A 241,982-nucleotide genomic window follows, 5' to 3' on the forward strand; every position below is an offset into this window, starting at 1 on the left:
GGGGAGAAGGGCAAGGGAAGGTGTGGTCACACTAGATGCAGATGTGACCTCAGGGCCTGGGACACTTCCTTAGTCTGATGGGAGATGTGACTTCACAGGAAGGGGAGGTGACTGCCTCCTGGTGTGCCAGTTACCTAAGTGACACTGGTACTGGGCAGAGAGACTCAGCCAAGAGGTGGGAGGAGTCTGTACTGCCTTCCCTGGGCAAACCTTACACTGAGATTCCCATTTCAACCAGTAAAAGTTACAGTGGCTCTTGACTCTCTTCCAGCTACACAGGAAGCTTAAATAGAGAAAAATCACAATTCAGACTACCAGGTTCTAAAGACCTTACCTGAAAAATTGTTTTTTGTTTTTTTTTTTGGTCCAGTTGTGGGGCCTGAACTCTGGGCCTGGGCACTGTCCCTCAGCTCTTCAGCTCAAAGCTAGACTCTACCGCATGAGCCACAGAGCCACTTCTGGCTTTTTCTGCTTATGTGGTTGAGGAATTGAACCCAGAGCCTCATGCATGCAAAGCAAGCGCTCTACCACTGAGCCAACTTCCTAGCCCCCTTACCTGAAAAATTGAAACAAAAAAAAAAGGACAGGATGTCCCTCAAGTGATGGAGTACCTATATAGCACATGTGAAGATCGAAGTTTAAACTAATACTCTTCAAAAAGAAAAAGAGGAGCTGGGCACTGGTGGCTCATGTCTGCAATCCTAGCTACTCAGGAGGCTGAGATCTGAGGATCACGGTTCAAAGCCAGCCTGGGCAGGAAAGTCCATGAGACTTTTATCTCCAATAAATCACCAGAAAACCGGATGTGGTGCTGTGGCTCAAGTGGTAGAGGGCTCGCCTTGAGCTGAAGAGCTGAGGGACAGCGCCCAGGCCCAGAGTTCAAGCCCCACAACTAACAACAACAATAAAAAGCAATTGAAAAAGTGTCTTACAGCCCCCCCCCCTTTTTTTTTTATTGGTGCCAGTCCTGGAGCCTGAACAATCAGGGTCTGGATGCTGTCCGGCAGTCTTTTTTTTTTTTTTTTTTGTCGGTCGGTTTTGTCAGATCTCAGCCTCCTGAGTAGCTAGGATTACAGGCGTGAGCCACCAGCACCCGGCTTTTTTTTTTCTTTTTTTCTGTACAGGGCTAGCACTCCAGTTTCACGGGTGTGAAAACCAATCTTTCTCCCAGAGAGAAACCTTCGATTTTATGTTTTCTTCAATAGCAACTCGTATCTACTGAAGCAAACAGGTCAATAAAATGGCCTCGCCCACTTTATTCAAACACCTTCCAGCCTAAATTCTTTCCTGAACGATCCAAACTCACAGAATTAAAAGCTAACTCGGTGTCCACGTGGGCCTGCGGTCAGAAGGCCGACGCTTTATTTTCTGCCCGCCTATTAGAGCCTTCCTCTGGTGATTGGCAGTCCACAGCCCGCCCTCGACACCACGTGATTCGCGGGCAAACCGCGCTGGACGCACTGCGCAGGCCCGTTCTCTCGCGCAGGCGCAAACTCCGCCCCGGCGCGCAGCCAGCGTCGGTTGTCGGCGCGCGGGCCGGAGAGCGGCAACCGGCGCCATGGTGGAGAAGGAGGAGGCTGGCGGCGGCATCAGTGAAGAGGAGGCGGCGCAGTATGACCGGCAGATCCGCCTGTGGGGATTGGAGGCCCAGAAAAGGTCGGGGCCGGTGGGGGCCTCAGGCGCCGCCGGGGTGTTGTGGGGGCCGAGCGGCGGACCGAGGCGATCTGGGCCCTGGGGGGGCGGGAAGGTCTGGCTTGGCTGGGAGGCGGGGTTTATGCGCCTAGCTCGGGTTCTGGGCTCGGGACTAACCGGGGTGTTTGTGGAAGAGTTGGGAGGCGGGGACATCGCGGGGCGGTGAGGGCTGGGTGGTTCTGAGGGCTCCGAGTCCCCTGAAAGGGGATGTGGGGGCGTCCTGAGAGAGCTGGAAGTGGGAGCTCGAGAATTGGGGCGTCCAGACGGGGCGGGGCGATGGGTGAGGGGGTTTAGGGGCGGGGACGAATGGGCTGGGCAAATTGGGGGGCGTGTTTCATTCATTCATGCGTGGGTGGGTGGAGGATGTGGATGTGGTTCATTCATTCATTCATGGTGGCTGGAGGCGTCGTAGTTCATTCATTCATAGGTGGTGGGGATTTTTTTTTTCTGTGCCGGATAGGTTGGAACTTGTCTTTTCCAGATTGAGAGGCCCTGATACTTGAGTGCATCCAATGGAAACCACACTTTCCCCCTCTTCTTTCGTTGTGGGATTCAGGAAGCTCATGTCCTGTGTGCTCAATCTGACAGTGTCTTTCCTACAGGCTGCGGACCTCCCGGGTGCTGGTGGTTGGAATGAAGGGACTGGGAGCCGAAATCGCCAAGAACCTCATCCTGGCTGGAGTGAAAGGGCTGACCATGCTGGACCACGAACTGGTGAGCTAATGTCACCTTATTACTGTCCCCTCAAACTCCCACCCCCTCCCCCTTGTGCAGGTTTTGTGCTGTGAGAAGAAGGTTAGCCTTAGTGAAACTAGTTTTGGAGACTCATTGCATCCCAAGTGGACCACTGTTACCAGCTCATATAACCTAAATGCCAGTCTGTGATGTGTAGTTAAAGACATTGCCTTGGAGGCTACCTGGGAGTACAGTGGAGAGTTTGCCTGTTGGTGCCTCAACACTACCTTGTAACTAATTGGCAAATGGAGAACTGCCTGGAGGTCTAGAGTGGTGTACCCTTTTGCACACAGTGATTCTGATTTTAGTCTGAGACAAACCTAAGACGGTTCACCTGGGTACAGGCTGTATTCACAACACTCTGGCTGAGGTAAGAGGATCACTGAAAGTTCTTTTTTTGGAGGGGCGGGGTGGTCAGTCGTGGGGCTCTTGAACTCTGGGCCTGAACACTGTCCATCAGCTCTTCAGCTCAAGGTGAGCACTTTACCACTTGAGCCACTGCACCACTTTTGGTTTTCTGAGTGGTTGATTGGAGATAAGTGTCTCACAGCCTTTCCTGTCCTGGCTGGCTTTGAAGTATCTTCAGATCTCAGCCTCCTAAGTAGCTAGGATTACAGGCGTGAGCCACTGGTGCCTGGCTTTGAAGTTTTTCTTTTAGATGAGGTTTAATTCTATTTAAATGGTTTGTTTTAAACATTCTTGTGTCTGATTTTTGCATTTTTCTGAACTGAAATCATTTGCAGACATATTTCCCTGAGTGCTTAGGCTAAGCCAAATTTACAAATGACCAGTTGCAAATTTCAAGTGGAAAAAGAAAGCCTGGCCTTTCTGTTTGGAGTGAATTTCCTTTTTGAACACAAGGGGGTGCTCTTTAGCTATAAGTGACCAGCTTTCTTTCTCAAGAAAGATGGCATTTCTTGCATTAGGAACTCACATACAATTTGATGATATTTTAGCTATCCTTCAAAGGAAGGTTTTGTTTGTTTTTTGTTTGTTTTTTGTTTTTTGGTCTGGTTGAGGGGCCTGAACTCTGGGCCTGGACGCTGTCCCTCAGCTCTTCAGCTCAAGGCTAGCGCTCTACCACTTGAGCCACAGCGCCACTTCTGGCTTTTTCCTTTTTGCTTATGTGGTGCTGAGGAATCGAACCCAGGGCCTCAGGCATGCAAGGCAAGCGCTCTACCACTGAGCCACCTTCCCAGCCTCGGTTTGTTATTTTTTTGAGGTTCATTTTCCAGAAGAACTCAATAAAAAAAAAATACATATATTTCTAGGTGTCTCCTGAAGATCCTGGCGCTCAGTTTCTGATTCGTACTGGCTCTGTTGGGCGAAATAGAGCCGAAGCATCTTTGGAGCGAGCTCAGAATCTTAACCCCATGGTGGACGTGAAAGTGGACACAGAGGACATAGAGAAGAAAACAGAGTCATTTTTCACTCAGTTTGATGCTGTAAGTTACTTTTTTTTTTTGGGGGGGGGGGGGAGTACACAGAGCCCTCACAGCACCCGTTCTGATATTTCCAGGAAGTTGCCAAGATCTGTTCTTTAGGTTTACCACTTTGCATGGAGTGTTGCTCTATGCAGAGGTCCAGTGCTAGGCCTATTGTGGCTGTTGGTGACTGCCGTCTGCTGAATTCTTTCCTTGACATATGTCTCCAGGTTTAGTGTTGTATCTCCCTTCCAGAATCTTTGCACATTACCGCAAGTGTTTTCTTCTGAAAATTTAACATGTTGTTGATAAATTTTGGCACCAGCGGCACTTATTGTTAGAAATATCAAAGTACAGCTTGTGTTTGGTCTTCAGAAGGAGCACACCTGATCTCGATCTGTCTCTTGTCTGGTGGTTTTTTAGTAGCCACTTACCATGGTAACGGGACAGAACTCCCACCATCCTCCAGACAAGAGGCATCTGCAGCCTCATTTGCTATAGCAGTTAAAGCTAAACTGAGTTTTGAAAGTCAGTGTCAAAGTGGTATTGATGACCTTTCACATGGAGTGAGTTCCCCGTACCCTGGAAAAACTCCCAAGTCCTGTGGCCACAGGGATTCTTCTTGTTTGGAAATGATAGACCCACTGCAGGAGAAGCCAGAGCTTGAGTTAGGGAGTTTGTTTTGTCTCGTCGTGTGTATGCATCTGTTCGAAAATGGGCTGGGAACAATGGATCCACCTGTGCATTTGTCCCTTTTTCTTTCTTATCCATGGCAACTACATTTGGTTTATTCTAGCTAGTGTTCATCAACTTGGAGCTGTAGAGAGCAGATTTAAGCCAATTGATTATATATTACCCATATTGTAGGTGAAGATGACTGCCTATTTCCCACTGCTAAGATAATTTCTGCCTTGGTTCTCTTTCCCCCCTCCTTGGGTGGCTATATCCTATGAAATCCTTAAGGAATAAATTTCTCAATGGTATTGCAGTGTCCAGACTGATAAGATACCAGCAGAGCAGGTATCAACTGGAAATGCTCTTTAAATAGTTAAGAAGTTGTCTGTTAACTGATCCCACAAAGCTTCTCCCAAAATGTTACTGCCATGTGCTGTGGAACTGGCCATTTCCAGTGCCTCAACTTCCTCAAGCACCATCTGGAGGTCTCAGGAGACTCTTGAGTGAGCCACTGCTCCACTGTGGCAGAAAGAACCAACCAAAGGCCCATGGCTCACACATGTCATCCTAGCTACTCAAGAGGCTGAGATCTGAGAATAACAGTTGGAAGCTACCCCTGGCAGGAAAGTCTAAGAGACTCTTATCTCCAATAAATAACTCAGAAAAAGCTGGAAATGGCTGTGGCTAACCACTAACCTTGAGCACAAAGAGGCTCAGGGACAGAGCCCAGGCTCAAAGTTTACCAGGACCATCAAAAAGAAAGAGAGAGAACCAACTGAAGGCCACTTGGCCCATGATCTTTTCTCTAGTCCTTAAATTTGGGGAAATAATGACAGTGGGATTTGTCTTACAGGCCTAACAAAAGGAAGGGAAAGGCTGATTGCTGTAAACTTGGTTTCTGAGCAATTAGAAATGAATAGGTTTAATAGTTCCAGGAAAGCTTGCTAAGTTATCCCTGCCTTTTTTTTTTCACAGAAGCCCTAAGGGTGGATTGTGTGGAGTTGAGAGACTGGGTGGTAGCTTTCTCTTTCTAATGAAGCACTTTTTTTTTTTTTTTTAAGGTGTTAGGAAGTGACCTCAGGGGCTGGGAAGGTAGCTTAGTGGTAGTGCTTGCCTTGCATGCATGAGACCCTGGGTTCAATTCCTTAGTACCACATTAGCAGAAAAAGCCAGAAGTGGTGCTGTGGCTCAAAGTGATAGAGTGCTTGCCTTGAGCTTAAGAGCTGAGGGACAGCGCCCAGGCCCAGAGTTCAGGCACCACGAAAGAAGAGAAACTGACCTCAGTTGACAGTGTTGCCCACAGTTTGCCCCTAGCTGATCCCAGGGCCTAGTCAGACCTGAGGGTGGTGACTTCGCCGAGCCTGTGTCTTCCTTCTGCAGGTGTGCCTGACTGGTTGCTCAAGGGATGTCATCATTAATGTTGACCAGATCTGCCACAAAAACAGCATCAAGTTCTTCACCGGAGATGTCTTTGGCTATCATGGTTACACATTTGCCAATCTCGGAGAGCATGAGTTTGTTGAGTAAGCATTGGGAGAAAGGGTTGTAACAATTTTTATTCACTAGTAGGAACAGCCGTCTAAAGGGGGAAAGAGTAGTTTGTTGTAGCATGTAGACTATTCTGAAGACAAGGCATGGCTGAGTGCAATAGTTTGTGTGTTCCAAACTATGGATGTGACCCCTGCCCCCCAAATGATGGTCTCATATAAAGTAAACAGCATGCTAGACAGTTGGTATGGGTCAGTCTGCGCTTTGGGTGTTGTGCCCACAGTTTCAGCCTGGATGTCAGGGGCATGCTTGTTCCCTCGACACTGTTCTCCAGCTTGTAGTTGGGTCTGTGCAGGCTGAGAGAGAGCCAGTACTGTGAATGTGGGGTAACTGCAGGTGACTTCAGCTCTGGGGTCCACAGATAGTTCTCAGGAGCACCCAGTCCCTTCTTCCTCGTTTAGGACCTTGAGGCTGTGATTCTTTCATGATGGGACCTACAGTGCTGTGAATTTGGAGCTGCTGGATGAAAGGTGGCAGGTAGCACAGATGTAAACCTAGTTGATAGAGACAGGCCCAGTGTGGGTGGAGCTTGGCATCAAAGCCCCTGGGGAGGATCTGACATTTATTGCCTGTAAGGCTGAGATGGGGAAGAGCCCTATGGTGTGGACTCCCTCCCTTGAGTGCTGGTGCCTTAAGGAGCTGCTTGCACAACATGAACTATGTCAAGCTGGATCTCCAAGCAGAAAGGGTGGGATCAGATCTGCTGCTTTCATGATTTCATGCTACCTGTTTTGTGTATAGAGAGCTCCTATGTGCTAGGCAGTGCACCAACTCTTGGTATTGCAAAGTGGCTAACTTGTCACATAATCCATTGACAGAGATGAGATTTGAATCCAGATTTCCCTGACACGAAAGCTTTTGCTCTTACCACCTTATTTGTGTGTTTGGGGGGGGGGGTGAGCACATTTTAATACTAATAACATAACTCATAAGTAGAACTTCCTCTCCTCATATCCCCTAGGGAGAAAACCAAAGTTGCCAAAGTTAGCCAAGGAGTGGAAGATGGGCCTGACACCAAAAAGGCAAAAGTCGACTCATCTGAGACAACAATGGTGAAAAAGGTAACTGTGAGTCACAGCCACTGAGGGTCCCAGCCCAACTCCTGGGGCCTTGTGGGGCCAATGACGCTTACCTACCCTGCGCCTCCTGTCCCACGGTTATACCAACAGCCTGTTGCTGTAAGGAATGTGGGCCAAGGCTCCAAATTTGAAAGGGAGATTCTGTATGCTTGTGTAGTCTTTCAGCACTGGAAGCTTGGCAGTAGACTTGGAATGCTGTGTGATTGGTGTTAGGTTTTTAAAAAGGTAGCCGAGTAAGAACAGCACACACGTGGTATTCAGGTAAGGGGTAGGTTTATTTGTTACGGCTGGCACCAGGCCATCTTGGTCCTCCACGCAGTGGGGAAAGGCCTGGGAAAGAGAGAGAGCTGGGGAAAAGAGCTAAGAGAAAGCTAGAAAAGAGAAGAGCTAGAAAAGAGCAGAGAGAGGGCATCTGGGCCTGGGCTAGGCCTTATCTAGGGTATGGGTGGAGAAAGGTGTGGCCACATCAAATTCAGATGTGACCTCAGTGGATGCAGATGTGACCTCTTCCCCGTGTCCCAGTTGCCTAGGTAACGCAGGTACTGGGTGGAAACTTTGCTGCGAGGAGGGTGGAGTCTGCTCCGCCATCCAGGAGCGTACCTTACAATTGGTACAGTGGAGACCACAGAGAATTTAACCTGTTTGGCTTGTTCGCTGTATAGACCAGTAGCTTCGACCTCTAGTGTATGGACTTAGTATTAGAAAGACTACTCTTCAGCAAAAAGCTATTATCTTGATATGTTTTTTTTTTTTTTTTTGGTCTTTTATGGGGCTTGAACTCAGGGCCTGGGTGCTGTCCCTGAGTTGTTTTGTTTTGTTTTGTTTTTGCTCAAGGCTAACACTCTACCACTTTGAGCCATAGTGCCATTTCCTGTTTTCTAGTGCTTAATTGGAGATGAGTCTCATGAACTTTGAATTGTGATCCTTAGATCTCAGCCTCCTGAGTAGCTAGGATTACAGACAGTAGCCACCAGAGCCTGCCTCCTTTGGAATTGCTATTTTGCTTTGACTTTTTCTTCTCTCCCCTTTCCCTCCTTTCCCTCCTTCCTTTTCCTTCCCTTCCCTTCCCTTCCCTTCCTTTCCCTCCCTCCCTCCCTCCCTCCCTCTCTCCCTGTTCCTTTCCCTCTCCTCCCTCCCTCTCTCCCTCTCCCTCTCCCTCAGCCAAGCATTATCTGACTGTCTGTGCTGCTTTGGTATGGGAGGAGGAGTTAAGCTGGGAGGAGCATGGAAGCAGCTTTGTGTGGACTGTCAGTTTATAAATCACTGTTACTGGAGTGACACTTGGCCTGGGTGTGAAGGATTTTCTGGTTTAGGAGCCTTCCTTTCCTAGTGGAGGCGTGTCTTTCGCATTCAAATGGGCTGGGTTAGCAGGTCACAGCTGGAAGTTTCCCTGGAGTCTGTGCTACTGTTTTGGGAGTCACTTTCTGTCACTATGAGGAGAATGTGGGCAGCCCCAGTGGCCTTGACTTCCCATTCCTCAGGGCTCTGCAGGCCTGGGCTTTGTGTGCCTCTTCCTATATCGGGACAATTTGAAGGTATCAAAATATTGCCCAGCTGACTTCGTTGCCTTGTTGGTCAGCTGTTCCACTTGAATGCAGAGCTGGGATTCCAACCCAGATCTGAGAGCCCAGGAGGCATGTGGGGCGCCCCTCCTCCCAGTCCCTAGATTCCAGGCCTTGTCAGATACCTTGCTCTCAACTCAGCCCTTCTGCCTGGATCTAGTAGAGTCACTGATTGGTTTGTACTCCCAGGTTGGGGGTGGAAGGGGGGCAGCTACTTCCTGTTTCCTGTGAACAGTTTCTGGTTAGAGTTCCCTTCCCCTCCCCCTTTTTCCTAAGTTCAGTCAGATGATATAAAGTTACTTCTGCTTCAAGGTACACTGTGTGCTCCTAAGTTAGAAACTTTACAAAACAGAGGAAAAAAAAAACCTGTGGTTTTCACACCATCTAAGTAGGTATCTGGCCTGGCCCAGAGCTACAGGATCAGTTTGTCTGCTGCCCTTGGTGCCCAGGAGAAGTCATGAGACGGACAGCATTGGGTTTGATTGTCCTCCCAGCCTGGCACAAACATGAAGCAGAACAATCAGGTGGTGGCCAGAGAATCTCTGAGGGAGTTTTTCAGTGCATCCTGTACCTAGTATTCATGACAGGTTTAGGGCAAAGACCTGCTGACTTTTCTCACCCTAAAACAGCCCACTGTGTGTAAGACCCTGTGTGTTAGGGGCAAGGAAGCACAGTTGGTCCTGCTATCTCAAACTGGAGAGGCATGGTCTCCCCAGCCTCCAGCTGTCAAGGAAGGACTTGATGGCCAAAAGGATAGGCACAGGCTCACCCAGGAACATGGGTGATGTGAGGTTTTGTAAGGGTGATGGGATCAATATGGGAAAGTGGGGATCATTCTGGAAAAGTTCTAGCAAACTTTCTACCCAGGCTGGCCTTCCAGATCCTCCAGGTCTCAGCCTCCTGAGTTAGCTACGAGTACAGATGTGAGCCACCAGTGCTTGTTGGCTTTGAACTCACAGCCTTGTGCTTCCTGGGCAAACAGTTCTGCTTGGTCCATTTGTCCAACCTTTGTGCTTCCAGCTGTTTTTCAGGTTATTTTCCCATTTCTTGCCCAAGGCAGACCTTGGACTGAAATCCTTCCTGTACCTCTCAAGTAGCTACAATTAACAGGATTCAATACTATACCTACTTATTAAAAGAGGAGGTCTCATTCTTTTTCCTTTTTCTTTTTTTTTTTTGGCTCTCAGTTGGCTCTCAACTATGATCTTGATCTCTGTTTTCTGGGTGAGTGTGATTGCAGACCTGAGCTATCATGCTTATGTTCTTGAATATCTTTAGATATAGGTTCTGCTTCTCACTGTTGCAAGGATTTCTGGAGTGTAATGCAGCCATAGTTAGACGAGACAGGGGAAGAGAAGCTGGTGTTCAGGAACTTGGTTTTTCCTTCATGCAGGGAGTGTGTCCCCATCACCCAGTCTCCAGTACCCAGAGGAGTGGAGGAGACTCACTTGAACAAGCACTTGCTTATGTTTCAGTGGGCACTCTTTCTTTCACTGATCAGTAAACCATAATGACATAGAAGAGCTCTCTTGCCTTGTGACTTAAAGCCAGTGTTTATCCTGAAATACTTGTGTCTTTTTCCAACAGAAGGTGGTTTTCTGTCCCATCAAAGAGGCCCTGGAGGTGGACTGGAGCAGTGAGAAGGCCCAGGCTGCCCTGAAGCGCACCGCCACCGATTACTTCCTCCTGCAAGGTGAGGGCCAAAGCCACACTCTGTGCTGGGCCTTGGACTGCAGTATGCACACGTGGCTGTACAGTGCTGATGATTGTGCACTCACTTCCCTGACTGTAAAAGTTCTCTTAGCTCCTTCTCAGTGTGCGCGCTGAGGGAAGCAGAGCAAGTTAAAACATGGTTGAGCTCTAGTTTCTGGTGACCTTGTTAATCTGTTGAAATAATTGGCTCCCCCAAAATGGAACTTGAGATGACAGGTTCCCAAGTCTAGCATCTTTTCCTTCCTTTGCCTCCCAGAGTTCTTCCTTTGTGTTGGACCCAGTGAGGGAAAGCTTCCCTGTGAAGGAACTACCTGGATGTGGCCCCTGTTATTTGAGAAGTAATTGCTCTGGGTGTGTAGGTCAGTTTAGCTTGCTGGCCTGGCATGGATGGGCCTGGTCCATAATAATAATAATTTGTTTTGTTTCAAACACTGAGTGCTTACCGCAGGCGTGATATGTAGATATACTGCTTTCTCATTCTGCCAGCCAGGAGGCAGACAGAGAGATTGAAGACTGCTCCTGATCTCCTAGCACATAGGTGGGAAACGCCTATTGGTTGGTGAGCAACAGTTAAGAGCACCTTTCTGGGCTGGGAAGGTGGCTCAGTGGTAGAGCGCTTGCCTTGCCTGCCTGAGGCCCTGGGTTCGATTCCTCAGCACCACATAAGCAAAAAGAAAAAAGGCGGAAGTGGCGCTGGGGCTCAAATGGTAGAGCACTAGCCTTGAGCTGAAGAGCTGAGAGACAGCGCCCAGACCCAGAGTTCAGGCCCCACGACCGGACCCCCCCCCCAAAAAAAAAAAGAGCACCTTTCTATGATTGAGGAGTTTGTGATGATCACACGCTTCCCTGCCCAGTGCAAGGCCCTGAGGTCAGTCCTCACCAAAAGCAAAGCAGAACACTGTATTTATTGTAAAAATACCCAGAGAAAGCACTTTTTTTTTTTGGCCTAGTTTCTTCATGGTACACACAGTATATGTAGCACATATTTGCACAGGCTGCTGGGATCCCTGAGCCCGCTGTCTACACTCCTGTGTCCTCTCTAAGGCCTGGGAAGGTGTCCACATGACAGCTCTTTCTCAGGGAGATGTATCCTGCAGAGTTTGTCTTGAATAGTGCTCATCTGATCTTCCAGTTGCATTTGGACAGCTTCCTCTTGTTTCCCTAGGGCTGAGTTGAGCTGCATCTTCCTTCTCCTCCCTGCCTCTTCCCTTCCTCAGTTTCCTCCTTTGCTTCCCATGAATCTTTCAGGACTGGAGCCACTGCCCCTAGGCCGGGACACATTGTTGCCATGTGGTGGAGGAAAAGTTATGGATACATTTCTGGTTTCTTTATTTTCGGGGGTGCTTGTACTAAGCTTGAACTCAGGACCTGGGTGCTGCCTCTTAGCTTTTTTTTTTTTTTTTGCTCATAGCTGGCACTCTACCACTTGAACCATAGCTCCTCCATCAAACAGCTTAGAAGAGATAAGGAGTCTCATGGACTTTGCTGTCTAGACTGGCTTCGAACCACAATCCTCAGATCTCAGCCTTCTGAGTAGCTAGGATTGCAGGTGTGAGCCACTGACACCCAGCCTCCCCCAGACTTTTGATCCCATGTCTTCTGGCACTGGCCTGCACCCCACCCCCACAGATGTTTCTTGCTGCCTCATTCATAATTCTACTTGCAATGAAGCAGCTATGTGCATGTGTGTCTTCACCACGTTTGTGTGTGGAGTGTTTTTCCAGTTTACATAACAAGATGGTGGCCGGACTGAGTACTTCCTGCTGCATTTTTCCACTATCTTTCAGGTTACCCTGGCCATCTGTGACAAAACGGCTTCATCTTTTTATTATTTTTTTGTAACATGTTGGAAAAACATGAAGAGTGAGCTGGTTTCCTGTGGCAAAACATTGACTTTGATTTGTTCTTTTTGAGGTTACTGTGAGTTTATCATAACAGGATTGCTAAAAATAGTGGGTCTGGTATGGAAACAGCGCTCACGGAGCAGCATGAGCAAGACCACGAAGCTTCAGTCCAGGCCAGGGAGAGCTTGCGCGCGTGGCCTGTCTCAACGTGAGGATGTTTATCACGGTCCTCAGCAGCCTTATCTTCCAGGCTTTTCTCTGATGAATGATGGAAAAGTACTAGGGCACAGAATTGAAGAATTGAGCATAGAATTGAAGCTGGAAAGTTATGTGGGAGACCCTGCAAGCGCCTGCGTAGGCTGTCAGGAGAGCCTCATAGGAGACATAGGAAAAGCCATGAGATCCCGGTGGTCTCTCTGTGGGTATGTCAGAATTCCTCCATCATAGCCCTCAGACCAACTGATATGCAGGCTCCTGAGCTGAGCGTGGACTTCCCTGGAGAGGCATAAAGTCTGGCACATGGGAAGGGTGGCAGCATTGTCCTGCAGGAGCAACAGTGGCCCACCCCCGCTAGATAAGACACAGCTGCCAGCGGCAGGAACCCTTCTGTGGTGCCAGCTTCCCCCGTCACCTCACCCATCTGTCAGAAACTGAGGAGCTTGGGGGAAAAGAATGATGTAGCAGGGTGTTGTGGTACATGCCTGTAATCCCAGTGTCCAGGAGGATTCCAAGTTTGAGGCCAGTCTTAAGGTACATAGCAGAATGTTTGGGGGTGGGGGCAGTGAGGAGAGAGAAGGGAAAAAGAAGGAGTTGGAGGGAGGAAGGAAGGGAGGGAAACTGGCTAGAGCAGCTCAAGGCTACAATTCTAGCTATTCTGGAGGCTGAGATCAGAACCTGTCCTGAAGCAGAGCCTCAGTTTACTAGTTGTGTTTTTTGTTTTTTGTTTTTGGGTCTGGTTGTGGGGCCTGAACTCTGGGCCTGAGCGCTATCCCTCAGCTCTTCAGCTCAAGGCTAGCGCTCTACCACTTGTCACAGCACCACTTCCGGCTTTTTTTTCCTCTTTGCTTATGTGGTGCTGAGGAATCGAACCCAGGGCCTCAGGCATGCAAGGCAAGCGCTCTACCACTGAGCCAACTTCCCAGCCCACTTAGTTGTGTTTTTATGTAAACATGCATTTAGTGCTTCAAATGGTGATAGTGCGGGATAGGAGTGAAAGGAAGACACTGCACTAGCTGGGTTTTCACTGGACCCAGGTGAAAAAGAGCAAAGTATAGATTAGTGTGGAGCCATAGTTCTGGTTTTCATACTGGTGGGAACTTCATGTGAATCCTGGCTTTGAGCAAATATGTAAGCATAATTTTTATTGACAGGAAAGGATTTGAATGTGGCTTCACAGATGCTAGGCAGACTGTACTCCTTGAGCCAGGCCTTCAGCTGGTTTGGATTATCGGACCTGCCACATAACTGGGATTACAAGCATGCCACCACTGCCTGGTTTATTTGTTGAGATTGGTTTCACTAACTTGCCTGGGCTGGCCTTAACCCCAGATCCTCTTCCTCTGTGCCTCCTAAGTAGCTGGTACTACAGGAATGAGCCACCACACCCAAGTCTTATTTTAGCATTTGTAAACCTTTGCCAAGCAAGCGATGCGTAGGCACCCCCACTTTTTGGACAGACCATTTGTTCTCCAACGAGGATATTGTTGGTGTTCAACAATGACGAATCCTATGGAAGGGGGGAAGACAGCCACGGGGAAATGGTCTCCGATAATGGGGTGGCAGCTGAACACAATTTGCTGCTGTCATGACCACAGATGTTTAAAAATAATTTTGTAGGGAGGGGGAAAAAAAAAACAGTGGTTGGTGTTTGTGTGTAGCCCTGGCTTATCAGCAGCAGACAAGGCAGAGCCCAGGGTCGATTAGAAAGGAGGCACTGGCAGAAGCTCTACCTTGAGAAGCAGACAGCAGTTACCCACTCGGCCCCTTAATCTCCAAAACAGGCCGGCGCCAGGGCTCCCTTGTGTACTGGGGTTCATGGCAACCAGGCACATCAGTACTGGTATGGTCGCGTGAAATCTCCCTGACCCCTACATGAGTGTTCTCCCTCCCACATGCCAGGCAGCCTTTCCGCTGGCCACACTGCAATGCCATCCTCACTGTTTGTGTCTCTGAACTGAACAGGAAGCCTGGGATAGGCCCTCTCTTGTTGTCCTTCTGCAGAAGGGAAACTGAGGCCCACAAGATGAGCACACAAGAATGGGCCACATTGTCTACAACCTGCCTGGTGTTTTCTTCCAGGCGGCACCCCCTCCCCCTCCCCAGCATCTGCCCCGGGCCCCAAGGCCAGCTGCAGCCCTTGCTGAAAGCCTCACATCTTCTCTTTGACTGTCAGACAACAGTCACGGGGATGTCCTGTGCCATGTTCCGGGGCAAGTGTGGTTGGCAGAGCACAGCAGATGCCCAGAGCCCAGGTCATGTGCCACTCAAGTGCTGGACTGGAGAAAAGACCCTCTTTCCCCGCCGCTTGTGGCAGACAGGGCGGTGTGTGTGCCGGCCTCTGTCCCAGCAGCCCTGTGACACTGGCGGACACAAGGCCCTGCGCGACGGGTCTGCGTGTGATCTGCCTCTGCGTGGCCCACACTGTTCACACTTGGTGTCCTGTCAGACACTGACATTTTAGTTAGCTAGTTCAGAGTCCCGTGTGCTGTTGTAATTGGTGAGCTCCGAGGGGCAGGGGGAGGGCCATTTGGAGTGATTTTTAATTTTTGTTTTTTTAGAAACTCCCCTCATGGAAGATCAGGACAGAGGGGAAGCGTGCAGTCCTGTCAGGAGTGTAGTGATTGTGACTTCGTTGTTTTGATTATTAAAATCCTGGACGGATGTGTGCGGTGATGCAGCAATTTCACTAAAACCGCATGAGCTACGATCACAGCCTTTGGTTGTTTGGGGTCTGTCTGAGTTTGCCATGCCGCCTCTCAGCTGCATCCCCGCAATATTTGAGAGCAGAAAGTTTCTAAAAAGGAAAAAAGGGGTGGTGGTGCATGCCGGTCATCTCTGTGTTTCAGTGGCCAAGCAGGAAGGTGGTGACTTCCAGCCTAATGAGACTCCATCTTAAAGTTTGAGCAGACAGCAGCCCGCATCTCCTGCAGAGTGTGCGGTCCCCAGGACTTGAGCAGCTCAAGTTAATTAAAAGGTTCAGATGAAGTTAATCAAGTTGGGAAGGGAACTCGCACAGTGTTTGGACACGGTCGGATGAGTCACATTTAGCAGACAGCTCCCTTTCCCCGAGTGTTTGATCTCACCGAACGAACGGTTGATGTCTGCACACTGCTGGGGCAGGGCTCCTCAGCAATGCAGCCGACAGCCAGAGCGTGTGTGTGTGTGTGTGTGTGTGTGTGTGTGTGTGTGTGTGTGTGTGTGTGTGTGTGTGTGTGTGTGTGTGTGTGTGTGTGTGTGTGTGTGTGTGTGTGTGTGTGTGTGTGTGTGTGTATGTCTGTCCATGTCCATGCTCCTCAGCAATGCAGCCGACAGCCAGAGCGTGTGTGTGTGTGTGTGTGTGTGTGTGTGTGTGTGTGTGTGTGTGTGTGTGTGTGCATGTCTGTCCATGTCCATGCCTGCACGCATGCGTGTGCGTGCAGCAGAACACAAAAGAGGAAGATGGAATGAGCAAGAACTTCATCTGGGGCTAGGGTCAGACCTGAGGCTGCTGTCCTAGAACATGGCTTCTTCACCCACTCACTCCCCACCCCCTGCCCCCATCCCACCGTGCTAACTAGAGTGCTGACTTCAAAAGAGTGAGAAGCCTTCCTTGCTGCAAATAAGGCCCAACTTCTGGCCACTCTCCAGTGGTCCTGGGAGCCTTCCAGATGTTGTCAGCGAAGCCTGTGGACGGTGCCAGCCTGCCAGCTCTGTGTGTGTATGTGTGTGTGTGTGAGAGAGAGAGAGAGAGAGAGAGAGCTGCCCCAGAATCTTGCCAGTACAAACTGGGGGCAGAAGTCAAGGCTCACACCAATGTGATCACCCATCATGCTGTGATGGCTGGAATGTAGAAGGGTCCACAGGGCACATTCTGGAAGAACCACACATGCCTGTGCTGGAAGTCCCACCTGACTTCCAGCAGGGCCCCCATTCCACCATCACTGTCACCCCTGTCATGGGGGATTTGCTCTGTAGCCATCTGGTTGCCTTGGTGCTGGCCGTGTTGGACAGTGGAAAGGTGTGCTGCTTTCGCTTGGCCTGTGTTTCAACAATGGACTCCTTCCTTTAGCACAGATTTCTTAGTGCACACCTGGAAGCATTCATTAAGAGAACCTTTACACCCCTTTCTCCCCTCAGTTCTTCTAAAGTTCCGCACAGATAAAGGAAGAGACCCTGGTTCCAGTACCTGCAGGGAGGATTCCGAGCTGCTGCTCCAGATCCGCAACGACGTGCTCGACTCCCTGGGCGTCCATCCTGACCTGCTGCCCGATGACTTTGTCAGGTGGGTGCTTAGTGCTCCTCAGAACTTAGCCTGGATTCATGAATGTGGCTCACTGTGCCCCACTTTCAGAGGTCACAAGACCCAAAGTCATGAGGGCTCCTGTGTGTCTCATTCCTCCCGCACCCGCACTTTACCCACCCTCCACTGTTGTAGTGATATGTACCCATTAGGGAGGTGGCCAGGTATGGTAGATACGCCTGTAATCCAGCCCTCGGAAGACAGAGGGCCGAGAGTGAAGGCAGATTGTCTGGGATATACAGAGACCCTGTAGAAAAGAACAGGGAAGAGGGAAAGGAAGGAGGTGGTTTTCATAAAAGTACTTGGTTCTTGGGGCTGGGAATATGGCTTAGTGGTAGAGTGCTTGCCTAGCATGCACGAAGCCCTGAGTGCGATTCCTCAGTATCATATACACAGAAAAAGCCTGAAGTGGCGCTGTGACTCAAGTGGTAGAGTGCTATACTTGGTTCTCGTGGCTTGGAAGCGGGCATTAGGAGCTGTTACTGAAGCTATTCTCTGCCTTTCTCTCATATTCTCTTTGGGTCGTTCCCCTCTGCTGTGGTTGTGGGGAGCCGTGTGGCTTATAGAGCCACTTGCCTGCTCCCAAACGTGTCTTATTGGGAGTTCCAAGGTTGCCCAGTGCTGCATGTGTCCATCGTCTGGCCCCCAGGATGTGGAGACCCAGGAATTGCCACTTGTACCCTATGGTTGGCTTGTTTGCCCCTCCCTCCTCCAGCAGACATCCAGGCTGCAGTGTCCTCTGCCCTGTGCTGCAGTCAGCTTCAGTTGGGTGAGGTCACGTGCCCATGGTTTAGTAGTAGTTGCCTAGGGTGCCCATGCCACCCCGTGACCCCCAGCAGAGGGCAGCCACAGCCCCTTCCTTCTGTGTCCTTTCTCCCTCACCCCAGAGTCTCGCGTCGGCTCTCCCCTGCCAGCCCTGTCCATTCTCATCCTGTGACAAACCCACCATGCACCCCTCGCCTTGTGCCACGTCCCTACCCATCCCAGGGACCACTGTCTTCCAACCACCTTCAGTGCCACAAACCAAAAACCTCTCGTCCATAAGGTAATTACAGTATCAGTGTCACCGTGCGGTTTCAGGCTGGTGGCGCTCGGTCTCGGGTGGGGTCCAGCTCGTCTTAAGTTGGTGGGTCGCACTCATGGCCCAGGAAGGATGGCTGAGAGAGCCACCACCCAGCCACCAAGGCCAGTGGTGGCCACAGCTGCCCAGTGTCCTGTTGCCACTGGACCTAGACACCCCCCTTTCTTCCCCCTCTCTTCCCCCTCCCCATGTCCGTGGCTGGCTGGCCCAGAGCGCAGGTGCTCCTCTATTGCCTGCTAAGTAAGAGGTGTTGAGTGACTCTCAAGTCTCTGGAGCCAGGCTTCGAGATGAGCTGAGATGGGCCAGGGACGTAGGCACAGAAATGAGCCACCGCCTGGCAGCTGAGCTACCCTCGCACAGGCCCCAGCCGCCCTAGCGCCGCTGCCACCCAGACTGTGCACAAGTTTCTCCTTCCCTCATCTCCCGGGGGCCTGCCGTGCTCTTCCCTGGCCACCCACTTGTTCTCTTCACAAACACAATCAGGAAGCTTTATTGCTTTTCTGATGAGGAAGGTAACACACCCGGGTCCACCGTGTGAGAAGGTGCCGGGCTCAGCCTCGGTGGATGGGCTGCTCGAGGGTGGGAGGGGGCTCAAGCATTATTTCTGTGTAGTGGGCTCAGCAGCCCGTTTCTCCAGCCTCTTGCCTTGTGTTACTGCACTTAGCTTACTAGACTGCTTTATCACCTGTCGTGCTTAGGAAACATTCATCATTTGCATATACAATATATGTACAATATGTGTCCAATATAATCCACGTATTTATTGTGGCAAGATAGACATAATAAAATGAACATTCTCCACCTGCTGTGGCAGTTGGAATGGCTCTAGCCTGGTGGCCAGCATGTTGCCTGTGTGTACAGATGTGGCAATCCCACATTGGCGCAAGCCTTGGGCAGGGGAGGAGAGGTTCTGGACCCCTGTGCCACGCTGCATGGTCCAGGTGCCCTGTGCCTTGCCCCCCACCAATGTTGTAGACCAAACCAAGTGGTTGTTGGTACTCAGGCTGTACCTTTCGTTGTTGTGTTGTTTTTGGTTCAGGTCCTAGGGCTTGAACTCAGGGCTTGGGAGCTGTCCCTGAGCTTTGTTTTTTTGTTCAAGGCTCACATTCTACCACTTGAGCTACAACTCCCATTTCCGGCATTTTGCTGATTAATTGGGGATAAGAGTGTCACAGACAGACTTTCCTGCCATGGGCCTAGGACCTCAGCCTCCTGAGTCGCTAGGATGAGTGGCGAGTCACCACTCTGGCTCAGGCTATTCATTGGTGGTGCTGTCTAGAAGGAGTGTGCGCTGGGGTGGGATCGGAGGTGGTTGAGAAATTCAGGGGGAAGCTGACTGGGGTGGTCCTGTGTGGGTTCCCTCTGTGGACAAGCCCTTAGGGTTGAAGTCAGGACTGACCCTGGGGGGTGGGGGGTGGGCATGGGTCTTTGGCTGGGTGAGCTGGAGGGCTGGGTAACAGTAGCAGCTTGAGTTTGTTCTCTAGTTTGTGCTTGGTGTGGCCCTGGGTTGTAAGGGCTTTGTTTTGCCTGCTCCCTGGCATTGTCTGCAAACAGCATACCGAGCGCAGCGCCCTAGCTGCGGAGAGAATTAGGAGAATGTGCCCAGCCGCTGGACCTCTGCCACCTGCCACCTTATTATTAGGAAGCACAGATGGAGAGCTCCCACAACGTAAGAGGGACAAACAAAGTGTGCAAAAGTGTCCCTGCCACCCACTGGGGCGCTCTCCAGGTCAGGGCTTAGCCTCGCTGTCTCTATAGTTCTTCCTGAGGGAGGGAGGGGAAGGGGCTGAGTCCTCATCACCCCAGTACTGCCGTCCCATCTCTCTAGGTACTGCTTCTCTGAGATGGCCCCGGTGTGTGCGGTAGTTGGAGGGATCTTGGCACAAGAGATCGTGAAGGTAAAGTGTCCTGTGGGGGCAGATTGGTGCCAGTGTGTGCGTGTGTGTGCGTGTGTGTGTGTGTGTGTGTGCGTGCGTGCGTGCGTGCATGGGGGGGGGGCGTTTAATTGGAGATGAGCCATGACTGTTCCTACCCAGGCTGGCTTCGAAATATGATCCTCGGTTCTCAACCTCCTGAGGATCTTTTAAGATTCTTGTGGTGGGATCTCCCTGTGTAGCCCCAGCCTGGCCTCAAATCCGCCATCCTCCTCAACCGCCTAAGTGCTGGGGTCCCCAGGCAGGGATGCTGAAATCTCGGTCTGAGTGAGCAGTGGAGGGTGGTGGGCAGGTGGCCTCGACCCACTGCACAGGGGCTTCTGTGCATCCCCTCCTTCCTACTGGCGGACAGCTGTGGACCAGTGTCTTGTTTCTGTTTACCGGGCAGCCAGAGTACTGCACATTCCTGCTGCTGCATCTCCTCCTACCCGCCCTGCCCCTCGCTCACCCCGTGCCCTGCTCTCATCCCGCCACACCCCTGCTTAGCATTGCTTCCCTGCAGCCAGCTGGCAGGAGCAGTGGTGGCCTCAGCTGACCACCTACGTAAAGTAAACCGGAGAAGGCGGGCAGCTGTGCAAAGTCCCCTCCCTCAGGTCCACAGCACCGAGTCTGCTATACCAGGCAGAACCCATGCTGAAAGATGGCTCAAAGGCTTCAGGAAGTAGTGGGGGGGGGGGGGGGCAATCCCATAGGAGAGTGCTGGCCAGGCCCTAGGTACAATTCCTGTGCTTTTCTTTTCCATTGAGGTGTCTTGAGGCTCTGTCCGCCTGAGATCCACTTTGTGCGTGGACAGAGGGATATTGAGAGGCTTAGCATTGGCCCCCCAACATTGCCCAGTGGTCTCTGGGCCCAGCTGAGATACATACACACAGCCCCTTGCGCTATTCAGTTTCTGTAGCTCTTAGAAGGTGCTTGAGCTGAGTGGTACTTTGTCTTTCTCTTCACAGGCCCTGTCTCAGAGGGACCCACCACACAACAACTTCTTCTTCTTTGATGGTATGAAGGGCAGTGGGGTTGTGGAGTGCCTGGGCCCCAAGTAAGCCCAAGCCTGCCACCTGCCACCATCTGTTGATGTCCTTTACCCGGGAGGGTGGCAGAGCCCTGCTCCACTCCAGCTTCCCTGCAAGGAGCAGCCTGCCTCCTGACTTCTCAGCGCTGTTTCTCAGCTGAGCCCACAGGAGGGGTGTGACTTCAGGTGGGGACTGGGCCCAGACTCAAGGGAGCCCTAGTTGGAACCCCAGCTCCTCCAGAGCATCATCAAGTGCCCCTGCCTGCAGTGTTGGGGAAGTCTTGTTCTGATTCTTGGCGGGTACGGTGCCCTCCTCCGCCAACCCTGTCCTTGGCGCGTGGCCCTGCAGGCCTTTGCCGATGCTGTACCCGTCCACCGGGCAGGGAGCCCCACGGCTCTTCTGTGTTACAGCTATTTTCTACATTTTCTTCATTTGTTTCGTGAGAAATGATAATAAAGTTACTTGCTTTAGAATTTGGTTTCCTCTACTTGTGAAACTTCCAGATCAGAAGAAAAGTCAGGGGAAGATGCCATCCTTACTCGGAGGCCGAACCTGTAGGGGCTTCTGTTACATCTTTTTTTTTTTTTTTTTTTGTATTTGTTTTTCTGCTTATATTGTGCTGAGGAATCGAACCCAGGGCTTCATGCACGGCCACCTTCCCAGCCCTTTCTGTTACATCTTGTCATTGGCAAGAATGAGGACAAACCTGGAGCCAGGGGAATAGGCCCAGCGTGGTGGAGTCTGGGTATAAGCCAGCAAGGATCCTGCTGGAAAAGCGCTGCCATCAGTAGGGAACCCTGGTCCCCACCAGGAGGAGGGCGGACATCCCTGGCCCTTGGCCCGCCGCTGCCCTGGGTGGGTTGGGCCTGTTGGGCCTGTCTGCAGTGCTCCCCTTCCAGGCACGTTACTGCAGTCCTGGCACCATCGGGGTCAGCGGTTTCATTGCCCCATGCCAGGTCCCAGGGTCTTTGAAAATTGGAGCTAATTACAGCTTTGTCTTTGCAATGTGCAGCCTTGGTCACGAGGGGGCGTAGGTGGGCCTGAACTTGGACAACGAAATAGGAAAATTTTGACACTTCCCAACTTTTCCACCCTCTGCCTCCCTAAGGATGAGGACAGAGATTAAGTTATCAGAGGACCCCGTCTGGGATTGGGGAGAGCTCAGCAGTACTTGAAGCTGCCAGCCCTGGGAGGAAGTCACTCCAAATTATCACCTCCCATACTACCTGATTGTGCCTACCATGTTTCAGGAAGGTAGGGCACCGTGACCAACTGGAGGGTTCTAGAAAGTTCTTGATCTCACAATGTTCCTACCCTTGACAGATAGGTCTTTCAAGAGAGTTGCACTTAGCCAGGCGCCAGTGGCTCACGCCTGTAATCCTAGCTACTCAGGAGGCTGAGATCTGAGGATCGCGGTTCAAAGCCAGCCCGGGCAGGAGAGACCGTGAGACTCCTATCTCCAATAAACCACTAGAAAACCGGAAGTGGCGCTGTAGCTCAAGTGGTAGAGCGCTCGCCTTGAGCTGAAGAGCTGAGGGACAAGCGCCCAGGGCCAGAGTTCAAGCCCCACAATCGCCCAAAAAAAAAAAAAAAGAGAGTTGCACTTTAGCTGGGTGCCAGAGCTCACGCCTATAATCCTAGCTGAAAGGAGGCTGACAGGACACTGTCAGCTAAGGCAGATGGGCCTGAGTATCCACACTGCTCAGGTCCAACCCCAGTCCCCAGGAGGCCGGGCCAGGAGTCTGCACCAAACCATAGTATCGTTTTTTCCTAGCCACTGGCTTTGTCAACCACCCCTGCTAGCAAGGAGTTAGGGGAGTTTTTTAATTTGAGGCAGAATCTTGTGGTCCAGGCTGATCTTAAATTTCCCACTCTCTTCTGCCTCCCCAAGAAAACAGATTACAGGTATATGCCACCATGCTTGTCCATAAGCACTTACCTTTGTTCTTATCTGTTAGGGGGTTTGTTTGTTTGTTTGTTTGGGTCCGGTTGTGGGACCTGAACTCTGGGCCTGGGTGCTGTCCCTCAGCTCTTCAGCTCAAGGCTAGCGCTCTACCACTTGAGCCACAGCGCCACTTCCGGCTTTTTTCTTTTTGTGTATGTGGTGCTGAGGAATCGAACCCAGGGCCTCTGGCATGCAAGGCAAGCGCTCTACCACTGAGCCACCTTCCCAGCCCCTGTTATGGGGTTTGAACTAGGCCTGGATGCTGTCCCTTAGTTCTTTTGCTCAAGGCTAGTGCTCTACCATTTTGAGCCCTAGCTCCACTCCTGGTTTTCTGGTATAGTTAATTGGAGATAAAGAATCTTAACAGGACTCTCCTGCTCAGGCTGGCTGGCTTTCAACTATGATCCTCAGATCTCAGCCTACTGAGTAGCTAGGATCAGTGAACCACCAACACCCAGCTTCTTTTTTTCACTTTTAATCATATACAATAATTCTATTCCCAATGAGGAAGATTTGTTCTTTTTTTTTTTTTTTTTTTTTTTTTGGTCAGTGGTGGGGCCTTAACTGTGGGCCAGGACACTGTCCCTCGGCTCTTCAGCTCAAGACTGTTGCTCTAGCACTTTTTTTTTTTTTTTGGTCGGTCATGGGGTTTGAACTCTGGGCTCGGGCACTGTCCCTGCACTCTTCAGCTCAAGATGAGCGTTGTACTGGTTGAGCCACAGGGCCACTTCTGGTTTTCTAGTGGTTTTTTGGAGATAAAAGAGTCTCATGGGCTTTCCTGCCCAGGCTGACTTTGAACCGTGATCGTCAGATCTCAGCCTCCTGAGTACTAGGATTACAGGCGTAAGCCAGCGGTGCCCAGCTTCGCTCTACCACTTGAGTTATAGCGCCACTTCCAGCTTTTTCTGGTTATGTGGTGCTGAGGAATCGAACCCAGGGTCTCATACATGCAAGGCAATCACTCTACCACTGAGCCACTTTCCCAGCCGCCCTTCCCCCCCCCCTTTTTTTTTTTTGGTCGTCCGTGGGGCTTGAACTCTGGGCCTGGGCGCTTGTCCCTCAGCTCTTCAGCTCAAGGCGAGTGTTCTACCACTTGAGCTACAGCGCCACTTCCGGTTTTCTAGTGGTTTATTGGAGATAGGAGTCTCATGGTCTCTCCTGCCCGGGCTGGCTTTGAACCATGATCCTCAGATCTCAGCCTCCTGAGTAGCTAGGATTACAGGCGTGAGCCACCAGCGCCTGGCCCCCCTTTTTTTTTGACAATACTGGATTTTGAACTCTGCCAAGCAGGCCCTCTACTACTGAGCCACACCCCCAGCATTTTTTTTTGTTGGTCATGGGGCTTGAACTCAGTGTTTTGGCATTGTCCCTAAGCTCTTCTGCTCAAGGGTAGCACTCTACCACTTTGAGCCACAGCGCCACTGCTTTCTGGTGGTTAATTGGAGATGAGTCACAGACTTCCCTGCCCAAGCTGGCTTTGAACTGTGATCCTCAGATCTCAGCCTCACAAATGTAAGCTATCAGCTCTGGGCAATCTCCCTTCCTAATGTAACAGTAAGTCAGCATGAGACTCCTGTGGGTTGGATGCAGGGTTTTAGGGCAACTGTAGGTGCCTTTGTCCTGATCCTAGATGCAACTAGGTAGTCTGTCCTCTACCAGGCCAGATATTTCCCTCTCCCCTGGCAATGACCAGGTTATATCTCAAGTCTAATGCATCCAGTGCTTGATGCAGTGGGCTTCTTAGACCTATGCATTTACTTAGTGCATACAAATCCTCTTGGGGTAAAAGGGACTAAAACAGCAACTTGAGCAGAGATGCTAGAGGCTGGGTGCATGCACAAAAGTGTGTGTGTGTGTGTGTGTGTGTGTGTGTGTAGGAGAAGGCGAGCAAAAAGAGTATCCACTGTTCCAATCTGGTTTTATTGAAAAGGAAACATACAAAAATCATGTACAAAAAAAATTTAACCAAACATGTACAGAAAATTCATTCCGTATCTACAGCAGCGCATGTACAGTATTTTACAAGGCTAGGCCACCCCTCCCCGCTCCCAGACTCCGCCCTCTTCTGAGACTCCCTCCCTCCCTCCCGGACCCCAGCTTTCGCCATTCCCCCCCCACACACCCCCCACAAGACTTGACCCTGGGGGGAGGTGGCTAAGGCTGGGCCGGCTTCCACCAAAAATCTCTCCCACCCCCCCCCAATGAACGCCAGTGATCATACGTGCTCTCTCTAAACCTATGCGATGGGTTGACGGGGATGGGGGTGGCGGCAGAACGCAGGATTCACAGTCTGGGCCCCTCCTGGCCACCCCCAGATGAAGGTGAGGCAGGCATGCCCACTGCCCACCGGCGGCTCAGGGAAGATGGCTGGGGATGAGGGGGGGCCATCCGAAGCACCCCATTCTCTGGAGGCTAGTGGTCACGTTTGGCTCATTTGCTCTTCACAGGCCCCCTCCCCATGAGGAAGGGGGGAAGCACCAGGGGCCTGAGGCCAGACCCAAAGTAAAGGCTCACAGGGGAGACCCCCTCCCCCAGTGTCCTCCCCTTGCAGCTGGAACAGGCAGCCAGCACCAGCAGCCTTTCCTGAGATGGTGGGCGGCAGAGGCGGGCGGCTCGGTCCCCACCCCTGGGTCACCGCCGCCTCCACATGCTGAGGTCCCGGCTGCCCTCCTTCCCAGCTTCTGGCCCGGGCTCTGAAGTCCACACCTCCGTCAGCGAACCCAGGCTGGCCGCGGCTGCAGTGGCCGCCCTGTCCGCCCTTTGGACAGGCAGGTTGCTACACGGAGCAGAAAAGGTCCCCCGTGCTGGCCAGGGCATCAGGAGGTGGGGGGGTCCTGCCCCCCAAGTCTCCAACGTCCACAGAGTGGGTGCAGGGGCCTAATTGGGCTCCATCTGTGGGGCTCCCGGGCCCCTGGGTAAGGGCAGAAGTCCCATGATGATATTGTACAGGACCCTCCAAGGAGACGGGCGGTGTCGCTGCTGCTCTTCTTGTCTCTAGGGAAAGAGAGAGAAAAAAAAAAGTGAGTGTCTAAATGGCTCATACCTGCAATCCCAGCTACTCAAGAGGCTGAAATCGGAGGATCAGGATTTGAAGCCAGCCGGGGCAGGAAAGTCAATAAGACTCTTATCTCCAACTAACCACAAAAACAAAAAACTGGAAGTGGAGCTGTGGTAGAGCACCAGCCTTGAGTGAAAAAGCTAAAAGACAGTCCCCAGGACCTGAGTTCAAGCCCCAGCACTGGTAGGCAACACACATAAACGTGGGTAACGGGTGAAGGGTAAGACTGGAAGCTTAGCTCAAAGGGCCCAGACCTACCCTAATCAGGTTCTGGTTTTCTATCCAGGCAAGCCTGCCCCTCCTAGGACAAGAGACCAGGAGGGAGGGCAGAGGGACTGGCTGGCTCACAGTCCTTCCTGGCTGCTGGGGCAGTAAAGGCAGCAGGGAGGCCACAGTGATTCTAGAACAATCTGGAAGGAGGACAATTGGGGAAAGATTGCTATGGAAGTGTTCTGGGGACAAAGCTGGGTTTGGTGCAGGGAAACCTCTGTTCACTCCCTGGTGGGAAAATGACATGGGATAACTTCTAGAACTGTTTCCACAGTGTTGGTCTCTTCCTTCAGGAAAATTAAAGGCAATATTTTAAAATGTACAAAGAACCAGTCACGGTAGGGCACACCTGTAATCCCTGTACTTGGGAAGCAAAGGCAGGAAGATCTCAAGTTCAAAGCCAGACTAGACTACATAAGGAGAAAGGAAGCAAAAAAAAAAAAAAACCTAAAAAGTATGAAGAGCCCTCAAGTACTGGGCCTACAGTTACCCAGGGCTACCAGCTTCAGACTACTGCCCTCTCTGCACACTTTCTATAGACTGGCCAGGAGAAGGTGGCAAAGGGGACTTTGGGCTGCTCAGACAAGAACAACTGTTACTGTCTGTGTTGTGGGACACTGCGAGGTTGCATAAAACAAGCAGGAAGGGCACAGAGCCCCCAGATATTTATCCTGGGGATGCAACTCTTGAGCACACCCCGCCATGAGCGGTACTGAAATGAAAGGGGGGGACGGTAAAATTATACATATTTTTAAAAAATCTACGTTGAGCATCATAAAGGCAAAGAGAGACACGTGTTGCCTCTACAGGGACCCACGTCGCCGGGGGGGGGGGGGGGGGGGGGAGGGACAGGAGCCCTGGCCCCGCCGGACAGGGTGCAGCCGGCCAACCCAGGGCCACACGTAGCCGCCAGCAACTGCCGGGAACGGGGAATGAGTGCGAGGTCGGGGTTGGCTCCGGCCGGGCTCAGGAGGGTTCAGCAGTTTTTGCTTTATTTATTTTGTTAATAAGCAAACAAAGCAGGTGTGATGATCAGAGGGAGCCGAGCCTGGAGCCTTTGCGGGGCGCGGATTAGGGACACTGCGCAGCCCAGGCTGGGGCGGGGCCTCATCCGGATGGGCGTGGCCACGGCGGGGAGGGGTGGGGCCACAGAGGGAGAGGCGAGGCCACGGCGGAAGAGGGGCGGGGCCACAGCGGAGGAAGGGCGGGGCGGGACGCGGCTCCCCCCTCCCCCCGCCTTCCGCTGGAGGGGCGGGGCGGGGCTGGTGGGCCGACGTTGCGGGCGCCGCGCGAGCGCGCGAAGGGCGGGGCGAGGCCGCGCGGGCGCGGCGCGCTGCTGACTCACCGGCTATAAATAGCCGTGGATATAGCAGCGGCCGCGCTGAGCGCCGCCCTCAGTCCCCGCGGCCGCGGGCCCGGGGTGCAGTGCGGCCAGGGCCACGCTCCGGCCTGGCCCGGTCTCAGGCCCTCCGACCGCTTCCACCCCCGCCCCCCCGCCCCGCCCCGCTCCGCCCCCCACCTGCCTGTCCCCGCCGCGACCCCGCGCGCAGGGCAGCAGCTGCCGCACATCTGGCGGGGCGGGAAGTCCCACCTGCCGCCGCCCCGCCCCGCACTCACCCGCCGCTCGTACTGCGCGTTGAGGTCGTCCGCCATCCGCCGCAGCTGGGCCCCGATCTCGCGCGCCCACTGCTCCTCCTCCCCTCGGACTCCGGGGGCCGCCTGGGTGGGGCCGCCCGCCAAGGCTTCCGGGGCGCTGGGCACCGGTGACTCTAGGTGCGGGTCGGCCGGTGACGGAGCTGGCTGCGGGCCTGGGGGAGGCGGCGGGGCGCGGTCAGCAGCGGCCACCCGGCCCAGCCGCCGCGGTTCTCCTCGGCTCCCCGCCCCGTGTCTGCAGCTTTGTTATTCCCTACCCCCTCCTAGCCCAGACTCCCCCGGCCCCAGACGCTGGGGTCACCTGGCCGACCTCAGTGCCCCCCAGTGCCCCCCTCCTTCCCAACCCGGGCTACACCCAGCCTTCTCCGTGTGGAAACCGAGGCCGGCGCTAGGGAGCGGGGCAAGGTCACCCCGGGACACACGCCGGCCCCACCCAGAGTGGAAGCCTCGGGTCGCCAGCGTGCCCGGGTGCGACCACAGGGGGGCCCCACCCCCGGATGTGGCACGGGCCTGAGGACCCGCGGGCCGGACGGCGGCTGCCCCGAGGATGGCGTGGGGGCTGGGATCGGGGAGAGGCCTTCCCGTCCCACAACGCCCCGGGTCCGCGTTGGGGGTCCCCCCCCTCCTCCTGTCAACCCAGGTCCTGCTTCAGGTGGAAACCCAGCCTCGGTTTCCACATCTGTGAGCTGTGGGTCTGAAATCAGGGGGGTTCCCTCACCCCATATCCAGGAACTGAGCTCGGAAGTTCGTCTGGCTGGACCTCACTGGGTTCTGGGGGGCTACGTGGGGGCTGGGACGGCCCTGCCCGCCGCCGCCGCCGGGCACCACGGGGTTAAACAGCCGGGCAGGCGGGGGACCTTTAACCCTTCCCTCCCCTGACGGGCTCCCTCCCCAGGGGACTTTCCCAGCACAATGGCCCCTGCCCCTCGCCTTCCGCTAGGGGGGCTGCAGGGTGGGCCGGCTCCCACCGAACCGAGACCAATAGGGGCCGAAGGGCTCAGGACCCCGCCTCAAAGTGCAGAGGTGACCGTCAGGCCCTCCTAGCCCTCCCCCCCCCAATCCTGGCCACTCTTTAACCCACTGCAATCTTCCTGGGGACCCCGATTGGGGGAGGGGAGCTGAGACACAGCTGTCGCCCCCAGGCCCTGAAAAAGGCCCCGTGCCGCACACTGGGGGACGGCAGTCAGATTCCAGGAGGGACTTCCCACCCCACCGCCCTTTCATCCCGGCCTCCACTCAGTCTTCCTGCTTCTCGAAACACAAAGACCCCACTGGCCACACCCTCCAGGTGGCCCCTCGCCCGGCCTGGCCACCCCCTTCCTCCCCTCCCCCCTTCCACTTGAGCGTCTAGGGGCTCCAGGCGCACCCCCATCCCAGGTGTGGGGCAGACACTCACCATCTGGACGCGGGCCTCGGGGCCGGCTGCGGGGAGCCCCAGGCCAGCGGGGCGCCCCCAGGGCGGCGGTGACGGCGGGCGGGGCGCTGGGCGCGCAGAGGTAGGCGGCGGGCAGCAGGGCCGGGGCGGCGGGGGCGACGGGCAGGCCGGGCTCGCAGAGGCCGCAGGACACGGCCGAGGGCACCAGGCGGCCGAGCGGGAAGGGACGCGGGCTGTCGCGGGCCAGGCCCTCTACAGGTTCGGGAGAGCTGCCCTCCTGTCGTGCGCGGGCCATGGCGCTCCCGGGGGCCTGCGGGACACGGGGAGTTCAGCGGGGAGGCGTAGCCCCCCCCTGCACACATCCAAGGTTCACTCACGATGCATGTGGGGGAACCCCCCATGAGACACACCCCTCGAGGGGAGGTCACAGGGACAGGCTGGCCAGGACCCCGAAGGAGGGGGTGTGTCTGCGCGTCTGGGGGCTGGGACAGCCCCACAGGGCAAACTCTTCACTGGGCTAATAGTGAATGTGGGGGGCTGGGGACAACTTTCCCAACAGTAGGGAGAACGCAGGGCGGTACGGGGGGGGTGTGTGTGGGGGAGAGACACAGGACCCCAATAATGAGGAATGTAGTGTGTAAACGGGGCGTGTGTGGACGCCACACAACGCAGACATCAAACTGGCCAGCCTGACCCCCACACCTGAGAGATGGGACATGAAATTGCTACTCAGCACACACACACACACACACACACACACACACACACACACACACACACACACACACCAAAACAAGGACCACACAACCCACACTGCACCTCGCACCCCTCCTCCCCTCACATCCAGAATCTCACACACTGACCCACTGTGGGTCTGCCCAGAGACACAGAATGCAGCCCTCACAACAACCACAGAAACACCACGCACGCACGCGCACGCTCGCGCGTGCACGCATACACACACACACACAACCAGAACATAAGCACGATACCCCTGAGGACGCACACCGTCCAACCCGAGGCAGACACACGGGTCTCCACACCACCAACCCCAGCCCCCAGGACACGTCAATCAGGCGTGTGTCACCAGACGCAGATGCACTGCCACACTTGCAGGCAAAGATACACAGACGCCCCAGCCCCACCGAACGAACGGCAGACATAGCCCACCCTCCTCTCCCAACCCCAAAACACCATCACCAACTGTCAGCACACACGCGCACACACACACACACGCTAATCCACACAGCCCTCCCAACACACCTAAAACACTGGTCTCACGTGACTGACATAAACACTACACACACGCAGCCACATGACACATGAACCACCATCGGATCTCAGTGACAAACCCTCAGAACCAACAGACACACGCGGAGGCTGCCCGCAACACCCCCCTCCCCGGGGCACCGCACAGACCCCATGAAGCCTGGGTGCCCCCTTCCCACCACCGCTTCCAGACACCCCCACTCCCCCAGTTCCCAGTTCCGCTACTCAGACACCTGGAAAGAAAACCCACCAGCGGGGTGTTGTCAGGCAGACCCCTCAGAAGCCCTGGAGACACTAGTGCACACAAGACACACGTAAACACACAGCCATGCGCACAACTACACACCACCACACACCATCACCCCAAACAGCACACAGGCAACTCTCCTAGCGCGCGCGCGCGCACACACACACACACACACACACACACACAGGTACATCCCAGCCCAGCCGCGGAGGCCACGCTCAGATGGGGACACTCACGCCTACACCCCGACGGGTCACAAATGCCAACATTCCTCTGGACTGGCACCCCGACTCTCCGCCGACCCCAGCGCCAACTCGGAGCCAGACACACGCACACACCCAGGCGAGACACCTGCAGATCCACAGCCCCGCGCGCGCGCTCCTCGCCGTCCCAGACGCCCCGCTCCGCTGTCACGGCCCCTCCCCCGCCGCCACGTGCGTCCGCCCCGCCCGCCCAGCCAGCGCGGGGCCAATAACCGGCTGTTGCTGGGGCGCAGCCCCCGCCCGCGGGAGCCGCAGCCTCCGCGGCCCACCAGCCGCCCCCCGACGCCGCCCCCGGCGGGCGCGCGCCCTGGGTGTGGCCGCCCCTCGGAGCCGCCCCCCTCCCGCGTCTCCCCCCTCCCACCCCAGACTCCCCCACCTTCCTCCGCCACTCGGACTTCAGGGACGCGGACAACCTGGGGTCCGCTCGTCCCCGGAACGCACTGGCCACCAGGGGGCGCGCGCGAGCCCGCACCCCATTGTTTGTAAACAAACCCGCCAGGCCACTGGGGCACCTGTGCGCCCAGGCTGGGGCGTCCGATCGCGGAAGGGTCTCCCGCCTGGCGGACCCAGCGGAGACCACCACCACCTCCCCGTAAAGGCCTAGGGCGACACATGAGGGGCGGCAAGGCGCCCGAGCTCGGAAGCATGCGCTCCAGCCACCTCCTCCAGGAAGCCCACCCTGCCTGTCCGGCCACCCCCGGTGGGGCTCGGGGTGGGGAGGGGGGCGCACACTCACCCCGGGGGCATGAACACGCCGAAGGGGGGCGGCGGTGGGGGGCGGGCGGCTTCCTTCAGGAGGGCGCGCCCGCCGAGTGCCGCTCGCCGCGGCGACCGCTGCCGAGTGGCTCCCGCTGCCTCCGCCGATCGGACCGCAGCGCCGCTGGTGGCTGCGTTCGCTCCCCGCGGCCGCGTCGTGGCCGTCGGCGCCGGGCACTCGGGTGGTGTCGCTGTTGCCGCCGCGGCCGCTCGGCGCTCGGCACCCGATCGCATGTGGCTCCCGCTCTCTCTCCGCTTCTCGGGCCGCCCGGCAGATCCCGGGCCCCCCGCTCGGCTCTCGCCCCGCCCCGCCCCGCCCCCGCCCCCGCCCGGGCCCACGCCCCGCCCACAGCGTGACGTCACGGCCCCGCCCCCGCGCGGGCAAGTCGGGGCTTGCAGACGCGCGCCGCGCCCCCTGTCCCGGCGCCGGGGTTTCCCTGCCTCGGAGGGGGGCGGGCGGGGAGGGGGCCGGAGGGCGGCCGGGGGGCGGGGAGGAGGGGCGCCGCGGGGAGGGGCCGGGGCAGGGCCTGGCCTGGCGACACCCGCTGACACACTGACACACTGACTGGGACCCGGCCCGGGCCCCGCGGGGACGGGATGGGCCAGGCTCAGGCTGGGCTCCCGGGACACCAGCCTCCTGACGTCCCACAACCCAGATTGACACCCCCCCCCGCCGGCCGGTGACACGGACACCCACACCGGTGAACAGACCCATTCACAGACAGCCCCAACAACTGCAAAGTGCGCCCCGTCCGGGAAGGACAACTTCCCCTGGGGCACGGCCGGACCCACTCCCCACGGGACACCTGTGACGGGGAGTGGGGGTGCGCGCGCAGCCCTCCCACGCGGCCCCCGCAGGGTCCATGCCGGACCCTCAGACATACAGATCCAGTCAGACACGCAGACACTGACCTCCCCCATCCACTCCCCCCCACACACACACACACGGGGCAGCCCCAAAGTCACACCTGTCACGGGCTGCTGGCACCTTGGCGGGACCCACTCCCGAGCTGGCACACCCCGGCCACACTCACCACGAGTCTGACAGTGGACTGGGCAGAAGAGAAAGCCCCCGGGCACCTGGCACAGACATGCCCGGGCAGACCCCGCACCCTATTCCAGCGTGCGGCTGCTCTTCCTTCCCTTTCTCTCTGCAGTTTCTTTACTGTCACTCCCCCCCCCCCTCACCCTCCACACACAGGACCTTCCCTCCCCCAGCACTCTGCCTGGAGAACACTTGGTGTTCTCTTTGGTTTTCACCCAAAGTGACCCTACCTTCACCTCTGGGGGCCCAGCACTGTAACTCAGGGCCAGACCCTCTTGATTGACTTGGCTTTTTGTTGTTGTTCTACCATTTAGACCAAAACTCCCCTTCCAGATTTTTAGTGGTTTATTGGAGATCAATCTCATGGACTTTCCTTCCAGGGCTGGCTTTGAACCCAGATCCTGAGATGTCAACATTCCAAGTAGCTAGGATAATGATGAGATGCTTAAGCCACAGGTGCCAGGGTAGTTATTATTTCTTTTTTTTTGAGGTCGTGGGGTTTGAACTCTGGGCCTGGGCGCTGTCCCTCAGCTCAAGGTGAGCGCTCTACCACTTGAGCCACAGTGCCACTTCCGGTTTTCTGGTGGTTCCTGCCAGGCTGGCTTTGAACCCTGATCCTCAGATCTCAGTGTCCTGAGTAGTAGGATTACAGGTGTGAGCCACCAGCACCCAGCTGCATTTTCTTTTTCATGGTGGTGCTGGGGCTCAACCCAGGACCTATTTAAGCCCTCTACTGCTAAGCTACACTTCCAGGGCCTTCTTACTACACTGTACTGAGATAAAGTTATGTAAAGTACTCTTAGCTGGGCACCAGGGGAGATCTGAGGGTCGAGGTTCAAAGTCCATGTGACTTTTTTTTGGGGGGGGTCAGTCATAGGGCTTGAACTCAGGGCCTGGCACTGTCCCTGAGCTCTTTTGCTCAAGGCTAGCACTTTACCACTTTGAGCCACCACTCTACTTCCAGTTTTCAGGTGGTTAATTGGAAATGAGAGTCTCATGGACTTTCCTGACTGGGTTGGCTTTGAACTGTGATTCTCAGATCTCAGCTTCCTTAGTAGCTAGGATTACAGGTGTAAGCCACCAGTATCCAGCTAGCTCCTGAGACTCTTATCTCCAAGTAACTACCAAAATGCCAGAAGTAGACCTGTGGCTTGAGTGGTAGAGTGCTAGCTTTGAGCAAAAGAAACGGGGATATCACCCAGGCTCTGTGAGTTCAAGCCTCAGGACTAGCATACACACAAAAATAAAATACATTGTTTCTAGAAGGCATGCTTGACAAATTTTACAAAAGTAAGTGATCACAGAGGGTCTGGACCACACAAGGCTACCTTGGCCTTTATAGCAAGATGCTTGACTATAAAAGCCAAAAACAGCCAGGTACAGGTGGCTTATGCCTGTAATCCTAACTACTCAGGAGGCTGAGATTTGAGGATCACAGTTCAAAGCCAGCCCAGGAAGGAAAGTCCAGGAGATTCTTGTCTCCAATAAACCACTCAGAAAACTGGAAAGGCACTGTGGCTCAAGTGGTAGAGCACTAGCCTTGAGCTGAAGAGCTGAAGGACAGTGCCCAGCCCCATGACTGACAAAAAAAAAAAAAAAACACCAAAAACAAAAAACTGAAACTGAACTGTCTGGAGGCATTGCTCAAGTGTAGCAAGTGTTCAGCTCTAAGTGTAAACTCAAGTGCTACCAGACAAACCAAACAAAAACTACAACATATCTGGGCACCAGTGGCTCACACTTGTAATTCTAGCCACTCAGGAGGCTGAGATCTAAGGATCACAGTTTGAAGTTAGCTTGGGGAAGGAAAGTCCTTGAGACTCTTGTTTCCAATTAACCAGCAAAAAGTTGACTGCTAGTCAAGTGGTAAGAGTACATGCTTTGAATGAAAAAGCTAAGGATGAGCATCTAGACCCTGAGTTTTAAGTCTCAGTATGGGCACACACATACACATATAGAAGAAAAAAATACAGGAAAAAGTCACACTGGAGGCATGGCTCAAGTGGTAGCAGTACCAAGAGCAAGAAAACTAAGAAAGCCCTGAGTTCAAGTCCCTAGTACTGGCAAAACTAACAGTAACAAATGAATAGATAAATCAGGAGGAAATCAAGAAAAAAAATATTATATATACTCAGTACATAGTAGTTTACAGAGGGTGTATTTCTGGCTATAGGTCGTTTGGAGACATTTGGAAAGTGTGACTTACACTTATTATGTGAGATCAGTGTCTGACCAAAAGCCTAATAAATGTTTGCATAACTAATTGTGGTCACTGCTTGTTCTGAGACTGGTAGCAATGAAGGGGGGAGGGGCAGCTATTCTCCTCTGCTAGCTCAGGGGCTAGCCTGTACCTCCCTCTTGTGGGAGCCACTACCAGGCCAGACATGCTGGAATGTTTTCTTTTTCTTTGTTGTGGGGCTTGCACTTTGGGTCTGAGTGCTGTCCCTCAGCTCTTCAGCTCAAGATAAGTGCTCTATTACTTGAGCCACAGTGCCACTTCCGGTTTTCTGGTGGTTCATTGGAGATGAGAGGCTCATGGACTTTTCTGCCTGGGCTGGCTTTGAACCAAGATCCTCAGATCTCAGCCTCCTGAGTAGCTAGGATTACAGGTGTGAGCCTCTGGCTCAGTTCCTTGCTCTGAATGTGAATTCTGTTCCAATAGACTAAGGACAGTGTTTTCAGATTTTGGAGCTAGGGCTGGGAATGTGACTTAGATAGAAGTAGAGTGCTTGGGGCTGGGAAGGTGGCTCAGTGGTAGAGCGCTTGCCTTGCATGCATGAGGCCCTGGGTTCGATTCCTCAGCACCACATAAGCAGAAAAAGCCAGAAGTGGTGCTGTGGCTCAAGTGGTAGAGTGCTAGCCTTGACCTGAAGAGCTGAGGGACAGCGCCCAGGCCCAAAGCTCAGATCCCATGACTGGCAAAAAAAAAAAAAAAAAAAAGAAGTAGAGTGCTTGCCTAGCAGGCATAAAGCCCTGGATTTGATTCCTCAGTGCCACATAAACAGAAAAAGCTGAAAGTAGTGCTGTGGCTCAAGTGGTAGAGTGCTAGCCTTGAGCAAAAGAAGCTCAGGGACAGCACCCAGTCCTGAGTTCAAGCCCCCAAAACCAAAACCAAAACAAAACAAAGGGAATGGGAGTGTGGCTTAGTGGTAGAGTGCTTGTGTAGCAGGCATGAAGCCCTGGATTTGATTCCTCAGTGCCATATAAGCAGAAAAAGCCAGAAGTGCTGCTATGGCTCAAGTGGTAGAGCGCTAGCCTTGAGCAAAAGCAGCTCAAGGACAGTGCCCAGGGCTGGGAAGGTGACTCAGTGGTAGAGCACTTGCCATGCATGCATGAGGCCCTGAGTTTGATTCCTTAGCTCCACATAAGCAGAAAAAGCCAGAAGTGGCGCTGTGGCTCAAGTGGTAGAGCGCTAGCCTTGAGCTGAAGAGCTGAGGGACAGCGCCCAGACCCAGAGTTCAGGCCTCACGACAGACAAAATAAAAAATAAAAATACATAAACATACAGATCCTGGAGCTAACCTGCTTGGGTAGCTTCCTCTGTCTCTCCCTGACTACCTCAGTTTCCCTATCGACTCGTAGGATGAAAAATACCGTGTGGAGCTCTATGGGGTTAGGATGTGTGACATATACGTGGAACAGGGTCTCCCGGAAAGGGCGGGTTGTGGGTTCCAAAAAAGTAATGTCACACCGCAGCCTCCCGCCGGCCAGGCTGTCGGGTTGGGTTTGTGTGCCATCAAGGAAAGGTGTAGCCGCTTGGAGACAAGGAGTTGGGAAGGACTTAACTTTTCAACGGCGCGGCCTGAGAGAGTCGGTGATGGGAGGGGGGTGTCTCCCGGGTCCGGGTGGAGGGCAGGGGGGGGGGGGGCGTCCGCAGGGTCCGAGCGGGCAGCCGGTGCGCGTGTGAAGGTTACCGCTTCCCGGCGGGGCGGGCGGGGGGCGCGCGCTGTTGCTGGGCTCCGCGGGGCCTGCCCGCGCCCGCACCCGCCTCCCTCCCCGGCCAGCCAGTGAGCGGTACCCGCCGCCGTTGCCAGGAGAAACTCGCCGCCCCGTTACCCAGCAACAAGCCTGGCCCAACCAGACGCCAGGACCCTCAGGCCCCGCCCGCCGCTGCCCACCGCGTGCCCAATGCCAGGCGGGCAGAGCCGGCCCGGCTCCCGGAGACGGCGAGCGCGCTCATTGGTCGCAGCCGCGCCGCGAGGGGATCTGGGGAGCCCTGGGCGCGCGGGAGGGGAGGGAGGAGGAAGGCGGGAGGGGGGCGGAAGGGGGGGGTTCGGGGAGCAGCCTGGCTTGCAGCCGGCCTGACCCTGTCCAAGCCCCTGACCTGTGGTGATCTGTTGCCTCTCTCTCCCAACCCCCCCCACTCCACTCGGGGTACCATAGAGTTGGACACCAAGTGTTTCTCCCCACACACCCCATTTCCCAGAAAGACACCTGTGCATCCTGACCTCATCAACAGCAGGGGACAGAAAATTCTGCCCCATCGGGATTTAGGGGTGCCTGGTTCTTGAAGACAGAGGCTAAAGGCCCTGCACCAGATGAGAACCCAGGTCCCCCGTCCCCTTGAAGGCTAAGATGTGAGGGACCGAAAGGGCCCCCACCCCACCCCAGAACGGAGGATGTGTATGTCTGATCGTGGGAAATAAGGCTGGGGGCATCAGGCCCCAAGACGTATCCCAAGTCCTCACCATCCTGATATTGGGGAAACACAGCCCCCCCCAACAATGTCACCAGACCCCGAACTATCTAGTTCATCCAAAGATCACCACCCCGCCCAAGGCACAGGCCTGCACCTTCCTCCTCTTTGGGCCCAGCAGCTGCCCCTGAGCAGGATTCCTGACCCCAGCTATTTTCTCTTCTCCTTGGCACCGACCTCTAACCTAGGCCAGGACCCCGAACTCTGGGCTCATAGAGCCACAAGGTCCCCAAGCCCCCCCCCCAACACACATGGCAAATCCAGCCAGACTCTTAGGCTGCTGGGGGGGGGCACTGTGAGACCCCTACCCCGCCCCCCCCCCAAATGCCCAGGACTCCAGGCCTGGAAGCCCTACACTCTTAACACCACTAGTTGGCGACCATGAGGTCAAAGCTGGGAGCCCCCCAGCCTCCAGGGATCCCAAGGTGTACCTCTAGGCCACTTTCCAGAGGCCCAGGTAACCGAGTCTGCGCCCCAGGGAGCACCGGGGGCTGCAGACCCCGCTCTGGGCGCGGGGCGGTGGAGCCCAGGTGCGGTTGCCCGGGCCCTGGTACCTGGGCGGGGGGGGGGGGGGGGGGAGGGAGAGGGGGTGGGGCCGGAGGATTACTCAGCCTCCAGAATGAGGCGATGACATCATCCTGGGGTGACTAACGGCTGCGGTGGGGGGCGGGGAAGTTTACCCGGTAACAGCGCTGCTGCTCGGCCCCGCCCCCCGGAAGGACTGGCAGCGATTGCACACACATGTATACACAAACACACGTGTCTGCACAGACACACAGCACCCTCCCCCAGCACCCCTTCCCGGGGCCAGGGCGGGGCTGGTGTGTGTGTGTGTGTGTGTGTGTGGACAGTGGGCTTTGTGCATAGCAGGGTGCAACGGTGTCACTTGACTGTGCATTCGTGCAATAGGCATGCTGCACTTGTCACAATGTCCCCTGTGTGTCAAGTTGTTGTGCGTCCACGTGCGATTGTCTAAATGTGATGATGTGTGTCGGTGATTGTGTGGGTGTCTATGGTTGTGTGACACTGGGATTGTGTGCTGGTGTGTCTGAGTGTGTGATATTGGGATTGTGTGTTGGTGTGACTGTGTGTCCGTGATTGTGTGATACTGGAATTGTTGGTGTGACAGTGTGTCTGATTGTGTGACACTGGGATTGTGTGTTGGTGTGACGGTGTGTCTGTGACATTGGGATTATGTGCGACTGTGACAGTAGGATTGTGTGTTGGTGTCTGATTGTGTGACACTGGGATTGCGTTGGTGTGATGGTGTGGGAGTGCTGTGTGAAGTGTGGGTGTCCTTGTGGTTCTCACCACGCACCTGCACCAGGATTGTTACACGTTGTGGATCACATGTGTGTGCCCGTTCGGTATCTCGGTGTGGACGGTGCAGTGTGTGTGTGTGTGTGTGTGTCCCCGGGTTGTGTGTCCGCGCGTGCGCAGGGCGGGCGGTGGGGTCGGAAGGCGGGGTGTCTCCAGGCCTCCTGCCCGAGAACAGCGCTGCTGCGCGCTGATTGGCCGCCGCCTCGCCAGTCAGCGGTTCCCAATCCTGCGGTGACGCGGTAACCTGGTAACGGGCTCCAAGACCCCGCCCACCCCGCCCGTCGGGGCGCCCCAGAGGCCCCCCCTTCTTCCTCGCCCCCCCCCCCGCCTGCCGGGCCTTCCCCTGAGTCCCACCTGGGAGTCGATCCCCCATCTCCAGACTCTCCCCTCCCCATGGCCCGGGACTCGATCCTCTGTCTCCAGTCTCCATCCCGGCCCCCATGTCCCGTTTGTTTCTTCCAGCTTGCTCTGTCAGAACCATTCAGTCTCTCCATGACTGCCTCCTGTGTGTGCCTCTGCCCCCCCCATCGGTCCCTGCCTCAGTTTCCCCATCCCCTCTCTTTCCTTTCTCCCCCATCTCCCCCTCCCCTTGTCATTCTGCAGAGACAGCTAGAAGACTTTTCTCCACTTCATCCCACACGCCTAGACTTCGGGCAGCAGCCCCCCTCCGCTCTCCCGCCACGCAAGGGTAGACTTAAGGAAGGGCTCTCCTTCCCCCCCCCCTCACCCCCGGTAGACAGCACTGGGGCTTTATCGCTCGGGCCAGGCGGAGGCCCGGCGGCCCCGTGGCTTCCGGAGGCGCCCGGGCGGGCAGGATGAGCTCACTGCAAGTTGGCTAGGATTTCATCAGCTTCCTCCGCTGAAGTTGCCCCCGCTCCTCTCCCGGCTCTGGCAACGCGGGCCGATCCGCCGGGCGCCTGCTGCCCTCGTGCGGCGAGAGATGGAAATGCAGGTGTCTCGCCCAAAGCCCGCGATGGGCTCCAGGGTACCCCCGGCCACCCGGGTACGAGCGGCCACGTGGGTGCGCGGGCTACCCAGGGTGCCACCGTCCACCCGGGATACCACCGGACACCCAGGGTGCCACCGGGGTGTGCCATCTGCACACTCAAGATGCACAGTGGACCTCTGGAAGTGAAGCGAATTTTGTTGCTGGTGATGGAACCCAGGGCCTTGTGAATGCTAAACTCTGTGTGTGTGTGTGTGTGTGTGTGTGTGTGTGTGTGTGTGTGTGTGTGTGTGTGTGTGTGTTGGATCTGAGATTAGAACTCAGGGCCTGGGTGCTATCTCTGAGCTTTTGTGCTCAAGGCTGGCGCTGTACACTTGAGTCACAGCTCTACTTCCTGCTTTTTGCTTTTTGGTGGTTAATTGGAGATAAAAGTCTCATGGGCTTTCCTGGCTTCAAAGTGCTGGCCTCACCTCTCAGCCTTCTGAGTACCAGGCTTACAGGCCTGAGCCACCAGCACCCAGCTCTGTCTTTATTCAGAGTGATTGATTTCAACGACTCTCTTGCAGGGCTGTCTGGAACCAAGGGCAAGTGTTCTGTCACTGTGAGTTGCATCCCAGGTCCCAGGAGCTTATCTTTTCACCCAGTCTTGTCAAAAAGAAACAAAAAGAGTCACTCTTGGCTTCCTACTGGGTGTGCTTCAGTTTCCCTCTACAGTTGAGCCCTACATACTGCCTGTTGTCTCTCCACCGCTCTGCTGACCATGCTGGAACCTGAGAGTCTCTGCCTCGTGTTTCTGCACCCCTTCCCCGGCCTTATTTTTCCTGAAACTTTGTCACACATGCATCTGGTTTGTTCCGCGCTGCGTTTTCCTGGAGAATGCTCGCAGGCCGGCTGCAAGCCCCATCGGAGGTCAGCACAAAGTGGGTTTTCCGTGTGACTCAATTGTGGAATGAACGCCGGGTACGAGAGCACCGTCAGCGACCTCTGGTGGCCTCTGTCTTACATCGAACTTTTTTCATTCTTTCCTCCAAATGTTGCACATATATTGCATATATGTATTGCACAGATACATATTGCATACATATTATATATTGCACATATAGGTATATCTGCAGGCCCTCGTGTAACCTGACCTGCCTGGATTCGTTTTACTGTCCAGTATAAATGAACGTGAACTAACTCTTGCTGCAGAAATCTTGTCTTCTTAGAAGTCATAATAAAGATCTCCATTTATTGAGGACGAACAACGTGTCGGGCCTGGAGTCTATAGTGTGTCATGGCTTCATTCACTCAAGACACACCCACTCTCGCCCACAGGCCTTGGCACGCTGCTGCCCCTCTTGTGAGGCAACTCCCACAGTTGTGTCTTTCCTCGTGAAGGCAGAAGACGAACTAATTCTTGGGGTTCGGTGTCAGGAGGAAGCAGTCAAAGTACCTAAGTGTACCAGCTGTGCTGCTTCTCACTTCCACTAGCGGGGTGGCGATCCCTTTAAGGCTCCCGGAAGCGGGCCGGTCGGACCGGAAGTGACCTTCTTTATTTTCCCCCTCGTCATGTGGTGCGGGCAGGAAGTGACGCGCGCGGCCCGGGAGCTGCGGACGCGGAGGCAGACCGAGAGCCGGAGTCACGGACGCCGTGGGGGTCTCCGGGAGAGGTGACCGGGGGAGGTGGGCCGGGAGCGCGCCCAGAGAGGGCGGAGCCTGAGGCTTCACGTGAGAAAACCGGGAGCACGCGCGGGGGCGGGGTCAGCTTTCTCTGTGGGGGGCGGGGCCAGGACGCCCACGTGGGCAGCTGGAAGGGCGCTGGCGGGGCTGGACGTTGGCGCGTGGGCGGGGCCTCGAGCGGGGTGTCAGTTATGGGCGGGGCCTAAGGGTGTGCCCGGCGGGAGGGGCGGGGTCAGAGCTCCAGTGAAGTGCTAGGGGTGGAGGCCGGACGGTGGCCGCAAGTGCTAGAGGCGGGGCGAGAAAGTTGTCCCTGACCGGTTGTAGATTCTGCAGGTTGGCCTGGAAATCAGGGGCGGATCCGCGGGCCTGAGGTGAAGGCCAGGAGTGTAAGCACAGGGTATGTGTGTGTGGGGGGGGAGCGGGGGGAGCGGGGTGTGAGTGGGGTGTGTGGAGGGAGGAGAGGGGCGGGGCCAGGATTCTCGCTGGGCTGCTGGGGGGGTGGAGCCTGTGGGCGGGGCTAGGCGCTGACTGGACCAGGCTGGTGTAAGGGGGCGTGACCGGGGAGGGGAATTGGCCGGACAAATGAGAGGCGGCCTGGGGGCGGGGCCAGAGCAATAACTCGCAAAGCAGAGGCGGGTTGGGCTGTTGCCTTGGGAGCCAGGGTACGAGTTGGACGTGGTCGGGGGGCCCGACTGGGGAGTCTGTAGCCGGGTCAGTTTAATCACGCCAGCGTGTGGGCGTGGCCAGATGTATGGCGGGCTGGGCGTGGTTATGAAGTTTGGTGCTCGCCGGGGGGCGGGGCCGTGGCCGCGTGGTTCCCAGCGGGGTGGAAGGTCGGTGCTGGAAGCCGGGTTGCTCCTCCGGAAGTTTGGTCCCGGATAGCCAGTGTAGGGTTCACTGGGAGGCCATGTTTGGTCCATATTCGATCTGCTTCTAGGTACTCGGTCCATGACATTGTCGCAAAAAAAGAACTCGAGGACGAAAGATGGTGGCCAAGAAAGTACTAGTAAGGCAGAGCTAGGAAAGGACAGTGCACAACTAGGCCTGGGCGATCCTCAGGGCCTGGGTGCTGTCCCGTAGCTTATTTTTCTTTTTTTGTCGGTCGTGGGGCTTGAACTCTGGGCTTGGGTGCTGTCCCTCAGCTCTTCAGCTCAAGGGGAGCGCTCAAATCACCTGGCCACAGCGCCACTTCCGGCTTTCTGGTGATTTACTGGTGATCAGAATCTCATGGACTTTCCTGCGCGGGCTGGCTTTGAACCGTGATCCTCAGATCTCAGCCTCCTGAGTAGCTAGGATGACAGGCGTGAGCCACCAGCCTACTTTTTGTTTTTGTAGGGTTTTTTGTTGTTGTTGAAGAGTAGTCCTGTACCACTTGAGCCAGAGCTTCTCTCCAGGCTTTTTGGTGATAATAGGCTTAGAGATTTCCCTTCTTGGGCTGGCTTCCAATTGGGAACCTCAAATTTCAGCCTCCCAAGAAGTTAGGATTACAGGTGTGAGCCACTGTGCCTAGGTTGCTAGTGATTTTGGAGCTGTAGTCTCCCAAATTTTTCTACTCAGATTGGCCTCCAGCTGAGATCCCCTGATTCCTGGCTTCCAGGGAAGATAAGTAGCAGGTGGGAAACACTGTTGTCAGGCTTCCTGTGTGGGCTGAACCAAGCTGTTCATTAATATTTATCTCTGAATCCAGGGTCACATTTCCCAGGCCTCCTTTCCTGTGAACTGCTCTGCCTTACTTCTAGAAGCTGATGTGCAGCTTGGGAGGAAGGGGTGTAGGTAGCTCTCTCTCTCTCTCTCTCTCTCTCTCTCTCTCTCTCTCTCTTTTTTTTTTGGTCAGTCATGGGGCTTGAACTCTGGGCCTGGGCCTTGTCCCTGTACCCTTCACCTCAAGGCGAGCGCTCTACTACTTGAGCTACAGCGCCACTTCTGGTTTTCTAGTGGTTTATTAGAGATAGGAGTCTCACGGTCTTTCCTGCCCGGGCTGGCTTTGAACTACGATCCTCAGATCTCAGCCTCCTGAGTAGCTAGGATTACAGGCATGAGCTCCTGGCTAAGGGGTGTAGCTCTCTTGAGATCTGGTTCTGTGCTAAATGTGCCCTTACAGGCTGGGCAGGCATAGCTAGTAGCATGGTGAGAGTTTAAAATTGGGTGGAACAAAAGGCAAAGGGGTGGAGTCACCGTTGCCCAGGAAAGGGAATGGGAGTGAGGGCTAGAATTGTCTTGGGTTATAGGTGTTTTTGTGCCTGTGGGTGTGAGGAGCTCTAGTTAAGGAAAGAATGGAGCTGATTTGGGGTACTGCTGGCTTTAGTTTGCTGATCCTCTATCCTCAGGAGCCCTCAGTGGTGATCCAGATTCTGTGAAGCAGCTTACTGGGACCCTGGCTCAGCCAGCCAAATGGTGAGCTGGGAAGTGGGCAGGCTATATTGAGCATGGGAGGGAGATGTGGGAGGGTGAGAGCTTGGATTGAGGAGCCTTGGCCACTTAGGACTCTCCTTCCATCCCTCAACCACCTGCTGATCTCAGGCAGCCACGCTGGATTTGAAATCCAAGGAGGAGAAGGATTCAGAGTTGGACAAGAGGATCGAGGCCCTTCGGCGGAAGAATGAGGCCCTCATCCGGCGCTACCAGGTGCCCTAGCCCCATCCTGGGAGACCCCACCCCCTCTCCTCCCCGCAGTGAGTTTTTCTCACCTCTCCCTTCCTTACAAGCTTCTCATGGCTCACTATCACTGTTGGGATGAGTGCCGTAGGCCTGGCCTGGCATCCTTCCTTCATCCCATCTCTCATTCATTCATCACAACTGCTCACTGGCTCCCTGGCTGAGAGGGTGCCTAGGATCAGCTGTGACTGACAGGCCTCAGGCTTTCCTTCCAGGGCTCCACGGGCAGGGAGACAATCCTGCCCTCAGTTGGTGTCAATCTCCAGGGTACCCCGTGGGCATGGCTGGGATGAGGGATTTCAGGGGAGGGCAGAGGGCACTGTCCCCTCTAGCCTAGGGGTATTTTAGGGAGAGCTTCCTGGAAGAGGAGGTGCAGAGGCCTGATGAGTGAGTAGATAGCAGACAGTCGCAAAGGAGAGGGGAACAGTTCAGATAAAGGAAATAGTATAGACACAGGTTTGGATTGGAGAGCAGGCTGGAGTTTCAAGTTGAGGCCCTCAGTTTGGGAAACTGATGTAGAGATTTAGTGGGGGGAGGGAAGGGCAAGTAGGCCCTGGGTTCCAAGGGTGTTAGGGTGTCATGGAGAGCTTTGGCAGAAGCGAACCCAACTCAATAGCTTTTTGGGGACTGTCCTCTGGTTGCTGTGTGGTGGATGGGAGGAGGTGACCACTGGAGACAAGAAAGCAAGGAAGAAATGCCAGGCTCAGCTGGGCTGTGGAGGGAGAGAGGGAGGAGGGTAGGCCCAAGAGTTGGTGTGTGTTGGGGTGGGCCCTGGGAAGAGGTGTGGGCTTCATTGACTCATTCGTCACGTGTTCATTCATTGAAACCTCTGAAGCATATCGCATGCCGGGTGGCAATGTAGCCTTGGGGATGCATCTGGAAGCGAGTGTACCGATGGGTGCAGAGCCGGGCAGCAAGGGACACCCTCTCCCTGAGAGGGGACATTTGAGTTGAGATCTGAGTGTGGTGGCATGGGGTGAAAGGACAGAGCGAGCCTCGCGCCAGTGGCTCAAGCCTGTAATCCTAGCTACTCAGGAGTCTGAGATCTGAGGATCGCGGTTCAAAGCCAGAAAACCAGAAGTGGTGCTATAGCTCAAGTGGTAGAGCTCCTGCCTTAAGCTGAAGAGCTGAGAGACAGCACACAGGCCCAGAGTTCAAGCCCTATGACTGACAAACAAACAAACAAACAGATTGAACAGCTGGTGCAAAAGTCCTGCGGCAGGTTTGAGCCTGGTTTGTTCACAGTGAGAAGGCCAGGATAAGATGAAGTGAAGGCTGTGGGCTGCTGGGGGGGAGGGGGGAGGAGGTTGCCAGACTGGTTGGTGGGGCATATGCTGGGCTCAGCTCTGAGAAAGGCTGGGGCCACACTCAGGAACTCTCAGGAGCTGCAGGAGTGCAGCTGGTGGATGGAGCCCTGACTCCCAGTGCTACTTGCAGGAGATCGAGGAGGACAGGAAGAAGGCTGAACTGGAGGGGGTAGCCGTCACAGCACCCCGGAAGGGCCGCTCACTAGAGAAGGAGGATGCGGTGGTGGACGTGGTGAGCCATCCAAGGATTGGGAGGGTCTAGCTGCCCAGACTTGAGGGGGCCTGACTGCCCCTTCCCCCCCGCCCTATCCTTTTCTCCCTGCCCTGTCACAGTGCTTCTCCCTCCTCCTCTTCCAGGAGAAGAGCCTGGGCCCCCCTCGGAGGTCTCCTGGAGCCCCTCGGCCCTCAGGGGCCAGCAGGGGAGGTCGGCCTCCCCTACGGCAGGGAGGTCGGGCAAGCCTGGGCCGGGGATCCCATGGCTGGGAAGACAGTTCTGGGGAGCAGCCTCGAAGGGCTGGAGGCCGAGGCCAGAGGGGCCGGGGTCGGGGCTCCCCTCATCTCTCAGGAGCAGGAGACGCTTCAACCTCTGACCGCAGATCGAAGGTAGGAGGTTGGAAGGTGGAAGCTGCCATTTTTTGCATCTTAGTCCTCCACACTGAGCACTCGTTCCTTCCCCTCCTGGCTGGTGTAGTGTTCCCAGCGGGAGATGGAGAGTTCTAGAGAGTCCAGGCTGCATGGGAGGAATGTTTCTAAAAAAAGCCCAAATAAAATAAGTGGAGCCAGGCACCGGTGGCTCATGTCTGTCATCCTAGCTACTCAGGAGGCTGAGATCTGAGGATCTCAGTTCAAAGCCAGCCCAGGCAGGAAAGACCTTGAGACTCTTATCTCCAGTGAACCACCAGAAAACCAGGAGTGGCACTGTGGCTCAAGTGGTAGAGTTCTCGCCTTGAGCTGAAGAACTGAGGGACAGCACCCAGGCCCAAAGTTCAAGCCCCATGACCGAAAAGACAAAACAAAAAAAGGCTGAACTTCATGGAGGGGCAGTGGTGGGTGGAGGGATGGATGACGTCACCCTGGGGCACCTGTGGTAGGCCCTTTGCCCTGGCGGATGTGGTCCAGATGAATGTGGGCTCTTGGTGTCCACCTAGGGAGGTGAGGACTGAGGCCACACCCGCCGCCCCTGGCCGCCTGCTGGGAAGGGCCCAGCTCTTCTGGGAAAGGGAGGGCGGGTTCCAGGCAGCTCCTTCCTCCCAGGTGACTGTGGCACTGATCCCTGCAACTTCAGCTGTTTGCCAGACTGTCAGATTGACCTCCTTGTGAAGGGACAAGGTGACAGGGATGGGTGATGTCCTGAGGGGACCCAGTGCACTGGGCTGGGTCCCCTCCCCCTGCGTAAGTGGTCCTTCCTGATGCCTGGCACCCTCTCTGTCCCCCAGGAGTGGGAAAAGCGACGCCGACAGAACATTGAGAAGATGAACGAGGAGATGGAGAAGATCGCCGAGTACGAGCGGAACCAGCGGGTCAGTGCTGTGGGCCAGGGTGGGCAGAGCGCTGGGCCCCTGGGCCTGGGCTCCCTTGCCAACCCTGCCACTGTGTCACAGGAAGGGGTGCTGGAACCAAACCCAGTGCGGAATTTTCTGGACGACCCCCGACGTCGCAGTGGACCCCCGGAGGAGCCTGAGCGGGACCGTCGGGAGGGCAGCCGCCGTCACGGGCGCAACTGGGGGGGCACCGACTTTGAGCGGGTGCGCTGCGGCCTGGAACAGGAGCGGCAGGTGGGTGCCAGCAGCGGGGGCTCTGCAGTGCTCACCCGGGCATCCAGGTCATTAGGTTTCTGGGCAGAGCGGGGCTGGCTCTGAGCTGGGATTGTGTCCTAGGAGGGCAGGGGTAGGCGAAGGCTGGGCTAGGGAATGGGAGGGTGGGAGAGGGGGAGAGAGAGAGGTGGGTGCTCCCCCCCTCCCCACTTCTGCATTCATACAGTTTGGCCTGGTTTGGGAGTGTCTTCTTACTGATGTGATGTTCCTGTTATTTACCAGGCACGAAGGAGTGTCAGGCACCATTTTAGTTTATTTATGATTTATTTATTTTTTGTTGGTCATGGGGCTTGAACTCTGGGCCTGGGCTCTTCAGCTCAAAAGCTCTACCACTTGAGCCATAGCTCCACTTCTGGTTTTCTGGTGGTTCATTGGAGATAAGAGTCTCACGGACTTTCTTGCCTAGGCTGGCTTTGAACCGCCGATCCTTAGATCTCAGCCTCCTGAGTAGCTAGGATGACAGGGGTGAGCCACTGGCACCTGACTGTCATTTTTTTTTTTTGGGGGGGGGGGGTCTGGTTGTGGGGCCTGGGCGCTGTCCCTTGAGCTCTTCAGCTCAAGGCTAGCGCTCTACCACTTGAGCCACAGTGCCACTTCTGGCTTTTTTCTTTTTTTTTTTATGTCGGTCGTGGGGCTTGAACTCTGGGCCTGGGCGCTGTCCCTAAGCTCTTCAGCTCAAGGCGAGCACTCTACCACTTGAGCTACAGCGCCACTTCCGGTTTTCTGGTGGCTTATTGGAGATAGGAGTCTCACGGAGACCTGCCCAGGCTGGCTTTGAACCGCGATCCTCAGATTTCAGCCTCCTGAGTAGCTAGGATTACAGGCGTCAGGCACCAGCGCCCGGCTGGCTTTTTTCTTTTTTGCTTATGTGGTGCTGAGGAATCGAACCCAGGGCCTCAGGCATGCAAGGCAAGCGCTCTACCACTGAGCCACCTTCCCAGCCCTGACTGTCATTTTATTTTATTTTATTTTTTTGGGTCCGGTCGTGGGCCCTGAACTCTGGGCCTGGGCACTGTCCCTCAGCTCTTCAGCTCAAGGCTAGCGCTCTACTTGAGCCACAGCACCACTTCCGGCTTTTTTCTTTTTGCTTATGTGGTGCTGAGGAATCGAACCCAGGGCCTCGAGCATGCAAGGCAAGCGCTCTACCATTGAGCCACCTTCCCAGCCCTGACTGTCATTTTAATTTGGGCATATAGACCTTTTCCTTGTCACCGAGCCCCCGGCCCCAGGCACTATTTTGGTGGCTGAGCATCAGTTTAAGGCAAAGCTCCTCCCTGCTGGAGCTGGCCCATAGGAGGCATGGGTGAAAATCTAGGGGGTGGGCACAGCTGGGTGAGGGCAGGGCACTGCCCAGCACAGATGGGGGGACCTCTAGGAGGCCACCTGCTGGTGCCATCACTTGTCACCTTTCCCTGTATGCATCTGGCATCCACTTGGGTGTCTGGGGGGCCAGGGCGGGCAGTGGGGACAGGCGATGACTGTGTATGACCGGGAGCAGGGCCGCCGGGCTGGCCTGGGCGGGGCTGGCGACATGACACTGTCTATGACCGGCCGAGAGCGCTCAGAGTACCTGCGCTGGAAGCAGGAGCGGGAGAAGATAGACCAGGAGCGGCTGCAGCGACACCGCAAGCCCACGGGCCAGTGGCGGCGCGAGTGGGACGCGGAGAAGACAGACCGCATGTGAGTCTTCGCTGCCCCTTCGGCCTGGGGTATATGATGGATGGCTCCCGGAGGCTTTCCTGCAGGGTGGTGGTTCCTATGGCTGAGACATTGAGCTCAGGGTCCCCGGATGCAGCTTCCCAGGCTGGTGGAGCGCAGGCGTCCAGTCTGTGTCTACAGCACAGGCTGCAGGCATGAGAACTTCCAAGGCCCCAGAGATGGAGAGGGCAAAGCCTCAGGTTACAGGTCCTTTTTTTTTTTTGGTTAGTTGTGGGGCTTGAACTCTAGGCCTGGGCGCTGTCCCTCAGCTCTTCAGTGAAGGCAAGTGCTCTACCACTTGAGCTACAGTGCCACTTCCAGTTTTTTGAGTAGTTTGTTGAAGATAAAGAGTCTCATAGCCTTTCCTGCCTGGACTGGCTTTGAACTGCGATCTTCAGATCTCAGCCACCCAAGAAGCTAGTATTAGAGGTGTGAGCCATCGGCACCTGGAGCCGGTCCTTATTGATATCCCTTCGTAGGCTTTTCTGGAACCTTCTGGGTGAACACATTCCATGTGGGTTCATTAAAGGGTTGAGGCCGAGGACAGTGGTCACTCGGGGAGACACCTATCCTGATATTGGCTGTCCTGGTAGCCAGTGGGGGGTGACCTTGGCCACACGTGGATGTCTTTGGTGGTGGGGCATTGCCCATAGTGGCAATGGCCTCACCCCTACCCATGGCCTGGCCCCTCTATCCTGGAGCCCCACACAGCTCCCAGCTTCACCTGGCCTCCTTCCAGTGTCCTGTCCTTAAGTCTGTCTCAGGAAGCATCCCACCAGACTTGCAGCAAGGCTGTCAAGAGTGTCAGCCTGGGGGCTGGGAAGGTGGCTCAGTGGTAGAGCGCTTGCCTTGCATGCCTGAGGCCCTGGGTTCGATTCCTCAGCACCATATAAACAAGAAGAAAAAAGCCAAAAGTGGCGCTGTGGCTCAAGTGGTAGAGCGCTAGCCTTGAGCTGAAGAGCTGAGGGACAGCGCCCAGGCCCAGAGTTCAGGCCCCACGACCAGACCCCCTTCTTCCCCCCCAAAAAAAGAGTGTCAGCCTGGCAGAAGCTTTTGGAAGAGCTGACTACGTTTCAGCCCACCCTGTCTGCACTGCTGGGGCTTGTCATGCACTGTAATCCTTTTCCATGGGCTCTGGCTAAAGGAGAAGAAATTCTATTTCTTTGCCTGGCTTGGGGAGCCCTTTTTGGGGGTTTGTGAGCTAGTTTGTTGCACAGAAACTGTAGCTGACCTTTTGATGAAATGTTCTCTGGGTTAAGGATGAGCCAGTGGCTCATGTCTGTAATTCTAGCTACTCAAGAGGCTGAGATCTGAGGACTGCGGTTCAAAGCCAGCCTGGGCAGAAAAGTCTACAAGACTCTAATCTTCAATTAACTACCCCCACAGCTGACCACCAAAATTTTTTTTTTTTTTGATTAAAAAAATAGGGCTGGGAAGGTGGCCCAGTGGTAGAGTGCTTGCCTAGCACACATGAAGTCCTAGGTTCGATTCCTCAGTACTACATACACAGAAAAAGCTGGAAGTGGTGCTGTGGTTCAAGTGGTAGAGCATTAGCCTTGAGCAAAAGAAGCTTAGGGACAGTGCCAGGCCCTGAGTTCAAGCCCAGGACTGGCAAATTAATTAGTTAAAAATTAAATATGAGGGAAGAAGCTGGTAGTGGTGGCTCATGCCTGTAATCCTAGCTACTCAGGAGGCTGAGATCTGAGGATTGTGGTTCAAAGCCAGCCTGGGCAGGAAAGTCTGTGCGACATTTCCAATTAACCACCAAAAAGCCAGAAGTGGCGCTGTGGCTTAAGTGGTAGAACACCTGAGCAAAAGAGCTGAGAGAGGGCAGGAGGTCCTGGAAAGAACTGTTTGTGTTTTCCTGTGTGTGCCTTGATTTCATCAGTACTATTGTGAGGCTGTCTTCTGTGGGTTCTAGGGATGGGTATACAGCTGTGGCTTCATGAACTTGGAGTGCACTGGCAAAGTGAAACCACCTAGGATAGGTTGTAAGAACATGAGGCAGAGGAAGGACATGGAGTTAGGTGATAGGCCTCACGCAGGTAAAGGAGACATGGGAAGACTATTCTGGGAGCAGCAGATGCAAAGGCCCTGAGACAGAGAAAGTGTGGTGGGAGAACCTACTTAGGTGGTAAAGTGAGCGTGACAGGAGCTGGGGAGCATCCTGTCCTTTGCCATGGTCTCTGGTAAAGAATTTTGGGGTGCAAGTTCTGAATTTTTGACATTAGGTTTGCCTCTCCTCTGTAGGTCCATCCTGTCCCTCGTTCCATTAGTGAGCCCTTCTGGTTGATTTCTAACCCTGGCCTGTTGCCTAGTTTCCCAACCACCTGCTGACCCTCATCTTCCTCTTTTCCCAGGTTCAAGGACGGCCCGCCCCCTGTGCACTCCCATGAAGCTACCCACCGTCACGGTGAGTGCCGAGTGCGCATGGCTGGCCCCAGAGAGCCACTGTGCTGCCAGGGTGGTGGGCACACGCTTTGGCCACGCCCTTCTCTCCTAACCTCTTCTGGCTTCTGTCCTAGATGATCAGGCCTGGACCCGGCCCCCAAAGCCCCCCACATTTGGGGAATTTCTTTCACAGCATAAAGCTGAGGTCAGCAATCGCAGGAGAAGAAAGAACAGCCGACCCCCGGCCAAGGCAGCACCCCGTGCCTACAGGTGGGGCCGCCCTTCCCGAGCATGGTCCACTGCCTGCTCCCCGTCCCTTAGTGGGAGAGGTAGGAGGCCCCCACCTGGGCCTCAGCTACTTTCTGTCCCTTCCAGTGACCACGACGACCGCTGGGAGATGAAAGAGGCAGCAGGGTCCCCTGCCCCGCAGGAGCCCCCTGTGCAGGTAAGGGGGGAGCAGGTGTATGTGTATATGGGGGTGTCCAGGGCCCACAGCAGGTCCCTGATGCACCTGTGTTCCCACAGCCTCCCGAGACCCAGGCCCCTGTCCACCGGCCGCCTGAGGATGAGGGCGAGGAGGACGAGGGCCAGGAGGAGGAGGAGGACCTCGGGGTTGAGGAGGATGAAGAATGGGAGGATGTGAGTGAGGACGTGACTGAGGATGAAGAGGAGGAGGAGGAAACTGAGGAAGAAGAGGGTACTGAGGAACCGGAGCAAGCCCAAGCCCAAGACCACTCGATCCTGGAGGCTGAGCCCACAGGGGACCCCACCCCAGACCAGGCTGACCCAGCACCTTCCAGGCCCCATCAGCCCCTGCAGCCCCAGGAACTGGAGGAGCCCCAGGAGCCAGGGGAGCCCGAGGAGCTCTCCCCAGCCCCAGCCACGCCTTCCAGCCCCTTCTCGACACTCACCAGCCACCAGCCCGTGCCTGACTGGGGTGAGGAGATGGAGCTGAAGTCTCCCCGGGGGGCCCACCTGCCTGACACCCTCTCTCCTGGTGAGGCCTGGCCTTCTGGGAATGCATGAAGCTGGCTGCTGTGTGTGCATGAAGGGTGTGGCAGGCCCCAGCACCCCATGTGCCCCGTTGCCCTGGTGGCCCTGGGGCTGGCGGCTCCCAGAGCCTGCCCTGCTTGTTCAGAGCTGCTACCTCCCCAATAAAGAGTTCACATCTCCAAGTGACCTTCCCCCAGTGTGTCCTTCAACCCCAGCAGCTCCCCAGCCCTCCCCCCCCCCCCCCCCCCCCCCCCCCGGTGTAGTGCTGTTTGGAGGGGAGGGGGCTTGACTGGGCCTCCCCTTCCCCAGGAGGCGACCCTCCAGCACCTGCCTCCCTGGAGAGTGGGCCCAGCCTCCCAGGAGCCCCGAAAGCTGAAGAGGAGGGGTCTGAGGCGACTCCAGGTGGGGGACACATGGTGTGGTGGGGGTGAAGGGGGGTGGGGAGGACTGTGGGACCAGAGGTGGGGGGGGGCTGGAGTAGGTACCAGGACTAGGTGGGAATTCCATGGCTGGCATCTAACGAAGGCAAAGGATGGTGCGAGGAGGCTTTTGGGAAGTCAGAAAGGGTGCTCCTGGGGCTAGGCCCTCCGGGAGGAGGGGGGCAGAGTAGCTGGTTTAGGATGAGCAGAATTGGTTTTAGGGTGCAGCCCAGTGGGCAAGACCCAAAATGCAGAGTTGGGATTGTGGTTCCCTGAGTGTGGAAGCAAGAGGCTCAAGCGGTGACCCTCTGCTGATGGTCTGGGAGGAGGGGGCGCGAGGGCTCTGCGAGGCTGGCTTGGGAGGGGCTGGTTAGGACTGTGAAGTGGTTCCCAGGGCAGTTTGGGGGGCTGGGCCCTGCCGGAGCCCACTAGGTGCCTGACGGTGAACTCCCTTCACCCCGTCTCCCCAGTTGTAGTCAGGGTTATATTGCTTCGTGGGGGGGGGGTTGGTAGGCTGTCCTCACCGCTGAGCGCCCCCTCTCTCCCCCAGAGGCGGGCCCCGAGGGCCAGGAGACCACCGAGATCACGGACTTCCGCAGGGTGCGTTTTTGCAGGGTGGTGGCTGCCGCTTCGCCCCCGGGGGCCGCCCGCTGACCGGGCCTGCCCGGCCACCCGCCCGCCCGCAGGACCACCAGGCCCCGCACTAACCGCACCCGCTGCCCGCTCCTCTGCTTCTGCCGCTGCCGCCTGGACAGGGTTAAGTGTGAGGGGGCGGCGCCAGGGCCTTGCCCAGCGAGTGGAGTGAGCCCTGGGGCCCGGTGCGGCCCCACGGCCGCTGACCGGACAGGCCAGACGTGGAAGGACCCGAACTGCCCGGCGCCGCCGCGAGCTCTCCAGCCGTGCCGTGCAGTGCGTGCCGTGCCGTGCCGTGCGTGCAGTGCCGGGCAGGCAGTGGCTGTGCTCGCGGGCTTTTCCGTGGTGGAAGAGGTGGGGTGAAGGGGCCTTCCCGCACCCCCTGACTCTGCTCCCCTCCCCCTTCCGCAGGCCACCCCGAATTCCTGAAGACGCTGCTGGGCCTGGTGCGGAGGGGGCGGGCCGAGGGGGTGACTGGCTCTGCAGGCTGTGCTCTTTCCAGGAACCCACTGAGACCCCAGGGCCCCCGGGAGCGGGAGAGAGCGAGGGTGGGTGCTGGAGGTGCAGGGGGCAGGGGCCTGGCTGGGGCGAGGGGTGCAGCTGGAACCCCGCAGGCCCAGGGTAGACTGAACACCTGGGGTGGCAGGAGGTGAGGAACCCAGGGTGCCGCTGCTGGGGGCGGGGCTACGGAAGCGGGCAGGACCTAAGATCAAGGGGGCGGGGCTAGAAGAATGGGCGGGGCTTCGGGTAGCAGGTTTAGATGGGGTTCCCAGCTCTGGGCCGGGGCTGGGTCCCAGGGCTGGAGGACAGCTCAGTGCTGGAGAGGACAGTGCCTGACGGATTGTGAAGGGAATCTCAGCCGGGAATGAGCACGTGGCCAGGCTCGGATGGAAACCCAAAGGCACCGGCGAGGAGACGGGACGAAGCCCCCGGGCTTCAGAAAGGGGCGGGATTAAGATTTGGGGCGTGGCCGGTACGAGGAGGTGGGGTCAGGGCTTTCATTTGGTGATTGGCCGGAGGCGGGAAGGGCGTGTCCACGGATAGGGAGGCCCGCCCTCTGGGCGTGGCCACGCAGGGCGGGGGGGCGGGCCTCGGGCGTGGGCGGGGCCTCGCGGGCGGCCGCGCGGGCGGAGTGAGCAGCCGCGATGCGGGGCACGAGCTGCGTGGGCGGCGGCGGCGAGAGCCCGGGCGGCGCGGGACTGAGCGAGGGCCCGCGGGGCCGGTGGCTGCGCCTGGCCCCGGTCTGCGCCTACTTCCTCTGCGTGTCGCTGGCCGCCGTGCTGCTCGCCGTGTACTACGGTCTCATCTGGGTCCCCGCGCGGCCCCCCGCGGGCCCCGGCGGCCCCGCGCCCAGCGCGCCGCTCCCGCCGTGCGCCGCCCGCCCCGGCGCGCCGCCGCCCGCCCCCGCCGCCGTCTCCTGCCTCCTGGGGGCCCCCGGCGGGCCGCGACCCCAGCTCGAGCTGCCGCGGAGCCGCCGCCGCCGCCGCCGAGACCCCGGGAGCCGCCCGACGCCTGGAGGAGCGCCCGGGGCCGCGGGGGGCGCAGGACCCGGGTAACCTCCCGCCCACCCTGCGGGGCCGGCCCTCCTCCGGAGCCCCGGGGCACCCGCCCAGCGCCCGAGCCCAGCGTCCCCGGAGCCGTCATCCCGGAGCAGCGGAGCGGCGGGGCCCGCTGCGGCCCATCTCCGACCCCGCGGGGCTCCTGATCCTACCCCGGGGGGGCTTCTCGGCCCGGAGCCCGCAGCCGGGGGGCCGCTCCTCTCCCCGTCTCCACCACAGCCATCTGCAATAAACTCCAGCCTCAGCTGCTTCGCCGTGTTTGTGTTGTCTCTGGGAAATCCTTCCTGCAGTCAGACCCCAGGCCCCCCGCCCCCCTCTTTCCCAGGGGTCCCCGTGCTTCCCTCACCCTCCTCGCGGCTTGAGCAGGGCCACTGAAGGTCAGTGACAGGCGGGCCTGGGGAAGGGCTGTGTACAGCCAGAGCATGGGGGACAGTTGGCCTAAAGCCCCGGGCCGTGTCACATGCCCTGTCCCCTCCTCCTCCTCCTCCTCTCTCCTTTGGAAGCCACTGTTTGGATTCCCCAGGGATATTAAGGCAGCCCATAGCGCTGCCAGCCAGGGGCCTCTCCCTGCTACCTCCAGTGCCCCTCATTTTGCGTTTCCAGCCCCAGGGTCCCCGTTCCTCCTCCTTGTGGCTGTCTGGATGCACCCTGTCTCCTTCCACCTTTTTCTCTCGCTTGGCTGTCCACGCAGTTCTTCTTAGTTGTGTCCTGGTCTCTACCTCCAGCTCCTCCTCCCACCTGTCCTTTCCACCCTTCCTTTCCCGTGTCTCCCCAGTCTCAGCCATGCTACACTCCTGTGCTGCACAAGCCTCCCTTCCTGATCGTGTGTCTCCTAGAGGTTGGGGGCTGCAGGGAGCAGCGGGCACCCCTCTGTACGGCTGGTCTGCTAAGCCAGGCAGAGGAATAGTAGCTGGTGTGAGGCATACTGCATGTCTTCCAGACCCAGGGTATTTTCAACTTAAAATGGGTTTGTGGGAGAGGTCTCTTGATTGTTGACCCGGCCTATGGCTTTTCTATGGCTCCTCCATTCATTCGCGCCCCCCCTCCCCTCCCTCCCCTCCTCTCCTCCCCCCCCTCGCCCCACTGTTCCTGATATTTTTTTTAAATTTTTTTTGGGGCCGGGTCGTGGGGCCTGAACTCTGGGTCTGGGCACTGTCCCTCAGCTCTTCAGCTCAAGGCTAGTGCTCTACTACTTGAGCCACAGCACCACTTCCGGCTTTTTTCTTTTTGCTTATGTGGTGCTGAGGAATCAAACCCAGGGCCACAGGCATGCAAGGCAAGCACTCTACCACTGAGCCACCTTCCCAGCCCCTGTTCCTGATCTTTTTATGCAAGGCTAGTACTCTACCACTTGTACCTCAGTGCCAATTCTGGCTTTTTTTTTCTGAGTAGATTATTGTAGATAAAAGTCTCATGGACTTTCCTGCTGGGGCTGGCTTCAAACCACAACCCTTAGCTCTCAGCCTCTTCAGTAGCTAGAGTCACAGGTGTGAGCCACTGGCACCTGGCTTCTGGCTTCCACTATTTAATTGTTACAGACTTTTTTTTTTTTTTTTTTGTGGTTGTGGGGCTTGAACTTGGCTTGGGTGCTGTCCCTCAGCTCTTCAGCTCAAGGCCAACGCTTTACCACTTGAGCCACAGCGCCACTTCCTGTTTTCTGGTGGTTTATTGGAGATAAGGAGTCTCATGAACTTTCTTGCTCGGGCTGGCTTTGAACTGTGATCCTTAGATCTCAGCCTCCTAAGTTGCTAGGATGATAGGTGTGAGCCACTGATGCCTGGCTTTTTTTTTTTTTTTTTTTTTTTTTCGTCATGGGCCTTGAACTCTGGAGCTAGATGCTGTCCCTAAGCGTCTTTTGCTTAAGGCTAGCACTCTACCACCTGAGCTACATGACTACTTCTAGTTTTTTTTTTTTTTTTTTTTCTGTGAGTTACTGGAGATAGAGTCTCCTGGAAAGCTGGGCACCAGTGACTCAGGCCTGTAATCCTAGGTACTCAGGAGGCTGAGATCTGAGGATAGCAGTTCAAAGACAGCCCGGGAAGGAAAGTCTGTGAGACTCTTAGCCAAAAAACTGAAAATGGTGCTGTGGCTCAAGTGGTAGAGCACTAGCCTTAAGTGAAAAACCACAGGGACAGCACCCAGGCCCTGAGTTCAAGCCCCAGGATCAATTCCCCTCCCATCCCCACCCCTGCCCTCCCCCAAGAAACAAATGAAGGACTATAGGCCCAAAAAGGGGCTGAGCCTAGGCTGAGGAGGAGGGCTTGCCAGCCCCGCATGAAGCCCCAAGTCTTCCAAGATGTAGAGGACTTGTGGGTGTCATGGAGGGACCTGGCCAGGGTGCCCCATGCACAACCCAATGAGAACGCCAAGAGGAAAGCCAGTCACTTCCTCCCTTCATCCGTGTCTGCCCCTCATGCTTTAAAACCCGCAGTTTAGCTGTTGGGAGGAGCACTCGGCCATCGCAGAGCGGGAGGAGCTCCAATACCGTGAGTGTGGGTTGCACCCCTTTATTCTTTGAGGGGGCCCTAGGGAGGGAGCCCAGTGCTGTGCAGCTACCACTTGAACCACATCCATAAACCACATTTCTTTGTATTCTTTCCGAGGGAAGGATTACCGAGATTTGAACCCAGGGCCCTGTGCTTGCTAGGGAGACAGTCTACTACTTTCTAGGCAGGGTCTTGCGCTCCACCCTTGCCCTGGCCAAGTAGCCAGGACTTTAATCCTCCTATTTCTGCCTCAAGAGCCTTCAGGCTTACAATATCAAACCCAGCTTATTTTGCTTTTGACATGGGGGTCTCACTAACTGCCCAGGATGGCTTTGAATTTGAGATCCTCCTGCCTCTGCCCCTTGGGGAGCTGAGATGATGCATGTGGGTGCCTCTCTGTCTCCCTAATTCTCATTTCTCATTCTGATTCCTGCCCCCAACCCCAAGCCAGCTACCGTCTTTTTCCTAGTCTAGTCCAGGTTTGGGATCTGGGCAAGGAATAAAGTTGTGAGGAAACGGTAGAAATCATAATTGCCTTGTAGGACTGGGGCTACAGACAGTTCTCAGGGGGGAAACCCTTGAGTTACATTTCTCAAAATAAGCCGGGAGTGGTGGCTCACATGTGTAATCCCAGCTACCCAGGAAGCTGAGATCTGAGGGTCACAGTTCAGAGCCAGCCCAGGCAGACAAGTCCACAGATCATTTATCTTCAGTTAACCAACAAAAAGCCAGAAGAAGAGCTGTGACTAAAGTAGTAGAGCGCCAGCCTTGAATAGAAAAAAAAGCTCAGGGACAATGTCCAGGTTCTGAGTTACAGTTACAGGACTGGCACACACACACACACACACACACACACACACACACACACACACACACACACACACACACACACACACACACACACACACAAACATCCTCAATAATGAAGACTTATAGCACTTGGGAGGTGCCCTGGGTTCCATTCCCAGTCCTTCAAAAAGCACAGAAATCTAGAGCAATCAAAGCTTGGAGCTGGACCTACTTGCATGGGACTTCAGTCCATCTGGGCTACAGAGAAGGGAAACTCAGTTTCGGGCAGAAAGCGGGGATGACCTGGATCCTTCAGTGGTTGGTGATAGAAGCTATGTCCCTTTCTGTGTGTATGACCCCAGTTCCTGAACCCTTACCAGCTCAGCCACAGTTTTGTGTCTGTGGTTAGGAAGGCCCAAACATTGCTTCATGGAGTGAAAGAGGAAATGGCCAGGAAGGAGATTGCTCCATAACCTGAAGAATGACGCGGGCAAATGGGGCATCCAGAAGCGAGCCCTGCTGCCTGCTGCCTTTTTCTCTGCCATGAAATATTCCAATGGTAGAAAAGGCAGTCATGAGAAAAGTCACTCTTCTTCGTCCTCTGGTGTTCCCGGCATCTTGTCATGGTCCTTTTGGTTTTGTTTTGTTTTCAGTGGTGGGGCTTGAACTATGGGCCTGAGTGCTGCCCCAGAGCTCTTTTGCTTAAGGCCAGCACTCTGCCACTTGAGCCACAGCGCCACTTCTGGTTTTCAGGGTGGTTTATTGGAGATAAAAGTCTCACGGACTTTCCTGCCCGGGGTTGGTTTTGAACTGTGATCCTCAGATTTCAGCCTCCTGAGTAGCTAGGATGACAGTCGTGAGCCACCAGCACCCGGCCAGCATGACATTTTTTTTGGTTGTTGTTGGTCCTGAGACTTGAACTCAAGAGACTGGGCGCTGTCCCTGAGCTCTTTTGCTCAAGGCTAGTGCTCTACCACTTTGAGCCACTGTACCACTTTGTCATTGTCCTTAAAGGCAGCCCTGGGAACCAATCTGTGATGGAATCTTCTAGAAGTAGGTTATTGATGCCCAAGCTTTGGGAACAAAGTCAGGAGTAGCAGTTAGACATAAGAAACCCTGAGTCCAGGGCTGGGAAGGTGGCTCAGTGGTAGAGCGCTTGCCTTGCATGCATGAGGCCCTGGGTTCGATTCCTCAGCACCACATACGCAAAAAGAAAAAAGCCGGAAGTGGCGCTGTGGCTCAAGTGGTAGAGCGCTAGCCTTGAGCTGAAGAGCTGAGGGACAGCGCCCCAGGCCCAGAGTTCAGGCCCCACGACCGGACCCCCCCCCCAAAAAAAAAAAAAAAAGAAACCCTGAGTCCAGTTCAACTTCTGCCTCTATTGTGTGCCAACCATGGACATGGGCCCTTTCTGATCTCTCTCTCTCTCTCTCTCTCTCTCTCTCTCTCTCTCTCTCTCTCTCTCTCTCTCTCTCCCCTTCTCCCTCTCCCTCTCTCTCTCTCTCTCTCTCTCTCTCTCTCTCTCTCTCTCTCTCTCTCTTTCTCTGTTTCTGGTGCGTGTTACTGTGCCTGGCTTCCTTTCTGGGTGTTATTCTTTCTATCTTCCCCCACCCTTTCCTTCTTTTTTTCTTCTCATTCTCTTTTAGGCGAGGGCAATAAACTATAGTCCCTGCAAGGCAGATGACTTGACAGACACCCAGCCTTTTTTTTTTTTAATTTTTATTTATTTTTTATTGTGAAAATACTGTACAGAGGGGTTACAATTACATGGGCAAGTTTTTTTTTTTATCTTATTTTTTCCCATGAATAGCATCTAACGTTCCTAACCAGCATTTAGGGGGTACCTTCTGCATTCCAGACACCATGCAAGCACGGCTCATTTACTAACATCATGGTAAAAACAAACTAGGAGGAAAGCACAGAATCTCCATGTCTCTCCAGGGAAGTAAAGCCCTCCTTTGTGCTGACAGTATAATATTCTAGGGTGAGGTTTCACCCTTTAGGTGGTTTCCATTATTTTGTGGGTTTTTTTTTTTCTTTTTCTTTTGGCTGGTCATGGGGCCTGAACTCTGGGCCTGGGCGCTGTCCCTCAGCTCTTCAGCTCGAGGCTAGCGCTCTACCACTAGAGCCATAGCACTACATCTGGCTTTTTCTGCTTATGTGGTGCTGAGGAATCGAACCCAGGGCTTCATGCATACAAGGCAAGCAGTCTACCACTGAGGCACCTTCCCAGCCCCTATTTTGTCTTTAAGATTGTAGTTAGGTGCTGTAGTAATTCCTATCTATAGTCTAAGCTCTCAGGAGGTTGAGACAGGGCTGTTGTGAGTTCAAGTCCAGTCTGGATTACATAGCAAGACCCTAAAACAAAACAAAAACCGAGCCCAGAACAACAAAACTGTGTCTGTACCTCTATGCACATCTTTGCATCCATGACTGGGTTTCTAGATTCCAAGGTGTGAGCAATTCTCTTTAATAGATACTGCCAACAGGTTAACTTTTATTTCCCACCCCTAGAGCACAAGAGAACCTGTTCACCTAGCACTCAGCCCCGCCACTCAGGGAGCTCTTTGGCTTTTGTTACCCTTCCGTTCTCAAAGCTTGGAAAGCTTCTTTTATACTTGAAAAAAAACAAAAACAAAAACAGGCACCGGTGGCTCACACCTGTAATCCTAGCTATTCAGGGGGCTGAGATCTGAGGATTGAGGTTCAAAGCCAGCCCAGGCAGGAAAGGCTGTGAGACTCTTATCTCCAAAACACCACTCAGAAAACCAGAAAAGCGGCACTATGGTTCAAGTGGTAGAGCACTCACCTTGAGCTGAAGAGCTGAGGGACAGCGCCCAGGCCCAGAGTTAGTCTCATGGAAAAAAAAAAAAAAAGTGCCAGGCACCCTATGGCTCACACCTGTAATCCCAGCTACTCAAAAGTCTGAAATCTGATGAGTATGATTTGAAGCCATCCCAGATAGGAACATCCAGGAGACTTTTGTCTTTAATTAGCAACCAAAAAAGGCAGAAGTGGAGCAGTGGCTCAAGTGGTAGAGCACCAACCTTCAGCAAAACAGCCCAGGAACAGAGGCCTTGAGTTGAAGTCCCAGGACCCACACAAGGAAAAAAAAATGTATTTCTGGTTCTTAGTGCTAGATGTTCCATTATCAGGATTGTTTTGTTGGTCCTGGGGCTTGACCTTGGGGTCTGGGTGCTTTCCTTGAGCTCTTTTGCTCAAAGCTAGCATTCTACTACTTTGAACCACAGCAACTTGTCTGGTTTTCTGGTGGTTTATTGAAGAGTCTCACAGACTTCCCTGCCCAGATTGGCTTTGAACCTCAAATTTTAGATCTCAGCCTGAGTCGCTAGGATAACAGATATGAGTCACCAGTGCCTGGCTTTTCTATATATTTTGATGCATTTCTTTTTCTTTCTTTTTTCTTTTTCTTTTTCTTTTTTGTCTGTCCTGGGGCTTCAACTACGGGCCTGGGTGCTGTCTCTCAGCTCTTCAGCTCAGGGCAAGCGCTCTACCACTTGAACCACAGCGCCACTTCTGGTTTATTGAAGAGTTTATTGAAGAGTCTCATGGCTTTTCCTGCCTGGCTGGCTTTGAACCGCCATCCTCAGATCTCAGCCTCCTGAGTAGCTGGGATTGCTGGTGTGAGCCACCGGCTTCTGGCTATGTATTTTATATGCATTTCTTGACCTATTTATTTCTTTTTGCAATTCTTGGGTTGGATTCTAGCATCTTGTGCTTTATAACTGAGTCATATCCCTAGCCCCCCCCTTTTTTTGTGTGTCTTGTCTTAGAGACACAGTCTTGTTCATTTTGCCTTGGGCTGGCCTCCAGCTGGTGATCCTCCTCCCTCTGCCTCCCAGGGAGCTGGGATTACAGGTGGGTGCCACCATGTCCTCTTTGTCCTCTCCTTCCATACTAGATATTTGAGGACTTTGTACCCTCGGACTTGAGTGGTTCCTCTGTCTTGTTGATATTTTCCTGTTGTCTAGCTGTGCCCTGGTTGTCTGCTTCAGCCCCTCTTGCCAGAGACTTCAGTTGTTTTCTACTTCTGTTTGATTTGAGACAAGACTTCACTATGTATTTTAGATGGGCCTTGACCTCAAGATCCTCCTGCCTGGGGCTGGGAAGGTGGCTTAGTGGTAGAGTGCTTGCCTTGCATGCATGAGGCCTTGGGTTCGATTCCTCAGCACCATATAAGCAGAAAAAGCCAGAAGTAGCACTGTGGCTCAAGTGGTAGAGGGCTAGCCTTGAGCTGAAGAGCTGAGGGACAGTGCTCAGGCCCAGAGTTCAAGCCCCAATGACTGACCAAAAAAAAAAAAAGATCCTCCTACTTCAACCTCCCAGTGCTGTGATTACAAGTGTGTACTACCATACTACCATACCCCAAAACCTGGGAGTGGGGAAAACATTTGACTTGTTTACATGATGGAGAGAGGCAGGAAACCACAGAGTGAGAATCAGCACCATTTTTTTTCTGCTCTCTTGAAGTCAACAAGATCAGAAGACAGGGTGATCTCATGCCAGGAAGAACTGGTCACTTCCAGGGGCCCAGGGGAGCGAGAGGCCCTGCCCTTGGGATCTGAGTCATTCTGCAGCTCAGGCTATGGTGGACACTGGCAAAAGCGACTGCTTCCTCTTTTTCTTCTTCTTCTTCTTCTTCTTTTTTTTTTTTTTGTGTGTGTCAGTCATGGGGCCTGAACTCTGGGCCTGGGAGCTGTCCCTGAGGTCCTTTTTCTCAAGGCTAGTGTTCTATCACTTGAGCCATAGTCCCACTTCTGGCTTTTTCTGTGATTAATTGGAGTTAAGAGTCTCATAGATTTTCCTGCCTGGTCTGGCCTTGAACGTGAACCTCAAATATCAGCCTCCTGAGTAGCTGGAATTTCAGGTGTGAGCCACTAGCACTCAGCTTAAAAGTAATTTCAGGAAAGTCCATGAGACTCTTTTTTTTTTTTTTTTTTCATGAGACTCTTATCTCCAATGAATCACTCAGGAAACTGGAAGTGGCACTGTGGCTCAAGTGGTAGAGTGCTCACCTTGAGCTGAAGAGCTGAGGGACAGGGCTGGGAAGGTGGCTCAGTGGTAGAGTGCTTGCCTTGCATGCCTGAGGCCCTGGGTTTTCAATTCCTCAGCACCACATAAGCAAAAAGAAAAAAGCCAAAAGTGGCGCTGTGGCTCAAGTGGTAGAGCGCTAGCCTTGAGCTGAGGAGCTGAGAGACAGCGCCCAGGCCCAGAGCTCAGGCCCCACGACTGACCCCCCCCCAAAAAAAAGAGCTGAGGGACAGCGCCCAGGCCCAGAGTTCAAGCCCCATGATTCATCATAAAAAAAGTGAATTCTTGTGGCCCTTCCAGGGGACGCTGATTTCTCAGGCGGAACCTCCCTGAGGGGACATGGGGTGCCCCAGGGGGTGGGGGCCCATGGGGGTAGGTCATGGGCTAGTTACTAAAGGAAATGTTTCGACATGTTAAATTTCCCTTTTGAAATGTTTTCAAAGTTACAGAAAAGTGGGAACCAGGGCCAGGTGTGAGCGGCTCACGCCTGTAATCCCAGCCACTTAGGAGGCTGAGATCTGAAGATGATGATTCAAAGCCAGCCTGGGGAAGGAAAGTCTGTGAGACTCTTATCTCCAATAAACCACCCAAAAGCCAGAAGTGGGGCTGGAAGGTGGCTTAGTGGTAGAGTGCTTCTCTAGCATGCCTGAAGCCCTGGGTTCAATTCCTCAGTAGCACATACACAGAAAAAGCCAGAAGTGGTGCTGTGGCTCAAGTGGTAGAGTACTATCCATAAGCTAACACAGCGCAGGGACAGTGCCCAGGCCCTGAGTTCAAACCTCAGGATCATCACATTGTAATAATAGTAATAATAATAATCCATGAGGAACACTTGCTGACTAGGAGTCTGGGAGCTGAGAATGTGTTTAACCCCATAGGTCCCATGGCCAACGAGAACTTTAAGAACAACGACTATGATTACCCTGATTACTCTGATTACTCCAATCACTCCAATTACTCCAATTACTCAAAAGAGACCTGGGACCCCAATGTCCCTGTGGATGGCACCTCTGCCCACCACTACCCTGCCGACATCCTTGCCCTCATCATCTACACTCTGGTCTTCCTGGTGGGAGTGCCGGGCAATGCCCTGGTCATCTGGGTGACCGCCTTCGACCTCAGGCGCCTTGTCAATGCCATTTGGTTTTTCAACCTGGCGGTGGCCGACCTCACATCCTGCCTGGCTCTGCCTGTCTTGTTTGCCACGATCGTGAACAAAGGCGTATGGCCCTTCAAGGACTCCGCCTTTGAGGATGCCAGCTGCCACATCCTGCCATCCCTCATTTTGCTCAACATGTATGCCAGTATCCTGCTCTTGGTGACCATCAGCGCCGACCGCTTCCTCTTGGTGTTTAACCCCATCTGGTGCCAGAACTTCCGCCGGGCCAGCAGAGCTTGGATGGCCTGTGCCGTGGCCTGGGGTTTAGCCTTCCTGATGAGCATCCCTTCCTTCCTGTACCGCAAGATCCATCGGGACCCTTTCTCAGACAGAAGTGTCGTCTGTGGCGTCGACTACATGGAGGGCGGTGTTGTCAAGGAGAGGACGGTGGCCATCCTGCGCCTCCTCCTCGGCTTCGTGCTGCCTCTGATAGTACTCACCATCTGCTACACCTTCCTGCTGCTCCGGACCTGGAGCCGCAAGGCCACGCGCTCGCCCAAGACTCTCAAGGTGGTAGTGGCTGTGGTGACCAGCTTCTTCGTCCTCTGGCTGCCGTACCAGGTGACCGGGCTCATACTGGGTTGGCTGAACCCCTTGTCGCCCTATTTCAACCAGGTCTCCAAGCTGGACCCCCTGTGCATCTCCATCGCCTATGTCAACTGCTGCGTGAACCCTATTATTTACGTGGTGGCCGGCTGGGACTTTCTGTTCCGGCTCCGCAAGTCACTCCACACTGTCCTCCGCAACGTGTTGACCGAAGAGTCCCTAGCCAGGGACAAGTCCTGCACACGCTCCACGCTGGACACCTTGTCCCAGAAAACCAGTGCTGTTTGAGGCCTGGACTTCCTGGCTTCCATGAGCACACCATAGTCCCCTCCCTTCCTTTCCAGCCAACTGGCTTTCCCCTCAACCGTTTTTTGGCGGTCTTGGAGTTTGAACTCAGGGCCTCATGCTTGCTAGGCAGCAGCTTTACTACTTGAGCCACACCTCCCACCCTTTTTTCTTGCATTGTTTAGTTTTGAGATAGGATCTTACTTTTATGCCCCCGTGTATGCTTGGACCATGATCCTCCTTTTTTTTTTTTTTTTTCTCCTCTTGGTGAGATGGCATCTTTCAGACTTTTCTGTCTTAGATGGCCTAGAACCATGGTCCTCTTGCTCTCCCAAGAAGCTGGGAGGACAGGAGAGAATCACTGGTGTCTGGTTTATTCTGTTCTTTCTTTCTTTCTTTCTTTCTTTCTTTCTTTCTTTCTTTCTTTCTATCTTTCTTTCTTTCTTTCTTTCTTTCTTTCTTTCTTTCTTTCATCTGTGTGTGTGTGTGTGTGTGTGTGTGTGTGTGTGTGTGTGTGTGTGTGTGTGTGTGTGTGTGTGTGTGTGTGTGTTGGTCCTGGGGCTTAAACTCAGGACCAGGTGCTAAATACTGTTCCTGAGCTTTTTTTTTTCTCTCAACACTGGTGTTCTACCCCTTAAGCCATAGGTCTCCTTATGGCTTTTTGATGACTAATTGGAGATAAGAGTCTGACAGAGGGCTGGGAATGTATCTTAGTGGGAGAGTGCTTGCTTAGCATGTATGAAGCCCTGGGTTCGATTCCTCAGTACCATATACACAGAAAAAGCTGGAAATCAGCTGGGCACTGGTGGCTTACACCTGTCATCTTAGCTACTCAGGAGGCTGAGATCTGAGGATCGCGGTTCAGAGCCAGCCTGGGCAGGAAAGTCCATGAAACTCTTATCTCCAATAAAGTTCCAGGAAACCGGAAGTGCCATTGTAGCTCAAGTGCTAGAGCACTTGCCTTGAGCTGAAGAGTGCAAGGACAGCACCCAAACCCAGAGTTCAAGCCCCATGGCCTAAAAAAAAAAGAAAAAAAAAGCTGGAAATGGTGCTGTGGCTCAAGTGGTAGAGCACTAGCCATGAGCAAAAGAAGCTCAGGGACAGTGCCAAGGCCATGAGTTCAAGCCCTGGGACTGGCAAAAAAAAAAGTATCACATAGTTTTCTTCTCATGCTGGCTTTGAACCACAATCTTCAGATCTCAGCCTCCTGAGTAGCTAGGATGACAGGTATGAGCCACCAGCACCTGCTCTCTTTTTCTTTTTTTTTCCTTGTTTTTCTTGTTTTTGTCATACTAGAGATTAAATCCAAGGCCTCTTCCACAATAGGTTAACATGCTCTTCAACTTGAGCCATGTCCCCATATCTTTTTTTTTTTTTTTGGTGACCGCATCTCACTAACTTTTCCAGGTCTGGCTTTGAACTCACAATCCTCCCATCCCCACCTCTTGAGTAGTAGAGATTGCAACCTTGTGCCACTAGGCCTAAATGGCTTGCTTTTCAAAGACCATCTCTGCCTTGAATCTGCAGTCCTCAAAGTGTCACCTCCTCCAGGAAGACCCCCTCTGTCCCCCCTTCCATTCTTTCTCACTCAACCTTAGTTCCCAGCCACCATTGCCTTTGCTTGGCACGAGGACTAAGTAGATGGTGAGTCCATGCTTTCCCCAAGCCCATTCAGGAGGGAGGTGCTGGACCCCAAGAGCTGGGTCCTACCAACCCTTTCTAGAAACACTTAGCCAAGTTGGAGCTGCCAGCCTCATACCACAGGGCAGGTTCTGGAAGTGGGAGATGAGATCTGTGCTAGGTTATCAAGTTTGAAAGGGGAAGTGGTGGGAGAGGAAGGGCTTGGCTGCTTTAGTTGTGTCAGGTCACATGCCTCCTTCCCTGCCTGCAGCCTTCCACACGCTCAGTTTCTGTCACCCCTCTGTCCCTCACCCTCGGTCCTCACCCATGCCCTTGGTGGGGGGGGGCCTTCCATCCATGCCAAGGTACATCACATGTACCTGGGAAGGCGTGACTCTGGATGCCAGCACTCTACTAGCAATGCAGTGTGACTTTGTATTTGCCGGAGGGAAAGTGAGAGACACAAAAAGTCTGAATGGTGGTGCATGCCTGTAGTCCCAGCTACTAGGGGAGGAGGAGACAAGAAAATCAGAAGTTGGAGGCCAGTGGGGCAAAGGTAGCAAGACGTGTCAAGAAAAAAAAATAGAATGTCAACAAAAGAACAGGGGCTGGGAATGTGGTCTAGTGGTAGAGTGCTTGCCTTGCATGCATGAAGCTCCTGGTTTGATTCCTCAGTACCACATGAAAAAAAAAAAAAAAAGCCAGAAGTGGCGCTGTGGCTCAAGTGGTAGAGCACTAGCCTTGAGCAAATGAAGCTCAAGCTGGACAGTGCCCAGGCCCTGGGTTCAAGCCCTGGGACTGGCAAAAAAAAAAAGAACGGGGAATGTGGTTCAGTTGAGTGCTGGCAGAGCACTTGCCTAGCAAGGGTGAAGCCCTGAGTTCCAGACAGACAGACAAATTGCACACTGCGTGTGGCCAGCAGTTACTGTGTGAAGACCTCAGGATACACTGCTTCGCCTGACATTTACAACTTCTACAGAATCTTAAAATCTCAGAAATACTTCTGGCCCTCCAAGGATCTGGTGTGAGGGAACATTCTAGAATCCTGTGATCAACAGGTCTTGTAGACCACAGTGAAGGATCACAGGATCCAGTGTCCTTAAGTATCTGTCATCCTAACTCTAGCTTTTTGATCTTTGAGAGTAGCCATTAGACAATCTGGCCCACTGTTCCATTGTTTGTTTGTTTTGTTAATAAAGCTTTATTGGCACATAGTCATGTCCATTCATATAGCTGCGTTCATGCTACTGGAGATGTGTGTTGAAAATACTTACTTTGCCGGGCACCAGTGGTTCACGCCTGTAATCCTAGCTACTCAGGAGGCTGAGATCTGGGGATCACGGTTTAAAGCCAGCCCGGGCAGGAAAGACTGTGAGACGCCTATCTCCAATAAACCACTAGAAAACCGGAAGTGGCACTGTAGCTCAAGTGGTAGAGCACTTGCCTTGAGCTGAAGAGCTGAGGGACAGCGCCCAGGCCCAGAGTTCAAGCCCCATGACCAACAACAAAAAAATTAAATTAAAAAAATAAAAAATTTAAATACTTACTTTCTCTTCATAGAAAAGCTTGCGATGGTTTAAATATGTCCCACCCGAAACCCGGATGTAATATAATCCTACCATGTGGTAGAAAGAGGTAGAACCTTGATCTCTGTATGTGCAGGTGGGACTTCTGGGGACTTTTGAAGGCTCAGTCAGAAGGGAAGGGCCCTCCTTGGATGACAGCCTGGCATTGTACAAAAAGGAGACTGGAGTTTGCTCTGTTTTGGCATGTGTTTAGACTTTCCTGTCCAGGCTGGCTTTGAACCATGATCCTTAGATCTCAGCCTCCTGAGCTGAGATCTCCACTCACAAGAAAGCCCTCAGCAGACACAGCTCCTCAACCTTGGACTTCCTTCCCAACTGCACCACGCTGAGCTGAATAAACCCACAACAATAGAAACCACACGGAGACACTGATCCTTGGTCTAAATATTCAAACACTTATGATAGTGCTGTGTTGTTTTTTTTTTTTAAATAAATCTCCCTCAATAATGTCCTACTGTGTAACCTAGGCTGGCCTTGAACTTATGATCCTCTGTCTCTGCCTCAGGAGTTCTGGGATTACAATCATGCACCAACACCCCCAGCTTGAGTGTGTGAAATTTAAGAATGTCTATTCTGCCAGGCGTTGGCGGCTCACACCTGTCAACCTAGCTACTCAGGAGGCTGAGATTTGAGGATCACTGTTTAAAGCTAGCCCAGGCAGGAACGTCTGTGAGGCTCTTACCCCCCATGAACCACCAAAAAACAGGAAGTGGTGCTGTGGCTCAAGCACTAGCCCACAATTGACCCTCGGCCCCCCCAAAAAGAATATATTCTACCACCTCCTCCACCTCCTCCTCTTCTTCCTCCTCCCTCCTCCTCCATCATTTACCAAACACATCCACAGCACACACAGATTGAAAGCTGAGGTCCAGGGAGGGGGGTAGGACTTAGGTTTTGTTTTTCCTGGGGGCCTTAGGCTCTTTTCTCAGCTGGACTTTTGGACCTTTTGTGCAGAGACAGAGGAGTTGGGGGGGGGGAGGCAGTAAGCAGTTGGCGATTGTCCCAGACTTCAGGGGACCCAGTTGGGGCTGAGACTTCCAGGTCCTGAAGTTAAACCACAGGCGGGCTGGCTTCCAGGGCATGGGAAATCTTGGCTCTAGGGCTGGGATGCAGGTCAGCCCGCCGGCCCTTCAGGCTATGCTAACTTTACTTTGGCAGCCAGTAATTTTGGGATGTGTGAGTCACGAGAGAAGACAGGAAAACCACGCCCTGGAGTGGGCAGAGCCCTCCCCTCAACCCCCACCCCCGCGCCTGGCCCCCAGTTCTTGACAGTTCACTAGGATAGCAGCACCCAGAAAATCTAGCGGAAGCCCAGCAAATCGGGCAGAAAAGTCATGAGGTTTTTATCTCCAGTGAGTGTTTGCCTATCTGTGGCAGACAAACCTTGGGGTTAGTTCCAGCTGGGGCTGGCAGGGTTGGTACTGTCTGGGTTAGATGATCCTGTTCCTTAAGAAAGCCTTGCCAGGGAGAAGGCACAGACTGATACATTCCTGTGTACAGCAAGTTCCTGGATTACACTCAGGAAGTGCTGGGCAGGGTGGAGTCTGGGATGGTGGCTGCGTGATAAACCGGTGGAGACGCAACCTGCCTGCCCCGCAGCCTGCCTGCCCAGTCTGGAGCTCCAGGTGCTGTCCAGGCTGTACCTTTCCATCTCTGCCTCACCCACAGGTCCATTCCCTGGCTGCAAGGTAGGTACAAGCTTTCCCACACTCAAATCCAAGCCCAGAGATGATAGGCTATTTGCCAGAAAGTCACACAGCAGGTGGAGCAACCTTTCTACAACCTGCAACTAGTTTCCACTTTAGGGATGAAACAAATCTATAACCATTCCACACGTTAAAATAAAAAAATTCCAATGGGCTGGGAAGGTGGCTCAGTGGTAGAATGCTTGCCTCACATGCATGAGGCCCTGGGTTCGATTCCTCAACACCACTTAAGCAGAAAAAGCCAGAAATGGCACTGTGGCTCAAGTGGTAGAGAGCTGGCCTTGAGCTGAAGAGCTGAGGGACAGAGCCCAGGCCCAGAGTTCAGGCCCCGCGACTGACAAAAATAAAAAGCCCCCAAACAAAAAAAAGTGTGGCTTTAGTGGTAGAGCACCTGCTTAGCAAATGCAAGGATCAAGGTTTGATCTTCAGTACCACAAGAAAAACAAAAAAATAAGGCATGGGGTTTGGGGGTTTCTTGGGCATAAGGCCTGTCCCAACTTCCTCTGCCCTTCCTGTTGGCTCAGCCTTAGAGCTTGGGACAGGGCCTGCTAACCCACAGTGAGCAGCCCAGAGTGGCCGGGTCTTGTGCCCTGTCACTTCGCCCTTCCTCCTGTCCTAGCTACAATTTACCTACTTGAGCCTCTACTTAGTGTCATGTGATCAACCTTGTCATCTCTTTGAGGACTTGCCAAACTGGAGAGGCAGGTTCACGGGACAAGTCAAACTTCAGAGGAAAGTGGACAGAGAGACAGCCAGCTGGGACTAACACAGTGCCAAGTGAAGCTCAATCCTCTACTTTGCTGAGTGACCTCTGGTGAGTTCTCCACCTTCTGTAGGCTTCTGTCTGTGTCTTCATATGAGTGTGTGTGTGTGGGGGGGGGAAGGGGTTAATAATACAGGATCAGCTGTAATCTAGTAACTACTCAGGGGGCTGAGATCTGAGGATAACAGTTCAAAGCCAGCCTGGGGTGGAAACTCAGTGAAGTGAGAGTTTGATCTCCAATGAACCACCAGAAAACCAGAAGTGGTGCTGTGGCTCAAGTGGTAGAGCGTTCACCTTGAGCTGAAGAGTGCAGGGACAGCACCCAAGCCCAGAATTCAAGCCCTACAACTGACAAAAAAAAAAAAAAAAAAAGTACAGAATCAAAACTAGAGTGTGAGGCTGGGTGCTAGTGGTTCACCCCTTAATCTTAGCTACTCAGGAGGCTGAGATCTGAGGATCACTGTTAGAAGCCAGACAGGGTGGGGCTGGGAAGGTGGCTCAGTGGTAGAGTACTTGCCTCACATGCATGAAGCCCTGGGTTAGATTCCTCAGCACCACATAAGTGGAAAAAGCGGGAAGTGGCGCTGTGGCTCAAGTGGTAGAGTGCTAGCCTTGAGCTGAAGAGCTGAGGGACAGCGCCCAGGCCCAGAGTTCAGGCCCCATGACCAGCAAAAAAATAAAGACCAACCCTTTGGGCTGGGAAGGTGGCTCAGTGGTAGAGTGCTTGCATGCATGAGGGCCTGGGTTCGATTCCTCAGCACCACATAAGCAGAAAAAGCTGGAAGTGGCACTGTGGCTCAAGTGGTAGAAGCACTAGCCTTGAGCTGAAGAGCTGAGGGACAGCGCCCAGACCCAGAGTTCAAGCCCCATGATCGACAACAAAAAAAAAAAAAAAGAAGAAGCCAGACAGGGCCGGAAAGTCGGTGAGACTCTTATCTCCAATAAACTACCCAAAACTCAGAAATGGAGCTCTGGCTCAAGTGACACAGAGCTAGCCTTGAGCAAAAGAAACTCAGGGACAATGTCCAGGCCCTGAGTTTAAGCCCCAGGACCTGCTAAACAAAAACAAAAACAAAACAATAGTAATAGGAAACCCTAGAGTATTGAAGCCCATAGCTCCAATGACTCAGGAGGCAGAAGGTCAGGAGGATAGAGGTTTGAGGCCGGCTCAGGCAAAAAAGAAAGTTCACAAGAACACTCCCCACTGCCAATCTCAACCAATAAATAGCTGAGCGGGGTGAAGTGTGCCAGTCATCTCTGGAAGTGTGAATAGGAGGATCATGATCTGATGTAAAACCAAACCAAACAAACAAACAAACAAGCAAGCTAGGCATTGGTGGTTCACTGTCATCCGTCATCTAAGCTACATAGGAGGCTGAAATCTGAGGATCATGCTTCAAAGCCAGCCTGGGAAGGAAAGTCCATGAGACTCATCTCCAGTGAACCACCAGAAAACCGGAAGTGGTGCTGTAGTTCAAGTGGTAGAGCCCTAGCCTTGAGCTGAAGAGCTCAGGGACAGCGCCCAGGCCCAGAGTTCAAGCCCCACAACTGACAAAAAAAAATCATGGGTCAAAAGGGATGAGAGTGTGGCTCAAATGGTAGAGCGCCTGCCAGACCGGGGCAAGGCCCTAAGTTCAAAACCCAGGGCTGGCACCAAAACTAAAGGAGGAGGAAGGAATTGTCATTGAGTGTCCCGCTGCGTCTCCCCCAGGTGTGGACAGCCAGGATGGAGAACGACTCTCTCAGCTTCGACATCCAATACGGGGACTACAGTGACCTCCCGGATGTCCTTGTGGACTGTCCCGACGGTGCCTGCCTCCTCTCTCCCAGCGTCCTCCATGTGGCTCCACTGGTCCTCTACGCGGCCATCTTCTTTCTGGGGATGCCAGGCAATGCCATGGTGGCATGGGTGGCCGGGAAAGAGGCGGGCCGCAGGGCATGGGCTGCGTGGTTCGTGCACCTGGCGGTGGCTGACCTGCTGTGCTGCCTGTCCCTCCCCGTCCTGGCCGTGCCGATGGCACGGCAGGGACACTGGCCGTACGGGGCGCTGGGCTGTCGCCTGCTGCCCTCGGCCATCCTGCTGTCCATGTATGCCAGTGTCCTGCTGCTGGCTGCGCTAAGCGGGGACCTCTGTCTCATGGCTCTGAGGCTCCCCTGGTGGGTGGTGGCTTGGCGGAGTCGAGGGGTGCAGGTGGCTCGGGGGGCGGCTTGGATGCTGGCCTTGCTGCTGACCGTCCCCTCAGCTGTCTACCGCCGCCTGCACCAGGAGGCCTTCCCCTCCCGGCTGGCCTGTGTGGTGGATTATGGTGGCTCGGTCACAACCGAGGTCCTGATCAATGCCAACCGGTTCCTGTTTGGTTTCCTGGGCCCACTGGTGTTCGTGGTGGGCTGTCACAGCGTGCTCCTGAGCCGTGTCGCCCCGCGTCACTGGCCGCTGAGTATGGCGGTCATAGTGGGGTTTTTTGTCTGCTGGGCTCCCTACCACTTCCTAGGGGTGGTACTGACCGTGGCTGCTCCAAACTCTGTGCTCCTGTTCCGAGCTCTGAGTGCTGAGCCCTTGGTTGTGGGCCTGGCCCTGGCTCACAGCTGTCTCAACCCTATTATCTTCCTGTACTTTGGGCGCGCTCAGTTGTGCAGATCCCTGCCGGCTGCCTGTCGGCAGGCTCTGAGGGAATCCCAGGACAAGGAAGAAAGCTCCACTAGCAAAGCAGCCACCAGCCATGACTTCATGTCTGAGATGGAGGTGTAAGCAAGAGGGATGCGGGGGTTAAATCTCCGAGCTCTCATTTTATATGGAATAGCTAGCTTCAGGGATAATTGGATCTAGGTGCTCATTGATGTCTTGATTTCATTCCTCCCTTGACCAACATTCATTATGTACGTGCTAGGTGTGAGGCTTTAATAGAGTAGGTACGGGTACTCAGCCTCCAGAAGCCAAATATAGCAGGGCAAAGATTCCCCTGGAAGCCTCCCAAAGGAACAAAGACTGTCTGACCTTTGACCTCTAATGGCCAAAACTATAAGAGAATACATATTGTTTCAAATCACTACATTCCGGGGTCTGTGGTCATTTGTTACAGCACAAGAACCCAGAGGCCATGTTCTGTCCATGCCCATCTAAGCTGATACCCTCACCCGCACTGACCATCTACGCCATCCACTGGACAAGCACGAGCTCCTGTGACTTTCCACATTAAAAAATGTTTTTGTTTTTTTTTTGGGGTCCGGTCGTGGGGCCGTTCTGAACTCTGGGCCTGGGCGCTGTCCTTCAGCTCAAGGCTAGCGCTCTACCACTTGAGCCACAGCGCCACTTCTGGCTTTTTTCTTTTTTGCTTATGTGGTGCTGAGGAATCGAACCCAGGGCCTCACGCATGCAAGGCAAGCGCTCTACCACTGAGCCACCTTCCCAGCCCTAAAAAATGTTTTTATTGTTATTATAAAGGTGATGTACAGAGGAGATAGTTTGGTAACCCTTTTTAGAGAACGCACATTAAAATTACAATTTAGAATTCAGTCCTCATGCTCAATGCACTTTGTTCAGGGGCTACACGGGCTGGAGTGGAGGGCGAACATATTGGGCAGCAAAGGTTTCCCTCATTGCAGAAAGTTCCAGAAGGCAATGCTGCCAACCTAGAGTGCAGTCTTCTCTCTCTTTTTTTTTTTTTTTTTTGTTGTTGCTCCAGTCCTGGGTCTTGAACTCAGAGTCTGGGTGCTGTCCCTAACCTTTTTTTGTTCAAGGCTGGTGGAGCCACAGTTCCACGTCTGGCTTTTTGGTGGTTAATTGGACATAAGAGTCTCACAGACTTTTCTGCCTGGGCTGGCTTCCCCACAGATCTAGGACTCCTGAGTGGCTGGAATTCCAGGGGTGAGCCCCACACCTCCGGCTCTGGATCTCCCTCTTGGCCCTGGTCCCGCGATCCTGGGGTGCAACGTGGAGAGGCGGGAACAGGTCCGAAGGCAGCTTTGCCGAGCCCCCACCGCAGCGCCTCCAGCTGTCCCTAGGGGGCGCAGCGTCCCCGGAAGCTCTGTCGGAGAGCGAAGCAGAAGAAGGAACGCGCTGTACGCAGGCGCACGGTGGATCTTGCCCCCCCGCCCCCACCCGGCCGGCCGCTTGCCATTGGTTCCCTTGTCTGAGGCGCGGTGAGGGCGGAGTGCGCAGGCGCAGCACTGACGTCATATGTGTGCCGGAAGTCGGTGCATCCGCGCCGCAGCGGAGAGGTGAGGGGCGTGGCGCGCGCGGGGTGGCGGTGGCGGTGGTGCCGCCGTCCGGTTGGTTAGGGGGAGCTGGGCGTCCACCGGAGAGTGGGTGAAGGAAACCCCGAGAGAAAGAGGAATGTGCGCTGGTGGCTCACGACTGTAATCCTGGCTACTCAGGAGGTTGAGATCTGAGGAACAGGGTTCGAATCCAGTGCGGGCAAGGAAGACCAAAAAAGCCAAAAAAGTGGAATTGTGGCGCAAGCGCCAGCCTCGAGCAGAAACAGCTCAGCGTCCAGGCCCGAGTTCAAGCCCCAGCACCCATAGAGGCTGGGTTTGGTGGCAAGCCCCTGTCATTGTCCTGGTCGCCTGGACAGAAATGTGAGACCCTGCTTGAAAAACTAAGTGAGGGCGGAGTTGTGTTTGGCTCAAGAGGTAGAGCACAAGGCCCTGGGTTCAAACCCCAGTACTGGCAAAAAAAAAAAAAAAAGGAAAAAAGAAAAAGAATGATAAACTTCCCGTCAGAAAATTGCTGTTACAATTGTATATGTTTTGTTTGGTGCTGTTCAAACTCAGGGCCTGGGTGCTGTCCCTGAGTTTTTTCTTTCTTTCTTTCTTTTTTTTTTTTTTTTTGCCTAAGGCTGGAGTTCTACCACTTGAGCCAGAGCTCCACTTCTAGCATTTTGTCAGTAAATTGGAGATAAGAATCTTAGGGACTTTCCTGCCCCGACTGGCTTCCAACCGTGATATTCAGAGCTCACTCAGTCTCCTGAGTAGCTAGGATTACAGGTTGAGCCACCAGTACCCAGCTCTTTTTTTTTTGTTTTTGGGTCCAGTCGTGGGGTCTGAACTCGGCCTGGGCGCTGCCCTTCAGCTCTTCAGCTCAAGGCTAGCACTCTACCACTTGAGCCACAGTGCCACTTCCTGCTTTTTTCTTTTTGCTTATGTGGTGCTGAGGAATCAAACCCAGGGCCTCAGACATGTAAGGCAAGCACTCTACCACTGAGCCACCTTCCCAGCCCAGTACCCAGCTCTGTATACTCTACTAGTTCCATCTTTCAATTTTTTTTGGACTGGGAATATAGATCATAAATGCTTTGTGAACCCTGAGTTCCATCCCCAGGAAACACAGCAAAGCATCCTGTGACCGAAGCCAAGAGGTGGAGGGTTGGAAGGAACTAAGCCTTGAGCACTAAGCCACATGGCCACACTTCTCCTGCCTCCCACGATCACTCCCAGTGCCCCACATACAGGCTTTTTCCCTGGGTCAGATTGCCTGGAAGCCTGATAGAGTCAGCTTCAGGTTTCCATCTAGCTAGTCTAGTAACTAGATAAACCCAGAGCTCTGCTCTCCTGGTAACTGGAGTGTAAAAGGCACAGAGGGGCCCTGATTGGCCCTAATTGGGTCATGTGTCCACTCCTCTGACCAATCCTAGAGCAAAAGTGGAATGTTGTACCATGATTGGTCAGGCCTTCCTCCAATCAATACTGGTTGTATGAGGCCCTTGTCAGCAGATCCTTGAGGATCTCCAAGGGGGACAGAAAAGGCAGGAATGTACCAGGCAGGGCACTGTGTACCTAAGGCTTGCATGTTAAGTGTTCCTTTCATCTCAAGGGGCTTCCAGTGCTGGCAAGCTCAGTGGACAGTTCCCATCTGATCCCACCTCCTGTGGCTCTGCTGTCACTCATGAAGGGTTCTCTCATTGATTGGTCAGGTGATCTATTCACTTCCTTTATGGCTCAGGCCACATCCTTCCCCAACTCCTAAGTCTGGGCTTCCTTGATCCCAGCCCAGTCTCTTGAGTGGCCCAGGGTAGGAGGTGTGACTTGTATGAGCCGGGCCATCTGTGAGAGCTCGGGTTTATTCCTAATCCAGTGTTTGAGAAGGCAAAGCTTTTGGCAAATGAATGTCCTCTGCTCTCTTCCTGACACATCCAGGGTCCCCAAAGCCAGGACACACCTGTGTCCCTCCCAGAGTCGTGAAGAGCCTTGTGTGTTACCAGCTTGACCAGGCTGCTGGCAGCCCACTTTCACCTGCGATCCTATGCCAGGGAAGAGGAGGGGAATTTGCTCTTTGAAGAGGAAAGTAGGCCGGGCCTCTTAACTGCTGAAGGTGACATGGTGACTGGAACTGAGGCCAGCTGGGGACAGCATTGTGATTAGCACCATGCCCTCCCCGGGGACAAGGGAGGGGCGGGACCGCCGAGACCGCCACCGGGCTCCTAGTGCCAAAGAAGCCCCTGAGAAGTGGGACTGGAATTGTCCAGAAACCCGGGGCCTCTTAGAGGACACTTTCTTCGGTGATGGGGGTTGTATCCGTCGGGGCTCAGAGGACTGCCAGAAGTTCTGGACCTTCTTTGAGCGTCTGCAGAGGTACCAGAGTCTCAGGCCATCCAGGAAGGAGGAGACGGAGCCTGGATCTCCCCCACATGGCCTCCCAGCCCTGGCCGACCTCCCTCGCACTTACGACCCCCGCTACCGCATCAACCTGTCCATCCTTGGCCCCGACCCCAGGGGCTCTCGGGGGCTGGCCACTCGCCTGCCTCCGGAGAGGGTGTCTGAGTTCCGCCGGGCTCTCTTGCATTACCTGGACTTCGGCCAGAAGCAGGCGTTCGCGCGGCTGGCCAAGCTTCAGCGGGAGCGCGCAGCTCTTCCCATCGCCCAGTACGGGCGCCGCCTGCTGCAGACGCTGGCGGAGCACCAGGTGGTGGTGGTGGCTGGGGACACAGGCTGTGGCAAGTCCACGCAGGTGCCCCAGTACCTGCTGGCAGCCGGCTTCAGTCATGTGGCGTGCACTCAGCCCCGGCGAATCGCCTGCATCTCCTTGGCCAAGCGTGTGGCCTTCGAGAGCCTCAGTCAGTATGGCTCACAGGTGAGCGGGACAGGGTGTAGTATTGCAGCCAAAGCACAGGCCATTTAAGGCTTGTCAGTCCTCTAAGCATCCCAGTGACTCAAGCCTGTATTCCCAGATAATCAGGAGGCAGAGGTTAGGAGGATTGTGGTTGGAGGCCAGCCCAGAATGCACTGGAGGTGGGGATCTGGTGTCCAGGCCCGAGGTCTGCTCCTCCTCATTGACCTCCTTCTTCCTACCCTAGGTCGGCTACCAGATCCGCTTTGAAAGCACTCGGTCGTCGGCCACAAAGATCGTGTTCCTGACGGTGGGGCTGCTCCTCCGGCAGATCCAACGGGAGCCCAGCTTGCCTCAGTACCAGGTCCTCATCGTGGATGAAGTCCATGAGCGCCACCTCCACAGTGACTTCCTGTTGGGGGTCCTCCACCGCCTGCTGCCCAGGAGGCCTGATCTCAAGGTCATCCTCATGTCGGCCACCATCAACATCGAGCTCTTCTCCAGCTACTTTGGCCACGCCCCTGTGGTGCAGGTGCCGGGCCGGCTCTTCCCCATCACGGTGCGTGGACACCCGCAGCACGGGGGGTTCATCTTGGGGCCTGGCAGTGAGCCGTGCCCTCTTTTTATTTATTTTTGTCAGATGTGGGGCTTGAACTCTGGGCCTGGACACTGTCTCTGAGTTCTTCAGCTCAAGGCGAGCGCTCTACCATTTGAGCCACAGCGCCACTTGCGGTTTTCTGGTGGTTCATTGGAGATAAGAGTCTCACAGGGACTTTTCTGCCCAGGCTGGCTTCAAACCACGGTCCTCAGATCTCAGCCTCCTGAGTAGCTAGGATTCCAGGCGTGAGCCACCGGTGCCCAGCTTAAGCTTTCACTTTTATTTTTTTGGTACATTTACTCCAAACTAGGTAGAGGCAGGATAGGCAGTTTGGGGGTGAAGGCCGAGTCACTGTAACAAAGAAAACACTAGAAGGCTCATCTGTGTGGATGCCGATTGCTTTTCTTGGCTGATGGTGGAGCTGGGTGGGGGTCCCAGCACCCTCAGGCTCCTCCTCCCCAGTGGTGTCCGGCCACTCACCACCCCCCCGGCTGCCTCTGCCCCCTGTGGGGCCACCTTGGTCTCAAGCGCACCCCTGCGTGGGGCTGTCCGCTCTCAGGTTGTGTACCAGCCACAGGAGGCAGAGCCCGCGACGTCCAAGTCAGAGAAGCTGGACCCTCGGCCTTTCCTGAGGGTGCTGGAGACCATCGACAACAAGTACCCCCCTGAAGAACGGGGGGACCTGCTGGTCTTCCTTAGCGGCATGGCGGAGATCAGCTCGGTGCTGGAGGCCGCTCAGACCTACGCCAGCCACACCCAGCGCTGGATAGTGCTGCCGCTGCACAGCGCCCTGTCTGTGGCCGACCAGGACAAGGTACCCACAGGAGCCCGGCAGAGCAAGACACATGGGGAACAGGCGGAGGGGCTGAGGGGCTGCTGGCACACCCAGCGGTGTGCCAGTATAGATGCCCTTGCCACCCAGTGGGAGGGCATGGCGGCTGGCAGGCTGCGCCGTTGTGGAGTCAGAAGGGCTTGTACAAAGGGCCTGTGGCCAGCAAGGTGGTATTTGGGAGATAACAGGCTGTGGCTGGGTACAGAGTAAGTCTGGAGGGATAGGGGGTGGGGCTAAGCCACAAGGGGCCCTAAAGACCCCAGGATGGGGCCTGGGAGCAAGAAAGGGGGGTACACCTTGTGCTATAGCAGATCTCGGGCTACCATAGGAGAGCTGGGCGGCAGGTAAGGGACTGTGGGTCAGAGTGCAGAGGGGAAGCCGTGCGGGTGGGGGAGACCGGGAGAGGGGCTGGGTTTCAGGAAAGGCACGGGGGAGGGCGATTCAACAAATGTTTGAGCTCTTATGGGGACTGAGGTGAGGTGGGTCCTGAGGTGCATGGGGGGTGGGGGGGGCCACATCAGGAGGCCAATGCAAACAGGTGAGTCAGTGCCACCCCCTCCTGTCCCACAGGTGTTCGACGTGGCGCCCCCTGGAGTCCGGAAATGCATTCTCTCAACCAACATTGCCGAGACCTCGGTCACCATCGATGGGATCCGCTTCGTAGTGGATTCTGGTAAGGCCTGCCTGGCCCCCACTCAGGACCTTGGGAGGTGTGGGAGGCTCGGGGGAGGGGGCGGGGGCTTGGGGTCTGCTATGCGCAGAGGAGGCAGCCTGTCATGGTAGCAGCTGGGCCTCAGCAAAGCCACCGACGCACGCCTTCACCCATGAGCCTTTGTGGGACACCTGGAGCTGGTGCAGTTAGCCAGGGCGGGAGAGAGGGCAGTGGGCATGGTGCCTCCCTTCCCCCCTCCAGAGCGTGGGTGATGTGATTGGCTCTCAGCGCCTCCCTCTGCCCACCCAGGGAAGGTGAAAGAGATGAGCTACGACCCACAGGCCAAGCTGCAGCGGCTGCAGGAGTTCTGGATCAGCCAGGCCAGCGCCGAGCAGCGCAAGGGCCGCGCAGGCCGCACAGGCCCCGGCGTCTGCTACCGCCTCTACGCCGAGTCCGACTACGACGCCTTCACCCCCTACCCTGTGCCCGAGATCCGAAGGGTAGCTCTGGACACGCTGGTGCTGCAGGTGACGCAGGCAGGGAGGGTTGGGACAGCCACGAGGGGCCCCAGGGCCGCCCGCACCAGCAGATAGCACCACAGGCAGGGCCCAGGACTCCCCGCAACTGTGGTTGTTCCAGGCTTAGATCTGTGTGATCCTCCACTGTCAGGGTGAGGAAGGATGTGCTGGACAGACAGACAGACAGACAGCTTGCTCCCCTGACCTGCTGCTGGCTGACGGAGCTTGAAAGGCCAAGTTCTGAGTTCGATTCTGAGCATGCCCACCATGCTCCACAAGTAGTTCGCATCCTCCCTGATCCTGGGGGTGTCTGTCCTTATTCCAGATGAAGAGCATGAGTGTGGGGGACCCCCGAACCTTCCCTTTCATCGAGCCCCCTCCACCAGCCAGCCTGGAAACCGCCATCCTCTACCTCCGAGACCAGGGGGCCCTGGACAGCTCAGAGGCCCTCACCCCCATCGGGTGCCTGCTGGCCCAGCTGCCTGTGGACGTGGTGATAGGTGAGGCCCGCCCCCTCCAGAGGGCACCCAGTTCTAACCTGAGCCTTCCCTGATCCCTGAGACCCATTCCCCAGTGCTCTGTGCCTAGGGCTGGGGTACAGCAGTAGATAAGAGACCCACATTCGCTTTTGGGGGACAGCCCCTAGCTGGGAGGGGGCAAGAATGAATGAGGCTGGATGGTGCAGGGAGAGCAGGTGGGAACCCACTCTAGCATCTGAGGCCTGCAGCCCGTGTGCTGGACCATGGGGAAGTGGCAAACAGGCATTGGAGGCAAAGGGTACAGGTGCAAAGGCCCTGTGGTGGGAACCTGCCTGGTGTCTTTGGGAGTGAGGAAGGGTCTTGTGACTGAGCACAGTGAGAGGGAGGGGAGAAGTTAAGCGTTTGCTGAGCTCCTGCTCCAGCACTATTCTAGGCACCGATGATGCACGGCAAAAGCACTCAGTTCTCCCCTCCTGGAGCTTCTGAATTGGGGGCCAGGACGGGGAGGGGAGGCAAACAGCAAGGCACAGAGCCCGTGGCTGGGACAGAGCCAGTACGAAGTGCTGGGGTCAGGCCGGGCAGGAGGGGCCAGGCTGGCACAGCAGGAGCCACTTCCGGCCTGAGCCTGGCTTCACCAACCCCCCTTTATTGGGTGGGGCCCCTGACAGGCGTGGGAACAGGGTGTCTGCAGTGAGTCACACATGTGTCACGAGACCTTGTCACCGGGCAGGCCAGCGGGACGGGGTGACCTGGAGGGCTGCATCACGCCAGGGGGGTCTCTGTTCCTAGCGGTCTCCTCTCCATCCCGCTCCCCTCCCTCCTGCCCCGCTCGCCCATCACCCCGGAGGAGATGGAGGTGCACTGAGGAGCACTGGGAAGGAAAAGCAGGCCCAAGGCGGGAGCACTGGGGGAGGTGGTCAGTGGGGGAGTGGCTCTATACAAGGTGTCCCAGATATCTAGGAGGTGGGTGCTGCCCATCTTCAACCACAGATGGGGAAACTGAGGCTCTTGCCAAGGCCACGTGACCAGAAAGCTCAGCACAGGGGCTCTGAATCTACCCATCTGGCCCAGTAGGCCTTCTGTGGACCGTTGATTGGCGGAGGCAGCCCCGGGTGGGCGGGCCCACGGGTGCCCCGGCCTCACCCCCCAGCACCTGTGCACGCAGGGAAGATGCTGATCCTGGGAGCCATGTTCAGCCTGGCGGAGCCGGTGCTCACCGTAGCTGCGGCCCTCAGCGTCCAGTCGCCCTTCACCCGCAGCGCCCAGGGCAGCCTGGAGTGCGCAGCTGCCCGGAGGCCCCTGGAGAGTGACCAGGGCGACCCCTTCACACTTTTCAACGTCTTCAACGCCTGGGTGCAGGTGAGGGGTGGGGGGTGAGGGGAGAGGGGGAGGCTGGGCCCAGCTGTCTGTCCGCCCCACCTGTCCATCTGTCCGTCTGTCGGTCATTACACCCAAGGTCAGGGCCCGTGGCTCCTCTAAGTGGCTACACCCGGCCCCGTGTCTACCATCTGAGCTCAGTGCAGGGGTGAGGACTCCCCCGGAGTTCCAGCTGGCCAGCGCTGACCCCCCCCCTCCCCCAGGTGAAGTCTGAGCGCGGCGGGAACTCGCGCCGCTGGTGCCGCCGGCGCGGCGTGGAGGAGCAGCGCCTGTATGAGATGGCCAACCTGCGGCGCCAGTTCAAGGTGCGGAGGGGGACGCGGCCCAGCTGGGGGCTCCCCTCCCCCCCCCCCCCCCCCCCCCCCCCGCTGCTGGGACTCCCTATGTGCGCAGGGGTCCCCGCATGAAATGGTGACAGGGAAGCAGGGAGGGTGGCAGCCATCCCCCAGCCTGTCTCCTTGTGGCTCCCCCCCCCACCCAGGAGCTGCTGGAGGACCACGGGCTGCTGGCCGGGGCCCCGGCGCCCCCCAGGGACGGCAGCAGCCGGCTGCAGGAGCGGCGGGAGCGGCGGGCGCTGCAGCAGCTGAAGCGGCAGCACGAGGAGGGCGCGGGCCGCGGGCGGAAGGTGCTGCGGCTGCGCGAGGACCGGGCGGCGGGCTCCAGCGACGAGGACGACCCTGCGGGCCCCCGGGCCCCCGACGGCGGCGTGGACATCCAGGTTGGCTGGGTGCAAGGGGGACTGGCGGGCCGCCTCCCGGGACAGGCACGGCCCCCTCACACAGCGCCCCCTGCAGGACGTGAAGTTCAAGCTCCGCCACAACCTGGCGCAGCTGCAGGTGGCAGCCAGCGCGGCCCAGGACCTGAGCGGCGAGCGCCTGGTACTGCTCAAGCTGCTGCTGACCCGGGGCCTCTACCCGCAGCTGGCTGTGCCCGACGCCTTCAACAGCGGCCGCAAGGACTCTGACCAGGTGGGGCCTCTGAGCACCTCAGTCCCAGCCCGTACCCCAACTCAAGCGCCATGTGGGGAATGGACAGCCGGTCCCCAGGGGAAAAGGCCCGAGGGCTTCCTGGAGGAGGGGCCTGGCCAGGAGGTTGGGGACGGGGCTGGGCATCAGGCAGCGGGCCACGGGCTGCGGGCCCACCGGCCGCCCCAGCACTTGTCTCTGGCCTCTACAGATTTTCCACACCCAGGCCAAGCAGGGCGCCGTGCTGCACCCCACCTGCGTCTTCGCCAGCAGCCCCGAGGTGCTGCACGCCCAGGAGCTAGAAGCCCCAGACCAGGGGAGCCGAGGTGAGGGCTGGGGCAGTAAGCCAGCCCTGGCCACGGGCTCCTGGGCCCCCTGCATGCCCCCTGCCCCCCTTGTGGGCTCCCCCATCTCATGTGTGAGCAGAGCCGTGCTCTGCCTACCACCTTGCTTTCCCTTTGTGTTTGGAGTTTTGAACATCTAGACAAGGCCTTGGCGCCCCACCTGCTCAGCCCCTGTTCCTTAGGGTCCTCCCCTCTCCTTCCTGTTGGAGCACCCTTCCTTCCCTCCCTCCCTTCCTTTCTTCCTTCCTTTTTTTTTTTTTTTTTGTTGGTCGTGGGAACTGAACTCGGGACCTTGAGCTCTTCAGCTCAAGGATAGCGCTCTACCACTTGAGCCACAGTGCCACTTCTGCTTCTCTGGTGGTTGATAGGAGTCTCATGGACTTCCTGCTCTGGCTGGCTTTGAACCGCAATCCTCAGATCTCTACCTCCTGAGTGGCTAAGATTACAGGCATGAGCCACCCATGGCTGGCTTCTTCCTTTCTTTTAAATTTTATTTTGTGGGAGGTGGTGCTGTGGCTCAAGTGGCAGAGCTCGTCTTGAGCTGAAGAGCTCAAGGGCAGCGCTCAGGCCCAGAGTTCAAGCCCCGTGACCAACCAAAAAAAAAAACCACATAAATTATTTTGTGTTTGGCTGGACAGTGTGGAGCACGTGCAGACACCGTGTCACTATGGGTAGCCAGGGCTGTACTGCATCACCGCCGTGCCAGCCAGCACCTATAGCCCGTCGCAGCCTGCCCGTGGCACTGCCGGTGCTGAGTGGACGTGTGGAGTCACCAGGGCAGGACAGGCCTGGGGGTGGTGCTGCTGCGGGAGGGGAGGTGGCCTGAGCTGCCCTCGGCCTTTCAGATGTCCGGGACAAGATGAGCCGCTCACACCAGCTCCTCACCTTCGTCTCCCTGCTGGAGACCAACAAGCCCTACCTGGTCAACTGCGTCCGTGTCCCTGCCCTCCAGGTGGGTTTCTGCGCAGGCGCCAGGATGGGGCTGGCCCTGAGTTAAGCCCTGTGGTAGAGGTGCAGGGAGGGGATTGGAGCACAGGGGAGAGGTGGAGAGGGAACCATTTCTGATAGGGTGTGAGGCACTAAGGCCAGCCATACCTGGGAGGCACACCCTGGGACAGGGCCATGGCAGAGGGACCCAGCAGGTGCAAAGGCCCTGAGGCCTCTTTTTCTGAGGGAGATCAGGAAAGCGCCCTGGTGCTCGTAGGCCTCTGGCTTCTGATGGCCCTGTGATGGAGTGTCTTGGCTGAGCTTGCACACTGCTGTGTGTGCATGTGTGTGAACAACACAGAGAATCCAGGAGAGGCCATCCCACACTCTGCAGGCAGGGAGGGCGGGCAGATCCCTGCTAGAGGGAGGCTAAGTGTTCCAGAGGTAGGTGGGCGGGCATCCGCTGAGCCCTTCACCCCTTTACCCAGTGCTGAGCCAGCCCCACCCGGGTGGGATGGGTGGCCAGGTCCACCCATCTCACAGGACACCCCAAAGCTGAGCAGGACCCCAGGCTAACACTGGGGGAGTGGGGTCTCTGCTCCTGGGACTCGGAGCTTGCTTGGACTTCAGACCCAGCCTGATTGGATCCCTCCATGTCCCCCCTCCCCCAGTCCCTCCTGCTGCTCAGCCGCTCTCTGGACACCAGTGGTGACTGCTCCCGCCTGGTGGCCGACGGCTGGCTGGAGCTGCGGCTGGCGGACAGTGAGAGTGCCGTCCGGCTCCTGGCAACCTCCCTGAAGCTGCGAGCCCGCTGGGAAAGTGCCCTGGACCAGCAGCTGGCACGCCAGGCCCGGCGGCGGCAGCGGCAAAGCCCTGAGGAAGAGGAAGAGGAAGAGAGGCTGCCGATCCACAGCAAGGAGGTGGCCGCCCTGGGCAGGGAGCTGCTGCAGTTCATGGCTTCCAAGGTACCACAGCTAGAGAGATTGGGTGACTTGTCCAGGGTCACACAGCCAGTTGGGGACCCCAGGAGCCTGGTCCAGAAGCAGCAGCACAACACGTCACCTGCAGTCACTGAGCGCCTCCTGCCGGTGCGCCTCACGCTGCCGCCACCGCACGCGCAGGATGCGTGGGAGGAACTGAACTGAGCAGGCGCAAACCTCGTCCCCTTCTCACAGAGAGCCTGGCTCCTGAGTGGGTGGGCCAGACCGGCGCAATCCAGGCTGACTTCTTGGAGAAGGAGAGGAGCGTAAGAAAAAAGGGCAGAACCCAGTGAGTCAGGAAAAGGGGAACAAAGCTGATGTCCCTTGGTGGAGTGGATGGCCAGACTGGATCCGGCCGTGGTCCTCCAGCGACAGGAGGCAGAGACCAGGGAAGGCAGTTGAGGGAGGGATGGGTATGGAGGCCTGAGTGTGCGTGGGGAACTTGTGAGCGGCTTCATGAGTTGATTCTCATAATGAAATTGCTGTGGGGCTTCAGGTATCGGTGGATCTAGGTGCTCTGCTCTCTGTCCTCTGTAGGTTCCCTACAGCCTGCGGCGGCTCACAGGCCTTGAGATCCAGAACCTCTATGTGGGACCCCAGACGGTCACAACCGCCCCTAGTCTCCCTGGTCTCTTTGGAGACTCCACCCTGTCCCCCCACCCCACCAAAGGGGGCTACGTGGTCACTGACTTCCTCACCTACAACTGCCTTGTGGTGAGCACCAACCCTGCCTCAGCCCCCTCAGCCCTCTGCCCTGGAGGTGGGGTTTTCTAGGCCCCCACCCCTGCTCCCACCCTGAAACTGACCCCTCCCCACGGGTCCTGGGAGGGGTTCAGGTGGGGAGGCCCAGGCCCTAGCTCATGGCCTCCTGTCACTGGTCCCCACGCAGAGCGACACAGACCTGTACAGTGACTGTCTGCGCACCTTCTGGACCTGCCCGCACTGCGGCCTGCACCTGCCGCTCACGCCGTTGGAGCGCATTGCCCACGAGAACACCTGTGCCCAGGCCCCACAGGAGGATGGCGCAGGTCAGGACCGGCCGTGTCAGCTGTGTGCCCCGGCGTCCACCCTGATGCCACCTGGCTTTGTCAGGAAAGCACCCCCCTACACACACACCCTTGCTTGCCACTTTCTCCTTATACCCCGGCACCCTCTTTGTCACCCTGGCCTAGTCTCCTGTCCTGCCACCCAGAGGGTCACAGCACCTTCAAGCCTGTCCCCTGGGACTCCCTGGGCAAAGACACATTCCCTATGGGCCTGAGCCCAGGGGCCAGGGTGGAGTGGGGGGGGGGACCGCGCAGTGCAGAGCAGCCTCTGAAGCCGCCCTTCCTCCACAGAGGCAGAAGAAGCCCCCGCACCCATCCAGAAGGCATCCGCCCTGCAGAGGCCCTACCACTGCGACACCTGCGGCCAGGACTTCCTGTTCTCCCCCACTGAGGCCCTGCGGCACCGGCGGCAGCACCTGTGAGCCCCACAGCCCACAGCCACCACTGGTGTGGGTGTGCCTATGCAAATATACACAGACTGCGCCTGTGATCCTCAGGGGCCCACCCACAGTGTGGGTGTGGCCAGCCAAATATACATCAGCAGCACCTGTGAGCCCTGCTGCCCTGCCCTTGGCGTAGGTGTGATTATGCAAATGAATCCATCTGACTACCTTGGGAGCCTGTTCCACCAGCTGGGCAGTGCAGCAGCTCTACTTCTCCCTCTCCCCTCCCGCTTTTCCCTTCCCTTCTCTCCCATTGTGAGGCCTGCATTTGCCCATCCATATGGGTTGCTTTGGAATAATTTCATTTTTATGGCTATGTGGACTGTGAGTGTACAAACCAAATGAGAGCTACACAAATATGGGAGGGAGGGCTGGGAAGGTGGCTCAGTGGTAGAGCGCTTGCCTTGCATGCATGAGGCCCTGGGTTTGATTCCTCAGCACCACATAAGCAGGAAAAAAAAAGCCGGAAGTGGCTCTGTGGCTCAAGTGGTAGAGCGCTAGCCTTGAGCTGAAGAGCTGAGGGACAGCGCCCAGGCCCAGAGTTCAGGCCCCACGACTGGATCCAAAAAAAAAAAAAAAAATATATATATATATATATATGAGGGAGCCCCCAGAGCTGCCCAGCCTAAAATGCCACCCTGCCACACAATGAACTTAGTAACAGTTGATGTTTTGAGCTACCAAGTTTCAGGGAAGCTTGTTACATTGCAATAGGTAACGATATGCGCAGGACAAAGACTAGCAGTTATATTTTGGAGATTCTTGAACCTCAGATGTGTGAGAATTGCAATCTTAGAAGAGACAGCAGGACTCTGGTGACATTGTGTTTTTAAGACTTTATCATTAAAAAAAAAGTAGAAGACATTAGAGAAGAGAGATGAGGGAGGCAAGGGAGTGGTGGGAAGATACCAGAATCTCCCCAAAGATCAGGCCTGGGTGACCCTCCTTCCGCGATAGTCCCAGTGCACCCCCCAATCCCTTCTCTGCCCTGGTGGTGGGGCCCCCAGCCGCCGTCTTCTGCAAACCCTGACCCAGTTCTCAGCTTGGTCCCAAGCACAAAAGCAGAAGAGGGGGGCAGGGCCTGGAGTGTCCCCCATGTCCCAGTGGGGCCCCAGGGAGGTAGGCGTTGAACAAAGAGGCCTTTGGAGTCCTGAAGTTAGAGGGCATGGTGAGGACGGTGAGGACGAGCTAGGTGCAAGGCTGGTGCTCACAATGTGGAGGCTGGGGCCTGTGGCACAGAGAAGGAAAAAAACGGGTTGGGGGTATTGCCCCCACCATCCCAGCAGGGACAGAGGAAGACTTTGCACATGGCTTCCTCTAGGAAGCCCACCCTGAATGGCCACCTGTCTGGGTGGGAATGTGGATTGGTGGTTGGGTGGAACATACAGATGCACAGATGCATGAATGGATGGGAAGGGGTGGACAGGCGAGGGGATGACCCATCTTCCACCAAATCTTAAGAGACCCTTGCCTTTGGGGAATGACCGGAGTCTAGGGAGCCGGCCACTCACCATCTCCTGAATGAGTCCAGCCTCTATAGATAGTGCCATTCTCCTTCCAAGTTCACACTCATCCCCGCCGATCCTGGAGGACAAGAGAGGAGTTGGTGGTATTCCTACCCAAGATATCTGTAACTCCCACCCTTCCTTCACCCGGGATCCCTCTACCAGGATAGACCGAGTCATGTTTTAAGCAGGCGCTGGCCCTTTAAGAAGGTGGTGGTGGGCTGAGTGCGAGAGGCCCACTGAATTATTCCTGGAAGGAGTTGGGGACCAGACTGTGGGCGTGTCTCGGCCCGAGGGCGAGGTCTTACCGGGCTGCCGGACGGTCGGGTGCTGCTGCGGCTGAATCTCCGTGTATCCGGCCGCGGGCTGGCCCTCGGGGCTGAAGCCTGTGCCCTGCCCTGCGGAGGGGGTCAGGGGTGCCGGCTGAGCCCGGGGTGGGGCGGGAGGAGGCAGGACCCACCTCTGATGCCCTGATCACGCCCACCCTGTACCTGTGCGGTTGGACTGATCGATCATGGGCTGCACGATGCGTCTCCGGGCGTTAATGAACCTGGAAGCGGCCGTGGACACGGCACGGGGTGTGAAGACCGAGCCCGGATCCACCGAGAGCATAGGCGGCCGGGGAACGCGCGGCCCGCGGCCTCCTTCAGCACCACGGACAGCGCCGGAGCGGCCCCGCCCTCAGGCTCGGCCCCGCCCACCCGCGGCCGGGCCAGGCTTCGGCCCGGGCCCCGCCCACCCTCGGTCTCGGCCCGGCCCTACTTCGGCCCAGGCCCCACCCACCCTCCGTCTAAGCTCCGCCCGCCGCGGCCCCGGCCCCGCCCATCCTCAGTCCGGGTCCTGGCTCACCAGTTGTTCACTTGCAGAATGGTGAGGCCCGTGTCCTGGGCCAACTGTTTCTTCTGCTCCTCCGAGGGGTACGGGTGCTGCGGCCACCAGCGAGAGTCACCCTCCTGCCAGGCCGCATCTGATCCCCAAGTTCCGGCCTGGTGTGCCGGAGCCCCGGATGGAGCAGCCGGCTGGCTCGGGGCCCAGGTCTGCCCCTGAGTCTCCGAGGCTTTGCCAGAGCCAAGCTCGGGTCATGATCACACCGCAAGCCCCCCTCCCCCGCCGCTTCCAGCTCTTAGGGCCTAATTGGCCAGCTCCCCGAGAGGCCAGCAAGGTGGAGGCTGGCAGCGGAGGCCCTGTGTCAGAGACCCCCTGCTCCTCTCCCATAATCCATCGGCGTCTCCCCCTACCCCGTGACTCGGTCTCTCCGCCCGCTACCTCACTTTGATTGGGACAACCCCATGTCTCCCCATCAGTCTCCCCGGTCTTCATATAGCTAGCTCTCTCCATAAAGCTGTGTGGTGGGGTGGCTGAGGCCACACAACCTGCATTTGAACCCACATCTGGCGGTGTGACTTTGAGCTCATCCCCTGACCCCCCTGGTCTCCAGTCTCCCCATTAGCACAGTGGAAACAATATTGACTCCCTCCTTCACGGGGTACATTGGGATGGGGGGCGGGTGGGGAGCACCTGGCACACAGGTACTGCTGAGGTCTGACCCCTCCCTCCCCCATCTCCCATCTCTGGGGGCCCTCGGGGATCGTGGGCAGCCGCCTCCCTCTCCTCCCTGGGCGTTGGGCTCACCGACAGGTGCTGGAACAACCAGGCTCTCATGATGTTTGTGGCCACCTTGGGAAAGATTCCCCTCTTCTTGTTCCGCCGCCGCTCCTGGTCCAGTTCCTCGTCCTCTCCCCCAGAACTGGGAGAGGCCACACTTGTGTCCAGCCCGTCTCCTAGGGGGAATGATAGGCATACTGCGGTGGATGGTGAAGAGCAGGCCCCAGTCTGTCACCCAAGAAACCACACCTCAGCTGTTTCTATGAAAGTCCTCCTTGGAGTCTAACTTCAATCCTCAAACCCATGTTCCCAGGTTTTCTCTTCACCCCTCAAGTTTCTCACCCTGGTCGCTGGAGTTGTCCCCACTGTGAGAGGCCAGGCCCCCACTGGATGGACCTGGGGTCCCCAGATGTACAGACCCGCTGTCTTCATGGTCTCTGATCCATGTATTATTCTAGAAAACAAGAGAGCTGAACATCAACATCAAGACTTGGGGGAACCATGCTGGTGGCTCACACCTGTAATCCTGGCTACTCAGAGGCTGAGATCCAGGGAGGTCCATGAGGTTTTTATCTCCAATTAACCATCAAAAAGCTGGAAGTGCTGTGGTGGCTCAAGTGGTAGAGTGCCACTCTTGAGCAAAAAGGAAGCGCATTCAGGCCCTGAGTACAAGCCTTAGGAGCAGTGCAAGAATGTGCATGTATGCACACACACATTTTTACTAGATCTCCTCTTTCCTGGCTGTGTGATCTTGGATGAGTCATCTTACCTCTCTGTGCCTGAGTTCTCAACAGGGAAATAGAGCATGAATTGGTATGGTGTGTGTGTGGGGGAGGGGTAGTCAATGAGACTGAGGCCTACAGTGATCACCCTGGGAGCAGAAGTGTTTGAGGATCAGGTGAAGCTGGTGGAGGGCAGCCATGCCCGGCTCCACCCCCACCCCAGCCGACCACATCAGACTCATTAACACTCCTGTAGCAAAGTGGATGAATATTTAACTGAGTGGAATAAATAACGACTATAAATAGTCTCTCATTAGTTCAGGTCAGATTTTGCGGCTAAATGAGTTTGCACCGGACTCAAGGAGAAGAAAAAAATAAATAAGAAGCTCAAATTCCGTGTTTTCCGTGATTGTAGTGTCTCAGGCTTGCATATAAAGGAACTAGGGCTGTGCCTAAGTCTCTGTCTCGGTCTCTGTCTCTTTTATTGGCAATGAACCCAAGGGCCTCAAGTTCTCTGCTGCTTGTTATGCCAAAGCTCTTTTTTGTTTGTTTGTTTTGGCAGTCGTGGGGCTTGAACTCAGGGCCTAGGTGCAAGCCCTCTACCATTTGAGCCACAGCACCACTTCTGGTTTTCTGGTGGTTTATTGGAAATAAGAGTTTTCTACCCGGGGCTTTGAACTGATCCTTGGATCTCAGCCTCCTGAGTAACTAGGATTACATGCGTGAGCCACCAGCGCCTGGCTACTGCAGCCCTATTGTATTTTATTTTCAGGCAGGCTAATTTTACCCCAGCTGGCCTGGAACCCAAGGTCCTCTTGTCTCTGCTTCCCGAGCACTGGGACTACAGACCTGTGTCACAACTCCAGGCTCTGTCCTGACAGTGTCCACTGGCACATTACTGAATGTGACTTGAGTGTGGGTGTTTTCACTTGAGATCCTGGGACACAGTGGCTGTCCCCGGGGAGGGCGTGGCTGCAGGGTGGGTGGTGGTCCTGGAGCCAGGCAGTGGGTGATTGAAGGCCTGTGTTTCTGACCCAGAGCTGCTGTCCGGGTCTGACTTCATGCCATGCTGGGTCACTGCTGGCTGTGTGGAACTGTGTTTGCCTGGCCTGACTGGTCCCTATGGCTTCCCGCTGTCTGTCCACTCCACACAGCTGTATCCTGTGTGGGTGCTGTGATTGTGTCCGGGGTCTTAAGTCAACAAAATTGCAGGGCGAGTGTAACGGAGACTGACTGCCATGTGATCTTGGCATTGGAGGGTTTTATGTATGTATTTTTTTTTTTTGAGACTGATTGTGGTCGGTAGACCAAAATGGTCTTGAACCCTTCATCCTCCTATCTCTATGAATGCTGGGATTACAGGCATGTGTCACCATACCCCCTGTGTGTGTGTGTGTGTGTGTGTGTGTGTGTGTGTGTGTGTGTGTGTGTGTGTGTGTTTGCTGTCCTGGAGTCCAGTGTGACCGTATCTGGGTTTTCCCAGATACCTGGTGTTCTGTGGATCCATTTCCACACTGGGGTGGGGTGGGGGAGGAGGGACGCTGCTGTGTGGCTGCAGTATGTTTGCAGTATGCACAATGCATGCCCCATGGCGGGCCAGGCCCAGCCCCAGTTGCCAGGCAACGTCCAGCGCCCCGCCCACCTGGTCTGGGAAGCCTGTGCAGGAGTAGTCCTCCAGGTCCTCCCTGCAGCCGTCGTCCCGGTCCTCGATGACCAGGTCGATGGGCATCTTCCCCTTGAGGCAGGTGATGTAGCGGTGACAGAAGTTGTCGCACAGGTCGTGGACCTGGGGGGGCACCGGGGTACTGGGGGGGGCACCCAGGGGGCCAGGGCTGGGGTGCACAGGGGCGAGGGGTAAGAGGTGACATGGGGCAGGCCAGAAGCCCTCACCTTCTCCAGCTCCAGCAGGTGGAAGCGAAGCACCTGGATGGCCTGGATCATCTGGGGAGAGAGGGAGACAGAGGAACAGGAAGACAGAGTGACAGACAAGGCCCGAGTGGCAAATGGGGACAGAGTGACAGATGGACAGGGGGACAAAGCAGATGAGGACAATGGGTGTGGAGGAGCCGAGGGCAGAGATGGAGTTAGGGAAAGAAAAGGGCTGAGGTGCATTTATGCAGCGCCAAGCCCTACATGTCACCTGCCCACCCTCTGTGCGGACCCCACCCTACACCAGCAAGCCCCGTTTCCCAGAAGCCTTTGCGAAAAGGCTGGGCGCACAGGGACATCCTCATGGGAGCTTGGAACTCAAGGAAATGGAGAAGCCAACATATGTCTCTCTCCTTCGTCCTCTGCTTCTTCCTCTCTCTCCCTCTCTCTCCTCTTCCCCACCCCACCCTCCCCCATCACAGCCAACGCCAGGGTGTGGAGGGCAGCGGTGGGGATGGCCTGGTCCTCACCAGATTGTCCAGCTCTGGGTTGGAGGAGAACAGTGGCCTCTCGGAGCGGATCTGGGAAGGAACAAGAGGCATCTGATGCGATCCCCTCTCTTGCCCATCGCCCCTCTGGCTCTCCGGCGGCCCTCAAGCAGGGCCACTCACCTGCTTGGCAAAGGCAGCGATGTCCTCATTGAAGGAATCTGAGGAGCAGACATCTCCTCCGGGAGGGGTGCCCAGCCCAGCCCCGGTGCCATCGCGGGGTGAGCAGGTGGCCAGTTCACACTTCTCAAAGACCAGGGCCAGCAGAGGGAAGAGTGGGTGTCTGGAGAGGGAAGCAGAGAGCTTAGGAGGGGTGATGGACTGAGTGGGAGGAGACAAGGGGCCCAGAGAGAAGACTGGGGGATGGAGATGGAGAGAGACAGGCAGAGAGAGGTGGCACATGCCTGTAGTACCAGCACTTGGACACTGAGGCAGGACTTTTTTTTTTTTTTTTTTTTTGGTCAGTTGTGGGGCTTGAACTCTGGATCTGGACACTGTCCCTCAGCTCTTCAGCTCAAGGCGAGCGCTCTACCACTTGAGCCACAGCGCCACCTCCAGTTTTCTGGTGGTTTATTAGAGATAAGAGTCTCAGGGACTTTCCTGCTTGGGGTGGCTTTGAACCGTGATCCTTAGATCTCAGCCTCCTGAGTAGCTAGGATTACAGGCGTGAGCCACTGGCTCCTGGCTTAATGGAGAGACTCTTAAAATCAAGGCCAGCCTTGGGACACACAGTGAAATGGAGAGACAGTCAGAGGGAAGAGGGGTGCCTGGGGACATCATCTGGGCCCCAGATTCACTCACCCATAGATTTCGTCCTTCTCCCTCTTCAACCCTTCGCTGTCCAAGCCTGGGGGTGGGGGCTGGGGAGGCCGATGTGGGCCGTAGGGACCAGAGGCCGGGGGTGCTGTCTGGGGGAAGCCACCCAAGGCTGCCGGGCGGTCCACGAGGCCTGGGTAGTGGGATAGCTCGTCGTACTAGAGGGAAGCAAAAGGAGGAGCTCTGGGGAGTCAGCACCCCAAGATTCAGCCCTCTACCCTGTCACCCACAGACGCTCTCTCTGTCCACAGCCTCCTGTGTTCTATGGAGCTGTCTGCGTGGGTCCTTCCTGCTCCTGTGGCCGGGAGGGGGGGAAAGGGCAAGCGGGACAAGAGGACCCAGAGGAAGAGCCCGAGACCGGTCAGGGGCTCAGGGAGAGAGAGGGTGGAGAGATCTAAAGACCAAGAGACGAGGGAGACAAGGAGAGACAAGAGGGGCCACCTCCCCATTGTTTGTACACAGACACGCACACATGCGCACAGGCTCGCTGGTCACAAGTGTGTCTGTCAGTCATGCACATTGGCATCTTGTCACTCTAACTGCCGCACACCCCTATACTCGCCGCCTCCCCCCAGCCATATACAATCCAGTCACATGTGCACATATGATGATCTACAACAGGTCAGCAGAACCCCCCCACACACACACACATACCCCAGCATGAACGAATGAGACACTGAGCAGAGCTGAGCACCCATTCAGTAACCAGCATCAACCCCCAAACACACGTGGGCCAAGGGCCCCAAAGAGACAGGCCCACGCGCCAGAGCCACAGGGCGCTCTCCAGCACCAGGCCCAGGGCCAGGAAGCCAGGAGGTCCCGAGACCGCGGGACGAGGCCTGGGTGGACTGGGGACCCCCACCCCCGTCTGCCGGGTCTGGCCCCCTCCCTCCCTCTGTCGCTCTCTCTCTCCTCCAACCCCCTCTTGAACTTCTCCAGAACCCCGAAGTTGAATGCGGCTGCTCCCTGCTGCTAGTCGCCCGCCCACCGAATGGGGCCCCCAGCCAAAGTGGGTGTTGCCTCCTCTCCGTCTCCCACCCCCTGACCCGCGCCCCCCCTCTTGGCCCAGTCCCCACCCCTCACCCTGGGTGCGGGTCTCCAAGAGAGGGAGCCTGGGGGGGCAGCAGGGGAAGGGTGAGGGGTTGAAGGGCCTGAGATGGGGACCCCCGGGACCGAGGGTCGGGGGCGCAGGAGCGCGCAGGGAGGAGGGGTCGCCCACCTACCCTCCGGGCCATGGGCTGGAGCCCGGCCTCCCGGCGGCGGAGCCTGGCAGGCCGGGCAGAGGTGGGGCGGGCGGGTCACAGCCCCGGGCTCATCGCGGCCAGTGAAGGCGCAGGCTGGGGTCGCCGCGCCCCGTCTCGACCCCGGCCCGGCCCCGGGGTACAGAAGCGAAGCTGCCCGCGAGGGTAAGATCGGGACCCGGGGCGCGGGCGGGGGCGGCGGCCGGCGGTGCCGGGGCTCCGCGCTCCGCTCCGCGCTCCTCTCCTCTCCCTCTGTGGTCACATCCGGAAGTTCCTCCGCTGAGATGCTTAACCCGCTGTCCGCCGGCCGCCGGCGCGGGAGGAGGGCGGGGCGTGAGAGGGGAGGAGCGTGCGGAGGGCGGAGCGTGAGAGGGGAGGGGCGTGCGGAGGGCGGAGCGTGAGAGGGGAGGGGGTGCAGAGGGCGGAGTGTGAGAGGGGAGGGGCGTGCGGAGGGCGGAGCATAAGAGGGGAGGGGCATGCGAAGGGCGGAGCGTGAGAGGGGAGGGGGTGCAGAGGGCGGAGTGTGAGAGGGGAGGGGCGTGCGGAGGGCGGAGCATAAGAGGGGAGGGGCATGCGGAGGGCGGAGCGTGAGAGGGGAGGGGCGTGAGGAGGGAAGAGCATGAGGGGAGGGGCGTGCGGAGGGCGGGGCGTGAGAGGGGAGGAGCGTGTGGAGGGCGGAGCGTGAGAGGGGCGGAGCGTGAGGAGGGCGGAGCATAAGAGGGGAGGGGCGTGAGTGGCGCGGCGGGGAGTGAGAGAAGGGAGGCAGAGGGGGCGTGGCATAAGAGGAGCGAGGTGTGTGGCATGAAGGGACATAAAGAGGGCGCGGCGTGGTGGGAGGGGCATTATAAAGGGCTGGGGCGGATTGCAGGATAGGGCTTGATTAAGGAAGTGACACTTAGGAGGTGGGGTGTAGAGGGGCGGGGCTTAAGGATTGTATTGGAGACGGGGCCTGAGAGAGGAAGGGGGTGAGGGAGATGTGGTGGGTCGGGGCATTGAGGGGCCACCCCTTCTTTCTCTCCCCCACTGCCTTCCCCCTCCCTCTCCTGACCCCCTCCCCACGCTTTGTAATCTCAGGTTCCCCGGAACCCCTGTCTGCTCCTCGCAGCTTCCACCCTCCACCTGGTCCCCCCTCGTTTACTCCTCTCCTTTCCCCTCTTCTCCTCTCTTCCCTTTCCCTCTTCCCTCCCCGCCTTCCTTTTCCTTTCTCTCTTCCTCCCTCCCTCATCCCCTCCTAGGTTTTATGATCTCTTGTTGCCTTGACATATTCTGTCAAGGACAGTGTGGGTTTTGGTCCTGTCCGTGTATCTCTGTCTGTGCACAGAAACATGTTCACCTCTGTCTTTCTGCTCATCTTTGACCCCTGCCTTCTAGAAGGTTCTTTGCTTCCAGTGTCCTCAGCGCTTTCAGGGAGCCTGTGGAATCTCTGGAACTAGGTGAACCATGTTTTGGGGTACACGGAGGGGGAGGTGCGCAGTTCTTACCAGTTCCCAGGACAAGCTTGGAAACTATTTTAGTCACATGTCCAGACTTGCGCTACTATTGAGTTGACTCTGTCCTCTGAAGCCCTGGACACTCTGCTGACCCTGGCCTGCAGCCATTTCCAGGGTATCCCCTAAATCGAGTCTGCACCCATCCCACACAGGCCCTTCCCCTTCTCAGCCGATGGGGGGGGGTAAGAAAGGGCAGGCTGGCTGGGTGTCTTGGTGCTCGTCTTTAATCCCAGCCCTTGGAAGGCAGAGTCAGGGGATTGATGAGTTCCAGGCCAGCTGGGGCTCTGTAGCCAGGTCCTAGGGATGGGAGGGGTTTGCTGTAGGGGAGGTGTCTAGCCTCTGAGGAGCTGTGGCTAATTCCCCAGTCCTCCCTTCTTCACCCCTCTCCCACTCTTTCCCCCTCCCTCCTCCCTGATCCTCTTGTGGAAGGTGCTGGGCCTTTAAGGCTGATGGAGGAAAAGAGATCTGGAGAGTCCCCTCATCATCCCCGCCCCCTAGATAGGGGTTCTGGAGCAGAAAATTAATTTGAATCACTTTTTAATTAAAGATACAAAGCTCATCTGGCTGCCCTGCCTGCCCTCAGTAGAGACTCAGGAAGCAGGGGGCGGGGGGCAGCAGCCTGCAGCCCCAGCCTGCATCTGTGTCTTGGGGTCTAGGTGTGCGCTGAACCTCTCTGTCCTGGACAGCTGTGCAACATCCTCTGAACAAAGGAAGCGTCCTGTCCCCCAAGCCGGTGTGGGAGGTGAGGGGTGCAAAGGGGGTGGGGTGGGTGGAGAGGCCCATAAGGACTGCAGGGCTATTTCTTGTCCTGGCTGAGAGCTCAGGAGGATTCTCTGGCCCCATACAAGGGCGGGCTGGGTATAAATCTTTGTAATTAATGGGAGGGAGGGAGGCTGGACAGGGAGGAGAGAAATTGAGGAAGGAGGAGGTGGCGCTGCTGCTCTCTGGGACTCAATCTCTCTCTCTCTCTCTCTCTCTCTCTCTCTCTCTCTCTCTCTCCACACGCATGCATATGTGCACATGTGTGCATACACACCCATGCACTCGCAGGCATGGCGCACACTACACACGCATCCACCCATGTACATAATGTGCTGACACCACCCACACACGTGCAAAACACCCACACACACGTGTGGGCATCCATCCACCCCCACGCACAACTCCTGTGCACAATGCACGGAGATACACGTGCACACACGTGCTCTCACATGTGCACACAGAGTCTGTGCATGTGCTGCACACACAAGCACACATACACACACCCCTGCTGTCCCTTCCCGAGCCCCAGCCTCCTCTCTAGGACCTCCTCTCCTGGGCCTCCTCACCCCAGATGCCCCTCTTTACACAGCTGGATTTTCCCTGGCATGCCTGGCGCTGGAGCTGTCCAGGCTTTGCCATTGCTCCTGAAAGGCCTGTGCCCCCAGGTGGCAGGTGTGAACACTCTCTGAGGGCCGCTTCCTGTGTGTGCAGCTCAGGTGGGTGGTGCCACCCCACTCACCCCGATTTTCCAGGTGGGATGCCCTAGGCCAGGCCTCCATCCCCTTCTTCAAGGCCTCCCCGCAGCTTCCTCGTCAGCCCAGACTCCTGGGCTATGTGTGTCATGCTGGGGGGAGCAAAGGCTCTGGACTTGGCCCTTCTGTCTCTGTGAGTGGTTCTGCCCTCTCCTGCTCTTCTTCTTCAAGATGGCTGTCCCACCCCCCATCCTCTGTCTCATCCTTCCTCTGTGTCATCTGTCTGCTTGGAATGTGTCTGTTGGTCCATCTGGCTTCTCGCAGCTCTCTTCTGCTTCTCTCTCACTCGCTCTTTGTGCCTTTCTTCACCCCCACATTTGACTCTTGGGTTCCCCCCTATACCCATTGCCCGGCCCTTTGCAAGCAAAATGGTCCTGTGCCCTGCTCTGGCCTGGCTCCAGAAGAAGGAAACATATATCTTGGGGGCCCCTGTGCCCGCCCCTGCCCCCCTAGCCTGCTGGCCTGGCAATCCATCATGGTAACCAGTGACTCAGGTGGCTCATTTGTCACCCGGAGCCAAACCATCAGCCCCTCCCCTGCCCCCACAGCCATCCCTCCCCCATCCCAGCTTCTCCTCCTCCGCCTCTGTCCTTTCTGCCGGGGTCCACTTTCCTCTGCCAGCTGCTCTCCTTTCTCCTTCTCTCCCCCCTCCCCTCCATCATTGTCACGTTGTTGTCTCTCCATATCTGTGTGGCACATTGGCTTTGTGCTCAGGTGCAGGGGTGCAGCCCTGCCCTCTGCCTCCACCTCTCTCCCGGCTTCTCAGACCTCTGTTTCTGTCTCTGTGTATCTCTGGGGCTTCCCTGGTCCCCAGATCTTGCTCCATTGGCCTCTGCTTCCTCCTCTTTCTGGGCCTCTTCCCTTCAGCCCTGCCCTGGCCTCCTCTGCTGACACCCCTGCCCTTTGCAATTCATTAGCCTTGATTTTAACTTCCCTCCTTCTCACAGGGAGGAAGGGGGGGAGGGGGAGAGCAAGGAGAAGGTGCCAGGTATCTTGGGAGATGCTAAGGACTCCTCTAGATGGTTCCCTCAGCACCTGTCTGGATTTGGGCACACATACCCATTGGAAGTTGATTTGTGCACTTTGCAAGGGCAGAACACATAGATCAGTACAGGCGATGCTGTGCTGCAGTAACAAATAGTCCCTCCCACCTCAGATGGATAAAAAGAAAGCCTGGTATCCTCTTGTTATTTTATTTATTAATTTATTTTTTGTCAGTCATGGGGCTTGAACTCTGGGCCTGGGCGCTGTCCCTCAGCTCTTCAGCTCAAGGTGAGCACTCTACCACTTGACCTACAGCAACACTTCTGGTTTTCGGAGTGGTTTATTGGAGATAAAAGTCTCAAGGACTTTCCTGCCTGAGCTGGCTTTGAACTCTGATCCTCAGATCCCAGCCTCCTGAGTAGCTAGGATTTACAGGTGTGAGCCACCAGTGCCTGGCTTGTATCTTGTAACAGGTTGAGACAAGGTTTCACTATGCAGCCCAGGCTGCCTTGGAGTTAGCAATCATTCTGTTTCAGCCTCCCCAGGGCTGAGATTACAGGTGTGTGCTACCTCACCTGCCAGCCATCTACCCAGAAGGGGGTCACACATCCCTTAAAGCCTCATTTCCTTGGCTGAGACAAGTCACAGAGCCACTTGTGACTTCAAAAGGGCAGGAATGGGGAAGGAAAACAGAATTGAATGAGCAATGATGCAATCTGCCCTATGGACACTATTGGAAAGGAACTAATTGTCCTGATCTCTGCTTCCTGAGAAGCTAGGATTATAGATAAGCATAAGCTACTGCATTTAGTTTCATTTTTGTGTCTTTTGAGGCTGCTTTTTCTAGAATGACAGGAGAGAGAGAGAGAGAGAGAGAGAGAGAGAGAGAGAGAGAGAGAGAGAGAGAGAGAGAGAGAGAGAGAGAGAGAGAGAGAGAGAGAAAGTGAGCCCACAGTTGGGACACCAGCACCTCAGACAGCATTATCACTCCATTTCTCAGAAACAGAAACTGAGGCAAGCTACAGACAGTCACTACATGAAGCTACCTCTGGGGCTACTAAAGGCACCCCTTGCTAGCCCTGGCGCTGTGTGTCCTCTGGAAAGTAGGGGAGGAATCTGTCATGGTTCTTACCTCTCTGTCCCTCTGCTGTCTCTCCTCCCTGTCCTAGACCCGCCCATTTTCCTGCTATTACCCCATGTCTTTCTATTGCTCCCTGAGCCTCAACCTGTCCCATCTTATTTCCTGGGGATGTAGGACAAACTGCTTTATCTCTCTGAGCCTCAGTTTCCTTTATTTTGGAGGGTAGGTAATGGGGATGGGACCCAGGACTTTGCCCTGGCTAGGCAAACATTATCCTTTGAGCCCGCCTCCCCACATCCGCTTTGTTCATATATTTCTCTTGAGGCAGGGTCTCCCCAGCTTTGCCTGGGCTGACTTCCAACTCAATCCTCTTGCCTCAGTGTCCTGTGTAGCTGGGACTACAGGCTTGTACCACCTGCTCCTGTTCCTTCCCTAATCCACAGGGTTAGTGTTAGATTTAGCTCAGCACAGGGTCTAGAGTAGGGTGTCTCCACCCCTGCAAGCCCTCTTGGCATGCATGGTGGGCAAGATGCTCCCCTCTTTTTTCTCTTGCACACCTACTGCCTCTCCACCTCTGGCTCCTGGATGGGCACAGGGTAAAGTCTGGGTGCTCACTTCTCTACCCCCTACCGTTACCCCCTAAGCTCCAAGCTGTGGCAAGTCCCCAGCCCTCCCACATGCTCCTTCCACCAATGTGTCCCTGGCTTCTCTGTTCGGATACACACCCTCCTTCCTGACAGGTCTGACAGGTCCCCCCCACCCCTCTTTACCCCCCTCTCCTGTCACCCCAACCAGCCCCCACCCTCTCTGTGGCCTGGGCCCCTGGTCCATCGCTTAAGTGGCTAGAGGAACGTTTGAAAATACAAATCAGACGCCATCAACTGTCTGCACTTTTAATTCCTCCCCAATCTCCCCTTTGCTGTGGAAATGAACTCCCAGTGCCTCTGTATGGCTGATAAGGTCTTAATTGGCTCCATCCTTGTCACCACTGAGGAAACCCCCAACCCCAGCGCTCTGTGTGTGGCTCAGGCAAAGTAAGGCCCGTTTTCTGTGGTTGCCAGGATGCTCTGGGATGTGGGCGAATTGGTGGCTGATGAACAGGGGCGTGGCGAATGGGGGAGCGCGCTGGTGAATGGGCGTGGCTAATGGGAGAGCTTGGCTGATGGACGTGGGGGCGTGGCCAGTGAAGGCTCTTGGCTGATGGAAGGGGCCGTGGCTAGAAGTTCCTGATTGGTGGATGGGGCGTGGCTAGACGCTCCTGGCTGGTGGTGTGGGCGTGTCCCGCAGAGCCGCCGACTGTCCTGTCTAGGGTTGCGGTTGTATACAGCTCAGAGACCTCGTTCGTCACCGCTCCGGAGTCCCAGCTTGCCAGGGGAAGACGTTCTCGGGCCGATTTTCAAAGTTTTTATGGCAACTTTGTACAGAAACCGGAGAAGACAGATATTGGTGGAGAAGGGAGCGGAAGCAGGCCCGGGATGCTGGGGCTGGTGCACGAGTGACGACAGAATGCGGAAGACCTGGGGGGGGGGGAAGCGGAGGCCATGGGGACGGGAGGGTCATCCTCGGGCGACTAGGAATGGACAAGCACTTCCCAAACGTGTCCTTTAGGCGGGAAACATCAACAGTAAGAAAACACGGATGGCCTACCGCTGGATGGGCGGCCTCTGAAGTTAAAAATGCCCACCCAGACCCAGGTCCAACCCCACCCCGCCCTCCCACCCCGCCCCGCCCCGCCCCGCAGGCAGAGATGTGGCAGCATTTGCTGGCTTGTTGCGTTGGTCCTCTGGGACCCTCGGTGTCTTCTTGGAGGGTCCTGCCCGGGTTGGCTGGCACTGAGGGCAAAACGAACCTTCTAGATTGTCGAGGGAGACCGGGTGGACCCCCCCCGCTTTGATCCCCAGCCCCCTCCCCAAAAGTGTGTTACCCTCCCTTCCCAAAGACATGCACCCTCCCATGTCCCCCCTCCCCAAACACACTATATACACCCGCAGGCTCCTTCCTCCAAGGCGTGGTGGGGACCCTCAGAGGTGGGGGGGGGCACGAAGGGGCGCTGGAATGTGATAAGTTGTGGGTTCAAAACCTGCCTCCTCCAGCTGAGCCTGGGGACAGACTCCCAAACTTCTTCCCTCCTTCCAGGCCAGGGGAGGTCTGCAGCCTGCACCGCACCCCCCTCGCCCTTCCCCCAGGGCTGGCTGGGGTTCCCTGAGGGTTGGGGGGGGTAGGGTGAGGATCAATGCCACCCTGCTCTGGCTCCTCCCTCCAGGAGTTCCCTGGGGAGAGCTGCAGAATGTTTTAGGGGGATTTTCTCTGGGGATGGGCTGGATAGCTCTGGGAAGAGGGGGGGAGGGAGGGTGGTGGGACAGGAAGCTTGCTCTCCCCCATCCCACCCTACCCCCCCACCCCAGGAGGCCAAGTTTCTGGAGGATGAAGGGGCTGAGTCCCAGGGCCCAGGCTGAGTCTAGAGGAGCCCAGGGTCCGAGAGCAGGTGCAGCCGAGTCCCCTGCGCGAGGGCGGACGGGGTGGGAGGCTCAGAAGCCCCTGATGTGGCAGTAAGCCTCGAGGCTGGCGAAGAGGATGTAGAGGAACCAGAGGCCCAGGAAGAGCGCGGTGGTGGCCAGCTTGGGTCCCCGCGGGCCACCCAACTCGCCCCCGATGTGCGGCCGGCGTCGGTACAAGAGCACGGCGATGCCCACGAAGGCGAAGACGGTGAAGAGGGTGACGGAGAAGGCCAGGGTGCCGGTGCGCACCTCGAACGGCTGGCCCTGCACCGCCCAGTACACGGCGGCCACCGACCAGGCCACGCCCAGCCCCAGGAACACGTTCACCGCGTTGGAGCCGGTCACGTTGCCGATGGACGCGTCTGCGCACTGGTCCTGCAGCGCCGCCACCTTGCTGGCGAAAGTGTCTGTGGGAACAGGACACGCGGGTCGGGGGTGGGGTGGGGGCCGTGTGCCTGGAGTGCACCCTGATTTCCAGTGGGGATTCTAGGCCCTGACCCCAGGCCCAGAGACAAAGTCCACCACCATCCTTGGACTTACTCCACTGGGCCTGCTCTTCACAGCTGTCTGCACTAGTGAGCACCACTACATACTGCCTGTATCTACTAGGGGACACCCCCTCCCCCCCACTCAGTACTACCCCACCGCCTGCTTTCCAATGTTGGCTCTCTTCTAGCCCATGGTCTGTGTTTGGAGGACCCACAGCCTGCTTTCTAGAAATCAGAGCTATGGGCCCCTTTGAACTGCGATCTCAGATCTCAGTCTCCTGAGAGGCTAGGATTACAGGCATACACCACTAATGCCCAATTTTTTTTTTTTTTCAGTCATGGGACTTGAACTCAGGGCCTGGGCACTGTCCCTCAGCTCTTCAACTCAAGGTTAGTGCTCTACCACTTGAGCCACAGCGCCACTCCTGGTTTTCTGGTGGTTAATTGGAGATAAGAATCTCACGGACTTTCCTGCATGGGCTGGCTTTGAACCATGATCCTCAAATCTCAGCTTCCTGAGTAGCTAGGATGACAGGCGTGAGCTAATGGCACCTGGCTAGCTTCTTCATACTTTGTTTTTGAGACAAGGTCCAGAAAACTTTACCTGGGATGGCCTCCATATCTTGATCCTCCTACCCCTGCCTCCCAAGTAGGTGAGATTACAGGCAGGTGCCACCACGCCCAGCTCCCACCTTTCTTCTATGAAACCTTTCCCTTCTGCTGCTCCTGCCAGGCTTCTCTGACACCCTGCCCCACTGAGCAGCAACCCTGAGGTGTTACCAGGAATAGAGGTGCCCAGGGCCACGAAGACCACAGCGTTGACAGAGTCCTTAAGGCCCACAGTACAGCCAAAGTGGGAGGCGAGATCCCCAATGAGGGCTGTGAGCAGGCCGATGACCAGGATGCAGACGCCAAAGCAGGCCCAGCCGTGGCAGTACTCGGTAGGGGGCACACAGGCAAACAGCACCTTCCAGAACACCGTCAGGAAGTGCATCACGTAGTCAAAGCAGGACGGCAGCCGCTCCTCCCGAGACCCATCCTCTTCTTCTTCCTCATCCCCTGTGGGCAAATGACCCAGCTGGGGCACATGCTGTGGCCCACAGAGGCCCCATTGTAGTTGAGACTCACCAAGCCAATTGCTTTCCTGGAGTCCCTTGCAGCTAGGTGTGGCTGTGTGGGCAGCTAAACCCACCTTCCCAGAATCCCTTGCGGCTAGAGAGTGTTGATCCCAGGTAAATATATTTACTTTTCCAAAATACCTTGAGGTGCAAAGAGGCCTTTAACACCTTGCTAAAAATATCTAGCTTCCAGGGATCCCTGTCTGGCCTGTTCTTGGCTAAAAATAGCCTTTACCAGAAGCTTCTACAGCTATTGAAAGCCATGTCCACAGCTAGAAATATTGAGTCATCAGATTCACTGTGGTTAACGTTTGCCACATACTAAGTAACTGTTCTTGCTCTCCCAGAACTCCCACAGCAAGAGACGAACACCCAGCTAAAATTAGTCACCTTCCCAGAACCCCTTGAGGCTACCAATGGCTATGTCCCCCGATAAAAATATCCACTCTCCCAGAGTTCCCTGCAGCTAGCAATGCTAAATATGTGCTTTCCCACAGTCCCTTGCAACAGTGGCCATCTCATCCAGTAGGGTAATAATACATACACACACACAGACACAGACACAGACAGACAGACACACACACACAGGATTTCTTTAAAGTCCTAATTTTCCTGATGTAGGAACAGTGTATCATGTTTTGGGCTATGTGAGTGATTCCTTTATCCTGAGAAATTGTTATCCATTGTGGTCTGATCTGACCTGCTTGGGCCTGCAGTGACTTGTATGAAGTGAAAGCGCAAACAGTGGTGACCTCATCCCTGGCTGATAAGTAGGAGATGATGAAGGGAACCCGTGAGTTCACTTATGCACAAAGCATTGCATGTGGAAGGATGCTAAGAAATGTGGCTGGCCCTAACTATGCACAAACCACACCCACCGCAAACCACACCCACCGCAAACCACGCCCACTCAGTGGCCTCACCCTGTCATGCCTACCAGCAAAACCATGTCTACCAAACAAATGGAGCCCACTTGCAAAAGGCTACGCCCACCTGCAAAGCCACCCAGTCACAGAGCTGCTTTGTAGAGGCCGCCTCCTGGCCAAGCAGGCAGGGATTCCTCAGTGAGGGCCCTCTTCCACTTTCTGAGCTTACTAAGCCACTTGGCTTGAGAAAGAAATCAAAGCTTGGATGTGTAAATGTTTAGCCCGGTGGTTTTTGTGGTTTCTTGGTTCCCCATGGCTCCATCTGGAAGCATGACGTCTAGGCTACAACCTCAAACTAGAAACTCAAATTGGAAACTCAAAACAGACCCATTGCCTCTTCCTGTTTGCTTGTTTCCTCTTCCTTCCTTGAAACAAAGACTTAACACCTGGATGGGCAGCAGTCATTTTATAGCCACAAGGGCAGATGTCGGGAATTAGGGAGGCAAAGCAAAGGGGCGCCGGACTGTTTCATGGTGTTTACTGACCTGAGAACCAATGCACTGCCTTTGTGAATGAAAAATCAACTTCAATGTGCATTCAGCCACTGGTGGTTGACTTTTCTGCTGAGCTCACCTCTAACCAAACCAGTGCGACCTGGCGGAGGTCAGAGAAGCCACGGACACCCTGTTTCCCTCTCATTGCCACGCTGGGTGAGACGGCTGCTGTTGCAAGGGACTCTGGGAAAGCACTTATTTACCAATGTTAGCTGCAAGGAATTCTGGGAGAGTGGATATTTTTATCTGGGGACATGGCTGCGGCTACCCTCAGGGAATTCTGGGAAAGCCACATTTCGGGGAGGGGGCTGGAGTCTTTGTCTCCACCAGAGCTTTTCTCCGCCCTGCTCCAAAGTCTTCCAACTCAGACTCTGCTGCCTTCTAGCCTAGTCCTTTTGCCTCTTTTGTGCTTCAGACTAAGCATTTGCCACCGGGCATCGGTGGGTCACACTTAGAATCACAGCCACTCTGGATCAGCCACTCCAGAGGATCAGAGTTCAAAAGCTCAGGCACAAAAGTCTCAAAGACTCCATTTCCAAAAACAGCCAGCAAAAATCCAGGCTGGAGGTATGACTCAAGTGGTGGAACAGCAGTCAACAAGCCAGAGCGAGGCCCTGACTTCGAACTCTATCTTGTACTGCTCAAACGAAAACAAGTCAAAACAAAAGGAGGCACTGTCCCCAAGTGTGACCTAACCTCACAATTCTGTACTCGGTGTTGCTGTGCCTTAGAACGCCCTCCCATCCCACTTGTGACTCAGCCCAGGGGCCACCTCCTCCTGGCAGCCTTCCCTGACCTCCAGGCTAGGCCAAGATCCCTACCGTGTGCTTCCTGGAGTCTCCTGTCCCAGACCCATCTATGTGGGTTGCTGCTACCTGGTGACTCCACAGAAGAGGGCCACGTCAGTCCAGGTCACTTCTGTCCCCTCTCTCCCTCATGGGGCTGGCCCAGGAGATCCCTCAGAAATAGGTGGATGCCAGGGACACCCCCTTCAGCAGGCCGGCAGGGGCGCCTCTAGGCCTGGGATACCTGGTAATTTCCCACTGGGAAGACACCTGGCTTCTTTGGATCCCAGAGGCAAGCTTCCTCTCCGCAGTGAACTGGGTATCCTGTCCCAGGAGGTACCCTGACCTCCGAGGCCTTTCTGGATGTCCTGTGGGAGTCAGTTCCTGGGGTCTGTATCCCAGAGGGCTAGTGTGAGTCCCCAGGATGGAATTTGCTGGCCCCAATGTGTCATCTTTTCTTTGGCCACACAGGGGCACTGCGGGTCTGCAGGAGGTGCAAGGAGGTGGGGAACCTAAGCTGCTGGGATGGTGAGCCTGGGGTGTCTGGGTAACTGTTTCCATGACAACAGAGGAGCCCATCTTTCCAGGCCCTGCCCTCCTCTTGCCCAGAGCGATCTCTCTTCTCTCCTCTTCCCCTCCCCACCTCTCTGTCTCTTCCCCCCCCTCCAGCCCCACTTACCTGCGCTCACCGTAATTGCCTCTAGAAACTGCTCCCTCCATGAGTGGGTGCCGATCACCAAGGCCAAGTTCGTCTTCTTGATGAGTTTATCTACCGTGTTCTGGGGATGAGACCAGCACACCATGAGCACCCCCAGGGCGGCCCAATGAGGGGGGGTCCCCTCCCCTCCCCAGCCAGTGGGGGTAGGGGTGGGGGAGGGAGAAAGGGCATGCACTGTCCATGGTGCTGACGCTGGCCCTGGACAAGGGCCTGGGCCAATGTCTTCCTGGGAATCTTTGTGGCTCCTCCCTTCCCAAGCTTTCCCAGGGGAAGTAGCCATGAAGTGAGCCCCCCCCCCCCCAATTACCTTAAAGTCATAGGACTCCTCGATAATGACCTCCAGCCTGCAGTTTTCCCCAAGTACTGGCTTGCCCATCTCTGCTATCCTGCGTGCCTCCTCCTCCTCAGCGGTCAGCTTCCTGTCCCCATCTCCTGAAGCATGAAGGATGGGAGTTGGACTGCCAGGGGGCCTGCCTAACTGGGCCTGTGATACCTTAATCCCTGTTCCTTTTGATGGAGAAAAGCTAGTTGTTCTCCTCTGGTACACTTTGTTGGTTGACACCTCTCTCCCCCACCCTCCCCGCCCCCAAATAAATGATGACCAGACCTTCCATCTCTCTGACAACCCTGAGACCCATGAAGTTCTGTTTGGGAGTTCAGACACAGATGGCTGACCTTAGGCAGTGCCTTGGCCTCTCTGGGCCTTAATTTTCATATCTCCAGTGAGTGTTATTTCCTGGGTTATTGCCACCAGCGTTGTCATTCCCATCCCCATTCTTGGGAAAAGAGGTCTGTCTCTATGTTCAAGTTCTGGAACCTTCCTGGCACGTGTTTGAGGCAAGGAAGGAGGAGGATCTGTCACAAATCCTGGCTCTAGATCCACCCACATCCTGGCCTGGAGATTGTTTTCCTTCCTAAAGATTCTTCATTCTTTACTCTAAGCCCAGCACCACCTCCACCCCGAACATAATTCTACTTCAACCCTGGCCCTGGTCCTGCCCCCAATTCCAGCACTACACCTGCCCCCCAGACCTCAGTCAACTCCTGCCTCTGATACCCTGGCTATAAGAGAACTCAGCTATGGGTTCACTCCAACCAGCTTCCTGGGCAAAGAGCTGGACTACATTTCCCAGAGTTCCTTGCATCTGGGCATGGCCACCAGTCTGAGTTACAGCCAGTAGAGTGCAGGCATAAGTGATGGACAGTTGACCCTCCAGAACCTCATGGGAGGAGGTCTTGCTCACCGGCTGCAAGAAGAGGGCCTAGAAACAATACCAACGCTACACAGCAAGGTGGAGTCACAAGATGGATTGGCCATGTGGCAGGAGAGAGCCACCCACAAGAAGGAACATTCAAAAGCTACTCTGGAGCGGGTGCCAGTGGCTCACTCCTGTCATCCTAGCTACTCAGGCGGCTAAGATCTGAGGATCATGGGACTTTCCCGGCAGGAAAGTCCATGAGACTCTTATCTTCAATGAACCACCAGAAAACTGGAAGTGGCACTGTGGCTCAAGTGGTAGAGCACTTGCCTTGAGCTGAAGAGCTGAGGGACAGCGCCTAGGCCCAGAGTTCAAGCTGCATGACTGACACAAATAAATAAATAAAACCACTCTGGCTATGTGCTGAACTGCACACCTGTAACCCCAGGACTCAGAAGACCAAGGCAGGATCACCATAAATTTCCATGCCAGCCTGGAATATGTAGTAAGATCCTGCTTCAAAAACACCAAAGAAAAAGAAGAGGGGGAAAAAAGAAGCAACTTAGCATCAAGCGCTGGGGATTTGCAGTATGTCTGTCCAGCGGCTTGTGGCGCAGCCTGGCCCTGATGGCCAGCTCCAGTTGTGACAGGGCTATCCTGTCCCCATGGTTAAACCACTCATCTTAGAATGAACTGTCACCCCCAACATCTGACCCTGCCTCCCCTCAAACTTTATAGTCACCTCAAACCCCAAACTCAGCCTTGATGTCAGTGGAACTCAATTCTCATCCCATCACAAGTCTAGAACACAGCCTCTACCTGAACTGCAGCCCAGACCCCACCAGAAGACAGACCTTGGGTCCCCAGTCCCCTAAGCATCCCCTGTTTCCCTTCTAGCCCCCCTCAGGCCCCAGACCCAACACCACAACATGACTATACCCCTAACCAGAACCCCAACACCATATCAGCGCTCTCCCAGCCTCAACCTTCCTCTCGCTCACCTCCCCCTGGCCCCCAACTCAACTCTGGGTGGCCCCCCAGCCCCCCTCCAGGGGGTCCCCCCACTCACTGCCGAGGTGACCCCACTCACCTTGATTGAGGAGCAGAGCTGGGGAGAGACAGAGACAGGGACACAGTGAGGTCAGATCTCGGCAAGGCTCACGCTCACGAGCTTGAGTGGCTACGCCTGAGCCCCTAGGGTCCCCCAACCCCGGGACCCCATTCTCCTGCAGCCCACCCGGCACTCCTCACCTGAAATCCCTCGCTTGAGCCACTGGGGCTGGCCCAGCTCAATGAAGAAATTGTCCTTTTTCTCATATTCTTCATCGTCCACTATCTTCACCTGCAGTGTTTTCCTGGAAGGGGGGAGGGGAGGAAGGATGCTAACCTAAAGCCACACCCTAGAACTGCCAGACAACGCTCCTATTGGCTGTCTGGTTGCCAGGGCAACTCCTTGACCCCAGCCTCCAATTACTCCAGAGGTAGAGGGTCTGCTTGTCACAAACGCAGTTGCTCAGGACATTTGCACGGGATCTGTCTTACTTAACAGAAAAGCCAAAGTATTAGAATGTTCCATGAGATTCCTCCATAATCCAGACCTTTCTGGTCTCTGAGCTCTTCCTGCCTGCTCAGACCTTAGGGCCTTTGCACTTGCTCTTCCCTCTGCCTGGTGCTTGCTTCCATCAGGCATGCTTCTCCAGGCCCACCAGGTCTCCATTCCGACTTCCTCATCTCAATGAAGTGGCTTCTCACTCTCTTAAGGCTGAAATCCACCCCACTGACCCAGCCCCAGGCTTTTTTTCTGAACCAGTCTTAGTTTTTTGTTTTTGTTTTTCTTATTTGGTACTGAGGTAAGTTTGAACTCAGGGCCTTGAGCTTGCTAGGCAAGGCCTGTACATTCCTAGCCTCATTTTGCTTTTATTGTTGTTTTTTTCATATAGGGTCTCATATCTTTATGCACAGCTGGCCTCAGACCTCGATCCTCCTGTCTCCTGAGTAGACTAGGATTACAGGTATGCATGGCCACACCTGGCCTGCATATCAAGTTCTAATCTAACAGGCCCATTCATATATTTGCTTTTGTTGTTTTCCTGCTAACTCACTTTAACACTCAAAAACTTCCACCAGGTAAGTTCATCTCTAATCTTTTGCCTACCATGTAGTAAACACGTAAATTCAGTACAGAAAGCCTCCAGCTTCCTGCCCTCCATCCTGAGATATTATCGGAGGGCAACTTGACTTTGCCCTCCTGTACCTCCGTTCCCAGGGTGTGGCGGGGAGACGACTTACCTGTTCCCTGATCCAGGCACACAACTTACCTACTGCCCAGAGAGTCACCTGGACTCAGCACCCCAGACTGTCCCGGGATCTGCCACTAGCAACTGTCAGGAGCTGGAACCATCACGCAGCCCCGGCGCCGCCCGCCACCCCCTGCCACAGGCAGGCCCCGCCCCCGTGCCACCCAGTGGAGGAAGCTGCTGCCAATCACACCGCCCCCGCCAATCACACCGCCCTGCCACCGCGCTCGCACCCCCGCAGCCTCTCCCCACCGAGGAGCAGATGCTCCTCCTCGGGGACCAGATGCTCAACACCCCCACTGCCAACCTGCGGAGCCCAGCTGGGGGCCACGCACCTCCCTACCTCCTCATGTCTTGCCTCTTTATGTCTTTCTTTGCAGGGCTGGAGTTGAGCCCAGGTCCTTGCTAGACAAATGTTCTACCGCTTGAGCAACGCCCACCCCGCCCCTTTGGTTGGCATTTTGATTCTGCCGTAGGGTCTTACTAACTTTGCCTGGAGCTGGCCTCAAACTTATGGTGCTCCTGCCTCTGCTTCCCAAATAGCTGGGATTATAAGCAGGTGCCAGCATACCCTAGCTTCTTTATGCTTTTTTTTTTTTTTTTGATGGTACTGGGGGTTGAACTCAGGGCCTTGAGCTTGCACAACTTGCTCACTTGGCTGGTGTTCTATCACTTGAGATACATGTCCAGTCGGGCATTTCTCTAGTTAACTAGAGGTGGACTTTTCTGCCCATGCTGGCTTTGAATTGCGATCTCCCAGATGTCATCTTACCTAGCTAGGATTACAGGCATGACCCTCAGAACCTGACTTCTTAATGCTTCTTGATGTCTTTATCTTTCTTTTCTTTTTTCTTTTGTCGGTTGTGGGGCTTGAACTCTGGGCCTGGGCACTGTCCCTGAGCTCTGCAGCTCAAGGCTAGTGCTCTACCACTTGAGCCACAGCACCACTCCCAGTTTTCTGATGTTTAACTAGAGATGAGTCTTATGGACTTTCCTGCCCTGGCTGGCTTTGAACTGTGATCTTCAGATCTCAGCCTCCTGAGTAACTAGGATTACAGATGTGGGCCACCAGCGCCCTGCTGTTTATTCTTTTCAATCTCCATTTCTGCACCTTCGATTCACTTTTGCCTGTCTATCTCTGCTTATCTCAGCTTCTTCCTGGGTCTCTCTTACTGTCTCTGACCCTCTCTGACTCCTTGTGTTTGTTATTCAGGGCCCAAGGGATGAAATAAAGCACGGCTGACAGCATGGCTGGGCCAGGACCCGCACATAAATGGGTCACGTGGGGACAAACGCCCATCTCCACGCTCCTGCTTGCTAGGTATTTAAATTTTCCTGTAGGTGGGAAGAAAGGGCGGAGGACCTTGGGAGTGGGCTGGGAGCTGTTCGTGGTGCTGAAACTGAGTGAGCGGAGGTCTCCCAAGGCACGCCTCACAGACACAGTGACATACTGGCATGGTGACACATGTGTCCCTGCCACTCTGGGAGACAGGCAGCTGCCACCCTGTGACTGACACAGTGACACGTCAGCCGGTAGCCTGGAAGGAAGAAAGCAAGCATTCAGGTGATCCAGAAGGAGAGAAACCTAAGCCGCTGGAGGACAGGAAGAGAGATTTGAGCGACATAATAGCAGGCCTTTCTGAGATCGAAAGAAGCAGTCTTCCTTTCCAGCTGGCCATTCTCTCCTTGCTCCTCAGAAACTCTACTCACTGGCCCTTCACCCCCTCAACCTCTGACCTCGGACTTTATTTAGTTTTGTCATGGGGCTTGAACTTGGGACCTGGCACTGTCCCTGAGCTCTCTTTGCTCAAGGCTAGTGCTTTACCACTTTGAGCCACAGCCCCATTTCCTTTTTTAAGTGGTTACTTGGAGATAAGAGTCTCATGGCCTTTCCTGTCCCAGTTGGCTTTGAACTGTAATCCTCAGATCTCAGCCTCCTGAGTAGCTAGGATTACAGGCGTGAGCCACCAAGCTGGACAGCTCTGACTTTCTTATCCTGCCTCCCCTCATCTCTCACTGACCCCAATTCTCCCTTCGGTGCAGTACAGACTGTCCCTGGGCCTGACTCTCTTCCCTGTTGTCCGTCTCTGTCCCTCTTATTCTCTGTCTGGCTCCTCCTCTGTGTTGATCCTACCCAGGCCTCTCCTCCAGCCTGCTCCAGAGCGCTTCTAATTAACGCCTGCCCGTCGGAGGAAGGAAGTGTTTCCCTAAACGCTAATTAGCCTCCTGTTCCCTGTGTCTCCTGAAGTCACAGCTGGAAGCTTCGGGCGGGGGCTGGGGACAGAGGGTGTCCCAGACTGGGGAAGCCTTGTTGAAGGAGGAGAGGGCCCCGTGGGATTACAGCAATGTGAGAGACACAGGTTGGATTACAGGAGGGACCGGATGCCTCCAGCCTCTCGGTTATAAGAGATGAAGTCAAGACAGTTTCCTCCCAACACCACCAGTAGCTGCCAATTCAAGCTCCCCAGACAGGGATTTAGCCAGACAGAAAGTGGGGGACGGGGGAGGGGGGGAAGCAGTGGAGACGGCCTGAAATATCACAAAAGTCAGGGCGCTAGACACGGGGGGCAGGGATGGAGGGACCCGGAGGGAAGCAGCCCGGGCAGCCAGGCGGAGGCCGGGAGGACCGGGAGAGGCAGGAGCGCGGAGGGGCTCCGGTGGGAGGCGCGTGGGCGGCCGGGAGGAGTCGACAGCTGGGCTGCGGGGGCGGCAGGGAGCGGGGCGGCGAGGCGCGTGCGCCTGGCGGGGGAAGGGCTGCGGGGCGGGCCTGAGCACAGCGGGGGCCAAGGCTGACATCTATGTCCGCGTGTGGATCCAGCCCCCCCTCCCCCGCCCCAACCCCTCCTTCCCCGTAGAGCCTGGGTCTTCCACGAGCTCCGCCTCTTCCCACCAGCCCCACCCTCAAGCCACGCCCGTTGCCCCGGGCCCAGCCCTCTCCTGCTGGTCCCAACCCAGACTTCCATCATCGGCAGAGAGGGACCTCAACCACTCTTCCCCACGTCTCTCTGGGAACCCGGGGGAGACCCGACCCAGCGCCAAGGCCACGCCCACCACCCAGCCCAGCCCAGCGCGCCCCACCCATTCCACAGGCCCCGCCCCCTGCTCAGCCAAGCACCATTTCTCTGGCCTTGCCGCCACCATCCATTTGCAAGGCCACGCCTTGTCTCCAGTGCTGACCCTTCAGCCCAGCCAACCTCCCTTCCCTCTGCTAGTACCCACTCAGAAGACCCTGCGGGCTCCAGATCCCAACTCCACTCAGCCAAGCACCATTTCTGTGCCTGGTCCAAGGCCACTCTTAAGGCCACACAAGACCATCTATCTAGCATTCACAGGCTCTGCCTATTCCCAACCTCCATTTCCCAGACCCTGCTCAATCTCAAAACTTGCCAGGACTCCTGTCAGCCATGCTGTGATTCCCAGATCCCTCCCACTCAGACACCTGTTCCCCAGGCCACGTCCCAGGCACTGTCCACTCAGCAGAATCCTTGGCCTCTCCCAGCCTCCCTGTTTCTGAGGCCACGCCCCTCTCTCTAGCTCCGCCCCAGACGCCATCCACTAAGAATCCTTGGCCTCTCCCAGCCTCTCTCCGTTTCCAAGGCCACGCCCTCCTCGCTAGCTCCGCCCCATGCGCCGTCCACTCAGAATCCTTGGCCTCTCCTCGAGCCCCGCCCCTTTCGCCAGCCCCGCCCCCCGGCCGCTGCGGGCCATGTGCTCACATGGTCTCATCATCGCCGAACTCGAGCTCTCCGCACGCGTCCTCATAGTGCACGCCGCCGCCGCGCGCCGTGCCGTCCACCGTGCGGTAGGGGAGCCGCACGGTGCCGCGCGCGCCCGAGCTGCGCACCACGCGCACGTCCACGGTGCCCATGCACTCGCTCACGTGCAGCAGGCGGTCCTGGAAGGAGAAGATGCCCGCGTGGTCGTCGTCCAGGATGGTGACGGTGGCCAACAGCGGTGACACCAGCCGCCCCTTGGGCCGCCCGCCGCCGTCGGGCTCGAACATGCCCTGCGCGTCGCCCACGCGCAGGTTCAGCAGTCGCACGAAAAAGTGCTCGTCTTCCTCGAAGATGTCGTCGTCGATGATGCCGATGCGCAGCTCCTTCTGTGTCTCGCCCGGCTTGAACACCAGCGTGCCCTCGCTGCGCCAGGGGGGACAAAGGAAAGGAGGGAGGGAGGGAGGGAGGGTGGGAGGGAGGGCCGGTCAATGGCAGGTGACTGGCGTGGGGGATCAGGGCAGGGGCTGCACGGAGGAGGAGGACAGAGGAGATAAAGCAACTCCTTCCCAAGGGAGGATTACAAGGGTGGCCATCAAACGGATAATGATGGGTGTGAAATCAGGGTGGACTTCCTAAAGGAGCAGACTTAATGCGGATGGAGGCACAGGAACAGGCAAGCTCTGAGCAGAAGGGACAAACAGCACGTGCAAATTCCCTAAGTTAAGAGGGAGCCTGCCTGGAGTGCTCTCCAGGGATTCGGGTTCAAAAGCCTCTGGTGTTTCAAGATTCAGCATTTCTCCTCAGCTTTGGGGCCTGTGAGCCTGGTGCCCAGGCCACACTTGGAGCAGTGGGATTTGAGGATCTTGAAATGGAATCTGTCACTCGTCTGATAAAAACTCCTCAGGCGCCCTGAAGAGAAAGCCCACAGTCCTTAACTCGGCATCCTTGATTCACTCAACAAACACTACTCGAGCACCTGTGCCATATGGTAAGGACACAGTAGTGTCCAGGGCATCTGCAGAACACAGCCAGGCATGCCACAGGACATGGGAAGTGCAGACACGGACAGGACACTGACTGGGGGACACCCACTCAGCTAACTTTTCTGAGTGTGGTCCCGTGACTCATGGGAAACCATGCTAATACCCAGGAACACGCAGGGTGAGGGGTTGGTAACTCACATTCGCAAGATGTTACAGATACGCTATTATATGTTGCATAGACTGAAAGCAAACAGGGCCAAATGCACAGCGGGTGAGTCTGGGTGAGGGTTACGTGAGGACTCATCAAAGTGAATTCATCACACCTCTGTAGGTGTAAAAATTTTCAAAATAAAAAATTGAGTAGAGGGCTGGGCGTGGTTGTACACGCCCAGGTTGGGGGCAGGAGGATCTTAGAGTTTGAGGCCAAACCTAGGATCTATTGTGTGTGTGTGTGTGTGTGTGTGTGTGTGTGTGTGTGTGTAAACCTGGTGCTGGTGGCTCCCGCCTGTAGTCCCAGCTACTCAAGAGGCACAGATCCAAGCCAGTTGGGGAAGGAACCATCCGTGAGACTTTTATCTCCACTTAACTAGCAAAAATCCAGAAGTGGACCTGTGGTCAAGAACTACCCTTAAGCAACAAAGCTCAGGGACAGTGCTCAGGCCCTGAGTTCAAGCCCCAGGACCAACACACACACACACACACACGAAAAAAGGCTGGACGTGGGAAGGCTGGATCTCCACATCTGTTCCAAAACTGGACACAATGGATGACAGCCTCCCAGTCATGGACAGGCAGGGTGCGGTTCAGCACCTCAGATGTTAGACTTGACTCTCAGTGTTGACCCCAGGATGGAACAGACAACCTGCAGCCCCCGCCCCTTTGGGCCCCTTCCCACGACTTCCCATTCTCCATTTGCACTCCGCGGAGAAGGCCCTGCCCCTCGCCCTGTCAGGCCCTGCCCAGGCCACGCCCACTCCCGCTTGGGACACGCCCTCCGCCTCAGGCCCCGCCCACGCGCGGTCGGGCCACGCCCCTCACCTGTACTCGTAGTCTGAGCCCGCCTTGGCCGAGCCGTCCTCGGTGCGATAGTCCACGTAGAAGGTGCTGTTGCCCTCGCCGCCCTGGCAGGCCACCGAGAGCAGCACGGAGCCGCAGTTCTCCAGGCAGTGGTAGAGGCCCGGCTCGAAGAAGATGCGGCTGGCGCCATCGTCCTCGTCGTCGTCCATGCCGTCGGCCGGCCCGGGCGCGCGGGCGGCATCGGCCGCGTGGCGCCGCAGCACGTTGCCGGCGCCGGTGAGCAGGCGCGTGGCCTGCACGCGGTAGAAGGCGCGGCTCTTCTGCTGCCGCAGCAGCGCGTAATAGCGGGCGGCGCCCAGCAGCGCCGCGGGCTCCTTGTCCGGGTGGCGCCGCCGCAGCGCCTTCAGGATCTGCGCAGCCTCGCGCCGCCCTGCGTCCCCGTCGCCCGGGCCCGGCGTCCCCGGCGTTCCTGGAGCCTCTAGGCCGCCGTCCAGCTCGATGTCCTTGGGCGGGTCGCCCTCTGCTCCAATGATGACGCCGCGCCGCGGGTCGGTGCGGTAGCGCTTGTACACGTACTTGTAGAAGAGCAGCCGCTTGTCCGCCATCCAGGCGAACACCACGCACACGGGGAAGAAGACCAGCGTCAGCAGCGCCTCCCACACCTGCGGGGCGGGGCCGGAGAGGGGCGTGGTCGAAACGGGGCGGGGCTGGAGAGGGGCGTGGTTAAAACGGGGCGGGGCCGGCATGAGACGTGGCAGGGTGGGCGGGGGTGTGGCCGGCATGGGGCGTGGTCAAAGCAGGTGGGACTGTAAGGGCGTGGTCAGATCAGAGAGTGGCCAAAGTGGGGCGGGGCCATCGTGGGCGAATAGGGTCTGAGTGAGAACGTGTTCAGTGCAGGGTGAGGGCAGCGTGGGATTGGATCAGCAAGAGTGTCAGCGCAGAGTGGGGGTCATCTGTCATCCCTCATCCATCCATCCATCATTCATCATCCATCCTCCAGCCAGCCATCATCGTCTGTCCATCATCCAAGCGCCATCTATCGTCCACTCATCCATGATTCATCGTCCATTCATCCATCATCATCCATCCACTCATCATCCGCCCAGCCTTCATACATCCATCCACTTTTTTTTTTCCGGTCGGTCATGGGGCTTGAACTCTGGGCCTGGGCGCTGTCCCTGAGCTCTTCAGCTCAAGGCTACTGCTCTACTACTTGAGCCACAGTGCTCCTTCTGGTTTTCTGGTGTTTTATTGGAGATAAGAGTTTCACAGACTTTCCTGCCAGGTCTGGCTATGAACCGTGATCCTCAGATCTCAGCCTTCTGAGAAGCTAGGATTACAGGCATGAGCCACCAGTGCCCATCCATCCATCCATTTTTTTTTTTTTTCGGTCGTGGGGCCTGAACTCTGGGCCTGGGTGCTGTCCCTCAGCTCTTCCGTTGTAGACTAGTGCTCTACCACTTGAGCCTCAGCCCCACTTCAGGCTTTTTCTGCTTATGTGGTGCTGAGGAATCGAACTGAGGGCCTCATGCATGCAAGGCAAGTACTCTACCACTGAGCCACCTTCCCAGCCCCTCCATCCACTTTTTATACATCAAAAATCACACATGACTATCAAGTGGTAAAGTGCCTACTTAGTAGGTCCTGATTTCAAGCTCTCGTACTTCCCAAACCAGCCAACCAGTCGAACAAAAAATCAGGGACAGTCGGGCGCTGGTGGCTCACGCCTGTAATCCTAGCTACTCAGGAGGCTGAAGTCTGAGGATCCTGGTTCAAAGCCAGCCCGGGCAGGAAAGTCCATGAGACTCGATCTCCAATAAAAACCACTAGAAAACTGGAAGTGTGCTGTGGCTCAAGCAGTAGAGTGCTAGTCTTGAGCTGAAGAGCTGAGGGACAGTACCCAGGCCCAGAGTTCAAGCCCCATAACCGACCAAAAAAAAAAAAAAATCAGGGACAAAGCTGGCACTCACTGGTGGCTCATGCCTGTAATCCTAGCTACTCAGGAGGCTGAGATCTGAGGATCTCAGTTCAAAGGCAACCTGGGCAGAAAAGTCCCCCTGAGACTTTTATCTCCAATTAACCATTTAAAGACTGGAAGTGGCGCTGTGGCTCAAATGGTAGAGCACTAGCCTTGAGCACAAAGAGCTTAGGGACAGTGCCCAGGCCTCACAATCAGAAAAAAAAAAAAAAATCACAAAAAGAAAAGGCCAGGTGCATTGGCTCAAGTTTGTAGTTCCAGCTACTGGAGAGGCAGAGATTGGAGCTCACAGTTCAAAGCCAAGCCCAGGCAGAAAGGTTTGTGGGACTTCATCTCAATTAATCACTGGGCGTGGTGAGGCTCATCTGTCATCCCAGGGGAGACACAGTGGCTGGTGCAGTGGTGCACGCCTGTCATCCCCAATGACACCAGGAGGCACAAACAGGAGGATGGAAGTCCAGGCCAATCCAGGCATAAAGTGAGACCCTACATCAGAAAGCAAAAATGACTAGAAGTGGGTTCAACATAGAACTTAGCGAGCCTGAGTCCCTGAGCTCAAGCCCTAGTACTGTTAAAAAAAAAAAAAAAAAAAAAAAAAGAGAAAGAAAATGAAAAGACCCAAATGTTACCTTTCTCATTAAAGATAAAGAAGAGAAAATTGAAGTGTATTTACTCGTTGGTCTGAGCTGCTTCCCCCCCCCCCCCCCCCCCCGCCAGGAGTTCCTTATAAATGACAGGGAAAGTAGCTTTTAACATCCAGCCACCACATCTCCTGCTGCTGTGTTTAGTGACAGCTCAGGGGCAAAGAGGGGGCCTGGAAACAGCCAAAGTGCACAAAGCCACCAGGTGGGTTTATGACAAGAGGTGGAACTTTTAGCACCAGCTGTGACACAAATACCCTCCCTTGTATTAATTGAAGCCACTGCTATGCACAGTGCTGGGGGCTCTCCATTAATCAGGGGGGAAAAATCTCAACCTCTTGAGACTTGCCTTAATTCCCTGAGCTGGGTGTGGGAGTGTCTGTCTGTAGTCCCAGCTAGTCTGAAGTATGTCAAGTTCTAGGTCAGCTTAGGCAAAGTTATGGGGGCCTTTGTCTCAGAAACAAAATACAAAGAAATATTTTTGGGAAGAGGAAGGTGCGTGTCTCAAGTGGTAGAGCATCTGCCTAGCATGCCAGAGGCCCTGGGTTCATTCCCCAGAACTGAAATGAAGACTTCATTTCCAGCCTGTGGATGAGACACAATTCTTGAAGCTTCATATCCACGGCTGCAGTATGTACGTGGACGGCTTGCCATGGGGATAGATTGAGACCCCCAGGAAAGTCCCCAGCGTGGGAACACCCCCCCCAAAGAGCTGCCATGGTAACTGGGGGGGGTGGGGAAAGAGGCCCTGGGTTGTAATGGTCTCATAATGTCAGGTTGTTGGAAACAATATATCTGCACAGAGCTGTCTCATGTCCTGTCTCCCTTCAGGGCGCCCCGCAGCATGCCTACACCCCAAACTCAGTTCAGAATCACTGCAGCGCAGAGCTCAACTCTGTTTTATATGTGTTGTGTTGGAAAATCTTGCATGCGACCATTTTCTGAGATCTCTCTCTCTCTCTCTCCCGTCCTCTCTCTCTCTGAGAGGGTACTGGGGTTTGAATTTAGGGACTCCTGTTTGCAAAACAGTTGCTGTATTATTTGAGCCACACTCCAGTACCTTTTCACTTAAGTTATTTTTTAGATATGTGCTTGTGGTTTATATCTAAGCCAGCCTCCAATCAAGATACTCCTACCTCTGCCTCTGAGTAGATGGGATTATAGGCATGAGCCACCAGGGCCCGGCCCAAAACTAGCTTTAATAGCACCAGAGAACTGTACGATGCTTGATTTTGAAATTGTCTCCATGCCAGCTAGGAAACTCAGTACTTTCTGGGACACTGTCTCCCCTTTTCCTCCCTGTGATTTCTTTTCTTTTCTTTTTTTTCTTTTTTGGTCAGTTGTGAGGCTTGAACTCTAAGCCTGGGTGCTGTTCCTCAGCTCTTCAGTTCAAGGCTAGCGCTCTACCACTTGAGCCACAGAACCACTTCTGGCCTTTTCTGTTTATGTGGTGCTGAGGCTCCAACCCAGGGCCTCATGCATGTGAGGCAAGCACTCTACCATTGAGCCACCTTCCCAGAAACCACCTCCCTGGGATTTCTGAGCCCTGAGTTCTGCCTTAATTCAGCACCTATAAAGCATTTTTATATCTCTCGATTTCCATTCTTCTTAGGGTCTACGAGCTGGGAAAACCTGACAGGCATTAATACATCACGTCCACGTGTGAATGAATCCTGGGCACCCGCAAATAAATTATGCATGTGTGTGAACGAATGAGGCCAGGCCCATGAATAAATTATGCAAATAGAGTTATAGGAGATAAATTAAGCAAATGTTGTGAAGGAAGGCAGCTAAGATGCTGGGCAAATGGCTGTGGGAATGTAGGTGTAAATTATGCTGCTGTGGGTCTTAATTTTTGTCTCTGTGTTAGGATAAATTATGCAAAGTGGTCATGGGGTTGATATGCCTGCTGGACTGGACGGACATATAAGTTACACTGAGTCCACATAAATTATCTTGATATCAGAAACCAGTGATGAATAATGAATGAATTATGCAAACGATGGCTGCCTAGCCAACAAATGCAGAGCTTGCGTTGTGTGATGTGGGCATGGTTCTCTACATGCCTGTGCATATACTATGTAAATTTTGGCCTCAACCAATTAGCAGCTGTCTGTAAACACTGGCTGGTTTATGCTAATCTCCTATGAATTATGAGAATGAGAGAATCAATTATGCAAAAGACACAAGTCTAGGTAAATATGTAACAATACCTGGTGTGCACTGCACAGATCCAGGAGCCTAGACCGAAGACATGACTCAGTGCTAGAGTATCAGCTCAGCAAGTGTAAGTCCCTGAGTTCAAAACCACAGTATCACCAGGAAAAAAAAGCCAACAACACAGATGGAAAGGCCCTGTTAGCACTGGAAATACCTTATGTAAGATAGTTTTCTTTTTCTTTTGCCAGTCCTGGGGCTTGAACTCAGGGCCTGGGCACTGACCCTGAGCTTCTTTTGCTCAAGGCTAATGTTCTACCACTTGAACCACAGCGCCACTTCCAGCCTTTTCTGTTTATGTGGTACTGAGGAATCGAACCCAGTGCTAGGCAAGCACTGTACCACTGAGCCACATTCCCAGCATTCTCTCTCTCTCCCTCTCCTTCTCCATCTCCCCCCCCCCCCCTCAGTTTGAACTATGTTCCTCAGGGCTTTACATTTGCTAGGCAAATGTAAACTTGAGTCACAGTTCCATTTCTGGCTTTTTTTTTTTTTTTTTTTTTTTGTCAGTCACAGGGCTTGAACTCTCGGCCTGGGCACTGTCCCTCAGCTCTTCAGCTCAAGGTGAGCGCTCTACCACTTGAGCCACAGCGCCACTTCTGGTTTTCTGGTGGTTAGTTGGAGATAAGTGCTCAGGCTGGCTAAGAACTGCCGTCCTCAGATCTCAGCCTCTTGAGTAACTAGGATGACAGGTGTGAGCTACTGGCACCTGGCTGTACTTTAGGTTTTTAGGTATTTATTTTATTTTTGCCAGTCCTGGGCTTGAATTCAGGGCCTGGGTTCTGTCCCTGAGCTTTTTTTTTTGCTCAAATCTGGCACTCTACCACGTGGGCCACAGCTCCACTTCCTGCTGTTCTGGTAATTTTTTCAGAGTCTCCTGGACTTTCCTGCTCCAGCTGGCTTTGAACTGGGATCCTCAGATCTGAGCCTCCTGAGAAGCTAGGATGCGTGAACCATTGGCACTCATCTGCTTTAAGTTATTATATTTTTAATTTTTTTCCCAGGGTCCAGACTTTGCTCACAGGCATGAACCACCATATCTGGCTTACGCTTTGAGATCCATCCCCCCTCTAACTGGCTTTGAACCATGATCTTCCCATCTCCTCCTCCCATGTAGCTGGGATTTCAGACATGAGCCACCATACCCAAACTTGTGAGGGTTCCAGAAGTACCCTGGATGGATGAGCACCAGGGAGCAGTAGGTGCTACCACCTGCGGCCTTCAGAGACGCACTTACAGCACCCTGAGGTGGGGGGTGGGGGGACTCCAGCCCTTGGTCCTAGGAACATTCACTTGTGCATCTAGTGAATCGATGCGCCAAGCTGGGAGCCAGATTTTGACAGACAGACAGACAGGAAGAGGGGCGTCCCCACTCACCTGCACCACACCAGGGGAAAAGACGGCGAGGATGAGATAAAGCCAGACATAGGCGAAGATACTCCAGGAGGCCGTGACGAAGAAGACCCTGAGGTGCTTGATCTTGCGGCTCTCGCCGGCCGGGATGACGTACACGCACACGGCGATGACCACGAACATGTTGAAGGCGGCGCTGCCCACGATGGTGCCCGGGCCCAGCTCCCCAGCCTGGAAGTTGTGGCCGCACACCTCGATGACCGACAGCAGGATCTCGGGGGCCGAGGAGCCCAGGGCCATGAGCGTGAGGTTGGACACGGTCTCGTTCCAGATGCGCACGGTGCCCACGCTGGTCTCGCCGTTGGCTTTGGTGATGGTGATTTCCTTCTCCTTGGACGTGATCACCTCGATGGACGCCATGAAGCGGTCGGCGATGATCGACACGCCCAGGAACATGTAGGCCATGGCCACGAAGTACACCACGGCCCGCGCCGCCTTGTCCCCCACCGACGGGTCGTCCGGCTCCCACACGGGCAGCAGCACCCCGGGCTGGCAGCGGTAGGAGCCCTGGCAGCCCTCCGGGCTGTCCTCGCTCTCATTGGCTGGAGGAGGCGGCAGGGAGGGCGTCGGGGTGACGGCTCCCAAGCACGGGGGAGCCCCGAGGAGGAGCGCGACCCCCACCAAAGCCAGCGGAGCCATGGGGGGACGTTGGGGTCCTGGGAGGGGGGAGGAGGAGGACGACGAGGAGGTCAGGGGAGAGGCCCCTACTCCGCTCTGTTGCACAAAAGCCGAGGTGCGTTGGGTTCCCGGAGTGACCGAGGAGATGCCCCAGAGAGCGTCCGGCACACCCAGGGACGGCCAAGAAGGATGCCTGGGAGGCTGAGGGCGCAGGATGGGGAGTTTGAGGCCCCGCTGGGCTACAGAGCGAACGTTCGTGCAAAAAACAAACACAAATGCAAGCACACAAGGGAACAAACACGGCGGGCAAAGGACAGAGGACCCCCTGTGAAGCTGGGAGAGCACGAACCCGTTAGGAACTCTGAGAACTTCTGGCCAGTCATCCAGCCGTTCACCATCCTGCCCTCTGCTATCCAGCGCTCTATCATCCCACCCTCCACCATCCTGCCCTCTGCTATCCAGCGCTCTATCATCCCGCCCTCCACCATCCTGCCCTCTGCTATCCAGCGCTCTATCATCCTGCCCTTCACCATCTTGCCCTCTGTTATCTAGTGCTCTATCATCCCACCCTCTACCATCCTGCCCTCTACTATCTAGTGCTCTATCATCCCGCCCTCTACTATCTAGTGCTCTATCATCCCGCCCTCTACCATCCTGCCCTCTACCATCCAGTGCTCTATCATCCTGCCCTCTGCTATCCAGTGCTCTATCATCCTGCCCTCTGCTATCCAGTGCTCTATCATCCTGCCCTCCACTATTCAGTGCTCTATCATCCCACCCTCCACTATCCTGCCCTCTGCTATCCAGTGCTCTACCATCCTGCCCTCTGCTATCCAGTGCTCTATCATCCCGCCCTCCACCATCCTGCCCTCTGCTATCCAGTGCTCTATCATCTTGCCCTCCACCATCCTGCCCTCTACTACCCAATACTACCCAACCCTCCATCATCCCACCCTCTACCATCCCATCTTCTACTATCCAGGGCTCTAGCATCCAGCCCTCCATCATCCTACTCTCCACCATCCTGTCCTCTACTAACCAGTGTTCTATCATCCAGCACTCTACCACCCAGCTCTCCATCATCCTGCCCTCTGCTATCCTGATCTCTACCACCCCACACTCTATCATCCAGCACTCTACCACCCAGCATTCTACCATCCAGTCTTCATCATCCCTCCCTCTACCATCCAGCACTTTTACCTCTCAGCACTCTACCATCCAGCCTTCTGCCATCCCGTCTTCTACTATCCAGGGCTCTATCATCCAGCACTCTACCATCCAGCCCTCCATCATCCTATTCTCCACCATCCTGTCCTCTACCAACCAGTGTTCTATCATCTAGTGTTCTACCACCCAGCCCTCCATCATCTCACCCTCTACCATCCTGCCCGCTACTATCCAGGGCTCTACCATGCAGCACTCTACCTCCTAGAACTCTACCATCCAGCCCTCCATCATCCTGCCCTCTACCACCCAGCACTGCCATCTAGCTTTCCATCATCCTGCCCTCTGCCATCCTGCCCTGTACCACCCAGCCCTCTACCATCTCACCCTCTACCATCCAGCCCTCTACCATCTTGCTCCTAGGAAATGAACCAAGAGACGCAGGTTCATCTACCTACCAAAAGGCACCTAGAAGATGTTCCCCGTGGGTTTAGTCCGAAAGCTAAGCAATTCTGAACCCAGAGGCTGGTCAGCAATGCCACGTAGAAGCTTGTGGTCAAGCAGAGGTGAGGTGGAACCTTACACAGCCCTGAGAAGGGAGGGGACGATGGCTGCAGGTGATGCCTGGGAGAAAACCCCAGCAGTGACAATAGGTAAATGAGGCCAAACTCCAAGTGTCTGTGAGTCTAATGGCTCTCGGCTAGCATTCACTGGGCTCCTGCCCTGGCTTTGGGATGTGGTGGGGCTGGGAGGGACCGCTATTCCTCCTTGTTATGGTGGCATCTCTGGGTACCAGCTCCCCTCCCATCCCATGTGCTCTCTGACCCCATGTTCTGCTCTCCTCCCCTCTCCCATGCAGCTCCAGCCACACCACCCTCTTCACAGGCTTTTCTGCCTCTGGGCCTTTGCACCTGCTGCACCCCCTTCCTGGTACTCTCTCCCCCCACATCCAGACCCTCACACCCTCTCCTCCAGTTGTCACCTTCCCTGCCCATCGATCCAAAATGGCACTACTGTCTCCCTTTAGGGAGTTCCACCCATTTCACAGAGGAGAGGATCAAGGCTCAGAGAGATCAAATAACTTGTCCCAAATCACCCAGCAGTGACTTGGGTCGATGGCTTCAAAGAGGGACCCCAAGTAGGAACTCCTTGGCCCTGCCCCCTGTGTCACTATAGCAACCCAGAAGAGAAAGGATGGAGGGCAGAAGAGTAGTCCTAGCTGGTCACCTCTCTACCCCTCCACCCTCAGCTTCCAATCCTGTCTGAAAAGTTCCTCTGGGAGTCTAACCTACAGCCTGCCCCCGACTCACACCCACGTACAGGAGCTGGCTCCTGGGGGAGGGAGACAGAATGTTGGCAGAACTTCTCTAAAAGGAGAGTGTGAGTGTGGTGTGTGTGTGTGTGTGTGTGTGTGTGTGTGTGAGAGAGAGAGAGAGAGAGAGAGAGAGAGAGAGAGAGAGAGAGAGAGAGAGAGAGAGAGAGAAACGGAGAGGGAGAGAGAGGGGGGAGAGGAAGAGAGAAGGCGTGGGCGGGAAGAGGGGTGATTCTTAAAGGGCCACCACACAATTAGCCCCCTTGGCAAGGCCCCTAATGATACAGCCAATTAGCAGCCCCCTAATTAACAACGACATAGGCATAATTACCCACCAGGAGCTAAAGCAACGATTCCAGCTCACTGTTCCCTCCCTCTCTTTGGGCTTTTCAGAGACGCTGGGGCCACCTGAGAGGCAAGCATTCATCTAAATGCTTCTAACCAGTTAGAGCTGTGGCCTGGGGAGCCAGTCCTCCTCCAAGTCTAACCATAGGTCTTTCCTACTGCAGCCCCTGGCTAGTGTTCTCACCAGTCCTTCAGGCCTGGGGGTGGGGATCCCCCCCCAGCCGCCCCCCCTCCCCGCCCCATAAATCAGCCAAACGCAGTCAGCCAGAGCTCCTAGCACTCCCTCCCCTTCTCAGACAGCCAGCCAGCCGGCTCTCCTCGCGGGCCTCAGGGGAGGAGAGGTCAGGAGAGAAAGCACTAGATAAATATTTGTAAAATGAATGGCCAGGAGGCTGGGTTGGGCTCCAGGGCGGGGGCCTCCGGGCTCCCAGCGCTCAGTGCTCCTCCCGCCCTGCCCACCTCCACCTCCCAGGCCTCCAGTGCCAGCGGCCTGAAAGCTGATCTGTGTCCGTGGGGTGCGGGGCTGGGAGGGGGGCTGGGGGCAGCAGCCGTGTGGGCTGCCCAGGTCCTGCAGAGGCAGCAGCCGGCTCCAGGGCCATCTCCCTGCAGCCTCGTAGGCTTGTGGCCAGATGGCTCAGTGGGGTTCCCCGCTTTCTGCCCAACACCCCTATGAGTATAAAGGGGGGACCCCGATTTCTGAACACACACATTCTACTACCATTTATGTCTGCAGATCTCTCTCTCTCTCACACACACACACACACACACAACACACACTCTACTTGGGCTTCAGGGCTGGGCTACACCCGCAGGTAAACTGAGGTCTGGAGTGGGGAGAGGAAGGACTTGGCTAAGCACCCAGTTTTCCAGTCAGGCGCAGAGCAGAGACCGGAAAGCAAAGGCGTGGGATCTCCCCAGCCATCTGGAGTCCCCACGCGGTGCAGGCATGGGGCGGGGACCTCGCTCCTGGCCAGGGGGGCGGAGGACACATGGCCCTTCCTCCCCAGCCTTCATCTCCGGGGCTCTTCCCCAAGAATAGGGAGGAGAACTGGCCACGAGCCCCCCAAGTGGTAGCCAGGAAAAACCTTTGCCTCCCGTCCCCAGCGAGAGATCTGTGCCTAGCACGCCACACGAGAGAGAGAGAGAGAGAGAGAGAGAGAGAGAGAGAGAGAGAGAGAGAGAGAGAGAGAGAGAGAGAGAGAGAGAGAGAGAGAGAGAGAGAGAGAAAGTGAGACTGTAGGAAGGACTGGCCAGGCCTGACACAGCCCCAAGTTGGGGGAAAATTGCTCAGTAGTTGTCAAAAGAACAACTGAGTCAATCACTTGGACAAACAGCCAGACGGATGTGGAAGTTTGACTTCAAGAAGCACTGGTCCAGTCTCGACTGCCAAGGTTAGACAGCAGGCAGGACCGGCTAGCTGCGGAGTGCCGGAGTGCCGGCCCATGGCAGGGGAGGGGATGGAGAAGGAGGGTGTGGGCCAGGAGAGATGGGAAGAGATAAAAGTGGGGGACTCCCAGCCTTCTGGGGGAGCCCACTCTGTAGGGGGGATCTTCCAGACCCCCCCTCTGCTAGGGGTGGGGACAAGGTGTGTAGGATGGAGTTAAGTGGCCCCCAGGGAGAGGAGAGGAAGAGACAGAGAGAGACAGAGACAGAGAGACAAGCAGAGGCTGGGGTGAGGCGGGCGGTGGAGATGGGAAAGTAGAGACATGGAAGAAGAGACAGACGGTCAGTCAGTTGGTCTGTCGGTCGGTGAGGGGAAGCTGAGGCGGTAGAGAGAGCAGAGCTCGGTGGCGATGGCGTAAGAGCGGCAGTGGGGCTCAGGACCTGGAGAGCTGCTGGACGGACCCAGACAGACGGATGGACAGTGGACAGATGGACGGGCAGGTGGACAGGCAGGTGGGCAGACGGCTGGATGGACAGGCAGACTGGGGCCAAGAGCCAGGGAGTTGGGGCAGGGCAGCAGCCACTGTAGGGCGTCCCCCAGCCAGAGCCAGAGCAGACCCCAAAGACAGGGGAGGCACCCTGGCCCTGGCACCCCCCGCAGCCCGCACCCCCTCTCCGCAGGGTCTCCTACCTGCAGCTGAGCCCGCGGTCCCCGCGTGGGGCTGGAGGTGGAGAGAGAGAGAAGCCAGAGCCCAGAAGAGCGGGGAGGAGGAGGGAGGGGGGAAGAGGGAGGGGAGGGAGGGGCGGAGCCGGGGCGGGAGGGCGGGGAGGGCGGGAGGTGGTGGGCCCCCGAGCCTCTCTTCTCTCCCTGACTCCAGGTTCAGCACCAGAGACTGTGGACAGCGGCCCTCGCGCGTGTGCGTGTCTGTGCACGCGTGTGCATGCGTGTGAACGCATGTGTGTGCTCACGCGTGCGCCGAGAGGCAGCCGGGCTACCCCTGCCCCCCTCCCGGCAGCCTCCCAACCATACAAGGACCAAACGAAGCAAAAGCAGCCACAAATAGTTCCAGGCTCGGCCGGGAGGGCGGGGGTTTGGCAGAGTCAGGGCCAGATTCCCCGCCAGCATGGCCCCGCGGGCCTCCCCACGGCCACCCCCACCTGCCACGCCATGCCATGCCACGCCATGGCCCCCAGACACTCTTTGGTGAAGACTTTTGTTTCCACAAGTGCCTGATGCAAGTTGACACAACCAGTCCCCTGCCAGGCGTGGGAGGAGGCCCGTGCTGCTCTTAGCTTTAATGTAGAGATGGGGAAACTGAGGCACCGGGTGGGACTTGCTACAACTGCCCAGGAGAGGGCAAGAAACTGGGGAGGGGTGTGGGAAACCCAGCCTCCTGGAGACCCAAAGTGGTGAGCTCTTCAAGTGCACACGACATGCATGTGTGCATGCAAATGCACACAATGCACATGCATCTTCCACACATATGTACACGGGACAATGCATGCACAATGTTGTGTGTGTGGACACCACAGACCCCACCCCAGGCCCATCCTGTCCAGGACAGATGATGGGGGGGGCACACTGGTCCCCACAGATGGGCAGAGCAAGGACAAGCCCCTTCTGCCAGCAGCCCGCGCTCAGCACCCCACCAGCCAGGCTGCACACCCCTGGGCCTGTGGCCAAGACCAGGGGAGCCCAGCCACCTCGAACTTCTCATGCCTGGGGCCTGGCATCTGGGGATGAAGACTCAGAGGCTCCCCAGATCCCTGGAGAATGGTGAAGGTCTTTATGGCCAGTGCAGGTGGTCAGACTCCTGGGTAGACTTTCCTGACAGGAGGCAGAATGCCCGTGGGGCCCGCCCTTGCCATGTGCTCCCAGGAAGCAGGTGTCTGCTGGGTCCAGCTCTACTCCAGGGATCAAGAACCCCCGGCTCAATCCTCACAACCCTGATGCTCCCTTCTGTTCCTGGCCCTGTGCAGGGGCAGGTGGGAGGGAGAGGGTGTCTCCACTGTGCCCTGAGCTCCAGCAGGGACACAGGACAGGAAATCAGCCTGGCCCCATCCCCGGCTCTCCACTCTTCTGGGCTCTTCAGCCCAGCTCCCACTGTAGTCTCTAGTCTTTTCTCCCTCTCAGTTGGGGTCTTGCTTTGTACCCGGCACTGGGATCTGCACCCAAATTTCCTCCTGCTGGGGTGTGGTCGTAGGCTTTACTTGGGGTGAGTCTGGAATAATTTTTTGTTGTTGTTGTTGATCTCGGGGTTTGAACTCTGGGCCTGGGCGCTGTCCCTCAGCTCTTCAGCTCAAGGTGAGCGTTCTACCACTTGAGCCACAGCATCACTTCCGGTTTTCTGGTGGTTAACTGGAGATGAGTCTCACAGACTTTCCTGCCCGGGCTGGCTTTGAACTGTGATCCTCAGATCTCAGCCTCCTGAGTAGCTAAGATTACAGGCATGAGCCACCAGCTGGAGTAATTTTTGAGACAGCCAATGTAAACCAGGTTTGTCCTGGGAGCTTGTAATCAATCCTCTTGCCTGCCTTCTGGGATCGCAGGCATGCATACCTGCACCGGCTAACCATTACAAACCTCAGCAGTATCAGTGGGATCTAGCCTTGGACCCTCAGGTATATTGACCAGAGCCTTCCCACAGAAGTCTTCCCCACACTGGCCTTTCTTCTGAGGCTCCTTTTTTTTTTTTTTTTTTTTTTTTTTGCTTTTCCATTGGGGTATTAACCCAAGATCTAGGTCCACTAGGGCTACCCTCAGCTCTCTCTACAGAGGGCTCAACTTCAAGGTCTAAGCTGAGTTCTCCACTAGGACCTAATCTCAGTTGTGCCTGCACCAGTCCATCCATCCTCCAGCCTCTCCACTGGCATCCACCCCAGCCTATGTCCACTGGGGTCTAACCTGAGACCCTTCCCTTCCCTCACACTGGAAGAGTTTAGATCTTCATGTTTCTGGTAAGGATTGAGCTCATTTCTTTCCTCTGCTGGTTACCCTGGGATCTGACCTCTGTCCTGTTCCTGGGTCTAACCTTGGAACTGCCCTGCTCCCTCAGTTCTTCTGCATGAATCCAGCAACCAATATGAAGCCTGTTATACAGCAGGTGCTCAACAAGTGCTTGCCAAGCAAAAGACTGAAGACAGCTGCAAAAGCTTTGTTACTCCAAACTTTGTATTGGTCAGCTGAATGGTGGGGGAAGGGAGGGAGCAGGTCGGGAGGCTGTGGTCTCAGCAGGCCTTGGGCCCACCCTGTCCCCCAACTCCTGCAGCTGCTGTCTCCTCTGCTCCACCTGCCGCCCAAGCCGGGTCAGGACCAGTTCGGAGGCCTGAGTCAGACTGTGCTGTGGGCACAGGAGAAGGGTGGAAGGCTGAGGCCCAGCCGAGGGGTTCAGGTTAGCCCACAGTGGGAGGGCCAAAGAAGACCAGGAGGTACGCCAAGGTGGGAGGTCAGCATGTGGGAGGGGACCGGGCACCTGGGATGGCAGAGGCTAGCCCCCAGATGGGAGGAGGTGAGGTGAGCAGGGGGTGGGAAGGAGAGCGGGGCGTGAGGCGTGATTATGTCAGGAGGAGAGGGCAGCTTGGGCCCTGGCCAGGGGCACAGCCTGACAGATGCTGGCTCAAGGTGAGGGCTTACCTGTAGGATGTGCACCCCCTTCAGGGAGACCACGGCCAGCTCCCGCAGCCCGTCCCCGGTCAGGTCCACGTGGGCCATGGCCAGCAGGGGGCTGGAGAAACTTCGCTGCCACAGCAGGTGGAACCCACCCTGGGCCCCCGGGAGCCCGGGCTCTGGGCCGCGGTACTTATAGCACAGTAGTTCCTGCAGGACGCAGGGGCCATGGTCACGTGGCTGGCTGGGGCGTGGGCGTGGGGAGTGGTGGCACCGCCGTCCAGCCCTCATGGCCCACCTGCCCGTAGGTGGCCACCAGGACTTCCGGCTGTCCATCCAAGTCCATGTCTGTGACCAGGCCACAGAGGACGCTGTCAAACCGGTCACTCCCTGGCAGGAGAAGCTGGTCCTCGAGGCCCCGGCTCAGCAGGTCCCTGAGGGTCCCCGACGCAAGCAGAGAGGCAAAGGTCTGATGGGGGGAGCGCTACCCTTTGGGGCCATCCTGCGGCCCTGCTCAGGTGCTTGAATCCCCCACAACACCTGCGCTGCACCCTGTCTCCAAGGGGGAATTGGGAGGCCACCCTGGGCACTGGGACTAGACACACAGGTGTCCAGCACTCTTCTCCAGTCGAAGCAGGGCTGCCTTACTCCCAAGTGGATGCCACAGCATTCAGTCTGGGGGTTCTGAAACCCCATCCCCCATCTCAGCAACTATGCTGCCCCCATGGGGAGTTTGTCCCTGGCTCAGACACCACTGCTGACCACCACAGTGGGCAAGGTGCTGGCCCTGACCCATGGAGCCAACTGAGAAGTTTTCAGATACCATGGCTTCATGCTGTTGGCCTGCCAGGCACTGTGTGTGTTTATGCCACGGGAATTGGCAGACGCTGCAATACGGGGCGTTAGCTACACTGATGGAGCTCAAAGTTAACCACCTCCTCCAGGGGTATGTGGGGACTCTGTCCCACCCAAGGCTTTAACATGGACCCTCTAAGACCCGGACTTAAATATTCACAGCTCCTTCTCTGGTGACAGACATCTCTACCAGCCCTGGCCCACCTCCCAGGGCAGGACAAGGGTGGAGTGCACTCCTCACCGGTATACCACCGCGGGCTCCAACATGCTGGCCACGAAAAGGTTGTACTCCTCATGCTGTGGCCCGGCCTTGGCCTCTGGGGAAGAGAAACAGCAACAGGGGACCAGGGTCCTCCTTATACCCTCCCCATTCGTGCAAGAAGAAGGCAGATTAGACATCAGGAAAAAGATCTGGGGGTGGTGGTGGTGGTGGTACGCTATACAGGGAGGGTTAGAGGTTGGCCCAGGAGAGACAGATAGCAGGCACTGGCTGTGAGGTCATTTTGAAAGCCTGAGGTTAGACAACAAAGGTTAGGCTATAGTTGAAAAGTCTAAAGGTCAGGGGATAAACCCCCAGCAGGGGAGAGGAAATCCACAGATGGAGCTAAGGGGCAGAAGGAGGAGTGTGGTTAGAGAGCAGATCGAGGGGAGACCAAGCAGAGGAGAGAACAGGAAGAGAACAGCCCAGAGTGGTGGGAAAGTGGCAGGTCAGGCCATGAGAGCACGAAGAAGCCCAAGGGGGAGGGAGGACCGGAGTAAACCACCATGTGAGGTTAGACCACCCAGAAAAAGGGGAAGGTGAGAGAGAAGTCTAAGGTTAGACCAAAGCTGGAGTCTAAAAGATTGGAGTTAGACTGCATGGGCAATGGAGTTCAACCTAACGTGGCTGCCTGGGGGCGTGGCCTTGACCTGTGCTTGTGGGGATGTGGTCTGAGTGGGCGTGGCTGGGGGTCTGGGGGCGTGACCTTGACCTGTGCTTGTGGGGTGTGGTCTGAGTGGGCGTGGCTCAAGCGATAAGAGCTCCAACTTAACAAGTGGAGAGGCTGAGTTCAAACCTCAGTCCCACCTGCCCCTCTCCAAAAATAAAAACAAACTCAAGTAGAGGGGCTGGAAGGGCTGAAGACAGAGGAGGGAGGGACCGGGGTCTGGACAGGGCGAGAGGGGGGCGATCTGGTGGGAAAGCTGAGCTTGCACACTCCTCATCCCAGCCTCTAGGAGGACAGCTCACCTTCGGGGGCTGCCAGGCTGAACACGATCACGCGGGAGATGGGTCCGTCCTGCAGGGTCGTCCATGTCTCCAAGACCTCTGAAATGCCAGGGACACTCAGGGCTCTGCCCCCAGCTCCTGGCCCCACCCCCAGGCCCTGCCCTTACCTCGACTCTCCTGGTCCACGTGAGCCACACGCACATAACCACTCTGACACCCAAGAGCTGAGAGACGCCGGGATGTGCCAGGGAGGTTGTGGACGTCCAGCCAGAGGACACTGGTGGACAGGAGGATGAATGGACAGCTGGACAGAAGGGGGCTAATCCTGGGCCCCACCTCACCTCCACCTCTCCAGAGGAATCCTGTCAATCCCTGAAGTCCTGGGCCTCATGTGTATCAAGCAAGTGCTCTATCACTTGAGCCATTCCCAGCCCCCATTTTTTTTTTTATTGTGCTGGTCCTGGGGCTTGAACTCATGGCCTGGACACTGTCCCTAAGCTATTTTTCTCAAGGCTAGTGCTCTACCACTTGAGCCACAGCTCCAATTATGGTATATATATTTTTTTAATTTTTGAATCAGGGTTTTTCAACTTTGTCTGGGCTGGTCTCTTTCTTCTGTCTTCTGAGTGTCTGGGATTACAGGTGTGCTCCACCACACTAGGTTTCCATATCTGATTTCTGAGGCAGTTCCCGCTGACCAGCTTCCCTGGGTGGTGAGTCCCCTCTACCTGTAGAGTCCACCTTCCATTTGTTCTAGGGTTCCCCCCACTGCTGCTCAATACCCCTGAAGCCATGAGGAGGCTGTGGAGTTTCTCCAGGGTTGCCCACAGCCCCTGCTGCCCACAAGACCATGGCATCCCCTGACTTCTCTGAGACCACAGCCCCAGGTCCCCACTGGCCTCTTTCAGGGCCTCTCTTACCTACTGCTCAGGTTTGTGAGCTCTGGAAAGAAGTTTTCCACAGGCTGTTCCTCAAACTGGTGCAGCTCCTCATTCTAGGGAGAGAAGACCCACCCCACCCGCTGGAGTCAGCTACCAGCCTCAGGCACACAGCCCAGCACCCAGTACCCACCCCAGCCCTGTTCTGCCCACCTCAACCCTCTGCCTCACCTCCTTGTAGAGATGAATGGCCGGGTCATTTCCACTCAGGAGAAACACAGTCTCCAGCTGATTTCCCACCTGGACCCTGAAAGCAGAGAGATCTAGAGATCTTGGATGTGGGTGGAATATAAGTGGAATAAGTCTTTGTCTATGGCCAGCTTCCCTTTCCTGTCAGGCTGGGTGTGGTGGCTCACACCTATAATCTCAGCTAGTCAGGATGAGGAGGTAGAATTCATGGTCAGATCTGGGCAAAAGCAGAGGACTATTTGAAAAACAAACTAAGGTAAACAGGGCTGGGACCTGGTTCAAGGGGTTGAGTGTCTTCTTAGGAAGTGCAATACCTTGGATTTAAATATCAACAAGAAAAAGTTCCCGTGAGAACTTGGACTTCTGAGATTCAGACATATGTGCCCAGCTTGGATCTTTAAATACAGGCTTGTGGGAACAAGTCCTCACAGTGTCAGAACTTGTCTACCCTACCATTCCTAGAGTCCTCAGATCTAATAGAATCTTCAGGGTGGACCTGTGTTCAGTAATGGAACTTGGAGCTCCAGCATGGGATTATAGAACACCAAGAACCTCTTTAATCGGGAATCCCACAGCAATCTAGAAGTTATGTTTTCTGTTCCCTTGGAAAAATTGGAAAGAACGGAACAGTGTGGTGGTGCATGCCTGTAATCCCAGCACTCATGAGGCGGGGGGCTAGAGGATGGGAAGGTCCAGACCAGCCTGTCTCAAAAAACAAACAAACAAAAAAAAACAAAAACAAATTTCATTCGTGGAACATTCATCTGCTAGTCCAGAAGTTGGTGAACTGGGATTGGCAGAGATATTTTAGTTTTCAACCCTCATTTGCATGCCAACTTTCAATTTTCCAGAAGAGAAAGAGACTCTCAGTGGAAGGGAGGGGTGCCAGAGCTCTGGGTGGCCAGGGACACTCACTCTGCATGGCACAGCTGGAAAGGCGTGAACTGCAGCTCCAGGTTCAGGCAGCTCTCTGAGGGAGGACCAGAGAGCCAGTAATCAAAGGCACCTGTCACGCCCACCTATCACGACCCTCCCACCCTCCAGCTCCCAGACCATACTCACGGGCAATGGAGTCAAGATTGTACTCGGAGCCCGGCTCATAGTCGCAGTAAATGTTAAGGAAGGGGCTGCCCTTGTCACCGGAATCCTGGGGGAGAGGAGGAGAATCAGGGGGTGGGGCAAGGACTGGAGGGGGAACTCACCACTCACTGCCTGTGTCAGAAGGAGGGTGTGGGCATAGGTGGCGGGTGCTCTGGGTACCTTGATGAATGTGATCCCCACAACCAGGCCCCGCTTTGGGGGTGACTTGTTGAAGGTGTCAATGGAGACAATCTCAGCGTCCACTGGGAGGGGACAGTTCAAAGTTCACGTTTCAGACAATCTGTGATCCCTGGTACACACTCCCTTCTCCCCCTTCACAATGACTTCGGACCCTGGGATTCCCTGACACCATCACCATGACTTCTGACCACTGGGTACCAGGATCTAATCTATGTTTGAGGAATCTCGAACCAAACGAATAATAAGTTCCTATTAACCCAGCCCCGCCCCCCCCAGTCAAATCAATCACCTACCTCCCACTGTGACCCCGACAGAACCTCAGAAGCCTTCTTGATCCATGTTCCAGCCCCGCTCCCCCCAGCTCCAGGGCGCCACTCACCGGGGATGTAGTTGAACTGCAGTTCTTTGGCCACAGGCCGGATTTTCTGTCGGAGGTCTTGGTAGCGGAAGCCTAGTACCTTGCCTTTAAGGGTGGCGGCCAGCAGCTCCCCGCGTCCTCCGGCGCCGCCTGCCAGCCCGTATACATTGCTCTGCGACGAGAAGCGTGTGAAGCTATCCTCGCGCAGCGGGCAAGGCTCCGCCGCCACCGCCGCTTCACCCATCACGCCGCCTACCACTCCCTACCTCTGTAGCCCTGGCTGCCGCGCGCCGGGTCCCTACTCGCAGCTTCCCTAAACATCAGGCGCGAAGTGATGACGTAAAGAAGCGACCGTCTTTGCCCTCTACCAAGATGGCGCCCAGCTGGCCAGCTTTACCCGCCCGCGCCTGCGCATTAAATTACTGGTTCCACTAGGACCAGAAAGGAGTTAGCACCCTGCCAGCATCCCAAGGCCTCTTCTGGTGGGAAATGTAGAGTAAGAATAATCATAAAATTTACTCAAAAAATCTAACATTGCCCGGAACTTCTCCAAGTGCATTCCATCGAACAATGTATTCCAAACTCATGAGACTGAGATGGTACTATGCTGTTTTATAAATGAACTGAGAAGCAAAGTTAACTTGCCTACAAGCACATGGCTCGTACGAAGCAGTACTAAAATGCAAACAAGGCAACTTTACAACCAGTGCATTACTCTAACAATCTCACTAAAACAGTGAGATTGAGGCTGGGAAGGTGGCTCTGTGGTAGCGTGCTTGCCCCCACATGCAGGCCCTGGGTTCGATTCTTCAACACCACATAAACAGAAAAAGCTGGAAGTGGTGCTGTGGCTCAAGTGGTAGAGTGCTAGACTTGAGGTGAAGAGCTGGGGGACGTGCCCAGGCCCAGAGTTCAGGTCCCACAACCAACAACAACAACAAAAGAGATTGTGTTCTTACCCCAAGAGGAAAGATCCAGCCATCTATCTGTCTTGGTGGTAAGCAGCCACCTCCTTGATGAATCCTTCCTGATGCCAGCTCTCTGCAGGAACCTCTCCTCATTCACTTCACAATATTTCCCACAAGCCCCTTCCACAAACTCAATGAAGAGACAAACCAGGCTGGCTTTGAACTCAAGATCCTCCTTCCGGGTGGGGGGGAGGGGGGAGGCTGGGAAGGGAGGTGAAGGGTAAACAAAGGAGGAGGCTGCAATGCTTGGTAAGAAATGTATGCATTATCCTGCCCATGTAATTGTAACCCCTCTGTACAGTATGTTCTCAAAATTAAATTAAATTAAAAAATAAATAAAGTCTGAGACAAGCTCAGAAAAAAAAAAAAAAAAAAAAAAAAAAGATCCTCCTTCCTCAGCCTCCAGGGTGCTTCACTGTGCTGGACTTTACAAAGACTTTTCCCAGTTTATAGAGCATGTAGGCTAAGGCTTCAGGAAGAGCGAGCAAGCAAGCAAGAGGTAGAGACAGGTGAATCAGGTTCCTGCTTATACATGGAGGGCTTAGGGCCCTGTGCATGTCTGTGTGCCATTTTGGAAGACATAGGTTGACAATTGCCACCCTGACTAGTCACAACTTGCAGGAACACACACACACACACACACACACACACTGCATAAAGGTAGCCATTGGAACCTCCCAGTCATAGTCAATCCTGGACTGACACATAGCACTCAGTAAATATGTATTAAAAATCTTCAACCAGCCGGGTGCCAGTGTTTCACACTTGTAATCCTAGCTACTCAGAAGACTGAGATCTGAGGATCGAGGTTCAAAGCCAGACCGGGCAGGAAAGTCCGTGAGATTATCTCCAATAAACTACTAGAAAACCAGAAATGGTGCTGTGGCTCAAGTGGTAGAGCTCTAGCCTTGAGCTGAAGAGCGCAGGGACAGTGCCCAAGCCCCATAACCGACCCCCCCCCCAAATCAACCATTATTTGCATGTATGAAGATGGAATACTGGTATCTGTTGAAATTGTTTTATAGGAAGGGGTGGGGACAACACATTGTCTACATGTGTAAAAATGACACAAAGAAACCCCCACGTGTAATTAATATATCTTCATAGAAATGAACAAAGCTCTCTACTGGCTATGGGAAGCAGAAAAGGGAGAAGGGGGAAGTGGGTCCCAATTCTGGATCTGGTGATGTAGGCTCCTGGCAGGCAGGTCTGGGGCTGTACTCGAGGACCTGGGGTATGGCGTGGGGAACAGCAGGTGCTTTGGGCAGCCTCGCTGAGAATACGCGACAGGTAGCAGTGCTGCCATGCTGCCACACATTTCCCCCACCAGGGACACCCACCTCATAGTTGAGTGAAATAACCACCAATGCAGCTATGGCCTCCAAGGTTAGGTCTGGCTTCTGCCAGGACTGGCAGCCATCAAAGCACCAGCCTGAAACCACATTGAAGGGCAGGGGCCTCATCAATCCAGCCCAGGTGTGACCCAGGCCAGCCACTGGACTTGCTGAGAATGAGACTCAGACATGCCCTGTCAGTCTGTGTTCTTGGGGAAGGACCGTGGTGTGACTGGAGTGCTCATCAGAGTGCAGGGAGGACAAGGCCCAGGAGTGGCTTCCCAGGCAGCCCCTGCGTGCACAGGGACTGCCCTGTTCACTTCCTGCCACAGTCCTCACATCCTGTGTTCCAGGAGCCTCCTCTAACCTGCTTCCCATAGAGGCCCAGCCCAGGGGGGGTCTCCTCACTTGTCATGCATGGTGGTGGATGTGGGGTTCCTGCCTCTCCCTCTTAAACCTCACATACCCACCCCCTTCCCAGACTGCATCTTCTCCATCTTAGGAGGGACAGACAAGTGGCAGTCTTCCGAGGATGGTGGGGACAGAGAGGATGGAATCTGCAGGCTCCTCTACCCATCTCCACCAAACCCCACTCTGCAGGTAAACCTGAGGGGCAGCTGAGAAAGCCAACACCCCCAGACCTCAGGGACTGCAAGAAGTCAGGACAAGCCCAGGGTTCCAGTGCCCCTCACCAGGCCCATCCTCCCTGAGTCTCTTAAATCTCTCCCACTTCTCAGAGATGGCTCAGGACCAGAGAGTGGCGTGACACTGTGGGCTGGGGGCAGCAGAGGTGAGCAGGAAAGAAAGACTCATGCAAAAGTGGTGGCTTTTATTTCCTTCTTGGGCCAGCAATGGCTTCCCACTGCTGGCTGGCCTGGGGGAGGAGCAGGCAGGGTAGAGGCAGAAGAGCCCTCTGGGCTCCAGACCGGGGTCTAACCTGAGAGGTTGGGGCTGAGGGAGGCCAGGGCATGGCCACCCCTGTGGAAAGAGCAATTATGAGGCTACAAGTGTTCAGAGCTCAGCTGGGAGCAAATGAGAGCAAAAGCAAACCAGCTGTGTTTCAGCTGGTCAGGAGGGGGGGGATCAGACACAGGCCCCAATTCTCCTACCCCCCCCCCCCACGGCCCCTGCAGCAGAGGTCTGTATCCAAGGTTCTGTCCAGGTGGTTCTGGTAGAGGATGCCCGTTAGGGGCTTAAATAGATGGGCAGGGGGCAGAGGATGTAGCGAGAACAGAGGTGACTGTCCGGCCAGCAGGCCTCGTGCTGGGCCCCCACCCGGAGTGAGGGGTATAGAGCCCACACTGCTGCCCACGTGGCCTGCAGACTCCCCGGTGGGGGAGGGGAGGGTGGGTCCTGGCCCACCTCTCGGCGCAGGCAGAGGCAGGGCAGTGCTTAGCGCAGGTCCTCCTCCTCGCCCTGGATGGTCTTCTTGATGCGAAGCAGCATGGTGGTGAGCCACTGGTCCAGCCTGGAGATGGAGTCATACTCCTTCACCTGTGGGCACAGCAGCAGCCTGGCGTCGGCTCCCTCCCCCTTCATGCCTGGTCCCAGAGAAGGACACAGGACCGACAGGCCAGCCAGCTGCCTTTGTCTTTGCTGTCTTGTCTTTACTACACTTCCTTTGTTGGAAAAAGCATTTTACAGCTTAGAGAAAGAGGTTTCACCTTCCTTGTATAAGACAAGATGGAAGGAGGCCTAGGAGATGCCTGGGAAAGTTCTGTCCCCGGGGCCTGGGAGTGGGGCCCCAGCCCACCCTTTCTTGCCCTGTCCTCAGGGCCTGTGGGGTGGGATGGGGTTGGTCTCTGTCCACCTTTACAGACTTCAGCTCCTAGGCACTCAGGGAGAGATGTGTGGCAGACACTTCTAGTAAACCACATTAGGACTGGAAAGGTTTGAGCTGCAAGGATTCAGAACCTTGTAGGAAAGGGAGAGCTACCCTGTGGGGCGGGGACCAGCTTACCTGATGTGATGTGGCCCCAACTGCTCACCCTGGAGGCAGTCTGAACCCCAAGGGGGCAAGGTGAGTCCCCTTCCCACCTCAGCCCCACCGCTGCTGCTTCTAAAAGTCCTTGCATCTCTGGGTCTAAGCGAGGACTATGGTGTGACCAGCAGAAATCATAGCCATGCCCAGAGGTAAGGAAGGAGTGGAATTTGTGCAGCCTGCAGGAGCGTAGCCTGCCCAGCAGCCCCACAGAGGCCTGGCCGCATGCGCTGTCCACTTACTGACTCCGTGTAGCTGTCCACATTCTGTTCCTCATGGGCGTCTAACAACTTCTGCAATCAAATAGCAGGCCAGGGTCAGGACCAGGCTGGCCTGGATTAGACTCATGCACACATGATAGGAATGGAACTGGAAAGGGGGGTGCTTTCCCACAGAGAGGGAGAGAGAGCAGGGTGGGGTAGGTCCTGCCACCCAACCTCTATCCAAAATAGCTTAACCATGGACCACCGCCTTGGTGGATCATGGTTGTGTAGGTGGCAGCAGGAAGGGGAGGAAGTGTGTGTGGGGGTCCCAGGCTCCTGGCCCTCTCCCAGGCTCATGGCTGCCCAGATGCCAAGAGAATAAGAGCAGTCAGTCCTCTGAGAATGACTGGACAATACCAGGAGCACAGGCATGCAAACTCTCCACCCAGTGCTCCTACCCTGACCTCTGCAGGGCTGGGGGGCACTCACCTTTACCAGCTTGCATTCCCGGGAATCGGAGAAGGCTGGGAACAGCTCCTCATATTTCTGGACAGCAAGCTGAGCAGCATGGAGGGAGGAAGGGGACAAGCTAATAAAGACAGGGCTGCTGGAGACACTGGCCCCGACACACTGGGGATCTGAGGGTCATAGTTTGGAGCCAGCCAGGGTAGGATAGTCTATGAGACTCTTATCTCCACTAAATGATGTGAAAAGTCTGAAGTTGAGCTGTGGCTCAAGTGGTAGAGCTCCAGCCTCGAGTGAAAAAGCTCAGGGAGGCCTCTTAGCGTCACTAGTTACCGTGTGCGCAGAGGACCAAGCTCGAGCTTGCAATAAACCGGCTCTTTATTGCTTAAAAGAAAGAAAAAGCTCAGGGACAAGGGGCTGGGAAGGTGGCTCAGTGGTAGAGCGCTTGCCTTGCATGCATGAGGCCCTGGGTTCGATTCCTCAGCACCACATAAGAAAAAAGAAAAAAAGGCGGAAGTGGCTCTGTGGCTCAAGTGGTAGAACTCTAGCCTTGAGCTGAAGAGCTGAGGGACAGCGCCCAGGCCCAGAGTTCAGGCCCCACGACCGGACCCAAAAAAAAAAAAAAAAAAAAAAAAAAAAAAAAAAACCAACAAAAAAACTCAGGGACAGACCAGGTGCTGGTAGTTCACACCTATAATCCTAGCTACTCAGGAGGCTGAGTGTTGAAGACTGCAGTTCAAAGCCAGCCTGGGCAGAAAAGCCCCTGTGAGACTCTTTATCTCCAATGAACCGCCAGAAGCTGGAAGTGGTGCTGTAGCTCAAAGTGGTAGAGTGCTAGCTATGAGCAAAAGAGCTCAGGAACAGCACCCAGACCCAGAGGTCAAACCCCTTGACTGGAAAAAAAGAAAAGAAAAATTAAACTCATAGTTGTAGCCCACAGGGAAGAAAGGAGGCAGAGGAGAGGGCAGACTCCAGGGAGACTACATACCACAGAGCCACATGGTTTGGCCAAGGAGTTGAAAATCCCAAGCTGACCCCAGCTCTGCCCCCACCAGCCACTGCACCTGTCTTGCCAGCAAGCAAGGGGTGGGCGCACACATATGAATGTCATGCCATCACCAGTCACATGACCTGGGACTTGGTACCGCAGCCATGCAATGGGCTGACAGTGGTGGAAAAAGCCCAGCACCGAGTGAGCCAGAGGCTGGGAACCAATCAGTGACAGCCAGTGTTTCCTGCCCGAAAGCTAAACGAGGGAGCACGGCAGGAGACAGACGTGCGGTGGCAGGACTCACCTTGGCATTGAGCATGTCAATACAGAAGTGGCAGAGAGCCGCCTTGAAGAAGTAGTCCTTGGCACTGTACTTGAGGAGGGGGCTGTCCATGGCGCTGGTCCCCACCTGTGCCAAGTGGAGGCAACACTGTGAGCTCAGCACAGCCAGACTCACTGCTAGGCACTGGGGGCATGTGCCCCAAGTTGTTGGGACCCAATGGGCAGCCTGTGAACAGGCACCAGCCTCGGGGGGGGGGGGGTTGGCAGTGGCAGGAGTGACCAGGAACATGAGGAGGGCAGGGTGGGTAGAAGCCACATGTCCAGGGACCTCCCAACTGCCCAAGATGGTGGAGACAAGTCAAGCCCACAAGAGGCTGGCACTCAGTGGGTGGAGGGGTGGTAGCCATGGGAACATGAGGCAACTCCCACCCCTTTCATGGCCAAGCCTAGTCCTCCCAACCCAGGGAGGAGTCTACAGATGCTCCTTGCCGCCCACTGGGGGACGAGGGACCCAGCTCTGCTACCATGGCTGATCTGCCCACTTCCGACTGGTTTGGCAGTGGCTTCTCCTAGGCCTCAGCAGCTGCTGTGAGGATACAGGCTTCAGGCCACACCCAGAGCACAGCAGGTAGAGAAAGTAGCAGGACAGGGCCACAAGAGGGAAGCAAGGGAGAGGGATGGGTCAGTGGCAAGGGCAGGGCACTGAGATGGCACCTGTTCGTAGATGTCGATGGCCTTCTGGTACTGCTCCAGCTGGGCTGCATAGCCTGCCACCTTCAGCAGACACTTGTTGGCTGAGCTGTGGGGAGGAAGGGGTGTGAGAAGGGGGATAGCAGGTCCTTCATCATCAAGGGCGGGCGGGCAGGCAAGTGAGGGGCTACCTGTTGGACTCCTCGCCTTTGTAATAGTCTGCAGACTGTTCATAGTGGGCGATAGCCTGGGGAGACACAAGCAGGCGTGGGCATGGGCTAGGGCGGGGGGTCCGAGGGAGGGGTGCCTCTGTGCAGCCTTCATGTTTCTTAGCCCCAGCCCAGCCTGGGATGCAGTAAGACCCTGTGGGTCCTAGGCAGAAGCCCTGGCACTGACACTCACTCACCTTCTCGATGTCCACCAGCTCTGTCTCATAGATCTCAGCGATGGAAGTGTGGTGCTTGGCTGCGATTGTGAATCGGCCCTGGGGGAGACACAGGGAGGGGCTGTGATCAGGGCTGTCTTGTGTGCGGAGCCCCATCCCCCACTCAGCTGGGCCTCTGCAGGGCTTGTGCAGGTAGGATGGGGAAGACAGGAGTCCTGGCCTGGCAAAGCCTACTGGCTCCCTGCCTGGCCTGGCAGCTGCCCTCAGGGCCGGGCCTTCTCTGGGCTGAGATTCTGGCTGCCAAGAGTCACTAACCATGGGACACCAGTGGGAAGGCCCAGCAACTGGGGCGTGCCAGACATATTCCTGTGACTGTGAGGTGTGCAAAGGAAAACTGAGGCCAGGAACAGACTCCCAGGGACCAGGGGAGGACCACTCAGCCCAGCCCAGCTCAGGGGACACCATTCCCTGGGCTCTCAATTCCTAGTGCGCTCATGAAGCAGGACAAGAAAGGTGCTGGAGAGGATGCTGGGACTCGGGGGCTGGAGGGAGTGTGGGGGGGATTAGAGCCAATGCCCTTACCATGTCAGTGTAGATCTCGATGGCTCTCATCAGACAATTAATGGCCTCTGGGGAGAGACAAAGGGGGTTTGGGGTAGAGGGAGAGATCATTTTAGAGGATGCAAAGGATGGGAGGCAGATGCAGGAGCTGGTGCACTGACAAGCACCCAGCTGGCCGTGGGCTGTAGGGATGAGACCTGAGCCCCAGGAAAGCTGGTGAAGTGGCCTTCCCCAGCACACTGACACTGGTGGGGCGCAGCTCCCCGAGGTCACCACCTTGGTGGCTCTGGGGACAATACAGCTGACTTTGCCTAAGCGTTTCAGGCCAGACGTGCCAAGGCCCTGCTCTTAAACGACAGAACTGCAGGTGTGGGATGAGGCAGCAGCCAAGTTGTCCAGGAAGCAGCGGGTTCTCCCTGGGCTCTGCCCCCGTCAGCCTGGATCTCTGATGGGGGCAGGAGGCCCTGAATTCCTGTGCCTCAGTGTGGCTGTTTCACAGTCCTTCCCCCCACTCCCCGCCCCATCTCAGCTGGTGACCCCCCAACCCGGCTCTACCACCCACCAGTGCCTCAAATGGCAGGCTTCACCAAAAAAAGCCCAACAAGCTGGCTGGGAGGCCTGGGCGGTGGTGAGGAGGAAGTGGGCTGTCTTGGTTGTGCCAGCTCTCGCGAGAGAGCTTCAGGAAAAGCATCTTCTACTTTGACCAGTTATTTGGAGGAGAGCGAAGCATGAGTGGGAGGCATTTTCTAGCAGATAGCAATGAGCTCTCTGAGTGAGGATCTTTTTTAGACACCACCACTTTGGTGCACTTCAGGGGGAGGGAAAAACGGGGGAGGCACAGGGCACAGGGCAGAAGGCCTGGGCAGCCCACAGGGCCTGGCCTGCCAGCGTGAGGGTGCTCCCGCCTCACCCCTCTGCTCTCAAGGGGCTCAAGGACACCAGACTCCCCAGGGAGCCACCTGGCAGGCTCTCAGCCTCAGGCATGGGCCTGGGCTTTCAGGGGGGTCCACAACCTCCCCCAATGCACATGCAAAAAGCACCCCTCTGGGGGCCTACGAGGTCTGTGCAGCTATGAAAGGTCTCTGGGGACCAGGGGAAGACCAGTAAGGTGTGAAGGCTGAGAGCAGGAAAGCTAATAGGATGAAAAGAAAAAGAAAGGAATGGTAGGCAGAGGAGGTAGGAGAATGGCCCCAGTGTGTGTGTGTGCATGCACACATGTACACATACATGCATGCACACACACACACACACACACACACACACACACACACACACACACACACACACAGAGTGTAACAGAGCAGGGCTGGAAACATCCCATGAACTAGCAGCCTAGATTTGGGGAGATGACCAGCAGCAGCCCCCACTGAGGGCCCTAGACCCCTGTCCAGCCTGACCCTTGCGGCCTGAGTGGCGAAGCTTGCATCCCAGTGAGAGCAGCAGCTGCCACCCTGCTGGCAGGGTTCCGGTCACCGGCAGCGGCCGAGAACACCGAGTCACCAGGCTGTGTCCCATTGGTGCTGGCTCTTCTCTCTGGGATGAGCTGTCCTGGAAAGTGGCAGGCAGCCAGCTGACACCCTGGCCTTCTCTTGGACAAACCTCAGACCAGCTCAGCACCACAGGGCCTTATCTCAGCCTTCCCGGCTCTTGCACTGTGCTGCTGTAGCCCAATTCCTCTCCCTGTCAGCCCTGCTCTGCCCTCCTCAGTCTCCCCCAGAGACCTGGATGGGGGCTGGGGAGGTGCAGAACCAAGGCTCATGCTGCTTGCTCCTGCAGGAGGCCCTGCAATACATCAGGGGAAATCCTAGAGCCAGCAAGCACGTGGACACAGATGTCTGGTATGTGGCAGGAGCCTGGTAATGGCATCACATAGTGGGGGGGAGGAAATGTGGGGGCCAAGCCTAGGTCCCCCAAGCATAGCTAGGCACCTGCCCCAACTGTCTAGAAGAAGGCTGGGGAGGGGACAGCCTCTGCCAGGCATCTACCATGAAACTGGCAGTGTGGTCAGGAGACAGAAACCCCTGACAGCCCCAGGCATAACCCCCTGAGCCACCTCTGCAGAAGGAGGTGCCAACATGAGTCATGACTGCGGCAGCGTGGAGCTGCTGTGGGAGGCCTCTGGGAGACCCCTGGGGAGCTGGCAGGCGAGGCTGGATGGGTCCAACTGGGGGAGGAGTCCCTTGAGGAAGGAGGGGGTGGCCAGAGCTGTCCCTCACTGCACATCAGAGGCACAGTGCACATCTGCACATATCACAGCAGGTCTGGGCTTCACCCCCACCCCCCGGGGACACCAGAGGCTCCCCGACATGAGACCCTGGACGGGCTCCATTCGCAAGGCAGCTTTACCCTCTTGCAAATGCTTTCCCGCCCTCCTCCTGTGTTAGCCACATCAAGATGCCATGAGGTCGTGGGGCTGTCACTCCTCTCAGCTCAGCCAAAGTCCCAGAGCTCCAGACATACCAGGCAGCACCCTGCCTTGCTCCCCCAATCATGGCTCTCTCTGCACTTCCTGCGGGCCCCCGCCAACGTCTCCCCTCAGAAGCATGGTGCAGCCAGGCCCTGCCTACAGGAAGTGCAGGGGTCAGCTGGGAGAATACACCATGCCAGGCACACACCACACAGCCTGACAGCTGCTGCCCCAGAAACAAGTCCTTCCAGTCACTCCGGATGGAGCAGCTGAGCGTCACAGATGCCAGGCCCATCTCCAGGCGACCTGTTCCCCAGGGGAGCAGCAGGGAGGGCTGAAGGGAGGGCTCTCTGCAGAGGCAAACCCAGGGTCACTTTAGGGCATCCAGTTACCTGCTAAGGCCCAGTGCTACCGCCAAGTGCATTCGAGCCCCGCCTCATCACCAGGGTGCCCCTCCCTGCCTTCATCAGGCCAGAGCTCTATCAAAGCTCTACTTAGGTCCACATCTGTGACTGGTCATCCCAGGGACAAAGGAAAGCTATCTGGCATACACACAGATTGAATGTGTCTGTGGGAGCGATGGGCTGGAGGAGGGCTGAGTGCTGCAGCAATCCCACCCAGGCTGAAACAGCTCCCCAAGGCCTCCATCCTCTCCTGCCCTGTGAAAGGATGCCTATATTCCAGAAGCATCCACCCATTTCCTTTTTAAAAGTCTTCACTGGCTGGGAAGGTGGCTCAGTGGTAGAGTGCTTGCCTTGTATGCATGAGGGCCTGGATTCGATTCCTAAGTACCACATAAGCAGAAAAGGCCATAAAAGTGGCGCTGTGGCTTAAGTGGTAGAGCGCTAGTCTGGAGCTGAAGAGCTGAGAGACGGCACTCAGGCCCAGAGTTCAAGCTCGACCACCAAAAAAAAAAAATCTTCACTTTCCAGTCCCCTGAGAGGGGAGTTAACATTCATCCCGTGTCTTTGCTTGCTAAAATTAAATGTTACCCAACCTATGTCTGGCAACACAGTCAAAAAACCTCAAGTCTCCATGGCCAGAGACACAGCTCAATGGTACACTGATTGCTCCACACCACAGAAATGAGTCACAAGGTCCAAACTCCCACCCAGGAAATCCAAAAGCCTGAGCCCATGGCCTCGAACCAAGGGACCAGCCGCTTTCTCACGCTCCTTGTCCCAACTGGGCTGTCCCCATCATTTCCTCGGAAGCTCTGTTCTTGCTTTCCCCCCTCATGTCGGGAAGGCAGGTTAGGATAATTTCCGCTCTTTCTCGGCAGCTATCCTACCTGGCTGGTCTCAGGACGCCCCCACTGCCTTCTGCATGTTAATTCTGACAACAGAACAGCTTTGCTGTTCCCTGGCAGGCGGTGGGTCTGCGATGTGACGCCCACTCCCAAATGCTCACAGGCCGGTGGGGGCTGGGAGCAGGTGGGGTGCCAGCAGAGGGTGGGGGGGGGAGGTGTTGCAGCTCTCAAGTGAAAGCTCACTTTGCCTATCACATGTCAGCCACTGGAAAAACCCTGGGCTGCTATAGACACCTGGGGCTGGGTATGGAAGACAGTGCTGCTGCTCTGGGTGCAGCCCTGCATCCTGCCTTGCCCCCCTCTACCCCCACTCCGTTGACCCTCACCTTGAGGGTCAGCTTTCTTGAAGGCGTTGCCAGCATCCACAAAGCTGGTGGCTGCATCATGCTTGCTCTGGAGCTGGAGGTGCAGCTGGGCGGCCTGGCAGAACGCATTTCCGGCGGCTGGAATACAGGAGCACAAGGGTTCCGGCTTCCACAGCACTGTACCACTGCCTCCAAGACTCACTGGCCCCAGATCGAGGCCTGGGTGGACACTGCTAGAGGTCATCTAGCTGTCTAGGGTAGGCAGGCAGCTGAGCCCCAAGGCACAGGAAGAAAATACAAGTTCCTTAGCCCTAGTCCATGTCTCCAGGGCCACCAGTGTGGAAGATACATGTGGCATGCAGAGCCAGAGCTGCCCAGCCACAAAACCAAGGAAGGAAGCTCCAGTGTTGCACATCTCAGCCCTGAGATTCTTTTTTTTTTTTTTTTTTTCTGCTTATGTGGTGCTGAGGAATCAAACCCAGGGCCTCATGCATGCAAGGCAAGCGCTCTACCACTGAGCCACCTTCCCAGCCCTCAGCCCTGAGATTCTTGCTCCCTCTTTCCCAATGCTGTTTCCACCCCCCACCACTCTGCTAAGCTCTTCCTGTGGAGCCCCTTAATCCTGAGCCTCTGCTCTCAAGCACTCACTGCAGGATCCCATGGGTGAGGCACCACACTGACAAGGGGACAGGGTCAGCAAGAGTTCAAGTCCAGGCTGGGCGCTGGTGGGCTCCTGCCAGTCATCCTAGCTACTCAGAAGGCTGAGATCTGAGGATCGTGGTTCAAAGTCAGCCCAGGCAAGAAGTGCATGAAACTCTTATCTCCATAAAAACTATTCAGAAAAAGCCAGAAGTGGCGCCGTGGCTCAAGTGGTAGAACACTAGATTTGAGCAAAAAGAAGCTCAGGGACAGTGCCCAGGCCCGGAGTTCAAGCCCCAGGACTGACCAAAAAAAAGAGTTCAAGCCCAGACAGTGCCCACACTGAGCACCAGGATCCCCAGGGGAGAAGAGGGGACTTGAGGGGAAGGGAAGGGGAGGGGAGGGGAGGGAGAGGGAAGAGAGCTCTGGCAGATAGCACTTACCGCTCCAGTTTTTGGCCATTTTGAACATGTTTGCTGCCCTGGCATAGATTTCACATGCTTCCTCTATTTTGGATGAGCCTCTGTGGGAAGGTGGAGGGGAGGGAAGGGAAGAAAGATAAGGAGACCTTTGAGGAGAAAGCACATGCTGTGCCCAGTAGCCTCAGAAATGTGGCTGGTCCATTTCCCTGTAAGTCCCCCACTCCAGGCCTTCAAGTCCCGGTCCCCATGCCTGCAAACAAAGGCACAGTCTGGGGTGAACAGGCACCCACCATGTTGGTGGTGCTGTCTGACCCAACCCACCCAACAGCTTCTCCCACTGCCTGGCTGGGCTGTGTGTTACCAGCAGGTCCCAGGCACGAGGCAAATCCCTTGCCCGAGGACGCTGCAAAGCATTGTGGGGATTAGGCCAGCTGTAGACACCTTGCTGCTTCCCCAGCGCCTTATTAATTCTGTGCCATGCTCAGTGCCTTTGTTCTGCCACCCTAGGATGGTATCATTATAGTTCAGAGCGGAGTAGGTACACCAGGATACAGCCACCCCAAGAAATTCTAGTAAGGAAAAAAGTATCGCTGTAAGATATAAATATAAAATGTTTTCCCTTTGTGTAAAACGAGAATGAGAAGAATAGAATCATACTTGTTTATATAAACACGGAATATTTCTGGACAGATACACACAAACTTAGTAACATTGTTTTTCTTAAGGTGGAGTCTGCAGGACTGGGGCCAGATGTAGGAGGCAGATTTAGTCATTGTACACCCTCATTGCTACTGTCTGTGCTCTAAAACCACGTGCACATTTTATCTATTCAAATAAAAATATCTAGATTTTAATATTAGAATTTATGTTTGATCACACTGTCAAGCAATGAATTGTACTTCTCACTATTCATCCTAAAAACACAATCAGAAAATTTGCAAAGATGTTCAACACCGTAGTCATTCAGCTTGTTTGTTCATGGCTGCTGCTCTACTATTTGAGCCACACTTCCAGCGTGGCTTTTTTTTTTTGGGAGGGGGGGGGTCTGGCGTGGGGCCTGAACTCTGGGCCTGGGCACTGTCCCTCAGCTCTTCAGCTCAAGGCTAGTGTAGTGCTCTACCACTTGAGCCACAGCGCCACTTCCGGCTTTTTTCTTCTTGCTTATGTGGTGCGGAGGAATCGAACCCAGGGCCTCGTGCATGCAAGGCAAGCACTCTACCACTGAGTCACCTTCCCAGCCCCCCAGCCTGGCTTTTTACTGGCTAGATGCAGATGGAATATCACAGGTTTTTCTGCTTGGGGTAGCTTAGGGTCTTGATCCTCTGGATCTCAGCCTCTGGTGTAGCTGGGATTACAGATAGGAGCCAGTAAGTAGTGCCTGGACTCACTGGGATTACGGACATAAGTCAGTGGTGCCTGGCCAGCACAGCATTATTTGGAACACAAATAATGTGTACTTCCCAGGGTAGTGGCCCTGAACACTATGCCCCCTATAGTCTGGGGCTGGGGGGGCACTAGCCCAGTGAGCTGGTTGGCTCTTTGGAGCCCACTTTAAGCCACAGAGAAGGAAGAAACGTTCACAGCTAGCTTCTACCATAAAAGTTAGGCGGGGCCTGTGGACCTGGCTGTAGAACATCTCAGGGCTTCTGGAATGTGCTTTTAAACAGACACATTCACAGACTTTAATCACAGGCCTGCCCACCCTACAGATCCCAACTCCTAACTCATCTTTCCCATTTCTGTGGGTGCCACATAGCCCTATCCAGCCCATGCCACCCTCTGAATGGGCTTGGACTCTTGACAGCAGCAATGGCTGGACCCAAGCAGTACGCCCAGGGCTGGTTTGCTCTGCTCAATGTGACACAGAAGATTAGACACAACACAACAGCCTGTCAGCTGCCCAGGCTGAAACGCTCTGATCCCAGACTAAGCTGGCCAGCCCTGTGCCTGGTCAACAATTCTGACTGTAGGGTGGAAAAGCCAGGGGATTAGTGCCTGCTCTGGCCCCAGGCTGCCTCCCTGGCACTTGAGGCCCCTGAACTTGCTGGTCCTAGCACTGCCTTGAGAGGACACAGCAGATCTAAGGCCCGACCTCCTATAGAAAGACACTCACCCTACGGGAAGGCCAAAAGGGAGAAAGGGGGACCTGCGTAGCTTTAGCTGGCAAATCCAAAAGAAGCCATCCACTCACACAGATGTCACCGTACCAGGGGCAAACACTGGAGCATCTGAGATGGCATAAAATAGATGAGAAGGCCTGGCGCACTGCAGGGGTGTGTGTGTGTGTGTGTGTGTGTGTGTGTGTGTGTGTGTAGGTGGGGCTGTGGGCTGACAAGGGCAGGGTCACCCACGCAGACATCAAGGAGGGGGGGTCCAGGTGGGGAGCAGTCAACAGACAAGGCAGAGGCAGAAGCAGGCTTGGAGTTCAAGGAAGAGAAGCGGCTCAGGATGGTGCCTGTGCCCCGAGCAGCAGGCAGGAGTGAAGAAGCCTTGGCTCCGGCCTCCACCCAGCTGGCAGAGGGTAACTAGCTGGGTTTACCCCAGGCTTCTGATTCTGAGTCAGGTGGGCTCAGGCCACCTATCTTAGGGGGCACTAAAGGGCCTGGCCCTGAGAGCTCTGGAAGAGCTTGCTGGGCCCCTCAGGGAGGGCCTGGGTAGCACAACCTGGGTGACATCTGACAGTGTTTGTCAGTTCCTCCCGCGCTGACCTCCTCCAAGCTGTCTCCACTGCACTCTTCATCATCCTCTCAGTGGCCCCTCCCAACCCTCCCCTTCTCCAGCCATCTCGCTGGGAATAGAGGGAACTGGTTTGGGCCGGCCTGGTGCAGGGCTGTCTATAATTACCCCAGTTTTGCTCTCTCCCCCTCCCAATGCGGAGGAAGCAGTCTCAGGACTTGCAGACACAGCCAGCAGCCCCCAGCAACTGCCATATGGAGGGCTGCATGCTGCCAGGAGGGCCCAGGTGCAGGCGGAGACCAGGCCAAGGGCTTTGTCCAGGGCAGGCTCGGTCCCTGGTGCACGGATTCTGGTCAGCTGATTCACTGCTGAGACCAGAGGCAAGAGGCAAGGGAGGCTGACTGGCTCAGACCCCTGCCCAGATCCCCAGAGCAGAAAAGGAAAGCATGGGTGGTGAAGATCACCACTTTCCCCCCCCCGCTTTCCACCTCCTAGCTCTTCTGTTTGCCTCCCTAATGGGGCTCAAGCCCTACAAGGCTGTGTGTACCCATCTCCTCACATTGCCTACCCTGGCCCCAGGAACAAAAATGAAAAAATAAAGATCACATGCCACCTGCCCAGCTCCAAGGCGGCCCAGGCACCTCCTCTGGCTTGCCTTTACTAGAAAGAACTTGATGATGCCTAGAAACCTGGACAGAACCCCCGGTGTACTCTGCTAACTATGGAGCCTTGGGCTAGGAATCCTGAGCCTACCTCTCCATCACTTCAAACAGCTCATGCCTATAATGTAGCTCTCCAGAGGCTGAGATCTGAAAATCATGGTTTGAAGCCACCCCAGGCAAGAGAATCCATCAGACTCTTATCTCCAATAAACACCAAAAAGTGGGAAGTGGAACTGACTCAAGTGGTAGAGTGCTAGCCTTGAGCAAAAGAAACTCAGGGACAGTGCCCAGGCCCTGAGTTCAAGCTCCAGGACTGGCACAAAAACAAATGATGTGGAGATAATGGGCTGCGAGTGAGCAATCAAGCAAGTGTGAAGAGCAGAGGACTACTATTGTTAAGAAGGAGGAAGCCAAATGCCAGGGGTGCCAGACACCTGACATGACTGGTAACATTGCTGGTAGAGCTGGAAAAGCAGCAGAGGAGGCAGGCAGGCCTGGATCCAATCACTAGCCCACCAACAGCCCCTTTGTGTTTTCACCTTTGTCTCTAGGGAAGGGAATCCATACATTTCAGGCACTCTTACAGCCAGTGCAGACAGCAGCTGTCATAGGGCAGGTGTAGTTCAATGACAGTGTCACAGAGAAGCAGTTGGTTGCAGGGAATGTCTACCCACTTCAGGCTTCTACCTCTGGGTTGGTTAAGGGATACCCCCTTTTTCCTGGCTGTCTCACAGCCCTGCCCTTTCCCTCAGGATGCACAGGCACAATCAGCCAGCCCCGTATCCTGCGCTTCTGTACCCGACTGCAGGCCAAAAACCTGTTCCCTATAGACCTTTGTCATTATTCCTGAAACCGTACAGTGTAACAAGTATTTCCGGATCATTTACATTGTATGAGGCATTACAAGTAACCCAGAGATGATTCAAAGTATACAAGAGACAAATGGTTCATGCAAACATCATGCAATCTTCTACTTGGGGGTGGGGTGGGGAGAAGACTGGGAACCAGTCCCCCAAGGATGCAGAGGGACTGCATGTATTTGTGGTCCTACTGCCCCTCTAGAGGGGCTGCCACCAGCCCAGCAGTTCCTGGGTTTCTCATTGTTGCTCCTCTGTTCCCTCTCAGGGTCACCCCATATGAGCCCAAGTGATCATTCCCTATCCTTAAGGGATGTTTAAGAAGGCTCCAGCCCCAGTGTCCCCTGGGGAGCCTTGAAGAGACTGACATGGTTTTCAGCTATGGATCCTGGCAGCCAGCAGGGCGCTGGGGTTCACCTGGGCCTCCACTGGTAAGAGCATGGGGTTTTTTGCAGGTGGGAGGGCTTCTGGCTCAGCAATGGCCACCTTCCCCGCTCTAAGACATCTGTCCACTCACAAAAGCAGGCCCTCCAGGGCTTTGGATGCCCACAGAGGGTTCAAGCAGGAGCTGACTTGTCACCATCTAGTTCTTAGGCTCTGAGGCTGATGAACGGTTTGCATAGAGAACAAACACCCTGCTGCCACCACGCTTCCAGCACCTCCAGTGACTTGGCTCACACTGTGTTGTTGTTCCATTTAGGACAACTGGGCAGGCAGGACGGAGAGCTCCAGTTCTCTATGCACGGTGAGATCCAGGAGGAAGGGCTTGAGTTTGGATTGTTTTAGGGGAGATACTGGGGAGCCATTAGGATGGGGAAGAGCCCAACAGAAGCAGGAAGGAGAGAAAGGCCCCCGGTTCTGCCATCTTGCTGTGCTTCTGGATGGAGCAGAACTCTGACCTGCTTCCTTGATTTCCCCACCCCAGGCCACAAAGCGGTTTAGGATAGGGCTGCAAAACATCCTAGCTCCCACAGCCCAGAAGGGGTCTGAGCACAGACACCATTCTAAGAAGAGCGCTAATGGTTCACAGAATGTGAGCAAGTGCTCCTGGATTTGGGAAGCTGAGGCTCCCAAAGGCAGAGGCAAGAGATGGAGACCAGCTGAGCCCCAGCAGTCCTGTTTCCAGGCCTCAGACATCCAGCCAAGGCCAGTTGTCAAATGTTTAACCTGGAAAAGCCCAGCTCTAGGGGGAGGAGGTGCTGGAAGCAAACATTCTGCCTGTTAAGCAAGTTCTCTCCAGCTGATCGCTAGATATGCCCAGCCCAGCCCTCACATTGGACTCCGGCCAGCCAGACCCACGCACCCCCTCAGAGCACCTTTTCAACTCTGCTCGGAGGTGGAGAGGACCGCTACACGATGTCGCAAAACACTTGGGTCTTTCCACATCCTTCCTTACATGAAGTGTCCCCTACTGGGGCCCAGCCTCAGAAACAAATGACTCTGGTAGCTTAGCCTGATGGCAAAGCCAGAGGACTTTGGAACAAGCCAGGGTCTGAACCTGCTTCTCTCACTTCCTGTGGTGCTAGACAAATAAAACCAACTTCTCTAAGCCCTGTTTTATCCTCTATCCACAGCCACGGGGATTTTGTGTGGAGTAAATAAGAGGAAGCAGGTTAAGTGTCTGAGCCAAGCGTAGGACCCAAGGCCAGCATCACCTGCGAGCTCCACTCTCTCTGCAATAACTCTCTGCGTCACTGTCCCCACCCCCACTGCAGCAGTCCTTCCCAAAGGGCAAACAGGAGCCCTTTGAATTGCCCCCACTACACTCCTTAGCCTTGCCAGTGTCTCAAGTCCAAGTTAGCGCTCCTGGCCTTGCCTCTGCTCTGCCCATGCGGAGTTCTGATCAAACATGAACTCCAACACTAAACCTTCACAGGGCGCTCTTTACATATCTAGGCCCTTTGCCTAAGCTATCCCCTCCAGAGTACCCCAAGACTACAGTTTCTCATCTGGGATGTCATCTTGGGTCCTCAGTCCTTCTGGGCAGACAGCAGACCTCTGGCTAGTCTTCCTCCACCCTGTTCCCTTCCATGTCCCAGGGTTTGTCTGTGCCAAGAATGCAGTGCACCTCCCCACCTTGAGTCCATGTAACTTCCTCTCAGCCGGGCAACTTCCCATGAATGACACTACCTAATCCTTCCTTACATCTTGACAGTTTTGTTTTATTAGCACTTTGCAAGTGTTGATCTTGCCTTCCCATCAAGTGACAAGTGGCTCTGGAGCTAACAGTGGCTCCCTACAAACACAGCGCAACTGTAACTAACTCTAACTAATCAACACTAATCTCTGAGCCAAAGGGACCAGTCACTGAGAGGCACCAGGAAAACTACTGCTGAAAACTGAGCTCTTGGCCCCACTCCCAAACATGGCACATGAACTTTTCACTTAGTGTAAAAGGAAGAAACACACATACCCTCCTCCCTTCTACCCTCAGCCTCTGGAATAAAACATTCCTGTTAATCAACACAGCCCATCAGACCTGGATGTTTCATTACCCCAAGCAATCCAGCCACATTCTTCAATTATTTTGCTAAACATGACTCAACTTCAAATAACAAAGGGTGGCTCACCAGGATGTGGTGGCACATGCTTATGAAGTTCCTTAGGGAGTCTGAGGCAGGAGGATCTCAAGTTCCAGGCCAGCCTGGGCTACATAGCAAGACCCTGGATCACCAGGCTCACAACATACAAAAGCAAACTGGAAGGAAGCTCCAGCTCCTCTCCTGGAAAGATCCCTCCCCTTCTTCTCATTAACCTCTGCCAGGCTCCTATCAGAGGCTCGTCCAAGTCCCAGGCCCTTCCTTCCCTTTCTGGCTGGCTCTTCTGCTCCCATCGTCTTCCCATCTCTGCCTCTGAGATTCTTGACTCGGTGCCCCACTCTGGTGTCCTCTCTGAGCACAGATCCTCTCTACCAGGCCTCTTCCTGACACTTTCAGGCCCCTCCTTCAACCTGATCTCCTAAACCTACTACCTCCCCAGGGTTCAGCATCTTTTCCATTCCCTTTTAGCTCCTCGGTCCTATCACATACAGGCTTCCTAATCTCTTGTCCCCATCCAGGCCTCTCTATCACTCCAAATGTCCAAGTCTTTTCTGGTGACAATACCAGAACTTTAACCCACATCAGGCTGGATACCAAGCACTTCAAACACACTTGATGTGTGATAAAAAGTTTTATCATAGCTGGGCACCAGTGGCTCATGCCTGTAATCTGGCGGCTCATGCCTGTAATCCTAGCTACTCAGGAGGCTGAGATCTGAGGATCTCAGTTCCAAGCCAGCCGTGATAGGAACTTCTGTGAGACTCTTATCTCCAATAAACCATTTAAAAACCGGAAGTGGCACTGTGGCTCAAGTGGTAGAGCACTAGCCTTGAGCTGAAGAGCTCAGGGACAGCACCCAGGCCCAGAGTTCAAGCCCCATGACCCTCGCCCCCCCAAAAAAAGTCTTACCATGCTTAGCATGAGGATGTGGAAGAGCCACATTTCAACCTTGGGCTTTATGCTCCTAACTATGAAACTTCCTCACATAAACTTTTGTTAAATGTCTGTCACCACGTAGGTGTTAGTTCTGCCTCCCAGCCCCCATCAGTCTCATCTAACGCACATCTGGGATCCCCTAGACTCGAGGCCCACGGGGCAGGCCTCCAATCCCCTCACTGGTTCAGTCTCTTAACTGCCTTTTCTTTCTCTCTTCATCTTCACCTCTCAGCTCAGGCCTCCTCTGTCTGCCTCCCTCACCCAGGGTCCTCCGCTCAGGTCTTCTTAAGCTAGTCGCCACCCTTGCCCAGACACCTAAACTCCATCCTCTGCTGGTGTCGATTCCTTCCCCCGTCACCTCGACCACCCAGCGTCCACACGAATCCACTGCCAAGGGCCTGAATCCTTCCAGCCTATTTCCCTGAGCGCCAAAAACTTCGCAACCTGGCGAATCTCTGGGCTCCCTCAGTCCCCCCAGGAGGCCTATTCGAGGCCGCAGTGTGGTTCCCCAGGCCCGGGTCACCCCCGACGGTCTCCAGCCTCAAGATGGTGTCGCCCTGGCCTGTGTGTCTTCGACTCAGGCCCCTGACCATCCTCAAGCCGGGGCTGCTTGACGTTCGGCCTGGGACCCTGGGACCCCTCAGGCCGCCCCACCGCGGTCCTTCTGGCCTGACGGCGCGAGGCCTAGCCCGCGGCCTCAGCCACGACTCCTGCGACCTCTCAGCCCAGCTCCCGGCAGACCCCCGCTCAGCTCCTACCCGAAGAGGCCGGAGAAGAAGGACTGAGAGTTCTTCACTTTGCGATCCGCCTCGGCCAGCAGCGCCATCGCCTCCGCCTCTTTCGCGGAGTTGTCCATGACGACCGCAAAGGTTCTCACAAACTGCCGGGCCCGGTCCCAGGGAGGACTCCGCCGAGGCCGGCAGCGTACACAGACCCGGAGAACTCGGAGAGCTGCGTTGACGTCGTTCTGGCGCGCGCCGCCTGCGGCCCGGCGCCACCTGACTGGCGTCAGCCAACCAGAGGCTCCGTGGTGCGGCGCGCGCCCCCGAGGGCCACGCCCCCACGGCCGCTGTACACAGCCCAGTGACTCCAGGCCTCCAATCCACGCTCTGAAACATCCACGCATGCGCAGACACCAGTGTACGGCGTCCGCTAGCTTCCTAGTCCCGCGTCTGACACCCTCCACGTGACGCCATAGGAGCCAATCGTAGACTCGGCCTCTAGAACCCCTCCCACAATACTAACACCCCGCCCGGCGGAATCTGGGCACTTGTCAGCTGACTTCCATGATCACGTGACAGGTTCCCGCGCCAGCGCGGTTTTGACAGTTCTGCAGTTCTGTCGTCTCCTCACTTTATATCACGTCATTCTTTTTAGAAAAAAATTGATTTAGAAAGGCCTCTGTGATTAAAAAAATATATATAAAACTATTTTACTGCTAGCGCCCTCTGCCGGTCGGTGGTCAAACTGGCTTGGGGAGGGCAAAGAGCAGAGATTCTCTAAATATTAGAGCCTGTGGATCACACAACACCGGTAATCCTAACTACCCAGGAGCCTGAGATCTAAGGATTATGGTTCGAAGCTATCCCAGGCAGGAAAGTCTGTGAGACTCTTATCTTCAAAAGCTGGAAGTGGAACTGTAGCTCAAGTGGCAGAGGGCTAGCCATGAGCAAAAAAGCTCAGGGACAGCACCCAGGCCCCGAGTTCTCAAGCCCCAGGATGAGCATAAAAAAGAGTTAGGTTCCAGAGCTAGGTGCCTAGATCTTCGTTTTTAATACCATTCTCCAGTCAATGGAACCAGAATTCTTAGGAGAAATGGCTGGGTCTAGAACTAGACATTATACAAGATGGGTCTGCAGTGCCCAAAAGGGAGTGAGTCTGTCTGTCATACTCTTGTCATACAGAGAGAGAGAGAGAGAGAAGAGCTCTCATGAGACCCAATCTAAAGCAAAGATGTCAAGGGGTGCGGCTTAAGTGGCAGAGCACCTGTTTAGTGAGTGTAAGGCCCTGAGTTCAAGCCATAATACCATTCCTTGACCTCTCCCCCAAAAAAGATGGGGTATAATTACCCATACATTCAATGTGGGCCTGCACAGGGAGGCTTAAGTTCCCACTGAGACCTGATGTTGTCAACCAAGCAAGTCATGCTGATAGTGTGTATCCTTAGTAACATAATTGAAATAGCACTTTGGTGGCTTTCCTCTCAACTCATGAGGTCCATTAAACACTATACCTGCCCAAAATGCCTCAAAACTGTTAAGTCATCAAACAAGGGAAGTCTGAGAAACCATCACCACTGTTATTGCAAGAGTCTAAGGGAACAGGATTACTAAATATAATAAGATATCCTGGATGGGACTTTGACATAAAGAACACTGGTAAAAATGAAGGCAATCTAAACAAACTATGGACTTTATTTAAAATGCTGTGCTGATATTGATTCACTAATTGTAACAAATGTATCATACTAGTGGGAGATGTTAATGATGAGGGGAAATAGGAGTGGAATATAGGACTTTTTGGTACTGTTCTTGCAAAATTTGTATAAATCAACAACTATCCTAAAAGGCTCCTTTTGTTTTCTGGAGAAGCTGAGTCCTTACACTTATGCATTCTATCGTGGAGCCACAGCCCAACCCTAAAAAGACTTCTTTACCTAAAATTAAGTTCTAAGGCCCCACCCCCAGATGTAAGCAGAAACTATGGGAGAAAAAACCCTTGCCCTCAGCTCTCCTGCAGCTCTGCTGCTGGGATGGAAGCAGAGAAAGTCTCTTAACAGGTGATTTTCACATTGTACACTGAATGATTGCCTGGAGGCAAATGCCCAGCTCTCTCCGGGCCTCCAGGGCAGGCACAGGGGCTCACCTTCCGGATCTCAGTGGGGGCTGTGTGCTTAGACGCCTCTGTGTAGCTGAGAGTCTGGGGAGTCAGAAGACAGCTGCTCAAGAACTCAATTTAATATGATTTACAAGTAGACACGTACAAAACACACCTAACAATGTACAAGTCACTGTAAGACAATGGATGGACCCAGAGCACAGAGCCCCTGCTGTGGGGAGGAGCCAACCTGCTGGTGATTTCAGTTTGCACCCGCTGATTCTCCACATCTCCACCTCATCCAACAGAACAAACTCACACCGGCAGCTAAGACTGAAGAGCCTCTGCCCCCCTCCCCCCATCAAGCCTCCCAGCTCCAGGCAATATAGAATTGAAAGGAGTGGATGACTATTAACCTGCAGAGGATTAAGCCTCTGGTCCCCGCACAGGGACTTCAGAGCTGTCTGGTGACATCTCTGCCTGTGCACAGCCAAATGGGCCAGAGAAACTGGCCAAGAGGAATAGGATAAATGGGAGTGGTGAGGGAGGGGGGCGCAAACACTCTGCAAAGACCCAGGGAGGCAGGACAGGGCTGGAGCTGGAGCCCCCCAGAGTAGCTGCCAGCAGGGAGTCACCACTGCAGAGGGCCAATGTCAGCTGCCAGCTCCTCCTCCTCCTCCTCCTCTTCCTCCTTTAGTGGAAAGGGCTTGACAGGCCACTTGACTCTGACCACAGGCTCCACGTGTTCCTGAAGGCGATGCCGCTTCATGTGGGCATTCCGACTCTTGATCTTGTCGAACACCCTGTTGAGCCAGAGGACGTGGGTCAGACAGGGAGGAGGTGAGTGGCCAAGGGAGGGACCATAGGCTAAGGCCCGGAAGGACCAGCTACCTCTCACACTCTCTGCATGGAAAGACATCCTGGCCCTCCACACTTCCTGGCGGCTCAGGGGTCCGCTTTGGGCCTGTGCTTGGGCTGGGACTGAGGATGGACTCTCTCCTATAGGTCTTGGTCTTTATCTTCAACTCTGGAGTTGGACGGTGGCTAGATCGTTCCCGAGGGCTGCAAGTGACCTGCAGAGAGGCAAAACCATCAAGGTGCTGAGTGTGACCCTTGTGAGGGAAAGATAGGCTAGGCACCCAGGAGCTTTACAGGAAGACCTTCCCTTGAGACTGCTCCCCCCACCCTTCCAACTACAGTGGCTGTGTGTGTGTGTGTGTGTGTGTGTGTGTGTGTGTGTGTGTGTGTGTGTGTGTGTGTGTGTGTGTGTGTGTGTGTGTGTGTGTGTGTGTGTGTGTGTGTGTGTGTGTGTGTACATGCACCTGCCCATTGGGACCACGATGCACTCCAGCCTCCTTCCCCCTTGGTCCGCTAACCTTTTCTTCTGTCCTTTCTACCTCATCCAATTCTCTCCTGACCCTCTTTTCTAGTCCAGGGGCTCGGCCGCAGTCAAACTTGATCACTTTTTTCCAGATGTAATAATACTCAACACACTGTGCTACAGTCTTTGTCTGGATCTAGTGGAGGAAAACGGAAGTAGGCTGTTGGTGGCACCTCACAGGCCCCTAAGTGCCCCAGCCAGCTACCACCTGGTGACAACCCTACTGTACCACTGGTCTAGTGGTACCTGGCTTGGGGGGCCCAAGCCCACCCAGCACAGGCAGGGTCCACCCAGGCGATAACAGGATCCAAAGTGAAGCCACACATTAGGCACCCACCATCTAAGGCTAGCCCAGGAAGTTCTTCCCATGGGAAGACCTAGAGGCGGTGCTTTTTTTATCACTCAGCCCTTACAGGCAGACAGACCTGAAGAAGCCTTGGAAGCAAACTGGCCCACTCAAGGTGAGGGGTTTTGAGGACACAGTTGAAGCCAAAGGCACTCAGGCCCTGCCCCTTTGTCCTTCCCTCTGTCCTAAGAAGAGTTCTCTTGGGGGCTGGGAAGGTGGCTCAGTGGTAGAGCGCTTGCCTTGCATGCATGAAGCCCTGGGTTCAATTCCTCAGCACCACATAAGCAAAAAAAGAAAAAAGCCGGAAGTGGCGCTGTGGCTCAAGTGGTAGAGCGCTAGCCTTGAGCTGAAGAGCTGAGGGACAGCACCCAGGCCCAGAGTTCAGGCTCCCAACCAACTGGACCCAAAAAATAAGTAAATAAATTTAGCCGGGCCCTGGTGGCTCACGCCTGTAATCCTAGCTACTCAGGAGGCTGAGATCTGAGGATCGTGGTTCAAAGCCAGCCCAGGCAGGAGAGACCGTGAGACTCCTATCTCCAATAAACCACCAGAAAACCGGAAGTGGCGCTGTAGCTCAAGTGGTAGAGCGCTCGCCTTGAGCTGAAGAGCTGAGGAACAGCGCCCAGGCCCAGAGTTCAAGCCCCACGACCGACAAAAAAAAAAAAAAAAGAGTTCTCTTTAAAGGTTGAGTTCTGGGGCTGAGAATGTAGCCTGGTGGTGGGGTGCTTGCCTAGCATGCAGGAAGCCCTGGGTTCGATTCCTCAGTACCATTTAAAAGGAAAAAGCTGGAAGTGGTGCTGTGGCTCAAGTGGTAGAGTACTAGCCTTGAGCAAAAGCAGCTCAGGGACAGTGCCTAGGCCCTGAGTTCAAGCCCCAGTACTGGCAAAGAAAAGGAAAAGGAAAGGAAGGAAATGGAGGGCTGGTGTACATGTCAGTGGTAGAGCCCACACTGAGCATGCTCAAGGCCCTCCAGTACATTCCCAGGAACTGCCCACCCCTCCTCTGGAAACTCCTCGGGACATTTCAGTGGGTAGTAAGTTCATGCCAGAAATCCTTTCTGCACATCACTGTTTCGGCTTTGTGTATTCACAAGCTAGAAGTTGAAACAGAGCATTTGTGACATAAAGAAACACCATAAATTAAAAAGAAAAGGCAGCTGAGTTTCTGATCCTGAACAAGGGAAAGTTTCTGATTCTGAAACAATAGGAAGCAGATTTACAGCACCAGCCAAGGTCCTGAGAGAAACATTCACAATCTTTGAGCAGTGGTAGCCAAGCCTCACCGTCTTGTGGATCAGGTGAAAGTCCTTCTTGTGGGCGCAGAATGCCTTCTTAAAGAGCCTCTTCTCCATGGGGGTCCAGATGTCTGAGCCTGTGGGAGAACACGGCCAAGAGGAAGAGATATTTCTCCCTGTGGGACCACAGCCAGAGTGGAAGTGCAGACCACCCTCCACATTAAAGCCGCCATTCCCCAGCACCAAACGTGTGCCAGTGCCAGGTGACCCACAAAAAACCTTGCAGTACTCTAGTGGCAACCAAGACTTCAGTGGCTTGCTAGGGGACGTGGCCCAGGCAGCAGTGAGAAAACACAGCGAGCCTGGTGCTGGTGTCTCATGCCTGTAATCCTAGCTACTCAGGAGGCTGATATCTAAGGATCACGGTTCAAAGCCAGCCCGGGAAGGAAAGTTTGGGAAACTCCAGAAAACTGGAAGTGGCACTGTGGCTCGAGTGGTAGAGCACTTGCCACTTGCCTTGAGCTGAAGCTCAGCGCCCAGACCCAGAGTTCAAGTCTCATGACCAAAAAAAGAACACACTGGTCAGGCCCCTGAGGAGGAGAAGGTCAAGGCAGAGTGTACCACTGGGCCTGATTTGTTGGCAAGGCTCTCAACCAGGCCCTGGAGTGCCTGCCCTTCCCACACTTACCTGTGTATCGATAGTCAGCCAGTGGGTGGGCACGTGACTTCTGGGGTCCTCGGAGTAAGAGAGTCTCTAGGGCAACCTGGAATGAGGGCAGGTGCAGGCTACTCATAGGGCAGGGCAGGGTGGGAAGTGGAGTAGCACCCGCACTTCTGCATTCATGTGGACATTACAGTCATCCTCACAGCCTCTCCTACTACCAGGGTCCTCAAAGTGGGTGGTCCTAGGGCAAGGACAGCAGTAGGACTTGGCCACACCATGGGGTGTGGTGCCATTCTGGCCCCAGCGCCCACTCCCGCAGAACAAGGCCTGGTGCTGGAAAGCCTGGCCCTCAATGGGCTGGACTCACTTTATCCACAGCACACCATGGTGGCTAGTAAGCCTCGCACAGTGACGGCTTGTTTTGTCTTTCTTAAAATACAGGCCCTGTGAGGGCAAGGATGTATCCCCAGCATCATCAAGAATAGATGGGTCATTTCTGGGCTCCAGTGCAGAATGGAGACCCCTTATTCAAAAAGGATAAAAAAAAATTCCAGGATGGTGGCTGGGAATGTGACTTAATACTAGAGTGCTTGTCTTGCATGCATGAAGCTCTGGGTTTGATTCCTCAGTACCACATAAAAGAAAAGGCCAGAAGTGGCTCTGTGGCTCAAGTGGTAGAGTGCTAGCCTTGAGCAAAAGAAGCTCAGAGACAGTGCCCAGGTCCTGAGTTCAAGCTCCAGGACTGACCAAAAAAAAAAAAGAATTACGAGATGGTGACACCCACAGAAGGATGGGCATATAGGAGGTATTCAATAAGAATGCACTGCATGCCAAACACTGCCCCACAGCCTGACAGAAAGCGAGGCCACCACCTAACGCCTGCCTTCCTAACAACAATGCCTCCCACTACTCAGAGTTGGACTTAATTTCCTAACTGAGAGATGGGGCTGTATAGTAGTTTTCAGATGCAGCCTTTTCTCTTAACAGTCCTGGGGTTTTGAACCTAGGGCCTCACTAGGTGGTGCTCTACTACCTGAGCTATGCCTATTTTAAAAAGTTATTGTTATTCTAAAGGTGATGTACAGAGGACATTACCAGTTATGTAATGCCACCCCTTTCCTCGTTCTTTCCCAGTTTTTCTCTCCCATCGCATCCACCAGTTCTTTTTTTTTTTTTTTGCCGGTCATGGGGCCTGAACTCTGGGTCTGGGCGCTGTCCCTCAGCTCTTCAGCTCAAGGCTAGCGCTCTACCACTGGAGCCACAGCACCACTTCTGGCTTTTTCTGTTTATGTGGTACTGAGGAATCGAACCCAGGGCCTCATGCTTGCAAGGCATGCACTCTACCGCTGAGCTACCTTCCCAGCCCCCGCATCCACCAGTTCTATAGTTCATTTTTAACGTAGTGTCCAGTGAGTACCATTGCCTTAGTGTCCAGTGAGTACCCTTTTGCCTTAATTTTTAGCCTGGACTGAAGGTCCTCCTAGCTCTGCTCCTTGTACAGCTATGATTATAGAGCCAGGGGATTATGCCTGGTCTTTCAATCAAAGGATGAAGATGGACAGACAGTGCCTGTGACTTTCAGGCCAGCCTAGACTACCCAGTGAGTTCCAAGCCAGTCTGGCCTACTCAGTGCGATTCTGTCTGAATAAACAATGAAGACAAGAACATATGGACAGGGCTAGGAAGTTGGCTCAGTGGTAGAGCGCTTGCCTTGCATGCCTGAGGCCCTGGGTTCTATTCCTCAGCACCACATAAGCAAAAAGAAAAAAGCCGGAAGTGGCACTGTGGCTCAAGTGGTAGAGCACTAGCCTTGAGCTGAAGAGCTGAGGGACAGCGCTCAGGCCCAGAGTTCAGGCCCCGGAAAAAAAAAAAAAAAAACAAACATATGGACACAACTTGAGCTGGATTTGTTGCTCCCTTCCCCACTGCACCCCTTCTCCAAGGATCAGTAATGATGGGACAAGTGGAACCCACAGCTGAGCGTCCACGACAATCCCACTCTAGCCTGGCCCAGCCCAGCCTCACCTCAATGCTGCCCTGGGCTTCGTGCAGGCAGTGCAGAGCGAGCTCCAGGTTGGTGCCCCCTCCTGGCATCACACTAGAGCATGCCACGTTACAGAGCTCTGTCACTGCGGTTCCGGTTGCAGCAAGCAAGGCGCGCAAGGGTTAGGAAAGATGAAGGAGTCAGGAGCTGGTCAGGTGGACACCTCCCTTCCTCCCTCCCTCCCTCGCACTTCTCTGTGGACAAGGAGGGTGAGCAGAAGCCTTCCCTGGGCTCTACATAGCTCAACTAGCCACTGGGTCAAAGGAGAAGACAGAACACAGCTGGGGAGAAGCGACCCTGGGAGGGGGAGACTCCCTGGTACTGGTGGGGAAGGAGGAGCTTTTCAGTGAGACCCCAGAGCCTCAGCCACCTCTGTCCTGTGTCTCGGGATTGGTCATCACATCTCCCCATGGCTTCCAAACCAGAGCTGCCACATGCTTGTCCACTCCAGCCAGAGATCTCTCCTGCAGCTCCGGGATCTCAGCCTGAAACCGGCTCCCTATGTTGATGTGTCTGGAAGAGATACGCTGGGGTGACCAAGATGAGAAGCAGAGGCCTACGCCAGCCACAGCCTGCTCTGTGGGCCCCGATGCCATCTTGCAAACACATTTCGGGAACCTCTCTAGGGTCACCTCCTTCCTCCTCTGCCTCTCTTAGGGTCTTGGACAGGGAGGTGCATGCAGATAACTGGCCACATCTGTCCAGCCACAGACTGCGCTGTGGGCTACACCATCACTAACTCTGCTCAGAGCCCCAAGGACAGGCTGTCCCACATGCCACATGTCTGCCAGAGAAAGAAGTAGCAGGGGAACTTCCTGCATCGATCTAGAGAAGCCCACTATTTGCAAGGAGACTCTGCAGTCTGACCTGACCTTCTATGAAGCAGCATCTTGGGGAAAAGTGATGCTGGGCCCCACCGTCTGTGAAAGACCCTCTTGTAGAGGATGCCTGGTTCTCACTGCTCCAACTCACGGTTCAATGCTGATCTTCGTGTCATCCTTCACCACACAGATGCCAAAAGAGCCATCCACTTGATCTAGAAAACACACAACGAAAAGCCTCAAGTGGACCAAGTGGACATGACCCCTTTCGGCTGCCTTTGTTGACACAGCCAAATACAGGCCATGAGGATACCTGGGAGGGAAAGGACGTCTGAAAAAGCTGAGAAAGGAACTCAACAAACCAATTAACGAATGACAGTGACACATTGGTACTAAACTAGTAAGGGAAGGTCTCTGGAAACTGTCATAAAGGCATACAGCATATAGAGAAATATTTACTCAAGAAAATGGATGAAATCTTGATAAGAACAAGCATTTGTGGTATTTGAGCCAGGGCCCGCTCTTTCCTCACCCAGCTTCCAAGGCTGCATATGGAGGTTCCACCCAGGGAGGGGTAAACAAAACAAGGCTCTCCCCTGGTCCCCACGCTTCAAGATGTTCAAGGCAGGCAGAATGACAACTTCTCACCAAAGAATACTGATGTTATTTTAAAAGTGGAAATTCTGGTGTGAAAAAGTACAATAGTGAAAATGGAGCTCAACAGGCTTAAGTTGGCAGAAGGAAATAATTAGCAAACTAGAAAATAGATCAGTAGATATTATGGAATCTGAATTAAAGAAAAAGAAATAATAAAAGTGAAGAGAACCTCTGAAGTGTGGGACACCATTAAATGTAATACTCACATGTAATGGGGTAGAGAAAGGAACAGAACACATTTAAACAATAATGGTAAAAATTATAAACATGTCTGTGAAGCTCTATGAACTTCAAATAGGACAAATAACAAAGACATCTAGAAGAAGCTTTGGTGTTATCTGGCGTGAACAAGGCCCTGATTCCAACCTGAACACTGAGGAGTAAGTGGGGGGTGGGGAGGTGTACATCTAAATAAGATGCTGAAAGTTAAAAGATAAAATTTTCAAAATCGGGGCTGAGAAGGTGGCTCAGTGGTAGAGCGCTTGCCTTGCATGCTTGAGGTCCTGGGTTCGATTCCCCAGCACCACATAAAGAAAAAAGCCAGAAGTGGCGCTGTGGCTCAGGTGGTAGAGCGCTAGCCTTGAGCTGAAAAGCTGAGGGACAGTGCCCAGGCCCAGAGTTCAGGCCCACTACTGGACCCAAAAAAAAATTTTTTTTTCAAAATCGAAACAAGAAAAAAACAAAAGCAAAACTCTTATGAGCCGGGCGCTGGTGGCTCATGTTTGTAATCCTAGCTACTAAGGAGGCTAAAATATGAAGATCATGTTTTAAAGACAGTCTGGGCAGGAGCATCAATGAGACTCTTCGGTTTTTCTTTTATCAGTCGTGAGCCTTGAACTCAGGGCCTGAGTGCTATCCCTAAGCTCTTTTGCTAAAGACTAGCTCTACCACTTTGAGCCACAGCTCCACTTCCAAGTTTTGAGTGGTTAACTGGAGACAATTGTGTCATGGACTTTCCTGCCCAGGCTGGCTTTGAACCCTGACCCTCAGATCTCAGCCTCATGAATAGCTAGGATTACCAGCATGAGCAACTGGTTGCTGGCCCATGAGATTCTTCTCTCCAATTAATCCCCCAAAATTCATAAGTGGAGCTGTAGTTTAAGTGGTAAAGTTCTAGGCTTGAACAAAAAGAGCAAAAGGTTGGGAAGGGGAAACAAAGGAGGAGGCTACAATGCTTGTTAAGAAATGTAATCATTATCTTGCCCATGTAATTGTAATCCCTCTGTACAGTATTTTCACAATTAAAAAAATGTGAAAAAAAGAGCAAAAGGATAACACTCAGGCCCTGAGTTCAAGCCCCAGTACTGAGACAAAAAAAAAAAAAAAAAGGAAAGACTAAAAGAGTATAATGTTACACTTTCATAGTGCCATTAAGGAAATGACACAGAAGGTCAGACAGCGATTGGTCTGACTAAATGGCCTCGGTATTCCTTCTGTCTGCAACACTGTATGCATGTACAGGGTGCTGGCCCCCTAGGGATCCTGGGACACTACTGAGCAGCAACACCAGAGAGAACACTGGACCCGATATCACAGGGAGGCATAGCATGGCCAAGGAGATGCGCCCTGGTCTGTACTACTCACCAAACACAGAGCTGAAGAGCTGGTAGGGCCCCGCCTGGGGTACAGGGCAGAGCGTGTTGAAGTAGAGCCCAGAGCCCTCCCGGATGGGGCTAAGCATGGGTGGTGGGGTGTAGGGGGAGCACTGGAACAGGCCCTTCAGGAGGTGGTCTACCAGGAGCACAGGGGAGGGCAGGCAGCTCTGGTGGCAGCCTCCCCCTGGCGCTGGCTCGCCCAGTGCAGAGGGCGGGGCAGGCAGGAGCAGCGCCTGGGGCTGTGGGCGCTTCTTCCGCTTCCTCTGCTGCCGGCTGTCCTTGCTGTCTCTCTCTTCCCCATCTTTTTCTTGTCCCTGGCGCAAGAGAGCCCAGAGTCAATGGAGGCCACCTATAGCACCGCTCAAGTCTTCTGACTGGCCTCATGGGACAGGCACACCCAGTGGGGCCACACCTGACCCCTCAGCCTAGGAGGCTGGCCCAGCCATCCCTGTGCCAGAGCTGGGATGCTGCGCTCTGCTGGCAGCCGAGGCTCTACCCTCCTATGCTCCTGGTAAGAGGTGTGGGGACAGCATCAGAGACACCAGGTGGCAGTGTGACTAATGAAAACCTATTCCACCAATGCCAGGGGCTCCTGGGACCCAAATGTGGACCCAGCAGGGTTGAAGGGGACCAGACACCATCCCCGAATGCAGCAGAACCTCTCCAGTGTGGTCCTCATGCAGGCTAAGGAGGTGAACCCCGCTTCAAGTGCCCCCTTCACCTGCACAAACCGTGCCACCCCTCCAGCTCACTCCTTAGCCTTAGGGTCTCAGCTTGAGGCTCACAGACTCTGTGTGCCCCTCATTCCCTGATGAATCTTGGCCATCACTGGCTGGCTCAAGTCTGTGTCTTCTACAGGCCTGGGCCAGCATAGGACTCTAGGAGCACTGAATGAGAGATCCAATCAGTACTTCTAGATAAGCACCCACCTTGGCTGCGCCTCCCAGGCGGCGAGGTGCTGGAGTCACAGGGACTGACAAGGGGATCACCAGAGGGGCGGTGGCCATGCTGTCCAAGGACTTCCTGCCTCCTGGGGGACTCTGTCCATCCCCGTCCGGCCTTAGCACCTGTCTTGATGGTTTGCAAAACTCGGTGCCAAATCCCTAAACATAAAGAAGTGAAGGGTCTCTAAGTGTCATGGCCACTTCAGATTCCCAAGCAGGGAAGCTGGGGGGGCCTGGACCAGAGGGAGCAACTGCTGAGTTCCTGCCTGGTAAAGGGGGGGAGGGTCCTGTCCTAGAGCAGCCGATCCCGAAGGCCCTCCCCCAGGATGCTGCCTTCAGCTGCCATTGGCCCCAGAAGCCTCTCCAGCCCCTTCACCTGCTGTTCCTGCTTCCCCCGGGGTGATGGCCACTGGTCACTGTGGAAGCACATGTGGCTGCTCAGCCCCTTCTCGGTGTAGAACATCTGGCTGCAGTTTTTGCAGACAAAAGTGCTCCTTGGTTCTGTCCAATCAGTGGGACCCCCATTGGGCTGGTGGCTATGGGCAAACGAAGCAAGGAGAATGGAAAGAATGATTATTGTATTTTGCTTTTAACTCATATCCACTAGCCACGATTGATAAACCTTTCAACATGCAGGCCATACTCAAACTCTCTAGGCCAGCAGAGCCTCTTCTGGATGGAAGGCCTTCAGCTCATCCTCCCTTCCCCCCCACCCCACCCCACCCAGGGCCACCAAGGACTCTGCCGCAGGGAGAGCCCAGCCAGGACAGGAGGGCTTCCTAGCTTACCATCCACCTGCCACGTTCTCCTCCTTCATTGGATGAGGGAGCCTGTAGATGTTTCCACCCTGTACAAGAAAACACATATGGGTCCACACAACAGAAATGAGAAGGCACTGGAGATCCACATCTAACAGACCCTGAGGGAATACCACCAGAGGAAGACTTTACACCCTTGGATTAGGTAATGGACTCTTAGGTAAGACGCCAAAGCAAAATGAAAGACCAAAAACAAATTGGGACTTCATTACAATGGAAAACTTTTATCCTACAAACGATAGCACAGAATGGGAGAAGCTGTTTATAAGTCACATATCTGAAGCCAGGCACCGGTGGCTCATGCCTGTAATCCTAGCTACTCAGGAGGCTGAGATCTGAGGATCTCGTTTCAAAGCCAGCCCGGGCAGGAAAGTCTGTGAGACTCTTATCTCCAATAAATCACTAGAAAACTGGAAGTGACACTGTGGCTCAAGCAGTAGAGTGCACGCCTTGAGCTGAAGAGCGCAGGGACAGCACCCAGGCCCAGAGTTCAAGTCCCACGACCGACAAAAAAAAAAGTTACACCAATAGCTAAGAAGCCAATGAGAGGGTGTTCAGCATTATTATCCATAATAAAAAGGCAAAACAAAACCACAAGGTGCTACAGGCATGAAGATAGAAAACAGCCAGGCATAATCATACATGACTGTAACCCCAGCCTTTGGGAAGCTGAGAAAGGACCATAAGTTTGGCACACACATTGAGTTCCATGAGACTAGGTTGCATAGTGAGACTGTCAAAAGCCATAATGAAATGTGACTTGACACTCACCAGGTTGATTCTAATAATAATAATGATGATGATGATAATGATAATAATAATAGCTATACCAAACAGTAGGGAAGAATGTGGAGAAATTGTACCCCTCATGTGCAGTAGTGGGTATGGCCTGATAATTCCTCAAACATTGAACATTGACTTCCCATGTAACCTGGCAATTCTACTCCTGGACATCTGCCCAAAGAAACAAGAGCATGTGGGGCTGGGAAGGTGGCTTAGTGGTACAGTGCTTGCCTTGCATGCATGAAGCCCTGGAGCAGAAAAAGCCGGAAGTGGCATTGTGGCTCAAGTGGTAGAGTGCTAGCCTTGAGCTGAAGAGCTGAGGGACAGCACCAGGCCCAGAGTTCAGGTTCTAGGACCACCACCACCAACAACAACAACAAAAAACATAAGAGCGGGCTGGGAAGATGGCTCAGTGGTAGAGCGCTTGCCTTGCATGCCTGAGGCCCTGGGTTTGATTCCTCAGCACCACATAAGCAAAAAGAAAAAAGCCGGAAGTGGTGCTGTGGCTCAAGTGGTAGAGTGCTAGCCTTGAGCTGAAGAGCTGAGGGACAGCGCTCAGGCCCAGAGTTCAGGCCCCACAACTGGACCCCCAAAAAAACCCAAAAAACAAAAAAAAAACACAAGAGCATGCATCCACACAGGCAGCTGGGCAAACATGCTCACACAGCCATGTTCACAATAGCTAAGAGGGAAACAGCCCACCCATGAATAGCTAAAGAAACTCTAGTCTATCCATCCACCAGCATATGGCTCAACCATTAAAGAAACAAACGAGGCCCGGACTTGCACAGGAACACACATGAATCTTGGGAACACAGTGCTAAGTGACAGGAGCCAGGCACAAAGGGCCCCAGTGTATGATCCACTTCTCTGAGATGCCCAGAAGAGGCAGCTCCATAGGAAAGGCTCAGAGGATGGAGAGATGATAGGCAGGCAGAAAGATCAGGGGTGACAACAGACAGATATAAGGGGATGAAGTCACATAGCGGTGAACCTCATGAATCCACTAAAAACTACTCAACCGCACACTTTCAAAAGGTCAGGTGCTCAAGATTTTGAGTAATAAAGCAAAGCAAAACAAAACAAAACACTAGATAGGGGTGGGGCAATGAGAAGGATGCGGGCATTACTAAGGGGTGCGGCTAGACACTTCAGAGTAGGTCCTCAAGCGTGAAGCGGGAGGACCCAGGCTAAAGCGAATTAGGGTGGGCCACACAGCAGGCAACCTTCCAGTAGAAAACACACATATCACGCAGAAGTACTTAAGGAGGCGGGAGGGTGGGGGCTCTCTACCTTCATCTCCTCTGAAGAACTTAAGGAGACAAATCCAGAAGGCAACAGGAGGCAAAAGAAAACAATCAACAAAAAAAGCTTAGTGACATAACAGTGACATAACAGTGCTCTGGTCACCTCTCCATGGTCTCCCCGCTTCAAGCTCAAGCCTGTAATCCTGTAAACCCAGCTGTGTGGGAGGCAGTGATTGGGGGGCTGCAGACCGAGGGCAGCTAGGTGAGTAAGTATGGGGGACTCCATCTCAACCCATTACTGCAGCTACAGGTAGGGGAGGCACAACGGCTTGGGCAGTCATTCCCAACATCCCAAGAGGACCACAGGCCAGGTCCACCTGGACATAGAAGGAGATCCAAGGTAACTAAAAAGGGGTTCAAGTGGTAGATAGGATGTCTTGTATGACGCCCTGAGTTGAGTCCCCAGTATTGGGTACCTGGATTCTGTTGAATATGGTTAGCTTGGACTTCACATCGCGGCCAGGATCGGCGGGAGGCCCACTGGACGAGAAGGAGGCCATGGCCACCTGGCTGGGAGACGCAGCGCAGCACACGTCCATCTTCACCTTGTCCTTCCGGAAGCCGGAGAAGCGCTGGGCTCTGGGGTTCCCCGAGAACAGCCGGTAGCTGGCCCCTCGGGGGCAGGCTGGGCCCTTGTCGGGCCTCGTGGCCCCGGCGACCGCGCAGCCGTCGGCTTGGGCCTGCTTCCCGGGCAGCGGGGCTCCGGGCGGCTCCTCTGCCCCGAGCTGGGGCTGCCGCGCGCCCGCGGCGGGGAAGATGTCCCCCAGGTCCAAGGTCCCTTTGGAAGAGCGCAAGTGCTTGGCCAGAGAAGAGATGTCGGGGTTCCGGGACGCCTCCAGGGGCGCTGGGAGCGACGGCGGGGCGGAGGCCACCTTGAGGCCGCCCTTGGCGTCCCGCCGGGTGCCGCCGCCGCTGGGCGAGGTCTCCCTGGGCGCGGCGGGCGCCGTCTTCCTCCTGCGGGCCGGAGAGCCCTCGGGCTCGGGGTGTCCGGGGCCCCCCTGGAGGGCGTCCGCGGCGGCGGGGGCCGGCGGGGGCGGCTGCTGCGGCCAGGCTCCCTGCAGCGACTTGAGGGCCGCCTGCCGGGCGTCGGCGGGGCGCGGGGCGAAGAGGCGCTGGGACGCCGACAGCACCTGCAGCATCTGCACCTGCTCGTGGCCCGCCAGCGCCTCCTGCGACTTCAGCAGCAGCTGCCGGAAGAGCGGGGCCGCCTCGGCCGTGCCGGGCCCGTCCGGCTCCCCGGGGCTCGGCCAGGACAGGGGCTCGCCGTCCTCGGGCTTGCTCCTCCGGGAAGGCCAGCCGTTGTTGTCCTCGTCCGCTGCGCACGCCTCGCCGGGCGCCTTGGGGGCCGGCGGGTCTTCGGCGGCGCCGGGCGCGGGCTCGGCGGGGCCGGGCTCGGCGCGGGGCTCCGGGGCCTTGTGCAGCACCAGGACCCCGCCGCCCTTGCCCTTGGGGCAGCCGGGCAGGCTCCGCAGCCAAGGGAAGCTGTGGCCCGGCGTCGGGGCGCCCGCGGCGGCGCCTCGGAAGAGCGGCAGTCGGGCGGGCAGGGCGCCGCCCTCGGCCCAGCTCTCCCGGGCCGGGGGCTGCGGCGGCGGCTCCGGCTCCGGGGCGTCGAGGGCACCGTTCTCCGCCGCCCTGGACGGCGCAGCTGCGCGCGCATCCTCCGCAGCCGCCTCCGTCCGCGGGGGCTGGGGATCCTCAGGCCCCTCGGCGCTCCCCGGAGCTCCCGGGGCCGCCGCCTGGGTGCAGGAGGACCCCGCGCCCCGCCCGTCGCCGTCGGAAGGCCCCGCCAGGGCCGGCCCGGGGGACGGGATCTTCTGGTGCACGATGCTGCTCACAATGCAGCGCAGCAGGTCGCGGTTGGGCAACACCGAGCTGGGGGACCTGGCTTCAGGGGGTCCTGGGGGCCGCAGGGCGCTGGGGGGCGGCAGGTCCGGGTGCGGGGGGTCCCCGAAGGCTTCCTCTTCGGGTGGGGCCTCCCGCAGGATGCACAGGCCGTGCTGCACCTCGTAGTGGCGGCGCAGGGAGCGGTAATCGCAGTAGCTCTTGCTGCAGCCCTGCTCGATGCACACGAAAGGCTTGGTCTTCTGGTGCGTGAGCATGTGCCCGGTTCTGCGGGCACACACAGGAGACGTGGCTGAAAAGATGACCTGGTAGGGACTGACCTCCACCACCCTGCCCTTGGATAACCCTTTATCAGAACTAAACAAAACCTACTGAACCCCAAGGTTGGATGGGGAGAGGAGCAGGAGTCAGCACTCCATTGTCTACGTACAGGTGGTCCTGCCGCTTGAAGGCCTTGCTGCAGACTTTGCAGACGTGCTTCCTCTCCTGGCTGTGCGTCAGGTAGTGCTTGCTGAGGGAGCTGGCACTGCTGAACACCTTTCCGCAAAGGCTGCAGTCCAGGAGCGGGTTCTGCGGGGAGCTGTGCTGCCGCTTGCCTTTCCGTGCGCTCCCTGAGGTGGCCCTGCCGCCTTCATCGGCCTCTTTAGGCACCTTCAGGGCGCCTAGCCCCAGGTCTAGACAGAGGGAGAAAGAACAGGTTATCACAGCCCAGGGCACTCCCCAAGGATGCTCTGCAGCTCTCCTGAGTGAAGGTTTTGCAAGGACGGGCCAAGACCTGGACTTCCAGCAGCTCAGGAGCACCAGGAGGGAATGAGGGCCCTGATCAGGCCCCACCCACAGGGCCGTACCTGGTTCCATGCCTGGTGCAGAGGGACAGGAATGGCAGCTGAGTGACATGACAGGCAGAGCTTGAGCCTACACCTTCACCTGCACCCACAGAAGGGCAATCTGCAGGGCAAAAGTGTGAGTCCCTGCACTCATCCAGCCGGGTCTGCTCTAGGCTTTTTACTTCAGAGGTGGCTTTCTACAAAGAGCTCCTGCAGGCACATTAACCTTCCCATTGCTTTTCCTCCTGACCCTGCATGGTGTCAAGAGGGTGTGAAGAGAGTTTTTCCAGGCCTGCAGATTGAACCCAGGACCTCAAAGCATGTGGGCAAGATAGTGCCACATCTCCAGCCCTTTTGTTTGCATTTCATTTTCAAGTCAGAGTCTCAAGTCACAGCCTTGAACTCAAGATCCTCCTGCTTCTACCTCCAGCAGGTATGTGCCACCGTGCCTAGCTTATATTAGGATTTAAGTGGCCTCTGATGCAAGCCTTCCAAATAAAACCCAGCACATGAAAGCATATGTTTGACATGCTCCTGAAAAAAGCTGCCAAGTGCCCAACCGAACTGGTACAGATGTGAAGAACGAAAAAGGAATTGGAGTGGAACTGAGATTGCGATTCACTGCTAGGATGATGGGTCTATTTTCTTTTCCTCCCTTTTTTTTCCTGTTCTGAATCTCCCACCTTTTCTGTATCCCTTGGGGATACAGACCGAGTTGCCTGAGCACCAGCTGAGGAGACGGGACACTCAGGTGGGAGAGGGGAGGTATCCTCAGTTCTGAAAAGTTCAGCAAGTAGAGGAAGAGCACACATGTCTCTCTTGTTCCAAGGAACACAGAGTCAGGCTTGGGGAAAGAAGATTACAGGGCAGTTGACTTTAGGTCATCTGGGTGGGACAGGGACATAAAAAGCCACAGGTCCCTGGGTCACTAGTAAAGGAGGCTTGTCTACACTGACCCATGCAGAATCACCCCTGGATGGTTGGAAGAACTCCTGAGCATCCTGTTAGGCCCTTCCACCCAGGCAGGCAGTCTTACCTTGCAAGGAAGTCTGAGATTCGGAGTCTGCATATTCCTCCAACAGCTTCACAGAGTCACCGTCCTTCCCTGAGTACAGGGACAAAGTATCCAAGTTGTCCTCCAGCACCTCACTGGGCATGTCTGATGCTGGGAGACTGGGGTCCAGGTCTAAACCGCTGAGGCCGGCATAGAGCAGGTCTCGAGTGCTGGGCCCCAGGTCCCGGCTGACAGTGTCGTTGCAGTTGAGCCCCTGGCTGTCTGAGAAGGAAGGAAGGTGCATTTCTGATGGAAGGGCACCCTCGTCCTCAGGGCTGTACGGGTCCATGGCTCTCCTCTGCCCGGTCTTGGCCAAAAGCCACTCTGCAGATGAGCCAGGCTGTGTAAGGAGTCGGAAAGGAGAGAGCACCTGGCGGTGACTAGTTCCTGCAAACCAACACGGGGGAATCAGAATCTGCAGCCAAATGGGCAGAGCGTGGCCTTGAAACTCAAGCAGGCCTAACCAGGTCTGTGCTTGGCCACTTAAAAGCCACGGGACCTGGGAAGCCATTGAGCTTCTGGTGTCCTTATCTGTACACGAAGAGAGATGCATGAATTCCTTGCACATGCTGGACTGAATGCAACTCTTTCTTTAGCCTGGACAAAAATGTCAGACCCTACCTGAAAAATAACTAAAACAAAGAGGGCTGGGGTGTGGCTCAAGTGGTACAGCGCCTGCCTGGCAAGTTGGAGGTCCTGAGTTCAAACCCCAGTACTGCAAAAACAGCAACAATGACTCTGGGAAACAACCCAAGGTTTTTCAGCCTCCAAGCAAGTCCCTATCAGGAAAAAAGATGACAGGAGCTGGTGGTAGAATGGGCAGTGCTTTAACTTACCCAGGCTTCATCATGTCCCTGGCTTGGCAGTGGAGAGCAAAGACAACAACCTGGCCCAGGTATCTGGTACGGCCTCCTGGTGCTGGAAGGAACAGAGAGAATTTTGTTCCCAAAGAATTGCGGTTCTGGGCTAGGAAGGTGGCTTAGTGGTAGAGTGCTTGCCTAGCATGCATGAAGCTCTGGGTTCCATTCCTCAGTACCACATACACAGAAAAAGCTGGAAGTGGTACTGTGGCTCAAATGCTAGAGTGCTATCTTTGAGCAAAAGAAGCTCAGGAACAGTGCCTAGGCCCTGAGTTCAAGCCCTAGAACCCTAGAACTGGCAAAAAAAATTTTGGCTCCCTGACAGACTAAGGCAAAGGTCTCGCCCTTATTTTGCTCAACTTGGCACTTTCTCAGGGAAGAGCTGGGTAATATGGAGGGCATTTATTGAAAATATCATAAAGAAAGTGAACCAGCCACTGCAGCCTAAGCAAAGCCTATTACTTGGGCAGTCAGATGCTTTGTGGGATAAGAGCTTTGAAGTTCTTAGCTAAATATAATCGCGCATAAGCCAGCAGCTGCACACCTAGAGATTTACCTATTGCAGCTGGAACTGGATGGCTACACAGAAACCTGCACACAGACGTTTATTACAGTTTTATTCACAACTGCTCAAATGTATAAGCCACCAAGAAGTCCCTCAATAGGTGAATGGATGCAAAACTCTTACATTCAGCCAGCAGGGACATTATCCTGCCATAAAATAGGGAGCCGTCAAACTGTCAAGAGAGATGGGAAACCTCAAAGGGTGAAAAAGGCAGTATGAGAAGGAAGCATGTTGTTTGGCTGCAACTACATGATGTCCTAGAAAAGGCAAAAGTCAGGGCTGGGAAGGTGGCTCAGTGGTAGAGTGCTTGCCTCACTCACATGAGGCCCTGGGTTGATTCCTCAGCACCACATAAACAGAAAAAGCTACAAGTGGTGCTGTGGCTCAAGTGGTAGAGGTCTAGCCTTGAGCTGAAGAGCTCAGGGACAGCGCCCAGGCCTAGAGTTCAAATCCCATGACTGACAAAAAAAAAAAAAAAAGCACAGTGCAGGGAGGGAAAGTGAGATAAAATGAGGGAGGGGGTAAAAATGTTCGACAAGAAATGTACCATTACCTTACTGATATAACTGCAACCCCTCTGTATATCACCTTTACAATAAAATAAAAATTTAAAAACAAATCCTGTATGCAAATAATCACTTAAAAAAAGAATTGCACAATGTCATGGATGAACTCTAATGTAAATATAGACTTTGTTTACTTAAAGCTTCCATAAGCTGGGCACCCAGTGCCTCACACCTATAATCATAGCTGCTCAGGAGGCTGAGATCTGAGGATCATGGTTCAAAGCCAGCCTGGGCAGAAAAGTCCATAAGAGTCTTTTTTTTTTTTTTTTGGTTCCGGTCGTGGGGCCTGAACTCTGGGCCTGGGCACTGTCCCTCAACTCTTTAGCTCAAGGCTAGCGCTCTACCAGTTTGAGCCACAGCACCACTTCCGGCTTTTCTCCTTTTGCATATGTGGTGCTGAGGAATCGACCCCAGGGCCTCATGCATACAAGGCAAGTGCTCTACCACTGAGCCACCTTCCGAACCCAAGACTCTTTTTTTTTTTGGGGGGGGGTCCGGTTGTGGGGCCTGAACTCTGGGCCTGGGCGCTGTCCCTCAGCTCTTCAGTTCAAGGCTAGCGCTCTACCTCTTGAGCCACAGCACCACTTTCTGCTTTTTTCTTTTTGCTTATGTGGTGCTGAGGAATCGAACCCAGGGCCTCATGCATGCAAGGCAAGCGCTCTACCACTGAGCCACCTTCCCAGCCCCCCAGCCCAAGACTCTTATCTCCAATGAACCACCAGAAAACCAGAAGTGGCACTGTATCTCAAGTGGAAGAGCGCTCACCTTGAACTGAAGAGCTCAGGGACAGCGCCCAGGCCCAGAGTTCAAACCCCGCAATTGACAGAAAAAATTTTTTAAAAAATATTCCATAGATTCCTGAGACTATAGAAGGCTGTGACTTAGACCTAAAAAGACTCTCTGAGCAAGGTCAAGCCTTGCTCTGTGTGAGCAAGAGGCAAAGGCCAAGGCAGGGCTGTGGCCAGCCTGGCTGAGTGGGAAGGCAGGCCTCAGGACTCAGAGCCAGATAAAAAGGCTGCGGGTTTTGTTGTGTTTCCTGCTCCAGGCATCTAGGGAAATCTTTTTTAAGTCACTACTTCACCACTAAACTTAGTGCATGACTTCACTGATCACACAGAACAAAGAATACAGTATTACCCAAACTAACCAGTTTAAAAAGCCACAAAACAATTACAACACACAAGTGGCAACAACCAACCCTAGGGGCTCAGGGAAGAATCTGACTCCCAGAGTTTCCATTTTAAAACACTGCTGGTGGCTCACACCTGTAATCCTAGCTATTCAGGAGGCTGAGGATCCTGGTTGCAATCAGCCCAGGCAGGGAAGTCCATGAGACTCATCTCCAGTAAACTACTCAGAAAAAGCCAGGTGCTGTGGTTCAAGGGGTACAGCCATAGCCTTGAGCAAAAGAAGCTTAGGGATAGAGCCCAGACCCAGAGTTCAAGCCCCAGGACTAACTAAATAAAAAATAAATAAATATTATAGCATTCAAACATTCAAAGTGCCCCCATGAAGAGGCATGCAAACTAACAAAAAAGATAGTCTTAGCCAGGAGCTCATGTCTCTTATCCTAGCTACTCAGAAGATTGAGATCCGAGGATCATGGTTTGAAGCCAGCCAGGGGCAAGAAAGTCCATGAAATTTTTATCTTCAATCACCCGAAAGCAAGAAGTGGAGCTATAACTCAAGAGGTAGAGCACTAGCCTTGAGGAAAAAAAAAAATAAAGGGCTGGGAAAGTAGCTCAGTGGTAGAGCACTTGCCTTACATACATGAGGCCCTGGGTTCGATTCCTCAGCACCACATAAGCAGAAAAAAAAGCCGGAAGTGGCGCTGTGGCTCAAGTGGTAGAGTGCTAGCCTTGAGCTGAAGAGCTGAGGGACAGCACCCATGCCCAGAGTTCAGGCCCCACGACTGGACCAAAAAGCTCAGTCAGGAGGCTGAGATCTGAGGATAGTGGTTCAAAGCCAGCCTGGGCAGGAAATTCCGTGAGACTCTTACCTCCAATAAACCACTAGAAAACCAGAAGTGGCACTGTGGCTCAAGTGGTAGAACGCTCACCTTGAGCTGAAGAGCTGAGGGACAGTGCCCAGGCCCAGAGTTCAAGCCCCACAACCGGCCAAAAAAAAAAAAAAATATAGCTCAGGGACAGCACCCAGACCCTGAGTTCAAGCTCTAGGACTAGCACAAAAGTAAGTAAGTAAGCCGGGCGCTGGTGGCTCACGCCTGTAATCCTAGCTACTCAGGAGGCTGAGATCTGAGGATTGCGTTCAAAGCCAGCCTGGGCAGGAGAGACCGTGAGATGCCTATCTCCAATAAACCACCAGAAAACCGGAAGTGGAGCTGTAGCTCAAGTAGTAGAGCGCTCGCCTTGAGCTGAAGAGCTGAGGGACAGTGCCCAGGCCCAGAGTTCAAGCCCCACGACCGACCAAAAAAAAAAAAAAAAGTAAGTAAATAAATAAATAAAGGTCTGTTCAGATGCTGCCCACATCACACAAATAAAATCATTCTGTGTCTGTCATCCTTCACTAAGCATAATGTTTTAAAGGTTCATTCACACCATAGCACGTATCCGTATTTCATTTTTATGGCTAAATAATAAAATATATATACTACTTCACTGCCTGGATAAACCTAACCTCAACCTGAAAGAAAAATTATAATAAAAATAAATAGCAGTGAATGTTTATTGAGGCTTTATTATGTACCAAAGAACTACTATAATCGCTTATATTTTCTTTAGTTCTCATATACCTCTTGGGGACATGTACTATGTTATTAACTTTATTTCATTGTAAGGAAAATGAGGCCCAAAGAAGTAAACTTGGCCCAAGTCAGTTTGGATCCAACCGTGAGTGATCTGATTTGAAAGTCCTTCTGCTATTATTACACACTTGAGATTGGAACACCTGTCCAACCCTCAGTACCTCCATTTCCAAGTTGAAAAATCAAGTGAGAGTCCTCCTCTAGCCATAGAACCAATGTATAACTTTAACCGATGGTTAACTCATTTCTCTGATTACTCAGAGGGTCGATTTCGGGTTTTTACAAAGTAGAACCAGGATACTTACAAAGGAAAATCCTTTTCTAGAGTTAGCTAGTGGATGAAACCACAGTTTCTTACTCTCCAAAAGCTGATTTTAGCAGGAAATGCAAATAAACATTAAAAATCAAGTACATTAATTTTCATAATAAAGTGATTGCTGGGGACTACAAGGGGTTGGAAGGGACAAAACCAGTTTTGTGATACTATTCAGAATTTATCTGTCTTGCTCAAACTCTGTGAAGCCTCTGAGAGATTCTGAGACTTGTTATCTCAAGAAGTTGGATTGAAAAGCAGATATGAGAATCCAGATGTACTCCTAGAATTCCAACTGCTCCAGAAGCTGAGGTGAGGACTGAGGTTTAAGGCTGTCCTGGGAAAACCTGTAAGACCTCTATCTGAAAAGCAAACTAGGACTGGGGGCATGGCTCAAGCAGTAGACCATTTGCTTAAGTAAGCACAAGACCTTGAGTTCAAGCCTCAGTGCCACCAAAAAAAAATAGTAGTAAATCAATGACATTCTTCTTATTAAATTTTATTATTGCTATTTTATTTTTGCAGTGCTGGGAATTAAATCCACAGAGTCATCCACTGAAGTCAAATATGTTCACACTGAGCTGCAACCCAGCTCTATTACTGCTACTTTTAAAATCAATTATTAGTCTGCAGATGTAGCTGAGTAGAGCACTTGCTTTATGCAGTACATTACAAGTGCATAGTTAAAATCAATAAGCCAAGTGCTGGTGGCTCACCCCTATAATCCTAGCTACTCAGAAGGCTGAGATGTGAGGATCACAATTCAAAGCCAGCCCAGACAGGAAAGTCTGTCAGATTAACCATGGAAGTGGCCCTGTGGCTCCAAGTGGTAGAGCACTTGAACAAAAAGAGTTCAGGAACAGTGCCCTGAGTTCAAGATCCATCACTGGTCCAAAAAAAAAAAATTAATGAACACCTTGAAAGTTTATTCAACTTCTAATATATCCCATATCAGTAGATACTGGTTGACATAAACAAAACTCTCTGGGAGTTTTCCTCAATAACTGTTAAGTGTAAAGGAAATCTAAGCTACAAAGTCTGAGAATCACTGCTCTAAAATGAAAAAGTCTAGTGTGTTCACATGCACCCAGGATAGTGTCCCTAAGAGAGAAACAATGCAGTGGAGATGTAGCTGAGTGATAAAAGGGCCTGCATATACAAGGCCCTGGACCCAGCCCCTTGAGCTGCATACACACACACACACACACACACACACACACACACACACACACACACACACACACACACACACACACACACACACACACACACACACCCTCAAAAACCAAAATTCCCAACTGGTAGGTGGTATGCTTATTGGCTTATTCAATTATTATTTTTTGCTGCAGTGCTGGAGACTACCTAATTCAGGTCCTTGTACTCCCTAAGCAAGCACGCTTATTACTGAGCTAAAATCCTCAACTCCTTAAATGTTAGCCTATTAATTTCATTGCCAGAATTTCAAAATCAGGTTTCATTTGATGTGAATTTTCTGGCCACTACTCAGAATTAAAAAGTACTGGCAAGGGCTGGGAATGTGGCTTAGTGGTAGAGTGCTTGCCTAGCATACATGAAACCCTGAGTTTGATTCCTCAATACCATATAAACAGAAAAGGCCCAAAGTGGCCCTGTAGCTCAAGTGGTAGAGTGCTAGCCTTGAGCAAAAGCAGCTCAGGGACAACACGCAGGCCCTGAGTTCAAGCCCCAGAACTGTTTGCTCGCTCTCTCTCTCTCTCTCTCTCTCTCTCACACACACACACACACACACACACACACACACACACAAGTCCTAGCAATTCTGGCATGTCTTTTCCACCTGGCTATTCCCACTGGCTGGCATCACTTGGCTTGTAGCAAGCCATCCAGTGAGCTACAATCCTTCCTCCTACCGTCCTTGATCTGCCTATTAGGACCTAGTTACTACCCTAAGCTCCAAGGAAAGAAAAAAAAATAACTTATGCAATAAACACGAACAATGAAATATATCAATTAATCAATGCCTGCATTCCTCCAAAGAAGCCAGCTGCAATACATGCCACTTTTCCTGATCAGATTCCCCAAAAGAACTACTTTGATCTCCCCACTGGTATAGATACTATCAAAATGATTCGATTCTAAGGAAAGAAGGATGTGACAGAAAAGGTGTATTGGGACAAGTACCAATCATGGAGACTCACCAGAAGAGCAAGGGAGTGACTCTCTAGGGAACAGGTGAGACCAAGTTAAGCTCCACAGGGTGGGGGTTCAGGTGACAATCAGACCTTGACTATTTTACTTCTGGAAAGCTGGGTAGTCATTTCAGAATACGCATCCAATATCTTTTGATCTGAAAGCTGGTAGTGGGAAGGAAGGGGTCATTAGAACTTGGGTATCTAAAGAAACAAGGAGATAGGTTTGAAAAAGAGGAGTGGGAGATAAAGTTTTGGGAAGAAAAATGTTTAAAAAAGCAATACTGAACTGAGGAGCTATCAGTGGGGAGTTGGGAGGGGGGATCTTGTGTGAGTACAAAGAAATTATTTTAAATTTCTTTATCTCTCCTCACCTCTGAAAGGGACCAAGAGGGTTTTGCAAGGGGGAAAAAATTGCAACTTTTTGTTCTTAAATTGAAGGGGAGGAGAGGATTGGAGAAATAAGTATTAGATGAGATACTGGAAGAACTTGGGTTGGTTTGCTCTAAGTAGAAAAAAATATTTCAAAAAAGGGACTCCAGATGAGAAGAAGGAATTTTTGCTAGGAAGTGACCCCAAAATGGAGTTGGGGTGGTGGGGGGAGAACAAATACTGATTGAAAGACAAAACAAAACACAGTACTTTTGCTAGAGCGTCCTAAAAGTCTGGGAGGGGCGTGATCAGGAAGGCTTAGGAGAGGTTTTTGTTTGCGCTGAAGACCCTCAACTGGGTCTTTCCCCCCTCCAGCCCCTCAACAGTTGTGGGGTGCTGGGCCTAGAAGGGCAGGGCGAATGCAAGGCCGGGGTGCAGCGGGCCCGTGTGGAGGGCGGTCGGGTAGGGCCCGCGGCGCGAGCTGGGGGGCTGCGAGGGGGCAGTTGGGGCCTGGTGGGGCGGGGAAGGAAAGGAAAGCGGGTGCAGCGAGGCCAGGAGCCCCGATGGAGCCTCCTCCAAAAGGGGAAGGGCTGCGGGGGTGCAGCGGGGCCTGTCGGGGTGCAGAAGGTGCGTGCGTGACGCAGGGTGGAGGGCGTCCTTCGAAAGGGAGGCGCCGCCCCCCCCCGACTTAAAAAAGAAATACCGAGGCGAATGGGGGTGTCAGCAGGGGAAAAGGGCTGAAGTTAGAGGAAAGGGGTGGGGGGATCAAAAAGGGGGTGTAGGGAGACAAGGGCAAGGGGGGCAAGGGCAGCAGCAACCGGGTTTTACCCGCCCCCGGGGGCTCGCGCGCCGGGGGGCCTCGCGCCTCGTGCCTCGCGGGCCTCAGCAGCGGCCGCCAGCCAGACCCCACGGCCCCGGGTCTGCGCACGCGCAGCCCGGATGCGCGCGCCTCCCCTCCCCCACGCGGGCCCCGCCCCCCCCACCACCCCAGGGCACGCTGCCTGGCCCAAGGCCTGCGTGCACGCGGCGAGGCCTCTGCGCGCGCGTGCGTGCGTGCGTGCATGAACTCTCCCGAGAGAGCGGCCTCGCACATCGCCGGGGGTCCTCAGCCGCATGCTTGCCCGAGCTGTGCGCGCAAGGCTGGGAGGAGAAGGGGCGTGGTCGGCGAGGGGCGTGGTCTGCACTGACCATGTGACCCACGGTCAGTGGCCAAAGGAGGCGGTTGGTCGCCATTTTGGAGAGCAGGCGGTTAAAGGTGAAGGGATTGGATGAAGGTCAAGCAGAGGGAAGGGGCTGCGGCGTGGGGGCGGGGTGCCATGTGTGCTGTGTGCATTCTGCGGCTGCTCTGAGAGGCAGAGACTGCAGAATCGATGCCAAGCTGCCTGGTCCAGACACCCAACTGCCTATAACAGGGCCCTGATTGGGCCTTCAGGCCTTAATCGTGGCTGCAGGAAGGGGGATCTCCTAAATCAGTAAAGGAAGTCCCCCTTTCTCAGTTCCCCATAGAGGAAATGGGCGTGGAAGAAAAAAAGGTAGTTAAACATTATTTTCTAGGCAATATTAGGGCCACCTTGAGCTGCTACTCAAACGCTGTAATCTGTGTGTGTATGTATACACACTGGGGCTTGAACCCAAGGCCTGGAGCAAGAGCTCAGGTTTCTGGCTGGTGGCTGGTGTTCTACCACTTGAACCATCTGGTATTTTGCTGCTTACCTGTTCTAGATAGAGGCTGACAGACTTTTCATGCCTGGGCTGGCTTCAAACCTCTATTCTCAGGTCTCAGTCTTCTGAGTAGCTAGGATTACAGATGTGAGCCACCCACGGTGCCCAGCTTTGGCAAGTTTTTAGGACAAGAAGAATTTAGCCTTTGCCAACCATTTGCCTTTTCTGGAATTTCTTTTCTTTGTGCTTTTTGCAAGTACCAGGATTTGGACTCAGAGCCTAGACTTAGATAATCCTATTATAGCCAATTTGATCACAGATGTAAACTTTATACAAGCTGTGTGTCTTTTGTATATTAAAGACAGGACGAAGCTTGTCCAACTGAAAGGAGGGCTAAGCTCAATAGCTAGGCAATGCAAATTAAAACCAGATATACTATCACATATTCACAAAGTTGGCTGATTTTTACACATTTCCTATCAGGAAAAACAAGGGGAATGGACACAGTACTAGCAACAAAATGGATAAAGTTACATTGTGGAACAGTTTCACCTTTTTGAATAAAAATTACACATACACCATGTTCCATGATCCAGTAAACCCCACAATCCAGAGTTTGACTCCAGAGAAATTGCTAGTCCTGTGCACTAAGAGGCATACACAATGATAAGTCATAGGCAGCTGGGTTGGACTCTAGATTGGATGATCCTAGAACAAAAAGATGGAAAAAAAGAAAGGAAATTAGAAGTCAAACCATGAAAAACAGAGTTTATTTCATAGGAATGATTTGTGCTTTTTTTTTTTTAACCCCTTTTATTTCTATGGTTGTTGGACACAGAGATGTGTGTGTCCCAGGCTGACCTTGAACTCACCATCTGCCTGTCTCTGCCTTCCCAGTGATGGTACTATTATTTTCACACTTTTGTTTTGGGGGTTTGTGGTTTTGGGGCTTGGACTTAGGACATTGGGGCTGTTCCTGAGCTCTTTTGCTCAAGGCTTGCACTCTATCACTTCAAGCCACAGCTTCACTTCTGTTTTTTTGTTTTGTTTGTGTCGGTCGTGGGGCTTGAACTCTGGGCTTGGGCACTGACCCTCAGCTCTTCAGCTCAAGGCAAGCGCTCTACTGCTTGAGCCACAGTCACTTCCGGTTTTTCTAGTGGTTTATTGGAGATAAGAGTCTCATGGACTTTCCTGCCCAGGCTGGCTTTGAACCACACTCCTCAGATCTCAGCCTCCTGAGTAGCTAGGATTACAGGCATGAGCCACCAGCGCCTGGCTTTCACTTCTGGTTTTTAAGTGGCTAATTGAAGATGGTCTCACTGGGACTTTTCTGTCTGGGCTGGCTTTGAACTGCAATCCTCAGATCTCAGCCTTCTGAGTAGCTAGAAGGCAGGAATCACTGGTGCTCAGCTTGTTTTCACACTTTTGACAAGTGTTTGGGCAAAAAAACAAAACCAGTGGAAATTGGACTCTTTCCATGCCATACAATAATACAGATGTGTTCCCATTTACTAATAAAGTTTTAAATGCAAGCAAAATAAACATATACAGTAAAGTGGCACGCAATATGGTCTTGTTTTAGTTGTTTACTGAGGATTAAACTCGGGGGCTTACGCTCAGCAGATGCTCTGCTACTACTCCCAGCCCAATTATTTGTAAAAAGAGATATTAACCCCTTGTCTAAAGACTCACATTCTGTAAGTGCAAGCATATGAGAAATCAATCATAAGAGGTCAGCAAAAAGGAACTGTGGAAGTAGAAGAGAAAAACAATAAAAGGGAAGCCCCAGCAAAGCTAAGGTAGAAGAGTGCTCTCAGGGAGCCAGGGGTCCACCTGGCCTTGGACTCGACTCTTACACCTTTTCCTATTATCTTTCCCCTTGGGCATGGCTCCGTCTTACTGTGACTCACCTTTTGAATCATTTCCTCCAAGCAATTTCAACCTCCTCACCCAGCCTGCCCTCCAAACTCCTTACCTGACCACTCAACAGCCAGATGTCTTCTCCAAGGTTGCACAACTGGCAGGAGCAAACCACTAAGCTAGCCTGACAGGTTCTACTTGAATTAGAAATCACAGATCTTCAGCAGGCACCAGGCCATCTCCTTAGGTGTCTAGGGTGCTGCTCCATATAAGGCCAAGCCCTACACAGAGAATCCATTTAGGAACTACTGTCACCTATCCCTAAAGTCAAGCTCTCTATTCTGCTCTTTTTTTTTTTTTTTTGTCAGTTGTGGGGCTTGAACTCTGGGCTTGGGTGCTGTCCTTGTGCTCTTCAGCTCAAGGAGAGCGCTCTACCACTTGAGCCACAGCACCACTTCCAGCTCTTTTTTTTTTCTATTCTGCTCTTTCTTTGCTGCTTCTAAGATGAGCCTCTTTGGTCCCCAGCTCCTGAGACCATCCTGTCTCAAGCATTGGGGGAACCTACCTCCTACCTCCTTCCTCCTACCTTCCTGTGTCATTCCTCCTCCTCCTCTCTTCAATCATCTTCTCCCCTCTGCCAGACCATATAAGTCAGAGTTCTTGAGAGGAATAGAGTTTGGATATGTAGAATTATAGAACATGTATAATTATGATACTTAGAGCCCTGTACAAACCCTAAGGGTTCCACATGTGAAGTCCAGCCAGTATATCATGAGAAAGATTTGGGCAAAGTTATGCCATGGAAAAATGAATTCAATCCATCTTCTAGGATACAGATATAAATATTAGGTTGAAATAGAGGGAGAATTGGGCAGGAGGTGAGAAATCTGTGTGAATGGTCCTGTAGCTGGTAATGTTGTGAACCTTGTCATTTGTGTGTGTGTGTGTGTGTGTGTGTGTGTGTGTGTGTGTGTGTATGTGCATGAACTCAGGGCCTGGGTGCTGTCCCTGAGCTTTTCATTCAAGGCTAGTGGTGTAGCACTTGAGTCACAGCTCCACTTCCTGCTTTATGTGGATAGGTGGAGATAAGAGTCTCAGAGACTTTCCTGCATTAGGCTGGCTTCAAACCACACTCCTCCAATCTCAGCCTCCTGAGTATCTAGGATTACAGGCTTGAGCCATTGGTGCCTTTGCAGCTTCTTCTTTTTTCGGTTGTGGGGCTTGAACTCAGGGCCTGAGCGCTGTCCCTGAACTTTTTTGCTCAAGTCTAGCACTCTACCACAGTGCCACTTCTGGTTTTCTGGTGGTTAATTAGAGATCGATCAAATGTGATCATGGACTTTCCGGCCCTGGCTGGCTTTGAACTGTGATCCTCATATCTCAGCCTCCTGAATAGCTAGGATTATAGGTGTGAGCCAACAGCGCCTGCCCTCACAGCTTCTTAAAGCTACAACTTGCCCCCTTGGGGAGTGGACCAGGTTAGTCAATGATTAACACCGTGGGTGGTTGTCTCTCACCCCGTTTCCTTTGGTGTCTATCAGTAAACAGGTGAGAACCCCAGTTTGCTCCCGATATCGGAGGAGGGGCGCCTCCATCCCCAAGGTCACAGTGTACTGGCATGGCTCAGCGTCCCTGGAGCTGTCAGACGCTGGCCCTGCCCTCTGAAGCCCCGCCCCGCGACCCACCCGCAGTCGGCCCGATTCAAATCCAGCCAATGGCAGCGTGTAAACAAACCTAACCCCGCCCATCGACGAATAATTCCGGGAGTCGGACGTAAGGCCCATTTAACCCGGTGAGGAACTGGGGGCTGGACGGAATCTTGACCACGCCCTCACGCTTGGGCCAATAGGAAGGTAGGCTCCGCCCCCCGCACTTGCCGCGCTGAGGACCCGAGGCCGGGCTGGGCTCGCTGCTGCCTGATTTCCCAGCGTTTCGGGCCGGCTCCCTCTGTTCGGAGGGGGTGCGCGCGCGCGCTCTGAGGGCAAAGATCTTCCCGGATTTTTTCCATTTTTCTCCTCTCTTCCTTTGCCTGGGGCAAAGATCCCAGATCTCAGATTAGTGCAACAGTCACGTGTTCTGCTCGAGTGAAACCCTAAACTACAGATAAGAAAGTACTTGGATTGGCCAAATTTTCTTTACACCCGCCAGGGTGAGGGCGGAGCCGACGACGTTGTTTTGACTTTGGAGAGGGCGTGGTTCGGACGGTAAAGCTCTTAGCTATCCAGAGCCAAGGCCTTGGGTTCAAATCCAACATCTTCAAAAAGGAAAAGTGAATACATAGGGTAGAAAATATGGCACTTGGCAGGAAAGCGATCTATTCCTGCTAGAGGCATTATGGAGCTAGTGCACAGAGGTGAGACAAGGCCGATCTCAGCCCTTCTCCTAACTAGGATCACAGATATGAGCCAAGGAACCCAGCTCCAACTCAGTTTATCATCTGGGATTTAACAGTTTATACCTACTTCTTAAGTAGGAAGGGAGCATGGTATATCACGTTTAAAGAAAAGCATTTTTTCCCCCTTGAGCCAGGGGTGTCCCTATGTAACCCAGGCTGGCCTTGAACTTGTAATCCTCCTACCTTAGCCTCCTGAGTGCTGGGATCATAGGTGTGTGCCACTATACGGCGTCTGTTTCCATACTGGCCCCCAAGTTAACCTTTTACCATCCATTTTGCAGCTCCTGTCCACAGGAGATTTCTCAGACCTTACCAACTGCTTCCAAAATAGCATTGACAACTTGTAAGGTCAGCTCTATAGTTTAGGCTCTCAAGGACTGCAGGACCCAGAGCAGAGCAGGAAGGATGTACATTCCATCTGGAAGACAGGGGCTGGGTTCTGCCAGCTCTTCCACAACCCTGGCTCAGTCTAGGGATGGAGGACAGACCACATTACACCAGAGAAACCTGGGACCTGTAGGTATGAATGGTCAAGGCAGGAAACCCAAGTCAGGAGTCTTGTGTTAAGCTTACTTGCTCTATTGCTAAGAGTTGAGCTGTATGGGAGGCAGAAACTGGGGACTCTCTGGGCATCAATACCCTTGGCACCTGTTAGAATAAATTTCCTAACAGCCTGCCAGTGCCCAACTTCAGTCTTCTCCTCCCCCACGGCTGGTAGTTATAACAAGCTCACTAGTGCCACCCTTAAGAGATCCCTAGGTTACAAGGAAGTCCTCAGCCTGTAACTGGGGCCCCACTTCCTGCTCACAAGACCACGGTCAAAACACTCCCCCTTTTTGGACCTACTTTTGTTTACTGTAAGCAAAATGTCTCTAGCTGGAAGTAACAATGTCTCCCCTCCCATCCCCTCACCCCCGTGGGAAATTCTGATTGGACACATGCTCACAAGAAGCTCTGAAGCTTAAGCAAAAGCAGGTCCTGAGTTCAAACCCCAATACCACACACACCAGACACACATACACAAAGCACAGGTCAATCGATCGGGGCAGATTATGCAAAAATAAGGTCTCAAGGGATACATTACTGTTTGCCTTCGGAGGGGTCCACATAACTTCCAAGAATCCCAGATAACCACTGGGTAAATTTATTAACTTTTTTTTTTGGGGGGGGGAGAACGCTCTAGCTCTAGGTAGCCCAGGTTGTACTCAAAACAAGATCCTGCTGCTTCAGCTTCTGGAATGCAGGGATGACAGGCATGCCTCACCCCACCCAGCTTGGAATTTATAGTTTTCAAGGAATTCACCATCAACAAAACAAACAACCGGCATTTCCCCAGAAGTTCACTCCTCCCAATAACCCTATCAGACCTGTCGTTTTACCAGGATTTTTTTTTTTTTTGGGTCCCATCGTGGGGCCTGAACTCTGGGCCTGGGCGCTGTCCCTCAGCTCTTCAGCTCAAGGCTAGCACTCTACCACTTGAGCCACAGCGTCACTTCCGGCTTTTTTTCTTTTTGCTTATGTGGTGCTGAGGAATTGAACCCAGGGCCTCATACATGCAAGGCAAGCGCTCTACCACTGAGCCACCTTCCCAGCCCTTACCAGAATTTTTGAGATGAGGTAATGGAAGCACAGAGAGGCCAAGTAATTTCCTCAACACCACACAGAGACAAAAAACAACAATTAAAAAGTGGATGTAAAAAACAGCATGTGAACCAGGAACTTGACTGGCTTAAAACACGTCTCCAGCAGTCATTTACTAACACATTTATTAACGATTACGCTATTGTGCACCTCCTGGGTGCACTAGCTTAGCTAGGGTCCTGGGAAGACAGAAGGGGTTAAGAGACCAGGATAGGAGTCTCCGCCCACCCCGCAGGGCACACAGTGGGCGCTCACCCAGCGTGAGGGGCATGGCCGCGAAGATCCGCGGGTCCCGTCCGCCAGACGCTCCCGGCCCAAAGATCGGGGGGATGGAGGGGTGGGAAGGGGGGAAATCCATCGAGGCTGTGCCGAGCCGCAATCTCAGACTCGGGTGAGGGATCGAGCCACAGCCCAGGTCCAGATCTGTCACCCCCTACCCCCGCCCAAAATCCCCGTAGCCGTCCACCCGGTCGGTCGGATGCCGAGCTCCTGCGCGGCGCCACCTCGGGACAACTCCAGCCTCCAGCCTCCATCCTCCACTCTGCTATGACCTCCGGCTTCCAGAGCTCGCCCTGGGAGGGTCCTCCGGCCAAACCACCGGCCCCTAAACGGGCGCCCCCTCCTCAGGTAAGCTCGGCTCCATGGTGGGGGGGGGGGAAAGGGAAGCGTCTGAGCGAGCCCCCGCCTCCTGCCGCCCGGACCCCGGCTTGCGGCGGCCGACAAACTGCACCCTAACCGGGGCAGGCGCACCGCAAGCCTTGGGCGGAGCAAGAGCGAGGGGGCGGAGCCCCGGCATGCGCAGCTTCCCATTCGTTATCCATCCCGCCGCTCGGATTGGCGGTGTGATGATTGGTTCTTTAAGGCGTGTAGGCGGGGCCTCCTTAAGCTCAGCCCCCGTGGAGGGCGGAGGGAAAAGAGGAGGAGGAAGAGGAGGAGGAGGAGGAAGAGGGGGGGCGGGACACAAAACCTTCAAGGTTTTTTTTTTTTTCCTCCTTTTGCATTTAGTTTTTTTTTTAAATCATCTTATTTATTTATTTATTTATTTTTTGCACACCCTCAGGGCGCTCCGGGGAGCGGGCGCGGGCCCGGGGCGCGCGCGGGCCGAGCGCGGGGTGGCGGCGGGCCCGGGCGCCGCGGAGCCGCCGCCGCCGCCATGCGATCAGGCAGTGCGCTGACCGGCCCGGCCGGCCGGCCCCTTCTGGGTCCTCCCTGTGCAGCCCGTGCGGGGCCGTCCCGGAGACCCCGCGCCGACGGCTGCTCAAACATCAGGGTGAGTTTCTCACAATGTAGCAATTTCTCTTTAAATCTCTTAACTCTCTCTACCTGCGAGTCGGGGCTGTGACAGGGCGCAAAAGCGAGGGGGGGAATGGGGGTTGGCGGCGAGGGTGTGTGTGGGGGGAGCCGGAGCCGGGGCCGAGCCCCCCCCCCCGACACACACTCTCAGCCCCCCAACCGGGGCGCAGCGCCCGCCGCCTCTCCGCTCTCCTTTTTTTTTTTTTTTTTTTTTGCTCGGCGGCGCCCACCATCATCTTCAACCCACCCCACCCCGGCTCTCTCCCGCCACCGTCGTCACCCCGATCTTTCGGGGACCCCCCCTTTTCTCCCTATACACACACACACACACACATACACAACCGGCGGCCCCTGCCCCAGCCCGGCTCCCGGTGCCTCCCCGGCCCTCCCGCCGGCGGCCCCGGATACAATGGAGCGGCGGAGAAGCGAGACCCGACGTTCCACGGGGGGAAGGGCGGGACCCCCCCTGCCTCGGGGGACCCCCGCCCCTCGCCCGCTCCCCGCCTTTCGGGGTGTGTGTGTGTGTGTGTGTCGGGGGAACCGATGAGGGCAGTGGGGCAGCCGGTGGCTATTTCCCGGTCCGAGGCGAGCGAGCCCTCCGTTTCTCCCCGTCCCCTGCGCCCCCTCCCCAAAACGCTCTCATGGATCGGGGAGGGGGAATGTGGGGGTGCCGGGACACCTCGGCCTGCTGGGGAGGGCTGGATGGGGTCTCCCCCTCCCCGCCGCCCCCAAACAATGAGCGTAGTTAACTTGCCCCCCACCTCCCCGAGCCAGGGACCGGGCGGGCCCCCGCCCCCCCAACCCCAGCCAGCGGGCCCCAGAACTGGCGAACGTTACTGGAGGGGAGAAAAGGGGGGGGAGTCCCAACTCCTGTCATGCCCCCCCCCCCGATCTCCACCCGGACGGGCCGGGAAGGGGAGGCACCAGGCCCAGCCCGGGCACCGCGCTCGGGTGGTGACCTTTAGACAAAGGCAGCCCTTTCCCGGGGGTGAGCCCGGGCCTCTCCGGGCCCCTCGACGGGCACCGGCGGGAGGGCGGGCGGGAGGGAGGGATGGCGGCGGAGGAGGAGGGACGAGCCATCTGGTTTTCCCATCCCTGGCTGCCCCCTTCGGCTGCTTCCCGGGCTCCTGTCACGGGCGGCGGCCGGGAGAACCAGGGTCTGCCCGGCCCTGCCCGGCCCTGCCCGGGCCTTGGTCGGCCGCCAGCCGGGAGGGAGGACCGCGGCGCGGGCGGGCGGGGGCTGGAAGGCACCGTGGCCGCTTCCTCCCCGCGCGCCTTTGTTTTGCTTTGTGGTTCTGAGCAGCTGAACCTCGGGGCTAGTGGGGGTCAGAGGCCTCGGGGTCACCTCTCTTGGGGGAGGGGGGAGAGTCTTGGTGACAGCTCCGACATCCCCCCCCCCCAGGCTGTGGGTACCAGTTGGTGCCCAGCCACCCCCGTCCCCTTCTTGCAATAAAAATCTAGGGACACCTTTACCCCCCCCTCCCCCCAGACTCTAGGCCTGAGATTTAGGATTAGCTTTCTGGCTTTCATGCTCTCTCTGCATCTGGGCTGGGGGAGGGGGGACCCTGTCAAGGGGGACACACACCCCAGATGGAGAAATGGGAGACAGGTCTCTCAGGGACCATCCCTTTCCTCTGCCCCCATGGACTTCCGGGGCAGAGTTACCTCCCCTGCCTTTCCCCAGACCTTCCCCCTCTCCCAGAAGCCGGAAATAACCACAGCTCTATATGGGAGGAGGGGAAGAGTATTATGGGTTGTCAAGTGCTACCAACCCCGAGTCTGTTATTGTCCCCATTCTCCAGGCGGGCTCACTGAGGCCCAGAGGGATTCAGGAGCTTGCCTCATGTTTTGTTTACATGGCTCTGCCATGGGAAAAGGCCAATCTGTGAGGTCTTTCCTCATGTCTTTGTGGCACACTCTTGGCCTTTGGATTTCAGGGGTCCTGGGTTCCCCCTAAAGGAGCAGGGAATGTTTCCTCCTGAGATCTGGTTTAGGGAAGGAGGGAGGGATAAAGAACAGCTGGAAGGGTAGGGACTGCCCTGTTGGGGTCCCTGATCCTCTACCCTGTGACCTGCTGTCATTCTGCCCTGGGATGCCAGCTGACTGGTCAGGCCACGACCTCCTGTAACCTTCCAGCAGACCGGTCACCTCTTGGCTCAGTGTCATGCGCACATGACAATAATTAGAGTTGGGATAACTGACCCTAGGTGGGAAAGCATTGTCCTGTGGGTGTGGATGCTCGGGTGAGCAGTGAGGCCTCTGGCATAGACTCCCCCCCCTCAAGTAAGGGGAGAAGGGGGGGACTGGAGCTGACAGGGGCGGGGGCGGGAGGGGGGACAGGGCTGGCCCCAGCCAGTACATCCACTACCAGGTGTTGCTGGTGATCCATTTTCTGCCAGCTGAGGCCATGGCTGTTGGTGGGGGACCCACTCCAGGCCAGGCTGCAGGGGTAGAAAGGGGGAGCTGCCAAGTTGCTCTCAGCACTGGGGGATCCCTGTGGCTTTAGGGAGTCCCCTCTCTGATGCTCCTTGCAAGGATAGCAGGCATGGGGAAGAGACTTCCTGGAGGTTGAGTGAGAAGGGAAGGGTGGAGGCAAGGGAAGCTTAGAGCTGCCCTCTGTGGGGGGTGGGGGGAGAGGATAAGGGAGGAGATGCCCACAGCTGACTTCCTTCCCAGAGGCCTCCGGGGCCTTGGCCAACTTTTTGTGGGGGAGGGGCTGGGGTGGGATATGGAGTCTGTCTGACACTACAGAAGGTCCAGAGAGGGACATTTCGGATAGGAGGGGAGGCCCTGGGGTGCAGGAGCAGCTGCCAATCCTCCCCAGGCACTCCCCCCCAACCAGCCCCACCCCCACCTACCAGGCTGTCTTGACTTCTGGTCTCAAGAATGCACCAGGCTGCTGCGGAGGGGGGGGGGGAGCTAATTGGAAACAGGGAAACAAGGGCCTGGGATGGGATGAGAGCCTGGTTCTCTTCCTCCTGGCTGTTTTGGGGGAGGTCTCCTGAAAGGTGTCAAGTATAGCCTCCCTGTGAGCAGACACAGCATTCTTCCCCCTCCTGGCATCGCCATGTCTGTCCGCTCTCTCTTGCCTGAGTTTGCTCCCTCAGGGTCACACCATGTCAGAGCCTGGTGAATAGTCTCCAGGGCGTCCCCCAGTTCTTCCTGCAGCACCCCCCATTCGTGTTTTGTCCCCGTTGACTAGAGCCTTTGTGTCAGTGACATGCAACTTTCCCCATCCAGAGGGAGAGATTTCTGCGTGGCGTCTGTTTTGGTTTGGGGGGGTGGTGGTGGAGCTGGTGGCAGGGGAAGCAATGTTCCCAGTTAAAATTCCTGAGGGCCTACTGTGTGCCCAGGCCCTGAGGATCCATCTGGAAATTAGGACTCAGCCCAGCAGGAACCCTGAATTAGCTGCTGCAGGGTTTGATTAGCTCTGTCTGGGTGGCCTCAGCTGCCACCAGGGAAGAAGTCTCTCTCTCTTTCCCTCTCTCCCTCCCTCCCTCCCTCTCTCCCTCTCTCCCCCTGCCTCTCTCTCCCTCCCTCCTTTCCCTTTCTCCTTTTATTCCCTTTTCCTTAAATGATACATACCCATGGGACAAATTTCAAATTCCAGAGACACAATGTCCCCTCTCTGGCACCTTTGGTGTCCCTAGCTCTCTTCCCCAGGGACAGACGACACCATTGAGAGGTTCTCTGTGTGTACCCGTTGTGTCTTCACTGTGCCCACATGCTAATGTGCTCTCCTGTGGTTGGGCATGTTGTTTTTACCTTATCTTCCCCCCCCCCCCGCCCCCCCCCCCCACCACATGTAGATCTTCATCTTTTTCTTGACTTTGTTGTATTCCACTGGCTGGACAGACCTTGTTTTCTGTCATGGGCGTGGAGGTGTGGCTCAGGCAAGGGGTCCACTGGTATAGGTCCTGCTGGGAAGTGGTTGTGATTGGATTGCTACATCAGGATCTGCAAATCGGACTCCCTCCTCCCTCCCTGTTTTTTGTTTTTTTTTGGGAACAGAGTCTTCCTATGTATCCTGTAAGTTTGAAGATGGCCACCTGAGTGCTGGGATTACAGGTGGGCGCTACTATTCCTAGCTGTGTTCTTTTTTTGTTGGTCATGGGGCTTGAACTTTGGGTCCCTGAGCTGTTCAGCTCAAGGCAAGTGCTCTACCACTTGAGCCACAGCTCCACTTCCGGTTTTCTGATGGTTTATTGAAGATAAAAGTCTCATGGATTTTCCTGTCCAGGCTGGCTTTGAACCATGATCCTCAGATCTTAGCCTTCTGAGTAGCTAGGATTACAGACATGAGCTCCTGATGCCAGGCTGCTGTGTTATTTCTCTAATGTTGTAGTTTGAAAGGAGTTATTCTCTGTCCTGGTCAATCTCAGTCAACCTGTCTGCTAGGCCTAGCTCTCTTTGCCTCAGTGACCTTGCTCTTCTGCCTATGGCCAGCATTACATGCCTGTTACTTGTTGGGGGACAGGAGTGCAGACCCTGGAACCCGACTGTCAGTTTGAATCTTGGTTCTGCCACTTGTTGGCTTTGGCAAAGAGCTGGCTGACTCTGGGACTCAGTCTTCCTCTCTGTTGAGTGGGTTCATCTCTGGCCCTACCTTGTCCGGTGGCTGCAGTGTTATGTGACATTTGTAAAGGTTTTGGTAGTCAGTGTGGCTGTGACATTTCAGGCGCTTGGTATCTTTTCTGCCCTTCTGGGTTGTGAACCCTCAAACTGGCAGACACAAGATTGAATAAGTGTGGTTTTGGTGTTGATGGCACTTGAGTTTTAAATTCAGGGCCTTCTGCTTTCTTTCTTTGTATATGCTGGTTCTGGGACTTGAACTCAGGGCCTGGGTGCTGTCCCTGGGGTTTTTGTTGTTGTTGGGTTTTCTTTTTGCTCAAGGTTAGTACTCTACTACGTTATCCAGAGCTCTACGTCCAGCTTTTGGGTAGTTCATTGGAGATGAGAGTCTCACAAACTTTTCTGTTTGGACTGGCTTCGAACCATGACCCTCAGATCTCAGCCTCCTGAGTAACTAGGATGACAGGTGTGAGCCCACAGCACCCTGCCCTCTCTGCCTATCATAGGTATACACCTCATAGCTAGGCTACAAGCGATCCCTTCCTTGGTAGGGGCAGTACTGGAATTTGAACTCAGTGCCTTGGACTTGGTAGTCAGGCAGGCACTCTAGCACTTGGGCCACCCCTGTGACCAGAGCAGTTCCTTCTTGTTTCTCATTTTTCTGGTCTGGTCTGCTGCCAGCCAGGCATACCGATTCCAGGAATTCGCAGATGACACTGGCAGTTAGTTGTTCTCACTGTGATCTGCAGACTCTTGGCATTGAGTTTGGGCCAGGCACACGGGGCCTGTTTTGCCACTTGGGAGAATGGACACAAGGGACAGGGGCAGCTTGCACCATGCCTGGCATGCTGTGATCATGACTGTGATTTAAGTTACGTTTCAGGTTAGTAGGTGAGGTCTCCTATGAGATCAATACCCAAGCACCATTGCCTTCCCCAGAAGTTAGCCTTTAGTTGGCTTTGGTTTGGTGCTGAGGTTTGAACTCAGGTCCTCCCACTTAAAGCTTTTGGTTTTAGTTTGTTTTCTTTTCAGATAGAATCTGTGTGCTTTTGCCAAGTTGGCCTCAGACCATGATCCTCCTACTTCTGCCTCCTGTAGCTGGGATTACAGACGTGCGATTATGCCTGGTCCGTCCGTATTTATTTTGGTGATGTTGGAGGTGCTTGTGCTAATCACATCCTGTGCCACTGCGTCCTGTCCCTCCTCCCCAACCAGGGCTGGCATTTTAAGCACTAGGTAACATTTAGGGCAGTAAAGCACCCACCGGACTGGAGAGAAAAGCCTAGCCAGCCAGCTTTGGTGGAAACTTCACCAGTGTCTTTCCTAACAATTTTCTGCTGATCTTTTTTTGGCCTACTTTCCCCTTCTCCTGCCCCACACTATTTCCCTCCCCTTTTTTTGTTGGCGTATTTTTTAATTTTTGGGTCCGGTCCTGGGGCCTGAACTCTGGGCCTGGGCGCTGTCCCTCAGCTCTTCAGCTCAAGGCTAATGCTGTACCACTTGAGCCACAGTGTCACTCCCAGCTTTTTTCTTTTTGCTTATGTGGTGCCAAAAGGGCCTCATGCATGCAAGGCAAGTGCTCTACCACTGAACCACCTTCCCAGCCCCGTATTTTTTTTTGCGGGGCGGGAGGGGGGTGTTGGTTGTGGGGCTTCAACTCTGGGCCTGAGTGCTGTCCCTGAGTTCTTCAGCTCAAGGCTAGTGCTCTTACCACTTGAGCCTCAGCACCACTTCCAGTTTTCTGGTAGTTTATTGGAAATAAGAGTCTCACAGAGCTGGGTGCTGGTGGCTCACACCTGTAATCCTAGCTACTCAGAAAGCTGAGATCTGAGGATCTTGGTTCAAAGCCAGCCCGGGCAGGAAAGTCCGTGAGACTTTTTTGTTTGTTTGTTTGTTTGTTTTGTTTTTTGGGTCCAGTCATGGGGCCTAAACTCTGGGTCTGGGCGCTGTCCCTCAGCTCTTCAGCTCAAGGCTAGCACTGTACCACTTGAGCCACAGCGCCACTTCTGGCTTTTTTCTTTTTTCTTATGTGGTGCTGAGGAATCGAACCCAGGGCCTGATGCATGCAAGGCAAGCACTCTACCACTGAGCCACCTTCCCAGCCCCTGTGAGACTCTTTTCTCCAATAAACCACTAGAAAACCAGAAGTGGCGCTGTGGCTCAAGCAGTAGAGTGCTCGCCTTGAGCTAAAGAGCACAGGGACGGAGTTCAAGCCCCACGACAGACCAAAAAGAAAAAAAGCCACAGACTCCTGCCCGGCTGGCTTTGAACCATGATCTTCAGAGCTCAGTCTCCTGAGTAGCTAGGATTACAGGCGTGAGCCACTGGCACCTGGCTTGGAATATTTTTAAAGTAAGTTCTAGACTTCATCTCATTTCAACTATTATTTTTTATTATTTTTTTTTATTTTTTTGTCGGTCGTGGGCTTGAACTCTGGGCCTGGGCGCTGTCCCTCAGCTCTTCAGCTCAAGACGAGCGCTCTACCACTTGAGCTACAGCACCACTTCCTCAACTATTATTTTTTGTTAGTCTCTTGAACTAGGTGCTAGGGCCTAGGTGCTGTCCCTGAGCTCTTTTGCTCAAGGCTAGCGCTCTACCACTTGGAGCTACAATACCACTTCCAGTTTTTGAGTGATGAATTGGAGATAAGAGTCTCTCAGAGACTTTTCTCTTCTGGCTGGCTTTGAACCACGGTCCTCAGATCTCAGTCTCCTGAGTAGCTAGGACTGCAAGCATGAGCCACGGGCACCCAGCTGTTTATTTACTTTTCTTTCTTTCTTTCTTTTTTTTGTCAGTTGTGGGTCTTGAACTCTAGGCCTGGGCGCTGTCCCTCAGCTCTTCAGCTCAAGGCAAGTGCTCTACCACTTGAGCTACAGTGCCACTTCTGATTTTTTCTGCTTATATAGTGTTGAGGAATTGAACCCAGGGCCTCATGCATGTGAGGCAAGCACTCTACCACTTTTTATGTGGTGATACTGGGTTTTGCTTTCCCTGCTTTTTCAAGGCCAGTTGCTCTACCACTTGAGCCACAGCTTCTTTTTTTTTTTTTGTCGTTCAGGGGGCCTGAACTCTGGGCCTGGGGGCTGTCCCTCAGTTCTTCAGCTCAAGGCTAGTGCTCTACCACTTGAGCCACAGCGCCACTTCCAGCTTTTTCTGCTTATGTGGTGCTGAGGAATCGAACCCAGGGCCTCATGCATGCAAGGCAAGCTCTCTACCACTGAGCCACCTTCCCAGCCCTGAGCCACAGCTTCTCTTCTGGCTTATCATTGGTTTATTGGCGATAAGAGTCTCACGGACTTTCCTGCCTGAGCTGGCTTGGGATTGTGATCTCCAGATCTCAGCCTCCTAAGTAGCTGAGATTACAGGTGTGAGCCCCTGGCCCTGGCTCTTTCCAGGATTTGAGAGGATCCAAGGGAAGGACACTCATGCTGGAGGTGGCAGCAGACTTCTGAGTGGTCCGTCCAGTGTCTGTGTCCCTTATGTCCCCACTGGGCAGTGAATAGCTGTATCTGTGTGACTAAGGCTTTGGGGTCCTCCTTAATGCCCCCTAGAGTGCTGGCTGCCATGGACTTCTGTCTTCCTCAGGAATTACAGGCATGCGCTACCACTCCCAACTTCACTTTTAGTCTTGACAAGTATTTGTGTGCACTGCTATAACCCACACAGAATCAAAATACACCAGTCCACATCCTTTCCCCCAGCATGCCATTGCCGCTTTTCCCAGAGGGTGTGCCAGGTCACTGTGACCATGCACACACAGTGTCGTGGGACTAAGGGTGTGGCCATTGTTGGGGGTGGGTGCTGAGGTCTCAAATGCTTACTACCAGGCCCAGCCCTCTGCTTCCCTTTGTCACTGCATCTCTATACTATACCCCTGGGAAATGGGGTGGGGGTGGGGGGAGGTGGCTGGGGCTTACCCCCTGTCTAGGAAGAGCTCCTAGTATCTACTGAGACCTTATTTGAGACAGGGTATCACTTCCTGCCCAGGCTGGCTTAGATCCTTGACTCTCCCAATCTCAGTCTCCTATATAGCTGGGGTGACAGATGTGCACCGCCACACTCAGCTATTGGTTGAGATGGGGTCTTGCATAAATGCCCTCACAACTATGGGGGGGGGATGTTCTGGAGGACTTTCATCACCCAAGGGCTGCACGGCTGGTGGGGGGTGGGGGAATTGAGGCTGGACCAAAGGTCAACACCTCTGGAATAAAGCAGGGAGTTTCCAGAAAGAACTTAGCCCAGGTGAGAGAAAGTCAGGGACAAAGGTGTCTTGGCCTGGAATTCCCTGGGTTGGATGGAGGTGGGACCATGTGACGTGGCTCCCGGTGTCCCTATATCCCTACTCCCAAGTTGGTGACCTGGCCAGACCCCTGTCCACACCTTACCTGTGACCTTTCCATCTGATTTGCCCATACTTCCTTGGCCTTCCCCCACGGTCTCACTGGGGATTCAGGACGGGCAGGGCTCGAGGGAGCCTCCCTTACAGGGCACAGAAGGAAGGGGCCAGGTTAGAGGTTGGGGGGGGCAGGAGGTGTCTGCAGGCACCAGGGCACTCCTACCCCCTTCCCCCCCTCCCCGGGGGTCTCCATCTTTGAGAGGTCCTTAGGAGTATGTGGTGGTGTTTTAGTGCTGGGATTTGAACTTGGGACCTGGAACTTGCTAGGCAGGCATTCTACCACATGAACCACACTCCAGCCTCTGTGGTAGTTCTTAGTTTGAGGAAAGTGGGGGAAGGGAGTACTGAGGTCCTATTAGGAAACCCACATTTATTTATTTATTTTATTTATTTTTTGGGTCCGGTCGTGGGGCCTGAACTCTGGGTCTGGGCGCTGTCCCTCAGCTCTTCAGCTCAAGGCTAGCGCTCTACCACTTGAGCCACAGCACCATTTCCGGCTTTTTTCTTTTTGCTTATGTGGTACTGGGGAATCGAACCCAGGGCCTCAGGCATGCAAGGCAAGCACTCTCATACTGAGCCACCTTCCCAGCCCAGGAAACCCACATTTGACTCTGCACTCTAGAGCTTGGTGAGAGCGCTCAGGGGGCTCTAGCTGTGGTTAGGGGCTTGGTCCCCATTGAGGTGGGCGACCATGATAACATCTGTTACCATCCTCATGATACCTGGTCCAGGAACTGATCTAGAACCTTCCTAAGTATTGGAGGGCTCCACTTTACAGATGAGAAACTGAGGCATGCAATGGGTTAGCGGTCCCACAGCTGTGTGATTTTTTTTTTTTTTTTGGTCGGTCGTGGGTCTTGAACTCTGGGCCTGGGCACTATCCCTCAGCTCTTCAGCTCAAGGCGAGTGGTCTACCACTTCCTTTTTTCTAGTGGTTTATTGGAGATAAGAGAGTCTCATGGACTTTCCTGCTTTTGAACTGGGATCCTCAGATCTCAGCCTCCTGAGTAGCTAGGATTACTACCCAGCTGGAATTTACATTTTTAATCAATGGATGGAAGTCAAATACAGGTCTTCCCTATTTGTAAATAGCGAATGTCAAATCTCACTGTTCTTTCACGTGTCCGCCCCTCCCTCCCGGGACACTGAGTGTGAGTGAACATGGGCTTTGTTTTGTCTCCAGCTGTTCCCCTCCGCAGAGCCTGGCCTGTGACACACAACTCAGTACTTAACTGCGGAGTGCATGAGTACTTACCGAGCAGGGTTCTGAAAAGATCTCAGTGAGTGCAAAGAAAATGTGAGGAGCTGGGCTCCGGTGGCTCATGCCTGTCATCCTAGCTACTCAGGAGGCTGAGATCTGAGGATCTTGGGTCAAAGCCAGCCCGAGCAGGAAAGTCCGTGAAACTTTTTTTTTTTTTTTGGGGGGGGGGGTCTGGTCGTAGGGCCGGAACTCTGGGCCTGGGCGCTGTCTCTGAGCTCTTGAGCTCAAGGCTAGCACTCTACCACTTGAGCCACAGTGCCACTTCCGGCTTTTTTCTTATGTGGTGCTAAGGAATCGAACCCAGGGCCTCGAGCATGCAAGGCAAGTGCTCTACCACTGAGCCACCTTTCCAGCCCCCCCCCCCCCGAAACTCTTATCTCCAATAAACCACCAGAAAACCGGAAGTGGCGCTGTAGCTCAAGTAGTAGAGCGCTAGCCTTGAGCTGAAGAGCTGAGGGACAGTGCCCAGGCCCAGAGTTCAAGTCCATGACCCACCAAAAAACAAAGAAAAGAAAAAATGTGAGGAATATCAGAGACAAGCTCAGCATCTAGCTACTTACCTTTAGCATTCTAGGTTAATGGAGGACTTGAACTCAGGGCCTGGGCTTGGGAGGCAGATAGATGCTCTTTCACTTTTTTTCCCCCCTCAAATAGTCTCCCAGTTTTGCCTTAGGATCAGCCTTGTCCTAGACACCCCTCCTCCCAGGCATAGTGCTGTCCACCTGTCCTGGTCAGTAACAGCGCAGTGTCCAGAGCCCATATAAAGCTGGAATTCACCCTCTGGGTTGGGGGCAGGGGGGACAGATGCTCAGAAGTACCCCAAGTCTCTCCTGTAAGGTTTAATTTAGCTAAAAGGAGACAAGATGCCATGTAAGTCATCCTAAAGGGCCACTCCCAAAGCAGGGCTGGGTCACGCATAGGATGCCAGGTTTGATCCCCTAAACGCACACAGTAGCCTAATCCCCAGAGTCTTACGTTAATGGTATTAGGAGAGTGGGTGACTAATCCCACTGTGGTGTTTGGAAGTGATTTGATTAGATTAGGGCATGAGGCTGAACCCTGGTGATTAGATCCTGGCTGGCTACATAGGAGGGAGGGAAGAAGAGAGAGACCTCTCTCTCTCCCTCTCTCTCTCCCCCCTCCCTCCCTCCCGTTTTCCCCCTCCCCCTCCCCATCTTACCCCCCCCCTTGTGTGCTCCATACTCCTACCACCAGAATCCATGCCACGCTTTTTCTACTTTGTGCACTGTGAGCTATATCAACCCATCTGTGAAGTAACTGGCCCCAAGCATCCCATTGTAGTGGGAGGAAAAAAAAAAACACAAAAGCAGCTGACCACTACATCACTCAAAGGATCTTCCCAGCCTCCTGGGGAGACCTTCTTCCCCAGCCCTCCTGGTCTGTTGCCTTCCTTGCTACAGCAAGGCTGCTGGACTAGATCTGTTTGTTTTACCCCTGAGATCTGATATGTATTTTATTTTTGGTCAGTCTTGGGGCTTGAATTCTGGGCCTGGGCGCTATCCCTCAGCTCTTCAGCTCAAGGTGAGCGCTCTACCACTTGAGCCACAGTGCCACTTCCAGTTTTCTGGTGGTTTATTGGAGATAAGAGTCTCCCAGACTTCTTTGCCCAGGCTGGCTTTGAACCAGCCTCCTGAGTAGCTAGGATGACAGGCATGAGCCACTGGCATTCAGCATATTTTTATTTCTTTTTTCAGTCATGGGGCTTGAATTCAGGGCCTGGGTGCTGTCTCTGAGCTCTCTCAATCAAGGTTAGCACCCTACACTACAGTGCAACTGTTTTCTTGTGGTTAACTGGAGATGAATCTCACAGGACTTTTCTTCCTGGGCTGGCTTTGAACCTCAGATCTCAGCCTCCTGAGTAGCTAGGATTACAGGCGTGAGCCACCAGCTCCTGGCTCAGAGTAATTCTTCACTGCTAGGATTTGAACTCAGGGCCTTGTGCTTGCTAAGTGGGTGCTCTTCCACTTGAACCACACATCCCTCCCCAGCCCTTACATTTTTGTGGCTTACAAGCAGCATGCATTGATTGGACTGAGAGATGAGAGTTAGCCGATGCTGTGCCCTGCCTGGCAGCCTGGCTTGGGCCATGTTCTGACAGGCAGAGGAGGAATTCACAGGCTTTCTGGAAGGACGCTTTGTCATTGTTGCGTCAATGCCGGCTCAGGCTGCTTGTGGTTTTTCAAGCCTGGCTTTTTATAGCATGGTGGTGAAGAATGGTGGGCTCAGAATCACAGGGTCTAAGTTCAGGTTCTGGCTCCATTGTGTGATTTGGGGCAGGGTCTTGACACCCTCCCCTCCACCCCCTCTGAGCCTCCATTCTCTGTGTTCTCTGCTTTGGGCCTGACTGACAGCCAGGGTGCTGAAGCACTGTAATATAGCCAACACTTTGTCTGAGAGAAGCTACAGTAATAAGTGAGGCTGGGAAGGTGGCTCAGTGGTAGAGTCCTTGCGTTAGCATGCATGAGGTCCTGGGTTCAATTCCTCAGTACTATATAAGCAAAAGACAAGTGAGTCTTGGATTTTTTTTTTTTTTCCTTTTCAACACTTTGGTTTTGAACTTGATCTTGTACTTGGTAGTTCCACGCCCTTCTTTGGAACTCCGGGTCTCTAACAGTGACCAAGGCTCATCTTACACTTGTGTGGGCCTGTGGTGGGCTGTCCATGTGGACTCAGGTGACCCATAGGACACCTGTGCTGAAGGGACATAATGTTGTTCACTCCACACTCCAGGTGTGCAGAAATGAGATTTTTACATAGGAGAAGGCTCACTGTGGGTAGGAAGTGGCTGCTTTTAGCCAGGTATGGTGGTATGTACCTGTAATCCCAGCTACTTGGGCATTTGGCCAAATCAGGAGGATCTGGAGTTTGAGGTCCATGAAAGTAAAGTTAGTGAGACCCTGTCTTAACAATAAAATCCAAGGCTAGGTGCTGATGGCTGTCTGTAATCCTAGCTACTCAGGAGGCTGAGTTCTGAGGATTGCAATTTAAAGCCAGCTCAAGTAGAGAAGTGCATAAGACTCTTCTCTCCTATTAACTACCAGAAAACTGGAAGTGGAGCTGTAGCTCAAAGTGGTAGAGCACTATCCGTGAGCATAAAAGCTCAGGGACTGCACCCAGGTCCACAGTTCAGGCCTTAGGCCTGACAAAAAATAATAAAATAAAATGCTGGGTCCTTGGTCCAGACTGTATAGACAAGGTTGGTGTGAGTTGAGCTGGGTGTGTGTTGGGGGGAGCTGCCCCAGGACTGGACTGATAACACAAAGTTTGGAACAGGAATGATCAAATAATTTTTTGGTGCTGGTACTGGGGCCTGGACACAGGACCTTGTACTCTTGCTTGGCTGATGCTCTATCACATGAGCCACAGCTCCACTTCTGGCTTTTCTTGCTCCTTTAATTGGACATAAGAATTTCATGGTCTTGGGGCTTGCATGCCTTGCATGCTTGCTTACCTTGCATGCATGAGGCCCTGGGTTCAATTCCTCAGCACCACCACATAAGCAAAAAGAAAAAAGCCAGAAGTGGTGCTGTGGCTCAAGTGGTAGAGTGCTAACCTTGAGCTGAAGAGCTGAGGGACAGCGCCTAGGCCCAGAGTTCAGGCCCCATGACCGGACCCAAAAACAAAACAAAACAAAAGAATTTCATGGTCTTTTCTCTCTGCACTGGCTTCAAACTCCAGGTCCTCAGATCTCAGCCTCCTGAGTTCAAGCCCTAGTACTGGGAGACCCACAGACACACTCACACAGACAGACAGACAGACAGACAGACAGACACACACACACACACACACACACACACACACACACACACAAAGTGATAAGCACCTGAAGATGCTTAATGGAAGGTGGGATATTTGCTGGAAGACAGGAAGTTGGGCAGTAGCGTGGGGTGGGGGGAGTGGAGAAGGGGAAGGCGTCACACATGCGCAGTGTAGTGCGCCTCCCGAGCATGCGCAGTCCTTCTTCTGCTGGGGGAGGGAGGTAGAAGCTTTGGCCCGTGGGCAACTGGGTCCATTGTGTGCAAAGTCAGAGGCCGTCCAGCTGGAAGCAAGGTGATGCGTGTTTGGATGGGAAGAGGAAGTCTGCCCGGGTGTAAGGACTAAGTTAGTGTCCCGGGCACTTAGTAGGACGGAACTGCCTGAGGTTGGCTGAAGTACAAGTGATTGATAGGTAAGGCCCTGGAAGTCCCGGATGTTCACCGCGCGCCATGTTTTGGGTAGCCTTAAGCTTCTATTTGCCCCCTCTTCTCTCTCTTGACGCTTAATCGTTAATTTTTCTCTTTTTAAATGAAACATTCTCATTCTATAACCCATTCGGGCATGGAATTCCAGCCTCACTTGCCCACGGTTGGGATTACACCATGCTGACTCTCCATTCTTCCCCATCCCTTTTTGGTTTTTTGTTTTGTTTTGGTGCCAGTACTGGGGCTTGAACTAGGGCCTCATGCTCTTGCCTGATTCTTTTGCTTAAGGCTGGTGCTCTCCCACTTAAGTCACACCTTCATGTTGGTCTTTTTGCTGGTTAGTTGGACATGGGTGTCACAAGGACTTGGACTCAAACCATGATCCTCAGATCTCAGCTTCCTGAGTAGCTTACAGGCGTGAGTCTGCACCCTTGCTGTCTGTTGACTTACTCACAACCTTTCTCTCGTTCTCTCCACAGCTGGCCCCCAAAAGGACACTCTTCAAGTCCCCAGCTGGGGGCTCCGTGTAGACCTGGAGTGGACACCCCCTCCTTCCCTTCATGATTCGTTTGTAGCACAGGTAACAGGGGTGGATCCCAGATCATCTCAGAGGGGCAGCTGTCTTCCGCACATCCCTGCTTGGCAGAGCCTGGCTTAGCAAACTTCCCTCAGTTCTTTGGCCTAGCCTGGGCCTGCTGGGGCCCAACCTTGGGCCATCCCCCCTGCCTCCCGTAGCTACAGGAAGGTCTTTCCTCCCCGCTACCCCCTTCCCTCCAAATCCTTTGCACAGCTTGCCTTTGGGAGATGTCTATGGCTGGTTGGGGAGAGCAGGAATTGTAGCTCACAATCTGTGGATGCAGGAACATGCTGGAAGCTGGGCCAGGGGCAGGACAGAGTTTTTGCTCCTCTCCTGTGCAGTGAGAGTCTAGGAAGGAGCCTCTGTGATGCTCCCTGGACCAGCTCAAAAAGGGAGAAAAAAAAGATATGAGACGGGGTGTGGTTGTGCCTACCTTTAATTCCTAGCTCTTGCTGTGGCATAGGTACGCTGATTGTGGTCTTTGGTCCACCAGGGCAAAAGCACAATTCCTGATCTAAACTAAAACCAAAAGGACCAGGGACTGTGGCTCAAGTGCCTAGCAAGTTCAAGGCCATGAGTTCAGTCCCTCATGCCACCAAAAAAGGAGAAAAAGGCATGTGGCCCCAGGAATGCATGCTCTGTCTGGGCCAAAGGACTGTGAGAGAACCACCCCCCCCCCCCTTCTGAGCCAGTCCTTGTCCCCAGAGCTTGGTTACGTCACAAAGCACTTGAAGCTGGGGTTGTCTGGGTGCTGATGAGGACCCTGTTAGGTGTATTTAGAGTGCCATGAGGATTAGAGGCTGAGAAGCCTCTGGGGGCATGTGAGACTGGGTTGGGGGTGGCTTTACACAGGGATAATCGTGATTGTTACACTTGTGTCAGTGAGGTTCAGGACCCTTGGACACACACACCCAAGGGAGGGAAGGATGCAAAGCCGTAGTCCTGGGCTGGGACACCCACCATCCGGGGCTGTGTCTGCTCCTCTGTATCACTGGAAAGGAAGGTGGTCTAAGAATGCACGCAAGGACTCGTCCATCTGGGGGTTTGGGCAGAAAGAAAGGTGTGAGGTCCCATGCCACTTAGAGGGACGGAAGGATGGAGATGGGATGGACATTTCAACGGGGAGGTGGATGGATAAATATTGGGAGCTGGGTGCCAGTGGCTCACACCTGTAATCCCTAACTACTTAGGAGGCTGAGACATGAGAATCATGGTTCAAAGCCAGTCTGGGCAGGAAAGTCTGTGTGAGACTCATCTCCATTAGGCTACTCAGAAAAGACTGGCTCAAGTGGTAGAGTAGTGCTAGCCTTGAGCACAAAGAGGCTCTGGGACAAGCACCCTGAGTTCAAGCTCCAGGACCAAGGGAAAAAAAAAAATTGGGAAGACCAGTGGACAGATGTGTAGGAGGACCGGTAGGTGGGTGGAAAGTGGCAGATGGGGAGGGCATGGAAGGAGGGCTGGAGGGTCTTGGCAGGATCTTGAGGACAGAGGGATGGTGGGGTGCTTTGGGAAGATGGTGGGCTCCCTGAGGGCTGGGAGGGCTGTTGGGTCACAGTTTGGGGAGCAGCATTTCCTGCGGGCATGGCACTGTGCTGACAAGGCCCCTGTCCCGGGGGCTGCACGAGCTAACCTTTGTGAAGTGCTCGGCCGGGGTGGGCTCGTGTCAAGCACTCAACAAACGTTAGCCCTCCTCATCCTCATCATTGTGACCATGGAGGTCAGCCTCGTGGGCCCCCCCCCAACCCTGTGAGTCCTCCTGCCTCACCTCCCCGACACCCTGCCCTCCCTCCTGTGCCTAGGGCCCTCTCTGATCGGCCCCCATCCTCGTCCACTTCTGGATAGGACAGGCCCCTAGCACCCGCCATCTGTTTGCAGGGCGGTGGAGAGGAGACATGTGGATGCCCCCCGCCCCTCATGTTCAGGGTGGGGGACAGTCCCCATTGTCAGCAGCAGCAGGCACTGGGGGCGTTTGGGGCATGAGGAGAGGAGAGGAGGATGCCCCCCACTCAGGCATTTCTGGCTAGGAGGGGAGGTGACACTCACCCCCACCTGTCCCCATGGACCCAAGGGAACATCAGCTGTGGCTCCCTCCAGGGGGCTCCCCTGAAGGGAGGGGCTGGGCAAAGTGGCACAATCTAACCTTGTCTCCCTCGCCCTCTTCCCGACCCCACCCCATCCAGTGGCGATGGATGATGAGGATGGGAGATGCTTACTAGACGTGATTTGGTGAGTAACGCCGCACCCCCCCCTGCACCCCTTCTCTAACAACCCTCCCCCCCCCCCCCCCCCCCGCTCACCTCCTCAGTGTCTCCTCCCTCTCTTTCAGTGACCCTCAGGCGCTCAACGACTTCTTGCATGGATCAGAGAAGGTAAGTGCTGGGATAGGAAGGGGCACTGCTTGGGTAGGAGGCGGCAGAGTGGGCATCTCCTGAAGGGCACTGGGCTTTTGATGGTGCCAAGCGACGCAGATAGTGAATGCCTGCCATTATGCCATAGACAGTTTCCAAGTGAGGAAGTCAGTCACTGACAGAGGTGATCAGGGATAGCAGAGTGGGATCAAATAATAGGAGGTTTAAAAGACAGGGCCAGCCGAGCGCCGATGGCTCACGCCTGTAATCCTAGCTACTCAGGAGGCTGAGATCTGAGGATCTCGGTTCAAAGCCAGCCTGGACAGGAAAGTCTGAGACTCTTAGCTCCAATAAACCACTAGAAAACCGGAAGTGGTGCTGTGGCTCAAGCGGTAGAGTGCACGCCTTGAGCTGAAGAGCTGAGGGACAGCGCCCAAGCCCAGAGTTCAAGCCCCATGACTGACAAAAAAAAAAAAAAAAGGGCCATACCTGGCGCAGGTGGCTCATGCCTGTAATCCTAGCTACTCAGGAGGCTGAGATCTGAAGACTAGTTCAAAGCCAGTCCAGGCAGGAAAGTCTGTGAAACTCTTATCTCCAATTAACCACGAAAAAACCGGAAGTGGTGCTGTGGCTCAAATGGTAGAGCACTCACCTTGAGCTGAAGAGCTGAGGGACAGCACCCAGGCCCAGAGTTCAAGCCCCAAGACAGACAAAAAAAAATTAGCACCCTGCCAGATGCTGGTGGCCCACACCTGTAATCCTAGCTACTCAGGAGGCTGAGCTCTGAGAACCATGGTTCAAAGCCTGCCCAGGCAGAAAAGTCTGAGACTCTTTTTTTTTTTTTTTTTTTGAGACTCTTTATGTCCAGTTAATCACCAGAAAACCAAAAGTAGAGCTGTGGCTCAAAGTGGTAGAGCACTAACCTTGAGCTTTACAAAAGCTCAGGGCAGCACCCAGTTTCTGAGTTCAAATCCCATGACTGACAAAAAGAAAAAGCTGGGCACTTGTACTTATGCTTATAATCCTAGCTACTCAGGCGATCTTAAATCTGAGGATCATGATTCAAAGCCAGCCTGGGCAGAAAAGTTGACATGAGACTCTTATCTCCAGTTAATGCCTCAAAAACCAGAAGTAAAAACCAGAAGTGGAGTTGTGGCTCAAAGTGGTGGAACACTAGCCCTGAGCAAAAGAGCTCACAGTGCCCAGACCCTAAATTCAAGCCCCACGACCTACTCCCACTGCCCCTCCCCCCCAAAAAAAGACAGGGTTACTGTGAGGAGGTGATGTTGACAAATGTCATTGTGAGACAAGGAGCAGAAGGAGGGGGAAAACAGTGGGTGTGAGGATGGAGGAGACACAAGTCACTTGCTTCTGCAGGCCTGGTGGACCCTGCTAAGCAGCTGTGCATGTGACTCTGGGTTGTTAAGCAAGAGAATGGGGGTTTAAGGGTTTGCACCGCAGAGGCTACCTCTGCAGTGGTGGTGAGCTGAGGAGCAGAGTTCATTTTCTACAACAGTGGAGGTATTGACTGGGGCTGGGCTCAACCGAGGGCCCGCCCAGGGTCAGCAGACGTGCATACCCTTCGCTCCTTCCTGTGGCTGTGGGCAGGAGGTGCCAGCTCCTGACCATGTGAGCCCTTGGCACCTAACAGATGCTTTCCTCAGAGCCAGGGAGCCAAGAGAGCAGGGCAGGAGCTACAGTCTTCTCTTCCTCCCTCCCTCTCTCTCTCTCTCTCTCTGCCAATCCTGGGGCTTGAATTCAGGGCCTAGGCACTATCCCTGAGCTTCTTTTGCTCAAGGCTAGTACTCTACCACTTTAGCCACAGCACTAGTTCTGGCTTTTTCTGTTTATGTGCTACTGAGGTGTTGAACCCAGAGCTTTATGTATGCTAGACAAGCCCTCTACCACTAAGCCACCTTCCCAGCTCATATTTACTTACTTATTTTTGTGCCAGTCCTGGGAAGTCAGTGAAGTGATCTACGCACTGTCTCTGAGAATTTTCCACTCAAGAATAGTGTTCTACTGAGGGACAGCACCCAGACCCAGAGTTCAGGCCCCACGACCGGACCCAAAAAAAAAAAAAAAAAAGAATAGTGCTCTACTGTTTAAGCCACAACCCCACTTCGGGCTTCTTGCTGGCTAGAGATAAGACTGTCCTGGACTTTACACTCCTCCTGGCTTTAAACCAATATCCTCAGATCTCAGCTTCCTAAGTAGCTAGGGTTACAGATACCAACCACTAGCACCTGTCTCATAGCTTTTATGACCCAGCCTCCAGAGACCCCCACAGTCATTTTTATTGCATTTGTGCTCATCGAAGAGAATCCCGAAGTGCACTCATGCCTTGAGGGAGGCAGGGGCACTCACTCCAAATCTATTTTTTATAGTTTTGGTTGTGTTTTTGGATTTATTATATATGCACTAGTGTCTTTGTTTTGAGAAATGACCCAGGCTGGCCTCAAACCTTCAGTCCTCCTAAGTGCTGGGATTACAGGCATGTGCCACAATGCCTGGTGAGCTCAGCCTTGCAGGGCAGCAGGAGGATGGGCTGTGAGCCCTTGGATTTGGGCATCTGTTGGTGGACATAGAATCAGGTAGAGTTGGTAGGGGAGCCACTATCTAGGGGTTGAAGAACCCCAATGATGGGGAGTCTAGGGAACATTCCAGAAGTCCAGTGGGGCGGAGTGGTGGATGTGTGGGGGTCAGGGCCCACCTCAGGTGCCCTCGAGTCTGGGCAGGTCCTTGCCCGCTGGGCTGTGCACTGGGAGTCCTGTTGGGTGCTTGGACTGAGTTGCTGAGGGAGGGGCTTGGTGAAGACAGGGACAGTCCCAGGGGGCAGGTGGCATTTGGGGTGACTTCCAAGGATGAGGCAGATGCTGGGAGGGGCTGCTTGGGTGCCCACAGGAGCTGTGCACTCAAGGCAGGCATATCTGGGGGCATTCTACAGCAGGCTGGGCGGGGGGATGGGGGGTTCTGCTACAGACCTCTTTCTCTGGAGCCTCTCTTCTGAAGCTCAGGTTCATGCCTTGCGCCAGCCCCCACCCCAGCAACTTGTTGTTTTATGTAGAGTAACCCTAAATTGGTTTCTGCTCTAGAGCCTGAGTCTGCCCTGCTGACCTTTGACCTTGGGTGGGGGCGGGTCTTCTTGCAGCTGGACAGCGATGACCTCCTGGATGCTCCTGTGGAGGCCCAAAGTGCCTTCTACGAAGGTTCTGGGGTAAGTGGCCCCAGCCCCCTCTTGTTTTGCTAGGCAGAGCAAGGGGCAAAGAGGGAGGGAAACCTGGGGGACCAGCATGGGGGTGTGGCCTGAGGACCTTTATTGGTGGGCAGGGCCTGGGCTTTCACTGGTGGGGATGTGGCCTGAGGGCCTTTATAGGTAGGTGTGGCCTGTGGGCTTTCAGGGGTGGGAGCATGGCCTGAAGGCTTTCACGGGGTAGGGGGTGTGGCCTGAAGGCCTTCAGGTGTGGAGGTTTTACCTGGGGCTTCCATGGGGGCGTGGCCTGGGGGCTTCCAGGGCCAGGTGCTTAGTTCAAAAGCTCCCACAGGCAGGGGTGGGGCTGAGAGGGCTGCAGTGCCAGTACTGCCTGTTCTGTGAAGAAAGCAGAGGGCTGGGAAGGTGGCTCAGTGGTAGAGGGCTTGCCTTGCATGAATGAGGCCCTGGGTTTGATTCCTCAGCACCACATAAGCAGAAAAGGCCAGAAGTGGCACCATGACTCAAGTGGTAGAGCTCTAGCCTTGAGCTGAAGAGCTGAGGGACAGCACCCAGGCTCAGAGTTCAGGCACCACAAACGACCAAAACAAAAACAAAACCGCAGAGATGGAGCCAGTGGACTGAATTAACTGGGGTGGACGCTGGCCCTGGGCAGTCACAGGATTAAGTAATAAATCACTTAGTGCATTTATAGGCCCAGTAACAACGTTGACCCGGCATTTCTATGTATCTTGTGACTATTACTCTGGTTTTTGAACCCCACCTTGGTCTTTCCTGGGACTGTGTGCCCCACCACACCCAACCTCAACCATTCTTTTTTTTTTGCAAGGTGGGGAGGGGGAGAGTTGTCAGTCCCTGGGACTGACAACTAGGCACTGTCCCTGAGCTTTTTCTGCTTATGTAGTACTGAGGAATTGAATCCAGGGCTTTCTGTATGCTAGGTAAGCACTCTACCGCTGAGCCACCTTCCCAGCCCGTGACCATTATTATTATCATAGCAATTGTTTTCTCCAACCTGTAAGGTAACAGTTTGCGTACTTGTTCTGTTTTCACAACTGTTCTAGGAGCCTGGCTGGTTCCATATTTGGCAATTGCACAGGGTTAGGGTCCTGCCAGCCCCACCTTCCTCTCACGATGCTTCAAAGTTTTTCTGATTCTGGAAAGGCTGTGGCTCAGCCACTGTGCATAGCGTCACTCACTCACCTTTATTATATTTTGCAGTACTGGAGACTGAACTCAGGGCCTCACCTGCCTGCCTATCACCAGAGCCCTACACAGCTCTGATTCTTTCTGCTGATAGTTTTTCAGATAAGGTCTGAAACACTGAGCTGGGCTGGCCTCAGACTCATTCTCCTTCCTCTGCCTCCTGAGTGCTGTGACCAGGTGTGAGCCACAGCACCAAACATTCACTTTTCAGTGGCCAGATGGAGGGAAGTTCAACCAGACAGAGCCATGTCTCACCAAAAGCACTGGGGAAGCTTGGCTGCTGTAAAAGTTATGAAACTTATTGTTGCTTTTTGTTTGAAGAACATTTTGAGGTTTGAGAATCATAAGTATTGTGGTCTTCTATGATTAGCTAAGTAACAGGCATGGTGGAGCACACCTGTAATCCCAGCACACTGGCAGGAGGATCTGAAGTTTGAGGCTAATCTGAGCTATATAGGAAGACCTTGACTCAAGAGAAAAAAAAAACTCCTTTCTGCTCATGGGTACTGGATGCAGGTGGAGAAACAGGCTAGATTAAGAGGCTCTAGGTGGCCGGGTGCTGGTGTCTCACACCTGAAATCCTAGGTATTCAGGAGGCTCAGCCCTTAGGTTCAAAGCCAGCCCAGTTAGGAAAAAAAAATCTATGAGATTCTTATCTCTAATTAACCACCAGAAAACCGGAAGTGGCACTGTAGCTCAAAGAGCTTGAGCGCTGGCCTTGAATGAAACAGCTCAGGGACAGCGCCCAGACCCTGAGTTCAAGCCCCACAACTGACAAAAGTGTTTTTGTTGTTGTTGTTTATTTGGTTGGTCATGGGGCTTGAGCTCTGGGCTTGGGCACTGTCCCTCAGCTCTTCAGCTCAAGGTGAGTGCTCTACCACACTTAAGCTACAACACCACTTCCAGTTTTCTAGTGGTTTATTGGAGATAAGAGTCTCCTGGACTTTCCTGCCCAGGCTGGCTTTGAACTGTGATCCTCAGATCTCAGCCTCCTGAGTAGCTAGGATTACGGGTATGAGCCACCAGCGCTCCAGGTAGAGACCAGTGGACCATTCTATTTTCTCTTGAGTATGGCGACCTGGGGGGGGGGAGGGGGGAGGCCCTTCCTTTTGCTCAACCTCACATCTTGCCTCCTTCTGCTTCCAGCTCCACGTGCAGGAAGCTCCGGGCAACCCCCTGAACCCGGAGCCCACGCAGCCAGCCCCCAGCGTGGACCTGGACTTCCTAGAAGATGACATCCTGGGATCCCCCGCCCCGGGCGGCGGAGGCGGGGGTGGCGGGGCCACTGACCAGCCCTGTGACATCCTTCAGCAGAGCCTGCAGGAGGCCAACATCACGGAGCAGACGCTGGAGGCCGAGGCCGAGCTGGACCTGGGCCCCTTCCAGCTGCCCACGCTGCAGCCCGCTGATGGTGGGGCAGGGCCCACTGGAACCGCAGGGACAGCCACCGTGGCCACAGGGCCCCAAGCCCTCTTCCCAGGCAGCGCCGACCTGCTGGGGCTGCAGGCGCCGCCCACTGTGCTGGCACACCAGGCCCTGGTGCCGCCCCAGGACGTGGTCAACAAGGCCCTGAGCGTCCAGCCCTTCCTGCAGCCTGTGGGCCTGGGAAATGTGACCCTGCAGCCCATCCCAGGCCTCCAGGGCCTGCCCAATGGCAGCCCGGGTGGCGCCACTGCAGCCACATTGGGCCTAGCGCCCATCCAGGTGGTCGGCCAGCCGGTCATGGCCCTCAACCCACCAGCCTCGCAGCTCCTAGCCAAGCAGGTGCCTGTCAGCGGCTACCTGGCCTCGGCTGCGGGGCCCTCGGAGCCTGTGACCCTGGCATCAGCCGGCATGTCGCCACAGGGCACCGGCCTGGTCATCCAGAAGAGCCTCCCGGCTGCTGTGGCCACTACGCTCAATGGGAACTCAGTTTTTGCTGGGGCTGGGGCAGCCACCACGGGGGCTGGAGGGGCGCCCTCGGGACAGCCGCTGGCCGTGGCCCCAGGCCTGGGCGCCTCACCCCTGGTGCCTGCACCCAACGTGATCCTGCACCGCACGCCTACCCCCATCCAGCCCAAGCCGGCCGGGGTGCTGCCCCCCAAGCTCTACCAGCTGACCCCGAAGCCCTTCGCCCCAGCGGGTGCCACACTCACCATCCAGGGCGAGGCGGGGCCACTGCCACCGCCACCCAAGGCCCCCCAGAACCTGACTTTCATGGCGGCGGGCAAGGCTGGCCAGAATGTGGTGCTGTCTGGCTTCTCGGCACCTGCCCTGCCTGCCAATGTCTTCAAGCCGCCCCCTGCCAGCAGTGCCCCGGGTACCACCGCCGCCCCGGCCGCTGGGGCCCCACCCCCACCCCCCAGCGCCCTGAGCAAGCCCATGAGCCTGCACCTGCTGAACCAGGGCGGCATCGTCATCCCGGCCCAGCACGTGCTGCCTGGTCAGAACCAGTTCCTGCTGCCCGGGGGGCCCCTGGGCGGGCAGATCCTCGCCGCTGCCCCCCACGCGGGTGCCCCGCTCCTCGCCAACCCCATCCTGGCCAACCAGAACCTGGCGGCCCCGCTTAGTCTGGGCCCCGTGCTGGCCCCGCATTCGGGGCCACCCAGCGCCGCACACATCCTCTCGGCTGCCCCCATCCAGGTGGGCCAGCCCGCCCTCTTCCAGATGCCCGTGTCGCTGGCTGCAGGCAGTCTGCCCACCCAGAGCCAGCCGGCCCCTGCTGGGACTCCCGCCGCCACCGTCCTCCAGGGCGTCGCACTGCCCCCCAGTGCCGCCGTGGCCATGCTCAACGCCCCCGATGGCCTGGTGCAGCCCGCCACCCCCACCCCCGCCGCTGCTGCCGGGGAGGCCAGCTCGGTCCTCGCTGCCTCCGTGCAGCCCACCTCCGCTGGGCCTCCTGCCGTCAGCACCCCGCTACCCCCTGGCCTCCAGCCATCGCCCGCACAGCAACCCGCGCAGGTAGCCTCCACCCCGCAGGCCTCCGGACCCCCTCAGGCCACCACCCCGCAGCCCAGCCCGGGCCTGGCATCCAGCCCCGAGAAGATCGTCCTGGGGCAGCCGCCCTCTGCGGCCACCTCAGCCATCGTCACTCAGGACTCCCTGCAGATGTTTCTGCCCCAGGTACCTGCGCTGGGGTGGGAGAGGGAGGCTGGTTGGGGGCAGTTACTTGGGGGTGGGTGGTGTTCATGGGGTCGATGGGAGCAAGGCAGGGTAAGCCAGGCTCCAGGGGAGGCCTATGAGGTGAGGGACCAGTCTGGGGTAGCAGTGGACAGATTGACAAGCTGACTGACCAATGGACAAGGGACAGGACCGGCTGAAAGACAGGACACAGGGGTTTCAGAGGGCATGGGGAAGATGTGGATGGGTGGGGAATGATGTTTGCATGAAGAGAGGATGGATGGATGCAGGGTGAATGGATGATGAAGGATGGATGATAGCCGGGAGCCGGTGGCTCACACCTGTCATCCTAGCTACTCAGGAGGCTGAGGTCTGAGGATTGCCGTTCAAAGCCTGCCCGGGCAAGAAAGTCTGTAAGACTCTTATCTCCAATAAACCACTAGACAACCAGAAGTGGCGCTGTGGCTCAAGCAGTAGAGCTCTAGCCTTGAGCTGAAGAGCTGAGGGACAGTGCCCAGGCCCAGAGTTCAAGCCCCATGACCAACCAAAAAAAAAAGGATAATGAAAGGATGGCTTCAGTATAGATTAATGGATAGAGGATGGATGGATTCGGTATAGATTAATGGATAGAGGATGGATGGATTCAGTATAGATTGGTGGGTAGAGGATGGATAGATAACAAGGTGAGTGGATAATGAATGGATTGATGATGACAGGATGGATTCAGTATAGATTGGTGGGTAGAGGATGGATAGATACAGGATGAATAGATAGTGAAAGGATGGATTATGAATGAAGGATGGATTCAGTATAGATTGATGAGTAGAGGATGGATGGATGTAGGGTGAATGGATGATGGATGGATGGCTGATGAATGAAGGATGGATACAGGGTGAATGGATGATGGATAGATAGATATGGTAGAGAGAGGAAAGGTGAGTGGAAGTGGAAGATTGGCTGATAGAAAAGACTGTGGCCCCCAGATTGGTACCACCACAGTGACCCTGGCTGCCCAGCAACCCTTCTCTGGAGCCTCTGGGGTGGCAGTCTTGAGTGGGAGGCTGGAGCCCCTGGGGACCTTCTGACCCTGTGCGGCAACCATTGCAGGAGAGGAACCAGCAGCCCCTCTCCACAGAGGGTCCCCACCTCTCCGTGCCTGCCTCGGTCATAGTCAGCGCCCCGCCTCCCGCCCAAGACCCAGCCCTGGCCACCCCCATCGCCAAAGGAGCTGGCCCTGGCCCTCAGGCCCCCGACAGCCAGGCTTCCCCGGCTCCAGCCCCCCAGGTAGACACCGGGCAGCCTCTGTCCTCAGCTGAGACCCAGCCTCCGCCCTCCCTTCTCCCTTGCGCACCGCCCCTCGCTGCCCTGCCTGCCTCTGTCTCGCTGACTTGGGGAATGCGCCCGCTCGCCTCTCTCCCCTGCCCCACACTTCCCTAGTGTCTTCCAGGCATGTGATCGCCTCAGGTAGCCCAGGCTGTAGGATAGGTTACAGAATATATCAGGACAAGAAATGGGATGCTTTTCATGGCCAAGTTCACAGTTTACCTTGCAAAAAGGCACTAGGAGGCACTCAGCCAAAAGCTCCGTGCTCCCCAGCCCTGAGCTCCCCGGCGCCATCTTGAATTGCCTTAGTGTGCTTAGACACCTCATGAACTGTGGACAAGTCTGTACAAGGTTTAACCCTGCATTTGTTGTTTAAACTCAATTCCAGAATCTGTTTTTTCAAATTAATTGATTTATTGTGTGTGCCAGTACTGGGGCTTGATCCACAGCTTCGCTTCTGGCTTTTTGGTGGTTAATTGGATGTAAGGGTCTTGTGGACTCAGATTGGTTTCCAGCCCTAATCTCAGTCAGACTCCTGAGTACTTAGCTAGGATTGCAGGTGCGAGCCACTGACACCCAGCAAAGAGTTCTTGTTTTAATCTATATTTCTTCTACGTGAATGAGGTCAGGCAAGTATGGCTGATGTGCTTTGTAACTTTAAGCAAATGTGTTCAGGGAACAGCAGTGTGACCCTGTCTCCCAAGCAGGAGCACTTTCCTGTGTCTACAGGGAGTCTCCATTTTTTTTAATTTCATTTTATTTTTTTTTTGTCGGTTGTGGGCCTGAACTCTGGGCCTGGATGCTGTCCCTCAGCTCTTCAGCTCAAGGCTAGCACTCTACCACTTGAGCCACAGCGCCACTTCTGGCTTTTTCTGCTTTATGTGGTGCTGAAGAATCGAACCCAGGGCCTCATGCATGCAAGGCAAACACTCTATCACTGAGCCACCTTCCCAGCCCTGGAGTCTCCATTTAAACTTCACCACCTGGCCCATTTTCACATGTAGTACCAGCACAGAGAGAGACTAAACAGCCCAGGGCTGCCTAGTCGAGAATGGTAGTCTAGATTCAAAGCCTGGAGCTTTGACTGGGGCAGTTGTGAAAGCCAAACAATCAGACTCAGTTTACCCACCTGGGGGAAAGGATTGAGGCCGCTGCCATGTATACAGGTACATGTGTCCCCTAGGGGAACAATCACCCAGCTTAAGAACGACTGTGTTAGGCTGGGCACTGTGGCTCAGTCCAAGAGGTTGCATTTCAAGGCTAGCCTGGGCAGAAAAGCCTGTAAGACTCATTAACCAGCCAGAAAGGTAGGCTGGAGGCATAGCTCAAACAGTGGAGCCCGAGCTGTAGGCCAGCCAGTGCTGTAGGCCAGCCAGCGCTGTAGGCCAGCCAGCGGGCCCAGTCAATAAAAGGTCCTGAGTTCAACCACTGGTACTAGCAAAAACAAAAAACAAAAAAAAAACCCAGCCTTTTGCTACTTTGTCCTCTTTCTTCCTCCTCCTCTGTAGATTTTTAGTTGTTGTTTTTGGTTTTGTGTGTGTGTGTGTGCTGGTCCGGAGGCTTGAACTCAGAGCCGGGGCGCTGTCCTTAAACGTTTTTTTTCTCAAGACTAGCACTCTACCACTTGAACCACCTGCTCCATTCCCCCTCCCCCCCCCTCCCCCGTTCTTACCTGATCGTTTTACATACTGCTGTGGATTGGACTCAGCATCTTGTGCATGCTGACCACATTTCCCCCTGGGTTAACCCAAGCCTCCTTGGGGGAGGCTAGCTTGGTCTTTGTGGCAAGGTTGTGGGGTGTAAGATGTGGTCAGGGTGTTACCCAGCCTCTGCAGGGACCCCATGACCCCTCCTTCGTAGGCTCTGCATTGTAGGTTCTGGGGCAGGTGCTGGAGGCCCAAGGGCGTGGCCCTCCTGGGAGTCCTGGGACCCGGGCAGGGGACAGCCCCATGGCCACAGCAGTGAAGCTACCACCCAGATCTCTGCTTAGAGCCGTGGTGCTTTGGGGTCCCTGGGTTCATTGCTGAATTGGGATAGTTTCCTTCTGTTGGCTAACTGTGATAGGGGTTCTAGAAACGTCCCAGAGGCATGAAGGAAAAGCCAAGAGAGACTGGAGACCACGTGGTCCAAGTATGGCGATGTAGCAGGTGTACTGTGGACATGGGGGGTGGGAGGGGGACACTGAGTCCCTGGGGTGGCAAGTCTGGCTGCTGTGGGCAGCCTAGGGAGGTGCTGAGGGCTCACCAAGCCATGTGGGAGGAGGAGGAAAATCCCCCCTGAAGCAGCCTGCTGTGTAAGCTAGGAAGTGGTGAGCATGGTAGGCACATGCTAGGCAGGAGGTGATGAACTTGGGGAGCACTCATCTCCCCTTCCTGCTACCCCCTCCTGGCACGATCTGTGTGAGGCTGCTGTGCTCCCCAATAGTTGGTTACTGGCGCGATGATGGGTTTCTGGGGACCCGTCAGCCGCCTCTGGCCTCCATCAGTCGAGGTTGGCAGTCTAGCATTAAGGTACATGCTTGGAATCACTGGTTTCACGTTGGCCACCGTATTCCTGATTCTGAGGAGCCTGTTTTTGGGGGGAGCCTCTTGCATATTGCACAGTGCAGCAAAGGTCCCCCACATACCTGCAGACTCGGGGCCACCTGGGTCTGATAAAGAGGCACACAACTAGGCCGGTGCCCCTTCCCCCATTTCAGAGAGACCCCTGGACACACAACAGCCCAGGACTGGAGGTCAGGACCCCTCCTCTGCCCCACGTGGTGTAGCACCCCGCTTTTAGCCTGGCACCCACGGCCTTGGCTTGGTTGCTGGGCAAGGCCCACTGCCCCTTCCTGCTGCCACGCTGCCCCCGCTGCTGCTTTGCCGCTGTCCCCCGGCCCCCCAAATCCTGCTAGCTCGCCTTCTACTGCGGGGAGGGGTGCAGTGGGGCGGAAGTGGGGAGACTGGCGGACAGACACATGTGGGATGGAGGACAGGATGGGGTGCGGGGCAAAGCGGGGAAGAGGAAAGGGGCTTCAGCAGGGCCCATCCTCAGAACGGAGGCCTGCAGAGAGGGGGGCTCGGGGCAGGGTGCCAGGGGAACCCCGACTGTTGGCAGTGGTAGAGGAGGCTGGGCTAACCTGCTCTCCCTCTCCCCCTGCCCAGATCCCAGCTGCAGCTCCGCCGAAGGGCCCGGGCCCCGCCTCCTCCCCCTCACTACCTCACCAGGCCCCCCTGGGAGACAGCCCCCACCTACCCTCCCCGCACCCTGCCCGGCCCCCCTCCCGGCCTCCCTCCCGGCCCCACTCCCGCCCCCCCTCCCAGCCCCAGAGCTCATCCCGCCCCCCCTCCGAGCCAGCCTTGCACCCCTGCCCCCCACCCCAGGCGCCCCCCACCCTGCCTGGCATCTTTGTGATCCAGAACCAGCTGGGTGCCCCCCTGCCCACCAGCACCCCGGTCCCCGCTGCCCCTGGCCCCCCACAGCCTCCTCTACGTCCCCCGTCCCAGCCTCCTGAGGGGCCCCCAGCCCCTCACCTTGCCCCAGCCTCCACCACCTCCACCGCAGCCTCCTCTGAGCCACCCACCAGGTTGCCAGCCTCGACGCTACCCGACTTCCAGCTCCAGTTCCCCCCTGGCCAGGGCCCCCACAAGTCCCCCACACCCCCTCCGACTCTTCACCTGGTCTCCGAGCCCACAGCGCTGCCCCCACCGCCTCCTCGGACCTTCCAAATGGTGACCGCCCCCTTCCCAGCGCTGCCCCAATCCAAGGCTCTCCTGGAGAGATTCCACCAGGTAATGGGGGCGGGGAGGACTGGGGCCCTGCCCCCATGTGTACACAGTTCCTTCTCTGCCCAGGACCCCTGACCATGCCCACCGCCTGCCAGCCCAAGCCCCACACCTCTCACCCACCTGTCTTTCCTCAGGTACCATCTGGGATCATTCTCCAGAACAAGACTGGGGGAGCCCCTACCACCCCGCAGACCTCCACCAGCCTAGGGCCCCTGACCAGCACCCCTGCCTCCGTGCTGGTCAGTGGGCAAGCCCCACCTGGGACCCCCGCTGCCGCCACCACCAGCCACACCTCAACCCCGGCACCCATGGCTGCAGGTAGGGGAGGTGAAGGGACTTGGGGAGAGAGGGAGGTGGGCTTGATGGAGTGAGGAGGGACCTTCACACCAGTGACCCTGGCCCCTCTCTCCCTTGCCCACCCCAGGCCTCCCTCCTCTGCTTCCTGCCGAGAGCAAAGCTTTTGCCAGCACCCTCCCAGGCCTGGGTGTGGCCAAGGCCACTGCTTCCGGGCCAGGGAAGACCTCCGTGCTGCAGGTATGGGGGGCTCGGGCTAGGGAGGAGGGCGTACCAGTAATGAACTCAAAAGGGAAACAGGCTGGAAGGATGGAGTTAATGGTACCCAGCGCCAGGCAGAGGCAGCCAAGACACACGAGAGCCAGACAGGGACAGCAAGGGGCAGGCAGGACCGCCCAGGCAGCTGACTGGTACCGAGATGTCTGGTGACAATGTGAGATGCCCCAGGACAGGAGCAGGTGACACTGGGGGGCATAGACAGGGTCAAGACCACAGGGTGGCTGGGCACCAGCGGCTCACGCCTGTCATCATAGCTACTCAGGAGACAGACCTGAGGATTGTGGTTCGAAGCTAGCCCAGACAGAAAAAAAAAGTCCCTAAGACTCTTACCTCTAATTTAACCAGCAAAAAGCTGGAAGTGGGATTGTGGCTGAAGTGGTAGAGTGTCAGCCTTGCACAGAAAAGCAAAAGGACAGCACCCGGACATGAGTTCAAGCTCCAGAAGCCCCCCTACATGTACACAGAAGGTCCTCTATAACTTGAGCCATATGCCCAGTTCTTTTTTTGCTTACTTTTCTGATAGGGTCTTGAATTTTTTTTTCCCAAGCTGGCCTTGAACCACCATCCTTGCTGCTGTATACCCCCCCTCCCTCTCCTCCCCCCCCCCAGGTCTCTGGCTTTTTCTTTTTTTTTTTTTTTTTAAGAATACAACATTTTAATGAAAATTGGTCAGTAAGATGTGTACTTCATTGGGCTAAATAGTTACATGAGATGTGACTGAAACTTAAAATATAACAGATTCTGAAATGTTACATATTATCATCATCTGATTCATCTTCTTCCTTCAAAGATTCCTTAGCATATTTCTCTGCTTCTTCCTTTATATCTTTTTGTCTGGCTTTTTCTGTGTGCACATATAATTAGCTCACCTTAGTTATTCCAAGGGAATCCAATCCATAGCTGGGGCCGGGCTGGAGTGGAGGACCCCCCCTCTCCCCCCCAGCAGTCACTGGTCTCTCTCCTTCCTCCCAGTATGAGAGCAAGATGAGCAGCCTGAAGAAGCCGCCCCCCCTGCAGCCCAGCAAGGAAGCCTGGTAAGTGAGTGAGATAGTGGCAGAGAAGGGGTGGGGAGGTCTGGGATATAGAGGATATGGAGGACCCCCCCTTCCCCGCTAGAGTATGAAATAGCAGGGAGAGGAGAGAAAAATCTTAGATGCAAAGTTGGTGGGGATGTTCTTCCCCCACCTGGTGGGAGACAGAATTGCATGGAGTCCAGCCTCCTATTTCTTTTCCTGCTTTGGGTTGCTCTGGGCAGGAGCACCTCTCTCGGTCTCAGTTTCCTCTTTGATAACACAGGGGTGCAGGTGGCAGCTGCCGACTTTGTTCTGTTGGCACATGCTCCTTTCCCCTTGCAGTGTCCAGCTTGGGGCTGGAGGCTGGGGCCTGGGATGGGGTCCTCACCCCACTCTGTGATCTCTACCCCCTGCCCTGCCCCCAGTTTCCTGGAGCATTTGCACAAACATCAAGGATCCGTCCTGCATCCCGACTACAAGACGGCCTTCCCGTCCTTCGAGGACGCCCTGCATCGCCTCCTGCCCTACCACGTCTACCAGGGTACCCTGCCCTCCCCCAGTGACTACCACAGAGGTGAGGCTCCCCACCAGTGTCCCTGTGCCCTCCCCGCCCCCCAGCTTTGGGACTGGCACTGGGTGTGGGGGAGAGGGGGGTGGGCGGTAAAGCCTGGGCACACCTGGCTGTACATGCATACTTGTGGCTTGTGCTGCGCGTGCACATTCGTGGGCCCTCCATACGCACACATCCGACCTCGGGCCTTGCTGGCTCTTCCTCCTGGTAGTGGACGAGGAGTTCGAGACGGTGTCCACGCAGCTGCTGAAACGCACCCAGGCCATGCTGAATAAATACCGGCTCCTACTCCTGGAGGAGTCCCGGGTAGGGTCCCCATCTCCCCCTCACCTGGGAGGGAGGATGGAGGGGAGGCCACAGGCCTGGACTCAGGACAGACAGCAGGAGCCCACCTGGACCCCCAGGCTGGACGCCTCTCTCCCTTCTCCATCCTCACTTTTTTCTCTTCCTGTCCCCACCCCCCCAGAGGGTGAGCCCCTCAGCAGAGATGGTTATGATCGACCGCATGTTCATTCAGGAGGAGAAGACCACCCTAGCTTTGGACAAGCAGCTGGCCAAGGAGAAGCCAGGTGAGAGGCAGGGGGGGCGAGACACCTCAGATGCCCTCTGTGAGAGGCGAGAGGGTGATGCAACCCAAAGCATGCCCCTGTGAAAGCTGAGTGGGCGCTGCACCCCAAATCCCTCTGTAAAGGGAGAGGGTGTGACCCCTACCCTCCCCCCACAGAGTTGGGGGCGCATGGCTCTGCCTCCCTTGGCCACCAGGTGGTGCCAGAGCCCTGTCCAAGAAATGAGAGCAGGCCCGGCTGGGCAGACAAGGTGTTATACCTAGATGGCACCATTCTCCATACCTGTCGGGTGTTGCCACCCCGAAAAAGAGCCCTCAAGTGTTTCCTCCCAGTGTCTCCAGTGCCCACCTTGGTCTGCAGGAGGCAGGTGGGGGAGGGGAGGTTAGAAGAGCATTGCCGGGCTATATACCTCAACTACCCTGGTTCAAATCCCAGCCCTCTGGGCACTGGCTGGGTGAGCTGGGCTGTCAGATGCTCTCTCAAGCAGCTGCGATTACAGGTGCACCCTGCCAGGCCCATGCTCTTCCAGTTCTCTGGGACCCCTCACCGGGTCGTGGCTCGCGGCGCTCTTGGGGGTTAGGGGGAGCCCTGTGTGCCCAGGTTCTTGCCGAAGCCAGGTCCAGCGTGCACCTGGCAGGCCGCGAGGGTGGGGTGGGGGGGTCCCCTCGGCCAGCCCTCCTGAGCGTGTGGATTTTCCTCCCCGGCCTCGCAGACGAGTACGTGTCTTCCTCGCGGCCCCCGGGCCTCGCCATCTCAGCCCCGACTTCGTCCTTGTCCTCCGAGGGCCACCGGCCCCCGCCCGCCGCCTCGGCCCCCGCCCCGGCGCAGCCCCCTGCGCACCCGCCCACCAAGCTGGTGATCCGGCACGGGGGCGCGGGCGGCTCCCCATCGGTGACCTGGGCGCGGGCCTCGGCCTCGCTGGACGCGGACGAAGACGGCCCCATGCCCTCCCGCAACCGGCCGCCCATCAAGACCTACGAGGCCCGCAGCCGCATCGGCCTCAAGCTGAAGATCAAGCAGGAGGCCGGGCTCAGCAAGGTGGTGCACAACACCGCGCTGGACCCAGTGCACCAGCCGCCGCCGCCCCCGCCGCCGCCCCCCGCCGCCACCCCCGCCGGGTCCGGGCCGCGCGCCCGAGCCCCCGCCCGCCGCGCAGGTCAACGGCACTGCCGACCACCCGCCGCCCGCGCCCCGCAAGCCCGCGGGGCCGCCCGCGCCCTGCCCGCGCCTGCCGCTGCGCAAGACCTACCGGGAGAACGTGGGCGGCCCCGCGCCCCCCCGCGCCCGCCAAGGTGGACGAGGCCACCAGCGGCCTGATCCGCGAGCTGGCGGCCGTGGAGGACGAGCTATACCAGCGCGTGCTGAAGGGCGGCGAGCCGGGGGCGGGGCCGGCGCCCGCGCACGCGCAGCCCGAGCCCGCCTGGGAGCCGCCCCCGCTGCCCCCCAGCAAGCGCCGCAAGTCCGAGTCCCCGGACGTGGACCAGGCCAGCTTCTCCAGCGACAGCCCGCAGGACGACGCGCTCACCGAGCACCTGCAGAGCGCCATCGACAGCATCCTCAACCTCCAGCAGGCGCCGGGCCGCGCCGCCACCGCCGCCGCCTTCCCCGCGCCGCACGCGGGCCCCGCGCCCGCCTCCCCCGCGCCCTTCCCGCCCTCCAGCCACAACGGAGGCCTGGGCGCCAGGACGTTGAACAGATAACACCGGCTCCTCCCCAGCCTTCCGGGGGGAGGCGCAGCCCGGACACCCCGACCCCTCCTCGCCTAAGTTATTTGAGTCACAAAGGCCTCTCCCCTCCCCCCCACCCCACGCCTCCCGCGTTCGCGGCTGTGGGGCCCTGGGCACGCGCGCGTGACCCGGAGCTGGGCAGGGCCTCAGACCCGCCAGGCCTCTCCCGCCGCCGCCCCCTGGGCCGCGAGACAAAACACAGCGTGTCCCCACGCGTGTGCGCGCCCACCCGTGTCCGTGTCGCTCTGTGCACGTGCACGCGCGCATGCGCGCACGCGGTCCCGTCCCGCGCAGCCCGAGCCGCAGCAAGACGTGGGGTCCCACCCCCACCCCCCCCAGCCCGGGCTTCCCTCCTCTCCCCACATCCAGCCGCCCCGCGCCACGTTTTGAAATCTCGGAGAGAAAACTAGTACTGTAAGATAAACTTTTTTGTACTGTATTTATTGTGCATAACGATTTTTTTAAGAGGAGAATTCTGTACATTTAGAACTCTTGTAAATTAAAAGCCGATCCTTTTTTTAAAACTGTACTCCCGCCCCTCCGGCCCTGTTGTTTCTTGGTGGGGACGTGGGGAGGGCATTCCCGGCCCTGCCTGCCCGGGTGGGGAGCAGGGCCCCCCAAGCGGCTCCTGCCCCATGGGTGGGGGGGTCTGCAGGGCATGGGGAAGGCGCCCCAAGGGGCCAGGTCAGACCTTGCACTGGGTCATGCTTGCCAGGCATCTGTCTGCCCATATCGATCACTTTGCATAGCAAAACACGGGAAGTAGCTCCCGGCCTAGCTGCTCGGGGTCAGGGTACTGGCTGCTTTTTATCTCAATATGGGCGTCCAGCTTGCTTCACAAGTACTGTGGTTAAAAACGCTTATTTTATATTAGATATAGCCTCCCAACATCCACATGTTCCAAACTATGCACTGAGCCAACCACTGAGGAAAAGTACAGAAGGAATCCCTTTGCCCATCTACTCAGGAGGATGAGATTTAGCTGAATGATTGGGATTTGAGACAGGAAGGCACTCCATCTCTAGTTAACCAGAAAAAAGCTAGACTGGATAGATGGCTCAAGTGGTAGAGCAACAGCTTTGAGTAAACAAGCAGAACAAGGCTGGTGCCAGTGGCTCACAGTTGTAATCCATAGCTACTCAGGAGGCTGAGATCTGAAGTCTGGGCAGGAAAGTCTAGGAGACTTCTCTCCAATAAACCACCAGAAAACCAGAAGTGATGCTGTGGCTCTAAGTGGTAGAGGGCTAGCCTTGAGTGAAAAAGCTCAGGTACAGTGCCAAGCCCTGAGTTCAAGCCCCATGATTAACAAAGAAAAAAAGTTGAGCTATGTCCTGAATTCAAACCCTGGTACCGGTTCATAAATAAATGAAAACATAGCCAGGCCCTGGTGGCTCATGCTTGCAATCCTAGCTAGTTAGGAGGCTGAGATCTGAGGATGGTGGTTCAAAGCCAGCCCAGGCAGGAAAGTCCCTGAGACTCTTATCTCCAATAAACCACCAGAAAACCAGAAGTGGCACTGTGGCTCAAGAGGTAGAGCGTTGGCATTGAGTTGAAGAGCTGAGGGACAGTGCCAGGCCCAGAGTTCAAGCCCCACGACCAACAAATAAATACCTGCAGAATGGATTGGTTAACCAGTGCCAGGAAAGAAATTGTCAGGGGTTGGGGAAGAGGTGCTTTACAGAGGAGTGAGGAAAACAGAGATTCAAGGAAGTTTACCAGCAGGGAAACTGAGGTACAGTCACTCCTGTTTCGTCGTCTTTTTGGCAGCATTGCTGAGAACTGAACTTTGTCAAAGCCTGGCATTTGCTAGCTAAGTGCTCTATCACTAGTCTTGAACTTGGGTTCCTCCTGCCTCATTCAGCCTCCAGGGTACTATAATTTCAGACATGTGCTACCACCCCTGGATCAATTATTAACTCTTATTATTGCCTCTGTGAGGAAACAGATTGGGAGGTTGGTGGATGGCCCTGTGCTCAAGGAGGGAGCAGAACCGACTTCACCCTGCGCTTCCCTGAGTGGCCACCAGGGGGGGACGCGGGAGGCCGGGCCCAGGCCTGGGCTGGGTTGGATGCTCTGGTCCCACGTAGCCGTCCAGGAGCGCGCGAGGCCCGGCTCGCTGCGCTGGGGCCGTGTGGCCGCCGGGGGGCGCGCGAGGCCGGGGCCCGGGCCGGGTCGGGGGCGCCGCGCCCGCCCAGTCCCGCCCCACCCCGCCCGCCCTCCCAGCGGACCGCGCCCGCTGCCCGCGCTCGCTCCGCACTGCGCTCCCCGCGCTCCTGACGCCCGCCAGGCCCGGCCGCGCCGCGCCCGACCGCGATCCCCGCCGCCGCCTGCGCCGCGACCCCGTGAGTGCTCCGCGCCCCGTCCCGGGACCCCTGCTCCCCAAGCCACAACAGTGCTCCCCAAACCCAGCGGCCCCCAGCTCCTCGGCCCCTCCAGGCCCCCCCTCCCCGCCCCTCGTATACCCCCTCTCCCCACCCCCGTATGCCCCCCTCTCCCCCACCCCCCGTATACCCCCTTCTCCCCCACCCCCCGTATGCTCTCCTCTCCCCCATTCCCCATGTGCCCCCCTCTCCCCACCCCCGTGTTCCCCCCTCTCCCCACCCCCGTATACCTCCCTCTCCCCCACCCCCCGTATGCCCTCCTCTCCCCCATTCCCCATGTGCCCCCCTCTCCCCACCCCTCGTATACCCCCCTCTCCCCCACCCCCCATATGCCCCCCTCTCCCCCATTCCCCATGTGCCCCCCTCTCCCCACCCCCGTGTGCCCCCCTCTCCCCACCCTTTGTATACCTCCCTCTCCCCCACCCCCGTATGCCCCCCTCTCCCCACCCCCGTGTGCCCCCTCTCCCCCATCCCCATGTGCTGGCCTGCTCTTCCCCTGTCCCTGGCTCTCAGCAGTGTCTTGCTAAAGAGTTTGCAAAGATGCCTGCGAAGAGCCAGGCGTGCGAGACAGGTCGATGGGAAAGAAATAAAAAGCCAGTTTGCAGCGTTTTCTTGAGGATCCCTAAAATTATAAGCATGGAGATGAGGGAGGGAGAGAGAAACACAGCGATGATGAGTAAAAGGAGCTACACAGGCTGAACAGCAGAGATAGATGGTAGGTAGATAGATGTTAGACAGATACACATAGATGATAAGATAATAAGAATGATGTCCAGACCAACAATCAGATAGATAGATCAGATAGACGATAGGAGACTGACTGGCCGGGCACTGGTGCTCAACACCAGTAATCCTATCTACTCAGGAAGCTAAGATCCAAGGATCCAGGTTCAAAGCCAGCCCAGGTAGGAAAGACTCTGATTCTCTTATCTCCAATAAACCACCAGAAAAAGCTGTAAGTGGCACTGTGGCTTAAGTGGTAAAGCGCTAATCTTGAGCAAAAGGGAGCTCAGGGACAGTGCCCAGGCCCAGAGTTCAAGCCCCACGACCGACCAAAAAAGAAAAGAAAAAAAAAAAGAGACTGACAGGTGATAATATAGATAGATGACGAGAGACAAATGGATATAGAGATAGATAGATAGATAGATAGATAGATAGATAGATAGATAGATCTGACACAGAGGTGCTGGGAAGGTGGCTCAGAGGTAGAGTGTTTGTCTTGCATGTATGAGGCCCTGGGTTCAATTCCTCAGCACCACATAAGCAGAAAAAGCCGGAAGTGGTGCTATGGCTCAAGTGGCACAGCACTAGCCTTGAACTGAAGAGCTGAGGGACAGCGCCCAGGCCCAGAGTTCAGGCCCCAGGACAGACCAAAAAAAAAAAAATCTGACAGATAAGACAGATGATAGACCTACATTAGGTCTGAGGGAAGTAGGACTGTAATAGAGATAGAGTGTAGCAGGGCTGTAGTAGTGTTGTAATGGTGCTATAGTAGGGCTGTAGTAGTGTTGTAATGGTTCTGTAATAGAGCTGTATTAGAGCTGTAGTAGGGCTGTAATAGGGCTGTAGAGATCCTACTTTGGTGGTGGTGCTCCCCGCTCCTGGGTGGCGATGGGCCCTCTCCCTGACTGGTTCTGAGGATGGGTGTCCAGCTTAGCAATCTTGGGCGAGCGACTTTTTCTGTGTTTTCTTCTCAGTGTTACCAACAGTTCCTTGCCAGGAGAGCTGAACTGGTGTCTGCTTTACAGTGATGATTAACATTGCATTTGCCTGTCTTGATAATATCTGATGATCTCAGCACCCACAGCCTCTCACACCCCTGGCCCTTTGCACATTTTGCCACGCTGACGTCTCTGTCCTTACTGAAGCTCCCCAAAAGTCAGCCGTGCTTGGACCTTTTTTTTTTTTCTGGTTGAATGTGGGACTTGAACTCTGGGCCTGGGTGCTGTCCCTCAGCTCTTCAGTTCAAGGGGAGCGCGCTACTGATTGAGCCACAGCACCACTTCCAGTTTTCTAGTGGTTTATTGAAGATGAGAGTCTCACAGATTCTCCTGCCCCAGTTGGCTTTGAATTGCGATCCTCAAACCTCAGCCTCCTGAGTAGCTAGGATTACAGGCCTGAGCCACTGCCTAAGGTTGTGCAAGCATTGTTAACTATTTAGTGCCCAGGTCCCCCGCTGGGGGTGTGGTGGGAGCCATTGGTCTCTGTGTTCATTTCTGGGCCCGCAGCTTGTGAAGTAGGGAATGGATAGATTGCAGTGAGAATTGATCCATGGCAGGAATAGATGGACTGGGGAGATGTGTGTGTGTGTGTGTGTGTGTGTCTGTCTGTCTGTCTGTCTGTCTGCGTTCCTTCCAGAAGGCTCCCTCTCACCCACACTTACCCTCCTCCAGATTCCCCTTCTTTTTTTGGGGGGGGGGTCCTGTCATGGGGCCTGAACTCTGGGCCTGGGCACTGTCCCTCAGCTCTTCGGCTCAAGGCTAGCGCTTGAGCCACAGTGCCACTTCCGGCTTTTTTTCTGCTTATGTGGTGCTGAGTATCGAACCCAGGGCCTCATGCATGCAAGCAAGCACTCTACCACTGAGCCACCTTCCCAGCCCCAGATTCCCCTTCTTGAGCCATACCCTAGATGGACCTGTCCCTTCCCATCCACTTCATCTCCCTCCCTCCCATTCTGCCCCCCACTCATGTCCTCTCCTCCCACAGACAGCCATCCAGTGGTCTACCATGTTCAGCTGGCTGAAACGGGGCGGGGCCCGCGGCCAGCAGCCCGAGGCGATCCGCACGGTGACCTCGGCCCTCAAGGAGTTGTACAGGACCAAGCTGCTGCCCCTGGAGGAGCAGTACCGCTTCGGGGCTTTCCACTCGCCTGCCCTCGAGGATGCCGACTTCGACGGCAAGCCCATGGTGCTGGTGGCCGGCCAGTACAGCACGGGCAAAACCAGCTTCATCCAGTACCTGCTGGAGCAAGAGGTGCCTGGCTCCCGAGTGGGGCCCGAACCCACCACCGATTGCTTCGTGGCTGTGATGCATGGGGAGACGGAGGGCACCGTGCCCGGCAACGCCCTGGTGGTAGACCCGGACAAGCCCTTCCGGAAGCTCAACCCCTTTGGGAACACCTTCCTCAACAGGTGTGGTTGGCCGCCAATGAGGAGGGGTACCCTGGCACCCCAACTCTGCCTCTCTCCCATGCGGTGCCAGCTCCCCCCTCTGTCTGCCTGGTTCTTCTTCCTCCTCTTCTGCTGTCAGCCAGGTTGCTGGGCACACTCAGAGAAGTGACTGACCATCTCTGTGCCTCTCCTGCTCCTCTGAGACATCCAAGGGATGGCTTCCGCCGCGGGCTCTGGCTTCGCTTCATTTCACATAGTCTGATTTTTGTTGTTGTTTGTTTGTTTGTGAGACACGTCCTTGCTGAGTAGTCCGGCTGTCCGGCCTCCACCTCCTCTGAGTTGCTGGGATTACAGGCGTGCACCACCATGCCCTGCTGGAACTGTGCTTTTTTTTTTTTTTTTAATGGATCCATTTTCTCTTCCTGACTGTCCATCTCTCCAGCTCCTCGGGTTCTCTGCACCTTCTCTCTCCTGCTCCCCTCCCCCCTTCCTGCACTCACCCCTCACCTTGCTGCTCCCCAGGTTCATGTGCGCCCAGCTCCCCAACCAGGTCCTGGAGAGCATAAGTATCATCGACACCCCCGGCATTCTGTCAGGCGCCAAACAGAGAGTGAGCCGCGGTGAGTGAAGGCCTAGCCCAGGGTCTGAGGGAGGAGGCTGGGGCCTGGACCCCTGGGTCTGAGGGAGGAGGCTGAGGCTTAGACCCCTGGATCTGAGGGAGGAGGCTGGTGCCTGGACCCCTGGGTCTGAGGATGGATGCCAGGTCTGAAGACAAAGACCAGGTCTGAGGGAGGAGGCTGGGGCCTGGACCCCTGGGCTGAGTCTGAGGGAGGAAGCTGAGGCCTGGACCCCTGGGTTTGAGGATGGATGCCAGGTCTGAAGGCAAAGACCAGGTTTGAGGGAGGAGGCTGGTGCCTAGACCTCTGGGTCTGAGGGAGGAGGCTGAGGCTTGGACCCCTGGATCTGAGGGAGGAGGCTGGGGCTTGGACCCCTGGATCTGAGGGAGGAGGCTGGTGCCTGGTGGGTCTGAGGGAGGAGGCTGGGGCTTGGACCCTGGGTCTGAGGATGGATGCCAGGTCTGAAGGCAAAGACCAGGTTTGAGGGAGGAGGCTGGTGCCTAGACCTCTGGGTCTGAGGGAGGAGGCTGAGGCTTGGACCCCTGGATCTGAGGGAGGAGGCTGGGGCTTGGACCCCTGGATCTGAGGGAGGAGGCTGGTGCCTGGTGGGTCTGAGGGAGGAGGCTGGGGCTTGGACCCTGGGTCTGAGGATGGATGCCAGGTCTGAAGGCAAAGACCAGGTCTGAGGGAGGAGGCTGGGGCCTGGAGCCCTGGGCTGGGTTTGAGGGAGGAAGCTGAGGCCTGGACCCCTGGGTCTAGGAGGCTGAGGCCTGGACCCCTGGGTTTGAGGATGGATGCCACATCTGAAGGCAAAGACCAGGTTTGAGGGAGGAGGCTGGGGCTTGGACTCCTGGGTCTGAGGGAGAGGGCTGAGGCCTAGATCCCAGGGTCTGAGGGAGGAGGCTGGGGCCTCCCCTGGTCCTGTCCCCTGGGCCAGGCAGGTTGAGCCCAGGAGGCTGGGATTCCCTGGGCTGGGGGAGGGAGGCCAGGCGGCACACGTGTGAGCGGGCCCAGGCCGCATGTCTGGGCGGGCCAAGGGTGGAAGGGGAGCCCAGGAAGAGACAGGGAGACCTCAGGGACAGGGACGGGCCCGGCTGTCAGCAGCCTGAGAGCAGAGCCAGCGCAGGGAGGCCTGGGCCTCGCCAGCTCCTGGCTCAGGCCTGGGCCACAGATGGGGCTGAGAGGGGCAGGAGGGGGGATCTGGATGGGGGCCAAGGCCCGGCCTGGAATTTATAAACAGCTGTGCAGGGGGAGGGGGGGGAATTCCAGAGGGAGCCAGCTCCACCCCTGCGGGGCCTGCCCTGACCCAGCTCTGCTGCCACCCTTCCCCTCCCGGCCTGGGGTTCTCCACCACCTGCCCCTTCTCACCCTCTGGCCGGGCCAACCCGGCCCCTTGCCTCAGCCCCTTGCCTCCCCCCCCATGCCCTGCCCCCAGCCTCAGGCTCCGCCCACAGGCTCCTTCTCAGTGTCTGTCCCGCCCCTTCCAGCCCTTGGCTGGCCCGCCCCTCCCTGGCCCCGCCCCTCCCTGGCCCCGCCCCTCCATAATCAGTTCTGCCTCCGCCTCTCACCATATGGCCCCGCCCCACGCATTTTAAAGTCTCTGGCCCCGCCCATCCGAGGCCATCTGGCCCCGCCCACCTCCCTGGAGTCAAACTGGAGCAAAGGAACAGGCGGTAGAGCAGAGGGGAGCTTGAGTCCGGCGGGATGCGGGCCCAGGGTAGTGGTGCCCCTGACACCCCCCACCCCCTCGCCGGGGGCAGCGGGAGGGAGGGCGGCAGAGGAAGAGCTCTGTGTGCGCGTGTCTGGCGTGTGGGATTGATTGTGTGTCTGCAGTGAACCTTCGTGAACTGAGAGTTCAAAGCCAGGCTGGCTATGTGGCCAGGCCCTGACTCAAAACACAGAATATGTACATAAAAAAAAAAAAAAAGCAAAACGAAATGATTTTCGAGGTGGCAGCTCTGGAGTTGGAACTGGGGGCTTTAGGCTTGCCAGGCAGGCGGGCTGGAACTCGGGCCACGCCCTCATTCGACCACGCCCACCCACAATGTGCGTCAGCGGGTGGCCACGCCCATTTCAGTCCCGCCCCTGCTTTGCTGTGTCCTTATTTTGTGGGCACCTCGAACCTCCTGATGTAAAATTTACAGATGTAAGTCCCCACTCCCAGCTTGAACATATGATTGGTGCTACTGGGATTTGAACTCAGGGTCTGTGCTCTGCCACTTGAGTCACGTCCCCAGGCCTTTTTGCTTTAATTTTTAAGGTTGGGTCTCACACAGACCTGGCCCGGCCTGACCCTGGTCCTCCTACTTCTACCTCCCAAGTAGCTGGGATTACACATAGGAATCACCACGTCTGCCTATTTATTATTATTTTGGGGCTTTTTTGAGACAGGGCATGTCACCCAGGCTGGGCTGGATCTCAGCTAAGCTCTGCCACTGTGGGCTTGTAACATTAGAGTAAGCCACCTCACCTCTCCTTGCTTGCTCCAGGGCTGGAGAGTGGGGTACAGTGGGCCTCCTAGCTCTTCAGAAGGGTTGTTAGTTACACCATGAAGCACACATAGTGTGGTTCAGCATATAGTAGGTGCTGTGAGCATGCTAACCAGGACTGTTTTTCTTGGCCCAGTATCTCCTAGTCTGTCCCCGCCACGTCTTCATTCCATGGCTGATTCAACCCCCTGCCCTCCTTCCCTCCCTGTCCCAGGAGACACTCTTTTCCAAATCCAGGCCCCTGTGTGTGTGTGTGTGTCTGTGTGCGTGCAAGCTGGGAACGTACAGGGAGGCCCAGCTGCCGTCCTTCCAGTGATCTGCCTTCCTCGCCACCACCTTGCCCCAACAATGCCCCAAGTCCCCCCATCCCTTCTGCTTCCTCCCAGGCAGAATTAGGCCTTCATCCTCTCACACCTGTTTCCTCATCTGGAAAATGAGGTAGCAGAGTTCCTGGCTGCTTGCTGGTGCCCAGCAGATTCAACAAGTCAGTCTATGTGGCTGGGGATGGGAGGAGTTTCAGGGGGTCCCCTCTTGTCATCTGCTTCCAGGAAGCCCTCCCTGCCCCTTCCCCAGGGTAGGTCAGTCTCCTGGGAACCCCGCCTCCCATTCCAGGCTGACCCCTCTGGAAATGTCTATGTACACCCCCCAAGGATTGCCGCCCTAGAAGCATGGGGGGGGTAGTTGTTCTTTTCATAGTTTTCTTTGTTTTTTTGTGTGATTTTTTTTTTCTTTTGCTAGTCATGGGACTTGAACTTGGATCCTGGGCAATATTCCTGAGCTTTTTCCCTTATAGTGCTCTACCACTTTGAGCCACAGCACCACTTCTGGTTTTCTAGTGGTTCATTGGAGATAAGAGTCTTGCAGATTTTCCTGCCCAGGTTGGCTTTGAACTGTGATCATCACATCTCAGCCTGCTGAGTAGCTAGGATTACAGGCATGAGCCACCAGCACCCAGCTCCTTTTCACAGTTTTCTTGAGGTCTTAATCCATCTTGCCCTGAAGCTGCCTCAGTTTCCAGTTCAGTGCCAAGCACTTTACCTGCATCCGCTCACTTGCACCCTTGAATGGCACCTGTGAGACAGGTCCTGTCCTCACCTCCAGAAGAGGACACAAATTCAGAGAGGCTAATTGACTTAACTAAAGGTCACACAGCTAATGGGGACAGAGCAGGATTCAAACCCAGGTCTTCTTGACTGTCAGATGGTAGAGTGAGGCCTCTCAGTCTCTGCTTTCCTGTGCTCTGCTAGTTGGTGAATGAGTTAGTGAATGGCCAGCCAAGGTGGGGAGAAGTGAATGAAGCTCATGGGTGGAGACAGGAATGAAGGAAGGAAGAAATGAGTGAGCACAGAGCCAGCACTTCCACTCTGTCTGTGTTGACTCCAGGATTTAAGGCAGAGCTTGAAGCAGAAAGGACTCAGGAAACAGATTGTAAAAAAAAGTGTCACAGGATTTGCTCCAGGAAAGTTAGAATGAACGTGTGACTTTAAATGAGCATCATTATTCCACAATACTGTGAATTTCCGGAAATTAAGTAATCACTTAATCACAATCAAAAAAAAAAAAAAAAAAAAAAGAACCTTGGGGAAGGGAGGGAGGGAGGGGATGGTAGGGAGAAAACAATGGAGGGGGTAACAATGTTCAAGAGGAAGTGTACTCATTACCCCACTCATGTAACTGTAACCCTCTGTATAGAATCTTTACAATAAAAAAATTAAAAAAAAAAAAGTGTCACAGGGGGAGGGGAACAGAAGAGTAGCATGGTGGCTCACTCCTATAATCCCAGCTACTCAGGAGGCTGAGTTATGGGGATGGTTGTTCAAAGCCAACCCAGGCAGGAAAGTCCTTGAGACTCATCTCCATTAACTACCAAAAAAAAAAAAAAATCTGGAAGTGGAGCTGTGGCTTAAGTGGTAGAGGACCAGCCTTGAATGAAAAAACCTCAGGGACAAACTGGACACCAGTGGCTCACACCTGTAATCCCAGCTACTCAGGAGACTGAGATCTGAGGCTCGAGGTTCAAAACCAGCTCAGCAGGAAAGTCCATGAAACTCTTTTTATTTTTCCTTTTCTTTTTTGTCAGTTGTGGGCTCTACCACTTGAGCCATAGTGCCATTTCCCCATGAGACTCTTAACTCCAACAAACTACCCAGAAAAAAAAAAAGCCAGACGTGTTGCTGTGCTGTGGCTCCTGTGGTAGAGCACTAGCCTTGAGCATAAAGAGGTTCAGGAACAGCACCTAGGCCCTGAGTTCAAGCCCCAGGACTGACATTAATAATGACAATCACAACAAACTAGTTAATCAAATTAAAGATGTGAACTGTGACCCTTTGCCAGGGAATCTGACTTGGGAGGGGGGGTCCTGGAGAGGGGCCCTGGTGACAGGGGCGTTTAGGGAGGGAGGGGTCAGGATACAGGGGAGGGGCTCCTTGAAATGCTTGGTAGTTATTGGGGCTTGCAAGCCACGCCCCCAAGTGTAGCCACGCCCCAAGCGACCATGCCCGTGCGGAGCCACGCCCCCAGTGGCGCTGTGGTATTTTACAGGCCAGTCCTGGGGCTTGAACTCTGTTCTGCTCCGCCCCAGGCTACGACTTCCCTGCCGTGCTGCGCTGGTTCGCTGAGCGCGTGGACCTCATCGTCCTGCTATTCGACGCGCACAAGCTGGAGATCTCGGATGAGTTCTCAGAGGCCATCGGTGCCCTGCGGGGCCATGAGGACAAGATCCGCGTGGTGCTCAACAAGGCCGACATGGTGGAGACGCAGCAGCTCATGCGCGTCTATGGCGCGCTCATGTGGGCCCTGGGCAAGGTGGTGGGCACGCCCGAGGTGCTGCGCGTCTACATCGGCTCCTTCTGGTCCCAGCCGCTCCTGGTGCCCGACAACCGGCGGCTCTTCGAGCTGGAGGAGCAGGATCTCTTCCGGGACATCCAGGGCCTACCGCGCCACGCAGCGCTGCGCAAGCTCAACGACCTGGTGAAGCGGGCCCGGCTGGTGCGGGTGAGCAGGCCGGGGCGACTCCCTCATCCCCCCCAAACGCAGGGCCTCACTGTGTCTCCCCCAACTGGTGTCCTTCCCTTACTCCATCCCTTCTTCTCTTCCCTCATCTCTCACTCTTTGCCCGTCGTTCTCCATTTTGCTACCCAGGGTCTACCCCAGGACCTTTGCACTTGCCATTTACTTTCTCAGCATTCTCTTGCTCCCTGGCTATTCCCGATTTATTCCAAATCTCTAAAGGAAGGTCTTCCTCTGCCTTCTTTTATTATTTCAGTCAGTGTGTGGGCTAGTACTGCAGCTTGAACTCAGGGCCTGGGCACTAGCCTTTAACTTTTCTGATCAAAGCTGGTGTACTACCACTTGTGCCACAGCTCCACTTCCTGGTTTTGAGGCTTCACTGGAGATAAGAGGCTCTTGGATTTTGCTGTCCAGGCTGGCTTTGAGCCCTGATCCTTAGATCTCAGCTTTGTGAGTAGCTAGGGTGACCGGCACACACCTTTTGATGCATTTGTAATTCCTCCTTTTCACGGTGGTAGTTTTCTCCAGTGTCCTCATTGCCTGGTCATGGGTCAGCCTGGTCAGCCATACATCACGACTGGTCAGCTCATACTTAAGCCACACAGACCCGGGGTTTTGGAGTCCTTCAAGCCTGTGCTCCCAGCAGCTGGGACAGAATTGCTCTGCAAATATTTACAGGAGGGATCTCACTAGAAAAGCTGGCACTTAACAAAGTCTCCTCTGTGCCCAGGCCCCCGCTGGGTAGCCCTGGGGACGTGGAACCCAGAGCAATTCTACTGTACCCCAGGTTCCATTCCAAGATGAGGACAGGACAGCGCGGTGGGTCAGGGGCTAGGTCGGGTCCTCTGGCCCTGGGGAAATCAGGGAGGGTGCTTGGAAGAGAACACACGAGGGAAACTGACAGAGGACACGGTGTCAGACAGTCTAGGGCTGGGGGGGGGGGACGGTGGTAGGAGTCAGGCCCTGGGACCTTGTGCAAAAAACTACAGAGAGGAGGGAGAGAGAGACAGGGAGAGAAGGAAGGAGAGAGAGGGAGAGCGAGGCATTGCTTACAGGCCTTGTTGTAAGAACGATTTTGGAGGCCAAATTCAACATTTCCACGGGAGGCCGCCAGGGTGGAGGTGGGGCAGGAAGCCAGGAGGCCTAGAAGGTTCCAGGGGGAGCGGTGTTGGTCCAGGAGCTTGCTTACAGGGGTGACTCAGAGCCGCACCCCGCTGCAGGAATCCCCCCTACGATGCGGCGGGGGGGGGGGCTCCCTCGCAAGCCCAGGCCTCAGGGGTCCTCTTTCTCTCCTTTGCCCAGGCCTGGGGGTTCCCCTATCCCTGTCCTGCCCAGGCCTCCGGTCCTCCCCCTCTTCTCTTCCCTGTCCAGTGCCTGTCCTGTCTTTATCCCCCTAGGTCCCCTGGGGAAGTAGAGGCCCGAGCTGCAGCCCCAGGCACCGGGACACCTGGAGCCCCCGCCAGGCAGGAGGCGGCTCCGGAAACCGGGACAAACCCCGGAGCCCGCCCCGCGCCCTCACGCCCGCCCCGGGCCGCCCACGAGCCTTATCTCTTCCCGACACCTTCCCCCACTTCCTCCCTGGAAAAGCCATCAGCGCCCTCCCGCCTGCTTTCCCCATGACCACGCCCCCAGTTCCTATTGGCCCGTTACGAGGCCCCGCCCACCACACCGGGACACACCCCGTTCATTGGCTTCTCTGGCCACACCCTCCCGCAGGTTTGTCCTGCAGGTTCAGCCCCCCGGGGTCCCTCAGAGCAATCAAGACTCGGGAGGGCAGAATTCAGGGTCAGCTGTGACCAAACTTATTCCCGCCCCAGTCACCACAACACACCTCGCAAGGAGGATTCAGCCACACTTAGTCGGTCCCTAACCCTTTACCATCCTCCATGCTTTGCAACGGGACTGGGTGATGACTTAACTTCGTGCCTCAGTTTCCCCACCCATGCAGGGCAAGTGTGACTGACTCCACTGGCTTTACTCAGTGGTGGAGGTCATTAAATGAAGGCTTATAGGATTATTTCTTTCCTTTCTTTCTTTCTTTTTCTTTCTCTTTCTCCTTCTTTCCTTCCTTCCTTTCTTTAATCAGTCGTGGGACTTGAACTCTGGGCCTGGGCACTGTCCCTCAGCTCTTCAGCTCAAGCCTAGTGCTCTACCACTTGAGCCACAGCACCACTTCCGATTTTCTGGTTCATTGGAGATAGAGTCTCACGGACTTTTCCTGCCCGGGCTGGCTTTGAACTGTGATCATCAGATCTCAGGCTCCTGAGTAGCTAAGATTACAGGCATGAGCCACCAGTACCCAGCTAAGTATTCTAGGATTTTGTGGTATTTGCTGCCAAGCTTTCAGGTGGGTCTGATTCTAAAGGAGTCCAAGTGCCCCCTAACTCCAGACAGAACCTATACCTGGCCAGGCCCCAGGCGCTATAGCTAAGAAACGTCTCTTTTTCTCTAAAATAATATTTTACTGGGAAACAAGACATTTAAAAATGACTCAATCCAAAGGGAGCTCAGTGAAGGGACTGTTTTACGAGGAGGGAGCAGGGAATGGGTGAACTGAGGGGGGGTTCTAGTGTCAGGGTGTTCAGGCAGAGAACAATGCACCAAGGCCCTGGGGCCACCAGGAACCTGCTTGTTGGAACAGGAGCCCCGTGTGGCAGGCGGAGGGTGGAGGAGGTGATTCAGAATGAGCCGGGGCTGCCAACATGTTTAACATTCTAAACCTATGATGCTTTCAAAAATATCTTTAACAGCTGTTTTGATTGAACTCTTAAGAGGATCTCAAGGGAAAGCATTCATGCTCTGTCAAAGGTGCTTCCTCCTTCCCCACCTCTCTAGCCCTCAGATTCTGTGCTAAGTAACAACTCTCTAAGTACTTTCTCATGTACTTCTTTCCAAACAAGTTCTTTTTTGGGGTGTGGGAGGGAGTGGGGGACAGGGCTGGATCCTATATTGCTTGCCCAGCACATCCAAAGCCTTCCAGTCATTTACAGGACCTTTGCACGTGCTAGGCAAGCGCTCTACCACTGAGCCCCCCATCTGTAAGTCTGATTCTATTTTCTTTTTATGAGCGTGCGTAATCACTGAGCTTCCTGTACAGAGTGGCCAGCATTCATTTGGATGAGAGCAGAATAATTCATTTAGTGAGATTGTAGCTCAGAGGTTCCTAAGTTCAGGGGTTTAGCCCACCAGTGTTTCCTGAGAGCCTGCTGTGCCAGGGCTGGGAACAGAGGAAACCCACAAGGTCCCAGGGCCCCCCTGGGGCTCATATTCTGATGGCGAGACCCTTAAGTACAAAAGCCGATAAAAACAATGAGTTAAGGTAAACTGCGAGGAAGATAAAGGTGAAGCTATAAAATACTAGATCTATGGTAGCAGTCAGGGCATTTATTTTGTGGAGATGAAGTAGCCAACTGCAGGGAGATCAGGATAGAGTTCCAAGCAGAGCAAGGGGTACAGGCAAAGGCCCTGGGGTAGGGGAAAGGTTAGCGTGCTGGAGGTTAGCCAAGGAAATCTGGCAAGGAAAGATGGGGCGGGAGATGCAGGGTAAAGTTGCAGGAGGTAAATCCTGTGGGCAGTAGTGTGGAAATCCCAGCACTCTAGAAGCTGAGGTTAGGAGGGTTGAGAGTCCCAAGCTAGTGTGTGCTACACAGCAGGTGTAGTGGTGCATCTCTGTA

General features: G+C 55.1%; 14 protein-coding genes across 31 annotated transcripts in view; 8 read left to right on the forward strand and 6 right to left on the reverse strand.

Moving 5' to 3' along the window:
- The first annotated feature begins 1,506 nt into the window (after positions 1–1,506).
- LOC138814280 (SUMO-activating enzyme subunit 1) lies at positions 1,507–21,268 on the forward strand. The gene is made up of 9 exons (XM_070003288.1): positions 1,507–1,656; positions 2,295–2,406; positions 3,699–3,872; positions 5,907–6,049; positions 7,036–7,135; positions 10,303–10,408; positions 16,608–16,752; positions 19,680–19,749; positions 20,733–21,268. The coding sequence occupies exons 1-9, from the start codon at positions 1,559–1,561 to the stop codon at positions 20,823–20,825; spliced, it is 1,041 nt and encodes a 346-aa protein (XP_069859389.1). The 5' UTR covers positions 1,507–1,558; the 3' UTR covers positions 20,826–21,268.
- A 3,371-nt stretch (positions 21,269–24,639) lies between these two features.
- LOC138811983 (bcl-2-binding component 3) lies at positions 24,640–31,905 on the reverse strand. Of its 2 annotated transcripts, none has more exons than XM_069999942.1 (4): positions 31,612–31,905; positions 29,118–29,406; positions 27,686–27,876; positions 24,640–25,734 (listed from the first exon to the last, which is right to left on the reverse strand). In XM_069999942.1, exons 2-4 carry the CDS (start codon positions 29,389–29,391, stop codon positions 25,618–25,620), a joined length of 582 nt encoding a protein of 193 aa, XP_069856043.1. In that variant the 5' UTR covers positions 29,392–29,406; positions 31,612–31,905; the 3' UTR covers positions 24,640–25,617. The 2 variants fall into 2 exon arrangements, with proteins under 2 accessions (XP_069856043.1, XP_069856033.1); XM_069999932.1 differs by lacking the exon at positions 31,612–31,905 and adding an exon at positions 30,849–30,992.
- Positions 31,906–41,206: 9,301 nt separating this feature from the next.
- LOC138814291 (coiled-coil domain-containing protein 9-like) lies at positions 41,207–53,743 on the forward strand. 8 transcript variants are annotated; one of them, XM_070003299.1, is made up of 15 exons: positions 41,261–41,290; positions 41,625–41,697; positions 43,628–43,694; positions 43,821–43,925; positions 45,393–45,494; positions 45,620–45,865; positions 46,699–46,782; positions 46,864–47,037; positions 48,575–48,756; positions 51,135–51,187; positions 51,300–51,435; positions 51,541–51,610; positions 51,691–52,102; positions 52,468–52,560; positions 53,128–53,246. In XM_070003299.1, exons 3-15 carry the CDS (start codon positions 43,692–43,694, stop codon positions 53,229–53,231), a joined length of 1,764 nt encoding a protein of 587 aa, XP_069859400.1. In that variant the 5' UTR covers positions 41,261–41,290; positions 41,625–41,697; positions 43,628–43,691; the 3' UTR covers positions 53,232–53,246. The 8 variants fall into 8 exon arrangements, with proteins under 8 accessions (XP_069859408.1, XP_069859400.1, XP_069859413.1 ...); XM_070003320.1 differs by lacking the exon at positions 41,261–41,290 and adding an exon at positions 53,622–53,743 and having other exon boundaries at positions 41,533–41,697; positions 53,128–53,177; XM_070003307.1 differs by lacking the exon at positions 41,625–41,697 and having other exon boundaries at positions 41,207–41,290.
- Positions 53,744–54,312: 569 nt separating this feature from the next.
- LOC138814356 (putative transmembrane protein INAFM1) lies at positions 54,313–55,018 on the forward strand. The gene has a single exon (XM_070003328.1). The coding sequence runs from the start codon at positions 54,356–54,358 to the stop codon at positions 54,764–54,766; it is 411 nt and encodes a 136-aa protein (XP_069859429.1). The 5' UTR covers positions 54,313–54,355; the 3' UTR covers positions 54,767–55,018.
- A 2,206-nt stretch (positions 55,019–57,224) lies between these two features.
- Positions 57,225–66,472, forward strand: LOC138814372 (C5a anaphylatoxin chemotactic receptor 1-like). Of its 2 annotated transcripts, none has more exons than XM_070003329.1 (2): positions 57,225–57,255; positions 63,972–66,472. In XM_070003329.1, exon 2 carries the CDS (start codon positions 63,977–63,979, stop codon positions 65,084–65,086), a length of 1,110 nt encoding a protein of 369 aa, XP_069859430.1. In that variant the 5' UTR covers positions 57,225–57,255; positions 63,972–63,976; the 3' UTR covers positions 65,087–66,472. The 2 variants fall into 2 exon arrangements, with proteins under 2 accessions (XP_069859430.1, XP_069859431.1); XM_070003330.1 differs by having other exon boundaries at positions 57,241–57,261.
- Positions 57,246–73,921, forward strand: LOC138814398 (C5a anaphylatoxin chemotactic receptor 2-like). Of its 2 annotated transcripts, none has more exons than XM_070003332.1 (3): positions 57,246–57,255; positions 70,678–70,809; positions 72,470–73,921. In XM_070003332.1, the coding sequence occupies exon 3, from the start codon at positions 72,485–72,487 to the stop codon at positions 73,505–73,507; it is 1,023 nt and encodes a 340-aa protein (XP_069859433.1). In that variant the 5' UTR covers positions 57,246–57,255; positions 70,678–70,809; positions 72,470–72,484; the 3' UTR covers positions 73,508–73,921. The 2 variants fall into 2 exon arrangements, with proteins under 2 accessions (XP_069859433.1, XP_069859432.1); XM_070003331.1 differs by lacking the exon at positions 57,246–57,255 and adding an exon at positions 69,576–69,977.
- A 1,011-nt stretch (positions 73,922–74,932) lies between these two features.
- On the forward strand, positions 74,933–87,277 carry LOC138814424 (probable ATP-dependent RNA helicase DHX34). Of its 3 annotated transcripts, none has more exons than XM_070003333.1 (17): positions 74,933–74,976; positions 76,891–77,824; positions 78,048–78,359; positions 78,958–79,212; positions 79,801–79,903; positions 80,192–80,409; positions 80,726–80,900; positions 82,045–82,238; positions 82,460–82,561; positions 82,738–82,974; positions 83,051–83,224; positions 83,433–83,547; positions 84,411–84,517; positions 85,164–85,457; positions 86,010–86,186; positions 86,362–86,500; positions 86,810–87,277. In XM_070003333.1, exons 2-17 carry the CDS (start codon positions 77,120–77,122, stop codon positions 86,938–86,940), a joined length of 3,438 nt encoding a protein of 1,145 aa, XP_069859434.1. In that variant the 5' UTR covers positions 74,933–74,976; positions 76,891–77,119; the 3' UTR covers positions 86,941–87,277. The 3 variants fall into 3 exon arrangements, with proteins under 3 accessions (XP_069859434.1, XP_069859439.1, XP_069859436.1); XM_070003338.1 differs by having other exon boundaries at positions 83,448–83,547; XM_070003335.1 differs by lacking the exon at positions 74,933–74,976 and adding an exon at positions 75,088–75,333.
- A 505-nt stretch (positions 87,278–87,782) lies between these two features.
- Positions 87,783–95,530, reverse strand: LOC138814452 (homeobox protein Meis3). Of its 2 annotated transcripts, none has more exons than XM_070003353.1 (13): positions 95,250–95,530; positions 94,012–94,184; positions 93,334–93,493; positions 93,193–93,243; positions 92,684–92,734; positions 92,436–92,528; positions 90,414–90,525; positions 90,099–90,247; positions 89,316–89,392; positions 88,958–89,016; positions 88,775–88,864; positions 88,473–88,545; positions 87,783–88,189 (listed from the first exon to the last, which is right to left on the reverse strand). In XM_070003353.1, the coding sequence occupies exons 1-12, from the start codon at positions 95,259–95,261 to the stop codon at positions 88,496–88,498; spliced, it is 1,077 nt and encodes a 358-aa protein (XP_069859454.1). In that variant the 5' UTR covers positions 95,262–95,530; the 3' UTR covers positions 87,783–88,189; positions 88,473–88,495. The 2 variants fall into 2 exon arrangements, with proteins under 2 accessions (XP_069859454.1, XP_069859448.1); XM_070003347.1 differs by having other exon boundaries at positions 92,436–92,579.
- A 6,729-nt stretch (positions 95,531–102,259) lies between these two features.
- On the reverse strand, positions 102,260–128,588 carry LOC138814471 (sodium/calcium exchanger 2). Of its 2 annotated transcripts, XM_070003362.1 has the most exons (10): positions 128,338–128,586; positions 122,789–123,480; positions 116,597–117,237; positions 114,576–114,998; positions 109,814–109,917; positions 109,653–109,670; positions 107,671–107,795; positions 107,325–107,424; positions 104,103–104,381; positions 102,260–103,241 (listed from the first exon to the last, which is right to left on the reverse strand). In XM_070003362.1, exons 2-10 carry the CDS (start codon positions 123,461–123,463, stop codon positions 102,865–102,867), a joined length of 2,742 nt encoding a protein of 913 aa, XP_069859463.1. In that variant the 5' UTR covers positions 123,464–123,480; positions 128,338–128,586; the 3' UTR covers positions 102,260–102,864. The 2 variants fall into 2 exon arrangements, with proteins under 2 accessions (XP_069859463.1, XP_069859470.1); XM_070003369.1 differs by lacking the exon at positions 109,653–109,670 and having other exon boundaries at positions 128,338–128,588.
- Positions 128,589–130,800: 2,212 nt separating this feature from the next.
- Positions 130,801–136,394, reverse strand: LOC138814483 (KICSTOR complex protein kaptin). Its single transcript, XM_070003382.1, has 12 exons — positions 136,103–136,394; positions 135,703–135,785; positions 135,505–135,589; positions 135,358–135,412; positions 134,425–134,500; positions 134,236–134,309; positions 133,483–133,592; positions 133,337–133,414; positions 132,350–132,425; positions 131,552–131,687; positions 131,281–131,463; positions 130,801–130,987 (listed from the first exon to the last, which is right to left on the reverse strand). The coding sequence occupies exons 1-12, from the start codon at positions 136,323–136,325 to the stop codon at positions 130,826–130,828; spliced, it is 1,341 nt and encodes a 446-aa protein (XP_069859483.1). The 5' UTR covers positions 136,326–136,394; the 3' UTR covers positions 130,801–130,825.
- A 2,803-nt stretch (positions 136,395–139,197) lies between these two features.
- Positions 139,198–157,669, reverse strand: LOC138814492 (alpha-soluble NSF attachment protein). Its single transcript, XM_070003393.1, has 11 exons — positions 157,453–157,669; positions 149,045–149,124; positions 147,984–148,100; positions 143,963–144,009; positions 143,402–143,479; positions 143,187–143,242; positions 143,020–143,104; positions 142,328–142,432; positions 141,057–141,125; positions 140,607–140,657; positions 139,198–139,877 (listed from the first exon to the last, which is right to left on the reverse strand). Exons 1-11 carry the CDS (start codon positions 157,548–157,550, stop codon positions 139,776–139,778), a joined length of 888 nt encoding a protein of 295 aa, XP_069859494.1. The 5' UTR covers positions 157,551–157,669; the 3' UTR covers positions 139,198–139,775.
- A 1,959-nt stretch (positions 157,670–159,628) lies between these two features.
- LOC138814502 (zinc finger protein 541-like) lies at positions 159,629–188,587 on the reverse strand. Of its 4 annotated transcripts, none has more exons than XM_070003425.1 (18): positions 184,265–184,336; positions 183,074–183,229; positions 176,665–176,746; positions 175,811–176,215; positions 174,378–174,621; positions 172,522–174,214; positions 169,986–170,044; positions 169,574–169,733; positions 169,183–169,356; positions 168,243–168,567; positions 166,153–166,216; positions 165,551–165,693; positions 165,162–165,265; positions 163,161–163,236; positions 162,521–162,609; positions 160,888–161,028; positions 160,403–160,584; positions 159,629–160,314 (listed from the first exon to the last, which is right to left on the reverse strand). In XM_070003425.1, the coding sequence occupies exons 4-18, from the start codon at positions 176,115–176,117 to the stop codon at positions 160,143–160,145; spliced, it is 3,933 nt and encodes a 1,310-aa protein (XP_069859526.1). In that variant the 5' UTR covers positions 176,118–176,215; positions 176,665–176,746; positions 183,074–183,229; positions 184,265–184,336; the 3' UTR covers positions 159,629–160,142. The 4 variants fall into 4 exon arrangements, with proteins under 4 accessions (XP_069859526.1, XP_069859536.1, XP_069859506.1 ...); XM_070003435.1 differs by lacking the exon at positions 184,265–184,336 and adding an exon at positions 183,439–184,257; XM_070003405.1 differs by lacking the exons at positions 176,665–176,746; positions 183,074–183,229; positions 184,265–184,336 and adding an exon at positions 188,476–188,587.
- A 3,595-nt stretch (positions 188,588–192,182) lies between these two features.
- LOC138814516 (BRD4-interacting chromatin-remodeling complex-associated protein-like) lies at positions 192,183–227,231 on the forward strand. The gene is given in 17 exon segments (XM_070003448.1): positions 192,183–192,264; positions 207,198–207,298; positions 209,476–209,521; positions 209,622–209,664; positions 212,795–212,860; positions 215,207–217,162; positions 218,267–218,443; positions 221,629–222,255; positions 222,387–222,570; positions 222,677–222,786; positions 223,798–223,859; positions 224,264–224,412; positions 224,621–224,715; positions 224,876–224,978; positions 225,688–226,066; positions 226,068–226,250; positions 226,252–227,231. Coding segments are annotated over 15 exon segments (4,599 nt in total). The 5' UTR covers positions 192,183–192,264; positions 207,198–207,298; positions 209,476–209,480; the 3' UTR covers positions 226,676–227,231.
- A 1,725-nt stretch (positions 227,232–228,956) lies between these two features.
- The window catches only part of LOC138814522 (EH domain-containing protein 2), a 17,269-nt gene continuing 4,243 nt past the window's right edge, over positions 228,957–241,982 (forward strand). Inside the window, exons 1-4 of the mRNA XM_070003462.1 lie at positions 228,957–229,044; positions 231,790–232,214; positions 232,716–232,813; positions 237,881–238,293. Coding sequence (XP_069859563.1) covers positions 231,811–232,214; positions 232,716–232,813; positions 237,881–238,293 — 915 coding nt within the window. The 5' untranslated portion in view covers positions 228,957–229,044; positions 231,790–231,810. The remainder of the gene's footprint in view (positions 229,045–231,789; positions 232,215–232,715; positions 232,814–237,880; positions 238,294–241,982) is intronic.

Source organism: Dipodomys merriami, unplaced genomic scaffold, assembly GCF_024711535.1.
Source record: "Dipodomys merriami isolate MVZ:Mamm:240054 unplaced genomic scaffold, mDipMer1.0.p SCAF_106, whole genome shotgun sequence".
NCBI classification, from domain to species: Eukaryota; Metazoa; Chordata; class Mammalia; order Rodentia; family Heteromyidae; genus Dipodomys; species Dipodomys merriami.

Bases quoted from the DNA above. Each gene is read 5' to 3' on its own strand.
- LOC138814280 (XM_070003288.1), top strand. From the start codon at position 1,559: ATGGTGGAGAAGGAGGAGGCTGGCGGCGGCATCAGTGAAGAGGAGGCG. The intron at 6,050-7,035 runs GTAAGCATTGGG...CATATCCCCTAG, and splicing joins GGAGAGCATGAGTTTGTTGA to GGAGAAAACCAAAGTTGCCA. The intron at 19,750-20,732 runs GTAAAGTGTCCT...TTCTCTTCACAG, and splicing joins TGGCACAAGAGATCGTGAAG to GCCCTGTCTCAGAGGGACCC.
- LOC138811983 (XM_069999932.1), bottom strand. From the start codon at position 30,881: ATGTTGGCATTTGTGACCCGTCGGGGTGTAGGC. The intron at 29,407-30,848 runs GTGAGTGTCCCC...CGTGTCCCGCAG, and splicing joins TGACCCGTCGGGGTGTAGGC to GCCCCCGGGAGCGCCATGGC. The intron at 27,877-29,117 runs GTGAGTGTCTGC...CGCCTCCCCCAG, and splicing joins CCGAGGCCCGCGTCCAGATG to GCCCGCAGCCAGCTCCGTCA.
- LOC138814291 (XM_070003307.1), top strand. The intron at 45,495-45,619 runs GTGAGCCATCCA...CTCCTCTTCCAG, and splicing joins AGGATGCGGTGGTGGACGTG to GAGAAGAGCCTGGGCCCCCC. The intron at 51,611-51,690 runs GTAAGGGGGGAG...GTGTTCCCACAG, and splicing joins CGCAGGAGCCCCCTGTGCAG to CCTCCCGAGACCCAGGCCCC.
- LOC138814356 (XM_070003328.1), top strand. From the start codon at position 54,356: ATGCGGGGCACGAGCTGCGTGGGCGGCGGCGGCGAGAGCCCGGGCGGC.
- LOC138814372 (XM_070003329.1), top strand. From the start codon at position 63,977: ATGGCCAACGAGAACTTTAAGAACAACGACTATGATTACCCTGATTAC.
- LOC138814398 (XM_070003332.1), top strand. From the start codon at position 72,485: ATGGAGAACGACTCTCTCAGCTTCGACATCCAATACGGGGACTACAGT.
- LOC138814424 (XM_070003333.1), top strand. From the start codon at position 77,120: ATGCCCTCCCCGGGGACAAGGGAGGGGCGGGACCGCCGAGACCGCCAC. The intron at 78,360-78,957 runs GTGCGTGGACAC...GTCCGCTCTCAG, and splicing joins GCCGGCTCTTCCCCATCACG to GTTGTGTACCAGCCACAGGA. The intron at 85,458-86,009 runs GTACCACAGCTA...TGTCCTCTGTAG, and splicing joins TGCAGTTCATGGCTTCCAAG to GTTCCCTACAGCCTGCGGCG.
- LOC138814452 (XM_070003347.1), bottom strand. The intron at 92,735-93,192 runs GTGAGGACCAGG...CTCTCTCCCCAG, and splicing joins ACCCAGAGCTGGACAATCTG to ATGATCCAGGCCATCCAGGT. The intron at 88,546-88,774 runs GTAAGACCTCGC...CTTGTCCTCCAG, and splicing joins CCCGACCGTCCGGCAGCCCG to GATCGGCGGGGATGAGTGTG.
- LOC138814471 (XM_070003362.1), bottom strand. From the start codon at position 123,463: ATGGCTCCGCTGGCTTTGGTGGGGGTCGCGCTCCTCCTCGGGGCTCCC. The intron at 114,999-116,596 runs GTGAGGGGCGTG...CCCCTGGCGCAG, and splicing joins GGCTCAGACTACGAGTACAG to CGAGGGCACGCTGGTGTTCA. The intron at 104,382-107,324 runs GTAAGTGGGGCT...ATTTGCCCACAG, and splicing joins GGCAATTACGGTGAGCGCAG to GGGATGAGGAAGAAGAAGAG.
- LOC138814483 (XM_070003382.1), bottom strand. From the start codon at position 136,325: ATGGGTGAAGCGGCGGTGGCGGCGGAGCCTTGCCCGCTGCGCGAGGAT. The intron at 135,413-135,504 runs GTGAGTATGGTC...GTCCTCCCTCAG, and splicing joins CAATCTTGACTCCATTGCCC to AGAGCTGCCTGAACCTGGAG. The intron at 131,464-131,551 runs GTGGGCCATGAG...TGCGTCCTGCAG, and splicing joins TGGTGGCCACCTACGGGCAG to GAACTACTGTGCTATAAGTA.
- LOC138814492 (XM_070003393.1), bottom strand. From the start codon at position 157,550: ATGGACAACTCCGCGAAAGAGGCGGAGGCGATGGCGCTGCTGGCCGAG. The intron at 149,125-157,452 runs GTAGGAGCTGAG...ACCTTCCCACAG, and splicing joins TTCTTCTCCGGCCTCTTCGG to AGGCTCATCCAAAATAGAGG. The intron at 143,480-143,962 runs GTAAGGGCATTG...TGTCTCCCCCAG, and splicing joins TCGAGATCTACACTGACATG to GGCCGATTCACAATCGCAGC.
- LOC138814502 (XM_070003405.1), bottom strand. From the start codon at position 188,578: ATGCCAGTACACTGTGACCTTGGGGATGGAGGCGCCCCTCCTCCGATA. The intron at 176,216-188,475 runs GTGAGAGACAAC...GTTGGTTTGCAG, and splicing joins TAGACACCAAAGGAAACGGG to GAACTAGTCACCGCCAGGTG. The intron at 163,237-165,161 runs GTGAGGCTGGGC...CCCTCATTCCAG, and splicing joins AAGCCCAGGGCAGCATTGAG to GTTGCCCTAGAGACTCTCTT.